The following is a 280,137-nucleotide window of genomic DNA, read 5'->3' on the forward strand; positions in this document are numbered from 1 at the left end:
TTCCTCCTCTATATATATGTCTGACTTTGCAATAAAAAAATAAAACTTGTAAAAAAAAAGGGAGGTTAGACACATGTGCACACATACAAAGCTCAGCCAAAGTCTGAGGGACACTGCAGCCATAGGCTGAATCTGTGTGGGCCACACTTACCCACTGAGGAGCCGGGAGGCCCAGGGCCATGGCCTGAGCTGTTCAGCCTTTGCCCAGCAGGGACTCCCCCAGGATGCTTTCCCCCTCAATCCTAGCCCAGCACTGCCACTGAGTGCCGAGTCGCAACATCTGGCATGGCAGCATGCCACAAGCGGGCTGTGCAACCTCAGAGGGCCCTGGCTGCTTGCCCATCTCCCTGGCAGATAAGGCCTCAGACAGATGGCAAACAGTGCTTGGCCCAGGAGCCGACACAGGTCTGATTCAGCCACGGTTTGCACCCCTGCCAGTGTCACACAGGCCGTCCTCCAAATCTGCTTTTTTTTTTTTTTTTTGATGACTCTTCTCTGCCTGGGACTCTTGGGCAACCGACAGACACCTGGTAGCGTGAGAATCTTACCTGGTTTTGCAGAGAAGCTTTTTCCAGGCTGTTCAGCGACTCCTGCCCCATTCCCCTGGGCAGCTCAGCGTGTTGCCCCATCTGCCATGGTTTCGGTCTCAGGGCGGGGCCACTGTATTTGGTGGGGCACTGTGTTCCTAGGGTTGGCCTTGGCATCTGGGTGGCGGCTTGCACGCTTGGGGAAAACAGGTGGGTTGCCTGCCCCTGGGATTTCAAAAATACCATTTGCCTTCTGAAAGGCTTACGAAAGTTGCAGGGACGGACGTATTTGTCCTTGTGAAATTAGCATGGGTGTTTACAGGAAGGGCAGCGTTACTCTGAATAGAAGCAAGAGTATGGTGGACAAACTTGTTCCACAAAAACGTGTCCTCTAAAAAACAAAACACAACAACACAAGAGGCAAAAACAAACAAACCCAAAAAACATGTCCTTTACCCTGGATCATCATGCTGCTACTACTTATGGCTCAACAGGCTGGACTTCCACGCTGTGCTGCCAGTATCCCATATGGGTACTAGTTTGTGTCTCAGCTGCTCCACTTCCCATCTACTCCTGTTTATGGCCTAAGAAGGCAGTGGAGGATGGCCCAAAGTCTTGAGACCCTGCACCCATGTGGGAGACCTGGAGGAAGTTCCTGGCTCGGGGCCCAGCGGCGTGGCCTAGCGGCTTAAGTCCGCGCCTTGAATGCGCCGGGATCCCATCTGGGCACCGGTTCTAATCCCGGCAGCTCCACTTCCCATCCAGCTGCCTGCTTGCAGCCTGGGAAAGCAGTCAAGGATGGTCCAAAGCCTTGGGACCCTGCACCCGAGTGGGATACCCGGAAGAGGTTACTGGATCCTGGCTTTGGATCGGCATAGCATCGGCCGTTGCGGTCACTTGGGGAGTGAATCATTGGACGGAAGATCTTCCTCTCTGTCTCTCCTCCTCTGTGTATATCTGACTTTCCAGTAAATAAGTAAATCTTAAAAAAAAAAAAAGTTCCTGGCTCTTAGCTTCAGGGTGGCTGAGCCCTGGCCATTGTGGCCCTTTGGGGAGTGGTCCAGCGGATGGAAGACCTTTCTCCTTCTCTCTAAATCTGCCTTTCCAATAAAAGCAAATCTTTGAAAAAAAAAAAAAAAAGGCTCATTTTCCGTGGCGTCCAGGAATTCAGAGCAGGTCTGTCACCATGTGCTGCTGCCTTGGTCGTGTGGCCCTGCCTCTGCATACCCACCCTGGGTGCTTGAAATTCTCCAGGCTGGAATCAGTTGGAAACTTCAGTTTTGCCACCTGTGCAGTGGGCGCTCTGCTGCCCCCCTCCCTGGGCTTGTTGGGACAAAGAGGTGAGATCACATATGGAAAGCATTAACAGCTGCCCAGTACAGAGCAGGGCCTGCGAGGTGCTGAGCTCAGCATTTCGGCCCCACCCCCTTCCATTACTCAGGTGTAATTCACAGGTCAGCCAGGACTGCAGCAGCAACATTAGAGAGCATACACAAGAAAGGGGAGAGGGGCTGAGAAGTTTCTGATGTCCCAAATGGCGTACACTGGCTTGCTGGCAGCCTGCCCAAGTGCTTGGTGTGCTGGGCCACAGCCCTGGGGGGAGAGGGGTGCCTCGGCGGTGTTATCATTGCTCCCGTTCTGCAGATGGAGAAACTGAATCTCAGACGAAGTTGGTGACTTTCCAGAGGTCATGGAGCTGGTGGGCAGGCTCAGCTTGCAGCCCACAGCTCGCGAGCCCAAGCCCTCACGCAGAGGGTGCTGCATTCTGGTAGGTCACAGCTGCTTAGGGAGTTGCTTCAGCCTTCCTCTCTGGAGGCTGGGCCCCGTGTCATTCCCCCCCCACCCCCCCGCCAAGCCTTGGCTGTGACAGTAGGCTTTTCCGCACCCCTCAGTTTTGCAGCCACAGCACTGCCAGGTGCTTGTTGTTTTTAGGCTTGCCAACACATTCATAGTCCAGGCTTTTCCCCACTTTATCATTAGAGATGGGTTTGCTTATTTGAAAGACCACACTGGTTTATTCTCCACATGGCGGCGATGGCCAAAGCCAGGACCCAGAAACTGCATCCAAGTGTCTCACGAGGGTGCAGGGGCCCAGGCACCTGGGCCATCTTCTGCTGCTCTCCGAGGCCATTAGCAGAGATCTGGATGGGAAGCTGGAATCGAATCAGTGCCCAGATGAGATGTCGGTGTCGCAGGTGGTGGTTAGTGATTTCTGCAACATGCACATCTCAGTGGCTGATGTATGTTAAGCATTACCGTGGCTGAGGTCCCACCAGTGGTCAGCAAGTTGTTTCCCACATCTATTAGGATGGTTGTACAGAATGTCCTCATTCTGTGATGGTTGTGATCTCCCTGGAGGGCCAATCCAAGGACCCATGTGGCATTTGCACCCACCTCCCATGCCAACAGGGCAGTCAGCTCTTCCAGGAATCCTGGGGATTGTTACTGAGCTCCGGTTTGAAAAAGTGGACAGTTGGGCTGCAGGTGCCATGGAGTCTCAGAGGCTGTTCTGCAGCAAACAGAGCAGTGACCCAGGTAGGGTGTCACGCAGGGACCAGATGGCTCTCAGGGTCCCTTTCAGCACTGAGGTTCAAGGGGTCAGGGACCCCTGAGTGGAGGCGGCGGCGGCGACGTTGGCCTTCAGAGCAGGGCAGGACAACACGCAGCAGTGACACCGCCTCCCTCCAAGGCTGTGCAACAGGCTTTTTTTTTGTTCTGCAGGTACTGGGTGAGACTGGTATAGTCTCCTAAAGTGTACTTAACGCTCAACCAATGAATGGAGAAAAAATAAAACCCCTCACCAGCATGAGGGTCGACCAGAGCCCCATCCCTACCATGCTTCTCCTGGGCACCTCAGCTGTGTGTAAGTCATGAGCTGCCCTGGTCTTCGGAATCACACCAGTGTCAAGGCTGCCTGGCAGGTGCTCCCTCCAAGGGCCCTGGGGAAGGAAGGATGACAGGGAGGCATTTCCCAACAGCCTCAGTCTCCTATCAAGAGTTTCTGCAGGGGATTTGCATTGTGACATAGCAGGTAGGGCTGCTGCCTGGGGCATCAGCATCCCATATGAGTACCAGTTCAAGTCTCAGCTACTCCACTTCCCATCCAGCTCCTTGCTAATGCACCTGGGAAAGTAACACAAGTGACTCGATTGCTTTGGCTTCTGCCTTAATGTGGGAGACTCAAATGGAGTTCCAGGCTCCTGGCTTTGTGCCTGGCACATCGCCAGCAGCTGCAGCCTTTTGGGCAATGAATCAGTGGGTGGATAGAAGGTTTCTCTTTCTGTAACTTTGCTTTTCAAATAAGTAAAATAAATCTTTTTCTTAAAATTACCTTTATTTTTAATTTATTTTTTTGAGTGTCTATACCACCTCTCTTGGTGCCTGTTGGGGACTGAGGTTCTGTGGCTGCCTTTGACTGGAGCACTTGCCTGTGCCCCTGGCAGTTCCATTTTGCAAGCCTGGGCAAGTGGCCTTGCACTCTGAGCCGCCCTTGTCTCTTCATTTGTGAATGGGATCTAATTACAGGGCTACTGGGGCGTCTCCATGAAAACACAATAGCCTCTGCTGCTGGCTGGGGTCGTGCCAAGCCCTGTGTACCTGCATCGAATCCCACAGTCTTCATAGCAACTCTCAGGGGGATCATGCACTTCCTCTCCCATTGCAGAAAGCAGAAGCCATGAAGGGTAAAGTGACCGGTCCAGTGTCAGTGCGGCCTCCGCTCTGGGCGCTCAGGTCTGCAAGCCCATGCTTGTGTTCTAGCAAACAATGCAGAATCGTGACTGCAGAGTGCTCTTGAGTTCCGAGCTCTGCCACCTGCTGGCGTGTGGAATCCACCAGCCCTGTCCCCAGGCTCACGGAGCGTGTCGCAGAGATGATCATGGTGTCAGGTGACACCGTGCAGTGTGCTGTGTGGTGACTCATGAGCCGCACATGCAGTGGAAGGATGCTGCCGGCGGGCTGCCGTAGGGGCAGGGAGGTGGAAGTGACTGGGGTCAAGAGGAGAGACCCACTTCTGCCGTGACTGTGACACCTCACTTGGCGAGTAGACATAACCCAGCCCACTGAGCTTGGGAACTAAAAGTAAAATTGGGGGGGGGGGGCAGTGCAGTAGCCTAGTGGCTAAAGTCCTCACGTTGGATGTGCCAGGATCTCATATGGGCACTGGTTCATATCCTGGCTGCTTCACTTCCCATCCAGTTCCCTGCTTGTGACCTGGGATAGCAGTAGAGGATGGCCCAAAGCCTTGGGGCCCTGCATCTGAGAGTGGGAGACCCAGAAGAAGCTCCTGGCTTTGGATCAGCTCAGCTCCGGGCGTTACAGCCATTTGAGGAGTAAACCAATGAATAAAAAAGCTTTGTCTCTCTTTCTTCCTGTAAATCTGCCTTTCCACTAAAAAAAAGTAAACCTTTAAAAAGTAAAATAAGATTGGCAGTGCAGAAGTCATCCTGTCCCTTTACTTACTTAAAAAGCAAAGTTACAGCCACACTGTGGAGCGTCTGCGTTTGTGTCCCAGCTCTGCTCCTGGGGCTCCATAGCTGAGGGCTCAAGGAGTTGGCTCGTCGCATGCATGAGATCTGAAATGACTTCCCAGCTCTCCTACAGGTGTGGCAGTGATGGAGGGCTCTCCGTCTCCTTCTCTACCTGTTGAAAAAATGAAAACAAAAATAAGGTCAGGTGAAATAAGGGTGAGATCGCTGGGCTTGAAGGGGTGGGGGGAGTTGAGGGCACATAGAGGCTCCTTTATGCTGGTCCTGTAAGTGTCCCTCGTTTGACGGGGGGTGTCGTTGAGCGAGGACACCGCTTCTGTGAGCCCGGCATCCCTGCCGAGGCCACAGGCCGACCCCGTGGAGAGCTGCTGCTCAGAAAGTGATAATAGCTCCTGGGAATAAGCCGGTGCCACAGCACATGTTTTCCTCATCAATGCGTAGCTACATTCTTGTCAGGATGCCAGATGTACACAGGGCCAGCAATACCTTAATTGCATGATGACCCTGGGGTCCAACACCAGAGGAGTCCTGCCACCCACCTCCCAGGCCAGCTGAGTTTTCCCGTGCAGTGGCAGATTTGCTGGTGATCTTGGGGTCAAGGGAAGGAAATGGGGGGGTTTTGTTGTCCACCAGGCCCTAGCCCTGGCCTGGGCTGTCCCTTGGACGTAGAGTCTGCAGTTCTGGGATCCCGTCACAAGAGGGCAGCATAGGGAAGAAGGCAGGTTTTCCCTGCCAGGACAGGTCCCTGACTCTCCAGGTTTGCCTTCTGGCAGGGGTGTGGGAGGGATGAGAAACAGGGGAGCAGATGGGGCAGAAACCTGTAACCCTGTGCAGGGAGAGACACGTGTGATTTTCCACATCCATTCTTATCGGCTACCTGACTCACTCCTCACTGCTGAGTGCAAGTGCATGGTGCATATACATGAATTGGTATGTGTGTGTGGAGAGTGGTGGAAAGTGTGATTTTGAAGGTGACCTACAGTGGGGGGGGGGTGTGCCTGCGTGACTCGGCAGAAGCGCCGTATGTGACAGTTGGGGGTGGCAGAGAAGGCAGCCACCATGGGGTCAGGTGTCGCCAGAGAGACTGGGAGGAAACTATAAAGCTGGGCAATGTCCTCAGCTTATCAACCAGCCCTGCTCCTGGGTCAACAGGGGCAGAGTGCAAAGTTCATGCAGATAGTGCCTGGTGAAGGCAGCGGAGGGCGGAGGGGCTAAGCCCTTCTTGGGCACAGACGGCAGGAAGGGTTAAGGTTCTCCACCTGTAGAAACAGCCCTAAAAGAGAGCTATCCATATAACAAAGGCACTTTTAAAAGATGTATGGCAAATGGCATTCAGAAACATGTTTATTTCCATGCAAAAAAAAAAAAGTTTTGAAATCCACACTTAGCTTTTTCACCCTAGCTGTTTTGCCAGGAACTTGCCGCAGAGCTCATGCCTATAAAACACTTTGGAAAGGACCAAGAGTATAAACCGTGCTCTCCACACTCGCCCCATGAGGTGAGGAGGGGGCGCTGTGAGCAAGAAGACTGAGAAGACAAGACTACGGCTGCCCCTCTGGGGAGGAGCGGGCTCCCCTTCTCCACCTGCCCCGGCTGTTTCTTAAGCGTGGAGAAAGCGCTGGAAGCCTGTCCCCAGCGTGGGGGTGTCTCCAGGATCCCCACTAGCCTGGAAGGAGGGGGCTGTCAGGCAGGTGACCTTGGGGAGATTCCACTGCAGCTGCTGCCCCCCACGACCCCACGCCTGGCTGCACACACTGGCTCGGGTTTTGCCCTGGCTGTTGATTGTTACTGAGGACTGGGTGGGGAGCTTCTGGTGTCATTTTGCAGAGACCGCTGGCCTTCCGTAGGGCACTGACTCGAGCCAACTGGTCACCATGGAATTTCTTTTTTTAGTGTATAAACAGCCAGGTTGTGGGCAGCTGTTGCCCTGTCCGGGGCCGGAAAGCAGCTTGGGGATGTGGAGCCGCCCGGCTTATGTTTCTTGGGCAAACACATGCTGTGTCTTCTCAAGTCACTCATTAGGGAACCTGGAAAATGTGGCTTGGACACCAGATGGCTAGGGATGGCTTCGTTACTCAGGTGCCTTCACCTGGGAAGCCCTTTCTGAAAGTCAGAGGCACACGGGGAAGAGGAAGGATCGTCAGAGCTGCTCTAGGGTACTCGCTGTTTCAGAGCCACCCCCGGAGGTAGGGAGCCCCAAGTGCCAAGGCAGAGAGGAAAGAAGCTCTGTTTTGGAGCCGAAGGATAAAAAAAGCCCAGCCACACATCATGGAGATTTTCCTGTTTTGAGCCTGGGAAGAGGAGGCTGGGACTGGAAACCTGCAAAAGTGGCAGGGATGGTGTCAGCTGGGGTCAGGTCCCTGGCTCTAATGGGATCCCCGAGGAGCCCAGGGCGTCCAAAAGAAAGGCTCATTCAGCTCCAGATTGTGCAGGTTCAAGTCCAACCCTGGGTGTCCCCAAAGGGTGAGGGTGAGGCAGAGGCGGAACCTGTGCACCTCGCGACCCATCCTTGCCAACGCACCTTTCGGAGGGCACGCCCCCACTGGCCGCAGCAACGCTCAGCAGACCCACCCTCTAGACATAATCATGAGATTAAATGACCATTATTAACTCTTGACTTCGGGGTTCAAAGGTTGGCATGAGTTCAAGGGTCAAATCATATACCAATTACCACAGGGGCAGAGGTGGGAGTGTAGAAGCAGGTTTTGGGGTCAGGTTTGGAACAGGATGCCCAGAGCAGACAGGTACAGCAACATTCATTAAGCATCAGCAGTGTGCCAGGGTCCCCGACAGAGCTGGTGAGCCACGCAGACTCCCTCCTCTGAGAACACCGCAGCAACATCAAGGGTCTCAACTACGGTTACCAATTAAAAAAATATATATATTTTTTTTATTGAAAAGTCAGATACACAGAGAGGAAGATCTTCTGTCCCATGATTCACTCCCCAAGCAGCCACAAAGGCTGAGCTGATCCAGAGCCAGGAGCCAGGAGCTTCTTCTGGGTCTCCCACATGGGTGCAGGGTCCCAAGCTTTTGGGCCGTCCTTGACTGCTATCCCAGGTCACAAGCAGGTGGCGAATGTCGGACAAGGAATGGGGAGCTAGTGTTTCTGGATGGGAAGCAGGGCCTCCGGGACTAGAACCGGAGCCCACATACGATCCTCCCACGTGCAAGGAGAGGATCTCAGCCACTAGGTTACAGTGCCGGGGCCCGATGATTACCATTTTATTCCGTGCTCCCAGCGTGCCTGGCGTAGCCCTGGGATGCGTCTATTTACTTGTTTAAGCCCCCAGACACTCACACAGAGGAATAGAAGGTAATTATCCCCATGTCAGGATGAGAAAGCAAAGGCGCTTCTGGGTGGAGGCAGAATACCAGCCCAGGGCCTGTGCTGTGACCCACAGAATACGCCCCTCACACCCTGTAAGACCGTCAATGAGAAAGTGGGAAAAGGTCCAACTGGCCGGGAGACCCGAGCGGGCCAGAGTGGAGGAGGTGGCGAATGTCGGACAAGGAGTGGGGAGCTAGTGTTTCTGGAAGTAATGGGGGAATTGGAGGGTGCTACATTGACTTTGTAGGGGACAGGTGGTCAGAGGGACAGGGGCTGCCTGGGGCCAGGGGAGAGCCGTGAAGATAGAAGGGGAAAATCAGTAGACAGGACTTGCAACAGTCCTTGGGCTGGCCAGCAGGTTCCCTGCGCACACTTTGTTGTCACTCAGGAGGGTCTTGGTGAACTCAGGAGGGTGTGGGGCCAGATAATGTGTTGCACAGAACCCAGGCTCAGTGCTTCCCTCTAACCCTCCCAGTGCCTCCAGCTAAGCCCTGAACTCAGTGGTTAGTGATCACAGGGCCCTCTCTCTTGGCCCTCACCCCTTCCCCCGCCATTTGTTCCTGAGAAGCTTGGCGACCAGCTCCGTGGGTGGCCAGCCTGCTGGTCCCGCTCAGCCAGCCAGAGCCTGGAGCTGCGTGGTGGCCTGGTTGCTCTGGTCCTCTTGCCCATCACAGCCATCCATGTTCCTCACTCCGCTCCCACAGGCACCAGCCAGAGTGCTCTGTATTTTGGACGCAGCTGCCAGCGCAGCCTCTGGGAGACCCCTTCCAACACCTGCCATCAGCCCCACCTCTTGGCTGAGCTGCCCTCTTGCCCTACCCCTGCCTGGGGGACTCTACCCCCAGAGTCCCCGAGGAACCTGACCCTCAGGCTCTGTGTGACACCCATGTTTGGTGTCCCTGCTCTCCCACAGCCATCTCAGGTCCTAGCTGATGCTCGTCCACCCCTCGGGGTGACGCAGGGCCAAGGGTTCAGGTGCTCCACTGGGCTGGGAGCAGTGTCAAGATTGAGTTTCCAGGCTGACCTCGGGGAACTTCCTCTGTCTGCTTGGCATAGCCCCGAGGGTTGGGAATCCCCGCCTGCGAGTTTTTCCAATATGCTGCCAGCTGCCACTTCTAGCTCAGTGGTTTGATGCTGTGTGTGTATGTGTGTGTGTGTTTCTTTCTGTTCCAGCTCTTCCTTTTGCTTTCAGTGTGGCAGGTCAGGCAGAATGGTGGTGGAGATCTGCTGAATTAGGCACTGTGACCAAGGCCAGCTGTGCCAAGGGAGGGCTGGGATGCAGGAGGAAATGAGAGTGGAGCAGAGGAAATGAGAGCACAGGGTAGCCTCTTGTGTTCCTGGCAGTCCTTGGTGTCCCTCCGGGGCAAGAGGCTACGATGCCAGGAGGTGCCCGGCGACCATCACATCTGTTCCTCGGGAGGGTTATGCCTTGACCCAGTGACATGGATACACTTGCCAGGCACACGCAGAAGCCAAGGGGAAAAGGCACACAGGGCCCATGGCTGTGTGAGAGAGCCCCTAGGAGGAGGGGTGGAGCATGGAGCACAAGCCTTCCTGGGCAGCTGGAGGACAGCAAGGGGGTGACAGTGCCCCCAAGTCATTTGGGCTCTAAGAAGATGACCTCTCGCTGCCTCCCAACCCCTTCCAACCAGGGCTTGCCTGCAAGGCCGCCTCTCTCGCAGATACCTTTGATCCAGCAGGTAACAATGTTGTGTGTCCAGGCAAGCAGAGCTGCTCCTGGCCTGAGCCAGGCTATGGTCTCCTTGCTGTTCCCCGACCTCCCTGCCCCTGCCCTGGTTGTGCCAGGGCAGCCATGTCTGCCCATCTTCTGGCCATGGAAGAGGACACAGGCTGGGAGGGCTGGTCGGGAAAGAGGAGCCTTTGCTGCCCAGAGAGGGCATGTCGGATTGCACAGCTTTGGTCAGTTCCACACCTTCCTTTTCCTGTCAGAAATACTGTGGGCTGGGAGGTGGGCTGGGAGTACAGTGCACACACACACACACACACACACACACACACACACACACACACACACACTACCCTCTCCCCGTGGATGTTTGGAGAGCCAGCTCCACCCCCAGCCAGGCTGCTGGTTAGCATTCCACATGCCAGCGAGGTGTGTGGTGTGGCTGGAGAGCAGAGAGCCCTGTGCTGTGCCTCCGGGTTGAGGTGGTGAACCTGCCCCATGTCTGGCTTCCACAGTCTGCCACACACTTCTACGCTTGGCAAAGTCCTTTCCCAAGAGGCATCTTGTCCCAAGTGAGGTTTTTTTTTTTTAAGATTTATTTATTTATTATTATTATTGGAAAGTCAGATATATAGAGAGGAGGAGAGACAGAGAGGAAGATCGTCTGTCCACTGATTCCCCAAGTGACCACAATGGCCAGAGCTGAGCTGATCTGAAACCAGGAGTCACTTCTGGGTCTCCCACATGGGTGCAGGGTCCCAAAGCTTTGGGCCATCCTTGATTGCTTTCTAAGACCACAAACAGGGAGCTGGACGGGAAGTGGGGCTGCTAGACTCAGAACTGGTGCCCATATGGGATCCCAGTGCATTCAAGGTGAGGATTTTAGCCACTAGGCCACTGTGCCAGGCCCCCAGGTGAGGTCTTTGAGTCCTCACCAAACAGTCCACTGGACAGGCAGCTGTATCTGAGTTTGAATCCGGGCTGTCCGACTCTCTCCCCAAGGGCTCTCGGAGCGTGATTGGCAGATCAGGAGCAGCAGTCGGGAAGTTTTTTGTAAGCCATGAGCCCTCCCGGGGCCTGCTGACCAGCAACAACAGGCTCACAAGTTCAGAAGCCACCATCCGTGTGCATCCTTTTGCAATGGTGGGCTTCACTCTGGACTCCAGAGTAAAATCACTCAAAGCTGTCCCGGACATCCGATGCTGGCCGCCACCCAGAGCTTCCAGGGAGGAGCCTGGGCAGCAGCATCTTCCAGTACTCCCCTGTGACTCCAAGGTGCCAAGGGCAGCGAGCCCTGGAAGGAAGGCTGCCCCTTGGAGCAGCAGCTGTCCTAAAGGGGCGGGGCAGGGCTTCCTGGGGAGGTGGGAAGGACCTGGAGTCCAGGAAGGAGAGCCTGGAGGAAGGTGACAGGATGCGGGAGCAGCTCCTCCTTCTTGCCATGCCTCCCCAAGAGCCTGGGACTCTGCAGATGTGGTGGGGCCCGAGACTGCAGCTGTTTGTCTTGGCACTTGCCCAAGCTGGCAGTTCTGTGTGGAGCTGCAGTCCTTTTGTTTGTGTGGTTTAACTGTTGGCCCGGTTTTTCCAGCACCGATTAGATAGCCTGGGAGTGGCACATCCCACTCTCATCACTGGGATTCCCAAAAAAAGGGGGCAAAGGGGGGCGTTTTCCACTGAGTCTGAGGGGGGCGGAGTCTAGCAGTGGCCCAGCCCAGTTCTTTGAACAGAAGGATTGCAGAGCGGGGTTGCATGTTAGGGACTGAACCTTGGGAAGCCGAGGAAGACCGTGGGAGCGCGCTCAGGGCTTCCCCAGGGCAGGAGGGACAGAGAGGAAGGCTGGGACTGCAGGAGCTCCCTCAGAGCTGGCACCCAGACCCAGGTGCGAATGTAGCACGGCTGGGAGCAGAATGTGAGACTGCTCAGCAATGACAGATCTGCACACAGGGGTCCGGGTAGCTGGTCCCCTCTTGGACACTGGGTCATGGATAGAGGCAACACTGCCAGGAGAGAGGTGGGGGCAGCACCATCCTGGCATGAAGACTCACCTTCTGCTGTCTCAGAGTTCTTTCTAGAACCTTAACTTTGCCGATTCCACCAACAGCCTTCAATAAGCACCATTTAAGGCTGCAGCCTGGGGTCGCGTCCGTCAGTGGTCTAGGTGTAGCGATGATGAGCCCGACTTGGCTCCAAGCAAGTGGGATGTATTAGCTCATTCATTAGAACCTTGATGATACACGTGGTGGGACTGAAGCATAGAGACATCTGATAACGTGCCTAAGGTGGCAGTTAACTAAGATTCATTCGCAGCGGGCCAGCATAATGGTTCAATTGGCTAATCCTCCCCCTTCAAGTGTCAGGATCCGATACAGGTACTGGTTCATGTCCTACCTGCTTCCTTTCCTATCCAGTTCCCTGCTTGAGGCCTGGAAAAGCAGGGGAGGATGGCCCAAAGCCTTGGGGCCCTGCACACATGTAGCAGACCTGGAAGAAGCTCTTGGCTCCTGACTTTGGAAAGGCACAACTCTGGCTGTTGGGTCCATTTGGGGAATGAAACAGTGATTGGAAGATCTTTTTCTCTGCCTTTTCAATAAAAATAAATAAGTTTTTTTTTAAAAAAGATTTTTTTTTTCAGAATGACAGAGGGAGACCCTCCATCCACCGATTTTGCTCCCCCAACTGCCACAGCTGGGCCAAGGAGCTCCATCCAGGCCTCTCTTGTGGGTATGAAGGACTGAGTTACTTCAGCTGCCATCCACTGCCTTCCCATGAACGGTAACAGGTGGCAGCATCAGACGCAAAGTAGCTGGGGGTTGAACTGGCATTTTGGCATGGGATGCAGGCAGCCCAAGAAGCAGCCTGGCCCACAGCACCACAATGCCTGTCCCGCACGGCTATGATCTGCTCCTCAGCAGAGCTGGAACCTGAGCCTGGGCAGGGTGGCTCCACCACACACCAGCCTCCCTGAGTCATCCCCACACCCCAGGTCCTGGAGAGACAAGCCTATAAATAGCTGATTACAGCATGGGGTGGAACCTGCCCAGCTCCGAGCTGTGACTGCTTAAACTCATTCATGCCATGAACCTTTAGACTTGGAAGCAAACCAGACTTTCGTGTGCTCTTGGAAAGCCTCTGACAGGTGCTATCGCCAGTCCTTCCTGTGCCAAGGCAGGAGGTTGCCCTCCACTTCGTCACAGGGGCCCACACTTCCCCAGCTTCGAATGGCAGCTGGGATCAGAGGGTTCCTGAGAGAAGCTTGGCAAAGCTGTGGTGCTGGTGACTGCTCCAGGATCCCAGGAGGATGACCCGGGATCATCCAGGTAGGGGTGGTGATGGGGGTGCACAGGAAGTGAGGCCAGCCCCTCAGCAAGCACTCCACATAAATGGCTATGGCAGAAGAACACGGTTGCAGGGGGAGGGGGCGGCCTACAGATCCTTCTCCGTCAACTGGCAGGCCTTGTTATGGAGTGCTTGGCACACACTCATGGGCTCGCACTGCTTGACTGGGTGGGTAGCCCACTTTACAGGTAGAGGAAGGGAAAGGTGAGGCTGGAGAGCATTACACACTGGGGTGACTCCTCCTCAGCCTGAGCCTTCTTAGGAGGTCATTGCGCCTTGAGAGGCTAGCAGTGAGCATGATCCAGGCCTCCCACTGGGTCCCACCATGGAGAGACAGAACACCTGCCCTCACAGGCCGCCACATCCCACACCCCTCGCATGCCGCCTGTCTGCCCTGCTTGCAGAAAAACAAAGTCCCTTTGGCTGTCTCTGGACGGATTCTCACTGCAATTAGAGCAACCAGGGAGGATGACCCAGGCTCACTCCTCCCCCTGCCCCACCCTGACTAAGCAGTTGGGGACCCCATGATTGTCGACTGTTGGGATTTCCCAGCTCCTTACTGTGCTGTAGCCAGCCACGTTCCCAGGGACCAAGGCTGGGTCTTCCTCCCCACCCTGCCTGGGGCCTGGGCTCAGGCAGAGATTTTCTGCCTGGGCTTCTCTGATTCCTGATGGGAAATGCAGTCATCCCCTCCCTACCTGCTTCTACCCCCAAGATGGGCCTTTGGGCAGCATCATGGGACCAGGGCTTTCTGGAGCCTCCCTTCTAAGAAAGGCACCAACCCCAGCTGTGCTCCGCACCCAAGCCCTGGGCTCCTGGAGGCTGAGGCCAGACTGGGGCTCTAAGCTAATCTCTGCCCTCCTGCCTTCTCCCACCCCCTGGTCAGCCTTACCAGGGTCCCAGCTGGCTTCCAGCCTTCTCTTCCACCAGCCAGATGTAAACTTGGGGAGTGGGCTTTGAGTGAGTCTGTCTCCCTTTTCTGCTTGGTTTCACTTGGGTCACCCCAAGAGGGCAAGTCAGAAGTGTGCTGCAGCCAGCTCAAACCAACTCCCAGGAGCCCACCTGTTCTACAAGTAGCCTGTTAGATACCACAGCCACATCCGCAGCATGGAAAGTGATGTAACTGTGCTTCCCACCTCCCCTCCTAAGGAGCCTCAGGAGGAGCCTCCCTTATTGGCCATGCCCACCAGGACAGCGCAGGGCACCTTGACCCATTCAAGGAAACAAGGGTGTTTCCTTCAAGTCTAGTCTTCCATGAACTTCCAGAAGCCACCGTGTATGCCTCACATGGGTAAGAATATTTTTGGCCCCCATAGAGAATCCATGCTGCCCCTGTTCAGAGAGTATGGTGCAGACTCAGAGATGGTTACGTGACCCTACTGTGGCTGACACATCCATGTGTCTCCTTGGAGAGCTGTGTGTCCAGCCTGTGCCAGCACACCCCTGGCAGTAGGTCTCGTAGCAAAGTAACAGGCGCTTTGAGAGATGTTTGAGAGAAGTCCTTACTTGGAGAAACACGGAAGGTTTGGAGAATTCCGGATTCTTGCTTTCACCTATTCGTAAATAAGCCAATACTTACAGAGTGTTCTGAATGCTAGGAATTTGGGGTAGCTGAGCACTGCACCGTGATGTTAAGTACCTTCTTGTTGTGACTTATGGTCCAAATATTTCAAAAACATTGACCTGCTGGTGGTAGCTTTCAATCTCTCTCACTTTTTTTTTTTTAAGATAAATGTGGTGGTTTTTTTTGAGATTTAAAAAAATTTATTGGAAAGTCAGATATACAGAGAGGAGAAGAGACAGAGAGATCTTCTGTTGATTCACTCCCCAAGCAGCCACAACTGCCAGAGCTAAGCTGATCTGAAGCTAGGAGCCTGAAGCTTCTTTTGGGTATCCCACATGGGTGCAGGGTACCAAGGCTTTGGGCCATCCTCGACTGCTTTCCTAGGTCACAAGCAGGGAGCTAGGTGGGAAGTGGGGCTGCCGGGATTAGAACTGGTGCCCATATGGGATCCCAGCAGGTTCAAGGCGAGGACTGTAACTGTTGGACTACTGCATTGCCCACCCCCCCCCTTAAAAAGACTTCTATATTTGAAAGATGAGGTAGGGAAGGAAGGGAGATCTTCCATCTATTGATTCACTTCCCAAAGAACCACAAAGGCTAGGGCTGGGCCAGGCTGAAGCTAGGAAGAGCCCAGAACTTCAACCAGGTCTCCCACATGGGTGCAGGGGCCCTAGGACCGGGGCCATCATCCCCTGCTTTCCCAGGGGCTTTAGCAGGGAGCTGGCTCAGAAATAGAACCTCCAGCACTTGAATCTGGGCCCTCTTATGATGCATGCTGGCTGTCCCAATGGCAGTTTAATTCACTGCACCACAACACTGGCCTTTTGATTTCTCTTGAGTGAGTTCCTGGTTAAAAAGTTGATCAGATATGGGGAGGCCTGGGGCATGCTGGTGTGGGGGGGGCAAGGACCTAGACTTTCAGGACAAGGCTCTGGGTGGGTCAGGGTCCCTTGGTCTTGACAAACAGTTGGTGGAATCCTGGCCCTGGTTCTTTCTGGTGTTCTGGGTAAATGATTTCCCGGGCCTGCATGTCCCTGCCTGGGGAGAGAACTTGGGAAGCTGCTCCCAGGGGCTGTGGGGGTTTTCCAAGGCTGCAGAAGCTGAAGGTGATGTTTCTGCTTTGTAGGGATAACTCCTTCTCTCACCTCTGGGAGGGGAAGGGACATCCGCTGGAAGCCCCAGGTGAACCAGAGAGGAAGTGTGGGGGACGAAACCCCCAGGTGAGACTCTCCTGGGATGGGGGAGCTCATGCAGTCAAAATCAAGTTCTGGAAAATTCCCTGAAGGGAAGTCGAGAAGAGAAGCCCCCTTTTTGTCCAGGGAACAGGAGGGCTGGGCTGGCTGCCACTCCTCGGCTGGCTGGGTGCCTTGGGCACAACGTCCACAAGCTCTGAGTCACTGTTAGGAGCCACTCTGGGCTGGGGAGTGCAGGGCTGGGACAGCTTCCCCTGCCCCACCCCAGCCCCCTCCCACTCCCACTCCCACTCCCGGCCTCGAGGTGTGCATGGGGTGGGGAGCCTCCCTGCCAGCTGCTTCTCCACTCCCTTCCTCACTTGTCCAGGCTCAGTCTCTTGACGTCATCCATCCCGGGCCTGGAGAACCTATTCCCAAACAGGGAGGACTCTCTGGAATTCCTGAAGGATTTATAGCCCAGCAACTGGGGCAGGTGTAAGTCGATGACCCCAACCCCTCAGCATGGCTCTGAGCTCGCCTTCAGTTCCCGCCTGACCTCTATGCTGTGGGTCACAGCAGCAGAGGGCATGGTCCAGCCTGCAGGGTCAGGAACCCCGGCTCCTCCTCTAACTGCCTGGGTGGCCTCAGGCAGCCTCCTTACTTTTCTGGCTTGGGCTTTGGTTTTCTCATCTGTACAATAGGAGAGAACCTGAGGTGGGATGAGGGGGAAAACGGGAGATCTAAAATTCTCTGCAGAAACAGCACTGGTACCCTGCCTCACCACTGCAGTGGGCACCTCCAGACCATTCGGGTTTTGGAATTTGGCTGGTATGGGGAAGGAGAGATGGGTCTTCTCTCTGCAGCTTGCATAGAGGGAGTGGGCTTGGGAAGCACAGGGGGTGGGGGCAGGGTGGGCAGCTGCACCCATGCCAGAGTGGGGAGCAGGTGGACAGACAGGGCAGTTTCTTGGAAGCATTCACCATGCCTTCCCTTCACCTCCGCTGCCTCAACTCTGATCTTGGAGATGGGCCATGGCCAGCACCCATCAGACCCCCAAAAAGTTCCAGATCGTGCCTGTTTAATCAAACCAATCTTTCAAGGAACAGGAGGCCAAGAGGTAAACAGACAGCACCCCCTCAGCTCTGCGTCCCACGCTCCCGTTGGCCCAGTCGGTATTGCACCTGCAGAATTGAGTCTTCCCATGCTGGGGAAGCTTGAGACTTGTCCCGAGGTTGGCTCTGGCTTCTTCCTCCCTTCCCCCAGAGCCCATCAGTCACCTTGCTGTGTCAGTGTCCACCCACCGAGCGCACCCTGGGTTCTCTGCTCTGCACAGTGTGGGATAAGGAGATCTAGCGCCCTGGAGGAGCTGGGAATGGTGAGCAGGAGTAGGGGCTCTGCTTACACATCCCTGCCTCCAACCCTGACTCTGACTTTCTCCCAAGCACTGCACCTATATCCCAGATATCTTTTTGCTTCTCAGCACCCAAAAGAGTACTTGTCACCTAAGGAACCTTCATTCAGTCCATTGCAGACCAACAGGGAAATCAGTACATGTCTGCGACTTTGGGCTAGTGACAGGTGGGGGAAGTAACACAGGCCGGAGACTGGTGATGCCCTGTGCTGCTGCAGGCCCATGGTGCACAGCCTGGCCACTCGGCTCTCAGTCATGAACGCCTTCCCTTCCAGACCCAGCAAATTTCCACTGCTGGAAATTCATTTCACACTGGACACTCACACTTGATAAATCATTCCAGTCTTTGTTGTCTTGTGAGTGATGGATGGCAGACCACGTGGATGTCAGCAGTGGGGGCCTAGTTCAGAAAGTTCCAGTACACTTAGAGGGAGCACAAAGCTGTGTGGTGAAAAAGGAATCGGGATGCTCTCACGGGAGAGCAGACGGCAGGGCTGCTCAGACGACCTGCTGAGTGAGGGAGGAAGGAAAGCAGTGTGTGTCTGGCATCTCTTGGGATGCTCTGTCCCGTATCAGTGTGTTTTGAGTCCCAGCTCTGTCCACAGTTGCATCTTTCTGCTACTGCATAGGAGGTGATGGCTGCAAGCATGTGTGTCACTCATGTGAGAGACCTGGATTCAGTCCCCAGGCCCTGGCTTTGGCCCATCTCAGGCTGGCTGTCACAGGCCTGGGGTGGGGGTGAGCCAGCTGGTGGGCGATTTCTCCATTTCTCTCTCTCCTTTCTGTCTCTGCCTTTCTCTCTCTCTCTCTTTTTTTTTTTTTTTTGAAGAAAAAGTGGCCTGGCACTGTGGCCTAGCTGCTAAAGTCCTCACATTGAACGTACTGGGATCCCATATGGACTCTGGTTCTAATCCTGGCAGCTCCACTTCCTTTCCAGCTCCCTACCTGTGGCCTGGGAAAGCAGTCAAAGACAGCCCAAAGTCTTGGGACCCTGCACCTGTGTGGGAGACATGGAAGAGCTCCTGGCTTGGGATTGGCACAACACCGGACGTTGTGGTCACTTGGAGTGAATCATCAGACAGAAGATCTTTCTCTCTGTCTCTCCTTCTCTCTGTGTATCTGCCTTTCCAATAAAATAAATAAATAAATGAATCTTTAAAAAAGAAAAAGAAAAAGAAAAAGAAGTAAGTTGAGGGGCAGTCATTTGACCCAGCAATTGGAGCATGCACCTTCCAGGGTGCCTGGATCCTACTCCTGAGCAAAGCTCCAGATTTTAGCTTCTGGCTTGTGCTTGCCCTGGGGGCAGGTCACAGTTCAAGGGTTTGGGCCCCTGCCACCCATCAGATAGAACCTACTTCTCAGCTTCAGGCCTGTTCCAACCCTGGTATTGCAGACATTTGGGGAGTGGGTACTCTGTCTCTGTTTTGCTTTCGCTTTCTCTCTCTCTACCTCTCAGATACACACAGTTTTTTAGAAGATCACAGTGGGGGCTGGCCCAGCAGCTTAGTGGGCTAATTCTCCGCCTGCAGTACCAGCATCCTATCATTCCATATGCGTGCCGGTTCCAGTCTCGGCTGCTCTGCTTTCGATCCAGTTACCTGCTTATGGCTTGAAAAAGCAGCAAAGAATGTCCCAAAGCCTCGGGCACCTGCATTCATGTGGGAGATCTGGAAGAATCTCCTGGCTTCAGATTAGTTCAATTCTAGTCATTACAGCCATTTGAGGACTGAACGAGTAGTAAAAATAAATACATGTATTTAAAAAAAAAGTATCGTGGTGATCTAGTGTTACTTTTAGGAAGGAAGGAGGGAGGAAATCTAGTAGGAGAGAATTCTTGAAAGCAACAATTGTGTTAGGGTAGTAAGATTGTGGGTCATTGTATTGCTTTGTTTAGTTTCCCAAACTTTTCATTTTGTGGCTTGGTTGTTATTTCAGCAGGAACAACATGCTCACTGCTGCAGAGACGGTGCCACCCGACAGAGTCCCACTGCTTTGTGCGAAGCGCCAGAGTCCCTAATTACACTTGGGATACATTCCAAGCTGAAAGGCCCAAGGGATTGCCTGCATGGGGGAGACAATGACTGGTAACTTGCAGGAGGGGAGAGACCCAAACATCAAAGCACCCTTGAACCCTCAAGTCGTCACAGGCAGCGAAGAGTAGTGGTTCCCCAAATGCCACGCTTGGCGCTGTGCTGGGATGGCACATGGGCAGCAAGACCCCGTCTGTCTGCCCATGGAGCCCCGGCCTGGCCCCAGAGACAAGTTTGTTTCCTATAGATGCAAGCTGAGGCCCCTTTGATCAACATCTGCAGTGGTCCAAGTCAGACCTAACCAAGGGCTGAACGTGCCCTGTCCGACCTACAGTGAGCACATGACCCCCTGGAAGCTTCCTGGTGGAAGGCCACCACTCATGAGCACACAGCCAAGTGACTAGGAAAGGTTTTAGTCATCCGAGCTCACAGACCTGGATTCCAGGTCTGTGTCTGCTATGAACCATCTGTGAGATTCTAGAAAAGTCATTTCACCTTCCATCTATCAAATGTGAGCAGCGTTGGGGTCAGTGCCATAGCATAGTAGACTAAGCTTCTGCCTTGTGGCACTGGTTTCCCATATGGGCACCGGTTCAAGTCCCAGTTGCTCCATTTCCAATCTAGTTCCCTGCTTAAGACCTGGGAAAGCAGAGGAGGATGGTGCTGGTCCTTGGGCCCCTGCACCTATGTGGGAAACCCAGAAGGAATTCCTGGCTCCTCACTTTGGACTGGTCAGCCCAAAGAGATGCAACCACCTGGGAGGTGAAGCAGCAGATGAAAGATATCTCTCCTCTCTGTGTCACTCTTTTTTGCTTTTTAAAAGGGATTTTTTTTTTTTTTTAACTAGAAAGGCATATTTGCAGAGAGAATGCGAGACACAGAGAGAGGTCTCAGCCATTTGGTTCTATTTATCTGAAACACCCAAAACAGGTGAAGCAGCTGGCAGTCCTGGGGGAGGTGGGGCTGCAGAGAGCAGCTGTCTTAGGAGCACGTGGCTCCTTCGGAGGTGATGGAAACATTCCAAACCGGAGGGCGGTTTTGGTTGCACAATCCCCTGGAGGGATGCGATGCCCCCACACGGCCAAGTAGTCAGTTTCCTGCCCTGAGCTTGCGGCAAGTTTTGAACGCTGCAACAAAGGCAGAATCGATGATCCCAATCTAAGCTTTTTTTTTTTTTTTCCCCCATGGCTGTATCTCAGGGTGAGATCCTGCATTACACATACAGAACTTGAATTATTCCTTTATTCCAAGGCAGGAGAAGGGTGACTAGGAAAAGAGAGGGGGAAAAAAAAAAAAAAGGTGAGCCAGGACAAGCCCCAGAGACTGGTCAGGTTCAGCTAGGGGAGTGGGATGACCAAAGGGGAAGCCCAGAGGGCAAGGCCCAGGTGGCCACTGACCCAGGGATTTCAAAACCTCCTGCGTGGGCTCACCCTTTAATTTGGTGGCTGTGTGATCCCTTGGGGAAGATTAAATCCCGGGCTTCCTGCCCCCACACTCTTTCCCAGCCAGCCTGGGAGCCACTGCTTCCTGCTGCCCGCCCTAGGGGCAGGACAGCCTGGAGGGGAGGGGGTGACGCTGGCCAGGCTCCTGAGCCAGGCGTCTCTTGCAGGCAGATTTTTGATGTCTGCAGTGCTCCAGTGAGATAGTTTGATGACCTTGAAGTGACTCAACCATCCACTGCCACATGTGCATGCTCAGCTGTACAGAGGAGATGGATTTGCCTCTATCCCCTGTGACGGAGTCAAGCTGTCTCCTGAGCCCCACCCAGGGGTGTGTGAGCTGGTGGGGTGGGGTGGGATATGGGCCGATCCTCCTTCCGGAGGCTGCCCCTCACAGATAAACTCACAGTTACATCATGCATAGGTCCTTGGTGTCCCCCGCCCCACACCACATCCGCATGCCACCCTGGAGAAGGGGCTGCTTCCTTTCCCCTCCTCGCTACTACTAAGGCCTGAGGGGCAGACACACCCTGTCTGCAGCAGTAGTTTACACAGTCCATCCCAGGGTCGACAATGTGGCATAGGAGGGAGAGTGTCCCATCTGAAAGGGCATGTCCCAGGTCAGGATTCCACCTACTCACTTCTGGTCCCGCTCCCGCTGATGCACCTGGGCAACATGGGAGGCATGTCAGATGAAGTGCTTGGCTTTGGCCTGGCTCAGCCCTGGTTGTTGTGAGCATTGGAGGGGGAGGGCAAACCAATAGATAAGAGATTCTCTCCTTTCTGCTTTTCTGCCTTTCAAAGAAGTAAACAAATTTTTTTTTTTTAATAGTGGTTACTAACACTCAAGGAGAACTTACCATGTGTGAGGCATTGTGGTGCACCCACAGGTGGGCGTGTCTCCATCCATGCAGCTCCTTGCACTGTCAGTTTCTGGGATCCCAAGGCCCAGAGACTATCGGCCACTGGCTCAGGGTGGCCCCTGAACAGGGGACCCCTAAACATTCTCATTGTTCCTGAAATGCTTGTCCTCTGCAGGGAATGGCAGCGGCCTGCGGCCTGTGTTAGCCTTATCTCTAACAGTGGAGACACCAGGCTTAGAGGACAAGGCACTCAGCAGTAGTAGCCAGACTGGGAAAGGACAGGGGTTCAGAGCTGCCATCCTGGGTGTTCACTGGCTGCCACCCTAGAAACCTGAGGGCAAGGGGTACTCAGAGGACTGAGCCCTGCCCCTGTGTCTCATGACCCCATTGAGTTCTCAAGGCAGGGGGAGGGGTGGATGACGATGAGTGTAAACCTCCACTCACTGATTTCTAATGTGCACATCTTTTGTGCGCAACTGAGCCATGTGCAGTCCAATTCTTTCTCAGGAATTGAAAACAGAGGTGTGGCTGGCAGTCCCCAGCCGGTGGTGGATGGAGGGATGGCTGTGTGAACCCATGCTTGTGGGTTTCATCTGAGCAAGGTGTGAAACCCCAAGGCAGGGAACTCTTCAGGGTGTCAGTAATCGGGGCAACAAGTCTTTTGAGTTCCAGTCACAGGATCTCGGTGCATGCACATTTCACAGCCTGGCAGAACTCTGCTGCCAGGGGAGGGAGGGGAAGACGATGGCAGGCATACAGTGAGGAGACGCGATGGGCCAGGGCCTGTGCCCAGCCTTTGAACTGGATTCTGCCCTCTGAGTCTCACCCTTGCCCTTGCACTTCAAGGCATCTTCAAAAAATTCATGGAAAGTAAGTATGGTAAAAAAAATTTTTTTGCATAGATTTTACATCTTTGTTTGCAACGAAAATGTATATTTTACTTCCATTTTTCATTATTTATTTATGGGGCCAGTGTTGTATTCTACAGGTGTGGTGCCACCTGAGATGCTGGCATCCCATATGGACACTAGTTCAAGTTCCAGCTGCTCCTCTTCCCATCCAGCTTCCTGCTAATGGGCCTGGGAATACAGCAGAAGATGACTCAGTGTTTGGGGCACTGTGCCCATGTGTGAGACCCAAAAGAAGCTCCTGGCTCCTGCCTTCTGCCTGGCCCAGCACTGACCATTGTGGCCTCTCTCTTTGTAACTCCATCTTTTAAATAAATAAAACACAAATTTTTGATTATTTTATTTATTTGTAAGGCAAAGTTACAAAGAGAGAATGAGAGAGAGAGAGAGATCTTCCACCCAGTGATTCACTCCCTAGATGGCCTCAACAGTCAGGGTTAGGCCAGAAGAAGCCAGAAGCTTCATCTGGGTTTAAGGGTTCAAGGTTCATGTGGGTAGAAGGGTCCAAGGACTTGGGCCAGCTTCCACTGCTTTCTCAGGCACATATCTAGGGAGTTGGATGAGAAGCAAGCAGCGGGGACTAGAACTGGCACCCAAATGGGATGTTAGTATTTCAAGTGATGGCTTAACCGGCTGTGCCACAATGGTGGCCTCTCCAGGAACTTTCTGAAGAACTGTCCAAGATGAAGAATCTTGCCTCAGCTTTCATCTTGCCAATGAGCTGATCTTGAATTTGAACTGAGTCTGCAGAATCCAAAGGCTGTATCTAAGTCATTTCAGTGGTGAAAGCCTTGCAGAAGTTCCATCTGGACCAACCCCAGGGGTTTCCAGTGTCACTCTGGCTGTTGGGCTTATCACACCTGCCCGTCCCCCGTCATGTTAGCCGTGGTTCCATGTCATTCTCCTCTGCTCCAACCCTCCCTGGGTGGACAGCTCCCAATGACGAGCCACGTTCAGTCTAATGCCACTCTCAGCTTTCATTTTCTGGCCCCAAAGGGGAGGTGTCCTGGAGCTGTCAAACACGGCATATTCTACCTGCACCGTTTGCTGGAGGGACTCCTTACTCTGGAACCTGTCTCCTGGCCTCAGCAGAGCCTTCATGATGGACACCTAACCGAACTCAGTTCAAGGACAATGAGTTCAGATACTTGGGCCTTGTGGGATCTTGCTTGGCAAAGAGGAGTTACATTAATGTGATGCCTTTTCAAGAATCTTGGGGGCTCAGTGTGATGCCTCAGTTGATTAATCCTCCTCGTTACAAGTGCTGGAATCCCATATGGGCGCTGGTTCTAATCCCGGCAGCTCCACTTCCCATCCAGCTCCCTGCCTGTGGCCTGAGAAAGCAGTAGAAGATGGCCCAAAGCCTTGGGACCCTGCACCCACGTGGGAGACGGGAAGAAGCTCCTGATTCCTGGCTTCAAATCAGCTCAGCTCTGGCCATTGTGGCTACTTGGAGAGTGAATAAACAGATGGAAGATCTTTCTGTCTCTTCTCTCTGCAAATCTTCCTTCTCAATAAAAATAAATTAATTAAAAAAAAATTTTGGAAGCGGATATGAATCTGTCTATCTCTCTCTCCTTCCAAAAGGTTGTGAAAAATGTAATGTTATTTTGGTATTTCCCCCCCAAACTAAAATACATACAAGGAGTCTTCCAAAAATTCATGAAAAAATGCTCTGTTGAAAGAAAGCCATGTACGGATTTTAAATTTGCTTTTGAAGTCAGCCACAAGACCATGCTGTGCTGCAGTTCCTGCCCCAGCAGTCCTGTGGCTTCTCTGTGTGCTCCTGTCAAACCTCCCGAGGAACACTCAATGGCTCCCTTTTTCTCCATGAAACCAAAGCATCTTTGTCTAGACCAGGAGGAAACCGGAAATCATTTCTAAAGTTTGAACTTCTTCACAACTGGCCAAGGACACCTTGGCATTAAGAGATCCCAAAGGGCTCCAACCCGCAAACCCCATGCAAGAGATGCTAGGCAGTGAGAAAAGCAGTCACCTGTGGCTCCGGGGAACTAGTGCTGCAAACGGTGCCACTCAGAGGCTCCTATAGCCATGCCTGGGGCAGGGCTTGTAGGGACAGCTTGTTTAGGCTACCCTTGGCATCAACAGGGTGTCTCAAAAGCTGAGGATTGGGGCCCGGCGTGGTAGCCTAATGGCTACAGTCCTCGCCTTGCATGCACTGGGATCCCATATGGGTGCCGGTTATAATCCTGGCTGCCCCGCTTCCCATCCAGCTCCCTGCCGGTGGTCTGGGAAAATAGTCAAGGATGGCCCAAAGCTTTGGGAACTTGCACCTGTGTGAGAGACCTGGAAGAGACTCCTGGCTCCTGGCTTCAGAACAGCACAGCACTGGCCGTTGCAGCCGCTTTGGGAGTGAATCAGGTGACAGAAGATCTTCCTCTCTGTCTCTCCTCCTCTCTATATATCTGACTTTACAATAAAGTTAAATTAAAAAAAAAAAAAAAGCTGGGGCTTGGACTCCACCAAAGGCTCATGTGCATCCTCAAGGGTTCACTCACTCCCTGACTCACATATTCATGTGTCTGCAGATGGATGGGTGCAAGCTGTGAATGGACCTTGCTGTCAGCCAAACACCTACACATGCCCTAGCTATTGTGGCCATTTGGGGAATGAATCAGCGTATAGATGATCTTGCTCTCTTCTTTCCTCCCTCTCTCTGCCATTTTGCCTTTCAAATAAAATAAACATGATTTTTTTAAAAAGGAAATTTTTAGTGCTCTGCTCAGATCTTCTTAAATCTCTTTTCGGTTCTGTTCCTTTTTCTGGTTTCTATGTTGGCTTCTAAGAAACATACCCTAATGGCTGGAGTCCTTGCATTGCATGCCATGGGATGCAGTTACCTGCCTGTGGCCTGGGAAAGCAGTTGAGAATGGTTCAGAGCCTTGGGACCCTGCACCTGCATTGGAGACCCGGAGGAAGCTCCTGGCTTCAAATGGACTCAGCTCCAGCTGATGCAGCTGCTTGGAGAATGAAGCAGGGGATGCAAGTTTTTTCTCTCTGTTTCTCCTTCTCTCCATAAATCCAATTTTCCAATAAAGATAAATAAATCTTAAAAGAAAAGAAATATACAATTGTGACTTTCTGGTTGTCAGCTACAGGAAGGCTCTTAGAGCTGCTTCCCCCAGCTTTAGAAAGCTGAGGAGGGCCCAGCACAATGGTTCAGTTGGCTAATCCTCTGCCTGCAAGTGTTGGGATCCCATATGGGCAGCATTTTGTGTCCTGGCTACTCTACTTCCCATCTAGCCCCCTGCTTGAGGTCTAAGAAAGCAGTCGAGGACGGCCCAAAGCCTTGGGACCCTGCACCTGTGTGGGAGACCCTGAAGAAGCTCCTGGCTTCATATCAGCTCAGCTCCAGCCGTTGCAGCCATTTAGGAAGTGAACCAACAAATGGAGACTTTTCTCTCCATCTCTCCTTTCTGTAGATCTGCCTTTCCAATAAAAATAAATAAATTAGTCAGTGATTGGCAACATGGACATTCAGAGCCAACTTCCTTATCTTGAATGGAGATAAACTGTGAGGTATAACTTACACGTGGACGGGCTGAGCCTAGGACCTGGCATGAACTGATACCCTTACTTGCACACTTCTCTTTTCCTGTCCTTCCCTGGATTCTTCCAGGAACACTTCCTGGAAGCCGGCCATGTGATATGCTTCTGCCCACGGAATGTGATAAGGAACCATGGGGATGTCACATGTGGCTCGTGACTCATCAGCCATCCCATACTACTGCCCCACTCTTTCTTTGGGTCTTGGAATAAGACATGTGACACCCGGGACAACAGCTGACAAACAATGTGTAACCTGCGTGAGAAAACATCCTTCTCTTTGTAAGACATGGAAGTGTCAGGTTGTTATGGAGGCCTGACCCAACAGATAGAACATGGCTGGTGCAGCACGGTCAGTTAGGGGTATGTTGTTAGAATCCGGCAGCCTGGGATTAGAGCCAAACTCTCCTACTGCCTAGCTGTGTTGTACCCAGATTTTGAGATCCCCAGAAATCATCAGGAGTCTGGAGTCGATGCAAACACATAAGGGCTGTTTATTCAAGTCAGCCTAGGCACCCGGCCGCCACACCAGCCCAGCAGGACTAGAGGAGCATCAGCAGCAAAAATAGGCGGCAGAAGCAGCAATAAAAAGGGCTGAGTTGGATAGCACAGGGTTTTTATACATTTCAGCCAATTCCACACAATTCCACAGTCGTGATTGGTCAGTTTAACTGTAACTTTTAAAAAGAGCAAGTTGGAAGAATTCTATTGGTAGGTTTTAAGTAAGCAACTTTCAAATAGTATAAACTGGTGGACTGTAGGGCAGTGAACAAGTCTTATTTAGCACCAGAGGCCTCCTTCCTGAGGAGTGCTCTGCCTATGTGACTGCCAGGTGTCACGTAGGCTGTCAGCCCTCAGCCAAGCAAGCAAGGCAGAAATCACAAAAGCAGAAAACACTTAGGTTCCTCAGCTGTATGACCTCAGCCAAGTGACGTAGCCCCAGCCTCAGTTTCTCCGATTATAAAACGGGGATGTTAACGAGATCCATCTCACACTATTACTGTAGGGATCAAACAACTTGACATATATTAAGTACTTCAAGCAGCATCTGGCATATGACAAATGTTTAATAAGCATTCACTCAACTGAACTATAATTATGAACTGCCCTAACTCTATACCGAGTTTTCCATGCTTTCTTCTGCAACCACTCAACTTGGCGGTTTCTTTCTGTGTCTGTTGGGGGGTGGGGCCTCTGAGAGGTGACCAGGTCATGAGGAAAGAGCCCTCACAAATGAGTGCGCTATTTTTTTCTTTTAAGGTTTATTACTTTATTGCTGCTTTTATGAACTTGCTTTATTTTTGGTGATGTTTACATAATTGAGAAGGATGTATCCCTATGTGAACCGCTGATTAGGATGAAAAGGGTTGAGCTATGGGAGAAAGTAGATGAAACAATTGCTTTATTTTTTATTTCAAAGGCAATGTTACAACAGAGACTGTAACATCTCTCTCTCCCTCTGTGTGTTGAAATACACAGATTTCTTCCATCTACTGGTTCGTTCCTGCAACAGGAAGCCAGGAGCGTCTTCAGGGTCTCGAAGGAGGGTGTCAGGGCCCAAGCATTTGAACCATCCTGCATTGCTTTCCCAGGCCACAAGTAGGAAGCTGGGTCCCAAGTGGAGCAGCCAGGACTCAAACTGCTGTCCACAGGGAGTCTCCCATGGGGGCAGGGGCCCAAGCACTTGAATCACCTTCTGGTTGCTTTCCCAAGAAGCTAGATTGGAAGTGAATCAGCCACGACTCAAAACAGAGTGTTATGAGATGCTGGCACCCAGAGTGGAAGCTTAACATACTATGGCACAGCACCAACTCCAGGGATTAGCTTTCTAAAAGGGCCACCTGAGAGCGCTCTTACTTCCTCTCCTGCCCCAGGAGGATCCTGAAGATGGCAGCCAGGAAGGGGGCCCTGTAGGAACCCAGTCCCTGTTGGCAATTCCAGACATCTAGTCACAGGGATGCAGAGACACACATCTCCATTGTTTATAAGCACACAGCCCTTGGTAACAAGTAAAAACAAATGAAGGCTCTCCCCAGCACCCACCCAGAGCCCTCAGTTTTACTTGGGGGTCTAGGCAGTTTGGGAAGAAATCATTTTACTGTGACATTACCTGGCCTTGGTTGTAAAAAGCCACACTCAGCAAATTTAGTTCAAAGATCTTAAAAAAAAAAAGAAAAAAAAGAAAGAAAACAAAACTGATGTGCATTTTATACTTAGGGTCTATTCAGTTTGTATTAGTTGTATTTCTTTTTCTTTTTAAAGATTTATTTTTTATTGGAAAGTCAGATGTACAAAGAGGAGGAGAGAGAGAGGAAGATCTTCCATCTTCTGGCTCACTACTCAAGCACCTGCAGTGAGGCTGATCCAAAGCCAGGAGCCCGGAGCCTCTTCCGGGTCTCCCACGCGGGTGCAGGGTCCCAAGGCTTTGGGCCGTCCTCGACTGCTTTTCAGGTCACAAGCAGGGAGCTAGATGGGAAGTGGAGTTGCCGGGATTAGAACCGGCGCCCATATGGGATCCCTGGTATGGAAGGTGAGGACTTTAGTCACTAGGCTACTGTGCTTGCCCTCTCTCTTTTTTTTAAAAAAATGTTTTGTTTATTTATTGTTGCAAAGTCAAATATACAGAAAGGAGGAGAGAAAGATCTTCTGTCGGCTGATTCACTCCCTAAGTGGCCGCAATGGCCAGAGCTGATTCGACCCAAAGCCAGGAGCTTCTTCCAGGTCTCCCACCCTGGTTCAGGGTCCCAAAGCCTTGGGCCGTCCTCAACTGCTTTCCCAGGCCACAAGCAGAGAGCTGGATGGAAAGTGGGGCTGCCAAAATTAGAACCCATGTCCATATGGGATCCTTGGCATGCAAGGCGAGGACTTCAGCCGCTAGGCCACGGCGCCGGGTCAGGTTCAGAGATCTTAATTGGCTTGATTTACAACTCTAGAAGCAGGCATACTTCATCCTATTAATAGAATAAGCATTGAGATGTTCAGTTTGAGTTTTCTGAAAGGGAAAGCAGAAACAGAACTAAATGTGGCTTTGGTGTTTCCAAGTGGCTTTTCTTGTAAAGGTTAAAGCAGGGAACTCCCTTGTGTGGCCATCTACCCCTGGCTTGCTTGGGAAGTCTCTCTCTTCTGGTTTCTTGGAAGATCAGCTCAACAACTTAATTTCACTGGATGACTTGGGACTTTTACCCGAGGGACTCCATTTTGATTTGGCCAATGGGACCTAAGTGTAGCAGCTCAGCTAAAACCCTATGGTTTCCTAAACATCTCATTTTCCACATAAAATGAATCAATTCTCCCCCTGTCCTCCACTGCCCAGAGTGTGCTGGTAATTCAGGTCCCAGAGGGAAAATGAGAAACCGACTTCCACTGGGTAACTATTTCCCCTGGGGCTGGTGTTGTGGCATAGAGAGTAAAGCCTTCATCTGTGGTGCCAGCATCTCAAAGGATCTGGTTGAGATCTGGCTGCTCTACTTCCAATCCAGCTCCCTGCTAATGAGCCTGGGAAAGCAGCAGAAGAATGGCCCGAATATTTGGGCCCCTGCACCCACGTGGGAGTTGGAATGAAGTGCCTGGCTTCAGTTTGTCCCAGCCCTCACCGATGTGGCCTTTCGGGAGTGAATCAGAGGATCAAAGTTCCCTATTTCTCCTCTCTCAATAAGTCTGTCTTTCACATAAATAAACGAATATTTTATTTTAAAGATTTATTTTTATTATTTTTTTTTATTGGAAAGGCGGATATACAGAGAGAAGAGACAGAGAGGAAGATCTTCCGTCCGATGATTCACTCCCCAAGTGAGCGCAATGGTCGATGCTATGCCGGTCCGAAGCCAGGGGCCTCTTCCGGGTTTCCCACGCGGGTGCAGGGTCCCAAAGCCTTGGGCCGTCCTCAACTGCTTTCCCAGGCCACAGACAGGGAGCTGGAAGGGAAGCGGGGCTGCCGGGATAGAACCGGCGCCCATATGGGATCCTGGGCGTGCAAGGCGAGGACTTAACCACTTGCGCCACCGCGCCGGGGACCGAATATTTTATTTTAAAAAATATTCCCCTCATGCCAGGCATGATCAGGCATGAACTTGGAAAGTTCCCCCCGCTACTTAGCAATGACCTCATGAACCAGTATTAGTCAGCTCGAGTAGTATATCACGCAGCCCTTTTAAGCCAAATTCTTATGTGCAAATGGCCCCCATCGGTGGGACTCTCAGGTCCCCCACTCCTGTCTCATGTCATAAAACCTGAAGCTTTCCAAAACGTATTAGGCTAAATGCACGGAATCACCCATATCCGACCCTGTAGATCTTACAACAACTTTGTGACAAATACAAAATATGGAGGACTGGAAGGACTGAAAGGACAGGAAGAGGAGGAAGTCTGCTGCCCCTCTCCCCCAAGCAGATCTGAAGTATGATCGCTTGGGGTTTTAAAAAAAAAACCTTTGCTGCACGAAGGCACTGGATATCATTTGCGACCATCATCTACCGCACGGTTCAGCTGCGCGCCCTGAGTCGTATTTCCACGGCAACAGAATTTCTATCACGGGCAAGACATTCAGAAAGGCCTTGGGGTAAAGAGATTCTGATGTGCCCCTTCTGACAGGTTTTTTGGGGACACACTCTCTAGAGAGCTCGTCTTTTCGCGGTGGGATTCTCCCGTGGGTGACAGGGACGGGGTGGGTGGCCATCACCCCGCTGCAGGGGTATGCGGTGGGGACGGTTAGGAGAGACCCTGAGCAGGCAAGGGCTGGCTCCAACAGCGGCCATCCCGGCCAGGCCAGCGGGAGACGAGGCCCGCACAGCGCCCCCCCGCGCGCGCCTCCACAGCGCACACCTCGGCCCTGCTCCCCGGCGGCCTCCCGCCACCTCAGGCTGCGCCCCGCACACGCGTGTGCGCTGTGCACGCGCGGCCGCCACCTCAGGCAGCCCTCGGCGACGCGCCCCTCTTCTCCGCCTGAAAAAGCCCTCGCGCCCCCTCACACGGAGCATGCGCAGAGCACTCCCATCCACCCCCATCACTGACAAGAATACTTAGGCACTCCACGAGTTTCCCCTTCACCAACGCCCTATCCAGTTCCACACCACACCACACATAAGGTCCGTGTCTCCACCCCCGCTGCATAGCAAGCACATTCATCACATCCAACCCGCATGTATGCCCTTACCCATACCACAAAAAACCCACTCAGCCTGCAAGCCCTATACATATACACACATCTTCACATACGTGGCAGTCCTAAGGCCAATGCAAACCAGCTGTGCCACTAAGTCCACAGTGTACCCAGTGTGTGCAAGCATGAGTAATCACACATAGACCCACACCTAGCACACAAGACTTGCATTTAAACCGCCCAGTTCAGCAGCTCAGCAGCACCTGAACTGCACCACCCCCAGGGATACCTGAAGTAGCCAGCTGTCCATCCTGTGTGCCTGGAGGGGCTGGCTTTTACCACAACACATCCTGGGGCGCAGGACACCCTTCAATCCTGGGCAGTCCCACTGGGTGATTCATCTCACACATCATTCGATGAATCCTGCCCAGCCCCTGAGTACAAGTTAGTGATGAGACTCAAGCGGCAGGGCAGGCCAGTTGACCGTGTGGTTAAGACATGGTTTGGGGCATCCACATCCCAATCTGAGTGTCTGAATGCCAGTTCCAGGTCCTCTTTCTGTTCCAGCTTCCTGCTAATGCACATCGTGGGTGGCAGCAGGGGATGGCCCAAGAGGCTGAGTCCCTGCCCTGGCTCTGTGCCTGTCAAATCAATAAAAACCAACCAACAAAAACTTCCAACCTGCTCGGTGAGGAGAGAGTTGGGGATCACATTGACTCAACACCCAGGGAACCCAGTCGCCCTCCCTGAACACCGAGCTCCCCACCCCCACCTTTCTTGTCTAGGGGAAATGCCTGAAACAACAACAACAACAACAACAACAACAACGACGAGCTGTCACCTGTTACGGAAAGAGGCAGAAAGAGCCAACCATGCCTGACTTCCGGGTTTCACCCTTGGCAGAGCCCTTTCACTGAACTTAGCTCACCTGATCGCTACACAAACCTGTGAGGCAGGTGGCGTAGGAGCTGTTGGGACAATAATGACAGAGCAGCCTGGGTGAGGCAGACAGAGCAGGTCTGTGAAAGCCTCTCTTTTCCCCAGCTCCGGCTTCCCAGCTGTCTGCAATCTTTTTTTTTTTTTTTTTGTCTGCGGAGTCTTTTCTCCCCACTGGGTACCCACCCCACTCCCGCACCCCACCTTTCCCCACCCCTTGCCCAGCTCCCCTATCCTGACTGAGACTTTGTGGCGGAACCCAAGAAGCCACCTGTCTCGGGCCAAGCCACCACCCTTCAAAAAAGCCTTTCATTCCGTCCTAATGGGGCAAGATGCCCAGGGCGCCACACCCTCGGGCTGCATCAGGCGCCTGCCTCCCTTCTGGAGTGTGAGGGACATCAAAAGAACTCCCTGAACCAAAATAGCTCTTGCAGGCCCTGCCTGGCAGTCTACACTCACAGCAGGAGAGCTTCCTTTTGGGCTAGGGCATCGTGCCTCACACGCACCAGTGAACTTGGTTGGGACTCCCTGACAGACAATGACAGACTACTTCCAGCACCAACACTGGTATTTTCTCCCGTCACGCCACGCATTGCAACAGAATCTTGCCTAATGCCAGCTGCTGATGGGACTGGATTGTTTCCAGCAAGATCTGTGGGAAAGGGGCATGAGATGAAGAAGCTTGGGCTGTGGGTGGAAGAGGGTGTGACCAGTGTGCAGACCGACTTGGAGGGGGATATCCCAGGGTAGAAGAGGGGTGGGGGTGTTGAGATGGGTGGGGCACACAATTTGCTGCATCTGAAAAGGAAGCTAGAGGGGATGGGATGAACTTTCTGGAGATGCCAGGAAATAGAAAAGGGTCAAGTGTGTGGGCTTGGGCAGGGAGGGGTCCATGCCTTAGGAGGGCACTGTTTTGTGGAGGCTCCTCTGGTGCGCAGGCAATCACAGAGTCTGTTCTGTAGAAGTTGCGGAAGAACACATAATGACTTAGTAACATGCTTGTGACCTGTTGCTCAGTGAGGAAAGCGGGGCTCAAAAACAACGCAAAGACAACGGGCACGTAGCCACAGATTTCCTGCCACGAACTTGAATGAGGAAAATATCTAGCCTGTGCACCCCCACCCCAAAATTCAGAAACAGTGACGTGAGCAAAGGATATGTCAGTTGTTGATCGCTTATTAAATTCTCCATTGTTGGCTTCAGATCAGCAGACACCAGGCTCACTGCTCTCCAGTGGCCCAAACCCCAGTATGCTGCAGGGCATACAGTTCAGTGCAGAAGGTTCTGGGAGGATAGACAGGCTTCCTGGGTTCCATGAGTCTTCAGAGGCTGTGTGACCTGCACAAGTGGCCTGACCTCCCTGTGTCTTGGTTGCCACATCTATGAGTTGGGGGTGATAATGGGAGTGGTCCGGAGAGGTGGAGCTGATGTGTGTGAACACTGTGGAGAGCAGCTGGTAGAGGCAATCACAGCCCAAGCGTCAGCTGGTACTGCCATTAGTGGTTAAGCACTCAGCCTCTGGAGCCAGCCTGTCTGGGTTCAAATCCTCTGTGTCTTCTGTCTGGCTTGGGAAACAATTTCATCGCCATCACTACCTCAGTTTCCTGATCTGTAAAATGGGGATGAAAGTAATTGTGCCTCACTCATGAAATGAGTAATGGTGAAAATGAACTGGGTAACTACGGACACAGCCCAGCACATAGAAAGTGCTCAGTAAATACAAGCTTCTTTGACATTAATTGTTACTATTATTTTTGGGCGAGGCAGGGCATGGAGGCTGTGAGGCGTGAAGCAGGCACCCTGTGTAGAGCCAGGAAGGCTGGTCCTGGATGCATGAGACAGTTGAGTCCCTTCTCCTGTCCCATTCCACAGTTTATTATCCTGATCCTTTCTGTTTTAGCACTTCTTGAAAGCTTGTTTGGTGGTTCTAGCAGGGGAGTGCAGCTACTTGTATACCCTTGGCCGAAGACCGGTCCTCCTCTAGCGGGGATGGTCGTCCTCTTCGACCGAGCGCGCAGTGAGGGAGGGGCGCACATGGAGCGGTGAGGGAGGAAGGGGACACCCCCTAGCCAGCCAGATCAGCCGAATCAACCTTGGTGATCAATGGGGTGACAGATGTCGCAGCCAGATCGCCCTCACATCCTGTTTTAGCACTCCTAAAGGCCAGTGTATGGTGCAGCAGGCTAAGCTACTTGAGGCCAGCATCTCAGATCAGAGTGCAGATTTGAGGCCTGGCTGCTCTACTTCCAATCTACTCCCCTGTCCATGTGCCCCAAAAAGCATCTTAAGATGGAGATCAGGCCAGAGTTCCAGGCTCCTGGCTGCAGCCTGACCCAGACCTGGCTATTGCAAGGAATTAGCCAGTAAGCAGATCTCTGTCACGTTTCTTTCTTTTCTTCTCTTTCTTTTCTTTCTTTCTTTCTTTCTTTCTTTCTTTCTTTCTTTCTTTCTTTCTTTCTTTCTTTCTTTCTTTCTTTCTTTCTTCCTTTCTTTCCTTCTTTCCTTCTTTCTTTCTTTCAGATTTATTTACTTTTATTGGAAAGTCAGATACACAGAGAGGAGGAGAGACAGAGAGGAAGATCTTCCATCTGATGGTTCACTCCCCAGGCGGCTGCAACAGTTGGAGCTGAGCCAATCATGAGCCAGGAGCCAGGCGCTCTTCCCGGTCTCTCACGTGGGTGCGGGGTCCCAAGGATTTGGGCTGTTCTCAACTGCTTTCCCAGGCCACAAGCAGAGAGCTGGATGGGAAGCTGGGCCATTGGATTAGAACCAGCAACCATATGGGATCCTGGCGCGTGCAAGGCAAGGACTTTAACCACTTACGTTATCGCGCCCAGCCTAACTTTTCAAATTTTTTAGAAAATCAAGGTGTGATTGCCAGGTGCCATTTCCTTCCCCTACCTCCCACAGCCACACGCGCAGGTGGTTTTATGGCAAAGTGAACGAACACAGCTTCCAGGATTGCTGTTGGCATGAGAGTTGCCCTGACCATGTTTTATGTCTAACCCTGTCCCCACCAGGCCAGGAGCCTTCTTTGATTTGGGGAATCTGAATTCAGATTCTCAGGATCCCAGGTGCTGGAATCCAGCCCCTGTCCCTAGCCTGGCCATCTGAGACCTTTGGGAGCTGTTATTTTTGCCCATGTGAGTCTGTTTACCTTTGTCCCTGAATGCAGCCTCTTGGGTCTCCTCCAGCAGCCACGTTTCTACCTACCACCCTGGGAGCTGGGACTAGTTTTGATTGTTTTTTTCCTTTTTATCTCCTGCAAGGCTAGCATCCCATATGGGTGCCAGTTCAAGCCCCAGCTACTTCACTTCCAACCCAGCTCCCTGCTAATGGCCTGGGAAAAGCAACAGAAGATAACCTAAGTATCTAAGCCCCTCCACCTATGTGAGCTACCTGAAAGTATTTCCTGGCTTCTGGCTTTGGCCTGGCCTAGCCCTGGCCATTGCAGCCGATAGTGGGTGAAACAGTGGATGGAATTATCTTTCTCACTGTGTCTCCTCTCTCTGTAACCCTGCCTTTCAAATAAGTAAATAAATCCTTTAAAATGTTTTAAATGTATTTGAAAGACAGAGATGGGGAGAGAGAGAGATATCTTCCAATTGCTGATTCATTCCCCCGGATGCCCACAATGGTTGCAGCTGGACCAAGCTCAAGATGGAAGTCTAGAAGTACAACTGAGTCTGAGTGGCAGAGACCCAGGTATCTGAGCCATCACCACTGCTCCCCTGGGCCTGTGAGTGCTGGGAGCTGAAGTCAGGAGCCAGAGATGGGAGTGGACAGCAGCCAGTCCTGAGTTGGTACACTGGCATCTTGACCGCCAGGCTAAGCACTTACTCCTTGAGCTGGTGTTATCCTGAATGAATGAATATGCCTGAGGCTTGTTTTGTTCCTGAGGAAAATCAGCAGGGGAATGGTTTAGGATTGGGATGGAGCCAAACCTGGAGTGATTGGCAGCTCCAGAAACCAATCATGAAGCTAGTTAGGAAACCCTGCTGGGCCTACCTCCTTGAACAGCAGCTGACAACAAGTGAACAGCCTCAATCCTGGGCACATGTTTTTACATCTAGGCTTTATGCTGCTTGGCTGGTCTGCTTTATTCAAGACTGGTTTTTTTTTTTTTTTTTCATTTAAAAAGGAGAAAAATCAAACAAGCATGGTGGTACAGCAGGTTAAGCCACCCCTAGGGGCAGATGGGGTTTGAATTTCACCTCCACTTTGGATCATTTCTTGCTGATATTCCTGGGAGCCAGCAGATGATGGCTCAAGTTCTTGTCACCCACATGGGAGACCCAGATGGAAGTCCTAGCTCTTGGCCACCACCTGGTTGAGCCCTAGTTATTGCAGGTGTTCAGATAACCAGTCAGCAGATGGGAGATCTTCTCTCTGTCTTTCCACCTCTCAAGTAAAAATAAAAAATAATCATAAAATAACTAAATAAGACTGAGAAAAGGGAGCCTGGCCCCCTCCCTGTTAGGTGTGAATTTCCAGGGTGTCCCTGGCTTTCGGGACTGGACCTGGGTAGCTTTGCTAGGCTGAGGTCAGAACCTGTCCTCTCCCACCCTCGACCCTCCTCCATCCCAGAGTGTTTCCCGGGCTCCAGCTTTGTCTCCTCCTCACAAGACAGGGACACCTACAGCCCATCCCAGAAGAGCCAGAGTCGAGGTCCGAGTTGGAGGGTCAAGCAGCTGTATGACTAACTATGTGTCAGCTTGGCCAGGCTGTGAGAGTTGATGGTTTGGTCCAAGCTGCTCGATATGGTGCAGCAGAGATATTTGTGAGTTGTGATTGTCATTTAAATCAGCACAAGACCGAGTCAAGTTGACGATCCTCTGCTATATGACCGAACCTCATGCAGTGTGCTGACAGCGGTAGTAGAAAGACTGTGGTCCCGAGGAGGAAGTCTTTTGCCCTCACGCTGTCCTCTGGCCTCAGGACTGCCATGTGTGCCCTGCTGTGATTCTTGGGCCGCTGGCTTGGCTGCCAGTTATAGACCTACCAGTCCCACCAACCAACTCTGGTTTGTTTTTATTATTATTAATTAATAATGCAAAAGGCAGAGTTATGTAGAGAAAGGGAGTGAGAATGAGAGAAGAAGAAAGAGATATCTGTTGATCTGTTGGTTCATTCTCCAAATGGCCCTGGAGCCTGAGGCTCAGCCAGACCAAAGTCAGGAGCCTGGGACTCCAGGTCTCCCCTGGGGGGAGGGGTGCGAGGCCCTAAGCACTGGAGCCATCATTCTGCTTTTCCAGATAGATTAGCAGGGAGCTGTATCTAAAGTGGAACAACCAGGACTTGAACCAGCACTCATTTGGAATGTTGGTATTGCAGACAGTGGCTTAATCTACTACAGTACAATGCCAGCCCAAACTAACTTAAACATCTTAAAGCATTTTCCTTCTCCCTTTCTTCCTTCTTTATTTCCTTTCTCTCTTTCTTTTTCTCTCTCCCTCCTTCTTTCCTACTGATCTAGCTAGCAATTGTTTCTCTGGAGACCCTGGCGAACAAGCAGGTGTGACTTTAAGCTCTTATATTGCTTAGAAGCATCATTTGGATGGGAATGACTTCCATGATGAAGTGGAAGGACAGAGCCAAGGGTCCCGGTGACCTCAGCTGGCTTCTGGCTCTCCCTCCAGGCCTGAGTGGGCTTGGGTGTAAACTTTCCACAACAAAAAGCATGAAGAATGAAAACCAGGCCCGGTGTAGTAGCCTAGTAGCTAAAGTCCTCACCTTGAACGCACCAGGATCCCATATGGGTGCCGATTCTAATCCTGGCGGCCCCGCTTCCCATCCAGCTCTCTGCTTGTGACCTGGGAAAGCAGTCGAGGATGGCCCAAAGTGTTGGAACCCTGCACCCATGTGGGAGAATCAGAAGAAGCTCCTGGCTCCTGGTTTTGGCTCAGCTCCAGCCATTGCAACCATTTGGGAAGTGAACCATCAGACAAAAAATCTTCCTCTATGTCTCTCCTCCGCTCTGCATATCTGCCTTTCCAATAAAAATAAATAGATCTTACAAAAAAAAAAAAAATAAAAACCAATTCCTTTCCTGTCCCCATGCAGTGTTTCATGGAAAACCAGAAGCAAATTCACCCTATATATCCACCCACCAGAGGGAGTACGATGCAGTGGCGAAATGGAAGAGGAAGACTCTGAGTTACTGTTGTAGGACGGCCCAAGATAAATGGAACAGAAAAAAAAGAGAGAGAGAAAAGAAAAACAAGGTGCCAACAGTGTTTCCATGTGGATGGATGAAAGAAAATAGTATTTACTTACAGCTCTGCAGTCTCTCACCCATCAATTCAAAACCCTCAAATCTCCAAAAACCACAAATGTTTTTTTGGCTCGTGGCAAATTCACTTGGTACCAAAACCAGAGCTGAGGATGTGAAGCCATTTGCCCTCTTTCTTTAGCCCTGTTTCAGTGTGAATTTTTGCTGCATGCTAGAACAATGGAACCAATTGTCCTGGGGTGCCTAGGCTGAAGGTGCTAAACTCAGTTCAGTCTGAGGCAGGCTGATACCACTGGTTACTCTAAGCAGAGGCTCCTGGGGGTGCTGGGAACTGGGTGCCAGCAGCACGTTATTGCCTGTCTGAAATCAGGAAAGTTGTGCATTTTGCAACTCAGAGATCCCCAGGAGTCGCCGCTGAAGGACTACCCACCCCCGGCCGCGCCCCCCACGCGTGGAGACAGACCTAGGCTGGCCCCAGCCTCTGGGAAGGAAACAGGGCAGCTGGAAGGCATGGGGGGCGGTTCACCACATTTCCTTCTGCATCTTTTCTCTGTGAACCATGTGAATATATTACCTACAAAGAAAAAACAAATACAGGAAATTATGGAAAAAGGAAATGGCACTTTTGACTACACTGCAGGCAGTTTTAAGGATCTTAGCAAACACAAACGACTGTATTGTTGCTGATGCTGCGGATCGCAGCTGGCCAGTTTCCAGCCATCGCCAGCTGGCCCCTGCTGGGGGACGCCAGGGTCCTGGCTTTCTGAGCAGAAAGGGTTAAAAGCTGTCAGGAGCAGCAGGTGGAACAAAGATCTCAGACTTCAGGGACAGGTTCCACACCTTGGGAGATTTCTCTCTCCCCCTCCCCCACTTGTTATTTGTTATTGTTATTATTATTTTGAAAAGTCAAGAATTATCCCACAGAACAAGTAGGGACAGGCCGGGCCAGCTGCAAACATCCACCGGCCTCTGCCCCTGGTCTCCCGGTGATATAATTAGCTGGTTTTTTCCAGCGGTGAGTGGGTGGCTCACTCCTCCACTCCCGGCAAAGCCAAAGCCACACGATGATGCAACCGAAGGCAAGCCCGGGCAAGGCTGACCACGGGTGCTGCTGAGATGTAGGGCGGTGGGGAGAGCGTCCTCGCCCAGCGCCCAGCGGGCAAAACCGGCCTCCTGCTCGCTGGGCCTTGAGCTTGCCCACTCCACCAGGCCCACATCCTGGCCCCCTCTCCCTCTCTTACTCAAGGACAGAATCTATCCCTGCTCCTTCCTTCTCCCAGAGGGGGAAGGGAAACCTGCGGACTTCTGGTGGTGAGATGGGGGCACCCCACACTTTGGGGATAGGGGCAAGGAGTACTCAGTCACCTGGGGTGATTGTTCAGAATACCTGTGCTTGTCCGCTGACTTCCCCTTCCCCGTTTTAATCCAGTAGGGTCAGATAAGGCCAAAACTTGATGATGTATGTTTACAGAGTGTGTTATTACCTCCAATGATATTAACCATTCTAAAATGGAAACATTGTGAGGGGTAAACCTGCTTAACAGCCAAAGACACACACAGCACAAGTCTAGGGTATGCCACCCATGCAGCCTGCAATGCTGCTGCTGGGGTCCTGGAGGCAGGCAACCCCCAAGACCTGCTCCTCTTCCCAGAGGTGGCTGCAGTAGCTGCTTTCTGGGCCTTTTGTTGGGTTCAAGTACCCAGAGCCCCAGAGTGTTTTTGCAGGAGGGAGTTTAGCTCCCTCCAGGCCAGCCAGGAGCAGGGACTCACACACTCCATCCCACCCCGCCCACCAGGTCTGTGGAGTCCCTAGGCTACCACAAGGTAAGTGATAACCCAGGTCTCCCCAGCAACCCACTATAGCAAGCTCCTAGAAGAGTCCTGCACCCCCCCACACACCTACCCACAAACTGTTGGGGTCTCAGTACCTGCAGTTCTGTAATCAAGCAGCTTTTTGTCTCTGGAATCCCGGTCCGAGGCCCCCAGGGGATTTTCAGGTGGATTTGCTGACTCAGGGCTTTCCTGCACTGGGGACCACGGACTTCTCATCAGACTTTGATGTTGACTAGCTGCAGGGGGTTGGGGGATGGAAGGCGGGAGCCAGGAAAGTGCTGTGTGTAGCCAGTGGAGGAAGCAGTCCTACTGGGAAGCTGAGACACGTTACACTGTCTCTTTGTGTCCTGCTTTCTTCCTCTGGGAGCCAAGAAGGGCTTGCTTGTTTGTTTCTTTGTTTTCCAGGAGCCTGGCAAGGCTTGGAACTGGGAAGTACCCGTTTGATAGATAAAAACACTGAAGTCCAAGCTCACTTCACAGGGCAGAGGTAGAACTGTCCTCATGGCCATGTCTTGCAGGAAGATGAAGGAGAGGGAGGGGTCCCCTCTGCTTGAAGCAGTGGCAACAGTTAGCAGATCACCCCAAATCTGGGCCCCATTCAGAGACTCTGCCTACCTGTGCATCTAAAATGAAGCTGCAGGGGACAGGGGCAGGACAGAAAGAGTATCATTTTGGAGTCCTGCCTTCTTTGTGGTGTTCCTCCCCTTGCCAGCTAGAAGCAGAGATGTCCAGGTCTGACAGAGCCATAGGTCTGACAGAGCCATCATCCTAGTGGAGTCAACTCAGAGGCACAGCAGGGCGAGCCGCCACCTGCAATGTGGACATCCGATGCCAGAATGCCAGTTCAAGTCCCAGCTGCTCCATTTCCTTGTTGATGCACCTGGGGAAGCAGTGGAAGATGCCCATGTACTTGGGCCCCTGCATCCACAAGCCATCTAGATGCTCACGCCATCCAGCTGGCGTTCCAGGCTCCTTGCTTTGTTGTAGCCATTTGGGAAATGAACCAGTAGATGAAGGATCTTTTTTTCTCTCTCTTTTTTTTCCTCTTCCTCCTCTGTTTTGCTGTCTCTCCCTGTAACCCTGCCTTTCAAATAAATAAATCTTTAAGAAAAACATGCTGAGGGCCCGGCGTGGTGGCGCAAGTGGTTAAAGGTCCTCACCTTGCACGCCCGGGATCCCATATGGGCGCCGGTTCTAATCCCGGCAGCCCTGCTTCCCTTCCAGCTCCCTGCCTGTGGCCTGGGAAAGCAGTCGAGGATCGCCCAAAGCTTTGGGACCCTGCACCCATGTGGGAGACCCAGAAGAGGCTCCTGGCTTCGGATTGGCATAGTATCGGCCCGTTGCGCTCACTTGGGGAGTGAATCATCGGATGGAAGATCTTCCTCTCTGTCTCTCCTCTCTGTATATCCTCCTTTCCAATGAAAAAATAATAAAAATAAATCTTTAAAAAAAAAAAACAAAAAAACATGCTGAATTGCTTAGTGGCAGTCCGTTACCTGCTGAGCTGAATACCCTGAGTGACTCTTCCTGGTTTGCTAGGTGACTGAGGGATATCCTGGCACGGGGCTGCTTCTGAAACATAACAGTGTATATTTGTCATAGTGGTCAGTGTCATCCCAACACCCATGAGCTGCGGGGGCACACAGGAGGAGACACAGCCATTGCTGTTCTTAGCAGGTGCAGGGCTATTAGAAGCCACGGGGGATGGGGAGAATAGCATCTCTGTGGTTCTGAGCTTGGTCCCAAGAGGGGCCGCCAGCAAATGGGGCTTGGGGACTGCAGCTGTTGCATTCCACAGTGGGGCTGCTGGCCCTAGGATCACAGATGATACTCAGGGCCACTAGAGAGAAGCAAAGCCAGGGACAAGCAGCTGATGGGAGGGGAGAGCTCTGACCCCTGCTTTGTATGACCTTAGCCAAAGCCAGCACCTCCAGGGGCCACTGTTTCCAGTCTATGCATGAGTCCAGAATATCTATCCTGAAAGGGGATGCGTGGGGGGACTGCTGAGCAGCAAGGCATGGATCTGGAGTCACTGAAACTCCACTTTGCTGTGCCATCAGAGACTCCAGATGGAGCCAGTGCTGTGGTACAGCGGCTTAAGTTACTGCCTGCGCACCAGTTTGAATCCTGGCTGCTCTGCTTTGGATTCAGCTCCCTGTTAACATACCTGGGAAAGCAGCAGAAAATGGCCCAAGTACTTTGGACTCTACACCTTTCAGGGAGACTCAGATGAAGTTCCAGACTCTGACTTTGCTCTCGCCGTTGTAGTCATCTGGAGAGAGGGGGCTAGCAGATGGAAGACATCTCTCTCAATCTCTCTTGAGATTAGAAAGAGCAAATCACAAGTCCATATGGCAATCCAACCAATCATAATCCAACCAATCATAATCCAAAAGGGAACAAGTGGTTATTGCCCTCAAGTCCATCCGTTAAGCTGAAGACCTAGGTCCCAGCTTCCCCAACAATGTAAGTTATCCTAAGAGATATGAAACAAATAATCTGGACACACTTACAAAGCTGCAGACATTCACCTTTCCCTGGCTTCTCTACCCACATTCCACTACTGCTAGACCTCACCTCACCTGGAACTCTAAAAAAATACACACATTAGAAAGACAAAGCATCTTAGCATTAACATCTTCAGAGTCCTGCCCAAGCCATGCTCAGAGGATACCTATCTTCACAGTCTGTCCACCAGGAAACCAGAGAGCAAGCAGGTGCTGGGGAGGCCAAGAGTCAGAGTGCCAGAGCAATGGAGGCACATGATCAAGAGGAAAAATAAATCAATCTTAAAAAAAAAACCCTCCAAATGCAAAACTCTTAGCACTTTGATGTCTGCTGGTGCTTTTCTTGAGAGGGGCTTAAAAATAATTCATTAGGGAAGAAAAAATTCGATGTACATTTTGTGTCTTTTGTGATGATCCAAGCAAAGCTAGAGGGCTTGTGGGAAAAGTGACTCAGAGGCATTGAGAGCGGGTTCACAAGTCTGCATCGAGTCCATGGGCAGTTCCCTGGTCCTCCAGCATCACGGTACCTGAAATTTCACCAACAGGGCTTCAATCCTTTTGATTCCTTTTTGTCCCACCACCAAAAAATGCATACAATGGTCATCTTCCAACACTCACCCTGAGAGGGACGTTGAGGTCCACACACCTGGGGGATGCTTCATGACAAAGCGTGCTAAGACAACATTAAATCGCATCAAGTGTTTGCTCCCAACTCTGTAATTTAGGCCGTGCTCATGAGCATGTCTTATCTCTACTCCGGATGGCTTTAACTAAGAGATTCAGCTGGGGTTGGAGGACCAGCCAACACGATGGTAGCCACATAGCTATTCAGGTAACTTTATTGTTGGCTAGGACACCAGCTGTTAGCTGAGAGGAGGAGTGGTCTTCACGATCCGCCATTATCCGTCATGTGACCCCTCTAGGGGACTTGGTTACACGTGGAGATCTGAGAGTAACTGGGCTTCCTACCTGGTGGTTCATCCACAAGCCAGACATAGCAAAGCGGAGGCAAATTTGAGACAGGACAAACCTGATTAGCCTCCCACAGCCCACACCCCATACCGTGCATTCCATGCACGGGGCTCAGGCAAGGATGTTTGGCAGCACCAAGGAACCTGCACACTTCAGGGAGCTCACACAGGCACCCCCATGCAGTCACTCAGTGCCACAGGCTGCCATCACACCACCTGGGACCTGACTTTGCCACCACGGTTGTGGAGGACAGAAGCCCTGGAGACACTTGCACACAGGGCCTCAGCCCTAAAGATACAAAAGCCTCTTGTGTCCCCATGACATTGGCAAGAGCTGGTCACATGACCCTTCTGGTCTGCAGCAGCCCCGCTAAGCGCCCCAGACAGCAGCTGCAAGATGGGTAAGTGGAACTGTCTTAGCCACAGGTGATGAAACTATTTATAAACTCAGGCCAGCTGTGGTTCATACAGATTAAGCTGCCACCTGCCAGGCCAGCACCCCCATCTGAGCTGCTGCACTTGCCACCCAGCTCCTTGTTTACGGCCTAGGATGGAAGCAGAGAATGGCCTACTATAACATGGGTCCCAGCACCCATGGGCAGATCCAGAGAGAACTCCTGGCTCCTGGTTTTGGCCTGGTCCAGCCTTGGCCGTCGTGGTCATTTGAGTAGTAAATCGGAAGACCTCTTTGTCTCTGTAACTCTGCTCTTCAAATATGTAAAATGAATCTTTAAAAAAGGGAAAAGTAAACATAAAATTTGATAGTGCTTATTTTTACAGGGAAAAGTGGCCTTAATTGAAAATATTTCTAGTTTTGGATTTGAATGATTGTTACGTTTTTTAAATGAATGAATAAATCAAAGAGAAGGCTCCAAAGCAGTGACACTGAGGCCAACCCTCAGAGTGCAACCAAAAGTGGTCCTTCCATAAACATGTATGGAGCTCCTGGGTACAAAGATGAATAAAGTACGGGCCTACTTGCTCTGCGTCCCAGGCTCCAAGAGGCCCACAGATGTGCAACCCAGCAGGCTCAAGGTGCTGGGAACCTGAAGGGTCAAGTGGGTTGGGTTGTGAAGGCTCAGTAGGAGTTCAGGCAGATAGGAGGATGTGAGTGTATGCTGGGGCAGGGGGAATATGCAGTCCCTTATTCCAGGAGAGGGAGCCCCCTCTGCAAGGGCCTGGAGAGCTCAGCCTTTGGATGGCCCCTCTCATTCCTGATTCTGGGTTGGAGTCCAGAGCTATTTGAATATTGATGATGTCACATGTGGGCTGTATAAAATTACCAACTTGAAAATGAGCCTGCTACAGGTCTACTGAGTTTATTTTACTACTTTTTAAAGATTGATTTATTTATATTTGAAAGGCATATTTACAGGGAGAAGGAGAGATGAGAGAGAGAGATCTTTTATCCCCAAATGGCCACAATGGAAGCTAATCTGAAGCCAAGAACCAGGTACTTCCTCTGGGTCTCCCACATAGGTGCAGGGGCCTAAAGATTTGGGCCATCTTCTGCTGCCTTCCCAGGTGCACTAGCAGGGAGCTGGATAAGAAATGGAGCAGCCAGGACTTGAACTGGTGCCCATATGGGATGCCAGTGCTGCAGGTGGAGACTTAGCCTGCTATGCCACAATGCCGGCCCAAGAGCTACTGAATTTCACATTCTGGCTGTGGTTACCTTGGCAGGGCCAGACTATATTCTGTCACGGACAGGCCTTTTACAGCCCATGGGCCAGATATTCCTGACGCTTGCCCCAAATGAATCAATGGACTGGTCACTCAATGTCATACCACTCAGAACTGCGGTGTGATCCATGTGTGGCAAGGCTAAGTACTTTGAGTAGAGGATCTTTGTTCATGAAAAACAGAGCCTCACACAGATTGTTGTAGGGTGATCGGCGCGAAAACACGGCAGCAACCTCATCTCTTGTCTCATGCGAAAGAGGAATTTTCACGCGGACACACTCTAGTTTGCAAAGTATGATTTATTTAGGAAAGAGGAAAAAAGAGCTCCTGGTGGGCATAGTACTTTTTTATACACCATTCTAAGGATGGTACTTCAAAGGGGTAAAGAAGAAAAGGAAAAGACCCAGCTATCCCACTCCTAGGAAAATACACAAAAGAAATTAAAACTACATGAGAAAGGGATCTGTAATCCTATATTTACAGCAACACAACCTACAATAGCAAAGACATGGAAGCAACCCATCCAAAGATGAATGACTAAAGAAAATGTGGTATGTGTATTCCATGGACTATTATTCAGCCATTAAAAAGAATGAAATTATACAATTTGCAACTAGATGGTTCCAACTAGAGACCATTATGCTCAGTGAAATAAGTCAATCCCCAAAACACAAATACCACATGTTCTCTCTAATATAAGGAATCCATCATGCAAATTGGAACGTATAGTGATGGAGTCATGGAGACCACCATATCCTGATATGAAGACACAATGCAGCGTGCATCTCTACTTCCATATCAAAGATGGACTCCCAATGAAACTGTTGGACACATCTAGACAATGGGATGCTGGACTGTCTGACATTGTCTGTACCAGCAATATCAGGGCACGCTTAAACAGCAGACTGATGGAATTGTAACTCCTTATGAAGAGCTGTGACATTATGGGAAAAATCAATTGGGGGTGGAAATTGTGGGGAATGGAATCCCAGAGTATACAGAATTGTACGATAAATTTCAAAAATTAAAAAAAATGTGGAAAAAAGAAAAGAAAAAAAAAATAGAATGAACATATTTGTGTTGGACAGCAATGTTTACCCAAAACCAAAGGTACAACAGCCTCCAGAAGTTGAAGACTAAAAAAGAACATTACTTTGACAGTGACCAAAGTGACAGGTCTGGACCATTCTTCTTGTTTTAAGAAATGGAGGGCCCGGCATGATAGCTTAGCGGCTAAAGTTATCACCATGAACGCACCAGGATCCCATATTGGCACCAGTTCTAATCCTGGCTGCTCCACTTCTCATCTAGCTCCCTGTTTGTAGCCTGGGAAAGCAGTGAAGGACAGACCAAAGCCTTGGGACCCTGCACCCACATGGGAGCTCTGGAAGAAGCTCCTGGCTCCTGGCTTCGGATCAGCACAGCACCGGCCATTGTGGTGCTCTTCCCAGAAGGAGAATGTGCTTGGGGGGCATGGGAGTGTATGGGATAGGAGGAAACTCCGTTTTTACATTTAAAAAGATAGTTTTACCAGGAGCATAATTAATATCTTAAAAGTTACCTCACCGGGGACTGCTTGCCGCCCACCTACCTCTTAAGTACTACAGGATGAGTTTCTAATGGTGAAATTCCAGGTTTAGGCATCAGGCTTGGGAAGCTGAATGTTTTTGTGATACAGAATCCATCCCACAGCGGCTTAGGATGCTGGCTGGGGAAAGCCCCTCGCAGCCCCGGGCTCCTTCTCCTTCCTCTGTGGATTACGACTATTTCTAAAAAAAAAAAAAAAAAAAGCCAGCAGGCAGCTTCTGCCTCCCGCCTGTGATTTCTCTGTCCCGCCCCCTCTGCGGGGTCTCACTTCTCCCGGTGGAGGTGAATTCCTCTGAAGGCTGCGGCCCCTGTCTGGGACTGCCCGGGGGCCTTTTCTAAGAAGTGGAGACATTGTTCCTACACTTCCTCTCACTTCCAAGGCAGCTCCTGCAGCCACTGGCTGGCCAGCCAGCCTCCTTCACATCCTCCCGCTGCAGGCTTCCCACTCTCCTCTCAGTCTCCCACCCCCACCCCAACACACACCCTCCCTACTTGGGGTGGGGGTGGGACTTGGGGGTGGGGTGCCCAAGCGCTCTCTGTGTTCCAGAGCTTCCTCAGGGCATGCCCAGGCAGCGGTCCTGACTGGTTCTCTGGCCTCCGGAACGTGTCCCAACATGTGTAGCCTGAGAGCTGCTCCATTCCCACTCAGTCCTTCTCCCCTGCTGGCCTGCTTTGGGATGGGGAGAAGGGGGCGAAGAGACAGGAGACACCCCCCTGCTGCACCCACAAGACCCCAGGAAGATCCTGGCTTGAGTTTCTCTGAATCCAATCTTGATTTGTAGCTCTCTGAGACCTGGGGGGTGTGTGTGCGCGCGCTTGTATGTACATGTGTGCACAGGTGTGCCTGTGTATGCTGGGAATCCGATCTTGTGAGTGTATTTCCATTAACACACTCCCTTTTCTTCAGGACACAAATCTCGCCCCCTGGAGCACATGCTTGGCTATCCATTCAAGTGCAAGGTCACACATCTATAAACCTATATATATATATGGATTTAATATTTTATATGTATGTGAAATATTAAACAATATCAGACACATCATGGGTGCCTTTAAAAACATTTGTGAAATGTTATGGCTGTGGTGAGACAGAAGCTACCATTTTTTTTGACTGCCCAACAACAAAAGAATTATTTCATTGTAAAGCTCTAGTTCCACAAAACCTTAAATAATTCACTACAAGCCTTCATTTTTAAAAAGTTCTTTTTGTTTTACTAAAGTAAACAAACAGACAATGTCAAGTCTATCTGAAATGCCTGCCAGGCTAGGCGGCAGGGGTGTGCCTGTCCTCCTGGCTGGACACTTGACGGCCTTGCCCGGGGACACAGCGGGGCAAGGGGGCATGGAGAGGTAGGTGCTGAGCTCCGGTGCCCACCCTCGCCTGGCTCCAGGGCCAGGCAGGTGACTGTGGGTGATGCTGCCATCCTTGCTGCCCCTCTGGGGCTCTGGCAGCCCCAGCAGAGGGGTGGGAGGGCTGTCCTCCCTGAGGTCAGCTGCTCAGGGGAAGCCGGCCGGGCATGCCTGGGCAGAGACTTGCAGACACAGCCCAGCCTGCGCTGTCAGCAGCTGTAGCTGCTCCCAGCCTGGATGGGCCTTGCACTGGGGATTTCTGCTGCTTTGCTGTCTGCAGACAGCAGGACTGCAGATGGCCCAGGTGAAGCCAGGAGGCCAAGGTGCTGAATGAGGAGGTCTGGGGGGCTGAGGGGGAGGGGGCAGTGTGGTGGGAACAGACAGGGGTTGGTTTTTTTTTTTTCCAGTCAGCACACTCCAGGAATCGTCCCTTTGCAAAGGCTCTCGGTAAACAGCATGGGAATGGTGGGTGTTTGATCTTTCCCTCTTTCTGTACCACGGAAACAGGTAGTAAGCTGTGGGCTGAGCTCCTGGCTGGGGCCCACCCAGCATTCCAACAAGCCACTGGCCTACTCCAGCCTCAGTTTCCCCAGTAGTGTTCGTGTATGATGTTGGAACTGTCTGGGAGTTACCACACCCAAATCCACAGCAATCCCCATGCTTTGTTCAGTTTTGGGAAAGGGGAGGTGGGTGTAGGGGACAAGCAAACTGCTTTAGGGTCTGCTTTCTCGCTTTCCCATGGAGACCAAGGGTCCCCAATTCTCCCCAAGTCGTGTGATAAGCAGCAAATTTGCATACTTCATTAAAAATGTATATATGTTTACTTGAAAAACCAAAAGAGATTTCCCATTCACAGGTTCATTCCCCCAATGTGCCTGCCACAGCTGGAGTGGGCCAGACAGAAGCCAGAGCCAGGAATCCCCTCTGGGTCTTCCTTGTGGGTGGTGGGCACTGAAGTATTTCATCTGTTGCTGCCCAGGCTGTGCCTTAGCCAGGAGCTGGAATGGGAAGCAGAGCTGGGACCCGGACTGAGTTCTGTGCGCCTCAGTTTACTCATTTGTGAAACTACTGGGGCTGAACCCCCTTCTGGCTTCAGCCACTTCGCTGGGGCGTCGTGAAGGAAAGCCTAGGGACAGTGGAACATTTCTGAAAACTGTAGAGAGCCACATGATTTTTATTATATATGGATTTTTTAATATAAAAAAATAATGTCATGCTTCCTGATGTTTGCTTCAGCCGGGTCAATCCTTGTTTATAGAGTCGGCCAGTGGCGGGCTCCGGAGAGAGCCCTTGCTCTGTCCAAGCTGCCCCTCCAGCGTAGTGCCAACTCCCCACCCCCTCCCCTAACGTACAACACGCCGCTTGCGGCTTTAGGTCTCGAGGAAATGGCTCCGGCAGACAACCCAGGCGACGGCTGCGGGGAGGAGGGCGCGCCCTCCCGCAGCACGCGAGGCTCCGGGCCGGCCGCCCTGCTGGAGCTCGGCCAGGCTCCGGCAGCCAGAAGGAACCCGGGCGCGGGCGCAGCCGGCCACGGCGGCGGCTGCGGTGGCGAGGTGGGCCGAGCACCGGGGCCCGCCCTCAGGAGGCGGGGCGGGCAGTGGTTATATCAGGGCCTTTCCGAACGACGCCCGCCGAGGTGTACGCAGCTGCCCAGCCAGTCCTTGGAGAGCCAGAGGCGGGTGCCGAGTCACGAAGACACCGACAGCCCGAGGAGGTGAGCGAGAGGCGGAGAGCGGCTCCGAGCGCAGCCGGGCGTATCGGTGCGTGGCTGGGACCGGGGCGTGCGCTGCGTTCGCAAGGTGTTTCCGTAGCAGGTGAACGGCGCGCGTGGGTCTGTTTGTGCGCGCTCGGAACTTGGGTACCAGGGGATCCCCTGCTGTGCACAGCTGCCTTGGGAGCTCAGCTGAGGCGAAGGGAGGCGTGGACGGCACAGCCCCGGGGAGCTCGGTCCTTGGAGCCGGTGCCCCCTGCGACCGCTGGCGACGTGGAGATGAAACCCGGGTCCCCAAAGGGGCCCAGAAGGGGCGGGGGACGTTGAGTGGTACAGGTTCTTTTGGGATCGGCGCCTGGGAGGGGCTCGGATCCAACCCGGGGTTCCTGAGTTTCCAGGTCCCTTCAATGCCGCAGTGTCCGCCTCCCCGGTGGAGCGCTGAGGTCAGCGCGGGCTGTGTCCCTGGCCCTCGGGAACTTGCCAGGACACGTCCCCTAAGGACGATGGAGGAGGTGACTCACTGTGACAAGGAGACCCGCGGGACGGACCCCGCCCGGGCTGGGCGAGGTGACACACGACTTTTCCCTGCTTCCCCAATACCCCCTCCCCCTGCAATCTCGGTGCCCCCCTCGGCACAGTGACCTATTTGGCCAGTACAACGTGTTCCCAGGAAAGCCGGGACACTAGGAGGTCCAGGACCGGGTGTCCGGTCCCCCTCACGGCGCGCCCTGGGGGACCTGGAGCCACGGCAGGGAGCCAGGCCGGCAGTCGCAGGGGGCCCACTCAAGCCTTTCCCCTCGACCCGGAAGACCCCCAGCCCAGTTCGCCCTGGGGTCGGGCTCTGGAGCCCCGGGAGAGAGCGGAGCCCTGCACTGCCCAGCAGTAGGACGCTCCCGACGCACCCCTAATTTCTCCAACCTCCGTTACTCTCCAGACTCGCTTGGGCGCCTAAGAAGGTTCGCATCCTGACGGGATGGGGGGCTTGGGGGAGGGCTTGGCTGCCCTGGGGCTCTGCCCAACGCCTTAGCGCCCGGAGGCTCCCTGACCTCGGCTGAGCGCTGCCGTGTGGGCAGGGGACCGTCGCCCCTACGCTTTACCCACTGCATCCCGGGGGTCTCCCGCGCCCCCTCGGGGGTGCACCGGAATCCTGGGGGCTGGACGAGGCCCTTCGGGGGACGCCCAGACTGCTTTTCCCCAACTTCCCGCCTTCCACGTCGCGTTACGGGGAGTAGTTTCGAGCGGTTTTGTTTTCTTTGCCGCCGTCTATTTTTATTTTCCAGGGATCTGACTCATCCCGCGCTCTGGGCGTGGAGATCAGGTGGAGGGGCCGGGTCTCGGCGCGCTGGTGCCTCCGTGGGGGCTACACGCGTCTCTGTGGTGTCTCTCCCTGCATGTCCACATGCGTGCCTGGAGCGTCTCTCGGCGCGTCGATCACAGTCTTGTCCCTGTGCGTGTCCCAGACGGTGCGCCCGGGGCGAGCGCGCGCTTTCCGTGGCCGCGGTGGCGCGGGCGGGACTTTCGGGCTGTGCCGGCTCAGCGTGACGTGTTCGCGGAGCGGGCTCCTCCTGCTCTCCCCGCCCCGAGTGACGCGCGGCCGGAGTGGAAGCGCAATGCCGGCGGGCGGGAGCGCAGTGGGCAGGAAACTGACTCATCACGGCCGCTCCCGGCGAGCTGGCCCTGCCCACGCGCCGCCCGCCCGCGCGTGGTGTCCTGGAGACTGGCGCCTCCTGCCGGCCTGGGCGCGAAGGGCCAGCCCGCCCCGGGCACCCCAGACAAAAAGCAACCCTGTGCTTGATGATACTTAGCTAATTCGTGCTACTTTCCGGCATACTAAGATGTTAAGGCGAGGAAGTTCCTCTCCCTGACTTGTTTGTACAAGGAGGGTTTGAGATGGAATTGGGTTTTTTGTCTTTGGTTTGTTTTTGAGTTAGCAGTACTGATCACAGGCAGGAGGGTTGAGAGAAGGCAGTGTGATTCCACCTCCCCAACCGTGGGGTACCAACCCACCAGTGCGTACCCCAAGAGAGTCCAGTTGGGAAATGGTGCCAGTCATTAAGTCCACTTCAGTTTGGACTAAGTTGCTTAGGGTGGGGTAAGGAATCGATGTGTATCCCCAAAACATGCCCTTTCCCTGCACCCAGAGAGGAGTTTGGTGGGCCTGGGAATGAGAGAGGACTTGGGGCGCAGGGTCAGTGTCGAGCCAGGACTGTCCACGTGAGCCTGAGAAGTGATTCTTTGGGAGCTGGCACAGGTTTCCTTTGCAGGGTCGTTACTGTTTATTAACTGCTTGGAACAGCCCTGGAGAGAGTGGACACAGATTCTTAGGGGGAGAGGGAGGTGGGTGGCCTTCTGCTTTAACAGCTATGTGATTTGGGGACAAGTCTCAGCTCTCTTTGAATGAGGTCACCAAGTGCTTCTTCTCTCCAGCCAGCTGAGTACTGAAGTCATGAGCTCCCCTTGCCAGGTGCTGCAGGTGTTAGGGTGTCCCTTGGCATTGCTGGTAACCCAGTTCCCTGCCCAGGCAGCGTCAGGCTAGGGCGGAGCAGGTGGGTGGTTGGGTGTGTTTCTTAGCCGACTCACCCTCGCTTTCCTGGGGAGGGAGGAGAGGAGCCAGGTGGACCCGCCACCCTTTCTTCTCACTCTTTCCTTACTCACTGATGAGTTCCTTGGAGCAGGCCTTTCCTGGGAAAGCTCTAGACTTGGAATCACCTGGTGTGCCTGGCAGGCTGTGCTGGCTCAGCCTGGGAGAGCTCATCAGCCTAGCCTCGCCCGGCTCAGCCTCTCCCTCCCCCTGGGCCACCCGGCTGCTGACACCCTTGAGAAAAGCCCCCCAGCTGGCGGCACCTGTCAGCTGCTGTCTGGAGGGGGAGTGAAGGGGAGGCGGCCGAGCCAGAGCAGCAGGCATGGAGGAGTCATGGCAACACTGTCTTAGCTTCCCTGGCAGGGTCCCAAGGCTTTGGCCCATCCTCTTCTGCCTTCCCAGGCCACAAGCAGGGAACTAGAAGGGAAGTGAAACAGCCGGGTCTTGAACTAGCACTCATATGGAATGCTGATGTCACAAGCAGAGGCTTAACCAACTATACCATGTCTATGGACCCCATTTAAAGGCGTGGAAACTGAGTCCCAGAGCCATGCAATGGCTTTGGAAAATCTAGGTGGGAAGTTGCGGAACTAGAATGGTAACTGCAGGCCTAGGTGCTTTCTGACTTCGGGGGTCTGGGTTGAGGGGTTCGGGAACCTGGAGGAGCTGTGACCCAAACCTCCATGTGGGAGTGGATTGTCAGGGCTGGCCATGGCTGCAGTTAGGAAACCGTTGGACTCTGGCAATTCACACCCATTTGGGACATTCACACGCCTAAGCGATACTTTGGGGGGAAAAACAAATTGATTTTAGCTGATAACATGTGGAGGCAAACAGGACCCTGAGCCCTGCTGGGGCAGTGAAGTTGTCCTTGTGGACATAACCTGCCCTCCACTGCCCATGCCCCCGGAGACATGGGTGTGCCAGGCTGGCTGAGCTCTGCCTGCACAAACGAGGTCCGTGGGTGGCAGCTGTGGCAGCTGAGTCACGCAGCGGAGCCCCAGCCCACACCCCATGAGAGACATGAGTGCCTCCTCACCAGGGTCTCTCTCTCCCATTGTCCCAATCCCAGGCACCATGTCGCAGCTGTCATTGTCTGACGAGATGCCACAGTCCCCCCGCCGGAGCAAGGCCTGCCGCCGCCTCTTCGGCCCTGTGGACAGCGAGCAGCTGCGCCGTGACTGTGATGCGCTGATGGCCAGCTGCCTGCAGGAAGCCCGGGAGCGCTGGAACTTCGACTTTGTCACCGAGACGCCACTGGAGGGCAACTTTGCCTGGGAGCGTGTGCGGGGCCTGGGCCTGCCCAAGCTTTACCTTTCCCCAGGGCCCCGGAATGGCCATGATGACCTGGGAGGTGGTAAGCTGCCTGGCCCCTCAGCGGTCCTGCTGCCGGGCTCAGCTCAGGAGGATCACGTGGCCCTGTCGCTGTCCTGCACCCTCGTGCCTCACTCCCCTGAGCGGCCGGAGGATTCCCCAGGTGCACCTGGCAGCTCTCAGGGACGAAAGCGGCGGCAGACCAGCATGACAGGTGAGGACGAGGCGGGGGACAGTCCCAGGCCTGCCCTGTAGACTCTGGCTCCAGGCCTGAAGAAGGGAGGCCACCTTTTGGAGGGAGGTCATAGCTAGTATCCATTGAGAGTACACTTCCTGTGATGGCGGTGTGTCTTGTTCCTTGCCTTACTCAATGCCTGGGATCCAGAAAGGGGTCTGGCACAGAGGAGATTCAAATGTTGATGAAGACATCTGGTCACTTGGCACACAGGGCCCTGCACCAAAGCCTGTATGTATGGAGACCATTTCATGTCACCGTTACTGTGCCCTGCCCTAGTGAAGTCTCATTTTCTATTTATAACTTATCCCTTTGAGAGACAGAGAGGCATCTTCCTCTTAATAGCCTGGGTCGAGGTTGAAGGCAGGAGCTGGGAATTCAATCCAGGTCTCCCCTGTGGGACCCACTTTCTTGGGTTATCACCTGCAGAGCCTGCATAAGCAAGGATCCTGGGGCCACGAATCAGAGGCAGGAATGCAGCCAAGCATTCTGGTACAGCATTCAGGCTTCTTTACCCGTCGGCTGAAGGCTGCCAAGCACGGGGCACAGGGCTTGTGGGACGGAGGGGCCCAGTCTGTGTTGCAGCTGAGTCCATTGAAGTGGCCGTGTTTGGTGGCTCTTGCTCCGGGCAGCATGGCCCAGCCCAGCCCTGTGGGGGAGGGGATCACACCTGTGCTGCTATGGTTCCTCTCTCTACCTGGCAGGGAGGTCCCCTCAGCCCTGCCACACACTGTGTGGTTCCAGGTGCCATCTCCCCAGCCTGGCTGACTTTCCTGCTCTCTCTCTCCCTCCCTGCAGATTTCTACCACTCCAAACGCCGGCTCGTCTTCTCCCGGAGGAAGCCCTGATGGGTCTGCTGGAGACTGCCGCTCCTGGAAGCCCAGGGGCCCCTTGAAGGCTCCCTTGCTCCTCTCTGCCTCCCTTGGCCCTTCCCTATGTGTGTCTTAATTATTATTTGTGTTTTAATTTAAACTCTCCCTCATGTACATACCTGGGTTGCCCTGACTCCCCTCTCCCAGCCTCTGGCATTAGACTTATTTAAGAAGAAATTAGGCAGTAGAGTAATAGGTGCCCCCAGAGTGTTGGGTGTTTTTATTATATGAACTGTTATTTAACGCCTTCTGTCCTACGCCTTTGTCTATAGGTGACCTGGGGCTGGCTCCTTCCCAGGCCAGCACCCGTCCCCAGCCCCGGCCCTTCCCTGAATTCTCAGCGTGAATTCCTTGAGAAGGAAACTCCCAGCACTTTGGAGGGGGACCATCCCCGAGAACTACAGGGTCTCCTCGCCTCCTCTAAGGTTGCACAGGGGACTCTGAGCTGGGCACAGCCTAAACAGACCTGGGGACTCAGTGTCCTGCTGGCCCTAAAGCCCTCTCTGTTTTTGGAAAGAAAGGGTCCTGTAGCAGCCCCTTCTCTGGCCACTGGGGAGCCTGCTCCTCACCCCACCCCCAGCAGCTACCCCTCATTTCCATTAGGGCTCTAATGTCCCTCCTGCTGCTCTCTCTCCTCCCTGCCCTCCCCTGTCCCCCCAGTGCTCTCCTAGCTCCAGGTAGCTTGGTGGCCAGGAAGGGCAAGCAGTCAGGCAACCCAGGCCTGCCTCTGTGGTGGCCTGGGGGTGGGGTCCTGCCTCGTGGGATGGCCTCCCGCAGTGGGGATCTCCGTGAGTCGGTGCTTGTGGAAAGTGGGTTTTTTAGGAGGAAGACCCCTGTCCCTGGAAGTCTGTCTGCCCCATCCCCTCCCCATCTCATTGCACTTTGAGTAGCAGCTGAACAAGGAGCAGGGCAGAGGCTGTGGAGGACACACTGGGTGGGGCTGGGAGTGGTGGCTTTGTGTCGCTGGAGGTGCTGAAGCAGTTAGTGGTTCTGATCCCAAGCCCCTTCCAGCTCCTGTGATGTCCTGGCCTGGAATATTTGTGTCCCTCCCCACATGTCCTAGTGCCCTTGTCTCTCCACCTAGACCACACACCTCTCAGGGGGCAGGGACTACGCCCCCTTCTTTCCTGTGTCCTTCACAGCCCCTACCCCAATGCTGAGTATACAGCAGGTGCTCAATAAATATTCCTTAATAACTTGTGCATTATTGTTGTGGTCATTATACTTTGTCATTTATGAAAATAAATAGATGAGGCTGGGGGATGTTTTGATTAAAAATAATTTTACAGATTAAACATTTACATTTTTTAGAAGAAATTTTATTTATTATTTGTTTGAAAGAGTAATCAAGGCAGAAATCTTCAATCTGCTGTTTCACACCTAGATAGCCACATGGCCAGCACAGGACCAGGCCCAACCCAGGAGCTCCATCCACGTCTCCCACATGGTGCAGGGACCTACACATTTGCACCATCTTCCTCTGCTTTCCTAGGTGCATTAGCAGGGAGCTGGATGGGAAGTGGAGCAGCTGGTACCCACATGGGATGTCAGCATTGCAAGTCTTAATCAGCTATGCCACTGTGCCGGGCCAAGCATTTACATTTTAAAACTTCAGAAAGCTTGGGACCAGCGCGATAGTTCAGTTGGGTAAATTCTCTGCCTTGCAGTGCCAGCATCCCATATGGGTGCTGTTCATGTCCCAGCTGTTCCACTTCCCATCCAGCTCCCTCTTTATGATCTGGGAAAGTAGTGGAGGATGGCTCAAGTCCTTTGGACCCTGTACCCATGTGGAAGACCCAGAGAAGGCTCCTGGCTTCAGATCAGCTCAGCTCAGCTCTGGATGTTGTGGCCATTTAGGAAGTGAACCAGCTGATGGAAGATCTTTCTGTAAATCTAAATATTTTTAAAAATTCAGAAAGCTAAGCAAACAGAAATATAGCATGGCAAACAACAAAACCAAGCGGTCATCATTGCACTACTGCCAGTACTTGGGTTTGCTCTGTAGTTTGGTGAAATGTATACCATGCCTTAGGCTCATTACTGTCTGGGAAGTACAAATTAAAGCCACGTACTTGTAAGAGACCAAAGTGACTCATGGAGGATGGACAATGCCAAGTGCTGGCAAGGTTGGGAGAACCTAGAGCTTATTACTTGTTGGCAGGGGCATAAAATGTTTCAACTGCTTTGTAAAACCAGCGATGTCCTTAAAAAGTTTGATTCCACTCATTTGAAAGGCAGTTACAGAGAGACACACGCACAGACCTTCTCTATGCTGGTTCACTCCCCAGTAGGCCCCAGTGGCTAGGACTGGGCCAGGCCTAACCAGCAACCTAGAACTTCAACCTGGTCTCCCACATGAGTGCAGGGGCCCAAGTTCTTGGGCCATCTTCTACTGGTTTCCCAAGTTGGATTAGAAGTGGAGAAGCTGACATGTGGCTGCTTCTCTTGGCACGAAAAATAATTCAGGCATGAGACAGAGTGCCACATTCAGCGAGGCTGAATGGGACAGGGCATCTGCCTGGACAGATGGGCAGCTATCCACACACGGTTCTAGAGATGGTGCCCAGGCATTCCCAGGCGGGGGCAGCAAGGTGACACGGTATAACAGGAAGCACCTGAGGGTGCTGCCTGGATTCAGACTGGGGCTAGTAAGTCCTTTCTGCCATTTCTCCTTCCCCATCTGCATGCATCTGCTTCTGGCCGAGAGTTTTGCTGGGGTGCGGGGTTGGGAAGCTGGGGAGATTGCTCCCCAGGGTTTAGTGCCCAGTGTTACCCAGCAGAGAGGATGCTCCTGAGGAGCTGGCCCCGCCCCCACCCTGCCACCTGCAGAGGTCTCTGGGTGCTGGCAGGACTCCTTAACGTGACACTTGGGTTGCTCCCTTCCTTGCTGTGGGTGCTGCATTTTCCTTAGGCCTCCTCACCTACATGGGCTAACTTCTAGCTTCCTATTGACAAATCTGGGGTTAACTCTGCTGGCATCCTCCAAGATCGCCCTGTGGACATCTGTTGGGCTCCTTGCCACCTGACACCCTGCCCAGTACTGGCCAGTTCCAGGTGTGGCTCCTCACAGTGAGGTGCTGGAGCAGACAGTCATGGCAGGAAAGTGTTCTCCACTGTGGAACTACAACATCGTAGGCTGCAGTGAGCCCAGATGTGGGCCTGGCATTGGCCGGCAGTCACGCCCCACAGGAAGTGGTTGAGAAGTCAGGAGGTCCAGGCTAAGTCCAGGTCACATTGCCTGCTCAACAGAGCAGAAAGGGGAAGTGCCTGGCCCCAGCCGCTACGGTGACGGGGCCTGTGATGGGGTCTGTGACAGGGTTGCTTCTGGGGCCTGACCTTGCTCAGTCCTGGATGTGGCTCAACTACTTCAACTTCCACCCAAGGTACTATACAAATGTGGTCTCAGATATGCCCTCTGGGCCTGGACTCCCGTGGGTGGCCTGCCCCGCTGAGCTCCCTCCCAGGGTATCTGAAGCAAGGAGGGCCCCTGTGGCCTTGTTTGAGCCCAGTTCCGGTCACTGCATCTCAGAATGCAGAATAGCTTGCTTCAGGCTTTACCCAAGGCCGAGTGAATTCAAGCAGGACAATTGTTCCCAAGGTCCAGCTGTCCCATGACCTCTGTTTAGTTTTGGTTTCTGGGCTCCAAAGCGCAGCAGTGCTGTGTTTGACAATTGGCTCAGCTGTTGCCTGAAGTGCCTGGCTCATGCTGCTTTTAACCCTGGCACGTGCTCTGTGCTGCCTGCCTACTAGGTCTTTGCCCCTCCCCTGAGCTGTCACAGCCCACGGGGCTCAGGGCTCCTTCAGAGAGGGCTGTGAGCACCCCTGACTTTCCCCATGCCGCCTCACCGTGACTGGAAGCTGAGGAGCACATGAGCTGATGCTTGAGTGAGGCTCTGGGGACTTCACTCTGTCCCTAGAAAAGAGGGAAAGTTACTGCCAGACAGAAGTTCCCGGATTGGAGCTCCTGGATTGGTTGGCCAGAGCAGCAGGAAACCATGTATATTTCAGGATGTATCCAGACCCCAGTCCCTCCTCCTCATCCGCTTCCTGGCCACCCTCTCGGTCTGAGCCACCGCCCCTCATATGGACACTCTGTCCCTCCTCGGCCTTTGCCTGCTGTAGTTTACTCCCCAGAGCAGAAGTAGCTAGCGTGGTCTTTTTCCAACCTTAGCTGGGTCAGGGTTCCTTCTGGTGGCTTATAACCGAAGCCCAGGTCCTCACCCGGCTGTCTAGTGCAGCCTGTTACTTCTGACCTCATCGCTTGCACCCTCCACTCCTCCAAGTGTCCAGTCACGCTGCTGCTCAAGTGCACACAGCACGTTCCTGCCACAGGGCATTCACTGCATCTTTTCCCTGAACAACTCTCCTTCTCAGCCTTCTTTCTCACACACTCAACGCCAACGCTGCTTCCTCAGACAGGCTGTCCTTCACCTTTCTGTCTACTTTTGCCCTGTATTCTGTTCCAAGGATTCATGCAGCTGTTGCCACACCATTGGATGACTGTGGCTCTACAGTATATTCTGGTGTCAGGTTATTCCCCAAAGGTTAACTTGGCCGTAGGCCCCCTCTGATGTTGAAGGTCACTGTTCAAGAGTGGAGCCCACAGTAAGGACGGTGTGCGGCTCCCCAGGCAGTCCACAAGCCTTGTCTGGGGTGCCCCAACTGCCGTCCCACCCCCACAACCAGAGACTTGACTCAAGTCTAGCTTTGCTCCAGATCCTTAGCAGCCTCCTTCCCAGCTCCAGCATTACCTAGTTTAAGATCCTCAGGCTGGGGGCAAGTGCAGGGGTGGGTGCCAGGAAAGTCTGATGGGGAGAGCCTGTGGTCATGGCACAGGAAGTCCCTCAGATGGAAACAAGAGATTGTCTCACAGGGGAACGGAAAGAGCTATGAAGCAAGAGACAAGGTTGTTAACAGTCCCAGGAACCCAGGACGGTTCTACAGGGCAGCTGCGCCTGTCACCAGGTGCCACCAACCCAGGACCTTCCAGAGGTGAGATCTGGGATGGGGTGAGTGTGGGGAAAGTGGGCAATCCCTGTCTGGCTTCTATGCCCAGGGCATAAGGGTCCGAGCACTGGTGCTCGGGCATTTGGGGTCACCTGCATGGTCTCTTGCAGGGCAGGGAGGGCGCCTGAGTGGGAGACTTGAATGGCCTGGGGCAGGGCGCCCCACTCAGAACTGCGTTTACCCATCAGTGAGGTGGGAGGAGCAAGGTTGAGGCCCGGAGGTAGTCTCTCAGGCCCACCGCTCCGACATGTCACAGCTGAGGCAGTGTTCCCTGCCTTCAGAGGGAGGCGATGGTAGAGATGGGGGTTCCTAGGGATCTCGGCAGACTCTGCAAGGGCCTGTCCACTTCCCCGTGGGCTCCTTTTGCCATGCCTGGCCCCAAACCTCATGCATGTACACACCTCATGCGTGCACCACTGCAACAGAGGGGGCCAGGGGCAGCACTGGCCGAGGCACCAGCTGCCTTTTTGTCCCAGGGTCACGCAAAAACACTGGTGTCCTGCATAGCTCAAAGGGCACTGCCCAAGCCCAAATGTCAGCTGAAGTGGGCAATGGGAGCTATGTTGGTCCCCACCATCCGGGGGATCCCTGAAAGCAATGCCAAGGGGACCCCACAGTTCACAACATTGTTATAGGGAGGGAGCTGACTTCCTTTCCTTGTGGGGCCCTGGCAGGCTCAACAACACAGAACCCTACTCCAACACAGAAGACTCTGCCCCTGGTGGTTTGGTTCTGGAAGCTTCTGCACTGGATTTCTTTTCTCATTGCTTCATGCATGCTGTCCCTCTCGTGGGAATAGTGCGACCCTGCAAAGGGCAAGGACATGAGGGACTGGGTCTCAAGAGAAAAGACCCCCACACAGGTCTGCTGTGCTCTGAACTTGCTAGAGTTAGATCTTGTTGGTATTGGAGTTGGACCAACTTGGCTTGTTGGTGGACTCAGGCAGAATTCACCCTTGCCAGTGCCCTCCCCAGCCACGCACTCTCTGCCAGGCCTGGCTGCAAGTGCCTCACACTGCTGATACCACCAGCACATCTGACAGCTGCAGCCAGCTGCTCTAGGCATCTTCGGTAGAGCCGGGAACAGAATCACTCCCTATTTGTGTGAGGCTTATACCAGGGGACGTCAAGAAGTTTATGAAAAATATGCCTTAGGAAAAATTGGGCATGGATTTCAACCTTTTTATGCCAAAAGAAACATCTTAAATAAATATTTATTTATTTGAAAGGCAGAGTTACAGAAAGAGAGAAAGGCAGAGTAAGAGAGAGATCATCCACCCACTGGTTCGCTCCCCAGATGGGCTGAACTAAGCTGAAGCCAGATCTGGATCTCCCGTATGGGTGCAGGAGATCAATCACTAGGACCATCTTTGGCTACTTTCCCAGGCACATTAGCAGGGAGCTGGATCGGAAGTGGAGCAGCTAGGAGTTGAACCAATGTGGGATGCCTGGGTCACAGGTGGTGGTTTAGCCTGCCATGCCACACTGTCAACATCAATATTTAAAAAAAAATTATTTATTTGAAAGTTAGATGGAGGGAGAGAGAGAGAGGGAGATTATTTATTTGATAGTTCACTTTTCAGGTGCCCACAGCATCCAGAGCTGGGCCAGGTAAAGTCAGAAGTCAAGAAATGTATCTGGGTTTGCACCCCTCTCTTGGGGCCTGCTGGTCCACATCTCCAAGGTCAGGAGAGTGGGACTGACCCTCTTGCGGCAGGTGCCTGTCAGCCATGGAAGGGTCCCACAGTCATGGAGGGAACAGCTTCCTTCCTTGGTGGTGGGGGCAAGGTGAATGAGGTTGAATGATGGTTCCCCGGGTAGGGACCAAAGTGGCCCAAGGAAGGTGAAGCCTTGTCCCCATCCCATGGCACAATGAGGGACAGTGTGAAGGTGTTGGGAGAGCCGGTGGGGGACTTCAGCAGCCAACTCACTCTTTCTTCCAGCTTTTTAGTAAGAGCGTTTTGCAATCCCCAGAGTAGCCAATAGCACAGGGCGTGCTGCTGAGCGGCTGGCTACCATTGTATCTCCTTGCTTTCTTCCTCCACATGCGCACACACACACACACACACACACGCACACACAGTACAATTACATGCACGCACGTATATGCTCACATGCAAACACGTGTGCACACCTACATACCATCACATGCACACACTTGCGCTTTCTGTCTACTGCAGGCATAAGTGTATCCTGAGCTGCTCCGCCACGCGTCTCTCAGACACAAAGGTTCTGCTCTGTGGTCTCAATACCCCGATTCCAGGTTGTTCACCCTCACTAATGTGTCACCCAGTGGTGCCTGGAGAAGGCCTTCTCTCTCCGTCATCCCATGTGAGCACTTCGATCAGGCATGTGCTCCTACAATAACAAACTCCCCCACTGTGGGAGACCCAGTTGGAGCCCCAGGCAGCTTGGCTGTTATGGGCATTTGGGGAAGGAACTAGCAGATCTCTCTCCTCTCTGTCTCTCTGCCTTTCAAGTAAGTAAAAAACAAGCAGATAAAAATCAAAAAAGCAAACCAACTGCCATGACAATGGCATTAAACCAGTCACGAGGGCTGTCTTCCAGTGAGGGGCCAGCTGCAGCTCACCAAGGGCTGTGAGGGTGCTAGGATGGGGAAGATGACGCTGGAGCACCCCTTGGGGGCTGGTTGCTGGCTGTGCGTGGGACAAGGAGCAGAGAAAGATGTGCGGGGTTGGGGTGGTTTGCAGCTGGGATGCAAGAGGCTGCGGTGGAGGATCCCTTACCCGAAGGTGAGTGTCAGTTGCTGCGATACAGTCAGGAGCTGGTGGGGCCATAAAGGAGGAATGACCCAGGACACTGCTCTGGCCTGGCAAATAACAGGTGCAGGGTTACAGAGGAGCCACCTTCAGAGTACTGTGTGCAAAGAGTGTCCCAGGCAGGGCAAAGACGCCCTGTAGGATGTCTCAGATGAGGTGGTGGGCTGGGCTGGGCTGGGGGAGGAGCTTGCAGGACATTGCGGCCAGGCATCTACACCCATGGCGGGTCCCAGTGGGTGACAGAGAGCCACCGGGGGGGGGGTTTGGGCTCTGTTTGGTGACACAGTGCCCCCACCCTGCTCCTCTGTCCCCAGGTTCAGGGCACCATGGAGAGCGGACAGAGAACATCCCGAAAGAGCCGCAAGCTGGGCTCCAGTCGCCGGCAGCAGATGCGAGAGCCAGCCGATGGTCAGGATGCTCCCATGGCCCAGGAGCCTGTGTCCTGGTCCTCTCAGGCTCAGGAAGAGCTGCAGGCTTTTCTCCAGGACTGTGGGGCCAAGGACAGGAGGTTTGTCACCCGCCAAGACCTGGAGGTGAGCACCCCCGGATTCCCATTCTGCCACCTCCTGATGCTCCTTGTCCAGGAAGGTAGAGCTTCCTGTCTGCCTTATTTCCATCCCTTTCTCCCGGGTAGAACTTACTCTCAGGAAAGGCTGGAGATGTGTTTATACTAGCATGTAAATGACTGATGTGACTTTCACGTGTAACAAAGGAATGAACTTTAAGGCAAGCAAATGACTCCCAGATGATGTAGTTTTGGGTCCTTTGAGCAGAGAAGTTTATGTTGGAGAGCAGTAAGAGCCCTGGAAAGTGAACTATGTCGTTGACTGTAAACTTCAAATATAAGATCTTGGTGACGACTTAATCCTGCAGTGAACACCCTGGTTAACCCTCACATCCCAGGACAGACTAGCACGGCTTGGTACCCAGCTCTGGCTCCAGCTTCCTGCTGGTGCAGGCTGTGGGAGGCAGCAGGGAAAGTTTCAGGAGCTGGGTTCCTGCCACTTGTGTGGGAGACGTGGAGGGATCTCCCAGCTCTAGGTTCCAGCCCCAGCCAAGGCCTGGCCACGGCAGGAATCCAGGGTATGAATCGGCGGATGAGCACTCTCTTTCTCTAGTTGTCCCTCTGCTGGTCAAATACATTTTGAAAAATTATAACAGGGTTGGCACTGTAGCGTAGCATGCTAAACCTCCACCCACATGGCCGCTAGTTCGTGTCCTGGCTACCACTTGTGATCCAGCTCCCTGCTTGTAGGCTGGGAAAGCAGCAGAGGATGGCCCAGGTTTCTTTGTAACTCTGCATTTCAAAGGAATAAGTAAATCTTTATGAAAATTTTTAAAAAGTAAAATAAAAGAAATCCAGGATCAGGCGTGGTGATGTGTCCCAGCGAGGAGCCTTGGGCTGCGGTCGAGATTGGCCGTGCTGTTGTCTAACTTGTCCTCACTCGTGACTCATGAGGGAGCCTTCCGCTGCTCTGGCTTGGTCAGGAGTGCATTTGCGAGGCTGCTGTATTTCCAGGCAAGCGGAACATGTTGGGCTAAGACGTCTGGGTTCAGTTTTCAAAATGGCTGCGGGCCAGCAGGCCGTAAATCTTTGGGGGTTATCTGCTCTGCCAGACAAATATTCTTTTCATGGCTCCTAGACAAAAATGTGCAAGTTAACAAGTAACTTCAGTACGTCTGGGACTTTTAATTAAAGGTAAACTTGACCCGAACAAAGTCCATCTCCCACTGTCTACACAAGGCCAGGCGAGCCTCCTGACTGTATTCCTACGCTGGCTACTTCTCTGCCTTTTTCCAAATTTCAGAGTGTTTTTCTGTGATGAGAAATCATCTTCGGAGTTCTTTCCTTGACCTATAAAAGGTAGATCTTCCTAGTTTTTGGCTTGATGGTCTCCACAGTTACAGTCAGAGTAGAAACCAAATGTGTGGGCCTCAGCAAGTTGAGACTTGCAATATTGAACTGTTCCAGCTCTGTCCAGAAGTTTTCATATGCAATCTTAAGTTGGAGGTTGTTTTTTTTTTTTTTTTTTTTAATGTTGATTTATCTGAAGGGCAGGGTGATGGAGAGAGGAGGAGACAGAACTTCTACCCACTGGCCCACACCCCACATGGCCACAGCAGTCTGCACTGCTCCAGACCAAAGCCGGGAGGCAAGAACTCTATCCAGGCCTCCTCTGTGGATGGCAGGAGCCCAAGTACTTGAGGCGCTGTTTGCTACTTTTCAAGCACCTTAGCAAAGAGTTGGATCAGAAGCCATGTAGCTGAAACTCTAACTGGCACTCTGAATGTTAAATGCAAGTATGGGGCCTGGCATGGTGGCTTAGTGGCTAAGTCCTGGTCTTGAATGCACCGGGATCCTATATGGACACAAGTTCTAATCCTGGCAGCTCCACTTCATATCCAGCCCCCTGCTTGTGGCCTGGGAAAGCAGCCGAGGACGGCTCAAAGCCTTGGGACCCTGCACCCACGTGAAAGACCCAGAAGAGGCTCCTGGCTCTGGATCGGCTCAGCATCGGCCGTTGCGGTCACTTGGGGAGTGAATCATTGGACATAAGATCTTCCTTTCTGTCTCTCCTCTTCTCTCTATATATCTGATTTTGCAATGAAAAATAAACAATTCTTTTTAAAAAAATGCAATATGGCAAGCAGTGGATTAACTCTTGGTGCCACAATGCAGGCCCCAGATTGGCTTTTTTTCAAACCATTGAAATAATAATTTTATTTTTTCAGTGAATCACCAACTGTCCCAGGGCTCAAAGAACTGAAGAGTTACCTGGAACATGGGCCACTCAGTGCTAACACTGGGGAAGTCCTGGGCAGACTGGGATGAGTTGCATTTATTCCAAGGTTAGAAAACCAAGCCCACGCCAGGGTCAGCAGCCAGCAGCCAGCGGATGTCACCTGTAACCTCTCACTTCCCTAGGGACTGGATTTCCCTAAGGTTCCCCTTCTGCCAGGAAGTGACCTTCCTGTAGTGCTTTTATTGAAGTTGGTCACACAAATGTTTCTCCTGGGGTAGGACACCAGGTGACATGTATCCTTCCTGTTGACAAGAGTATAATTTGTTACACGGGCCTTGTGAAGCGCCTGTGTTCGGGCCCAGGAGTGCCAAGAAGTCTGTCCCCAAGCTGGGGCTGACCGTCCTCTGCCACAATAAGGCAAGCGTGGTTGGTGGGACCAGGGGACGGCTCTGAGTTAGTCTTTCTCCATGGAAGACACGAGCTGTGATCCACACTTGTGACAGAGCGTCCATGGAACTGCCAGGCAGCAGCAGAAACCTGTTTATTGTGGCAGTTAACGCTCCTCAGAACGGGGAGCTGGTAACGTTCTCTTCTTGGGCCCCCATGTGAAATGATCATCTAGGGGTTCAGCCAGGGGCTCCCCACTGCAGACAAGATCGTGTGGCCAATGGTCAAGGTGTGAGAAATCTCCAGTGCTTTCTCGTGCAGTATGTGAATGAAGCAGCCGGGATGCCAAGGGGGGTCCATATGGGACGCTGATACTACAGGCTTTAGCTTTACTTGCTAAATCACAGCACCAGCCCCCCCCCCATCCCTTCCCCACCCAAAAGTTTATAATAGCAACATTTTGCCCAAGCAAACGTTAGCCTGGGAAAAGCTGAGTAAACCTCCTGGCTTGCCCCACCCTCTCCCATAACTGCATTGAGGGATTTAATACGGACAAAGGTGTTTTTATTTGTCTTTTTTTTTTCTTCTATAATTGATCAGATATCATGCAGTGGCAAAATAATAATAATAAAAAAAAAGTTGTCAGAGAAGATCTAAGCTCTAGATTAAGACAGGACCGTGGGAGCCCAGGCAACAGTGCTTGGTTATCTGTATAATCAAAACGACAATAAATGTGGTGTTTTGAAATAAACATAGGAGGTAATAGGGTTGCAAGACTATCTATAGCTCTTTCATAAGGAGCTGTCTTTGCTTTTTTTTAAAATTAGGGTGTGATAAGATCAAAACAAAGCTGAGAAAATTATTGTTACCTGTGCAGCTCACCCAGGAGCTAAACAGAAACTTTCCTGTAACCCTTGCAAAGAGTGCTAGGACCTACACACCATTTTAATGGAGATAAAGCCAGGTGCGCTTCTTCTTCTTTTTTAAAGATTTATTTGCTTTATTATAAAGTCATATATATGTATGTATATATATGTATGTGTGTGTATATGTATATATATATATATAGAGAGAGAGAGAGAGAGAGAGGAGAAAAGACAGAGAGGAAGATCTTCCGTCCACTGATTCACTTTAATGAACTTTAACGAACTCTTTGAAGACCCCTTTTATGCATGAATTTCAATTTTTTTTCCATTGAAGCAAAGTTATATTTTAATTCTACTTTCCAATAAGTTTATGTATTTGAGAGGTAGAGAGAGAGTGAGCTGCCATGTACTGGTTCACTCCCCAGATGGCTGTGATGTTTGGACCAAAGCTGGGCTAGGACTAAAAGCTGGAATCAAAGTCAAGAACTGAATCCAGGTCTCCGAAGTGATGGGTGGCAGGAAGCCAATGACTTGAGTTGTTGTCAATGCCTGCTGAGGCTTACATTAGCAGGAAGCTGGAGTCAGAAGTGGGCATGAAATACAGTAGTCCCTATATGGATTGTGGCTTTTTAAAAAAAATTATTTTTGTTAGACATACAGATTTACAGAGGGAGACCCGCCAACAATTAGTTCACTCCCCAAATGGCTTCAATGGCCTGAGCTGGTCTGAAGCCAAGAACTTCTTGGTCTCCCATGGGTGTGGCAGGGGTGCAAGGACACGGGCCATTATCTAGTACTTTCTCAGGCACACAAGCAGAGAACTGGATAGGAAGTGGAGCAGCCAGGACTCAAACCAGAGCCCATATGGGATGTCAGCCCTGCGTGACAGCTTTAGTCACTTATACAGTGCCAGCTCCACTAACTCTTCATTTTGCATCTTACAGAGCTCCCCGAGTAGACCATAACATCAAGTCCTCCATCATTACTGCCTCTCGTGCGAAATAATCACTCAGTCATGAGCCATCAAGATTAGAGATGCAACACCAGCAAGCAGGGAAGATAGGGAAAGTAGAGGGATGGGGAACAGGCAAATTAAATTCCTATTCCATGTGGGATTCCCTCTGAGAGCCAAGGGCAGGGCTGCAAAGGGCCCCCCAGGTTCACTTGACCTACCAGCTACAGAGTGTACTGGTCCACAGACGTTGTAAGAATCATGAGAACTGGGCCCAGCACTGTGGCCTAGCAGCTAAAGTTCTCACCTTGAATGCACAAGGATGCCATAAAGCCTCCGGTTCTAATCCCAGTGGCCCCACTTCCCATCCAGCTCCCTGCTTGTGGCCTGGGAAAGCAGCCGAGGATGGCCCAAAACCTTGGGATCCTGCACCATTGCGGCCACTTGGGGAGTAAATCAGTGGACAGATTTTCCTCTCTGTCTCTCCTCCTCTCTGTATATCTGACTTTGCAATAAAAATAAAATAAATCTTAAAAAAAAAAAAAAAGAATCATGAGCGCTTCCAGAGAGGATAATCGTGACTTGGAAGCCACACAAAACAAGCTGGTTATGGAAGACTTTATGTTACTCATTTATTAATGGGGCATGTTATGAAAAATTCAAAGAATGTTTAAAGCCATGAAGCTTTAAAAAGGAATGTTAGAATGCTGACCTAGATTTGAAAAAGCAGGAGCGGGCATTTGGCACAAAGTGATTTGGATGCTTAGGCGTTCAGAGCCCCAGCTTCCACCTGCTAATGCACACCCTGAGAGGCAACAGATGATGGCTCAAGTGCCTGGACCCCCTGCCACCCACGTGCGAGACCCACATGGAATTCCAGGCTTCTTCCTGGCTTCAGCTAGGCCCAGCCCTGGCTGTTGCTGTCATCTGGGGAATGAACCAGCAAGCGGAAGGTCTTGCTCCAACAGTCTCTCAGCCTCTCTACCCAGCAGAGGAAGTGAAGATGAAGAAATTATTTTTTGAAACAATCTAAATGTTTAGAAGCTGGTTCGTGTCTAACAAGCCTCAGATCTTTGGAGTCACCTGTTGTGTTAGCATGCAATGATTGGCGGCCCCTGTAGAGACTGTCCACAGGGAACAGGTGCATTCTGTCCACTCAGGCGAGGAGATGAGCGTGTATGTGAGATCAAAAGGTGACTCCAGCCCCCGTGGCATGCTGGGAGACACAAGTTCCCCCTTTCCACTCATTTTTCAAGTGTCAGGTGGTTAGTAGACCCTGGGAGGATTAGCTGTTGTTCTTTACCAAGATCCTAAGAAGCTAGGATTCAGGACAGATGTGCTCGGATATTGTAGGGAGTAAGGATCAAGGCCTGGAGCCAGCTTAGGGCTCTGCGGAGCGAAGAGGAGCCCTGTGGTGTGCATTGGGGCAGTCACTGTGGGAAGAGGGGAGGCAGGCATGACTGCGGACAGCCATGTGGGCCCAGAGCTGCAGGAACAGCTGCCCACTCACTTCTTCCTTCCAGGCGGCCAAGTTCAGCTTCCTGGGCAGCAACGAGGAGCTGGAGATGATCTTTGACTGGGTGGACGTGGAACGGAAGGGACGCCTCTCCCTGGAAGAATTCAACACCGGACTCAGTATGTGCATCCGGAGGAGTGCCTCTGGGACATCCATCCCAGTGTGCCCAGCCTGGAGTGTGCCCAACTGATGGGCCAGGCAGCCAGGGAAGCTCTGTGGGCTCCCCGAGTACTCCCTCCTCCAGAAAGGCCTCCAGTCTTGTTCTCTGCTCCTCCTTCATCTTCTCTCCAAGAAAGGGCTTCCCTTGTGTGACAGCTGGCACTTTTCCCTTTCTTGGGGCCACAGGAGAAGGCTCACACGTGGACTTGGGGTGCGGAAACTACAGGCCCCCTGGCTGAGCCCCCATACCTGCCCTGACATCCTCTTTATGTCATCAGCTGCTCCACCTCATGGGGGAGATCCACTTACCTAGGGAGGGAAGGAGAGTGTCCCTGCAGGACCCACGAAGCCAGAGTCTGCCAAAGGTTGCAGACAGCAGAGGGGGAGGCCAGGAATCTGCATTTGTGATCTGGGGCCACCCCAGGTGGCAATGACTCCAGTGCCGGGGGTTGTCAGGAGCAAGGGTCAGGGCCTGGGATTGCAGAGGAGGGGGCATCTCTACAGCTGGATCCAGTGGTGCCTACCACCACCTGGGATCAAAGGTTCCCACCTTCCTAGGGTAGGGAGGGCCCATGTCTTCCAGTCTCTGCTAACCCCTGGGTTTCCCTCCATGCCACATGCCCCTCTGTCTTGCCAGCCTGGTTCCTTCCTCAAGGCCTTTGTTTATGCTGTTTCCTCTGCCTGGAAGGCCACAGGGTTTGCTCCTTGCTTTTCACTTTTCAGATCCATCCTACCTGAGGCATAGCCTCCCCAGGTTCTCAGTGGAGGCCTCTCTGTGCCTTTAATCCAACCAGGAAATTTGCTTTAAAAAAAAAAAAAAAAACAAAGGTATGCTGGGACTGGTACATTGATGTAACCAGCTAATCCTCTGCCTGCAGTGTCAGTATCCCATATGGGTGCCAGGTCAAGTCATGGCTGCTCCACATGCTGTCCTCCTCTGTCCCACAGAAAGCATCTTTGGCTCCAGCCTGAGCACCCACAGGCTCAGGAGAAGACGGCCACGGCCCACGAAGAGGGTGCCCACAGCCAACAGCTTCCTGGAGCTAGAAGAGGCCAACGCAGAAGAGAGGGAGGCCTTCCTGGCATTTGTGGAGCAGCTGGGGACCAGCCCCTTTCTTCCTGAGTGAGGCCCATGCACTGTTGGGACAGGGGAGGCCCCAGCCACTACTGAGGCAGGACTGTCCTGGGCCTGGGGCCCACTGGTCATGCTACAGGGCAGGGCCAAGTACAAACCCCAGCATGGCTATTGGGCAACTATGAGACCTACCCCCAGCCAATGTTCTTACCTCTGATCTCTGCTCCCCACTGTAGGAAAAACGCAAAAACCCTTGTGGGACTAGAGACCAGTGCAGAGGATGCCTATTCCACCTTGTCCTGCAAGCTGGAGCATCAGTCGCCCAAGCATGCTCATGTTCTTGGAACCATATGGTCCCTAGAGACGCCTTTCTGAGCTCAAAAAGAGGTCCCGGGGGGACTTCAGGCAAGGTGGCTCCTAGACAGGGCAGGTGCAGAGGTCAGAGGGCATTCTCTCCTATTTGTCTCTGCCATGGGCTTAGGGGCTTGCTACCACTCTCTTGCCTGCTGAGGGCTCCTCTACATCTCCAGACCCCCAGGGAAGCCACCCTCAGCTCACCCCACCCTCTTGGACAAGGGCTCTCAGAGGATGGACTGGCAGGGTGAGACTCAAGTTGTAGGCTGAGACAGGGGATGGGAGCCAGGCACCCCCCAGGCAGCCTGGTCTGGGCTCAGCCCCTGGCATCCACCTCTGGGACTTGGTTGAATCTATGTAAAAGCAGGGCTCTTGACTCTGTTTCCTGCCCTGCCCACTGCACTCGCCACCTGGACCATGACCCTGCTCATGCACCCCTTCCCAGGCAGGTGGAGATCTGGCAGCTGTGGAGGAGGCTCCGGCAGGAGGAGCCCCAGCTGGCGGGCAACCTGGAGGGCTTCCTGGCCAGGATGAACAGCCGCCTGCAGGAGGCCCAGGCCAACAAGGAGGCACTGGAGCAGACCCTGAGGAAGTGAGTGAGGGTGTTGGACCCCAGGAGGAGCAACATTAGGGCAGGGCTGAGCTGAAGGAAGAGAGGATTCCAGGGACTCATGGGCAGGACCCAAATGGTCCTTTAGTGAAAGTGGGTTGTGCAGGGCCATCGAGGCATCCAGCTCAGGGACACTGCTTATATGTGGTGGCCCTGGAGTGGGGTAGGACATAGTCCGTGAGGGTATGACAGCACCTGGGGTGTCACTATAGTGATGATCAGAGTGGTGGGATTGGGGTCACCCTTACCAAGGGTGCCAGGGGTCAGGGCAGTGGGATGAGCTCCAGCTCCAGGCTGCCTAGTCCCTGCCTCCCGCCCTGCCTAGGCGCGACTCTGACCACCACCAGGAGGTGCGGCGGCTCTACGAGGAGATGGAACAGCAGATCGCACAAGACAGACAGCAGCTGCAGGCCGAGGTGGGCTCCCCCCACCCCCCGTGCCAGCCTCACCCTGCCAGGCTCCCCACAGAGGTGGGGTAGGAGTTGAGCACCTCCTTGCCATGGTCCCCAGAGTCGGCCTTCCCTGTCTCTGGACCGCAGACTTCTGCCGAATGTAGGAGCGAGCAGTCCTCAGGCCGTCCTCACTGGGTTCTCCTGGCACCTGTTCCCCGGGGGCCTGGGTGGAGGTGGCAGGTGGGGAGAGCAGCAAAGTGTTCAGGGCAAGGCTGAGCCCGTCTGTTCCACAGAGCGACTCGCGTGGCCTGGCCCTCAGCTCCCAGGTGCAGGATGAGCTGATGGCCAAGGAGTGTGAGGCCCAGCGGCTGGCTGCCAGCCACAGGGAGGTGAGTGCCAGAGCAATGGGGGTCCCTGGAGGGGGCAGAGGACAGACTGGATCCCCTATGAGAACAACACCCACACCCCGCCCCCAGGGAACAGGTATCAGAGGCCCTCAAGACCGAATAGCGTGGCTGGGATCCCTGGGGCCACTCTTGCTCATCCAGTGGGAGTCATACGGGGCCCCTGACCTCTGTCCACCTGGCCAAAGGAAGAAAGAGCCTGGGAAACAGCATGGAGATCATGCAGGGCCTGGGGGACCTTGTGGGAGCCCTGCCTGTCACCTGCTCTGTGCTCTGGGATCTGGTCAGAACCCCAGGAAGAGCAGCTGGTGCAGGGCCTGGTTGAGCTTCTCCCACAGACCCCTTCTTCCTCCTCCCAGGTGGGAGGCAAAATGCCAGCTGGGCCTCCTAACCCTGGGCTTTCAGCCAGGTCTCCAGGAGCCTGGGGGTGTGGCGTGTGGAACCATGTCCCACAATGGCCTTGAGTGGCTTTTGTGGTCTCGGAGGGCAAGGGGCCCACTCCTGCTCCCCACCCTGCCCCTAGCTAGAAGCCCAGCTCCAGCATCTTAGCAGCTCACAGCAGGAAGCCCATGCGGAGAACCTGCAGCTTCGGGAGGCTGAGCGGGAACTGGCTGGGCGGCTGGAGGAGGTGCAGGGGCAGCTGCAGGTGACAAAGGGCCACCTTGCCACTGCCAGGGCCCGAGTGTCCTGGCAGACGGAGGAAGAACCCAGGCAAGTACAGTCACTTCAGGCTCAGGGTTGGGACGAGGAGTTTGCTGGAACCAGGGGAGAGGGGCACTCTGTTCTCAGAGGACATTCGGTGGCATGGGGTACAGAGACTGATTCCTCACACCTCACAGGAACCCTGCCAAGTTGGGGGACCAGGCCCACTTGTCAGATGGGGAAACTGAGAAAACAGAAAAGGGAAAGACCAGGATGCAAGGTCCCACATCGAGGAATCCCACATACATGCACGCATGTGCGCACACACCCTTAGTCGGCTTGTGTAGGTTCAGAGGTGTGGGTGGGGCCACCATGGTAGGGCTTGAGTGAGACAGGATTGGACAGCCAGGTGGGAGGGGGCGGTAAGTCAGGTGACAAGGGTGTCCCAGAGGAGGCTCTGTAGGGGCAGAGGAAGGCGGGGACCCGCAGCCATGGTGACACATTGCACCTGCTCTTCTTTTCTTTCATGTCGCTACTTCGTTTCCAGAGTCCTCAGCGCAAAGGAAAAGGCTCTCCTCACCCCAGAGGAGGCCCCCCTGCCTGAGATATTGGGGGATAATGATAATGACTGGGCTGAGCTGCTGAGCCGCTTCTGCAGCCCCTCCCACGGAGCCCTGCAGCTCACATGGAGCCCACCCCCAACCCCCAGAGCCACCTTGGACTCCCCGCCGCCCCGCGTGGTCAGGCAGATTTCCATCTCAGAGTCCTGCACCTTGCCCTTGGCTCAGAAGCCAGTTGCAGGTCCAGATGAGGATCACAGGAACACACCTGGGATGCCTGCTGGGGCTGAGGGCAAGGATGGGGTGGAGCTGGAGGGGCAGGACGTTGGCCCAGAGCTGCCTGCCAAGCTTCATATCCTGGAGCCCAGGTTCCAGCCAGAGTCCCCAGCCGAGGAGGCCCACCTTCCCAGCGGGGAGTCACGGAGCCCGGTGGTGTCAGCTTTCAAAGCTCGGGTGCCGTTGGAGGAGGAGCCCCCTCCCCAAGCAGGCTTGCCCTCTCCCCAGGCTCTAGTTGGGCCCAGCAAACAGATCCAGGCCTCAGACCCCCATGACCAGGCCCCTGGGCTTACATCTGCTGCAGCCAGGTTGCCCAAGCAAGGAGCGGCCCCTGCTCAGGACCTGCAGGCAATAGGCTTTGAGCCGAACCCAGCATCCCAGAATCTAGGAGAGGAAGTCAGGAAGGAAGGAGAAGACATAAAAAGAGGAGGGGTCCTCAGCTCTATGCAGTCCCTGGAGGCTTCCGGCCCGCCAGCTGGGCCCTGGGAGCAGCTCCCACATGGAGCTCTGCAGGCTTCTCTCCCAGTTCTGGCAGACACAGAATCCCCTGATCCTGGCAAGCTCCCTCCTGCAAGGGGCCCCCCTCCCTCGGCTCCACTAGGGGCCATGCACACCTTCTCCTACATGCCTGAGCTGGGAGCCCGACCCAGTCCCCCAGCAACAGCTGCTCATCAAGAACCATGGCCAGGTTCCTCTCCATCCAAGGAGCCCAGGGCAGAGAGCCATCCTGCAGAGCCAGGAATGGACTCTGAGAGCACTGGCCAGAACCCATCCCCGGGGACCCCCTGGCCAGGTGAGCCTCAGCTGCACCCGGACTGTGTCTTCCACATCATCTTCCTGGGAGATTCCAACGTGGGCAAGACCTCCTTCCTGCACCTGCTGCATCACAACAGCTTTGCTGTCAACCTCTCTGCCACCGTGGGTAAGGGCCCAGCTGGGGAGGATGACGGGAGGCGGAGGACAGCCGGGGGCCGGGGCCAATGCACCGGAGCAGGCCTGGAGCAAGCAAGCAAGTTGAGTGTTCGCCCTGGCCACAGGCCCTGCGGCGGATCATGTTTTATATGGGCTTCATCTGGCTCTTTCACTAATCGTTTCTAATTACAGGTAATTTGCTTTTTCTGCATTGATCTGATTAGCTTCTAATAGGCCACGTCAACAAAGCACCCTGCAATTTGGGGTGCCAGTGTTGGCTGGCAGGGAAAGCAAGCATGTCCCCACCCACACGAGTGCCAGATCAGGGCAGCTCGCCAGCAGCCCCAGGCTGGTCAGCCTGTTTCTGGCAGGAAGCCACCTGGGGCAAGCTGCATGCATGCCTTACCCAGAATGCCTTGGCAGAGTGTGGTGAATGAGGAACCCAGGTGCTCAAGTTCAAATCCCAGCTCTGCCGCTGATCAGGGGCATGAAGCCGGGCAAGTTGGTGGACTCCTCCGAATGCCCATGCTCTCACAGGCGGAGTGGAGACAGCAGCAGCGCCCACTTCCTGGAGTGATATTAGAATGTGCTGACTTCACATGTGTGGAGTTCTTAGAATCCTGTCTGGCACATAGTAAGTGCTAAGGAAGGAAAATGTGACCATGTGAAGCCCCGAGTTTTCCTGTGTACAAGTGTTGGGGCATGCAATCCACAGAGCTGCTGAGAAGCAAGACCTGGGGAGGGGCAAGGACAGTGTGACCGTTACCTTTGTGTTGGGCCAGGCACAGCTGCCAAGGGACCCATGCTGGGCCAGTGGTTCAGTGACAGGTCTCAGATCTCCTCTGCCTGTGCATCCTGGGCTGGAGAGCTGATTAGAAAGGCAGGCATGGCCCGGTGCAGAGCGAGGCCACACCACCATGCATTGCCCAGGCCACCTCATCCTCACCGTTACAGTGCAGCGGGCATCCTCCATGCATGTCTTAGTTCTCCAGAGAGTGGATCCCTTCCTATTTTTATGTAGTAAGAAGCTTCCAGAAAAATTCAAAAGAGGAACTCACAGGGTACACAATCATAAAAAGCCAGGGCTAGTGTGCCATGCCCTGCCAGCCAGCCGGGAGTGTCTGAATCCCAGATATACGCCCAAATCTGTCCCAATCCTGGCTTTGGTTGGCTGTGCCTCTGGTGGCTGTCATCTCTTCTGACATAACCATCACAGAGAGAGAATCTGGCTCCCTCAGCTGGCCTTTACCCACCTGATATCAGCTCCCTGCTTTCCAGCTCTGTGTCGTGGGGAGAGAGGACCTCAGCCAGCCTGTGTGTGAGCACAGGGCTGAGGAGACTAGAGCCAGTGCAGCCAAGGCTGGGGGTGTGGGTACTGTGGCTGTCTGCACTTTACAGGTAAAGTGAACAGAGCACTGAGCACCGAGTTAGCCTTGTCTTACCTGGGCCCCAAAGGGCTTGCTTAAATCCGCAGACTCCCAAGTGGCCCTGTTGGAGCCCGTCTGGGAGACAGGATACCTGAGACCTTTGGAAAACAGGGCAGGAGAGAGAACTAGGTGCCACGGACTTCTGTTTCACCACTCTGCTGGGCTCAGGTTCCAGGGGCAGCTGCCACTCCCAGCTTCCTGGGAGAAGGGTCTCTATTAGTCTGGGCCTGGTCTTGCTGGTGCTAGGAGCCTACCTGGGGCCTGCAGTGCATGCATGGTTTTTCTCCACTCAGCGAGGTGGGAGAAAGCAGCCCCTCTTTAACACTGTCGTTGCCCTGGGATCTCAGTGCGAAGTGGGGGCTGGCAGGATGTATCCACTCCTCAGAACATGTCACCATCCTCTTTTCTTTCTGGGGACGGAGAGGGTCTGGGACTATGGCTGCAGGAGGGGTGGGCTTCAGGGCTGGCGTCCAAGGATATGAGTACTGGCCTCAGCCACACCTACCAGAAGCCAGGCTCAACCTTAACGCCCCAGCATCAGCCTCACAGGTGAGGAAAGGGAGGAAGTGACCTGCCCTGGGTGACGCAACCAGGGCTGGGATGGCCCAGGCGACCATGGCTCCTTCTGCCTCTCCCACTCTGCCTTCCATGGAGAGCGGGTCCACCTGCGGTCTAGTTGGAGGGGAAGATGCAAGCAAAGGAAATTGCAGAAATGATATCATCCAACTTGCATCCTGATTGGCCTGGAGCTAAACATTGTGGAGCTGTCACAACCAGCTCCATATGTCTGGATGGCCTGGAGAGGCTTGGAGAACAGAGGGCACTCCGCTGCCCAAGGCTCAGCCAGGGCTGGGGCTGGGTGTCTCGGGGGATGAGTTGTGGCTGGAAGTCCCAGATGGGGAGCTAGGAGATCTTACCCCATGCTGTATGCATCCTAGGTGTGGATTTCCGGGTGAAAACCCTGCTGGTAGACAACAAATGCTTTGCGCTGCAGCTCTGGGACACGGCTGGCCAGGAGAGGTAATGGGTGTTTCTGTGTCACATGTGTCAGGGAACTAGGCTGAGCCTGAGCTGCAACCCCCTGCAGCAAGGGCAGAGGACAGCCAGGCACACAGGAGACGCTGGCCCTGTGTGGGAATGCCGAGGCAGGACAGTGGGCAGATCCAGAGCCCCCTGGATCTGGAGAACAGAGTGGCCATCGCCTTCCCTTCCCCTCATAGGCAGTAGTGCTCCAAACTCCTCCACTAGAAACCCAGGCTGTGCATGAGCTCAGGCAGGAATGGAGCCTTCTGAAGGGACCACCGCTCTCTACCATGGGACAAGCCCGAGGCTGGCAGCCATTGGCTGAGCCACATGGCAGTGCAAGCACAAGAATGATAGAGGGCACTGTGGAGCAGAGGGAGGTGTCCCCAGGGCAGACACCTTGCTAAAAAAAAAAAAAAAAAAAAAAGTCAGGGCCCTGGGCATTAGCACACATAGTTTATACTGCACACGATGGGCTGTGCAAAATGGGGAAAGGGTATGTGGGTATGTACGTGTGAGTATAAGTGTGTGAGTGAGAGTATAAGAGTGTGAATGGGTGTGTGCCAGAGAGTGTGTGTGTACGGATGAGTGTGTGGATATGAATGTGTGTGACAGAGAAGTCTTCAAAAAGTTCAGGGAGGGGCTGGCACTATGGTGAAGCCAGTTGAGCTGCTGCTTGCAATGCCAGCATTTCACTGGTGCTCTGGTCCAAGTCCCGGCTGCTCCACTTCCAGTCCAGCTCCCTGCTAATGCACCTGGGAAGGCAGTGGGAAATGGCCCAGGTGCTTGGCTTCCTGCCATCCATGTGGGTGACAGATGGAGTTCCTGTTTCCAGCTTTGGCCTGGCCCAGCCCTGGCTGTTGCAGCCATTTGGAGAGAGAACCAGCAGAAAACCTTCTGTCTCTGTTATAGACAAACCTTTAAAAAAAAAATTTATAGAAAATACGTGTAATTAAAAAAAATCATGGATTCCAAAGTGTCCTTTTTCCCCAAGAAAAATAGCCCTCTTCCCATTGTGTTTCCCATGAATGTTTTGAAGTGCCCTTGCATATTCATAAAATACCCGCTGAAGACACAGGTGGGCCTGATTGCCTCTGGGAGTGGATGAGGGGGCCGCAGGACTCGGGGTTGGGGCAGGGCTTTCCCTGGGTGCCTCTGTCTCTGTTTGCAATCTGACCCAGGGGACTGTGAGCAAAAGCTAGGTGGAGAGATGGAATCCACATGCTTGCCCCATCAGGAACATGACTGGAGGGGCACTGGGCACTCCTTGGCCGAGGCCTGGAGGCACCTGGGCCATCTGACACACGCTCTCTGGACAGGTACTTCAGCTTGTCGCGGCAGCTGCTGCGCAAGGCCGACGGCGCTGTACTCATGTATGACGTCACTTCGCACAGTAGCTTCACCCACATCCGCTACTGGCTGGACTGCCTGCAGGTGAGCACCTGCAGCCAGGATTAACCCCACTGTTCAGGGTCAAGGGCAGTCTGTGTCCTGCCCTTCTTTCCTTTTCTCCCAAGCTTCCAAATGCCCAGCAGATCTGACACCAGTAGTACAGGGATGCCACTACCACCTCCTTCAGTCTCCAGATCAAGCTACTTCCTTTGTCCTATGACCATTTATTTCTGTAATGCAGCAGCTCTGTTTATAATACTTTCTTCTTGACCCCTGAGGACCACACGTTGGCAACGCTACGCTAGGGGATAACTCCAAACTTAGTTGGTGGAGTTTGGCAGTGAGTCCTACCGAGCACAGCTGAGGGTAGGAAGTCAGACTTGCTGAGTTCTCTATAGGAGCTTCTAGTCTGATGGGTATAGTGACCCAGCAGGCTAAGCTGCCTTTGCTATGCCAATATCTTGTATCATATGGTTGGTTTGAGTCCTGACTGCTCTCCTTCTGATCCGCCTCCCTGCTAATATGCTTGGGAAGGCAATAGAGGATGGCTCAGGTGCTTTTGCCCCTTCCATCATGTGGGGAACTTGGATGGAGTCCTGAGTCACTGGTTTCCGCGTGGCTTGCTCCTGGGTGTCACAGGCATCTGGGAAGCGAGCCAGCAAATGGAAGATCTGCCCTCTCTCTGTCATTCTGACTTTCAAATACATAAATGTTTTTTTAAAAGAAGAAGAGGAAGCACAATGAGAGAGGATTGGCTTTGAGGTCTGCCAGGACCTAGGTGTGAATTCCAACGCCCCGCCTCCCCCAGCACTGTGATGTTGCATAGTGATGTCATGTCTCCAAACTTCAGTTTTCTGGCTTGTCTCATAGCAGAGTTGTGAGGACTGAGTGACAGAGAGGCTGGCACTCACGTGCTCAGAAGCTGTGGTCATTATCCCCCGTGGGAGTGCTGGGGACAGGGACTGGGCAGGCTGTGCAGCCAAGAGAGGGTTTAGCATAGGTAGAAGAGAGGTAGGAGTCTTCCTGGAAGGCATCCAGGGGAAGGTGTCCTTGAACTTGGCTTTGGAAGGGATGTTTACAGCCAAGAAGAGTGCAGGCTCACTGGAGTGAGGGGCATAGAGCAGGTGTGGCATGAGGGATGTGCTGTGGGTGGGGCCAGCCCTGGCTGGATGGGCCTAGGGTGGGTGTGGCTAAAGGAACCTGTTCTGTGTGCAGGATGCAGGGGCAGATGGGGTGGTCGTCCTTCTCCTGGGAAACAAGATAGACTGCGAGAAGGAGCGGCAGGTGCCCACTGAAGCTGGGCAGCACCTGGCCCAGGTGAGCATGGGAGTCCCTGGCAGGCAGTCCATACTAGGCAGACCCCTCTGGAAAGGGCCAGCAGACAGGGGTCACTCTGGCCTGCACAAGCAGGAAGGATCCACTTGTCCATTCTTGACCACAGCTTTTGGTCAGAGTGGAGGGCAGCTTGGCCACTTCTGCCTCCTGGCCATTTAGGGGAAGGGTGGGTAGAGGAGAGCATTGGATAGCGGCCTTAGACCCAGACCTGAGGCTAGGGTGAAGGGTGTGACATTAAATCTTACTGTTTGAAAGCAAATTCCCACACCAAGTCTCCACCTACACAAAGAGCTTCGCAGAGAACCCCCCATCCAAGCATTTGACCTCTGGTCTCTAATTAACATCCTCCCTTGTAATCTAGTCTCTCTTCAGACTTCCTGGGGAAGATCACATCAAAAGCGGGGCTGCCAGACAGTGGATCCTGTTTGTTTACAAATAAGACTGAGGCACATTCCAGAAAGTCTGCAGAGTAGTAAAAAAGGGGGCAGCAGGGGGTGGACAGGATCCCTCCCTTCTCGGCACTGTGTGCCGTGCTCTGTCCACATCTCTCATTTCTCATAACAGAGCCATCATCATGGGGCTCCCGGGTGGCGGGAAGTCTTCCCCGTCTAGAGTGGCTGCCACAATCCCCATGGGAGCCCAGAGTGCAGAGTCACACCCAGTGTGTAGTCACGCATGTTTACAAGAGCTCAGCCTGCCTGGCACTGTTTACCAAAGAGGGGATGAGCTGTAGTGCCTCACGTGACCGTTGGCTGAGACCTATGTTCTGGAAAAAAATGGAAGGCTGGGGGGCAGGGGGCCGGGCCCTGCTTGCAGAGCAGCTTCCAGCCCAGACAGAGGTGAGGTCAAATCACATGCAGTCGCTGGTGTGCGACTATTTGGAGTTACAAAAACAGTGCTTTCATTCGCTTAAACTTGCTCCTCTCCCTCAGTAAAAAGACTATATAGAACACAATGGAAAGCTGCCTAGAAGCTAACAAGAGTGGCTTCTGTCCTTATGAGGAGTCTTTGAAAAAAGTCCATGAGAATGTGTGTGATGAAACACACACACAGGCACACACACACACATGGATACCAAGTGTTTTTGCACCACAATAAGCTTAGCTCTTTTAGTTCCCCAAGGACTTTTTTTGGAAGCATCTTTATATATGTTTCCATACTTCATCGCCCAGCATTTCTCCCAGCGAGGAACACAGTACAGGAACTGTGGCAGCAGAAGGGCCACTTTGAGGTCGGCTGAGGGAAGTGTTGGGCAGGATTCTGATGGCCAGGACTTTGTCAGCAGGGGCGGCCACTGCTGGCCTTTAATGGATTTCCCTGGGGACTCTGGCTGTCATCGTGGTGCCACGGGTAAAGCCACCACTTGAAACATCCACATTGGTGTCAAACACCAATTTGGGTCCTGGATGCTCTGCTTCCAATCTAGTTTCTGCTAATAGACCTGGGAGAACAGCAGTGGATGGCTCAAGTGCTTGGGTCACTGGTACCCATGTGGGAGACTTACATGGAGTTCCTAACTTCTGGCTTCAGCCTGATCAAGCCCTGGTTATGTGGCCATTTGGGGAATGAACCAGTAGATGGAAAATCTCTCTTTTTTTTAGCCTTTATTTTTTAATTTTGTTTTGTTTATTTTTTATCTTTATTTTTGTTGTTTCTTTTTTTTTTTTTACAGATGTAAGATCTTTTTCCATTTCTTCCTCTCTTTCCATCTCCCATTTTCTCCCTCTTTCTCTCTTCTTCTGTCACCTGCCTTTTAAAAAAGGATTTATTTGAAAGCGAGAGTAACAGAGAAAGAATCTTCTACTTGCCGATATATTCCCCAAATGGCCACAATGAGTGGGACTGGGCCAGGCTGTGGCCAGGAGCCTAGAGCTCCATCGGGGACTCCCCTGGGGGCAGCAGAGGTCCCAGCACTTGGCCATCTTTTGCTGCCTTTGCAGCTGCGCTAGCAGGAAGCTGGATAGAAAGTGGAGCAGGCAGGACTTGAACTGGTGCTTATATGGGATGTTGGCACTATAGGTTACAGCTTCATCCGCTGTACTACAAGGGCCGGCCCTGTCATCTGCCTTCTAAGTTAAAAAAAAAAGATATTTTAAGCCCCTCTCCAAAATCCTGGGTCTCCCTAAAGTGCCTGCACCCTCCCTGTCTGGCCTGCAGGAGCTGGGAGTCTCCTTTGAGGAGTGCAGTGCTGCACTAGGGCACAACATTCTGGAACCCATGGTGAGCCTGGTACGGTAAGTGTTGCCACCCTGCCGCACCCGGAAGCCCTCAGCCCGAGAACCATGAGGGGAGAGAGTGAGAGCACTACCCTGGGGGCCTGCACCTGCATCACCACCATTCTCATGGCTCTGTGGCTCCCTAGCGGCCCTGCCCTCTCTAAGCCTCAGTTTTTTCATCTGTAAAGTGGACTGCAAGAAGTAGCATCTCCTTGCTGTTCTACACCTGCTAGTGACTTCCATGAATTTCAAATCCAATCCAAGTCCCTTGCAGGGGCCTGCCCTGTGCTCCGTAAGCACTTCCCCCACCAAATACACAGGTATCACCACGCTCCAGCCATCAAAAAGGTCCTCCCTGACACCCTCACTCCTGCTCTTCCAGGTCCCATCCCCTGTGTCCATCCCAGCCTTCCAGTTAAACTGTAGTCCTGGACATGTTGCTTTCTTGTTGTCCAGGAGGGCAGAGCCCTGTGTGGCCTAGCCATCCCCCTACCCTGGGGTCTGACACAGGCCAGGTGCTCATGAATGAATGCAATGAGTGCAGAGGAGGAGGGGCTACAGTGGATGAGCTCCCTCGGGGGTTGGGAGAGAGGCCTGATGCCCAGTTGTGACCAGCAGGTCCCTGAAGATGCAGGAGGACCGCCTGAAGCAAACAATGGTGGACATGATCTCTAGGAAGCCACCCAAGAGAGCCGGCTGCTGCTCCTGACTCCGGCCACTCCATCCGGGCTTCCCATCCGTCAGCTCCTGTCCACCAGCTGGAACATTCGGGGATACTACCCTGGAATCAGGACTTGGTCCCCAGGGTGGACCTGCATTGCTCCTGCCCTCCCCACAACGACTTGGTGTAATAAATGGGATCGGGGGGTGGGAGAATTGGAGTGGAGGAGCCATGCAACTTCTTAAGGAAAGGAGAATTCCGGAACCACAGTATGAAGAAGGCTCTGACTATGCAGTTTCCAGGGCAGGTGCATTCTGGGACACACTTGTATTTTCAGCTTATCTGCAGCGCCAACATGTTGCTTGCACAGTAGAGAAACACTGTGGAGCAGGAGGCAGGCCCCCAGATCAGGGCACTGGCTGGCCCCAGGCCACTTGCCCAGGTTGGTACTTCTCAGTTGTGTGGGTCCTGGGCCATTCCCTGGTGGACAGACACAGAGCAGAGAGCCGGAAAGAGCAAGCGGGACCTGGAAGGTCTGTCCAATGTTGGAGGTCTCCCGGTTCCTGTCTCCATCCCACTCTCCATTCTTAAAGGACTGTTCAGTCACAGTGAGCGCTGGGTCACTAAGGCCTTGCACGCAGAGGCCAGGTGGGGCAGAAGCTCACCTCTCAGAGGACACGCCCCACCCACTGCCCATGCCTGGAGTGGCCCCTTCTCTCTCCTGCCATTCAGTCCTGTTTTGTACTGCATGACCTCCAGCAGCATCTTGATTTTCTTACCCCAGAGTTCTCTCCTCCCCAGGACCGTCTCCCCTCTCACCCATGTCCCACCCTGGTCAGCTCTGAGCAGTTTCCAGGCCATAGTGCCTGGAGAGAGAGTCCAGGCAGGGCCCTCTGGCCTGTCCGCCAGCTGTTGCGTCCCAGGGTCCGGCTCAGCATCAACCCTCAGGAAGTGGCTGAGTCACCAGCAAGCTTCTCCCAGCTGTACCTCGAGGGCATCAGCACGGGCTCCAGGGCACATTGGGGGGATTCCTGTGGGACAACTCTCACAGGAGGCAGTGTGACGTGTGGGACGCGTCTAGCTTCTCCCCTCCATGCCAGGTCCCTAAGCTCATCTGTCCCCTAGAATCAGTCGGAATCCTTCAGCAAATGCTCAGTGCTAGGCTAGCCAACTTGCACCCGTGGGGGCAGTTCCCAGGCTGCAGGACTCTGGGACCCCCTGGACGGGGCACTCTGCCTTCTCAAAGCTCTTTCGCACCTACTTTCTCATTTGAACCTCAAATGCAACCTGCCCGTTTCACAGGGTTTGCATTAAAAATTTAAAATATGTAAATGAGTACTTTACAAATGTGTTGGAGAATGAAATTTACAGATAAGTTTATGGTAGCACAATTTATTTTTTAAAATTCATGCATATGCAGGGTCTTTGAAACATTTGGGGGAAAAATGTAAATTATGAAAAAGCTATTTTAAAACTTTTTTTTTCACCCAAACACTTATCTTTTAATTCCATTTTCATGAACTTTTTGGAGTATTGTTATTAAAATATATTTTTACAAACATATGATAAAGATCAATAGATTCATCAAGTAATTCCTGGCAGAAATTTTAGAAATAAAGAACTTACTGGAAACGACATGAAAATAGATTGAATTCCATTTAGTGACAGTTATTGTTGACCTGGTGACATCTGGCTTGTCACCCTGATCCCTTAGGGCTGAGATTTTTTTTTTTTTCTTTTTTTGAAAGACAGATTTATAGAGAAGAGAAACAGAAAGATCTGTCCACTGGTTCATTCCCCAGTGGCCGCAACATATAGAGCTGAGTCGATCTGATGCCAGGAGCCAGGAGTTTCTTCTGGGTCTCTGACACAGGTGCAGAGTCCCAACGTTTGGGCCATTTTCGACTGCTTTCCCAGGCCTCAAGCAGGGAGCGGGTTGGGAAGTGAAGCCACCAGGACACGAACCAGCACCCCTATGGGCTCCCGGTGTGGACCCATTGCTGAGGTTCTATAACTTCCAAGGAGCACTATCAGGACCCGAGTCCATGCAGGTGCTGAGTGAGGCAGGCTCAGCTGTGGCCTGTGTTCTGCACGTATAAGGCTCAGCAGGAGCAGGGGAGGTGGCTGTGGCGATCCCTACATTGTGAGTTTGAAACAGGATGCAGTGCAAGGCCATGTTCTCTGGGTGTTCGCACCCAGAGAATATGGGTTCATCCAGTTGGCACCTGAGCCACGGTTCCAGCTCGTCTTTGCCAGGTTATACAACCTCATCCTGCTGGTGTGGGGCTGCCAGCCAAAGGTTTTCATGCTGCTGCCCATGCTGGGCTGGGGCTTGAGGGAGCACTGCTCATTCCTCGCTGCCTCACGGTGAACACAACGGCGTCTGGTCTGCTGCTCCTGACTTGGTGCTGTTGCATCTGTCGTGGCATAACTGGTGGGTAGGCCCTGCCATGTGCACCACCAGCCAGATCGCCAACATAGCCACCGTGTTCTGCTCCTTGGTAACTGTGGCTGCTAGGCGCTACATGCTATGTGCTGGCTAGCCTGGGTGCACACCTGCTGTTGTGGGTCCTGGGCCTGGCTCTTGCAGCAGGTGGTATTGGACAGGAGGAGCCCCAGGGTCTGGACCTGCATCCCTGACCACACCTTCATCCTGCTGGGAAACCTGCACCCTCCTGCCTTGCACCGTGGGGCTAGGCTGCCCATTCAGCCTTGTGGGCTGGCTTCCGTGGACTCAGCCCTGGGGATTCTGAAGTGGGGACAGTGTTCGCGAGCACCCAGAGAATATGGGTTCATCCAGTTGGCACTGATGTTTGTGTGCTGCTGAGGAGGTCCTGCTCTGTGCTGGGCTGTGTGGTGAGCATGGGTCACCTGCCTGCCACACTGGTGGCTTTCACTGCCCCAGCCCCTGTACTCTCCTAGCCTACTCCAATCGTGCTGTCTTGCTGTCCGCCCTCCTCTGCTTCCACCCCTCACCCCTTCCTGTCAGCACTCAGGAACCTCTTCTGCAAACTCAAACATCCCTGGGGGAGGGAAGGTACCCTCCCACACACAGCACCCAGCGGGGGGTGGGGGAAAGTGTGGAGGCCTTCTGGACTTGGCAGAGGGTCTGAGAGGATAGGCCAAGGGTATGGTTGAGATTTAAGGGGGTGTGAGAGGCCCTTAGGGATACTCCAGCCCCCACCCTCCATGTCATCAGCAAGGAAACTGAAACTCAGCAAGCAGTCCAGCTACAGAGCTCCTCTTTATTCTTAATGTGCTTCCTTTTTTTAACCTGAGATAGCGAGCTCCCACCTGCTGGTTCACTCCTTAAATACCTGTAAAGGCGGGAGCTGGGCCAGGCTGGGCCCGGCTGGGGCATGGAGCCTGGCACTCCATTTGCCTTTAAGCAGCTCCCTCAATCTTCCCCTTCCTCCTTAGGCTACACTATTTGTGTGGACCTTGAGCGAGGCCCTCCCCCTCTCTGTGCCCCATGTTTCCTAGTGTGGAAATGGGGTGATGAGAGTATCTTGTTCACAGTTCTGTAAAGGATTCACTGGATACAGATTTAACGCTCAGCAGCTGCTGTTGCTGTTCATTCAGGGCCATGGTAGGGGAGTGGACAAGAATGGATTTGAGGGGCTTCCAAAGGGTGCAGGGGGGACCTGGGTGCTCAGAGCCTAGGATCCTTCATCCTGGGGAGCCTGGGGACTGGGTGGGGGTCAGGTGGTGGCAGGTGCAGCCTGAGGGGGAGGAGTGCATGCAGCCCCTGTGGAACCTTATGCCCATGTCTCCCTTCCCTTCCTTCCCTGCTCTCCTCACCCCTCCTGGCCTCCGTGCCACCCACTGTGAGGAAAATGGGCTGCTGCCCATGGAGCCAGGACCCCACCCAGTTCCCATTCAGCGTATATCCAGACAAATGCAGGTCACAGGACATCTAATTAGAGGGGCGGCCATGGGCCAGCTATAATTTGCTGGAAAAATCATCAGCAGTCCACAAGTCCCAAACTCTGGCATCATCCGTGCCAGGTTCCCCCGTGAGGGGCAGGTTGGGAAGGGCTGTGGAAGGGCTCGTCTGGGGGCAAATGTGCAGCGAAGAGCGACATGTTCACTTGCCTGTGACCCTGGTCCCTGATGGCCCATCCCAGGGAAGCGGGGCTAAGGGGAAGCTCTGTGGAATCCCAGAGTTGTTGTTTGCCCGTTTGTTTATGAGCCTTCTTAGTTATTTGTGTGTTCACATATGTGTGTGAGAGAGCTCCCCGCATGTACAGGCCTGTGTCCCATTCACTGCTGCATCCCTGGTGCCCTGCATGGAGCTGAGAGCATGGCTCAGCCAATCCCTGCAAAGCGAAAGAAATCAGGGGCGGGGGCATCCCACGAACAGCAACACCTCTACTATGGCTCACGAGACAGAAAGGCAAAGGACTCTCTACTAAAAGAACCAAATTTACTGGAGTTTAAGGCAAGTTCCACACAGAAACTGTCTCAGAGACAGGCACGGGACCAGACAAGGCAGACACACCACCATCATGCACGACAGCGAGGGAAGTGGCCGGGCAGCAGACGGGGTGCGGCCTGGTCTCCACCCAGGCCTGGGGAGACGGGCGGGCCGGGAGCCCCATGCGGCAGGAAGGAGTGGCATGCATGGCTGCTCCCCTCACCCCCACCCTGTGGGTCAAGGCCGGGCGGCTGGGTGGGGCTCAGGGGGAGAGCCCCTCCCTCACCTTTCCCATAGCAGGACCTATGCTCAGGGTTGAATCGACAGAGCCCAAGGCGGAAGGACTGGGGTGGGGTGGGCACGGGCAGTGATGGGATGGGGTGACCCCAGAGCCAAGACAGCCCAGAGTAAGGGTCACATGAAGGGGCAGTGAAATGGGGGCTCTGGACAAGAAGGAACAGACCCTTGGGTTATCAGAGGTGAAGGACACTCATCAAGACATCTGGTCAACCCTCTCACTATACAGATGTGGAAATTGGCTAGGCTGGGTTTCCCACAGCAGGCAGGAAGTGGAGGCAGGGCTGGGACCCAGAGCAAGGAGTGAGAGCAGCACGGGCTGCCCTGGGCAGGATCAAGGCTGTCCACGCCTCCAGGAAGGCCCCTGCCCCACACACTGGGGGCCCTGAGCAGGCTGTGGAGAGTGTCAGGGAGGTGTGGAAGCAGGAGTCCACGCCAGGAGAGGCCTATCTGCTGGGTATCATAGAGGGTTCGTGCCCAGCACAGGCCCACAGTGCGTGGCAGCTACCTCCTTGACACATCCCACTTCACGGATCCCTGCAGGGTCATGTGTTTAGACGTTCCTGCCAACCCATTAGCCCTGGGGTAGGGACAGATGGCACAGGAGGGAGAACAGGGGTTGGAGGAGGAGGTTGAGCCCCGATCCAGAATGGCACTGGTGCTGTCCAGGGCTGGCCTGCCAAAGAGACCTTCTCAGTCCCTGGCTGAGAGTCCCAGGAAGAAAAGAACTGAACCCCAGCACTCCAGGATCCAGCCTGTCACCTGTCCCCGCATTGAGCTGGATGTGAGACAAAGAGCCTGTCCCAGACACACACAAGTCCACGCAACAAATGAGGTGACTGAAGAGGGTCTTGAGTGGGCTCCCCCGGGGCCCCAGTCACCTGCCTGCATCGCCAGGCTCAGATGTTTGTGTGCATCGGAGAGGTGGGGGGTGTGCGGGCTGGGGACTGCGGGGCAGAGTGCTCCGGGGCAGCGGGTGGGGGACGAGGGCGGATGCCCTGAGCCTTCATGTAGGACACCAGCTGGTCAGGGATCTCTGCTAGCACATCGCGGGCCAGGCGGGCCATGCTCAGCACGTGGTTGCCTGTGCGGTCCACGTAGTCTCGGAAGGGCACGAACTGGCAGGCAGAAGGCAGGGTCAGGCAACTCCTTCCACTGGAGACCAACTCCACCCCCACACCCACCCCTACCCCACATCCCCTGCCAGATCCAGGCCTCTGCTTCTGGCCTGTCATGCCAACCTTCTCACACACACACACACACACACACACACACACAGTGCTCCACCCCTTGGAAACCTCCCTGAGGGACTATGCCATAGTCACTCTTCATTCACACGACCAATATACAGGCCCATCAAACAATTCATGGGAAAAAACAATGGAATTCAAGGATAAACTGATGTGGATGCGAAACATTTGAAATGCGTGCATACATTCTTGCTTAAATGGGCATTTTCATGAACTGTTTTGTACCAAACTTAACCATCTTTTCATTCTATAACCCATGAATGGCCTCAAGTGTGTGCAGAGCAGCGACTCCATGCATGCAGCCGGTGCTCAGCACAGGCTGACTCCATCGCTGCCCTGTCTGTTTCTCGGGTCCTTTGTCTCTGTCCTCTTTGGGGCTAATCTGACCGACACCAGGAGCCAGGCTCTGCTGGCTTCCTCCTAGGGGGGCTGCCTCCTACCTGCAGAGGGTCCTGGGCTCAGGCCTGCCTCCAGCTCTTGGCATGGGCCAGTCCCATCACCCAGATCATCCCTGTCCCACTCCCGGGCCCCTGTCTTTGGGTTCCACACCCAGGATGCTCATCTCCAGTGTCTACACCAATGGGGCATGGGTGATGTCAGGGTTTCCTTCTTCAATGAGCCCCAGGGCCTGGGCTGTGCTGCCCCTGAGGACAGCACCAGACTCCGGAATCTGCAACTAGTACCGAGAGGTAGAGGCAATGATTTCATGAGCCCAACCAGGTGCCTGCCCACTTGATGCAGCTATTTCATGGGATGAGGTAGGGCTGGGGGCAGGGGTGCTTCTGGGAACAGAGAATAAGTAGTCCAGGGAAGTCTGGGGATTCTGAGACCTGCTCTGGGAATTGTGGCAGGGTACAATCCAGTCCCTGTGGAGGTGATATGTATGATTGGCGGCAGCCACTGGAGATGAGGCCAGCATGGCCATTGGGGCTCTCACGGGTTCCTGTGGGGCAAGCAGGTCTTGGGCCTCACCTGCACGATGTCCCGTTCAGCCAGCTTCCCTCGGGAGGAGATCCGCACGTCATCACCATCCAGCTCCACCATGGCTGCATGGGGGACACACAGCATGGGGGGTAGGGAGGGGGCATTAATGGCAGATATCTTGGCCTAGTAGCATGGTGGCCTTGTCCTGCAATCCCAGGCCAGAGCAGGGGAGAGACCTCACAGGCCTAGGCTCCTGGGTTATGGCTAAGCAAACTGGGGCCTGGGAGCCTCCAACTTGTGGCTCAGTACTCTGCCCTCCCCAGCTCCCAGGGCTGGGGGCAAAGGGTGTGACCCGGGGCCTCCTCCCCATAGTCCCAGGAGGTGGGCACAGTGCACACCCTGACAAGCCCCTCCCTGTGCAAACATGCATGCCTCCACATCCTGCCAGACAGGTGCACACCCCAGGCAGCAGCTGTCACTCTTTGGGAAGGGTTGTTCCCAGGGTCTGAAGCCTGTGAGAGAGCAGCACCCTATGCAGGGGGACAAACTCACCGTCGAACTCTGCCTGGCCCACGCCGATGATGATGATGGACATGGGGAGTTTGGCAGCCTGGGACCCCGCAAGGGTGGAAACAAGAAAGACAGGGATTGGGAGGAGAGGGACAGACACGGGAGCATACAGGAGGGCGCCCAAAGACCAAGGGAACCAGGGTGGGCCCCAAAAGGGAAGGGGCAGGAGAGAGAGGGCAGAGTGCATGTGGGTCACAGGTGTGCCCCTGTGCACCAATCCACCTTCTCTGCCCTTGGGGTCCCTCTGGTCTGTGGTCCAGAGCACCGGTTCTCTTCATGGGGAGACTATCACTCAGGTGGTAGGGGAGGGCAGCTACACTCCTGTGTCCTCCAGGAACCTGTGTCTGGCTGGAGTCGGAAGTGGCAGTCCCAGAGATGGGGGAAGGGAATGAGCACAGAGCTCCTCAAGCCCAAAACCCCACTGCCTGTCCATCCCAGACTCATGTGAGAAACAAAGGGGAGGTGGGGAATTTGAGGACATGTGGCAAGGGGCGGGTGGGGGATGCAGGGTCACCCCAAAGGGCAGAATCCACCTTTGAGAAGGCCCCATGCCATCTTGGCAACTCACGTTGACAATGGCCTCCTTGGTCTGTGCCATGTCTGAGATGACCCCGTCGGTGATGATGAGCAGCACAGAGTATTGGGAGCCATCCTGTACGGCCGCTGCATTCCTGGGGTGGGCAGCATGGGCTTGGATCAGCCTCGGGGGACCTTCTGGGCCTGTGCATGCCCAGCCCCAGCCCTCTACCCTCAAGGATCCTGCCCGTGGCAGGGGCACCTGGCTACATGGGTGACGACGGGTGCGAAGTTGGTGGGGCCATAGAGCTGCACGGTGCGCAGGCTGCGGTGGTAGGCCTCCAGGATGCCATCGATGCCGCAGCATGAGGGATTCTCCTGGTTGCCATTCTGTGAGCACAGGGCATGGAGAGGCTGAGGCTGCACAGTGGAGTTGGGCTTAGGCCTCTCAACACTTCTCGCTGCACATCTGCTCTTGCCCTGCACCTGCACCTGTACCTCACGGACCCCAGAACCCAGCAGGGAGTCTCCTGCAAGCCCATGGCCCACCTTCCAGTCTTTGCTGGCTCTGAGCAACCTTGGGCCTTGGAGGGGCCTGTGGCTACTCTGTTTCTCTGCAGCCTGTGCTTGGCATGGCACCTGCATTCCCAAGTGTGGGAGGATGCTGCCAACTTGTTGAGACCTTCACAAGAGGGAGAGACGGAGAGGACATATCTGAGGTTTCACCTCCATGCCCAGAGCCTAGGACCCCATGTGACATCAGCTGGGGGCTTCTGAGGCCGGTACAACCACCCACAATCCCGAATTCTTTCCAGTCTCAGACCTGGAGGAAGGCTTTGTGAGTCCTGGTGTAAGCCCCTCCCCATGGCTTACACCCAGGTCGGCTTCCCACTCCAGAGCTCCATCTGAAGTCCATGAGGCCAGAAGTGGGAATGCCCAAGCCCACTCTGGTGCTTGCCCCCATGCCCCTTCCCTAGCCCAGTTCTAGTCAGCTCTTTCTCTTACCAGTGGGAACTCATGGGACACCCTGCCATCCGGGGGCAGCTTGGCCCCGAAGCCCAAGGCGGGGAACATCTTGTCGCTGTCGTAGTGTTGGATGATCTCACCGACGGCGGTCAGTGCCAGGGCGTAGGCATTCAGCTGATAGGGGCTCATGTAGTGCAGGGATGTGGACTGTGAGGGGTTCCCTGTGGCACAAGACAGAGCCTCTTCGGGCAGCTGCCGTCCCCAGGCCACCCCAGGCTCAGAGCCCAGACGGGTGTGTTCACGGTCTTCTACTTCCGTTTCTTCCCTTACCCTTTACCCTGCCCCACATCAATCCATTAGCAAACCCTGGCTGCTGAGAGCTCCCTGGCCTTGGCCTTTGCAGACACCACCATCCTCCTGCCGGATGGGCTGCCCTCAGCACCGTGGTTGGCACCAGGGTCTCTCCCTAAGGAGTACACAGCTCAGCCCTGGCTTAGTTCTCCCTCCAGCCGGGGGTCACAGAGGTGGGATCTAACACCCCTCTCCCAGGGCTCTCTGTGAGCTGAGGCCTGCCCCCAGAGAGCTGGGGCACCCTCCAGGACTGGGCTGCACCTCCAGTAGAGTCAGCGTGTTGGTGTGAGCAGTCACCCTGGGCTGACCTTGCAATCCTAAGGGAGTGGCTCTTCAGTAAGCAGGAAGTCAAAAGCCCAGCCTGACCATGAGATCCCGGACAAGCCATCTCCCACTCCCTGCCCAGTCCCCCCAGCTCACCGTTGGAAGCAGTGAAGTCAATGGCCACGGTGAAGTTGATCTGGGTCCTAGAATAGGGAGAATAGCCAAGGGAGTCACTTTGGAGAGAAGCCAGGCAGTGGCAGTGCCGGGTAGGGCAGGAGGGGCCTGGCTGCCACTCTGGCCTCACCAGCACCCAGGTGAGTGGCCTTGGGAACATCACACATCTGCCACTCTTGGGGAAGTAGGTCATGACACCAGCCAGGCTCTCTTCCAAGGAACTGCTGGGAACGTCAGGAGTAGGGCAGCGTGTGAGTGTTCCAAAGACACTGTGTCTGGTGTGATCACAGACTTGCTCCAAAGCTGGCCCTAGACCTGAGGGTGGCTCAAATTTGGAGTTAGATTCCAGATTAAAATTGGCCAAAAGGGCTTGGCATGATAGCCTAGTGACTAAAGTCCTCGCCTTGCATACATCAGGATCCCATACAGGTACCTGTTTGCATCCTGGCAGCTCCACTTTTCATCCAGCTCCCTGCTTGTAGCCTGGGAAAGCAGTGGAGGACGGCACAAAGCCTTGGGACCCTGTATCCACGTGGGAGACCCTGCAAGGGAGAAGCTCCTGGCTCCTGGCTTTGGATCAGCTTAGCTTCAGCTGTTGCAGCTACTTGGGGAGTGAACCAGAGGATAGAAGATCTTTCTCTCTGTATCTCCTTCTCTCTATAAATCTGCCTTTCCAATAAAAATAAATAAATAAATAAATGAAAACTGGGTCAAAACAGGGACTGGCACTGTGGCATGGCTTCTGCCTGCAATGCCAGCATCCCACACAGGTGCCAGTCAGTGTCCTGAGTACTCTCTGGTCCAGCTCCCTGCTGATGGCGCATGGGGAAAAACCAGAAGGGAGCAGGGCATGTTCTCAGGCTCCTGCACCCACATGGGCGACTTGAAAGAGGTTCCTGGGTTCAGCCTGGTCCAGCCACTTGGAAAGTGAACCAGTAGATGGGAGATCTCTTTCTTTATGTTTCTTTTTCTCAGAATTGGCCTTTCAAATAACTACATGTTTAATTTAAAAAATAAAATAAGCAGCTGTCCAGGTGCTACAAATTCTTTAAAGGAAGCTAAAATGCCACCCATTAAATTGTCTCGCCAAAACAGTGGACCGGAATCTGGCTGAGTCTCCAGGCTCTCTGCCAAGTGTTTACAGGAAATCCAGGGGACAGTGACATCGTGGGGGGTTCAGACGACACAACCCGTCTGGAGGAAACTTTCCAGGAACACTGCCCAGGGATCCTCCCCGGGGGACTAGCTGGGTATCCCAGGCTGCTGCACACACACTTAGCCTGAGTGTCTCCATGGGGTGCAGGAGTCCGTCCTAGCACACACCCTTCCTGTGCTTGGAGAAGCCCGCAGATGAAGAGAGAACTCCGAGGGTCCTGGGCCATGGCCCTTCCTATCCCCACCCCAGGCCCTTGGCTCTCTCAAAGGGTCATCTCCCCTCCAACCCTGTGTCTCATGATGTATCTCAGTGGCTCCCATACTGCAGGGCCCGGGGTAGAGGGCGGCAAGGGAGTTTATTAGAGGAAACTTGTTATAATGAGGGGGCAGGTAGCAGGCAGGCATTTGGCCTGGTAGTTACGGCGCAGGTTGGGGCACCTGCGTCCTGTATCCGAGTCAGTGCGATTAAAACTGCCCCGGGGGGGGGGGGTGCAGTGAGTGATGGGTCAGTGACTGGGAGAACTGAACTTGGCTTCCGGCTCCTGGCTTTGTCCTGGATTAGTCCCTGCTATTGTGGGCATTTGGGGCATGAACAAGCAGACAGGAACACTGTCTGCCTTTCCCTCTGCTACATATATACATTTTAAATTTTTATGTGTGTGTGTGTAAATTCCAGAGTTCCACTCCCAGGAGGCCAGCTGAGTTGCTCTGGGCAGCAGATCTTGGAATCTGCTTCTTGAACAAGCAAGCCCTGCCTTCCTCCCGGGGCTCCAGGACTATTTCAGTGATTCCGAGTGGGAGTTGTGGACAAACTAAGAGGCAGACCTCGCCTCACCCACATCCCCACCAGAGCACACAGCTCCTTCTGCACCTGACCACGGCTGAGCCGGGAAGGTCAGGGACAGGGTTAGCAGGAGAGGTGGGTGGCAGGGTCCTCCAGTAGAGCCAGCCCTTCCTTCAGCCTCTCCCCTCTTCTGCCAGTTAGGACACAGCATTAGGGGGATGGGAGGGGGTGGTCTCCAGGCTCTAAGTGGGACAGAGCCATAGGACAGCAGCAAGAGCTGCTGTCCCCGAGTGCCTGAGTAACTGGGGGTCATCCCTCCCACCCAAACCTGCTTGAGGCTGGGAGAGCCTGATACAGCTGCTGACCTGGGAAGGTGAGAACCTTGCTCAGGGTGGGGTCCATCCTTGGGAGGCTGCAGGAATGCTGAGGGTCCCTACAGTAAACACAAGAGTGGGACTACGCTGGGCTCACCCCTCACCATTCCCTTCCTACTCTGGTCTCTGAAGACACCAGGAAAAAGTTTGAGAAGGCAGCCCAGCTCTCTTCCCTAAGGGCAGAATGCAGGCTGCAGGATGGGCCAATGCTCATGCCCTCTTCCTGGGCCCACGTGGGCAGAGAGAAGCCCTAGACATGCCTGGACATGCACGCAGGCTCTTTGGAGCTTGGGTAGTAGGGGTGGGCCGGGCCCCGGCTTGCACAACACCACCCTTTACATCAGCCAGGCCGCTCTAGCCTTGCGGCGCTGACTGTCCCCCAGCACTTAGCTCCATCTGAGAGCTTGGTCACTATGATGCAGCAGCCCGGCCACCACCCAGGCATGTGGCCCCGGGCAGGCCATGTAGAACGGCCAGTACCGCCCTGCTCTGCCTCTCTCTGCAAGCTGGGAGTGCTATGCAGGTGAAACTCGTGGAAGGGGTGGGGACTTTGTGGACAGAGCAGGGAACAGTGGGGCGGGGCAAGGAGGGGCGAGTCAGGGTGGAGGGAGGGAGGGCGTGTGCTTCCCCCGAGAGCGAGGGAGCTGGCATCCGTGAGACGGTACACGTTCAGGGCGGCAGAGAGCAGAGTCATGGGAAAACGAGTGTGGCCGCCCACGGCCCGACTCATCCCTCTTCTTGGCAGAACCAGGCAGCCAAGCACCGGCCTGGCTGGGCTGAACCTTGGCAGTGGCCCCTGCCTGTCTCCTTTCCAGACAGGTGCAGCAGCTCACCTGCCTGCACCTGTGGGCTCTCAGCCACCCACACCCTGGCCTGGCACCTGTGCTGGCAGTAAGCATGCCAAGTAGGCCCTCATCCCCTCATCTTGGGGCCTGGTTCATTCCAGGAGCTGTTGGTGGCTCCTGGCTTCTCTGCTGTGCCTATGTTGGCCTGGGATTATGTTTCCAGCCCACCCACCCCACCCTCAATCCCACTGCCCCTTCCGGAACCCAGGAAACGCAAAGCAGGTTAATTCCTCTCCCCACCTTACCACCACCAACACACAGAGGTCAGAGACCTGGGAATACACACACACACAGGTCAGAGGTCCTGAGAACTCACCTACCATGACCTCTGTATACACAGGAGGACAAGGACATCAGGGAGGTCAGCTTGCCCCAAGCAACCCAGCAATTCACGCAGAGAGGCCTCCATCATGGGCCTGGCTCCTGGGCCACGGCTCTTCCCACCCTCACTGCCTCCTCGGCTCTCTTAGTTACAGGGTTCCCATCCTGTATTCCCTGCTCCTCTGTGTCTGCCTGGGGACCTGCCATGTCCCAGAGGCCTCCTGGGCCCTGCAGCTCGCTCAGGCCCTCGGGATCCAGGCGGTGCAGGGCTTGGGGCCAGCTGCCAGCTGTCGCAGCTCACAGCCCAGCACCACAGCTTCGGCCAGGGCCTCAAAGGGGAGGTAGAAGTGGGGAGGGCACTGGTCACATGGGTGTGGGGGGCCCCTTCCTCTCCACACTCGGCATTCTTCTCACCCTCCTTTGATGTAGTCCAGGAAGGTACACTCCGACTCCACAGCAAAAGAAAGCAGGGTGACCTTGAAAACAAAAGGGGGCCTGGTCAGTGGAGGGAAGGGTGAGGGGGAGTGCAGGATGTGGAGTGAGTGTTGACACTTACCCAGGAGTCGGTATGAGCCAGCTGGGCTCGCAGGGCCCGGGAGAGCATGTACTATCACCCCCATTTTACAGCCAAGCCAACTGAGGCTTAAAGAGGTGACACAGTGGGGAATTTAACCTAGATGCCAATCTGCAGCCCAAAGAGGGTGATCTCTGTCTCTGGGCTCTGGGGTGCGGTGTGGAAGTGTATGTGTGGGGGTCTTCCGCCAATGGCAACAAGTCCCATGCTGCCACGAGCCATGCACGCTTAGCCCTGGGAGGCGTCTGTAGCCAGCACACACCCACTGTTGCATCACCCCAGAGTCTCTCAGCCTCCACCATCCCACCCCCAGCCCATCCCTGAGTGGTGCGGCCTCTCCCCTCACCGCCACCCCACATAACTGAACCCCTTAGGAACTCTGCTTAAAGTGGAAATCTCTGCTTTTCTACCTCCTCCAGCAGGAGTAGGGAACCAGTTATCCCAGCAGAACTACTACAGAGGTTCAAGCCCCCTCCTGGGGGCAGAATCAGCTTACCAGGGAAGATGCAGGGAGGACTAAGTCCAAGAGCCTGACAGGTGTGTGACTAGCTGGTCTGGGAGAGCCCCCCCGACCGTGTTCCCCACCCTTACCCTGTTAGGCACCTGGCTGATCACAGCTTCCTTCCAGGGGTGACTTCAGCCCTGACTCATGATTCTTACGTCCTCATCCGGGGAGCTTCGTCAGAGATCGTAGTATTTGCTCCCTGCTGCCTCCCACAAAGGCCTCGCTGAGTTGGGGACCTGACTTGTACCAGTCATTTTCCCAATGCCTTGACCAGTGGCTGGCCCAGAGAAGCCCAGAGTCAATATCAGATGAGCTCAGGTGAGAATGTTCTAATGACAGGCCCCTGCAGACCCTGGGGCAAGGTGCCATCCCAGCGTGGTCATGGTTAGGCAGGACCAGATCTGGAGTCCAAGGTGGCGTCTGCCCCGCCCTGACCGTGCCCTTAGCTGTGTGACCATGCTTGAGTCACCTTGTGCTGGCAGCCTGGGTTTCCTCTTTCAGACAAGGGATGAGAAATCTGCCTCTCAAGGAAACCACCTGTGAACAGCACCACGCTGGGCAATTCCCAGGGCAGGGGCCCCAGGAACACCACCCCTTTTCCTCTTCCTCACTGCCGGAAGTCCCCCCGGGCGTTTCTCCATGCAACTCTGTATTCTGTGTCCAGGGCTTGCCGTGTGCAGTCTGCACAGACACTCAGCCTGCTCTCTGCACAGTTGCGCATGCACGCATGTGCAAACACACACACACACACAGCCAGGGAGCTGAAGAATTCACCCCACCCCACCCCCACTACAGAGAGAAGTGTCTACTCACTGTGCCAGAATTCACGTATTTCTTCTTCTTCATTTTCTTTTTTGGATTCACCACCTGATGAAGAAACCAGGTTGCTGTTTCCAGACCATCTGGGCTGTCCCTCAGGGCTTCCCCGATGCCCACACGAGGCCTTAGCCATGGTGGAGCCGGGGGTGGGGGGAGGGGCGGGTGGGCAGGGCAGAGGGAAGTCTGGGGAGAAACCAGTGTTCAGGAACTTGGACCAGGAATATTTCTTTAGCTTTCCTTCCTGCTGTGTTCTGAACCGGCCCTGCTTGCAAGATCAAGAAAGGCTGGTGGTGCCAAGTGGCTCCCTTGGCACCCGCCTGCTGTGTGCCCAGGCTTTTCCCTGTTCTGTTGCTCTCCCTACTCATCCTTTGAGACATGCCACCGCCCGCCCCCCGGTTCCTGTCAGTGACCGCTGTCACCCTGGCTGGCCAGTTACAAACTCCTTAGTTGTCATCTCACTGGGACATTCCTCAGCTCACGCAGAGCCATCTTCAGGGAAGAAAGCACCGGGCTGGCCTAGAGCAGGTGCTCACACAGGCTGAATGGGCCAGCTCTGCGGCGGTGGTGCCCGCTAGGGTCGGTTTTGCCCTCTTAGCAGAGGGGACATTCAGTCATGTCCCAGTTGTTTTGATTGTCACAGCTAGGCGGAAGCGAGTAGAGGACAGGCACCAAGCATGGTCCAGGCCCAAGGGTGGGCAGCACCAAGGTTTTGTATCCCTGAGCCAAAGGAGGTCCTGGGCCCTGGGAGCTCCCTGAGGGGTCTAGCTTGGTTCTCTAAGCATGAGGAACCTGGGTATAACCTAGATCCAAGGTGCTGTCAAGCCAAGCCAGGAGGTTTTCACATCTGACCAACTCTTCCCTTTCCCGCAGCCCCGCTCTTGGCAGAGTGGCTGCAGCAGAATCTGGATCATCGGTGTTGAATGACTACTGAACCTACTTCTGGGAATAAGAAAACTACGTACTGAGATGCCAAATGTCTCCCCTTCGTCCCCCAAGTCAGGCCACACAGCCACCTGAGGGTGACTTGGGGTCACTCCAGGGGCGGGCCTCAGGGTGCAGTGGGCTGAACTGTCTCAGACACTGCTACCCCATTTTGGAGCACCGGTTCAGATCCCTGCTCATGCACGAGGGGAGGCAGATGATGATATCCTGAGTTCTTGGGCTCCTATCATCCAGGTGGGAGATGCAGATGGAGTCCTGACCCCTGGTTTTGGCTGGGACTAGCCCAGGCCGTGGTGGCCATTTGAGGAGTGAACCAACACATGGAAGATCTCACTGTCTCTCCCTGCCCCTCTACTTTTCAAATAAAAGAAAGAAGGCAGGCAGATAGGAAAGAAGTAGGATTTCAGTCCCCAGGCCAATTGTGCCACCTCCGTAACAAACACATTTCCCACCATCATCAGTTCTGAGATGAACAAGAAATATCCCCAGGGCAGTGACAAAGGCCACCAAGAAGGCAGAGTGAGAAGTGTCCGGCAGGAGAGATGGTCCCAGAGGAGCACTGGCAAAGGCTCCCGGCGCAGATGGCACTGAGGGCAGACTGAGGGCCAGGCAGCCTCAGGCACGGAGGAGGTGTCACGGAGAAGCCCAGCCCTGGGTTCCAGCTGGACTGCAGAACCACAGGAGGGAAGCATACGAGGGGCTGGCTGGTCGACAGCCTGGAATGTCATGTGGAATGTCGGAAGCTGGTAGGGGCCAGCTTCCGGCAGGTTCTAGGATGCTAGCAACCGGTGCAGGTATGTGCAAGGGGAAGAGGAAGGAGGTTGGGGAACGTGTGTGCAGTTCTGCCACCCAACAACTCCATGTGCCTCTGCCTCCGCATCTGCCGAATGTACCGCCCATAGAAAGGTGTGGGAGGAAATGAGGGAAAGCAACTACAGAGCTGAGAAGGCGGTAAGTGCTACAGGAGTGTCAGGTGCAATTTAAAAACATTACTGCTACTGTAATTTAAAAACATCACTGCTACCACTAGTCCGGTGAGGTGTTCTGTTGGGGTGAGGGCCGGGGCAGGGACAGGTGCTGAGCAATGGCCAGACAGCACTGGGAAAGCGACTGGGGAAGAGTGTGTGCTGCAGGAAGAGTCAGAGGGACCCGCTAGACACAGAAGGAAAGAGGAGCTGACGGGGAGGTGGGGGTGGGAAGGGGTACAGGTGCAAAAAGCCAGGTGGCAGACACAGAGCTTAGGGGGTGGCCCAGGAGTAGCTTATTGCACCCCCTTCTGCCCTGCAGAAGGCGCCAAGGCGCCAGACATGACCCCAGCAGAAGTCCCTGTGCCTGGGTCCCCCGACCCATCCCGCCTGGTGCATCTGACGAAGGACCTCAGGGCTCTGGGCCTGGCCACATGCACAGTACTTGGAACCCTCTGTGCTATCCTAACATCAGCCTGGACCCCACCCTCTAAACTGACCATTTCAATGTCTGAGCGCCAGTTTTGCTCTCAGTTGTCTGTGTGAAGCCGGCACCTAGGAGATGCCCAGTGTGGTGTCAAGTGTCCTGTGCTCCTCTCCCTGACACCCCGCCTCTTCAGTACCGCACGGGGGCCCAGCGCCCTCTAGAGGCCATCCTAGAAACCCCAGCACCCTGCTAAGCCACCTCCTTTGCTGGTAGGGAAGTCCCCAGGCCCCCCAGCACAGATCCCTCCAGGGCCTGCCACCTGATTCAGCAGTGATGGAATCATCATCCAGCCCCTCGGGGACCTCAGGTCTTTAAGGGGGCCGCCTAGCATCGTCACAATCTACCACAGCCACAGGGGCCCGAAGGAGTGCTGGGTGAGTGTGTGCTAGGTATGCAGGTCGAGCTGGCTTCTTGGAGGGAGGACATCAAAGCAAGGCTGCAAGGACAATGGATCCTGACTGGGACAAGCGGACAGACTGCAAAGAACAGAATCCAGCTAATGTTTCCTGCCTTAGCCCATCCCCTCCCCACACCGGCCCCAGGGCTCTGTGCAAGTGCCTTTGGAAACCCAACTATATCATAGTTGACCCCTCCACTCCCTAGAATCCTCCCCCTACCCCAACACACACACAAAAGCAGCCAGAAAGGTGAGGATTTAACTTCCCTGCACTGGTGGAGGCGGAGGCACAGGGAGTTCCTCTCTACATAGATGTGGGAAAACAAAGCAATACTGGGCCAGCAATTCTCCCGTGCCCACCTTCACAAGAGCCCCCAGTCAGTGTCACTCGGATGGCGCGGTGGTGCCCTGGCCAGCTGGGGAGGCAGCAGGGAGGGCTGGCACTTGTCCTGCCCTCGGGAGTCAGGCTACAGCACAAGGCTCGTCCAGGGCCAGGCAGCAAAGGGAACTCAGCTGGTGGTGAATCTGGAGTTGGCTTCTAGCTTGCAGACAGGGCGTGTGGTAGGGTGGTGGGGAGTGGTCAGCGAAGGACAACAAATGCCAGCAGTGGCCGCTGGGCTGGGTGGGGCCCCATTCACTGCTGGCACTCTCAGTGTTGGTGCAGGGACTTAGCCAAGGTCAAGGTAGGAGCTGAAGTAGCTCCAGGGACCGTGAGCATTGGCTGTGAACTGTGATGCCCACAGCTCAGCACAAGGGCTGGGGAGGGCATGTGGAGTGGAGAAGACACACACTAGCAGGTGGAAATGGTCCCTGAGAAGTCATTGCTGTTCTTCCAGATGCAATGGCCTTGTCCATGGCTCTCCAGCCCCTGGCCAGGCAAGTGGAAACATCCCGGCCCCTGATCTTGAACTCCTTCCTGGAAAATGTGATAGTCAGCTCCTGAAACTTCTGATTGAAAGGAGGGGGCTGTCTCAAACTCAGGACTTCAAGACTTACACCTGCCTACCCTCACCCTGTTGGAAGTCCTCGCATGTGTGCATGTGTGTGTGTGGTGCACACGTGTGCACACACATGCGTGTGTATCATGTCTATAACCCAGTGATTGGGAGCCAGGCCAGACCGGGTAGTTTGCCTCTTTTGAAGTGAACTTAAACTGATCAAACTTAACCATATGACTCACAACCAGTTTCTCACACCGCTAGTGACAAGATGCAATAATAGTATCTGCCTCTCGGGAGGACATCCTAAGCCCCCACCCCCTTCCAGCATGAACTGTAGCCCTCCAGGTCCAGGAGCTGCTCAGTGCAGGAGAGCAAGCCCTGGACTTCCCAGCGCCTGCCTCACCTCATAGATGTTGAACTGGCTCTGTCCACGGGCCAGTTCCCGGTAGCTCGTGGTGAACTCCCCAATGAAGTCATGGCTGCAAGGCAAGAAGGTAGCTGAGACCCCCGAGGCCTAGGCTCCCCCACACCCTTGCACCTGGCTCCCAGGTCTGTCTGGGCACTTCATTCCAGCCGCCCCTGCCAGCACAGAGGTGGGTCCCTGGGAAGAAGGCGCAGGTCCAGCCTGGGAGGAACAGAACTCACCTCTATTTGGATTCTTGTTCAAAGAAATTTGCAGTTAGAGGTACAGAGAGGAGGACAACAAGAATCATTTGAAAAGAAAATGAATAGTGGATGCTATTCAGGAATGATGGTTCAGTGCCAGGTGTGACCATGGCATTTGTGGTTGTGTGGAAAAATGCTCTTATTTTTCAGACATTTCCAATGGGATATTTAGAAGTAAAAATGCCACAATGTACTTTCACTGACATTAGCAACACAGAGAGAAAGCAAATATGGCAAAATGTGATAACTGCAAAACTGGAAGAATCAGATAATGAGCTAAAAGGTGGCCCTGAAATTTCTTTTCTGTATATTTGACATTTTCCCAGTATGTTTTCAAAAGACAATTAAAGGGCCGCCACCTGTGGCACAAGCATCTCACATGGTTGCCGGTTCAAGTACCAGCTGTCTCACTTCTGATCCAGCGCCCTGCTAATGTGCGTTGGAAAAGCAGCAGAAGCTGGCCCAGGGCTTGGGTCCCTGCACCCCCATAGAGACACGGATGAGGTTCCTGGTGAGTCCAGCCGCTTGGGAACTGAACCAGCAGATGGGAAATCTGTCTCTTCCCCTGCCCACCACCCCTCTCTGTAACTGACTTTCAAAGAGAGAGGAATAAGAAGAAGGAAAGAGACAATTAGAGCTGTGTCCTGTCAGGCAGCTAGCTGGGGTGTCTCGCAGACCTGGGAGTAGGTCTGGGTTAAGTGCAGCAAGCCCTGGCCACAGCAGGACTCCTACTGACAGTGTAATTGGCCCCTTCACCTCCACGGTCCCTGTTAGAGGGCAGTGGTCCTCGCTGGCCTTGGTGTCCAGCTGGGGCATCCTGGAGGTGGGCATCCTCATTGGCCCTGCATGTACCCACACTCTTTTGAATATGTGTTTGTAGCTCTTGGCCTGTTGACTACAACAGCCTTGCTAGGGTCCAGTGGCAGCTGCTGGCTATCCCCTGTTGACCTGGAAGAAAATACTGCAGGTGAAGGAGACCAAGGCAGAAGCCAACTCTGCTAGCTATAAGGCCATTCAAGAGGAGAGGGAGGAGCTGGGGGAGGTAGAGTAGGCCCTGGCGCCCCCTGCAGCAGGCCTTGGGGTAAGGCAAGCTCCTGGGAGAGCACACAGGTGAGCCAGGGCCAGCTCAGGAAGGACTCCTCAGCAGTGCCACAGCATGGGTGACCACTCAGGACAACAGGTCTGGATGGGCTCCAGTGAACAGTAAGGATCCAAAAGGCTCGGATTGAGTCTCCAGGAGGCCTGCTCCACCGGCCCAATCGTATGGACGGACTCTGTCCCCATCCCAAGCCACCCTCCCAGGGACGGCCCTGGACCAGCCAGGCACAGCCTCCAGAGGCCCTGCCTCAGCCCCTGGCCCCGCCCTCATCTCTGATAGAAGCCCCCCTCAGCCCGTAGTCTCAACCTCGCATGCTGATGGACAGCAGGAAGCCCCAAGGGTTCATCCCCTGTGTTCCCCCAGACCCCAGACTAAGCTCCTCCCCAGGGGAGGCCGAACACCTCGCCGCTCCTGCCCACACGTGGCATCATCTCACCTCTCCCCGCTTACCTGCCATCTCGGTCCCAGTCGTACACCTCCACCTTGATGGTCCTGCAAGACAAAAAGCCCTGGGTGGGACCAAACCAGGGCTGCATCTCCTGCTCTGGGTACCTGGGGAAGCCAGGACATCCTTCCTATTCCAGCTGGCAGTGCAAGAAACAAACCCTGGGAGCCTTTTAGCAGAGGTTTGACAGGAAGGAGGCAACCCCCACAAGCTGGGCAGGTGCTTCCAGGAGTGTGGGGAGGGGGAGGCGCTCAGACGTCCGTTCAGTCCCACACCCCCTGCCTGTTTCCCTGCTCACCATCTCTTGGCCACCCCAGTGGGGTGAAAATGCTTCGTGACCACTGGGGTGCCGTCAGGACTGTGGGCATGTGGCCCTCCCTGGGTCTCGGGGCTAAGCAGCGAGAGTGCTTGGTGGGACCACAGATGGGAGGGGCTGGCCCTGAACAGCAGGGTTGGGACCGGGGACAGGAGGGCCTAGTGGAGACATCTGACTGTGCCTGTCCATGCCTGCGACTGGCTCCTGAGTGAGGGTGTAATTAGCTTCGCTTTTTAGCCTGGCTGCTTTAATTAGTTTGTTTTGACTTCTATGCATGGGGCTGGGCTCCCAGAACCCACTTTATTTTTAGCCCCGTTCCCATGGCAACAGGCTAACGGACCAGGCTGCATGGAGGGCGCCAAGGCTGCTGGTTAACCCTCAGCGCTGGCTGCTCCAGTCTTGGGGGATGTCCAGGGATGAGAGCTACCAGGGCTTCAGGACAGGGTTGAAATGTGGCGAGCGGGGAGAGGCTGAGGGAGCCGGTACCCCAGCCTTCAGATCTACCTGGGACCCTGTCTCATATGAACAACGCAGGGTCTGGCCCTGGCCACAGCCCATCTCCATGTCTGCCAGGAGGTGGCCTGGGGGCCCCACGACTGCCAGCAGGAGGCGCTATCTCATTTCCGATGAGCCTCCCCCTAGAGAGGCCGGCAAGGGACAGCTGCAAATCACATCTCTGGGGAGTGAAGGTGTGGCTGGCAGGTGTACAGAGGAAACCACGACTCCTGAGAAGTCAGAGGCACAGGAGCCCGTGACTTTCAGGGATCCTTACTCCTCAAGGAAACAAAAGCTATGTCTCTCTAGGGCAAGTGTGCAGATGGACGGTCCTGGCTCGGACACTGGCTGCACAGGGACCAGCTGCCACCCTGAGCCATGCACCCTCGTGTTAAAGTTGGGATAACAAAGGCTGGCACAGCGGCCACCGAGACAGAGGAACAAGATCCCCCTTACACCTGGAGGCGTGGCGCATTCTCATCACGATGTCCCTGGGCCACTCTCAGGTTTTGAAATGAAATGCGCTTAAACCAGAGGGCACAGGTGCCTTGCCTGGAAACCTGGGCTCAGCAATTTCCTGTTCCCGCACAGATCATCCTACCTGTGACCTCACTGGCACCTCTAAGCCTGGCTACCTGGTAGGGTTGCTGCTTAAGGATCCCCCTCCCCCAGCCCTGGGGATTTGTTCAGAGTCACAAAGCTTGGGAATGTTTGAGGCAGAAGAAGCCCACAGCCCTGCCCTCCCAGGCCAGGCCTCCTGCCACTGTTCCCCACCCCCCAAACCAGGGTTGACATCTCCTAGCCTCCACGCGGGGGTGGGGACCTTAAGAGATCTTAGTGGCAGCCACCACTCCTTCATCACTGACACTGGCTTCTCGGGTGACAACATGGTGACAGCTCAGAGTCTGCAGAAGGACCCCGGCTTGGGGATAGCCCTGTGATACCCACGTCGTCGCTGCCCTCCATGTGTGGAGGGCCACCGTGACAGGGCAAGAGCAATCCTGAACGTCTGATTGCACTGATTTTGACTGATTCCCGTGTGCAGGCAGAGTCCGGCCTTCCCTGGATGAGACCCCACCTGCTGCACTGAAGGGAGCCCTGGCCATGCTGATGACCCCCGTCCTCATCCCAGAGGTCCAACTGGGTGGGAGAATCAATGAGGCAGTGGGCATAGGGGGTCAGACTGACACGGTGGCTGTGACCCCCTAGTTCTGAACAGGATGTAGTGTTGGGGAAAAGGGGCAGTGGTGCCCCAAAGCTAGCGGGCCCCAGCTGGGGGCCAGGCACAGCTGACAGCTCCATTTATAACCCCTCTGCTGCCCCAGCTCCTACCAGGCACCACCTGCGACCTGTAGGCCTTGGCTCTCAATCTTTGTATCCAATCCCCACGGAGCCTGATGGCAGGTTGTCATTTCTGAGGACAGTACCCAAGGGCTCTGGTATGGGAGACAAGGGAATGAGCTCCTGCAGCCCACAAAAGGAAGATCTTGTTTGGCATGAAAAGACCCAAGACACAGAGCCTCAACCTGGGAGGGGTACCAGTTGGGGTGTAAGCTCAGCCTTCCTGGGTACAGGCAGCAAGGCCCTTAACACCTGGAAGCTTCTCAGAGTGCTGGGGGCATGCCACACCCAGGCAGCAGCCGTGCAGGCAAAAGCTGTGGCTCTCAGCCTGTCACTCTCTTTAAATCTACTCACCAAGTTAGCAGCTCAGCCGGACAAATTCTGAAGTCACAGAATGTTCCAGAGGAGCAGGGGGCACATGCCAGGTGGGCAGGCGGGGAACGTGTTCTCATCCTGCTTTACCTCACAGCAGGGCTGGACTGGCTCAGACCCCGGTGCTTCTTCTCTGACTATAATTCTGTTTAGCTACACTTCCCCTTGCCCCCACTGTCATATGGAGTGGAGCCCCAGTAAAGGCAGGGTGACCCCAAATCAGAGAGGGCTGGCCTGGAAGTGACTTCTGCAGAAGGGAAATGTACCTTCTTCCTACGGCAAGTGACATCAACTGACCCTCCATTTCCCTCTAGAGCCATTCACAAGGTACAGTAATGCACTGGGATTGGACCCAGCTCGGAACATGTCCTAAATACTAGTAATTTACATAATGCTAATGGGATCCCTCCCTCACAAAGCTGCTGACCAATCACAGGTTGGGAGCCGGCCCTGCTGCTTCAATTCTCCTTCTCCTGGGTCCCCTCCTTCCTCTTGAACAAAATCCTTGTTCTGCCTGCTCCTGATCGGTGGCATCCTCCATGAGGCCCTGGGCAGCTGGCCTCTGCCATCCCCTCCCCTGCAGACCCCGATCCTACCCCTTCCCCTTCGGCTGGCCCACATCCACCCCATGCTCCCTTCGTCCTCTCCCTCCTTTCCTTTCAACAGCAGCAGCTCCTTTTTGAATAGAAATACAGTTTTTGAAATTTAAGAATAACGATGCTGGGGCCAGCATGGTGGTGGTACAGCAAGGTAAGCTGCTGCTTGTGATGCCAACATCTTCTCTTGGTGCACTGATTCGAATCCTAGCTGCTCCACTTGTGTTCTAGCTCCCTCCTATTATGCCTAAGAGGACAGCAGAAAATGTCCCGCTGCCACTCACATGGGAGACCAGGATGGAGTTCCTGGCTCCCTGGCCTAGCCCAGAGATGTACAATCTTTCTATATGTATCTTGCCCCACCTCTGTATAACAACTCTGCCTTTCAAATAGGTACATCTTTGGGTGAGGGGCGGGGGGGTGGGTGGGTAAAGATGGTGTTTTGTAGATGGATGGCCTGTAAGCTATGAAGGAAAACCCTGGAATGCAGAGCCATGTCCATGGGACCTGGTCAGGGTCACATTACTCTGCATTTCTCCTGCCCCATGGGCCTCACGACTCTTGCAGCCTCATCCATGAGCAAACATCAAGCTCCTCTGAGTCTTCCTGACTGCTCTTCCCTCTCCCTTTGGCCATGCAGTGTGCCGAAGTCCTAGCCCTACTGCCACTGTTGCCACCAGCAAGCCCGAGGTAGGGTGGGGACTCTGTTTCCTTCCTGGCAAGGTGTGGCACCTTTTAGCGCTGCCTCCCAAAGAGGAGCTACCTGCTTGCGGGGTGGTGGGGGGAGCCCAGGGCCTGCCATGGAAGTTCCACTAGGGATCTTGCAATCATGGCAGCCTGTGTGTTTCCACACTGGCCTGTGAGCCGCCCGCGGCAAGACTTGGCATCCCCCATGCAATGTGTGGCTGGCTGCCTGGCTTGGACGCTGTGACTCCTGGGAGAAGCCGAGCGTGCTTTGTGAGGCTGCCAGAGGCTCTGAGAGAGAGAAGAGAAGGATGGTGGCCTTGTTTTCCTGTGCTAGGGCCAGGCCTGCCTGCCCTGGGGGCCTCGGAGTGCTGGCACCTCCTGAGAGACTGCTGGGCACGTGGCTCACACCAGGGCTAGGGCAGCTGGCGTGACATGCCTAGTCCCTATGATTAACCGGGCTGTCAGTCACGTCACAGACTATCTGTGTCTGGGTCTGCAGAAAGGCCCAAGCTGCCACCAGCCTGGAGGGACCTGAGGCTGGCACTGGGGAGGGGAGACGGGTGGAGCCTGCCTGGTCTGCCTTCTCACACAGCATAGTGTGCACCTGCTCAGTGACCCAGCAGGCACACCAAAGCTCTGAACCTTGCTGCCCCCTCTCCTTCCCTGGCAAAATTGGGTTCTGGGGTCCTGGGAGCCCTTCCTTGGATGGAAGGAGTAGAGGAGGGGTCACCTGGTCACCCAACAGCATCAGGGTAGCTGTGCCAGGGCCTCCCATTCCTTCCACCTCACAAAATTTTAAGCATCACACGCTTCCATCCACCACCCAAACTCCTCACTTCCTCTCCATCCCAACTATTCTTCCAGAGCCCCTGCCTGCAGGTGCCCCATCTCCCTCAGCTCCCAGCCTTTCCTGCAGAAGCTCCAAGATCCACAGGACATGTGACAGGGGTCCAGTGTGGTGCCAGTGTGTGTCCCCAGCCTTCACATGCACAGTTACTGAGCTATGCAAATCTGCACACACACCTGGATACCTGAGCTTTCAGGAGACAGGATCCAGGGCTGGGCCTGCACAGGTGTATGCTGACCACCTGTGCGACAGACTGTGGCTGCTCTGACCCAGCCAAGAGGCAGGGAAAGGAGTCCCCACGAATGTCTCGGATCAGTACCTGATCTGGAGGGAAAGGGGCACCCCTCCACCCCACTGCCCACAGTTTCCGGATGGTGCTGCCCTGGAATTCCCCCCCCCCAACCCCCAGCTTCCCCAGCCGAACAGCAGCAGTCACCAGGAAAGCAGAATGGGTTCCCATGGCCCGGCCCGCACCACGGGGCTCTCACGCAGCGCCACCCTCCCCTGGCTCTCCCTGCAGTGTGAAGATTCAGCTTTCTTTGCATGACTTCTGGATGAATGTCCCCTGGGGGCGCGTGGGCTTGTGTGGTGGGGTGCAGGGTGGAGACTGTGCTCTGCTCTTGCTGACTTCCCAGCTTCCCTGCGCAATGCACACAGCAGGGGCCTGCAGACACAGGCTCGTGCACAGAGCGCTGAGCTGCGTGGCTTGTGCATGCCTCCTCATGCAGCACATGTTACAGAAGATTTAGCGCAACCCCACCAGGTGGACAGTGGGAATGTCCATTTTGCAGATTAGCAAACTGAGGGTCAGATAGGCCAGAGCTTACCCAGGCTCATGGGCCTCTCTCGTCATAGGGTCAGCCTTGGAAATGGGATCTACCCGCAAACGACAGTCATGATAACAGCTAACACATGGCAGTAACAGCAGTGTAGGAATCAGAAAGCACAGCCCCTCAACCCTCCTGGCTGGGAATGGGGCCAGCAGGGACGAGGCCCAGGACCCTGACTCTCAGAATTCCCCGGGCTGGGTCAGGAGCTGCAGCTGTCCCACCCCTCTCCAAGCCTCCTCTGCTGGCCCATGAAAGACAAGGTGCTGAGCCCAGGCCTGGGCACAGGGACAATGGTTGGCATCCCTGGAATGCCAGATACCTCCTGTACCGCAAGCTTTGGGATTTTCCCATGCACAGGAGGGGGTGCCAGTCGGGACAGGGTGGGGTGCGTGACTGTGGTCAGTCCACAGCCCCAGGAGGGCCCTGCACACTTGCCAGCAGGACTGGATCCTGCCTGCAGGGAGGACGGGCGAGCTCTCACCGATCGTAGTCTCCGTTGCAGAGGGCTCTCACAGGAATGGAGAAGGTCTGCCAGACTGGGTTGAGGGTGTTCTTCATGACCTCAGTCTTGTGGCAAATGGTGAACCTGGCAGAGACAAGGAAAGGCTGGCAGGTACGAACCCAAGGCAGGCAGCCCCCCAGAGCAGCAGAGCAGCCAGCTGGTGACCCCCAGGCGTGAGCTGTGGACTGAATCCTGGAGGCCTCACTGCAGGAGGCAGCTGAGACCTGGGAGGGCAGACATGTTTCAGGAAAGGGTCAAGAGCTCTGGGTCCACTGGCCATGTCTTTGTGCTGGTCTTTCCTGTCTGGGCCTCTGTTCCCTGCCCCGTCAGCCCCTCTCCCAGTATCCAGCTGACAAGCATGGGTGATGCTGGACATGCATGAATCCCTGAGATCGCAGGGGAAGCTGGGTGTCCAGGTGGTGGCTGCCCGCTGTCAGTCCAACGAGTGTGTCTCCCCTTTTTCCATCTTCACACTCACGTTTGTCATCTTGGAGTCAAATGCCACCCCCATAAAGTCCTCCCTGACCTACCATGTCCCCACACTCTGGTGACTGCCACACCGCTGTGTCCTTCCACTTCCTTTCTTTTTTCATTTATCACCAGCTAGCATTTCGACAACGGCCAGCTTTCCCCAGTTTATTCTGTTTGTGACCTGTCTCTGGAACAAGGATTTGTCTCTTTTGGTCACAGGTGTCCCCGCAGGGCCACCACGATGCTTGCCACTTAGCTGTTTTCCAATCTTCTTGAAAGGTGAGCCAATAAATAAATGAATTTCCATTGGCATTGTAATCCAAGAGGATTAAATCACTAAGACCCACCCTTTCCAGCCTGGATCCACGACCCTCCTTTTGCAAACTAAAAAGTACCAAACGCTTGTCGCTGCTGGGCTGCCATCCAGTGTGCCTGCCCACTCCCACCCTTGCCGCCTGGATGGACAGCTGACGGCAGAGCTGGGCTGGGGGCAGGGATTTCTCCCTGCCATGTGCCAGCATCCACCCCAGCTACACCCCAACTTGCAAAGGCCACAGGGTGAGTGCCTGGGCTCTGCCTGTGCCCACACAGCCTGTGCCGCTGCCTCACTGGCAGACTTCAAGTCAAAATGTCACTCCTGTCACTGTGGCTCAGCGTTCCTCTTCTCTGCTCCTTCTCACCCACCCGCTGGGGTGTGGAAAGACATGTGGGAGACCTCCCCACACACACCACCAGAACTGTGATCCAGGACAGCAATGGGCACGGGGGCAGCAGCTGCCAGGGCTTGGGACAGGCTGGCAGGGCAGGGAGGGAGATTAGGGGCCTGGGTGGTAACAGCAGGGAGGAGAGGGTCATGCAGAAGTCAGTAGCCATCATTCTAGAAAGTTCTACTGGATTAGAGATTTGTTAAACATCACTCCACTCCTACCTGACAGCACTGGGTGAGGCTTAGAGAGAGCTCATCTCTCCACAACATGTCCTGTCTCCAGCTGCTGCGCTCTGGGCATGCTTGCTTTCCCTGATGCCCTTTGCGTGGCCCCACATGGCTGCAAGTCTCCAGGTCTCCTCCTCCTCCTCCCAGCTGGGGGTCTCCCTAAATCTTCCAGTCTCTCTCCTCAAAACATCAGGGATCCCTGTTCTACCTGTCCAGTCTCTGTCTCTCCACAGGTGCCTGCCTCTTGGCTGCCTCTGGCCAACAGCAAGCTTGCCCCTGAGAATGCCAGCCTATGCTTCAAGGAAATCTGCCACTGGACAGGTACTTGGCATTGTGGCTAAAAGGTTGTCTGGGACAGGTGTCTGCTGCCTCAGAGACCCTCCCAGCTCTGCTCTCGGCTCCATTGCCCTGCATGCACAGCCTGGGGTCCTCAGGTGATGGCTCAAGTGCTTGGGTCCCTGCTCCTGACGTGGGAGAGTAGGACAGAGCTCCAGGCTCCTGGCTTTGACCTGGCCCAGCCCTAGCTGTTGTAGGCATTTTGGTGTGGATCTGCAGATGGAAGCTCTCTCTCTCTCTCTCTCTTTCTCTCTCTGTTCCTTTGAAACAAAAGAAGAAGAGAGGAAGGAGTGATGAATAGATGAAGAAGGGAAGGGAAAGAAGGAGAGAGAGCAATACAGATCTGCCCCCTAAATAAACTCACGCCTCCCCCCACCAGCTCCTTTGCTCTTTCAGTACGCTGGATTGCCATGGCTTTGCCACCAGGGAGGGGTCTACACGTTGGTGTAGGAGCCAGATCTGTCCAGTGGAGTCTCTGTGCTATCCTCTTGGCCTTGCCCATGCCTCCCTTACCCACTTCCCACATCAACCCCACATTTCCACAGCATAGCTCAGTGCTTGCTTGGCTCGCGGCACCTCCCACCCGTTAGCACATCAGTCAGCAGCCTCTCCCTCTTCCCACCCCCTCCATCCCACACCTCACCATCACAGGTAGGAACAGTGATGCGCATGCCCCCATAGCTACACACCCCCTCCTGCTGTCCAGTCCCTCGGGTCCCCCTGGCCTGAGACTGGCGGAGCCCACAGTAACCCTCCCCTCACACCCTGGCAAGCCCTGGCCTGGGACACTGCAACTCAGGCCCTCTCCTCTTCCACCGCAAAAGTCAAGTCCAAGGCAACCGAGATTATTTAAAGAAACCCCAGCGAGACAAAGAATCCCTTTGTTATGCAAATGAGCACACCTAATTTCCCTTGTTTTGTGCGTTCAGATTTAAAAATCAGTTTTCCCTGGAACTGAATATCCTTTCTCCCTGCCACCCTCTATCCCCTAACACATGCACACATGCACACCCCAGAATTTCCAAATCCATGTAAAGGCTTCCTGCCTCTGATGCACCTGCTGGGGCAGTCATCTCTCCAGCTGCCAATCATTCCATCACAGCCCCACCCAAGTGCCCACCATGCCCCCTCCTTCCCAGCCTGCTCCCCAGGCCCTTGTCCAGAACCTGCTCTTCAGTTAAAGCTCCCTGGCCCCATCACCTCTCACTCCTGCAGCTTCTCAGGCAGGCTGCAACAGCTGCCCCAGAACCCTGCTGTGGAACGAGATGGTGGAGAAGCATCTTATAGACGAAACCACAGGCCCAGAGAGGCTGTAGGACTGTCCAGGGTCAGACAGCAGATGGTGCGGGAGGGGCCTAGGCCCCAAGCCCTCAGCCCAGAACATGTCTTTCTGTGTGTAGTAGGGACCCATGTGTGTCAGTGTGTGGTGGATGCATCCACACTGTGGGTGGCTCCCCGAATAGAGAGCAAGAAGTGAGGATGGAGCCTGCGGCAGAGTGTGGGCTGGGGGGGGGGGGGCTTCAGCTCAGCGGCTCTGCGGGGACTGACTGACGAGCTGGGGAGAGGGGAGAGGGCTTGCAGATAAGAACGAGGATGTCTGCAGCAACAGACTGATGGACTGACGCAGTTGCTGCTAGGGGGTCTTTCGCCCCACCCCAGCCCTGTTTTAGCCCCGATACCAGCTCTGTTTTCACCAGTTTGGAGGCTGCCCCACCCCCAACCAACTGGCCCCTTCTTATAATTGTGGCGCTGCCCTAGAGCCTGTACTTCCAACCCCGAGTCCCTCAGCTCTTATGAGCAGAAGGAGGTGAGCCCAAGCCACCCACTACTACCCACCCTGATCGCAGAGAAGAGCATGCAGAAGGTGGGCGCTGGCAGCCACTCACGTGCCATCCTCATTGCTTCTGTAGAAGACCAGGAAGGGATCAGATTTCCCAAAGAAATCTTTCTTGTCCAGCTTATTGGCACAGAACTGCATTGTGGCTACATCCTGGAGGAAAGGATGAAGAACAAAGCTGGGTGAGGCAGGTGCAGGCAGGACCAGCCCAGGCCCCAGGCAACCAGGCGGCTCCCAGAAACCAGCCCTGGCCAGAAAGGGCAGCATCTCCACTCCCCCAACAGCACCCAAGGGCCAGCTCCTGGGCTTGCTCACTGGGGAATCACTTTGAGAGAACTCCTTTGCTGTATCCTCAAACTCCAGCATTAAAGCCCAAAGGGCTGTGGCCAAGGCCCAGCCTGCAGTCAGAAGCCTAGAGCTTAGAGCTGTAAGAAGCTGTAAGCAGAGCTCGGCGTGGCTCATCTGCCTTGGCTGACTGGTCCCACAACCCAGGAGTGCAGAGCTGCCCAGGTCCTGGAGAACCCTGAGGGGCCTGCCCTTTTGGGGCCCCAAGACATGGCCAGCATGTTACAGGGCACTGGGCTGAGCCAACCCCGGGGCCTCTTCCCCATTCTGTTCCCCAACTTCAAAGTCTACACGCAGACTCAGGTTCAAGGTTCAAGGTTGTGCCCTGCCCATCCTGGGGCCTGCCTGGAAGTCATCTGGACAGGGGTGTGAGGTTAGTGACCCTGGGCCCTGACAGACAGCTGCAAGTTCCCACGAGTTAAGAGACTGAGTCATGGTGGTAGGGGTGCAACAGGTAGGAACACGGCCACTGGGACCCTGCCTCTCATTAGCTGTGTGTCCTAGAGCAAGTCACCCTCTCCATGCTCAGCTTCCTCAACTGCAAAACAGCGGTAATGCCAGCCCCTGACTCAGAATGTGTGAGAGTAAAACGAGTTCACAAGAGTACAGAGAACAGTGCAGGGCACAGCCAAGCGCTGCATCCCCGTGAGCCATTCCTGCTATTATTAATATTACTATTCTTATTACTTGGGCACTTCTATTATGGCCTCTGTCCCTGCCCCACACCTACCTCTGCCACCTGCCAGGTTTTCCCTCAAGGACACCTGACAGTAGCACACATGGCATCCCCCCCTTCACTCATCAACAAATATTTATAAGATCCTGTCTAGGCAGGATAGTTCCTGAGCTCAGTGCTCTCATCCCTTGTCATATTGAACCCTCAGAACAACCCTGTGTGTGTGTGTCGGGGGTGGGGTGGGGTGGGGTGGGTAGCACAGTAGCTTAGTGTCTAAAGTTCTTGCCTTGCACACACTAGGATCCCATATGGCTGCCGGTTCATGTCCCGGCTGCTCCACTTCCCATCCAGCTCCCTGCTTGTGGCGTGGGAAAGCAGTCAAGGAACGGCCCAAAGACTTGGGACCCCTACACCCACGTGAGACCCAAAAGAGGCTTCTGGCTTCAGATCAGCTCAACTCCGGCCATTGCAGACACTTGGGGAGTGAATCAGCAAATGGAAGATCTTCCTCTCTGTATATCTGACTTTGCAATAAAAATAAATAAATCTTTAAAAAAAAAAGTGTGGCTGGTGTGGTAGTTCAACAGGCTAACCTTTCACCTGTGACACTGGCATGTCTCCTTCCCTCTGTAAGTCTGCCTTTCCAATAAAAAGTAAATAAGTCTTAAAACAAAAGCAACCCGGGCCCGGCGCGATGGCACAGTGGTTAAGGTCCTTGCCTTGTACGCCCGGGATCCCATATGGGCGCCGGTTCTAATCCCAGTGGCCCCGCTTCCCATCCAGCTCCCTGCCTGTGGCCTGGGAAAGCAGTCGAGGACGGCCCAAAGCTTTGGGACCCTGCACCCGTGTGGGAGACCCAGAAGAGGCTCCTGGCTTCAGATCATCATAGCACATTGACCATTGCGCTCACTTGGGGAGTGAATCATCGGACGGAAGATCTTCCTCTCTGTCTCTCCTCTCTGTATATCTGTCTTTCCAATAACAAGAAAATAAATCTTTTAAAAAAAAAAAGCAACCCTATCTATAAAGAGGAAGATGGGGGTTCAGAGAAGTTGGGGAGCCTGCCCAAGATCTGAAACTGAAACATTTCAGAGTGGTGCCTCTTCTTCCACGCTGCTTGCCTCCCTCATGCATGGTTGATTACATTTCGCCAGGCCCACATCCCTGACTTAAGAAGCTGCTTGAGGCTCTGAGTGTGTGTGAGACCGACCTGGGATGCAGGCGCCTGTTTGTAGGGAGCTGTGAGGACGGCCGGGCAGGAGATGGAGTGGCTGGCCCAGGTGACACGTGGGCAAGCAAAAGCTCTGAATGCATCTTTCATCATTGAGAAGGAAGCTGGGTGGGGAGCTTGCGAGGCCCGAGGAATTCTCCCAGGGAATTCTAGGACTTCAGGCCTGGAATAAGAGAATGGCTGGGGAGGTGCAATGGTGCAGCAGGATATGCTGCCACTTGGGATGCCCATGACCCAAGTCAGAGTGCTGGTTCCAATTCAACTTCCTATTTATGCATCGTGGGAGGCAGCAGGAGATGGACCCCTGCCAACTACATGGGAGACTCAGATGAGCTCCAGGCTCCCAGCTTCAGCCTGGCCCAGCTCTGGCTGGCATGGGCATTTGGGGAGTGAACCAGAGGATGGAAGATCTTTTGATCTCTGGAAACAGGAAAATAAACATTTCTAAAAGAGGGTAGACATGGCTGACTTATTGAACACTTAAGTCAGGCCCTATGTATGGTAAGACTGTATACTACAAACTCTCCCCATTTTACAAATGAGAAAACTGAGGCTTTTAGCCACTTGCCCCAAGGTAGTCAAAGCAGTCAAAGGAAGTCAAGTTTTTCCCTGTTTTTCCATCCAGAAAAATATCAACGGCATTAGGCACAGGCATGTAGTCTGCACAGCAAAGCTACACTCCCATCTCTTACTGGATGGAGGGAACACCTCGAATGCTTCCCTTGGGAGTCTTATCTCACAGCCCAGAAAGAGGAGAAGGGCCAGGGCCCGATGGGCTCCACCACAGGACTGACCATGCACACTGGGGGCCCAGTGTAAAGGAGTGAGGAGGCCTCTTATCCAAAAAGAACTGGAGCGTTTCAAGGTGGGGGCAGGTGCACAGTGACCTAAGACAGGTCCCTGGGGGAGCTGCTGGGGTCATGTGTCCTTAGAGCCACTCAGGGCTCCTGCCTGCAGAGGCACAGAACTGCACAGGAGAACCCCTCCCACCTGAGGAAGCCATGGTTCGAAGTCCTGTCCCAGCCCCACACAGCCCAGAGCACTCTGGGCCTCTGCTTCCTTGTGTGCAGGGCAGGTGGATCAGCCCGTGGGTGATCCTGGAACATCCAGCAGCTGGAGAATGCCCAGAACAGAGGAGGGCTGAGGGGGAGGGGACAGTCCGCAAGCCCAGGATCTCTGCTACCTTCCCAGGTTGTTATCACAGTGATTGCTCACAGCTGTGTGACAGATACAGGTAAGATGCACCTGCTGTGCTCAACCTGAACTGATAGCAGCACAGATATACATGCCCATAGGAAGCCACCAAAGCACACCACACTATCAAGGAACAAAAGCTTTAAGCTTTCTTTCTTTCTTTTTTTGTTTTTAACCTCCTAGGAGAACACCTCAGAGTCTTGTAAGCTCAGGAAGGAAGGGCCCGGTGCAGAAGCCTAGTGGCTAAAGTTCTCACCTTGAATGAGCCAGGATCCCATATGGGTGTCGATTCTAATCCCAGTAGCCCTGCTTCCCATCCAGCTCCCTGCTTGTGGCCTGGGAAAGCAGTTGAGGACAGCCCCAAAGCCTTGGAACCCTGCACCCATATGAGAAACCCAGTGGAAGTTCCTGGCTCCTGGCTTCTGGCTTCGGATCAGCGTAGCACCAGTCGTTGCATTCGCTTGGGGAGTGAATCATCCGATGGAAGACCTTCCTCTCTGTCTCTCCTCCTCTCTGTATATCGGCCTTTCCAATAAAAATAAAATAAATCTTTAAAAAAAAAACAAGCTCGGGAAGGAGGTGGAAATATTAGAGAAAAACAAACGCAAGGACTTGACACACTGTAGCTTCCAGGGTCATTGAGTGCTCCATGGAGAGCCCACTGCTCCCTCCTGGCACCTGACTGACAGCCATGGGCCACCTGGCTGGAGACCCAGCTGGGCAGCCTGGGGCAAGGGCTTCCCTCTCTCTAAGGCTCCATACGCTGGATACAGTGTCACCCAGGAGCTTGCTGAGAAGATGAGAAGGAAAAGCAAATGTTGCGCTCTGCTCCAGCAGCCTGACCTGAGCAGTGGATGCACAGGAGCTCCTCCTGCAGAGGCCCACCCGCTTCTGGGTAGAACCTCGTAAAACCACCAATAATCAACTGCTGTTTACCTGCAAAAAGGGCACCTCACATGCGCCAGGCACTTTTTGCTATCTATTCACACATGGAGTTTTCACCACGACCCCACGAGGTTGTGTCCTGTTATTAGTTCCAGTTTAAAGATAAGAAAACTGAGGCACCGAGAAGGCCATGCCCTTGCTTGAAGTCGCACGGCGAGGGAGAGAAGCTGGGATTCGGACACGCAGTCTGGCTCTAAAGATTAATAACTGAGTCTGTAACTGATGCCACATAATCAAGATAAGTTTAATTATGCTGTGCCACCTCTGATGGAGAAGTTAGAGAAGTGTGAAATCCATTTCAGACAGGCTTCCGTGCAAAGTGAAAAGAGACAGAGACAGTCTGGCTCTGAAACGGAACTGCTGGAAAAATCCAGAGGTCAGGGGACTTGTTTCAACGCTTAGCCTGACCTGCCCTCCCCAACACAATCTGGAGTCAGGAGCATTTGCCAGGAGCCACTGCAGAATCCTGGATTGGGGGAGAGCTCTCTGGACCTTTCCCAGCACTAGCTTCCTCCCCATGGGCAGAACAGGAAAGCTACCTGCAGCCTACACTTCAGGAGGTGGCCCTGAGTTATATCAATAGCCACAGGAACCAGGCTTTCATTTCACCCACCCACCCCCTTCAAATATGAGAAACACCACAATCCCTCACCCACAGGCTGGGGACAATGGCCCTGACACTGCGGTGTGGGTCAACAGGGTGGGCCTCCACCAGGGACTGGGCTCACCCTAGCAGAGATGCTCTTCCCAACCACCAAGAAGAGAAAACAGCTCCTACAAGAGATGTAATTTCCTGCAATTTCTGCCTTCCATCCTATCTTTTTAAAAAAACATATTAAGTTCTTTTAAACAGCAGGATTGCCTCAATTTGCATCTCTCTGCATGTTAATCAGGCTGCTTGGCATCCAGCAGCAAACAGCCTCTTTCCACGGTGGGCAGGATCCCCTGACCTGCTGTCCCACCTTAGCCCTGAGGGTTATAGGGGTCAGAGGTGAAGCCCAGAGGCCAGCTGTGCAGCAGCTGTGCAGAAGGCTGGCAACAAAGAAGCAGTGTCCAGGAGGCTAGAACAGAAGATGGCTCTGGCATAGGTTTTGCTGGCAGCCCCCAGGGTCTAAGCTGAAAGTAAGAACACAATTTCAAAGCCCCAGTCATCAAAATGAATATCACTTTACAACCTGAAATTAGTAGGTAGGTGTTCTGGCATCGAAGTTTGGACGCCCCCACCTCATTCAAGGTGCCTGGGATACAGCCTCACTTTCACTTTTTAAAAATTAAATTTTATTGATTCATTCATTCTAAAGATTTATTTTATTTTTATTACAAAGTCAGATATACAGAGAGGAGGAGAGGCAGAGAAGCTCTTCCGTCTGCTAGCTCACTTCCCAAGTGGCCACAACGGCTACAGCTGTTCCCCGCTGCTTCTTCCAGGTCTCTCACACAGGTGCAGAGTTCCAAGGCTTTGGGCCGTCCTCCACTGCTTTCCCAGGCCACAAGCAGGGAGCTAGATGGGAAGCAGGGCCGCCAGGATTAGAGCCAGCACCCATATGGGATCCTGGCACTCTCAAGGCTTAAGCCACTAGGCCACCATGCTGGGCCCATAAAGTTTATTTTTTTAATAATGATTACATGGTTGATCAGGGTGGGAAGGATTGAGGTTTAGGGAAAATTGGGTGAACTCATTGCTTCCAAATTTGCTATTTCTTCTTGTTGTTCCTGAGGGAAGGGAAGAGACAAAGGGGGAACCACTCATGACTTTCCACACGTCCCAGTACCCAGGAATGAGGAACTGCCACCTCACATCAACCCAGAATTTCAATGTGTACATATCCCAAGGGTTCCGTCCAAGTGGTTTCACCTTCACTTGGGATGCAGACTCCTGCTTAAGCACCTAAGAGGCAGCAGAGGTTGGCCCAAATACCTGGGCTCCTCCCATTCACGTGGGAGACCCAACGGAAGTTTCTGGCTCTTGGGTGTAGCCTGGCTCAGCCCTTAGCCACTGCACACATGTAAAGGAGTGAACCAGCACATGAAAGCTATTTCTCTCTCTCCCTCACTCTCCATCATTTTGCCTTTCAAACAATTAAAAAAAAAAGCCTCAAATTTGAAATCAAAGCCTCAGGATGAACTGAGTATTAAATTATAAGTGGTGGTCATTTTTAGGAAGGCAGCTCCAAGGAATGAAGTCCCTGGCTCAGTGTCACATCAACGGCATTGGTCTTTGACCTAGAGCCCCAGCTCTCAGCTGTCCTTTAAATGTACACAGAACAGGATATACCTTGGAGGACTTGCCCTGTCCTCTTTTTAAATGTGCTGGATTTTCCAAATCTTCAAGGAGTGCATCTTGTTTTTAGACACAAGGAAGAACATTGTAAAGAAGAGTGGCCCTCAGTAGCACAGCAGGGTGACCTGGAACAGGGAGGTGTCTGAGCCAGGAGGGGAGGGGAGCCAGCGCTGGGCTTGCTGGGCCTCCAGGCTAGCCATCACTGCAGTGCAGACGGTGGCCCAGCACCTGCTGCCCCTATGACTGCTCCGTCCCATGCTTTGACTACAATTCTTTTTGTTGTCACAAAGACCCATTTCCCAAAAAACCCAATCAGCCCATCTAGTAGTCTGCTCATTAAAAGGCTGAAAACCCCAGACAGCCATTTCTCCTCCCACTCCCAGAGCCTGTGTGTGTGTGTGTGTGTGTGTGTGTGTGTGCGTGTGTGTGATACCAACCTAAATCCATAAACTAGGGACCAGGGGATTAAGCTGCTGTGTGTAGTGCCAGCAGTCCATATGGAGGCACTGGTTCAGGATCCAGTGGCTCCACCCCAAACCAGCTCCCTGCTAACATGCCTGGGAGAACAGCAGAAGGTAGTACAAGAAGCCAGGAGCCCGCATCCCCACATAGGTGTCAGGGGCTCAAGTTCTTGTGCTACCTGGCTGCTGCAGTCACTGGGGAGTGAACCAGCAAATGGAAGATCTCTCTCTTTTTCTGTCAGTGCCTTTAAAATAAATAGATGATGCCGTCACCTAAAAATGGAAGAAGTGGAATATAAGGATGTTTGCTACAATTCAGTTTCTATTGTTTCCTATAAGAGACTAGGGTCACTAAGTTATGGCTCATCCATACAGTATTCTTATGTGAGGCGGTGCCATGGCATAGTAGGCTAGGCTTCCACTTGTGGTGCCACCATCCCATATGGGTATCCGTTCAACTCCCAGCTGCTTCACTTTCTTACCCAGCTCCCTGCTTATGGCATAGGAAGGCAGTGAAGGATGATTTAAGTCCTTGGGACTCTGAAGCCATGCAGGAGACCTGGAAAGAGCTCCCAGCTCCTGGTTTCAGTCTAGGCTCAGTTCTTGTGACCACTTGGAGAGTGACCAGTGGATGGAAGATCTCTGTCTGGACTCACTGATCTGAAATGTATGGAGGAAGCTCACAGGAGCAGGCTAGGGATTGGTGCAGTAGCCAGGTGGCTAAATCCTTGCCTTACATGACCCGGCATCTCATATGGGTGCTGGTTCTAATCCCGGCAGCTCCATTTCCCATCCAGCTCCCTGCTTGTGGCCTGGAAAAACAGTTGAGGACGACCCCAAACCTGGGACCCTGCACCTGGATGAGAAACCTAGAAGAAGCTCCTGACTCCTGGCTTTGGATCAGCTTAGCTCTGGCCATTGCTGTCACTTGCGGAGTGAACCAGCAGATGAAAGATCTTTCTTTCTGTCTCTCTTCATCTCTGTAAATCTGCCTTTTCAATAAAAATAATAAATCAAACATTTTAAATAAATAAAAACAAAAGGAACAGGCTAGTGACCCTTAGGGGACAGGGAGACCCCTAGGGGAACCAGCACCATGAAGCTTCATGACTTGACTGGTTGGGGAACAAAGCAAGCCCCCTACCACCACCGTCCCCAGTCAGGCTAGCAAGGTAGGTGCAGAGGGACCCAAGGACTGAGAGGGAAGAAAACTGCCCACTCTTGGCATGGACCTGACCCCCATCTCTCTGCAGACTCAGTCACCACTGCTCAGAGCTTCCGACCTGTGTCAAGCCAGTGAGCCTGTAAGACCATTAAGGTCATGACTGTGCAAGCACAACTCGTGGTAGTGCGGCGGGGGAGGGGGAGGCTGAGGCAGAGGGGTGTGATGCTGAGCTAGATGGAAGTTCAGGGTGGGGGGCCTAGGGAGACCACTTGGGTCTCTGTAGCTGGAAGTTCTCACTCCTACCCCCCAGCTGCCAGCCAGCCCTGCGGCAGATTCAGAAAAGACTGCCAACAGAAGTCTAGGTGAACAGCAGGCTGTGTTGCCAAGGTTCCCTTGCTTTGCCAGTAGCAGGAGTGTCACTATTGAGCGTAATTAAATCAGTGATGCTTCAGACCATCCTGCAGGAGTCTCTGACTGACAACGTCAAGCACCACTGTGGAGCACTGGGGTCTTGGCAAGGCTGGGGTGCTCACTCCAGCCCTCTGCTGGCCCCTGCCCCAGTCCCTGGTGGACTCGCCACCTCTAAGACTTCACCCTCTTCCTCTAATCCACCCACTGAATGCTAAGCTGGAAAGACAGAAGCAGAGCGGGTGAGGATGCAATTATTTTAATTCAGCCAGATGCTGGGATTTAGTTCCTTTTCTTTGCAAGTATTCTGGGGAAAGGCAGAACTCAGCCGAAGATGCGCCAAAAGAAAAGGAGCTGACGAGCTGACAGGAGGGAAGGAACGGCAGATCTCAAGGACCCAGCGTCACCCCCGGGGGGAGCGGGAGTATGCGAAGGAAGAGAGGGAGGGCCTCCCTGCAGGCACTGAACCAAGACTGCTCACCAGCCCTGGCAGGCGCACCCAAGGCAGCCAACTGTATGAGGAACTTCCAAAGCAGGTTCACTCATTTTTATTTATCTATTTAATGATCAACCTGGCAGGCAGTCACCAGCTGGGGCAGCGGATCTGAATGGAGGCTTCAAGGAGGGTGAACCAGCAGATGAGAGAGGTGAACCTGCACCTCATGCCTCGCTGTGTCTCAGACACATACAAATTTTAAGAAGCAGTAGATACAATTTAAAAAAAAAGACATTAGCTATAGATCCAGGCTGTCTGACCATACTATACCAGGGACTACATCATACTGCATTATATATTATAATACCACAGATAAATGAACCAAGACATACAAACCACACAAAACAGTGTATAATAGCTGCTTAAGCAATGCTAGCTAACACCCACTACAGTCTGTAGTTCTCAAGGTACAGACCAGGAAGCCTTGGCAGTGGGGAGGTTGTTCCTTGAAGCCAAAAGCATTTTCCTAATAGTAGGGATCTTCAAAAAGTTCATGTAGGGGCCCTGCAACGTGAACTTCAAAAAGTTCACACAGGGAATTAAACCATCATTTGGGAGGCCCAAGCCCCATTCAAGAGTTTTTGCTTCTAGCACCAGCTATTCTATTTCTAGCTCCCTACTCATGTGCCTGGAAGGCAGCAGACAAGGGCCCAAGTATTTGGGACCTGGTTACCCATGGGGGGACCCAAGGGTTTGGTGCAGCCCAGCCCTGGCAGGTGTGGTCATCTGGAAAGCACACCAGCAGATGGAAGATGCATGTGTGTGTGTGTTTTGCTCTGCCTTTCACAGAAATGAAAAGAAGCTTCGTTAAAAGTTAGTGTAAAAAAGGGTACCGATGCAGGGCCGGCGCCATGGCCTAGTGGCTAAAGTCCTCACCTTGAACGTGCCGGGATCCCATATGGGCGCCGGTTCTAATCCCAGCAGCTCCACTTCCCATCCAGCTTCCTGCTTGTGGCCTGAGAAAGCAGTCAAGGATGGCCCAAAGCCTTGGAACCCTGCACCCAAGTGGGAGACCTGGAGGAAGTTCCTGGCTCCTGGCTTTGGATCGGCACAGCACCGGCCATTGCTCTCACTTGGGGAGTGAATCATTGGACGGAAGATCTTCCTCTCTTTCTCTCCTCCTCTCTGTATATCTGCCTTTCTAATAAAAATAAAATAACTTTTTAAAAAAAGGGTACTAATGTAAAAGCTATATGTAGGCTTCAAATTCTTTGCACCAAAATAAGCTCCTCTTTCAATTACATTTTTCCATGGACTGTCAAGCCAGAGTGTGGCAGAGGTCACTGCCAAGCGTGCCATCAGGGGTGGCAGACACGGTCCATGCCATTGTCGGGTCACCAGCCCATTGTCTGCCATTGTCAGAACACCAGACGCCAGGGAGACCTACAGGAAGGTAGAGCGAGGCTCCTCCTCCCACTACATGGCTTCTACTGCAGAAAGCAGTTATTTTTCCAAGAAATGTATTGTAAGCCCATAATGCCCATAATAGCTTCAACTACTGTCACTTTCAAATGAACTAACATACACATTTCTGTAATTTTGCCTTATGTCCTAGTACAGAAAATAGTGATAACTCCACTTACTGTTTGTAAGGTCCCTGCTTGTCCGTTCTACCCTCCCTGCCTCGATCCCTGCTTCATTCTCTCCCCACCAGTAGCTCCCAATGAACCTAAGAGGTGTTCAAGTCCAGGTCTCAGAATCCAGTTGGCCTGAGTTCAAACCACAGCAGCGCTGCCTACTGCCCTGGAACAGGGCAGCCTCTCCGTTGCCATCCATGCACCGGGAACATCATTTCAGGACGAGTGTCAGGAATGGTGATAACTCAGGTACAATGCCCATCCCCCAACAGACAACCACCATGGCCCTCATGACACCTCATGTTATGACCACACGGGCGGCCCTGAGTCCCTCCTGGGTAGCTCAGCAAAGCAAAGGCCACCTGGGGTTACAGACGCTGGCCTCCCAATGTGTGAACACACACACCCATGCATGCATGGGTACACACATACATACACACAAACATGCACACACATGGCTGGGTGTACCCACACTCAGCTCCCTTCCTGCCTCTGCCACAGCCCAGAGAGAAAAGTGAAAAATGACAGCTAAATGTCAAGTGCTCAGGCTCCCTCCCATACTGAGAAGACTCCCCGAATGCCAAGGCAGTCTTGGCTGGAGGCCGTGTGATGGAGCGTGGATACTGCTGACCGTGGGTGCTGGGCCCGTGTTTCCCACCCCCTCACCCCACCCAGGCCTCAGTCTGTTCAGCTGTGAGAGAGAGGAGGTGGCACTGGGAGACTGGCTGGCCCAGGTTTGCTGCAGGCACACACAAGGGCCTGGACCAGGGCTGCCGGCCCAGGGTCCTCTGCCACTCACCCGACAGTTGCTGAGCTCCTCTGCAGACAGGACGATGGTGCCACATTTCTTTCCCGGGACACCACTGGGAGAGAAGACGACAGAATGCAAAGCCAGGCGAGACAGAGACACCCCTGGCTGCTCCCCAAACCACCTTCCCCGCCCTGCCCCCACATCAGCGGACCTGCCTGGAAGCCCCTACAAAGACAGAGGCCTCTGCGACCCTGGAGGGGAGGAGGTGTTGCTTGCTGGGGCCCTGCCCTGTGAGGGGCCTCTAGGGAGGGCAGCATCTACTACCGAGGACCTTGAATCACAGCGCGTCCAGACTCACCCGGAGGCTTCCGGACCCGGGGTTCTCAAACTTTCCATCCAAAGACCACTTCTGTGGGCAAAAGACCTCGTGGGCTGGCTACCCGACCTTGCACCCGGTTAAGCCCGAGCCCAGGGGTGGCCCCGCTCAGGGCCTCTCTGGTTAGCCATGGCAGGGAGAGCAGCATGAGGGGCAGACAGAAGGTGGCCTGCTCCAGGGGGGTCCTGGGACACCTGCCCATGCTTTCGTCCATGACTAGCACTTCTCAAACTCCTTGGCTGGGGTATCCCGAGGGATGAGAGATCCCAGCCAGCCACACTGCTCCTCAATGATGGAGACAATTGGGATGAGGCCTGCGAGGTTGCTCCACCACACCAAAAAAAAAAAAACTCCTTCCGGAGGGCAGGTATCCAGACAGAGGCCCTACCCAGGGCACCTGAACCACCTCTTCTCCAGTCAGACCAGGTACCTTCCCCCAGAGCCTCAGCCAATCCCATGCTAACGTCTGGGACCAGGCCAGAGGGAACCCCAGAGCAGCAGGAGCAATGCCAGGGCATTAAGCAGCTGTGTGTCCTTGGGCTCCTTACTGTACTTCTCTGAGCCTCCATCCCCCTGTCCAGGGAGCCCTCCCAGGCCCTAACCTGCTCCTCAAGCTGCTGAGCCAGGATCTGTTTGACCAAGGAGACAGGCTCCTCAATGCCAGCTTCCTCCGCCGACTTCGCCATCTGTTCCTCTCCTGCCTCAGAGTCCTTCTTCTATTTCCGATCTCTCTTTGCCTCCTCCCCAGCCCCAGCCTGCTCTCCCACCACCCTGAACCTGGCCTCCCCGCTGTTGCCTCCACTTTGTTCTCCTATGCCTGCTTAGCCACTCTCATTGTCATTTTGCATAGATGCCCTCACCTTGGGCTGCTCCCAGCCCTGGAGGTTAATCCAGCCAGCAGCCAGGACTCCAACCCGGGGGGTTAGGGGATGGGGAATCAGAGAAGGCCAGAGGAGTGCTGCTTACCCAGCCAGCGCCCTTCTGCAGAGGCCCCTCCAGGCTGGTCCCACAAACAAAGCCTGCTCCCTGCCATGCCCTCAGCTGGCGTGGGGAGACTCTATGTCACCCCTCTCATACTCCCATTTGCAGGAGGCCAATCAAAGCAGAGGGGTAGGGTGGGGCGGACTGATGAGCCCGTAGGAGAGGCAGGTGCAACAGGATCCACTCAGCTGAGCTGGGCACTGACGTCCAGTGACAAAAGCAGGAATTGAGGGGAAGGGAGTAAGAACCAAACAGCAGGGCGATAATGAGGGGTGGAGAGGACCCGGACCAGAGAGAGATGACAGGAACGGAGGACAAAGGCCCTGCTGATGCCTAGAAAAGTCCTTCCCTCCAGCGCCACATGCCATGGGGGTTCAAGCATCAGGCTGGATACAGGGAGGGGCAGCCTGCATAGTGAGGGGCTCCATCCAGGGTCCAGAGCATTCAGGTTCCTGCAGAGAGACTCAGGACCCTCCTTGACCCCAGGCCCAGACTCTGCAGAGCCGGCTCAGTGTCCGAGGGCTCCAGGTTCAGCACTGTTTGACGACTTACCCGTTGGACACAGCTGGCATGGGTTTGCCTGTCCTGGAATTCAAGCTGAATGCTCCTATCCTATAGGGAGAGCAAGAGAGAGCATGCTGTGAGCCATCTGCCCCGTCCAGAGAGAACACCGGGCACCTGCTTCTGCCATTCAGGATCCTGAAGTAGGACCAAAAGCCCTGGGTTAGCCACTCCCTCCCAAAGGGGTCTTCAGAGTGGGGTCCATGGACCAGCTCCCCCTGGGAATGTAGGAGCATTGGGGACTCCCAGGTCCCACCCTGGCAAGCAAGGCCTCTGGCTGCAGCAGCTGTACTCACAGCCCCAGCTGACAGCCCTCCTTGGCTGCAGCTCCCATGTCACTGAGAATTACCGAGTCTACTGTGGGCTGGTTCAAGTCCCCCAACACTGCTTGGCCGAGGTCCTCATTCCAACTTGAGAGTAGAACTGTACCCAGAGATGGGGCGCACTACACACAGGACCCTACAGGTGGACCCTAACCCAATCTGAGCAGTGTCCCCCTAAGAGATCAGAATACACACACACACACACACACACACACACACACACACACACGGGGGAACCATGTGAGGACACAGGGAGGGGACATAGACAAGAGCCTGAGAGACAGACTATAAACACACATGTGCACACATGCACACACACATATACAGGTATGTATATATATATGCCCATAACGCACGTACATGCAGACACAGAAATACAATATACACATGTACCTCACACACACAGAGACACACACTTTGATTACAAGGAACGGACGACATCCAGCAAGCATGTAGCAGCAGCAGGCATGGGGCCATGCCTAGTCCAGCCTGACCCCCTTTCTTGCTGCTCTGCCCTGGTCTAGTCAGTGTGTCTGGTGGGGGTGTTGCTTGCCTGGGGCCAGCTCCTGGGGCTTCCTGAGTATAAGAGTAATCACCCCCACCACCCAACCAGCCCTGGCAGGGCCCTGGAGCAGCGCTGGGTGCAGACGCTGGGCCACCTGCTTCCTGGCTGGCTGGCCCCAGGTAAATCACTTGCCCTCTTAGGACTTCACTATCATGTGTAGTAGAAACAACTTGACTGCAACTCAGGCCTCCCTGGGAGATAGGGTTCTAAGCACACAGGGCCTTGGGTCAGCAGTTTTAGATGGGCAGGGGCGAGGCATGGGCTGTCCTTCCTCCCCCTGCACAGATGCCCACAGGGGCCAGACCAGCTGACTTCTCTGTTCCCAGCCTGAGTCAGCTCTCAGCAGGGTGAGCAAGAGCTTGCCCACCACTGTGGAAGCTGCCGCACTTACATGAGGGGCTTCTCCAGGCGGCTTCCGGGAGACCCCACAATCTCTCCGAGGGTGCAGAAGGCTTGGCCCAGGAAATCCTGATATAGGGCACAAGAAGACCAGGGTCACCTTTCCTCCCGGCTCATGGTCATCCAAGCCCCCAGCCCCAGTCTCAGGCAGCCTGAGGACATCAGGATGAAGCACCGTCTCCGTGAGGCCCAACACCCACCCAGGACATGGCACTGCAACAACCGCCCTTGCATCGGCAAGCAGTGCCTGGTAGGACTCACGTGTTTGGACAAATCCGGGCTCTTGGAGTCGACATCATACCTATAGGGGACCCAGAGCAGCAGTGAGGGTAGCTGGGGGCACTCTGGCCAGCCCTGCCCAGCTCTCTACATACCCCCCCACCCTCAACAGGCTCCAACTCCCTGGAGGCTTCTAGCACAACAGCCCAAGGGCACAACACCAGCCTCTGTGCCAGACACGTTCTGTCTTGAGCCATTACACAAGTAGTGCCACATGGTGTAGCCAGCCAGCCAAGTGGACCCCAGGTGGACCCTAGGTGGGGAGGTGTTGTACCCCTCACTGTATATGTGTTACACATTGCTCAAAATGGACAGATAGAATTTGTGGGTTCACAGCAGGCTGTGCCTCACCTCACTCTCCACTCCCCGTTTCTCATCTTCCTGAGCAAAGTTGGCCTGCCTACCAGGGCTGGGAGCCTTGCCTCTGACCGGCCTGTCCTGCTTCCTCCGGGCCTGCCCAGGCTGCTCCAGAGCCTGGTCGCCCAGGAAGGAGGGAGGTGCACAGGCAGGCCGAGGCTGCAACTGGGCCCTTCAGGCCTTCCCTCCTAGCCCGGCTGGAGTGCCTTCCCCCTGCAAAGGGTTCCCAGGCCACCTTTCTGCCACAGCCCTGTCTCTGCTCCTCCTGCCACTCCTTTCCAAGTCATTTCCTCTCATTTCCTCTCTGGCCCAAGCCTCCTTCTTTCCTATGCAGCCCACTTTCTCTGGAACTCAGACCACTCCCACCAACCCACAGCCACTACACACATCACAGCTTCCCTGCCTGTTTGCCCAGCCAAGATCCTACTCTGACCTGACCTTGACCATCAGGGGAGAGGCCTCCTTGGCCAGGTTACTTATGCATAAGGAGGCACCAGCAGGCACCTCAGGGACCCCATGCTCCGATGGGAGGCCAGAGGTGACCTGTGAGGACCTCTCAGTTACCAGGGAGAAAAGGGATCCTGGTTGGACAGCCTAGACTCATCCCAGTGGACACTGCCCACAAGACGACCCCCCACCGACTCTGCAGACAGAGGTGGGTGCCCACTATCCCTTCTCCTGGTCAGGTCAGGGGAGGAACTGGCTAGGCCAACCCAGGTTTCTCTTTCTTCACTGCCTCTGCCCCACCGCCAGTCCGGCCATCTCTCACTTACAGGTCAAAGCGGAGGTTCTGCTTCTCCTCGAAGAAGTAGTCCACGATGAACTTGCGCACAAAGTCGGGGTTGAGTGTGTTGTCGATGACTTCCGTGCGGCCGAACTGTAGGGATGTATGGAAAGTGGGGGCCCAGCCAGGTGGCAGGGGCGAATGCCCAGGCTCAGAGGCCTCTGCATCCTGTTTGGCTGGGGCAGCTATGGAAGCCCAGCTCCAACACACATGTGTGCTTTATTCTCCCACCTGAGCAGGTGGCTTTGGTGCCCTTATTTCCTACCCCATTGCCTTTGTGAAACTGTGCCCTGCACCTGTCCTCCCCTTCCCTGCCTATTGTGGAGGCTGCCTTCTCCAGGAGGCCTTCCTGATTTTTCCAACTAGAGACTGTTGCTTCTCTGAGCCTCCACTGAACTTGTGCCCATACTAAGACGAGCACTTTTCTCAGACTTGCTTGATACTCCAACTGTCAACACGAGGGTAGAGACAGGCCTTATGGGAGGAGCCCCTAACCTGGAGTTCATGCTCCTGTGTAATACCTTACTTACCACAGCAGGTAGGACCTGGACACTGCTAATGAACAACCCTGAGTTGTCGCCTGCCAGCTTAGATCATCAACAGCCATGACTTCCATCTCAAGGCCTCTTTCTGCTCCACCCTACTTGTTTGTTTTAAGGCTGGCTGCCAGGTCACTGGCTTGCTTCCAGGGAAGGAGAGCAAGAAATTGAGGGAGACTCAGGCCAGCAGCCATCGAGGACTATGGCTGTCAGTCGCCTACCCACAAGAACCTGGATCCCGCCAACAGCATTGAGCCAGGAACCGAATCTCGGCCTCTGAAACTTGTGGTGGCTGTGACTTCACCCAGACCCTTCCCTGCCCTGCAGCCACAGGGCAGCTCTCGAGCCAGGGTATCCCCACAAGTCGCCCCCAGGTTCCGGCCCCTGCAGTGTAAGCCATGTCTTCCCAGGTAATTTGTCACTCAGAAGTAGGTAACAATGCAGAGAAGAAACTTCTTTGGCTTCCCCAGCAGCAGATGCTCTGGAATTTGGGGGCACAACAGGGTCTTGATAGTTGAATGCCATTAAGCTCCCCTAGATGACTTCAGGTAAGTCATCAAAGAATTATCAGAAGGACACTCCACAGGCCTCAGCCCCTCACACACACACACACACACACACACACACACACACACGCATGCACACACACACAGCTGTGATGACTGCTTGTACCCATGGCTAATATTGATCTGAGTCTCTTTCTGCCTTCCCAGATCCCAAGCTGTTCAAACAGCAGGCTCCAGACCTGCTTCATTTTCCAAGCCCAGGACCTGACACATCTAATACTGGGTCCAAGGTTCACAGCTGGGGATGACAGCAGCTCACAGCACACCCCATGCTCTGGGAGCAGCTTTCAACACGTGGGCTCGTTACTTCTGAGCAGTGCTTTTGTGGTAGGTTTCCCCACGTTATAGATGAGCAAATGGTGGCACAGAAAGCCAAGCAACTTTTTCAGGGTTGCAGTTAACAGCTGCCGACTTCTGGCGTGTGCCCATGGAGCCATGTGGCACCGCACATTAGGGCAAGTCTGCCAACCACTTCTGTTCACTGCCGCCAGTGGCTGCCACAAGGCAGGTCCTCAGGAAGTGCTGAATGGGCTGGCTGCATGAGGACATGGGAGAATGGGACTGTGCCAGCTTCCTCCCAGACTCACGGAGCCACATTCCCCAACAGAACATTATCCTCCGTACTTCTCAGAGTTAGCAGCCATTCAATGCAATCATCGAGTTAGCAGGCTTGAAGCACTTATGGAAGGGTGAGCTACAAAATGAAAACGGGGAAAGAGGTTGGTGCTGTGCACAGTAGGCTGTCACTGGCAAGGCCGGCATCTCAGATCGAGCTGTCCTAGTCTCTGAAGCTGCACCTCCAACCCAGCTTCTTGGTAGCGCCTGGGAACACAACCGAAGATGGCCTTCGAACTCATGCCACCCACTGGGAGATCCAGATGAACCTCCTGGCTCCTGGCTTCAGCCCTGCTGCTTGTAACCATTGGGGGAGAGAACCAGAAAGGATGATCTCTCCCTCTCTCTCTGTAATTATGTTTTTCAAATAAATATATAAATACGTGTACCCTTTAAAAACATTGTGGAAAATTGAATTAAAAAGTAAATTTATCTTGATGTATAAAATAATTAGGTCCTTTTGCATGGACTTTCTGAGGTTCCTCATGCCTGCCCCTGTGCTTCTACGGCTCCTCTGGGTGATTCTAACGCACACATGGAATGGAGGACCACAGATGAATGATAACACAGCAAAATCCAGGAGGAAAGCTTCTAGCTATGCAGCCTCTACTGACTGCTCAGTGGATGAAGCGGGCCCTTAAATCAGCCTCAAGCCTCACCGAGAAATCTTGTAAATCCTGATTCAGTCTACAAGCAAGGAGACAGAAGGGATCAGAGAGGTTAGGTAAGTCGCTGAAGGTCACACAGCCAGGTAGAGCTAGGATCTAATCCTAGCATAGCTATCTGCCTGTAAAGAGTCATCAGGTACTATGAAAATTAAATAAAGATATGGTTTCCTGCTTTGGGCAAAGCACCAGGCAGATTGTCGAGTCGCGTGCCACAGGCAGGTAATTCAATAACAATCTTAAGGTATCTTCCTTCAGACAAAAGAGCTCCAGCATTCTGCTGAGCTGCAAGACCATCTATCGGCAGACGAAAGGAAAATGTCTCCTTACGGCGTTCCTGCAGAACATTCCAGGTAAAGGTGTGAGAGAATCCTCTCTTCACGTAGGATCCCCACCCGTCGCTAATGCACTGCCTTCCCCTATAAATCCCTCCAACCCCGACCCCTCTCCCACAGGACTCCAGACACGGCCCAGCCTGCAAGAGCGTGCACTCCTTCCAACAGTCCCTCGCCATAACCAACTCCCAGGAAAACACCCATTAGGGAAGATGACAGCGCGGCTTTTAAAACGGCACTTGAAGCTTGCAGAGAGGGGAACTCCCTGGAGAGCAGTGGCTGCTGGAGGAGGAAATGGAGTTCCCCTGGAAACAGGGCAGCGAGGGGGGCTTCAGGGGCCCCCTGATGATCTTCCAGGGCAGGAGGAGAGGGCTGGGCTAGGAGGGGCTGGGCACAGGGACTTGGCAGGACTGGAGGTAATTAACCCAGGCAAACCACAAACAACTGTGCACTTCTCGCCTTCAGCCCTGACTGCAAATGTTTTATGGCCTTCATTACTAGGACTAATAACAAAGAGAGGAAAACACTAAAAATGGAATTTTTTTCAAATCCAAGGAGCCACCAGGTCCCTGTCAGATTCAATGGACATCCCTATTAATGATGACAGGGACACAACTGAACTGATGTTTTTTTTTTTTTTTTAAAAAAGCCACTTTGTGTGTGCTTTGTTCTACACAGAATTAGAGTTTTCCAGCTGTGAGGGACTTGGCAAGATGAGGATCAGCAGGCAGCGGTGGCGATGAGGGACCATACAAAGCTGAATCCTGCTTGGGAGGGAGGCAAGGGGGCATCAACCCCTCACCACCCATCACCTAGAGTTCAGAGCCCAGGCAGCTCCCTGGGGGTCCACGCTGCAGACTCTGAGGCTGTGGGGAGGAGGGGATGGGGTGCTGTTTTCACGAGGCTCGGGGTCTGGGGCCCAGACCAGCACAGGGCATTGCAGTTAACAAACGTCCAGAGACCTGCGTACCAGATCTGCGGGGCAGGAGTGGTGGTGGTGGGGGAACCCCCTGTGAGTCGTTAGAGAAAGTGGGCACTGTGAAATGGAAATTAGCCAGGAGGAGGTTGAGTGATGAGAGAGGGGCTGGGGGGCTCCATGATCCCAGAGGCTGGGGTGGTGAGGATGGGGTGGGGAGAAACAAAAAGAGAAGGAAGCGCCCTCTGCAAGGCTGCTTCTCGCTCCTGGCAGCAGAGCCCACAGAGGATGCTCCCAAGTGTTCCCGAGACCTCTGTGGCTAAGCCCCCCGCATATCAATTAAGCAGCATTCATTACGCAGCATCCGCTCCAATGAGCCCCTCAGAAGCAAGGCGGGCTAGAGACTCCTCCAGGGATGGAATCCAGCAGTTCCCAGGGGCTCTGCTGCACAGACAAAGGCAGGGCTGAGGCAGGTGGGTTGGGACTGGGGGACCTGGGCTCAGGCGAGGCCAGGAAGAGCAGGTGCTTCCTGACCCTGGGGTGGGTAAGGGCGGGGGGGTGGCTGGTGTTGGAGGTAGGGACCCTGATGATACCTCCTGTTTCCCATGTACATTCTCACACACAAAGTCCAACGCTGCTCAGAAAAGTCCCTGCTCCCTACCCAGCCTGTTCTGCTCAGGTTGGCTGTGTAATGCTTCCCACCCCAGGAGAGTGAGCAGATTCCCACTCCTGCAGCCCTCAAGGGGGCGCAGTGCATTGCTGTGGGCTCCCCTAGAAGCCCCAGGCCAGCCTCTTCCACTTAGGTGGCCGGGGAAGGGTCATGAACATGCAGATGGCCTGGATAGGTCTGCATGTTCTGGGGAAAGGGGCTATGGTTTCCATGAGTTCGTTGAGAAGCACATCTCCAGAAAGCTAGGAACCACTGGTTCGGACTTTAAAGGCATCCACAGGGTTTCCCTTGGAAACCATCCAAATCAGGTGACTACCAGAGCCGGAGTGTGGGGCTACACCCCCAGGCTTCACACGTGGTGCCCTCCCTGTTGGGGGACGCTGCTGCTCTGTGCCCCAGTTCCTCCTCTACTCCATGGGAATAGCAATCAAACCACACCTCACAAGGTTGCTGGAGGGTTCAAGGACTGAATTCACACAAAATGCAGCCTGTCCCCTCTCACTCCAATATATCCAGGGGCCCTGGGCCAGGACTCCCCACAGATATCAAAGTCTGCAGGTGCTCAGCAAACATGGGTGGGCACCCGGCCTGGTGGTCAGGATCAAACTTGAGATGCCAGCACCCTGTGTGGGAGCACCCATCTTTGAGCTGCTGGTCTGCTCCCAAACCCTGCTTCCTGCCAATGTGGAGGAACAGGTAATAGCTCCAGTACTTGAGCCCTTCACACCCAGGATGGAGATCCTGACTCTGACTTCGACCTGGCTTGGTCTTGGCTGTGGCAGGCGTTTGGGGGAATGAACCAGCAGATGGAAGCTCTCTGCCTTGCCAACACATTAAATAAGCGAATGAACATATTTTAAGGGGCATGGTGTTTACATGGTGTAGCCCTCCCCTCTACCTACAGCCTTTGGAGTACTTTAAATCATCTCTAGATGACTTATACCATCTAATACAATGCAAAACCCATGCCAATAGTTTTTTTTTTCTATACTGTATTGTTTAGGGAGTAATGAGAAGGAAAAAATGTGCATGTTCAGTGCATATGCAATTTTTTTTCCCGCTGTTTTCCAGCCCTACTTGGTGGAATGGGTGTGGTGGTGATTACTTAGAAGACAGCCTGGGACTCAGAGGGTAAATTAATCTGTCCACACTCGGGGTGCCCACCTTCCCTGCTCACCTTCCACCCCAGGGGTGCTCTCTGTCCCCCACCTGCAGAGTCCCTGGGCCTGCATCCACAAGGGTGGGGCTCAGGGGGCAGCGTGGCATAACCTCTCTGCTTTTACAAACCAGCTACTGCATGGAGACCCAGTCCTGTCCTCCCTGCATGTCCCTAACACTCTGGGCTGCAGTCAGACACATGGGCCTTGAGACGATGAGGCTGCTGGGTGAGGGTCGGGTGGGCTGGTCGCTCGGTTCTGCTGGCACGGGCAGAGGCCGACTAAAAGGCACCAGGGATGGCAGCCTGAGGGAGGGGCTCTCCCCATGGCTTCTAGGTTTCTAGAATAAGGTCCCCTTCTTCCCCCTTGCAGCCCATCTGCTAGAGGCAGGAACAGACAGCTTAGGGGACATCTCCCATCACCTGTGCAAATTCCCATAGCTAAGGGGGCACTGGCAACAGAGCCAGGGTGGAGAAGTGAGGTGGCCAGGCCATGAGACCAGAACTCTTTTAGCCTGGGTTCTGATGCTTGTGACTCAAGGGACAACGTGGATCAACCCTCAGAGGGGGCAACTCCATGTCGCCAACATGGAACGAAGAAAGCAGGTGGGAAGCTACAGAGCTGGTCTCACTAGAAAATGACCACACTCAGCAGTGCCACATCACTTAACACTCACAGCGACCTTCTAAGACATCATTATCCCATCTTAGAGATGAGCAAAGCAGCTCAGAGACATGGAGACACTTGCCCAAGAACACACAGCTAGCGGGGTGAACAGGCTTCAAACCTAGGCAGGGCGGCTCCAAATGAAAAAGCAATCAACGTTCGGCTCTGCGTTATAACAGTGTGACAGAGATCAGGCTATAGCCACCCCGTCTTCACTCCTGAGGGTCTCCAGCCTTCACCCCACCCCTCTCCCCCACATCCCAAAGCTTTGTACACCATTGTCAGTCCTGCCTGCATCTTCCACCTCCTTCTTCTTCCTGTTTCTCATTATGCCTCCACCATATTCCCTCTACCCAGTCCTGGATCCTCCTGATTAGTCCTCTCAATGGACCAATGAGAAAACAGGCGCACATTGCCTGCGAGGGAGGCCAGTGGTGACGGGTTTCGGATTCCACCTCCTAGCTCAGGTTTCTTTCTTCCATTAGATCCTTCCACAGTGTGGCATGACTTTTCATCTTCAAATCACTTCCACACTCTCACGATCCGACGTCACCCCCTACCCCGGGCCCCAGGAGATGATATTACCATCATCCCAGAAGGGCCCTCCCCGAGGCAGCCTGTGGTACATGCTGCAGGCCCCTGTCTGGGTGCTGAGTGGTGGCTCTCCAGGAGCCTGCACACTCTAACAGCCCTGGAGGTGGGCAGCTCTTGCTGTCTAAGATAATGACTGCCAAGATGCCCCCAGATGCAAAGCACCCCCACCCACCCTGCGTGGTGCAGCTGGGCAGGGGGAGGCCAGACCTAACCCATGCTTCCTCGACTGGCCAGGGCTCCCCTCTGGTTCTCCTGTGTCTCTTGACGGCTGCTTAACTGTGACCCCTCATGACTGAAGTTTATGGGCATCAAGATTCCAGGTCAAAAAGTCCTAACTCAGCTGGAACTAGGCCTAGGGTTGGCTGGGGTCCTAGGGCACCACTGGCTGGGGGGAGGAAAAGGGCCTGGGAGAAAGGTCTGGCTCCACAAGGCACCTGCCAGCATCATAGATCTGCAAGGTTCTCTCAGGTCCTCTCGCTGGAGGAGTTCTCTGGCTGTGAGAATGGGATGGATTACTAGGCAAATAGGGAAGGTCCCTGTTAAAATGGGAAAAGGCAGCAAGACCCACTCAAAACATCCCTTAGAATAAATAAATAAGGATTCCCCCTCCCGGGGTAGCCTTTAACGGCACTTAGCTGCATCTCAGGTTGTTTACCAGAGATAATCCAGCAATAGTCCCTCACCCCAGTCTTAAGTGAGGATGCTGACCGGACCATGGTTTCTATCCCTGTCTCCCTGATTGGGTGTTAAACCCCTATCTTAGCAGACTATTCACAATACACTCACACACCCCTTTTTGCTTTGCCACTGGGACCCACAAATCAACCCAAGAGTTCGACACCCCTATTGGTGCCACTTGGTGTGACCAGCCGACCTGCACAGGGCAACTCCTCCCTGGAATCTGTCTCCTGACTGCTGTGGGAGGAGGCCCCTGCTCTCATCCTCCCTTCTGCTTTGCTTCCTCTCCTTGTTCACTTGCAAATTCTTCAATGGGGGACAAGAAGCAAGCCGAGAGAGGGGACTGAAGTCCCACAAGGGGAGTCCTGCCAGGTGTACCTGCTAGAAGGCCTCTTGAAGACCCAGCTTTGAGGGTCTCTGGACCCTCTGGCCTAGATAGAGCAGGCTCCCTCTAGCCCCAGACGCCAGCAGTGGCCTATAAAATTGTACCAAGCTCATAATGAAAGACTTCCTGCCAGAAAGCTTAGTGCCTAATTATCCATTGTTCCAGGTAATCTGTTAAATGGTCCTGGCTCCTGGGGGAATGGACCTTTTACCAAGGAGCCTGGCTGCCAAGCTGTTAGTGAAGCCCTCTGTGCCCCCACCTTGTCTGCTGATCCTGTCCTCAAACCAGGGGTCCAGCCTCAGGGGATGGGAGGGCCTGAGCAAGCCCCCTCCCCACTAAAAACTACCATGCCCCATGAGGGAGGCAGGGTCCTGAGGACCCGTACCCCAGCTCATCCCAAAACAGCTACAGCTTCCAACAAACGACTTGAAGATGTGTGAAATGACTCTCCCACCAGATAAAGCATGGGCTTACTGGCTTCTCCTAAAAAAGAGCCACAATGAGATTTTTCCATGAACTAGCTCACTGAACCCTCATCGCAGGCCCTGGGCCTAAGCACTTGCTCAACAGCTAAAGGTCCATTCTGGATGACTTCAGAGCCCATGCTCTCAGCCACAGCTGTGAAGTCACCTGATCACTGATCCCAAGAGCAGATGCTGTTCAGCCACCAAGTGGCTGGCATAGGACCTCGGAGTCCACTAGAGAGCAAACTTCCTTCTCTGCACAACACCTCAGCTCACATCTGATGTGCATCTCTTGCAGCTGAAGTGGGTAGGACACACACACCCCAAGCCGGCCTCTGGGGTACCGCCAACAAATCCACTTTGATTATCAGAGAGCAGTGGTTAAGGCCCTGAATCCCAGGGCTAGTGCGTTAGCTCAACTGGCTAATCCTCCACTTCCAAGGGCTGGCATCCCATATGGTCTCCAGTTCCTGTGCTAGCTCCACTTCCAATCCAGCTCCCTGCCTGTAGTTTGGGAAAGCAGTCAAGTACGGCCCAAAGTCTTGGGACCCACGTGGGAGACTCGGAAGAAGCTTCTGGCTCCTGGTTTTGGATAGGCCCAGTTCCAGTCGTTGCAGCTACCAATGGATAGAAGATCTTTCTCTCTGTCTCTCCTTCTCTGTGCAAATCTGCCTTTCCAATAAAAAATAAATAATAAATCTATTTAAAAATAAAATAAAAGACACTGTGTCCCATGTGGAAGGGTGCCTGGGCTTGAGTCTCAGCTCCATTTCTGATTCTAATTTCCTGCTAATGTGAGGTGAGAGACGATGCCTTCAGGAGTTGGGTTCCTGCCACCCTTGTAGGAGACCCAGATGGAAGTTCCAGGCTCCTGGCGTCAGTCTGGACTGCCCTGCTATCCGGGAGCATTTGGGAGGAGAAGACCCTCTCTGGAACACTCTCTGTCCTTCAAATAAATATAAATAATTTGTAAAATTTAATTGTTAGCTGTGAGTAGGGGCTCATGGACTCAGGTGGTCCCATTGATGGCAATGGCCCATGGCAATTCCTATTTCCAGGAGTTTTCACAAGTATCCCTTTAATCCATCTTCAGAGGTCTCTTAGCCCTAGGTTACAATGGAGTTAAGCTGGGAGTTAGAGAAGATAAATACCATGCCCAGGGAACAGAGTTGGTAAACATCATCAGTGGGGTCCCACAGTTTAGTCCAGGGGTCATCTGACAAAGCTTCTAACTATTGTTCATGATGTCCTTAGGGAGCAGTTAGGGAAATCATGAGTGCCAACTGGATTGCGACTACATTACCATGGCTGAACAGGTTGCTCTACAGGCCCGACTAGCAGAAACTCACAGCACTCCACTCCACTAACTCCTCATCGCCCACCCAGACAACCATCTTTGAGGCTGGCATCTCATACGGGCTAAATCCTAGCTGCTCCACATGGCCCTGGAGAAGCAGTGGAAGAAGCCCTAAATGATGAGCTGCCGACACCCATGTAGGAGACCCAGCAGAAATTCGGCTCCAGCTTCGGATCGGCCTGACCCAGTGCAAAGGGAATGAACAAATGCTAGTAACACCTCCTTCACAGTGTTGCTGTGAGCACTCGGTGAGTTCAGACACAGGAAGTGCTTACCACACTGCCTGCCACATGCCTGCTATGTGAATGTTGGGATTATAGCTATTTTATCATCACCTCCTTGAAAGGAAGCAAGCTCCTCTAATTGTGGACAATGTCCAGTCCTCTGGCCTCCCACATTCCTCTTCTGGCACACAGTAGGTACCTGCTGGTATCAGAGTGTGTGTGTCCTCCAGCTGTCCAGGGGGAAGGTATTGGGGAGAGGGTCCTTGGGGAATTAATGAGGCCGTGAGGTGCAGCCCTCATGAACAGGACAGTGCCCTTACACAGAGGCCCCAAGCGGCCTGTGCAAGAGACTGGATGGTCCCTCATCGGACAGCAATGCTGCTGGCATCTGGATCCTGAGCTTCCCAAATTCCAGAACTTAGGAAAAACCAATGACTGCTGTTTGGCAGCCATGTACCCCAGGTCACTCCAGGAACAGCATTCCAAAAGTTTAGAGAGGGTCTGCTGTTCCCAGCTAATGGTAAAATGTTAAATAGGCTGAGATTGCATAGAAAACAGGTTCCGTGAGCATGGCCTTGTGGGTAGGGGAGTGTGGGCACTGGTCGCCCTCTAGGGTGTGTCCCTGTGTCCAGCCCCGTGTGTTTCCGAGGCTCTGCCGGCCTGGTCAGCTAGCAGCCCTGGTAGGTCCTGATGCAAATAGCACTCGATTTTCTTGACTAAAATTATATCTGAGTCAATTTTCATAAAACGCAGTGACAGATTTAGGTGCTGGGAAGATGAAGCTTTCTCAGAAGGCATGGACGTGACCCGAACGGTTAAAATCAGCCACAACCAGGCAGCCAGGGGCCACAGCAGCAGCTTTGATCCTCACGGGGACTGTGGGCCTGGCTCCTCGGAGGCCTGAGCTCCGCCTGCAGGCGCTGCCGTGCCTGCGTTCAGCTCCCCCTGGTCACAGGACGATTAGCTCTCAGCCAGGACTCTGATAACTGAGAAAGGCAGCCGCTCCCCTGAGGACAGTGAGCTGGCAGGTGGGGTGGCGAGCGCTGGCTGCTGTTCCTTGGCAAGGTTAGGCTGCACTCCCAGGGGCAGGTCCAAAGAACTGGATCTGGGTTCTTCTCTACATGTCTCCGTTCCTGATACTTTTTCCGATGCAGGTCACAAAGGAGAAGGCCAGGCCCTCCGCCCACTCCCAATCTGTGTAAATGCATCTTCCCTGCTCCAGAAATAGCGCCAAGCTCTGCTCCCATCACCCCCTCACAGCACAGGCCCTGATGGCCTCGTGCAAGGGAGCTCAGCCTCAGGGACCCAGCAGGATATTCACCAAGAACTCGGGCTGCCCTCAGTTCCTACCCACGAGCTCCCTTCTGCGGCCCCTCCTTGACTCCCCCTGCATGCAGGAGCCACCCTCACTCCACACTGTTTTGTGCCAGGGGACTATAGTAAGGTTCCACTAACAGGAGCCCCAGCCAGAAATCGGGAACATGGGGTGGTGGCGGGAGAGGGAGGCTCCCCAGAGTTGACTGGCCCTGTCTGGAACAGTCATGGCTCCCGACTCTTGCTAGCCCATGACTCACCTGTCTTTGCCCTGGCTGTTGTGGCTACTGGGGGAAAGAGTCTCTCTGTGTCTCTCCTTATCTCTGAGTCATTCTGCCTTTCAATTATTTTGTTTTTCAAATGTGACACTTTTGCTGGGCATTCTCTCCCCTGGACACTCGTTTTATTCTATCTGTACTCCTCTGTTCCTGTTAGGGTCAGTACAAACACACACACACACACACACACACACACACACACACACACCCGCAGGCTGGGACTGCCTAGTCCCAACTGACGCTTCTACTGAAGTGCTTTTCTTTCCATCCACGCCCTTCTTACCCCCAGACCCTAGTACAATGGCCAGCACTGCATAGATGCCTACTGTTGTCAATGTTGACCGAGGCCGGTGGTGCACAGGGCCCAGTATTTCACAAGTCTCAGCAAGGATGATGCCTTAGGATCTCCACTTCCTTGTCTCACCCCACCACAGGCCAACAAGGTGGGCATTCTCCCCGAGTCCTAGGTGTGGGAATAGGCATGGAGAGGTTAAGTAGCTAGCCCCAGGTCCCATCTCTGGGGCTGGACTGGGGCTAGGAGTGAGCCATGGGTGTAGGCAGCAGCACCCTAGCCACTCCTTCCCTTCTACTCAGCCCTGTGAGAATATGGGGTCACCCAGGTGCAACGGAGACCCTGATAAATCTCAATTACAGAATGCAGTTAATGGCTCGCAAGCTGGCAAGCAGGGTCTTTGTAGGCTTTCCATAACAAATCACGAGGAGTCATTAGCACAGGCCCAGGTGCCAGGCAGCCTGGCCCAAAGGCCTCAGAAGAAGTCATCAGTCCACTTAAGCAGACTACCCTGTCCCCTCGCAGGCTGGCTTGCAACTCAGAGTCCAGAAGAAGGTGGGAAAGCCAGTTTCACCTCAGTGCCCCCATGCAAAGTATCTTCCACATTTTCTGAATCAAATTCAGCTCCTTCAGGCACTGCTCAGGTGGTAGCAGGTGCTGGGGTCGGGGAGGACTGGCCTTTGAACAGAGGAGGAGGAGGAGTAAGGACCAGCCTGGGAACAAAGCCTGAGGTCACAGCACTTGTGTCGTGCTCCTGTGGGTCTCACCTTTTTGCCCTTTCCATGCACACTGGGCACCTGGCATGCGTCCTACCACTGTGCCCCTTGCATCAGCCACTGGGACCTCCCTCTCCAGAGCCTACAAGCCTTCATCCCAGACATCTGTGGGGAAGGACATAAGTGCAGCTGCCAAGGCCCAGCAGTAGGCCCAGCCTCAATCATTCTTGTCTACTTTACCCCATTCTTGGGCCTTTGAACACTTGGAAGAAGAGGAGGGGTAAGCTCAGTTTCCAGACACCACCAGAAGGTAGCCTGGGCTCGGAGATCCCGTGAGCTCATCCCAGGATCCAACATCCCAACCCATAACCCCTTGGCCGTATGCACCTGCAGACAGTCTCCCATCTCCCCCAGGGCCTCAGCAAGTGGGAAGTGAGGCCAAGGTGGGGCCAAGATCACAAGCGCCACCTCCCTGTCAGCCTTTCCCGGGCCTCTCATCCCCTTAGCCATCATGTATTAAGCACCCACTGCATGCTAGACACACTCTAGATGCTCAACATCGTACAGTGAATAAAGGAGATAACACATGATCTCCACAAACAATGTCGGAGCCGGGCATGACAGATGGCATCACGTGGTAAGCCAAACATGGGAACCAAGGAAGGAAGGCAGAGTAGGTGTGGAGAGGTCCCAGTGTCAGATGGGTGGCCTGGGAAAGCTGCTGCAGAGTGACCTGAGGAATGCGGGGGGCGGGGGGGGGGTCGCAGGGACAGGAGGGAGAAGAACATCTGGATAGCAGGGACAGCAAGTTCAAAGGACCTGTGTGGAGGATTGTGTCGAAGGCATGATGGGGCATAAGCATGGGGCTAATTAGTCCAGGAGGGAAGACAGGACTGGGTCCAGGCCAGGCAGGCTGGCACCGGGACTGTGGTCTAGCAAGAGAGTGCCAATCAGGACCTCTAAGGAGAGGGACAGAATATGACTTGGGTTTAATAGGGTCTCTCTGGCTGCAGGGTAGGGGGCTGACTATGAGCCCCAAGTCTGCCCTCTCCTCACAGACCCCATCATAATGGGTTCTGGCGTGAAGGGGAGACCCTCCCCTACATAAGCGGCTTTCCTGGAGGTTGGGTGGAGGAGCTGGCACCAGGGTGGAGAGATGGGCCTTTGCTGTAGGCGGGAGGGAGCCACTGCAGGTGGCTGAGCAGGGGCTTCACCCAAAATCACCACTCTGGGAAGCCTGCACAATGATAGACGCAGTGCAGCATACTGTGCTCATGTCTTAAGCCTCCAGACAAGGCAGTTGTCTGTCGAGTGATTGACAGGTCTGGATGTCCTTGATCTTCCCATCAGGCTGGGGGCCCCTGCCGGTGGGGACCATGCGTTTTCCTCCAGTAGCTCTCCTCCCACCCCCTTGCATGTCTCAGCAGCCTGCTGTGGGTCACGCAGGGATATCTCCAGCATCAGGGAGGGACAGACAGGCAGCTAGGGATGGCTGACATACCTCTGGGCCAGAGAAGGGCTGTACCTACCTCCCGCCACTGCTTGTTCTCCATCCCTTGTGTATACATGACGCACACTGGAGGGAGAAGAAAAGCATGGGTTAATGTCCCAGGCCAGCAGAAAGGTGGAGACCTCAAAGACTGAGGGCCTGGATGGGGCAGGTGGCTCAGGCCACTCCAGCCCAGGCCACACTTGTGAAGTTTGCTGGGGAGAGTCTGCTCAAGGGGCTGGGGTTTTAGTGAGGAGGTCTAAGAGTCCAGCCCCCAACTGGTCCTGGAGGCACCGCTTTGGAGAAGGGGCCTGGAACACAGGTGTGTCTGGAAGGGGCACCTGGGCAGGGGCAAGGGGTGTGTCAGGGTCATTCGGTACCACGCCACAGCAAGGCTCTGAGTGTCTGCCTGAAGGCAGGGAAACAGAGGGGGGACTTGGAGTGGCATGGGGCCTGGTGGGAGCACACCAGAGCCACACCCTGCTTCTTTAGGGCCCAAAGCAGCCTCTTGAGTTCTATGATGATCATCAGCCCCACTTTACAGGTGGGGAAACTGAGGCACAGAGAAGGCCTAAGACCCATCTATCTATACTCATTGCACACGCAGGTGCTACTTCTTGGGGCTATAGCCCTGGACTCCCATGTCAGTGCACCCACTAGTCCCTGGCCAACACACGGAGTATGCTGAGGCCTGGCCCAGACACCCCACCCCCTCCCTATAGGCTCTGTTGAGTTGAGGTTTCACAAGTGTGGGGGCTGGGAAGGTGCACTCCCCTTCCCACCCTTGGGCTCTGTCTGCAGACTCCATAGGGAAAATCTCAACCATGTGGAAGAGCGGCCAGCACAGTGAGCTCTGGGCCTGGGCCAAGGTGCTGGCCGCTGTGACTGTGGTCGGGGCAGGACTTACGTGGGTCAGACTTGGAGAACATGTCTTTGTCCAGAAGGTTCCTGAAAGAGGGGGAGAGCAGAGTCAGAGGCTGTGACCAGCAGGCAGACAGATAGAAGGCAGCTCCTTTTGTTGACTTTGTCATTGCAGATGCTAGACATGCTCTGGAAGCCTGAGGCCTCAACTCCCCGAGGTCAGTGGCCTCCCTATGTGGCATATTCCAAGGATGGGTAAGCCAGTGTCCCGTATTACATCAGCTGCTTGCTTTTGGGGCCAAATCCTAATGTGTTTAATGTGCTAGCCCCTTCTTTTTTTTACCATTGTCTCTCTCAACAACAACAAAAAGACATCCCCCAAATTTAAATCAAGCAATAAGAACGTTGCTACCCTGTCCAGCATTCACCACTCCAAGCCATTACCTTCAATCCCCAGCCCCTGTGGATTAACGAGCTACACCTCCCTCGGGACACGGACTGGTTGAAACAGAGTCCTTCTATGGTCAAGGGTCAGGGCTAACACTAGACCCTGACAGTCAAACAGGAAGAGCCCTCAGGATCATCTGGTCCACCCTCTCTTGATGCTGCCATACTCCAATCTCCACCAGCAGTGGTAGAAGCAGAAAAGTCTAGAAGGAAGTCTTGTCCTGAGTCACCACCCCTGAGGCCATGAGCAAGCACAATCTGACCTCCCAGTGCACCTGCCATCTCTACCCCCACCTCGAGGTGGGAGCCCAAGGCTGCCTTCCTCACAGGTGACCGCAGCAGCAGGTGCTAACATGGGTGTCCACAGACTCCGGGATGGCCCAGGTCCTGTTCCTCAGTGTGTTCTCAATGATGCAGCCTAAGAGAGGGGTCCCCAGACAGCTAGTGGGGAACTGGAAGAACTCTCCCCTGCATCCCCACTCAGGGGCCTCTCCCCAAAGACAGTCTCCCCACCAACAGCTTATCCCACCAACAGCTTATCTCACCGCACACGGCCCTTCTTGCTGGTTCCCAGGGCCCTCCTGCCAGCTGTCACTCAGAAGCCATCAGACAAGGCCTTGATGAAATGCCAGGGGCACCACGCGATATACCACAGGCACCTGTAACCAGTCCCACCGAGTGAGGCCAGCTTCTCTCTAGACTGGCTGTCTTGCAGCATATTGGATCCAGAGACAGGGGTGTCTGCCTTGATTTCAGCACCCACGAATTACCCTCACCTCAAAGAAGAATCCACCGTGGAGGGTCCTGAGGCATGGGATCACAGTGGGAAGAGCTGAATGTGACAAACAAAAGCAGGAATTGCCTTTGCAATCTAAAAGGAAATTCTATGATTGCACGAGATCCTCGATGGTCAAGCCGGAGAGGCCCTCAGAGGGGCCCTCTCCCCTGACAGATCAGGAAAGCTGGGCACAGGGACCAGCAGGGAGATCTGGCCTCCACAGCTGCACCTCAAACTCAGGAAAGTCATGTCTAACTAGTAAGAAATAGTGACTCCCTGAGTTTCAGTCTAGGATGTGTGTTGTGTGGATGAGAGACAGTTGTGCATTATCTTCAAAGAAAAGCAAATGTGGCTTTTTTTGGTCCTGCCTGCTTCTCAGCCAGGTAAGTCACAGAATCAAGCTGTCTGCAGTTCTCAGTGTCCTGGGGCCTGGATCACCCTAACAATATATACTCAACACCACCGAAATTATTCCTGCCATACTTCCAGAACATTCTTGGCTCTCCTCCTCAATTTCCTGGATACTGACCAACAACCGAGTCTTTCCCTGAGCTCTTCTGCCTGGAGTGGGTCACCCTTTGCCCCACCACAGGACCCAGCTTACCTCAGGATGCAAAAGTGTGTGTGTATGTGTGTGCATCTGACTCACAGGCTGTGAGATGCTCCTGGCACAGCCCCACTTGGCACCTGACCCAGAAGAGTGACCCGGTGAGTGCAGCCCTTGCCGCTCTCCCTGGCAGGTGCCCATTCCTGTTCAGGTCATGCTTCGTCCTGGCTGCAGGGAGGAAGGTTAAGGGCATGGTCAGCCATGCTGGGCTCATATCCCAGCTCCGGACAGGCACCTTGCTTCCCTTGTGTCTCAGTTTCCTCATCCATAAAGCAGGGGCTAAAAGCAGTCCGGGGGCGCCATTAGATTGTGAAGCCTTAGGACAGGCTGCCAGCCGGGTCTGGCACCGTCAGCCTGCTGCTGGGTAGGGCCATCTCTGCTCCAGGGGATGCTCGGGCCAACATGGGCAGAAGGGCAGCATGAACCACCTGCACCTCCATGGCCTCAGCTTCCTCCTGCCAAGTCACAGACAATCTGCACCTGTGTGCATCCCTTGCCCATTCCCAGGCCCAGAGCAGCAGGGTGTGGCCTGTAACACACAGCTTCCTGCAGCCTGGGAGGCACCAGCTCTGTTGCCCTGTGCAGGCCTGACCACAAGGCCACGGGCGAGCCCAGACCCTAAGTGCTTTTCTTCTGCTTGCTGTCTCTGTCGAGCTCAAACAGAGTTTTTTTTTTTTTTTTCCAACAGGCAAAATGTACTTTTTCCCCCCCAAAGACCATAAAACCCTTCCGCTGTCCGCAGAGCAGCCTGCAGCCTGGCTGCTTTTGTTCCTGAAATCAAGGCCAGGCAAGCCGAGCTGAGGGAGGGCCCCACTCAGAGGCATCCAGACAGCGGTGGGCAGCCCTTGGGCTGTGAGGTCAGAGCCAGCAGGCGCCAGCAAAGGGAGAAGGCACCAGAACGAGAGATGAGCCCTGGGCAGGTGCAGAGGAAGGGCCTGAGAATAACATCTCCAACTAGGGGCTCCAGACGGAAGGTGGAGATACAGCCTGGTCCTCAGGGAGCCACACGCAGTCTGAGGGGGGAGACACAGCCCCATACTCAGGGAGCCCCAGTCTGAGGGGGAGACACAGCCAGAGCCTCAGTCTGAGGGGGAGACACAGCCCCATTTTCAGGGAGCTCCAGTATGAGGGGGAGACACAGCCCCACCCTCAGTGAGCCCGTCTGAGGGGGAGACACAGCCCTGTCCTCAGGGAGCCCCGGTCTGAGGGGGAGACAGCCCTAACTGCAGGGAGCGCCTGAACAACCACACTTGCCTCTGAGTAGACCCGCTCGTGGAGTGATCCTGTCGCACATCCCAGCTGTCTCTCAGCAGAGCCTCTAAGTGCCCCTGACTGCACCCAGCCATGATTTTCGGGGGTCCTCACGAGGAGCATGTCATGAGGCGCCTGGGGCTGTAAAGCAAGCCTGCCTGTCCGCACAGACACAGGGAGTTTCCCTTGAGAGTCCCAAGGAGACTCCTGAGACGGCCAAGGCTCTGAGAGATGGGTCTGTCTTCTCCCCAGCATTTCTCAGGTTTGTGGGGGGCTGGTGATGGGGGCACGCTGAGAACATGGACTTGGCATTTCCTTGCCGGCTCTAACACCTGTCCCGTCCCCTAGCCAGCACCACAGCCTCAGGCCAATCACAACCAGCTCCCCAAGGCTCTGGCACCCACAACTGGAAAGCTGGGGTAGCCCTAGTCCCCACCTCCCAAGGGTGCTCTGAGATCTCTCATTGCAAAACAGCAAGGATGATGTTTGCCACAGAGAAACTGTGCCGGGTATACAGAAGGTGCTCAATAAGGGGCTCATCCCCTACCCCCTGCTCTGAAATGCCCAGCTGGAGCAGGATGCCAGCGGCTCTAGAACCCTTCCTGCAGGAGTGCAGACCCTGGGCAGAAGAGGCAAGCTCAAGAAGCAACAGGACTTCTGAGAGCCCCAGATAGACCCCCTGGCCGCCGGCACCATCCCTGCCCTCTACAGCAACTCCAAACAACTTGCAAACGGTAGGAGCATGAAGATACTGTGCAGGTATACAGTGCTGTGTTGAGTACTTAACTGGTGGCCTTGTGGACCCTGCATGTCAGTGCCAAGCAGTTGAAGCTGTGTGTTTGTGTGTGTGTGTGCATGTATACACTATGTCATCAAGCTCATTGGGACGTGCCTCTCAAGAGATCTCCTGTCCTGCTCCATGCTCTCAAATGGAAGTCATGGGAGGAGAGACGGAAGAAACAGAAGGGACCCCGGCGCCCAGCCCCTGGCACTCCCCCACACGCTCTCTCAGATGCCTGTGCCATCTCCCAGGCTGGCAATATCCCCAGTGTCTGCACAGTAGTTCTCTCGGGGCTGAAAGAGCTCTTCTTGCCAGGGCTATTTGCATTTTTATTATCATTAATTGTGATCCCTGTCCCTCCCACACTGGGAAAGCAGCCTGAGTTCTGGCGTCAGCTGTAGCCAGCCTGGAGTCTCCCCAGGGTCCTCGGGCCATCCTGTGACTCTGAACAAGCCCGGCTCCTCCAGCTCCTCTCACCTGTGCACAGAGTCACACACCTGCCAGAGTGGCAGGGAAGCCAGGATCTTAACCAGGAAGTGTACTTGGTACCTCTCCTTTCCATATGCCTGCCCCACCCCCTCACCAAGGCCCAAAGGCTCCAACTGCAAACATATGGGAAACCCACCATGGCCTTCCCCTGCTGCCAACATCAGGGACTCCACACTGTGACTCCCTTCACACCAACCTGCAAAGTGTTTAAAGGTTAACTAGATTCCTGGTTAGCACCACCCAGCCCAGATGCTGGGTGAACACCACATGAAACTCCTGGGGCTCAAGCTGTGGTTGCAGTGGGTTAAGCTGCCACCTCTGATGACAGAATCCTTTATCAGAGCATGAGTTTAAATCTTGGCTGCCCCGCTCTCAATATAGCTCCTGGCTAATACACCTGGGACAGACACCCCCAAGGACTTGGGTCCCTGACACTCCAAGAGGAAGACACGGATGGAGTTCCAGGCTCCTGGTTTCAACATAGACCAGACCTGGCTGATGCAGCCGTCTGGGGAGTGAACCAGTGGATGGAAGATCTCTCTCTTTTCTGTAACTCTGCCTTCCAGATAAATAAACTTTGTTTTCATCAAAGTTTCTGTTTCTATTCCACCCCCGCCTTGCCCAGCTCTGTGAGAGCAGAGTGTATCCTGCTCACCACTACAGCCTAGCGATAGGACCGGGTCTGGCACAGGGAGAAGTTTCGATAGCTGAGGACAACCAGCAGAGATGACTGAGGGAGTGGCTTGAGGCAGCAGCAGCACTGGGTCCTACGGCCCCAGCTAAGCACATTGTTGCTCACAGAGAGCACCCCCAGACTCCATTCTCTGTGCCTCCATGGCCATCTTAGAGGACATGATGAGAATGTTCTGCTGTCTCACAGATGGAGACTCCAGCAACTTGGCCCATGTGATACTTGAAGACACAACACCACCTCATGGGACCTGCAGGCACCATGCGAGGCCATTAGAAATGCCAGCAGGAGGCAGAGGCACCTTGGTGTGTCTTACAAGTGTACCAGGCAAATGGGACAGGCAGGCAGGCCATCATTCTGCACCTGCAGAATCAAATCCCCAATCACCTGACATCGGATGTGTACCAGCTGCTTGGACATGGGAGAGCAGTCCTCACAGCTGTCGCACTCCAGGCCCGTGCTAGCCCCAGGGAGCTTGGGCAGCCTCAGGGCCACTAAGAAGCCTCTGTAGATGCCCACTCCACTCTCTTCCTAGGAACAGAGTCCACATGATGTACAGCTCCTGAGCACAGGGAGGGTAGACCCTCTACTCCTACTCTACACAAGACCCAGCTTCGGTCACCGAAACAGAAAGGCAACCCTGTGGACTACAGTTCCCCAGGATTCCCACTACCTGGGGACCGTATCTGGTCAATCCCCTCCCCTTGCATGTGGACACAGCTTGGGAACAGAACAGGCTAGCCACATGCATGATCAGGTCACGACACACAGTCAAGGATGCCAGCCCCGACAGCTGATGTATCCAAGACTCTGGAACAGCAGGTCATGGAGAAACTCCCAGGGACCTGGAATAAGCCACAACCTGGTGCCAGTGTCACCTGGCCGGGACTCCTAGGTGCACAGACTACAGAAGCCCTGAGATGTCTCTCTGGCCCAACAACCGGTGAGAAAACAGGACTTGAATCTTATAGCTGCAAGGAGCTGCCCACATCCAGGGTGCCTGATGGGATCCCCAACCCTGGATCGAGGTCCAGCCCTGTGGACACCTTGCTTTGAGCCTAACACGGCCCTGAGCTCAAGCAAGCCAGGCCAGAAACATACAAATAAACCTGTGAGGTTGCAAACCCTACACTTGTGACAATTTTGTTCCCCAGCAGTTCAAAACTAACACAGGCAACAATCTTAGTTCCAACCCTAGGTGAGTAGGTCAGAGACGGCTGGGCACAAGTCAGCTCCTGGGGTGACTTCACCCCTAGTCATCCCTAGGCGTGAAGTGTCCAGCGAGGCGCAAGCACTCAGCACCTGCAGCTTGCTCTCATGCCACTGCCTCCACTGAACAGTGCCTTGCTGTTTTCAAGGGTTCACAGGCCCTCCCAGCCTTCTGGCTCTGACAGCTGCCACACCGCCCCCGGCCCCGCCCTCTGGCCGAAGTCGAGACTCCAAGCAGATTCACATGTTTGGGGGGTGTGGGGAAAGGGCGCAAATGCCAGTCTAGACAGTCCAAATATAGAATCTGCAGGTCAGAGTCCACCACTACCCACCAGCCCCGTGCCACCAACCACGGGTGGGGACTGCTGTTGGACAGAGTCCAGCAGCGCTGGAGGACTAGGCAGGCTCCAGGCTCGTGCATATGCCCACTTTCTGGATTCCTCTGGGGATCCTACCCCATGCTACAAGGCTTGCCTGCTCCACCTGGCCCCTGCCTGAGTGTGAAGGTCTCCTGTTGCCCACACAATGTGAATCGTTCCTCCTAACCCACACGCAGCACACGCACAACAACCAGCACACAGGTGGGCCTGAGTGGACTGCAGATAGCAAAGAGGCACACAGGTCTAGAACAGACATGGGAGGAAGGAAGGTCCTTGAAGTCCCAGCCAATGCTGGCACTGACTTCCCTGGCCAGCTGCCTCACCCATCGCCACACCACCTCCAGGAACCTGCAGACTGATGGCTTCTCCAGGACCCCCTGCTCCAGAGACCAATGTCTATCTAACTGCAGGCGTCCAACAGCAGCCTCACTCCCTCGTGTGGGTTACTCTGTCTAATCCTCTGTATTATCCTCTGTCTAATAAGTGGTTAGCGCAGCATAGTTCTTTAAAAACGAAGACACGGGGCCCGGTGGCATGGCCTAGCGGCTAAAGTCCTCGCCCAGAGCACGCTGGGATCCCATATAGGCACCGGTTCTAATCCCGGCAGCTCCACTTCCCATCCAGCCCCCTGCTTGTGACCTGGGAAAGCAGTCAAGGATGGTCCAATGCTTTGGGATACTGCACCCGTGTGGGAGACCTGGAGGAAGTTCCTGGTTCCTGGCTCCGCTCGGCACAGTACCGGTTGTTGCACTCACTTGGGAAGTGAATTATCACACGGAAGATCTTCCTCTCTATCTCTCCTCCTCTCTGTATATCTGACTTTATAATAAAAATAAATATATCTTAAAAACAAAACAAAGACACAAGGCCCAGCGCGATAGCATAGCGGTTTAAGTCCTTGGCTTGAAATGCGCCAGGATCTCAAATGGGTACCAGTTCTAATCCCAGCAGCCCTGCTTCCCATCCAGCTCCCTGCTCGTGGCCTGGGAAAGCAGTTGAGGGCAGCCCAAGGCCTTGGGACCCTGCACCTGCGTCGGAGACCCGGAAGAAGCTCCTGACTCTTGGCTTCGGATTGGCTCGGCTCCAGCCATTGCAGCCACTTGGAGAATGAACCAATCGGCGGAAGATCTTCCTCTCTGTTTCTCCTCTTTCCAACAAAAATAAATAAATCTTAAAAAAAAAAAAAAAAAAAAGGAAGACACAGGGCAGCTCATCTAAACTCACAGAAACAGAGCTGGGATTTGAACCCAGGCACAGTGAGATTAACCACTACCCAGCAAGTACAGGTTTCTCGGAAATCAGCAGACATGGCTGGTTTGGGGTCGACTACCTAGGAACCAAGACACACAACCAAAGCAGGGGTCTGCATGAATTCATCCACTGATACACTTGGCTGGAGCCCCGTGGCAGCCTTGAACTCTGGCCAGGCTGTGTCCTGGGACAGGCACGGCAGGCAGCCAGGAGCTCCCTGACCACAGGGCAGATAGCTCCTGGATGACTACAGGTTGGAAGGCAGGAAGTGGGGACCTGCCAACCAGGATTCCAGGGTGTCAGTGGTGGCAATTCAGGATCTTCCCAAAACACCGCCTGCCCTTAGCCCCAGCTGCCTACCCTGGAGCCCCCGGAGTTCTCCCACACATGCCAGACCTTCCAGGGCCTGCTCCAGAGTGCCCTGCCAGCAGCAGGTTTCACCTAAGCTTTCAGCATCCACAACCTCTGCTCTGGGGCACAGCTGGGGCTGATCATGGGGTGATCTCGCAGGGCATGGAGTGAAGAACACGCTGAAGAAAGCTACTCTGTGCCTGTGCTCCGCCTCCTTGCAGCCAGATCCTGCCATGCCCTCTCCCTGCTTCAGCCTAGAACCCGGACAGCTGAGGCTAAGAGATGGCCTCTGACCTGTAGGGCTCACCCTGCTGCTTTGGGGGAGGCGATCTAAGAAGTCCGGTGTCAGGATGTGAGTGGCCTCATGGCCAGGGCCAAGTACTCAGGGCCCGGGGGACACCCAAGACAGGGATCAGAGGAGGGCGTCTCGTGGGTGTCTGTAGGCATGGAGCACGAGGCTGGGCCACGGAGGATGGGGGATGTGAAGGGGCAGGGGCAGGGCAATGAAGTCTGAGTGGGGAACAGGTTGTGCAGAGGCTGGCAGGTGGGAAGGTTCCTGAGAGTGAAGAAAGACAACAGGCGGCATGACTGACAGCAGAGAGGTGCAGGGGTGCGGGTGTGTGTGCGTGTGTGTGTGTGTGTGTGAAGGAACAGGGAGGGAGGGCTGTGACAGCTGCTGGCAGCTGGGGAGGCAGGCGAGTGGGAGCTGGGGGCCATCAGGAGTCTTCCGGCAGGGTACCTGCAAGATGCCAATGGGGTTGGGAGGTGGCCTGGACATTCAGGAATTCCCTGGAGGCCCTGGCTCCCAGCAGCCCTGTGGCACCTCCCCAGCCGTCACTCCTGCGGGCCCCAAGTCTCCAATCTCACCCCACCCTCCCTTTCACACACCTCTCTGGCTCTCCATATACCTCCCTGATGCCACAATGTTGTAGCTGGGCCATAGGGCAGAGGAAGGGTCTGGACCTAAGAGGGTCCTGGCAGGAGATGGGGAGAGTGATAAAGGGGAAGGACATAGCCAGGCCTCCAGAAAGCTGTTGGTACTTTAGGGAAATGACATATGGGGCAGGAGCAGTTCAGCCAGCCACAGGGAACCACTGCCCAGGGCAGCATTTCCCACCCAGCCGGAGGAGCCTGGTGCCTATGTCAACACAGCCCTTGGAGACTATACCCAAGTCCTGGGTCCAGGACTGGGCATGCAAGTGGTGCCCCACCAAAGCACCCCTCCTTCTGCCCAGTAGAACCTAGCTTTCCACACAATCTCTGTTCTAATCCTTGGCTGAAGATCTTGGACCCAAGTCGTCATTGTTCGAAACAGCGCCACTGTAAGTTGCAGTGGGTTATCCACACCTGGGCAGGAATGGCTCCATCTGACTCCTTTCCCAAAGTGGATTCTGCTGCCGCAGGAGAGAGAGGGCAGGGCTAGGCTACTGGGGTCTAGGGTGTGGGGGTGGGGGAAGGGGGGACTGCGGAAGCCGCGAGGAGGCTGGGGAGACAAGAGCTGGGTGCAGTATGTGAGGGATGGAGCAAAGCGCTCACTTCCAGATGCAGGGACTGGTTGATCAGACACAGCCCGAGGGGAACCCCGCCGCCGTGGCCTCCAGCCTTCTCTTCCCCCCCCCCCCCCCGCCCCACTCAGGTACCCCTCGTGCCCTCGCAGCAACAGCAGCAGCAGCCTGGAGCACAAACTTTCCGGGACAGGAACCCCCCCCCTTGGCTCCCCCTTCTGCCGTCGCCACCCTCGGCAGCTGGCCAGGGGCTCTCGGGGATCCGGGCTGGGGAGATCCCCGGGGGTGGGGGTGAAAGGGCGAGGACATTTAGGGACGGGGGCAGGGGATGCGCGGAGACAGAGCGATGAAGGGGCAGGAGCCGCGGGGCTCCAGCTGTCCGGGGCGGGGCAGGGGACCCGGGCGGGCTTCTCACCTGCAGGACACGGTGATCTCCACCTTGGTGGCCGGGATGCTGCCCGCCAAGGAGTCGAACTCACTCAGCGACGCCATGTCCTCGGGCGGCTCCATCGCCTGCCGCGCCCCCCACCCAAAATGAGTCAATCAATTGCTGCGCGACTTACGCCTTCTGCCGAGCCACCAGAGCCCCGGCTCACCCCCAACTCGGGAGCCGCTCCGGGAGGCAATGGGCGGAGAGAGGAGTGCCAAGAGGGGGCGTGGGAAGCGAGGGGGGCGGAGGGAGCGGGGCCCACGGGTGGGGAAGGGGCGCTGGGGGCGCCGCGAGGAGCCTGGGGAAGCAAGGGCTGGGGCTCCGCGCGGAGTGACGGAGAGCGACGCGGGAGACCCGGAGAGGGGCGTGGGTGGCCGGGGCGCGGGCAGCGCGGAGCCGAGTGCGCCCGGGCTGCGCCGCTTGCGCTGGGTCTCGGCGCAGGCGGCGGCGGGGCTGGGGCGAGACTACGAGCGCCACCTCCTTGGCTCGGGCTCCGGCTCCGGCTCCGGGGCGCCCGGGCTGCGGGAAAATCAAATCTGCCCGAAGCCGCCTCCCGCCTCCCCGGCGGGCTGCGTGCGGGGCCCGGGAGCGCCGGAGGGGCCGCCCGCAGGGGTCGGGGCGGGGCCGCGGGCGGGGTCTGCGCGCGGTGCCAGTGCGAGCCTACAGGGCCCGTGAGTGTCTGTGTGCGTGGCGGGCGTGGGGACCTGGGGGCGATAGCTCGGCTGCATCTCCCCCTTCCCTCCTCTCCGCTCCCCTCCAAGGTCTCCATCCCTGGCGGAGGGACAGGTGTAGGTGCGAGAAACCCGGCGTGGGTGCGGGGAGATGGGTGGAAATAGGGTGTGTATGCGCCGAGCGCTTTCCACCCGGGGCGGGTCTCAAGCCAGCCTCCTTGGGAGTGGGAGACCCCAGGGCCAGGAGGACCAGCCTGCTTTCTCGTGAGGGCCTCTTGGCCCGGGGAGGGTTGGTCGCTTCCCCTAGCCCGCCTCTGCCTCCTGTGGTGTACCACTCAGTTGAGCCAGTCCCCCTGAGAAGGTGTCTCAGACCCAGTCTCCACCAGACCAGGTGGGTGGGCGGCGGGAACTCCCCAGGGCCGGCCAGCTTTATGGAATGAGCGCTTGTTGAGTGCAGGGATGCAAGGGGTGTGAGGGGAGACGAAGGTTCACCTCTCCAACCCCTGTGGTCCCAAGCCACTTGGGTGGTTGGGGGAGGCCTTGTCTCTAGTGGGAGCCTTCCCTTGTGTGCCCCGCTCCTGTGAAGCCCAGGCCCAGGGAATCCCAAGCTGGGCACATAAGAGTGGCCCCTCTGAACCTTGCTTTTAGCAGCAGGACCAGAAGGGGCACCCCAGATGCTGTGTCCTGGGACAGCAAGATACAGCCAGAGCCAGAGGTAAGTGGGAGAACAGATTCCTTATCTGGGGACAAGCCTTTCTGGTTTACTTACAGGCCAGGATCAGCTGGATTTCATTCTGCTACCTGCAACACACAACGGGGACAGTAGGGGGGAGCCTGGGTTTGAAGGACCTGGTGTGGGTCTGGACCCCAATCTTCCCCTCTCGGAATAACCTGGGCTTCCTTTGCTGGGGACACAAAATCAGGCTTGGAGTGTTTGTGTCCCCTCTCCTCTACCCACCTCACCTAGACAATGCTAGAAATCCCATTTAGGAATAGGCTGTGCATTCATTGTGTGAATGTTAGCTGAGTACTTGCTGTGTGCCCAGCAGGTGCTGGGGCAACTTGGGAAATCTTGTGGACAGCAAAAACTGTCATTGTTTTATTTTCAAAGAGCTGGGCCAGACACCATGCTTATGACCATTAAATTGTCAATTAACATGGTATATATAGTTCAGTGGTTTATACTCTGTTCACAGGGACCATATATGAGTTTAAGGGTTTGTTTTTTTTTTTTAAAGATTTATTTTTATTATTTTTTCATTGGAAAGGCGGATATACAGAGAGGAGAGACAGAGAGGAAGATCTTCCGTCCGATGATTCACTCCCCAAGTGAGCACAATGGCCGAAGCCAGGAGCCTCTTCCGGGTCTCCCACGCGGGTGCAGGTTCCCAAAGCTCTTGGGCCGTCCTCGACTGCTTTCCCAGGCCACAGGCAGGGAGCTGGAAGGGAAGCGGGGCCGCCGGGATCAGAACCGGCGCCCATATGGGATCCCGGGCGTGCAAGGCGAGGACCTTTAACCACTTGCGCCACCGCGCCGGGCCCAGGGTTTTTTTTTTTTTTTAGGATTTATTTATTTTTATTGCAAAGTCAGATATACAGGGAGGAGGAGAGACAGAGGAAAATCTTCCATTCACTGCCCAAGTGACTGCAACAGCCCACCAGTGCTGTGCCGAGCCAAAGCCGAGAGCCAGGAACCTCCTCCAGGTCTCCCATGCAGGATCCCAAGGCTTTGGGCCGTCCTCGACTGCTTTCCCAGGCCACAAGCAGGGAGCTGGATGGGAATCAGGGCTGCCAGGATTGGAACCAGTAGCCATATGGAATCCTGGCACGTTCAAGGTGAGGACTTTAGCCACTAGGCCACCATGCCAGACCCAAGTTTAAGTTTTTAAAAATGATAATGGACAGGGTAATGTGACCCACGCGTAAGGAAGCCAGTTCCTAGAGAGGCTACACGTCTTGTCCATGCGCACCCAGCTGGGAATTGGCAGAGTGGAGACCTGAACCCTGGGCTGATCCCGCCTTAGCTGCCCAACTGCCTCTTAGGCTGAGGCCAGGTGTAAACCTGTCATGTGACAGCATTTGGAGCAGCTTTCAGGAGGTTAGTCTTAAGATTCATTTATTTGTTTGCAAGGCAGTGTTGCAGAGAGAAAAGGAGAAAGACAGATATTCCATCTGCTGGTTCACTCCCCAAATGTCACAATAGCTGGAGCTGGGCTAAGGCTGGGGCCAGGTCAAAGCCAGGGGCCAGATACTCCATCTGAGTCTCCCACATGGGTGGCAGGAGCCCAAGTACTAAGAGTCATCATCCGCTACCTTCCCAGGCGCATTAGCAGGATGCTGGAGCAGCAGGACTTGAACAAGAGGCCATGAGAAATACCAGTGTCACAGGCACCAGCTTAACTTGCTATTCCACAATGCCACACCCAACCCCACCTCTTCCTAGAAAGATGTAGGAACCTTCTATGCTACCTGCATTCTCTCTTAGTCTTACGTTTTCCATGGCTGGCTCTTTGGTAAAACAAACTCTTTGGGAACCTGCTTTGTGCCAGCTGGCTGTACAGATGGGGAGAGCAAGGACCTGGGAGCACAGGAGAGCGGCCCTCAGCTCTGCCCACCTGGGTAGGGACAAGGGAGGGTCAGGAGGCATTGCTCAAAGGGCTGAGGGTGATGGCTCTGTGTGGCTCCTCTGAGACAGATGCCAAGACAAAGACGTGACTGTGAGCAGTGCATCAGGGGCACTCAAGATGCGCTGTGTGAGGAATTGGGAGAGGGTGGAAAGACAGCCAGACTGCTGTGCAGAGCTATAGGCTGTAGGCTGTTCACCCCAGGCAGGTCTGGGAGATCTGAGAACACATCTCAGACCCAGCCCTGCAGCAGAGCAGGGCAAGAAGCTGTGAAACAACACCCCAGTGCTGGCTCAGAGGCTGGAGGCTGTCCCTGCAGGGCAGTCATTTGCACATGGGGCTTGGGGGGATCTAAAGTGGTAAAGGCAAGGGTGGGCTGGGGCAAGGATATGGTGGCCCCAGGTGATGACCTGGTACCTGGGCTCCTGGGGTTGAGCAGGCATTCCTGGTGGGGACAGCATGATCAAGGGCCAGAGAGCCAGGATGGGCACCTTGTGTGACCAGAGCACACAGGGTAAGATCTGAGGCTAGGACAGGAGGTAAGATCACGGCCTCACTTAGACACATAGCTTTTCAGAAGGAGGGATGTTTCAGTCACATCAGCCAGTGGTCCCAGAACATAAAACTGGAGGAGGAGGCCTAGGGCCTGAGGCTTCCATTTCTTCTGCTCAAATACATAGCTGATGGTTCCAACGCAGTCCCCATGGATGCTGCCACCGTTGGATGCCACTAAGGGAACATGATGGTGCCAGGTCACTGTGGTCACCTGTGATGTCCACAGTGGGACCAGCAGGTGCAACAGACATGCTGTCTGGTCCTGCAGCCAGATGAGAGCCAGCGGTAGCCCTGCTCCACCCCCCACCACATGATGGCTGCTTGGCCTTCCGATTTAGAACTTCAAGCACGTAAGGGGTCATGCCCAGAAAATCTGGAATACTTGGCATCAGCGTTCTGCCTTTCGCTATCTAAGGCTGCAAACACACTCTCATCTGACCTAATCCTGGTGCTAATGACGGCAGAGCCATTTCCAGAGGCAGCTCTCAGCATCGATAAAGATAAGGAAAAGCACCGCTGGGCTTAGGAGACAGCTGCCGACCCTGCCACGCCCCCTGTTCAGCCCTGTCTGAGGCTGTGGATGGAAGATGAGGGATGTGAGAGAGTGGGAGGGAGGACATCTGTGGGAGAGGGTGATGGGGGCCATGTACATTGAGCCTCAGAACAAACTAGAAGAAGCCATCCTTTACTCTGGGTGGATACATGCAGGAGCCGGACTGGGCACGGGGGTTGCTGGGCAGTGTATGAGCTGCCTGGAGCCCCCTCTTAGCAGCCATCACACATAGCAGGTTCCAGAGACAGGAAGGAAGGACAGAGGGTGCGGCAGGAACTTGACACCGCCAGAGTGATAACCAGGCAGTGTCTGATCCCAACCATTAATAGAAATGCTAGAAGGGGCTCAGTTGGAGACCATTTGGGTGAAGCCCTGTCTCATACTGAAAAGTTTAAAGAGGGGGATGGATGATAGGCTGGTGGCTGCCTGGGCCTGCCTGTTACTAACAGCAAAGTCAGCACCCAGGAGTAGCAGAGACCTGCCTGCCTCCCAAGTTGTGTGAGAAGCCATGCTCTGACGGGGAGAGGAAGAGCTGGAAGCCAGCCCTAGGCCTCTGCATGCCCCTGACCCATGTTCCTCCTACGATGCTGCCAGCTCCCTGCCCAAGGCGCTGCCATCCCCACTTAGCCCCAGCAGGCTCAGCCCACAGTTCAGTGCCAGGAGCCTCCCTGGGATCCATCCCTCTCACCTTGCCCTGGGTTCTGTCTGCAGCCCAGCAAGCACTGGGTCCCCCTGTTGCTTCTCACGCCCTCCTCTTCCTGGCAACCCTCCTGCTTTTCCAGGTGAAGGAAGCTTCTCTGTCCTTCCGGTCTAGAGAGCCTGGGTCACCCACAGGAGATGGTCAGGTTGTGTCCCTCCTCTGCCCCCCACTTGCCTTTTGACGTCCATGACTTCCTCCATCCCCACAGCCCCCCACCTGTCTCAGAGCCTTCGTGCCACGGACACCCCACCTTGGAGAGCTTTTCCTGGCCACACACTGACCAGGGCATCCTGCGCCTCTCATCCTCCTTGTGGCATTCTCCCTTGTCTGTCTCCCCAGCCAGGACACAAGCTCTGTGCAAGCAAAGATGAGTGGTGTTCGTTCTTGCACGCCCAGGGCAGCCTAGAGTGGCACACAATGGGTGCCTAGAGAGAGATGTCAGCCCCTTCTGGAGGACCCCAGGCAAGTCCTGGGTCTTCTGTCCCTCCAGCACACAGCTCTGTATCTTTTTTTTTTTTTTAAGATTTATTTATTTTTATTGGAAAGGCAGATGGAGAGATAGAAAGATCTTCCATCCATTGGTTCATTCCCCAAGAGGCTGCAATGGTCAGAGCTGAGCTGATCCAAAGCCAGGAGCCAGGAGCATCTTCCAGGTGTCCCAATTGGGTGCAGGGTCCCAATGCTTTAGGGAATTGTCTACTGCTTTCCCAGGTCACAAGCAGATGAGAAATAGAGTAGCCAGGACATGAACCAGTGCCCACATGGGATCCTGGATGCATGCAAGGCAAGGATTTAGCCACTAGGCTGAGCAGCAGCTCTTAACACCTGTTGTTACATCAGGCACTGGACTGTGTGTGACAATACTCTCAGGTTAGGGTGCCCTGGGCCTTTTGGCTGCTACTGTAGACAAGTGCGTGAATGTGACTAGGGAGTGGTTCCTAGGTTTTTATGTCACTCAGTCTGCTGTGCAAGCACCAGGGCCATGAGGATTTAATGCATCACGTGCTTTATCCTGGCTCTTATCCTGTTTGACACACCTGTCCTGCCATGTGCTGGGTGCTGGAGATATGGTGGGAGGACACAGGTGCTCCAGTGTGAGCCCCAAGCCCTGGCCAGACACCACACAGCCTCCTCCCATAGCCTGCTCCCTTCACCTCTCTTGGGGAGCCTCAGCCTCTGCCAGTGTGGCCATTGCCCTGCCTCCAAGCCCACAGTGCCCTGTCCAGCACCCCCAGTTCCACGCTCAGGCCCTTGATCCTCCACTTTGCACTATGTGCGAGTGTATACATGGCCACCTGGTCCGCCCTCACAGGATCAGTGAGTCAGGACCTTAAAAGACCATCCAACTCTCTTGGAGTTGACAGGCCTGGAGCCTAAGGCCTGGACAGGGAAAAGCCTTCTGCCCTGGCCCTGACCCAGGCCCAGGCTACCTGCTGAGAGTGGACAGGGGCTGGGGTCAGAATCAGAATCCCAGGCTCCTTGCTCTGGGATTCCTGTTGAATGAGGCAGACTGGTGCTGTTTGCAGGCCTGTTATAATGGTGGACCCAGCTGACCTGCCCTCTTGCCACTGCTGCCAGCAGCTTCTAGCCCCACCAGGGCTTTGTGGACCCTGGCTTTTCCTCCTGCCAGTTCCTCTCTGCTTGGCCCAAACCGCACCCATCTCTCAGGGACCACCTCTTCCAAGAAGCTGCCTGGCTTTCTCCCCTTCCATTGAACACCAAGGTGCGTCCCTCTCCTTGACCCTTAACAGCAGGTGTACTCTGTGCTTTCCTTGGTCCCGCCATGGCCTGGGACCAAGCCTCCTCCTCTCTTTGTGCTGGACTTTAATTTCATGTAGAGGCGTCACCCCTGAGCCAGGTTGTCACAAGCCCTCCCAAACTCTCTCTTCACCCCACGAAGTGCATGTCCTGTAGCTGGAGCATCTTGGAAAAGTGCGAATGAAATCCCACATCTCCAGAGGCGTAAAAGCCATCACGGGCCTCCCAGGTCCCGGCCTGCCATCAGCACGTGGTGACTTCCTGCTTGGCTGGTTCAGGCCCTGGCCAGGAGATCCCTCTCCACGTCAGCTCTTTCCCTGAAAGTCCCTCCGCTTTCTCCTTGCCCGTGGTCTTGAGGGGCTGCCTGAGCTGAGGCTCTGCCTCCCCTCCTTGGCTACACCTGCCTCAGGGCAGCCCGAGAAGCTGCTGAAGACAACACACAGCTTTTAAAGCTCTATATTCACTTGCATACCAAGCCGCCAGTGCTTGCCTGGCTGCCAAAGGTGACTGAGAGACACGCGCATGCTGTCATGGGGCCGGCTTCGTGCGGAAGCCCCACGGGTGCCTGCTCTCAGGGCAGCCTGCTGAGCTTTGGCCCTGCCGTGGGAGAGGGGGAGCTCGCCACCCCACTTCACCTCTGCTTGAGAAGTCGCCCTGACGACGGCAGGATGTGATCCTTGGTTCGCAGACAATTCTAGCAGGAGACTGGGCGAGGGGCAGATGTCAGGCTAGGGAGTGGGGCTAACCTTGGCAACTAGCGGCCTGGCCTGGGTGCAGGGTAGGCTGGGAGTTGGGGCAGAGGGCAGGATCTCACCATTGTCCTTCATTGGCTGTCTGCTTCTCTGGTGCCCTCAGCTTGGCAGTGGGGACACACACACACACACACACGCACGCACACGCCCCACCCCACCCTCTTCTCCACAGCTGCACCAGTTTCCAGTTTCACGAGGATGTGCTCGGAGTTCTTTGCAAGAAAATACCGTCATCAAATCAGTTTAGACCAGAAAGGATTGGAACGACACTCTGAGTTTCTCATTCTTTCTATTCTATTTCCACATTTACCTTAAACATCCAAGTACTTGGGCTGTCACTTGCTGCCTCCTGGGGGTGTGCATGAACAGGAAGCTGGCATGGGGAAGAGGGCTTGGAATGGGACCCGGGCACTGACTTAGGATGCAGGCGATATATCAGGCTTTTTAGCCATGAGGCCCAGTGTTTGCCCCAAAGCCTCTCCTCCTACAAAAGCGTGAGTGAACGCTCGCAGCAGGCTGTGTGACCAGCCCTGGCTTGAAAAAACCTGTTTCCAGACCCGGCGCAGTAACCTAAAGGCTAAAGCCCTCGCCTTGTACACGACAGGATCCCATATAGGTACTAGTTCTGATCTCGATGTCTCCGCTTCCCATCGAGCTCCCTGCCTGTGGCCTGGGAAGGCAGTTGAGGACGACCCAAAGCCTTGGGACCCTGCACCCGCGTGGGAGACCCGAAGGAGGCTCCTGGCTTCGGATCAGCTCAGCTCCGGCCATTGCAGCCACTTGGGGAGTGAATTAACAGACAAAAGATCTTCCTCTCTGTCTCTCCTTCTCTCTGTACATCTGACTTTGCAATTTAAAAACATCTTTTTAAAAAATAAAAAAAAAATTAAAACACCACGTGGTGTTTTAAGCTGGAGAGAGAAGGAAGTAAAGAACAGTAAGGAGACTGCCCATAAGTGAGTGCAGAGTGTGTGCTGCAGGGTGGGAGTGGAGAGACCCCAGGCTCAAGGCGCAGCCAGACGCCAGCATCTCCAACAGCGGTGTGGCGAGGCTGTGCCCAGGGAGCCAGGAATCAATGGAATGATGTATGTAAAGCACCAGGCACTGGGCAGACTTCAACACACAAGTCCTTCCCTCTCTGCCAGGTTCATTTGCAATCTCCCAGATATATACACACACATGCATGGCAACTCGTAACGGAATCTTGGCTGGAACCCCCCACCCTCTGCCAGAGGAAAGATTTCTATGAGACTGGCGAAGTGGGGAGGCTAACACAGGGGTGATCCAATAAGCACACCGATCAGTCATTGGTGCCCCTTCCTCCCACTGTCCCCACAGGTGCAGCTGGGAAGGGGACCCTCCAGGATGGCCATCAGACTAGACACACAGACCTGCAAGGCAGGCAGCCCATGTTCCCATCCCTTCCCTGTCGTCACACTGCTCTTTCTCTGCATCTCATCTTCCTCCTCTGTATGTCAAAGGCAACGGGACTGGGGACAGACCGTAAGGCCCCTAGTTCAGGTCCTAGTCCTGCCTCTTCTCTCAGCCTTTATCTTTCATTCATTCATTCACTCCATACATGACACTTGCCTTTCTCAGTTTGCTCAGCTAGAAATGGGTTCAGACCTCAGAGCTGGTTCTGGGGCTTAGGAGAGAATATACAAGCAGTGCCCATGGACCACAGGAGACAAAGGGGCAACACTGACTTTCTAGTCACTTCTAAATTACCTTCTGTGGACTCTCACTGGGTCCATTAAAAAAAAAGTCTGTTGGAGGCCCAGTGTGATGTTCAATAGCTAAATCCTCAAATTGATTGTACTGGGATCCCATAATGAGTGCCAGTTCGTGTCTTGGCTGCTCAACTTCCCATCCAGCTCCCTGTTTATGGCCAGGGAAAGCGGTAGAGGGTGGCCCAAAGTGTTGGGAATCTGTACCTGCATGAGAGATCTGGAAGAAGCTCCTGGCTTTGGATTGTCTTAATTCCAGCCATTGTGGCCACTTGGGGAGTGACCCAACAGATGAAAGATCTTTCTCTCTGTCCTTCTCCCTGTAAATCTGCCTTTCCAATAAAGAGGAAAAGAAAAAAAGCTGCTGGGACTGAGCCTAAAACAGGGCCTTTAAAGTTACTGCTGAAAGAATGAATTCAACTATAAAGCAGAATATTATATTAAGTAGCAATGGCCAAATGGCTTTAAAAACAAAACAGAATTTACTTATTTGAAAGTCAAGGTTACAAAAAGAGTGGGAAAGACAGATCTTCCATCTATTGATTTACTGCCCAGATGGGTGCCATGGCCAGAAACCAGGAGCTCCATCCAGGTTTCCTGTATGGGTGGCAGAGGCCCAAACACTTGGGCCGCCTTCTGCTGTTTTTCTCAAATACATTTACAGAGAGCTAAGCTGGAAGGGGAGTAGCCAGGATTTGAACCAGTGCCCACATAGAATGTGTGTTGAGGACAGTGGCTTTACCTACTATGCCACTTGCTGAGCCTTGATGCTGGCCTACTAGAGAACCAGGCTCTGGTACGAAAGTATATTCAACCCTACCACGTGTGGTGGGCCTCTCTTCTACTCAGACTAGCTGACAGAAAGGACAGCCAGTCAGCCTATGTCAACAGTGTTCTCACAGGCTTCCCGTGCCAGGCCAACATCTCCTGCAGGCTGAGCAGTTTTCCACATCTGAGGGGAGGCAGGTTTGCTCAGTAAAATCATCAAAGGCCTTGGCAGGCTTCTGCCTTCTGAAGTTGCAAGGCCAAGTTGCATTCATAGCGGCCTCTGGTGGCAGCTTTTCAAATAGCATGCTAATTGGAAACAGCAAGGGAACTTGACCTCATCTTCTCAGAATGACCTATATTCACAGATTAGAGCTAAAAGATGCTTAGTTCAAATCTGCACTTGATGGATGAGTAAATCTCCAGAGGTAAAGCGACTTGCCCACGGTCACACAAAGCCCTCACACTGCTCAGTCCTCAGTCTGGTCACCTGTGGTTTCACTTGAATTAGTTGGGGATCTTGAATGACTCGTTTGGAAGAACCAACTGGGATCTTACTCCTAATCGAACCAAGTCAGTCTCAGAAAGAGACGATGGTGAGGTACTTTCTTCCCCTGCGGGTTGCCGCCCTTTCATCTGTGAGATCCCCTGTTCTGGAATTTGCAGAGATGCACCCGTAGGTAGCAGGGCTGAGGCCACCATGGGCCTGGGAGGCAAAACGCTCCACTTCCACAGACCAGCTTGCCTGTGCCTCCTCCTCCACACCCTGCAAAGAGGCAGTGCCAAGAGGGACCACAGGGATGGCTTAGATTGGCTCTGGCTGGAGGTAGGAATCATTTGCCTCATGTGGGGGAAAGCTATTTTGATGTATTCTTGAGACATGATCCAAAAATAAACCAAGCCGAGGACTTCCAGAGGGCCTGGTGGAAAGGCTGTGCTGCCATGCACAGACGCCTGGGTTTGGAGACCCGGGATACGGTTTATTTCTGTGAATGCATCTCGACCTTGTTCTGATAGAGAATATATGTGCATGAGCATGTCTCTCCCATGCATTCTGCAATACCCTCAAAGCTCTGCACGAGGTGTTTGAGGATGCTCTGAGTAAGGCAAGGTCTTTGCTCTGAGAGGTCAACCCTGCACGAGGAAGAGCCAGACTGCCAGTGAGTGGGAACAGAGGCAGGAGAGGCGCGTGGTGCGGCCCAGGAGCCCCTGGCATTAACAAGGGCCTGCCTTTTTTGGGGGTGTTTCTGAAGTGCCGGTTCCTGTTCTGAACACCTGTGCTGGCTCAAGTCTTCTTCCATAGCCCTGAGGGCTGTGATCTCCATCTTGCAGTTGAAGGAAGTGAAGCCCAGAGAAACCAAGTTCATGCTGCTGCTAAGTGGTGACGCTGGCACCCCGAGGGAGGGCCCAGGAGGCCCAGGAGCCGTTTCCCTGCATGTTTTGTGAGCTCTACGGAGCACACCTGTCTCACCCACTGTGATGCCAGAGGGGTTCCAGTGTTGTACCCCATATTTGATGTTCACACTGTACTTCAAGTGGGGATAGAAGGGCAAGATTTCTTATCTTTTTTTTTTTTTTTTTTAAGATTTCAATCGAAAAGCTTAGTGATGAAGATAGGAAAGGAGAAAAAAAAAAAAGGAGGGAGATCTTCAATCTATTGGTCTATTGCCCAATGCCCACCACAGCCAGGACTGGGCCAAGCTGAAGGCATGAGCCAAGAATTCCATCTGGGTGTCCCACATGGATGGCAGAAGCCCAAGCACTTGAGCCCATCATCACCTGCCTTCCCAGGCATACGAGGCATAGATTAGAAGCTACTGTGACTTGGGCACCCCTCTGCACTACAGTATCTACCTCATAGAGATGCTTTGGGGGGCAAGAGAGGGTACTGTTTATTTTTTTCTTTCTCCAAGATTTATATATTTTGTTTGAGACTTGAAGAGAGAGAGAGATCTCCCAGCTACTGCACTTCCCCAATGGCCACAATGGCCAGAGCTGGGCTGGTCTGAAGCTTACAGATAGGAGCTCCTTCCGGGTCTCCCACATGGGTGAAGGGACCCCAGGATTTGGGCCATCCTTTGCAGCTTTCTCAGGCCATTAGTAGGGCATTAGATTGTAGAACTGGCATCCATAAAGGATGTTGGCACCACAGGTAGAGGATTAACTAAGCCACCACTCCAGTCCCAAGTTTTTCTTTACTTTTTTTTTTAAGATTTATTTATTTTTATAAGAAAACTAGATTTACAGAGAGAAGAAAAGACAGAGTCAAAGAACTTCCATCTGCTGGCTCACTCCCCAAATGGCCATAACGGCCAGACATGAGCTGATCCAAAGCCAAATGCCTCTGCTGGGTCTCTCATGTGGCTGCAGGGTCCCAAGGACTTCAGCATCCTCCACGGATTTCCCAGGCTACAAGCAGAGGGTAGGACGGGAAGTTTAGCGGACGGGACACAAATCAGCACCCATATGGATGTGGGAGCTTTCAGGTACAGGATTGGCCTGTTAAATAACTACACCAGCCCTAGGACACTGCTTCTTAAAAGTCAATGTTGGCAACTGAAGCCAGGAGTCTTTCAAGTTTACTCCGTGCTTTGAATCTCTTCAAGGACCCTGGGATGAGGAGGCAGAGAGCACTGTCCCAGGAGGCAAGCAAGCCAAGGTGGTGGTCATGACTGATCTGTGTTCTCAGACCTCCCTGCTCAGGGTGGTGCCGGGCCTAGGAATACCCAAGCCTTGGGGTCTGGTAGGACTCCGCTGCTGCTTTCTGAGGCTCCTCAGCAACTCCTGAGTGTGGGCAAAGGTGAGATGCCCTGAGCCAGGGCTCCTGGGGGGCCACACGCCTCACACTCTGGTGCCCGACTTCTCTCACCCACCCCGGGGATGTTTGTCAGCTTTTCACTGGCTTGTTTACTTCCAACCTCATGCCCTTGCTCTAAGCCTGCACGTCCCGGCCCTAGGCCAGCCCCTGGCAGGGCTACACCTCTCTCCATGACCTTGCAAGTTACCACTCCTCCTCACCTTCTCTTAAGCTGCCTGTACATCTATTTGTGAGAGGACAGAATTCCACTCCTCTAAAGTTTTCTTTCCTAAGACAGAGAAGAGGGAGAAAACGTGAGCCCACAAGCTACTCCCACTGGTTCACTCTGCAAATAACCTCAGTGGCTGGAACCGGGTTAGAGTTGGAAGCAAGGAGTTGAGAATTCAATCCAGGTAGGTGGCAGAAACCCAATAACATGTGCCATCAGCACCAGGGACTGCAGACAGGAAGCGGAAGGGAAGAGCCGGAGCAGGTAGGGAGCTCAGGGATTTGGTGTGAGTGCAAGCAGCCAGGCACATCCCACTGTGCAGTCTTACCCTGACGGTGTGGGTGCTCCAGTGGCAAGAAATGAAGCCAGATTCCTTATAAACAAGCTCAGCTTACGCAAATAGGAATTTCAACATCTCCAGCCAGCCAAGTCAGGGTCACCTGCTCTATGGAGCCAGCAACTCCCTGTGTGTGCCTGCCCTGGCAGGTGTCCAGTGTGCATTTCCAGGAGCAAGGAAGGCGCTGTGCCTGAGCCGCTTGCTCCCCAAGTGCACACAGAACCTTCACTTCAAATCAGCCATGGTGTTTCGGCCACATTGTGCGCTGGATGAACCCGGGGGTGTTAGTTCCAGGAGGCTGCTGCATGTTTCCTGCTCTGACGGGAAGCCAATCGTAACCCCCCCTTGTAGGTTACAAGAAACGGCGACTTCCACTGCCCTGGACTACAGCGTGTCACTTTGCACACCAAAACCATTGCTGGGTAGTTACAGGGTTGCCTGCCGTCGGCCCATGGCTTTCCCTTGGTTGTTGAAAAGAGACAGAAAGGTGTAGAAGGGGGTTTTTAAACATGGGGAAGGCTTGGGGAACAGATACTTGCTTGGCCGCTCCATTAAGGAAAACACCATTTTCAAAATTTATAGTCTTGAGGACCAAAAAATCTATATAGCTCCTCTTCAAGGAGCTCCCATCTAAAGGAGGCAAAGAGAACAACTTGTATAAGGGGCTCCTAAAAATATGAAAACGCTACATGTGTTTCTCAAAAATGTTTCCGTTCCCAAGAAAATCCTTAATTTGTAGTGTATTTTCCACAAACACCTTAACAGATCCAACCCTCAGACAGCTTCCGGTGCTGTGGTAACGCACAGGTGGTTCTGCAAGCCAGAGGGGCTGTTCCGGGCTCACCCACAGGTGTCTTCTCCCTCAGCAGCAACTTGATTGCTTTTCTGGGGTTCTGCTTTTCTAAGTCAGAAGTGCTTTTGACTGGCGGAAGCCCACCAGCCAGCCAAAACCCCACGACAGACAGCCTGGCAGAATGGGAGCTCTGCATTACTGCCTGGGGTAGCTGGGAATCAAAGAACTGATATATATAGCCCCATGCAATGTATTTTCTGAAGATTGATTTATTCCTTTTTGGAAAGGGCAGAGAAGTAAGAGAATGTGAGCGAGCTCTTCCATTCCCTGGTTCACCCCCTTCCGTGGCCGCAACAGTCAGGGTTGTGGCTGAAACCAGAAGCTCCATGCACGTTTCCCACATGGCTCCCCGCACCTGGGCTGCCTTCCACTGCCTTCCCGTGTGCATTAGCAGGGAGCCAGATGGAAAGCGGAGCAGCTGGTAAGTCCACAACGCTGGCCCCTTCGTACAATTCAAATCAGACTGCAGCAGTGATTTCAACCATCAGTGGCATTTATTTCTGGAAGTTGCTATGTATTACATAGGTAATAACTTCCTTGCCCCCATTCCTCCCCTCAAAAATCCAAGAAGTTAAAAAAAAAACACACACACACACAATGTATAAAAAATCTTGTCTAATTTTTCAAAACAAGTTTCATGTTAACAAAGACTTCATCTTCTGTACCAGACAACTGCTTTTTAAGGAAAATTTTTTTGTGCTCACTGCAGATTCTACTCCTTCTGGGAACACAAATGGTCAATGCTTCTGCTGCCTTTTAATAAATTCACGTCTTGATTATTGCGCATTATCATTCCTCCCTTGACACCTTCTCCAGAAACTTGATTGCTGGATCCATTTTTCACTTGGCAAAAATTCAACGTGCCTCTGTGTGGGATGGCTGAGTGTCAGGCACAGCAGCGTTGATTTCTGGTTTTGAGGGAAAAAAAACAGAGAGGCATCCCTCCCCTACAGATGCAGGAAGCAGGCAGGGGGGCGTGCACAGAGGGAAAAAAGCCTCAGACACGACTTGGTTTAGAACTGCGTGGCTGTCAGCTACCGAATGACTGCAGTGTGGGACAGAATGTGAATCTTTTGGGAAGAGAAGCTTGGTCAGGCACTCAGAAGGGAGTCGGCTTTATTCTGCTCCAAGTGGGTCGCAGCAGACACAGGAGCAGTGCAGTTACTCCCGATGGGCGGGCGGACACTCCTGCAAAGGCCCCGTCAACCCAGGTGCAGGTGAGAAGAGCCCCTTCCTGTGAGAATGCATGCCCATCCCCAACTCATCGGGGGTCCCAGGCCTCCCTAACTCCATGGTACTGGAGGCCAAACCAAGGTGTAGTGTATAGTTAGTTGACCTGTGTCACACAGCTGGGGCCCTCCCCGAAGACCTGGTGTGCTCACCAAGAGCAGTGGGTCTACCCCGAAGGGTATGCCTTAATGATCTTCACATCGTCCACAGGGCGGTCCTGGGAGTTGGTCTCCACCATTCCCACTCGATTCACCATTCCGATACCCTGGCACACTCGGCCAAAAATGGTGTGCTTGCCATCCAGCCACTGGGTGGGAGCGAGCGTCACAAAGAACTGGCTGCCGTTGGTGTCCGGCCCGGCATTGGCCATTGCGAGAATGCCAGCCCCTGGTGGGAAAGAGGAGGAGAGGAGTGACTCCCAGAGCCCCAGCGCAGAGCTGCTCCAGCACTCTAACCTCTGTCAGCAACGGCACAGTCCCTGACCGCCTCCCCTCAGGGCAGCCTCTCTGCTCACCACAGAGCACAGGGCCGCACTGCCTCGACGGCCTCAACTCCTTGGCTTACTCCATCAGCATCCCTCCTAACTGCCAGACCATGTTCTCCGTACCCTTCAAAAGCCCAGCATGGTCTCCTGTTTGGGGAAGCTTTGGCTCCCCGACAATGTGCCAGAACACTCAGCCCAGCACTTGAACTGCTCTCACAGATGGCTGTGAGAGGGGCCGTCTATTCTCATCTGCCAGGGATCTTGCTGGCGCCACGGCCGGGCAGATACCTGGCAGCATTCCACGGTGTCAGGAAATCACCCTGACTCACAGCCAAGAGAACAAGCCTTGCAAACCTGATCCCCTCCCCGCCCTATACACTCACCAGTGAATTTCAAGTCAGGATGAAGTTCATCTTCAAACTGCTTGCCATAGATGGATGCACCACCTCGACCTGTCCAATGAGAAGACGGAGGCTGAAGCAGCAAGGCCCACACCCTGCCTCCCCTCAAGGACAGTGGCTCAGGGGCAATGACTTCAACAGCGTAGGAAAGAAAAGGCAGTGAGCACGCCTGGCCCCCAGCTGGGTCGACTTCATACACAATCAAGCACTAACAGTACATTCAAATCACCGGTTTCATTCAGGTGAGACATTTCCTTTCAAAATAACAATGAGTGGTTTTCCCTGCTTATTTAAACTAATATATATTCACTGTCAAAAGTGTAGAAAACATAGATTATCAAAGGAACAGTAAACGGGCAGGCTCTAGAACGGCGGGTTAAACTGCTTGGGGTGTGTGCATCCGAGCCAGGAACGCCAGTTTATGTCCCAGCCTCTTTGCTTCTTGTTCAGCTCCCTGCTAATGCATCCCAGGAGGCAATGGACGGCGGTTCAAAAGCTTGGCCCCTGCCACCCACACGGAAGACCTGCATGAAGTTCTGCACTGCACCTGGCTTCAGTCTGGCCCAGCTCTGGCTTCTGAAGGCTTTGGGGAGCAAATCAGCAGGATGAAAGATCTTTCTCTACTTTTCAGGTGAAAATAAATATTAAAAACAAAGAACATTACAGTTCCCTGTAATCCAACCATTCATAATCTGATCTGGTGGATGATTCCCCAGCTGGCACTGGACAGGGCTGTGCCAGGCAGAGCCAGGGGCTTCTTCTGAGTCTCCCATGTGTGTGGCACAGGCCCAAGCACTGGAACCATTATTCATTTATATGACAGACTGAACACAGAGTCTTCATTTATTTGATCGACTGACCATAGAGAATGTTCCCACCCACTAAGTTCACTTTCTTTTTTTTTTTTAAAGATTTATTATTATTATTATTATTTTAATTGGAAAGGCGGATATACACAGAGGAGAGACAGAGAGGAAGATCTTCCGTCCGATGATTCACTCCCCAAGTGAGCGCAACGGGCCGATACTATGCCAATCCGAAGCCAGGAGCCTCTTCCGGGTCTCCCACGCGGGTGCAGGGTCCCAAAGCTTTGGGCCGTCCTCGACTGCCTTCCCGGGCCACGGGCAGGGAGCTGGAAGGGAAGCGGGGCTGCCGGGATTAGAACCGGCGCCCATATGGGATCCCGGGCGTGCAAGGCGAGGACCTTTAACCACTTGCGCCACCGCGCCGGGCCCTAAGTTCACTTTCTAAATGTCCACAATGGCTGGGGTTGAGCTGAGGCTCGGGGCCAGGAGCTCAATCCAGGTCGTCCACATGGATGGCAGGGACACAGTTACTCGTCAGACCCGAGCAGAGGCCATCATCACTACTTTCCGGAGTAAGAACTAGCAGGCAGTTGGAGTCCAGGAGGCAGACGAGGGTACAGAACCAGGTAATCCAATACAGGCCGTGAATGCCATCAGGCCAAATGCCTACCTGGGTTAAGCCTTGGCTCCTGAATCTTGCCAACTGAAGCCTCCAGGCAGCCAGTATGAAGGGACCACTGAAGGCACAACAGTGGAAACCTACCTGCCACCCTCAGACCAGACAACAGAAAGCAAGAAACACGGACGGCAAAGCTCGCCCACTTCAGGAGAAACGGAAACTACGCTTAAGCGACCCGATGGCAAAGGGGACAGTGTCACAGAAGGCAGAGCACCGACTGGAGAGGCTTCAGCTCCAGAGTGGGCAGGGAGTGGAGGAACCTGCGGCTGGGCACAAGTCATGACAGTGTTACCAGCAGGTGCTGCTTACATGCTGCTCCCCCACTCAGAGGAAAAAACAAGGCCATCCCGGAGTTGGGGTTCTGGAGCAGGTCTGCTGCTGCAGAGGGGCACGCACAGAGGGCTAGTCAGCTCACGCATCTTCCTTGCCACAGGGGTGAAAACTTCCAATGGCTCTTGCTTAAAATAAACTTACTGGAGTTAGGGTTAGGGGTTAGGGTATTTTAATCAACCGCACAGTCAATCATATGCCTTGATTTCATTGATTTGATCAGCCAAGACATAACAGGATGGAGCAAACTGAAGGCTGGCCTCCACAGATCAGCCTTGAGCAGAGGCGCCCAAAGTTGCACGTTACAGCCACGTCCAGGCAGTGTCCTGCCTCTGGACACGGCTAAGGTATTTCCATAGCAACCATCCCGTGCACTACCTTTCAGGCTGCTCCGCCACAGCGCACCTGTCAAAGCACAGCACCTCACCCCACCCATTCCTATTCCAGAAGAAACACTGCTTTCATATAAACAGGAGCAGGGATGAATCCCAGCACACCAGGGGAGCCTCCCACCTGACCCAGGCTATCTCTGCTCTGGAAAATTACTTAACTGTACACATCACGTAAAAATCCACTCCCCCAATCGCAGGCTGGTATGCTTCCACAGGGGTTATATAACCTGCACACTCCCTCTGACGCGCCCCTTCCTTGGCTCTGCCCTTTGGCAGGCACAGCAATCCAGGTTCCCACTGGAGTTCCTGGCAGCGCTGGGGCTGAAGATAAGGAGGGGCGAAGGCTGCAAGACACACAGATTGCGTGGGGCCAGTTCAGGGGTGCCCGGTCAGTCTACAGGGTAACAAACTTTCCAGGCACGAGTCCCACAGAACTGAAAACCCTCCCTTCCCCTCATTCCCCACCCTACACTTCCCCAGACAAGGGGAGGACAAAGGGGGCAGGCAGGCCAAGAGCCACAAATGAAGCTGGGTTTTTTAAGAGGAAGGAGCAGGGAGATGCAGTGTTGACAGCCTGAAGTTAGTTTGGGTCTACTCAAGATGTGATCTTTCTTTATCCCAATTCAACTCAGTACAGTTTGCACCCACATGCCAGAAGGACAAGCAGTTGTCACACAGAACACTTCTCTAGGCATGCAGAACAGGGGCGAGGGGCCCGGCAGGGAGCCAGAGAGTTCCCCGGTGCACAGCCTGCTGTGCGTGTGTCAACAGAGTGAGAAAGCCAGCCGTGGGCCTGGTCCAGCACATGCACACGGGGACGGCCACAGTCCTCCTGCGCTCCCCACTCAGATGCTCTTCTCCAGTCTCTTTCAAGCATTTAGCCCAGGGTACATTTCAGACGACAGAAGACACCAAGAATCATCTGACAATTAGGATGTCCCTAGCAGCAGACACCACCCTGCTGCACCCCTCCTCACCCTCACCCTCTCAAGAGTTACCGACTGCCTCCAAGAATCACAGTGGGCCAGTGGGTCAGCACCAGCATCCCCTAAGGGTGCAAGTTAAGGAGCCTGGGAAAGCAGCAAGAGATGGCTCAAGTCCTTTAGCCCTTGCCACCTGAGTAAGAGCTGGAAGAACTCCCTGGCTTCAGCCTGGCCCAGCACTGGCTGTTGCAGCCATTCGGGGAGTGAGCTAGCAAATGGAAGGTAACTCTGACTTCAAATAAATAAATAAATGTTTAAAAAAAAAAATCATAGCTTCCCTTCTGAGAACCATTATCATGACCAAAACTTGGTCATTTCTACACATTTTCTTTTTTAAGGGTACATATTGCTACACACATATGTACCCCTATAAAATGTATTGGTGGCCTGCATACTCCTAACTTTATACAAATGGAATTGTCTCACACATTCCCTGGAAAACATGTCCCCACTGTCCTGTGTAGCCTCCATGGTCCCACCCTACTGCAAGACCCACAACGCTGTGTCCGATCCTTGTCCTTGTGTGGTCCTCATGGTGCCCGTCCCACTCCTTGTGCACAGCACTGTGGCTGGCCCCGACCCTGCCCGCACTGCTGAGTGTTGGTGCTATGATCAACTGCCACCACAGGCATTCTTCAACTGGCTCCCAGTCACAAGAGTGACAGTCCCCAGTCGTCACACCTCCTGGGGGACAGGCAGGCCTTCCAGCCCCACTGGAGAGCTGTCAGTGTCCTGCTGGCACAGGAGCCCCTGAGGTCACCCCACCCAGCTCACCCCTCTCCTCGGGTGGTGGTTTAACCTGTGTTTCCCTTCCCCCATGGCCTGCCTCAACCTCAAGCACAAGGAGGGCAGGTCCTGAGCAGCCCCTCTGCAGCCACAGGACCTCTCTTACAGACAGTTTGCTGAGCTGAGCTTCTGAGAAAGCTGGACTAGCATTCCTGATGAAGAGACAAATGCACTCCCGTGTCTTTCATTACAGCTCGTTCCTCATTTGCTTCTTTGAAAGCAGGGTGATGTCAAGAGCAGCAGCAGCCTTTGTGCAACCGTGAGATGAGTTTGAGACCAAAGACCAACGTGCTAAGAATGGTGAAGCAGACAGAGCAAGTCCGGGGTCACTGCTTACCCTGCCAGGCACCTGATTCAAAGACAACTCACCTCTGTACAGTTACGCGAGAAAACAAGACAGCATCGTGGTCGAGTTTTCTGTTACTGTAGTCACAGCACTGCTAACCGACAGGACTGCTATGCTACTAACAGGATAGGCCCGGGGACCTGCCTTCTGGAGTCGCAGCAGGCCCACGCAGGCACCTACCACAGGTTCCCCCTCAGAGGCACTCCACAGGTCTCCTCAGGGAGCCTGCTCTCTTGCCTTTGGGGTCAGGAACCCGTGTTCCTGTTCTGACTCCTCCACTGATGAGCGTTTCCAGCTTAAGTAGGACCCCTAACCTCTCTGTGGCCAAATGGAACAGTACAGCACGCTGAATGTTCCTTTTGTGAAATACGGGGGACCATGGAGGCTCAGACTTTGGGACATTTGCACAGTCAACCTAGAAATCTGAAATGCTCTGACATCTGAAGCCAACTGGTGGACCACTTCAGATTTGGGGTCAGATGAGGGATGTCTAGAATTCTACGAGAGCTATAGGCGACGGCATGTGGCAGCCAGGTCACAGCTATCCTTAGGGAGGGAATCCGGTCGTTTTCCAAGAGAAACAGCCATAGGCCCTGATGGCAGTGCCACTTGGGAGGCAGGCAGCCTGAGTACAGACCAGTTCTGCTGTCCTCAAACCTCCTCCACGCCCTCACTGCTCTCCTCGCACATTGTGGATGGCCTTTCTTGTCCTACTGGGAACAAGAGTATTCAGGAGAGAACGCTCAGCTACACCCTCACCAGCAAATCCACTCCCCTCCTTTCTTCCACTGTTAATCCATTCTTCACATGAGCCATTCCACTAACAGAGACCTCATCCTGGTGGCCTGAAAGAACCTCGTAACAATTTTTCCTGCTTTTGTATCATGTCTGCCCTCCTAATGGACCAGTTCCTATCAGCAGGTGAAGATATTAATTTCTTCCTATCTTAAGAAACAAATGAACAGGGCCTGCCGCCATGGCCTAGTGGCTAAAGTCCTCACCTTGAATGTGCCAGGATCCCATATGGGTGCCGGTTCTAATCCCAGCAGCTCCACTTCCCATCCAACTCCCTGCTTGTGGCCTGGGAAAGCAGTCAAAGACAGCCCAAAGCCTTGGGACCCTGCACCCGCATGGGAGACCTGGAGGAAGTTCCTGGCTTCAGATCGGCACAGCACTGGCCGTTGCACTCACTTGGATGGAAGATGGAAGATCCTGCTCTCTGTTTCTCCTCCTCTCTGTATATCTGACTTTGTAATAAAAAAAAAAAAAAAAGAAAAAGAAATCTTAACAAAAAAAAAAAGAGAAAGATTTACAGAGGAGTCAGAGACAAAGATCTTCATCTGCTGGTTCACCCCCCAAGTGGCCACAAAGGCCAGAGCTGAGCCGATTTGAAGCCAGGAGCCAGGAGTTTCTTCCACTGTTTTCCCAGGCCACAGGTAGGGAAATGGATGGGAAGCGGGGCTGCTGGGATTAGAACCAGCGACCATATGAGATCCTGGAGTATGCAAGATGAGGACTTTAGCCATTAGGCTACCATGTTGGACCCAAAAATCTTTGGCTTTTCAAGAGTAATTTTAACTAATTTATTTTCATTTGTTCGAAAGAAAGACAGACACCATTTCTGGTTTATGCTGGTTTGCTCTCCAAATGGCACAACAGCTGGGCCAGGACAAGCCAAAGATGGGAACTCAATCTAGGTCTCCCGCATGGGTGGCAGGGACCCAAGTACTTGAGCCATCACCTGCCATGTCCCAGGGCGCATATGAGGAGGCAGCTGGAGTCAGAAGTAGAACAGGGACTTGAACCTAGACACTGACATGGGATGTGGGCATCCCAAGCTGCATTTTAAGCACTGCACCAATCTTCTCTGGGACCCTCTTCTTGGAACTGCTGATCAGGACATCTAGGTACTCCCAGAGGCCGCTGTACCACCTGTTGGCCTCCCTTTGCCTCACCACCAGCAGCATCCAATGGCTGGCATCACCCTCTTCTTGACATGGGCTTCCAGGACTCCAGTCTCTCGGTGCCCATCACACCCTATGACCTCAGTCCAGTCAGTCCAACATCCCCCTCCCCATCTTGGTGTCCCTTCCCAAAGAACCAAGGCTAACTCAGTGACATGCTCAGGCCACTCACAATTAGCGTTCCAGGTTCTAGCATCAGCTACAACAGCAGCCTCCCATTGGACTCCACCTTCCAGCCTCGCCCCCCACTTTCCCACCGGAGTCCAACCCTGGCTGCTAGGAATCTGGTGGCAGCACTCTATTCCACCATGGAACTCCCCATGGACATTTCGTCACAGGTAGAGCCAGAGCCCCAGGACTCAGTGGCCAGTGCCCTGCCCCTCGCCGTATCTTCTCTAGCTCCACTAGCCCCTGTGTTTCTTGTCAGGCAAACTCTGGTTTAAGGCCTCTGACTGCAGTTCCTTTTGCAACGCCCTTGCTCCCAACAGAGCGCCCGGGTCACTACTTCCATTTTATGACAAGCCCTGCTCAAAGGCCACCTTATCAATGAGGCCTTTCCTCATCACACAGCACAAAACAGCATCTCCCTCGCCCACAGGCCAGGGGTGACTGTGACCCCTGGGGACACTGGACAGTATCTGGAGACATTTTTGGTTGTCACAGCTGAGGGGCATCTGGTGGGTGGAGGCCAAGCATGCAGCTGAGCACTGTACAACAAACAGAACAGTTCCCCAGCCCAGAATACGGGACACTGCTCTTCCAGAGTGCTTGTCAGTCGATTAGGGGCTTGCTGCTTTGTCTCCCGACTCTCCTACTAGGATGTGACTCCCAAGAGGGCTTCCTTTGTCACTTCTGCACTCAGCTCCTGGAAAAAAGCCTGCCCTGCGGAAAGAGTCCAAAACTGTGTATTACCAGAATCCAATATCAAAATAAAAAATGAACGAGCACACTGTCTTGAGCTCTCAGAATTCTGTGTGGAGCCATGAAGCTCCACAGTGTTTCACAAACACCAGCATACGCCTGCCCCTGCAGGGTCACAGCTGCGCCCCTCCTGCCCACGGTACTGGGGCCCTGAGGCTGGGGGGAGGCCTAAGCCCGCTGGCTTCCTAAGCCTACATTTTACTCCCTCACAACAACCCTCAGCTGGACTCTGCTTCCTCACAAGTTTCTCTTATCCCACACTCAAGAATCCCAAACGGCCCCAGAATCATGCCAGGTAAATCTGAATTCTTCTGTCACGGGGTCCAAGCTTTCTCCCACTCCGTTCCAAATGGGCTTCCTTTCTGACCACGACTCATGTAGCCCCCTCATTCACACTCCACCCTCCCATCCTGGGCACAGAGATGGGGGCTGGGTTGTGTCCGAGCCAGATACTGAACACGTAACACCTGGGCTGGAGGCTCCCCACACTTCATGCCTGTGTCACTCCTGCCTCTGTACTCCTCACCTACTCTTCTGAAATTCAATCCCTTCCCTCTGCTTGACCATGTTAGAACTGGCACAGCAGCTTAGCTAGCTAATCCTCTACCTGCGATTCTGGCATCCCATATGGGTGCCATACTAGTCCTGGCTGTTCCATTCTAATCCCGCTCCCTGTTTGTGTCCTGGGAAAGCAGCAGAGACTGGCCCAAACCTCCACATGCCGTACCATCAACACTTGCATATTTACGATGTGATCTACATTACTACTTTCTAGTTACTTCTTCCAATGAGTAACTTGCTTCCTGGCGGAGCTGGGAGCTCCACAAGGGGAGAAAACAAGGACTTGGCTTCCAATGCTTAATCCCTGCTCCCAGGCCCTGGAACAGCACACGACACCTAACAGGCTCGACAAATATCACCAACTGAATAAAATTAACAGAGCTTGCTGTTCAATACAGTAAATCTCAGATGTTCCAGATGCTTCCAAGGAGACAGATGAAATCAGAGTGAGGGTGTCACACAGGGATACACAGCACCTCCAGGTCAAATGCAGAGCCAGAAACCCTCAGGGAAGAATTTAACAGGTCAGTCTGATGGGAAGGAGAGGATGAAATGAAAGAAATGGATAAAAGACACTCAGAGAGCTAAGGTAAGGGCCAACAGGAAACTGGGGCCCAGTGTGATGGCTCAGTGGTTAAATCCTCCCCTTGCAATGGCTGGCAGCCTATGTGGGTGCCAGCTTGTGTCCTAGCTGCTCTACTTCCTGTCCAGCTCCCTGCCTGTGGTTTGGGAAAGCAGTCAAGAACAGCCCAAAGCCTTGGGACCCTGCACTCACTTGGGAGACCTGGAAGAAGCTCCTGGTTCCTGGCTTTGGACTGGCTCAGCTGTGGCTATTGTGGCCACTTGGGAGTGAACCAGCAGATGGAAGATTTTTCTCTCTGTAAATTTACCTTTGCAATAAAGATGAATAAATCTTTAAACAAACAAAACACAAAACCCAGGAAACTGGCAGGTAGAAAAATGGCTCAAGATTAAAGGAAGCAAGAAATCAAAGGTATTTAAGCTAAGAAAGTGCCAGGCAAAGATCGACCAGAGACTGTGGGAGATGGTCCCTACAACTTGCTCTGCCGCCCAGGATGTCACACGCTGCTCCTTGAAATAATTAGCAAAAACTGTGCCACCACGTGCTGGTACCCTCGGGGGCCCTGGCTGCTGTCTGCCTCCACCAGAGACCCGAAGGCAGGCTGTGCAGGCCTGCGCTGCTGCACTTGAGGCCAGATGCAGTTCCTGGGAAACGTTTCGAGTGATTCAATTTCATTAAAATATCATGGAAATGTGACATTATGAAGGACTGCAAACCAACTACCGTGATTCAATTTCACCAAAATAATATGGAAATGTGACGTTATCAAGGACCACAAACCCAATGACACAATGACAGAGAAGTTAATGGCCTGGGCAATTCACTTCTGAGCCACTTCCAACTCTTGTACGCTAATCAAGGACTCAATTCACAGGTGGGACTTACTAATTTTTATGTCATAATTATCAGTGAGACAGAAAGATGACAGGAAAGCAGCACATCACAGTACTGGCAAAACACTTTCAGATAAAGCTGAATGACGCAGGATTAGACTCTGTCATCACTCCCCTCCACCCCCCATAACCGATGAAGTGAACACACACACACACACACACACACACACACACCCCAAAGCTTATGGTGGGCATTTGGTATAAACACCATTCAGGATGCTGGCACCCCATAGCAAAGTGCCTGAGTTTGAATCCTGGCTCCTCTGCTTCTGCTCCAGCTTCGTGCTAAGGTGCACCCTGGGAGACAGAAGCTGATGGCCCAAGTCCTTGGCTCCCTGCCACCAGGTGGGAGACCCAAGATGGAGTTCCTAGTTCCTGGCTTCAGCCTGTCCCAGTCTTCACTGTCACAGACACTTATGAAGGGAACCAGTGGATGGGATCTGCTTCTCTCTGCCATTCCATGAAATATAAAGTAAGTGAGTACATAAAAATTGAAAGGCCAGGCATTTATCAATATCAGTCAAGTAAGAAAAGGAAAGCATTCTAAAATTTCTGAAAGAAACAGTGGATCCTTCTACCTGCATCTGTGGGAGACAGTGGAGGCAGGAAACCAGTTCTGCTGAGGGGTTTCATGACACCTCCCACCCTAGACCCGCTCCTGTTTTGAGACGCCATCAAAGGGAGGTGGGGCAGTTGCCCAAGAGTCATGGCCCAGTCCTGCAGGGCCCAGGAAGGATGGAGGCAGCAGGACTGGGTTCTCTTCCACACTCCACAGCTAGAAGATGAAAGAACCTAGTGCTTCGAGCAGGACAACCGGTTCCATTAACGGGGAGAGGACGAACAGAATTTATTTAGTCCATGCCCAGGCTTGGGCAAGACAGAAAGCAATGGCTCAGAGCCTAACACAGACACACCACCCAGAAGGACAGAGAGGAAAAACACCTCAGGAACCGAGCTAGGGAGAAAACCGAACCCAAGAAGTGGCTGTCTCAAGTTATTTCAAGTGGGAGTAAAGAATCTAATAAAACAAAAGCTCCAAGACAAACTAATAAATCACAGAATAAGGTGAGAAGATTGCAAAGCTAAAGAAACAAATTGAGACCCAAATGACACCAATAAAGAGCTATTAAATAAATTAGAGCAGCAAAGAACAGTACAGACATGACTGAAAATTTAATAAGGCACGGAGTAAAGGTCTCAGATTATTGCACTGAATGCAGGGGAAAGGAAAGGAATCGCCTTACACAGTGAAAAGAAATGTAATAAATATGGAAGGCAAGATGAGGAAACAAAGAATAATTATAGCCCCTGAAACAGAAAATCCTGTAAGAACAACAAAAATCATTCAGAGACAGAATTTTAAAACTTGCTTGAACTGAAGGAAGAAGTAGATCTGGCCTCAGTATTTTCCAAAATCAAGTGTCAATGGAGCAAAATTGTCTCAAAATACCTGAGGGAACACAGCCCAGGAATGTTACTCCTACTTATGATCCTTCTCAAGAAGAAAGGCAACAGACAAAAACTCAAACAGAAATGGGTTCAAAACCACAACCCTCGCCAGTTGCCCCAGCGAGAACCACCAGAGCAAGCCATGCATTTGGCTTAGTGCTTAAGTGGCTATTTGCGCGGTCCACGTCTCATATTTGAATGTCTGTTTGATTCCCAGCTTCTCCACTTCCAATCCCACTTCCTGTTAATGCATGCCCCAGGAGGCAGCAGGCGATGGCTCAAGTACTTGGGTCCCTGGTACACACATGGGAGACCTGGACTAAGCTCCCAGTTCCCAGCTTTGGCCTGACTCAGCCCCAGCTGCTGTAAGCACTTGGGGAGTAAACCAGTACAGGGAGGATATCTCATTCTCCCTCTGCCTTTCAAATAAATAAGACAAAGGTGGGTGCAATAGCTCCACTGGCTAATTCTCCTCTTCCAAGCACTGACATACCATATGGGCACTGGTTTGTGTCCCAGCTGTTTCACTTCCCATCCAATTCCCTGCTTGTGGCCTAGGAAAGCAGTCAAGGAAGGCCCAAAGCCTTGGGACTCTGTGCCTGCATGGGAGACCTAGAAGATGCTCCTGGTTTTGGATTGGCTCAGCTCTGGCCATTATGGCCAGTGGATGGAAGATCTTGCTCTTTGTCTCCTCTGTATATCTGCCTTTCCAGTAAAAATGAAGGAAAAAAGAAATAAAACAAAAGCCCACCAGAAAAGCAATCCTGCCCTCCAGTTCCTATAACTCACACATTGTAGCTGAAGGAATCACTTATGTATGACAGGAAAAAGTAAAACAACCAACAATTTAGGAAGCAAAGGAAGAATGGGCAGAAATCTCAGTAGAGCCATCCCCTGGAGGCCGGGGCCAGGGGAGCCCCATCCTGACCCACACTCCAGATGCTCAAGTTCCCAACACAAAATGGCATCATTTGCATATACCCTATTCACATCCCAGTCTGTCCTTCATATCCTCTCTGCTTAGACTGCAATGTAAATGCTATGTAAGTGCTGCTAGCCTGTACTGTTTGGAGAACAACATGAGAAAAAAAAGCCTGCATATGTTCAATATAAACATGTCTTGGGGTATTTTTGACCCCCAGTTTTAAAAAAACTGTTTCTAACACCAAGGAGCCCCACACCCTAGTGTGCCTCCCACCTGGGTGGTGGGGGTCTTACCATGTGACCCTCCCCTGCTGCCTCCCGGGGTGTGCAATAGCAGGAAGCTGTACTGCAAGTGTAGGAACTGGGGCACAAACTGGCACTGATATGGGATGTGGGCATGGTCCCTCAGGGCAGCGTAACATGCAATACCACAATACCACAGCTGATCTGTGGTTTATTGAGTTCACAAATGCAGAATCATTAATGGGGGAAATCAGCTTCACTCTCTTTCACGGCAGGAAGTCAATGTTTCTGTTGAAAGGCAGCACAAAGGAGTAAGAGGAAGAAATATAGAGATCTTCCACTTCGGTGGTTTATTTCACAAATGGCAACAATACCCAAGTCTAAGCCAGTCCAAAGTCAGGAGTCAGAAATCCACCTGGCTCTCCCATGTTGGTAGCAGGGGCCCAAGTCCTAGGGCCATCTTCTGCGGGGAACTGGGTCAGAAGCAGAGAAGCCAGGACTTAAACCAATATTCTGACATGGGATACAGGTGTCTCAATTAGCAACTTCACACACTGTGCTGATCACATTACCCTATACAGTGTTTCGCGATATCTACAAAAATTGAAAACACTGAACGCTTTGATCATCAAGATTAAGTAATGAAACAACTAAGAATGATAACACTAAGACTATTCTGCCATGAAAAAAAAAAAAAAAAAACAACAAAGAATTTGTTTAAAGACAAACAGTACAAATGACGCCGGCCAGGTGTGATGGCTCAACTGACTAATCCTCCCATTGTACATGCCAGTGTTCCACAGGAGCGCCAGTTCATGTCCAGGCTGTTCCACTTCCCATCCAGCTCCCTGCTTGTGGCCTGGGAGCCACTGCACTGGGCCCTAAAATAATCTTAAAAAAAAAAAAAAGGACAAAGAGTAGGAATGAACAGAACATCCAGGGCCCTTAAAGTGAGTGAAACACCAGGGTCACTAATAATCCCCACCTCAATGCCAGCAACTCCCAAATTTATATCACATGCCATACCCTTCTTTTAACTCATTATTCATACAGAATTACGAACTTATTCAAACCCTTATCTTTCCCATCCAAACTTGCTCTTCTCTCAAATCTTCATCACTTCACTGCAACTCGGGTGTCGTTTTCAAATGTCTCCTTCTCTCACACAGCCCACCACATCCTCTTAGGAATCCCAAGTTTCTGTCTCTACACAGTAGAATTTCTCACCACCTTCTCTGCTATCAGGCTAGCCCAGGCATTTCTGGATGGGTAACAACCTCACCTAACTGGACCCCATTCTTGCTCTTATATCTGCTCTCTAAACCGCAGTCAGGCAAGAATAAGGCATATCGGGCCCAGCGCAATAGCATAGTGGCTAAAGTCCTCGCTCAGAACATGCCGGGATCCCATATGTGCGCCAATTCTAATCCCGGCCGCCCCACTTCCCATCCAGCTCCCTGCTTGTGGCCTGGGAAAGCAGTCAAGGACAGCCCAAGGCCTTGGGACCCTGCACCTACATGGGAGACCTGGAGGAGGCTCCTGGTTCCTGGCTTTGGATTGGCTCAACTTCAGTCGTTGTGGTTACTTGGGGAGTGAACCATTGGACAGAAAACCTTCCTCTCTGTTTCTCCTCCTCTCTGTATATCTGCCTTTCCAATAAAAATAAATAAATCTTAAAAAAAAAAAAAAAAAGAACAAGGCGGATCATGGTACTGATTAGCCCAAAACTCTCCAACGGCTCCTTTTTCACTCAGAATAAACCCCACAGCTTTTCCTGCAAGGTCGGTCGACATGACCTCTTACCCAGGCTCCTGCCTCAGGCCTTGTATCTGCACTTGGCACCACAGAGAAATTTCTGGTATCGTGCATTGATCTTCTTTTGTCTCCTTGTTCACAGTTATACATTCCTAGAGCTTAGAAAAGTATCCAGTCACGGCTGGTTTCAGGCCAATTTCACATGTGTGTTTGGGGAAAGCAGGAACTGTCACCAGTATCAACCAGCTCAGTCCCTAGCAGGTGAGACCGAGGGCTCTAGCTGCCTGACAATGCAGTTACGATGGAGCGAGATCCCAGTTTACCTGTCCCTGTCGGGTCGCCTCCCTGGATCATGAAATCTTTGATGATTCTGTGGAATTTGGTCCCATTGTAGTAGCCTCGACGCGCCAGCTCGGCGAAGTTCTTGCAGGTCTTCGGGGCATGCTTCCAGTACAGCTCCAGCACGATGATGCCCATGCTGCGGAGGACGGGAGAGCACAGCCGTGGTCAAGAACAAGGTCACGGCAGAAAGGATAGGACAAGAGGACTCCAGGACTCACCATGTGCAATGCAACCTCTGACTCACATGCTCAGCCAATACGAAACACCACAAGCACGAGGCAAACGACGTACACAGAGATTACTTCCCCTGAGTAAAACACTCAGGGTCTTTCCATAGTTATTTAAGTAAAATAGCAGTGGATAATTCAAATACCTTAGATATGAAACTAAATCACGCATCACCTGAAACTAAGATTTTAAAACCCTACATTAGAGGCTAGCATTGTGGCACATGGGGTTAAGCCACCATCTGTGACACCAGCACCCCAATGCTAGCTGTTCCACTTCCGATCCAGCTCATCTCCCTGCTAATACATTTGGGAACACAGCTGCCACCCACATCAAAGACCCAGTTGAAGCACCTGACTTTGGCCTAACCCAGCCCTAATTGTTACGATCATTCAGGAAGTAAACCAGTAGATGGAAGACCACTTTGTGTGTGTGTCATTCTCTCTGAAAGTCTACCTTTCATTTTTTCTTTTAAGATTTATTTATTTATTGCAAAGTCAGATATACAGAGAGGAAGATCTTCCGTCTGATGATTCACTCCCCAAGTGACTGCAATGGCCAATGCTATGCCGATCCAAAGCCAGGAGCTTCTTCCAGATCTACCATGTGGGTGCAGGGTTCCAAGGCTCTGGGCCATCCTTGACTGCTTTCCCAGGCCACAAGCAGGGAGCTGGATGGGAAGTGGAGCTGCCAGGATTAGAACCAGTGCCCATATGGGATCCAGGCGCATTCAAGGTGAGGACTTTAGCCACTAGGCCACGCCACCGGGCCCTGAAACTACCTTTCAATAGCTAAAGCTTTTAAAAATTTTTAAAAGAGACTTAAATTTGAGAGAAAAAAATTACACTTCATTTGAAGATTTTAAAGTATTAACAATATAAGGGGGGGCCAAAACATCTGCCCCTAGTCTTCTGTATCTTTGATCCCCATAGCTATAGCATCTATCCAAATTTTCAACTGAAAGAATGTATGATTTTTGTGTTTTGGGGGGAGGGTGCCACAAAGGCAACACAGGATTACTCTGAACCTCTGCACTTACGTAGTACGAGTGATCTTCTCACCTGTCCAGCTAAGGATACAGAAAGAGCAGGACATGAGAACAGACTCCATGACCCGCTAGACTTTAACCCACAGAACATGATCACTGAGTCAAATCTGGGTAGCCTAGACACTCAGTACCTAGCACAGTACCTTGCACAGTATAAGCACTCAACAAACGTGGATTGTGTTAGAAGGAAAGATGGAAAGAAAGATCTTCATTCACTGGTTCACTCTCCAAATAGCTGCAGCTACACGTGGTACTGGGTGGGAATTATATATAAAAAAAAATTGGTCCATAAGATCCTACATGAGATCTTATCTCATGAGATAAGACATGAGAGGCCGGCCAGCACTGCAGCATGGAGGGTACAGCTGCCACCTGTAACACGGGCATGGGTTCCAGTCCACTCAGTTCCCTGTAATGTACCTGCAAAGGCAGGGAAGGATGGCCCAGCTGGACGGAGAGCCCGTGACTGGCACAAGCGGCTGAGGAGGCAACTGCATGGCAGGCAAGAGGCAGGTGAGATAAAGTTTGCACGCCAGACGGACAAGTTTTCACTTTCTACTCTTAGAGCAGGAAGAAGTGATGGAAAGTTTCTGAGCAAGGTCCCTGGCTCTACTTTACCAAAATCACTCTGGGCTTTTCCCAAAGAGCCGAGGGGCCAGGTGCCATGCAAGCCTCCCCGTATCCGTTAGCTGTGGGACTCTGTGTGCCCAGGCCCTTGGGCTGCTGAATCTGCTCCAAGGGGCGGGGAGGAGATGTAACAACACCGTCAAAACTAGGAAGTGATGCTGCCGGCGCGTTGGAGCTTAACTAACTCATCGCTTCCCTCTTGGACAGTGGGAAAAGGTGCTTCCTCTATGTCCACGGCAGTTTTACGGCTGACCTGCCTGTCTCCTCCATCACTAAGTCAGCTTTGGAAGGCGGGGATCTGTATTGTACCCAGCTCTGCCCGGCGGGCTCCCACGCTTGCTCGCTGCATGAAAGGCAGCACAGGGAGGCGGACGCCCGGCGGTCGCCGAGGCCTCCGCGAAGGTGGACGAGGTCTGGTGGACCCTGAGCTCCCCCGGGCCCTGCAAGCCGGCGCACCCCCCACCACCACGTGGAGGCCGCCCTCCCGAAGAGCGCGCCGGGAACCGGGCTCCGCGGACAGCCCCCGCGCCAGCCCAGCCCCAGGAGACCAGCCGCCCGCCCTTCTCACCTGGTCTCCAAGTAAACGTTGGGCGGCTGCCAGGAGTCCGGGGGAATAGCCGCCATGCTGAAGCTGACGGAATCCTTCTCCAGCGATGGCTACTTCCGGCGTCGATTCTAGGGGGACCCGCCACTATGGTGCACACTTCCGGTCTTCCGATATCGGGATTTGATGGGGAGCTGGGGGCGGGCGGGGAAACAAGGACAAGGAGGAGGAGGAAAGACCCTCCCGAGCACTGAAGAAGGTTCGCGAGGCCAGACCAGGCCGGGTGCGAGGGCGGCAAAAAGTGTCAGCTCTTTTAAAAGTTGGACTCCAAAGGGGCGAGACCGCGCCAAACTCCGGACGATCTGATTGGTTCGCTTAGGCGTGGAAGGCGGGAACATCCAAAAGCTCTGAACTCGATTGGAGTGACGCCCTGACATTCAATTCAAAGTTCCACCATTTAGGGGCAGGCTGAGCAGGCTGAAAGGGGAGCAAGAATGAAAGGACTCCAACCGCCAAAGTTTCTGAGGCGCTGTCTGATTTGCACAGCTCCTGCGCTTTCTTGTTTCATCCTCGCCACAACATCCTGCAAGGGGATGCTGTTATTCCCTTTTTCAGGTGTGGAAACTGAGACGCCACAGTTCAACAACATGTATTAGCCCAGTAACTCCAGACCAAACCAGGGCGCCTGGGGGAGAAATAGAGAAGGGCTGCAGAGGAAAACGAGAAAAAAAGAACAGGGGAAGACAAGATACCGCCAGTACAAAGGCTGGAGCAAAGTAAGAGCAAGGATTAAAATAACTGGCTGGACTGGCGAAGTTGTTAGGAGGGCTTGCACAGGAAGCCAGGGAAGAGAAGCAAATGACAGGAGCTGTGTGAGAAGGCAGAGGAGGAATACATGCGTAAAACAGGATAAACTGCTGCTGCAACGCACGCTGAGAAATGCTGGCCAGGCAGCAAGCTAAGCATTGTTGTGTCTTTTGCTTAATATTCAAAACTCCACAAGGTGCATATTTTTGTATCTTTTATTTCCAGGAAACTGAGTTTTACCTAGCTTAGAGAACCACAGCTGGTGAACTGTGCTCTTCACACTTCAACTTTAGTGTCCTTATTGTCAGGTAGAAATATGGGTGAACCGAGCTGGACATATAAAATGCTGAATTCCTTGAGGGAGGAAATTCTGCTGTGGCCATCCAGGGCAATGGCTAAACCCACAGTGCCACTCAACTGTTAGCTCCAACGAGTGCTATGCTGATGCAGGGTGTAAGTGGTTTTTATCTTCCTTCCACCCTGTAACCTTTGAGCTGGAACAGAAGTCAGTTTTGTAGTTCCATGAGTTGCCTTTCTCTAGACCATGTGGGTACCTTACTATGTTTCTTAGAGTCTTTGGGCACAGTGATGGATGGATGTCGTGGGTGTGTGTGGGGGGGGGGGGGGAGTTGTGAATTATAACACAGTGTTTTTTTTAAGAACTATTTTTTGTGCCCAGTGTGGAAGCCTAGCATGCACCAGGATCCCATATGGGTGACTATTCTAATCCCGACAGCTCCACTTCCCATCCAGCTTACTGCTTGTGGTCTGGGAAAGCAGTTGAGGATGGCCCAAGGCCTTGGGACTCAGAGGAGGCTCCTGGCTCCTGGCTTCGGATTGACTCAGTTCCAGCCATTACAGCCACTTGGGGAGTGAACCATTGGGTGGAAGATCTTCCTTTCTGTCTCTCCTCTCTCTGTATATCTGTCTTTCCAATAAAAATAAATAAATATAAAGCCCACATGTAAGGTGAGGACTTTAGCTGCTAGGCCACTGCACTGGGTCCAAATCTTAATAAACACATAACATTGAGGACTTTTACAGGACTGTTTTCTAGGCTAGAAGATCAAGAATTGTTCCCTTTCCCTCTGTGCTGCACGAGTGACTTGTTGCCAAGATCTGTTTATTAATTTTTCCTAACATCTCCAAATTTAATTGCTTTCTTCCTGCTCCCATGACTGTTTCAGATTGTTGTTTGAAAAAAAAGACTTACGTATTTATTTATTTGAAAGGCAGAGTGACTGAGAGGGAGAGAGATCTTCCATCCCGGATCACTCCCTAAATGCCACAACAGCCCAGCTGGGTCAGGCCAAATGCAGGAGCCAGGACTTCCACGTTTATTTTCCACGTGAGTGACAAGGATTCAAGCACTTGGGGGCTGTAGTCTCTCTGCAATTTGAATTAGTAGGTAAATACATACTTTATTTAAAATGTTTAAGAATGACAGAATTAAGAGAATTTATTTTGATGCAAGAGTATTTTGAAATTCATGAATACTATTTAAATAAGATATACTTTTCATGAACTTTACACAGAACCCTCTTATGCATGGATTTAAAAACTTTTTCACAAAATGAACTTATCTTCCAATTCCATTTTTATAAATAAAAAGGTATTTATTTATTTATTTGAAAGGCAGAGTAAAAGAATGGGAGAAGAGAGAAATCTTCCATTCATTGATTCTCTCCTCAGATGGGTACAACATCCAGGGCAGGGCCAAGCTGAAATCAGGAGCCTGTCGCTTTACCTGGGTCTCAACAGCCTGGCAGCCAGGAGCCTGGAACTCCATCTGGGACTCCTACATGGGTGGCAAGGACCCCAGCCTAGGGTCATTTTCTGCTGCTCTCCCATTAGCAGGAAGCTGCATCATAAGCCCAGGAGCTGACACATTGGCTCAGCTGGCTGATCTTCCACATCCAAGCATCAGCATCCTATATGGGTGCCAGTTCATGCCCACTTCCCATTCAGCTCCCTGCTTGTGGCCTGGGAAATTAGTGGGGGACGCCCAAGTCCTTGAAACCCTGTTTCCATGTGTGAGACCTGGAAGAAGAAGCTCCTGGCTCCTGGCTTCAGTTTAGTTCAGCTCTGGCTGTTGTGACCATTTGGGAAGTAAATTGGCCAATAAAAGATCTTTGTTCCTCTTTGCCACAACAAGCTAATCTCTGCACTGTGGTGCCCCTATGATTTCTAATTTGTGTCCTGACTGCTCCATATCCCATCCAGCTCTCTCTTATTGCCTGGGAAAGCAGTGGAGGATGACCTAAGTCCTTGGGCCCCTGCACTCGTATGGGAGAACTGGAAAAAGCTCCTGACTCAGTTTTGCATCAGCTCAGCTTTGGCCATTGTGGTCATCTGGGGAGTGCACCAGTGGATGGAAAATCTGATCTCCCTGTAAAATCTGCCTTTAAAAAAAAGACTTATTCACTTTTATTGCAAAGTCAGATAGATATACAGAGAGGAGAGATAGGAAGAACTTCCACCAGATGATTCACTCTCCAAGTGACCGCAACTGCTGGTGCTGAGCCAATCCAAACCCAGGAGCCAGGAACTTCCTCCAGGTCTCTCACACGGGTGCAGGGTCCCAAGGCTTTGGGTTGTCTTCCACTGATTTCCCAGGCCACAAGCAAGGAGCTGGATGGGAAGCAGGGCTGCCGGGATTAGAACTGGCACCCATATGGGGATCCCGGCACATGTAAGGTGAGAACTTTAGCTGCTAGGCCACGGCGCTGGGCCCAAACTCTGCCTTTTAAAATGGTCCCTGCCACCCACATGGGAGATCAGATGGAGTTCTAAGCTCCTGGCGGCCAGGCCATTGAGGCCATCTGGGCAGTGAACCAGAATATCTTTCTCTGTAACTTTGAAACCGTTAATTTGTTTAAATAAAGAGTCTGACTTCAGCTTCTGGCATCTTTTACCTGCCCCCGTTTGTATAAGGGTAAAGGTTGTAGGATTATATCGGTCATAAGCTTGTGCATTAGTGGCTTCACAAATGTGAAGTCCTCAAATTAGCAAGTGAACAGGTAGGAAGTTGAATGATCCGCTTCTCTTCCAGCCCAGGAGTGCCCAGAGGGCAGAGACCGCTATACATTCACATATCCCTGTCATTCTCATCCGCGAATGCGTAATACACTTCCCGGCACGTAGTAGGGGCCTCAGTAAGCGATTTTGAATAAATCTGCTAAACTGAGGTAGACGTGGGTAAGGACAGAGCAAGGCGAGCCACAGCTCCAGAAGGACGCCAGGGGGAGCCAGAGCCGGCGCTCCCGGGCAGGCGGCGGCGGAAGCTGGGGCCCGGCGGGCGGAGCGACCCTGGGCCGCGTCCGGGCCGCGGTCCCGGAAGCAGGAAGCGGTCGGCCCGTCCTCCTCGCCCGGCGGCCGCTGTCCCCCCGGCGGGAGGAGCCCGAGGGGGCGCGGGCTCGCATGTGAGTCACCGGGGCCGGAGAGCGGGAGGGGGGCGCGGGCAAGGCCGGCCGCTGTGCAGGGCTGCCGCCGCGAGCCTTGACCCTGGAGCGTGTCGGGGTTGAGTGACAGCGTCCCCTGACTGACAGGCTCCGCCGGGGGACGAGGTCCCTGCCACGTCTAAGCGTGGTGCTGGCCAAGTCCAGCTCCCACCGTCCGGATTGCACTGTGCCACAGGAGCGTCTTCGGCCTCCTCTGCAACGTCTTAATACTCGTTCAAGGGGACACTTGTTCGTTTTGTTTTCAATGTGATTCTGTGAGGCGATCAGCTTGGCATGGGACTTGCGCGTTGACAGGAGTAAATGAGGCGTTTGTAGTCACCTTTTACTACAAGGAAATGCCCCCACCCCCATCTTGTGTCCTCTGTCCTTTTGACATTATTAACCCTGGAGGTCACCCTTTTGCTGCATTGTCCTGGTGTTCGAAAATGTCTTTCCAAAGATGCTAGGACCCTGCCTCACCTTTGGATAGGTCGTACTCCCAGATACATAATATTCCGGCTTCTCTGCTCATTTGATAGTTCTTTTAGAATTTTCTGCAGAGGGCTCTGCTTTAATAAATTCATTTCTTTTCATCCAAGGTGTTGAAGTTTCCCTGCTAAGGAAAGACATGGTCTTTTAGGAGTTGATTGATTCAGCTTCGCTGTATTGAAGTGACAGGAGGTTTGCATGGCCCAATTGTTAGTCCTGGCAGCCCTTTTCTGTTCTTGGACTACGTTCTTTCAGGGCCAGGTTTGCATCCTGGTCCCTACACATGGAAGACATGTTCAAGTGCTGGATTCCTCACTGGCTCACCTGAACTCCCATCAGGCTGATGGCATTCAAATATTTTACGTAAAATATAAAAGCCTGTATGTTGGCTTCAGTGAGATCACTTGAGTGCCTGTGTGTAAGTTTGTCCACCTTAATCAGATTTTATACTGAGATGGCTTTCATGTCTGATTAGTTTCTTGTGTTGTTACTTTCTCCATGTATCTTTGCTTGCGAGAAACTTTAGTGTAGAAGATAAGGAGGTAGATCATACTAGGTGGTAGAGTTGTATGTTGTTAAAAGGAAGAATTCAAGGTCAAAGCCTTAGAATTTCAATGGGTTTTATTATTATTTTTTTTTTTACAATCTTTACATAGTTAGTTAGGGTAAAAAGGTTCAATGGCTATAGGAGAATAGGTAAGACTATTATTTCCATATTGTTTCCTTCATGTTTAAAGGGGGTATTAAGGGAGAAGGCCCACCCAATTTCCCACACTCCCCAGGTCCCGGTTGTAGGGTATGCTCTGAGGTTCTTGCTCAAGTGGTTTTAATAGTTCACCCGTTATGAATCGCTGCCAATCTTGCCACTCCAAACACTATGGGGTCATTGAAGAATCCACTGATTGACATAGTCCATCATAGAGTCTCCGTTTGCCCCGTATTTCGCTGTCAACATATAGGTGAGATGGTTGATTGACCTGTTCTATCTTCTCTCTCTTCTTGGTTAGGGTTCTGAGTCCAACATTTCGATTGGGGAGATCTCCAAAGAAACTTTGTCTGAGGTGTTCCCAGACCAGATTCTTGTATGTACTAGCAAGTACAGGCCCCAGCACAGTCCATCGCCATGATCAAGTGGTGGTTGCAATGGCTGGGTTGGTTCTGTTTTCAGCCCTGACTTCCACTGGTACCATTGGGTGTTGCAGTGCAGCCTGGTTCTGCCCAGCACATAAACCAGTGGGAGCTGCAGCTTAGTTGGAGCGACCCGCAATAATCCCCACCAGGCCCGCCCCCTACCCTGGTTTGCCAGTATGTGTAGCAGTAATCCAGTCTGTCCCACATCCCATTCCACCCCAGCCCCTGTCCTAGTTTTCATGCCCTCCCGTGGAAGTGGTAACCCAAGAGAGAGGAGTCCACTATTTCCCTCCCAGGCCTCTCCCACTCCCGGATTATACACTCTCCAGGTAGTTCTGTGGTTTGACTTGACAGAACTAGCCCCTAGTGCCAGCTTCTGCCAGCTGATGCTGTGGCTAAGCCCAAACAACCCTCACATACTCTAATTTATGCTTGCACCAGTAGGAATAATCAGCCCAGCCTGGCTTTTCCCTGATCTAGTCCACATGAGGTGCACAGGTGTTGTAGCCCTGCTTAGTCTGGTTTGCCCCCATCCCAGTTCATGCTCTCCAGTGGGAGTAGCTGTCTGGCAAGGGGACCCTCCTTTATTCCCCCTGCCAGCTCTGCCCCTTCCCTTTCTTGTTCTCACGCGTGCTGGTTGGGCGCTGCGGTCACATCCAGTACAGGCAGCCTCACCTTGGCATTCCGTATTGTGCATTAGCTTTTGTTGCGACCAAACCCGACTTGACCCACACTGTTCTTGGATTTGCCAGTGGATGGTATGAACAGATTCAGCCTGGTCTTCCCCTGACCCCTGCCAGATGTATGCCAGTGGGTAACTTTCCATGGCCTGTTCTGGGCTGTTTCCTGTCATGTTTCTTGCGCTTACCTGCCGGGTCTGTGTCCTGCCAGAGGAGTTGCCCAGGTTCCTCCATCAGAACCTCTCCCAATGCCAGATTTTGCACATACAAGTGGGTCCATGAGCCAGTGCTACCCAGTTCACCTCCTGTCCTAGCAGGAACAGTGGCTTTTCCTGACTGGCTTCAACTCAATCTGGTCCTTGCTGTTGGGTGTTTCAGCCCAGCTATGGCTTGTCTGTACCCACATATGGCTGACACATGGCTCAGTAGGGGTTGAGACCTTACCTAGTCCATCCCACATCTACCCTGGTCCTCCAGGACACCAGAGGGTGTTGGAGTCTGGCCCGGCTCTGTCCATACTTGTGCCAAGGGAGACTACTACCATTTCCTGATCAGAGCAAAGCCCCCATTCCAGCCCACACGCCCCTTGGTGGGAACCTCAGCCCAGCTAGGGTTGTCCCCTTGGCCCCCCAACCAGGCCTGTTCCCAGCCGTAGATCACACGCATGCCAGTGGTTGCTCTGACTCAGCTTGGCACAGCCCCTCACCTGTCCCGGCCTTTGCCTTAGACAGTGTGGCTTAGCGTTCCTGGCTCATGCTGACCAGTAGGTACAAGAGCCTAGCTTGGCATGACCTTTGCTCCATCCTGGTCTCTAGTTTCACCTGTGGACTAAGGTTTGCTCAGTCCTGCCCAGTCCACCCTCTTCCATTACCAATTAACACATTAGCCAGCTGTTGAAGCTACTTTGCCCAGCTTGTCCGACCCCCAGGTCTGGACCACATGTTCACCAGTGGGAACTATGACTCGCCAAGGGAGTTTCCCAAGTTCCTCCACTTAATCCACTCCCAGACCCAGTTCTCATACATGCCATTGGGTTTAGGCCAGGTTCTGGCAGAGTCTGGCCTTCCATTTGGCCTTGTATGAGCTGGTAGACGTTGTAGCCCATTACACCCCACACCCTATTCAGGATGCACATTCGGGTGCTGCTGCCTTGACCAGTCCAGACTGTTGCAGGTTCCTTTACCTATGATTGATGGCAGGCTCCTTGGTCATACCTAGCATAGTCCATCACCACCCAAACTGTTGAGCTAACCAGTGAGGCTAGAATTTCCATGGAGTTTGGCCCACACATCCCTCACAGAATCTACCCCCGGATATGGTTCTCAAGTGCTAGTTAATGTAATGGCCCTGCTTAATGTGACCCTTCTCCTGATCCATCATCATGTCAGGTAACAGGATATGATTCTGCTGGACAAGCCCCGAGCCATAGCTTTTGCATGGACTGGTATTTGGTGGTCAGCATTGTTCAAGTGATTACAAGTTCTTCAAAGGAGAGTTACTGTCATTGGGAATCTTTAGGATTGATTCACGTCCTAGAAGCACAATGGGTTCAACCTGGAGCTACGTAAGCAGCGATTCAAAGAACCTAAACCCCGAAGGTACAGGCCAAGCGGCCAGCAGGCAGAGCCTGGCGCCAGATGGCATACTGGCCGCCCGGGGACAGCTCACCACATGCACATGGTGGCTGGCGTCTGAGATCCAGGCATGAGACACCCTGTCCTGAGACAAACACCTTACTAGTTATTTTTTAAGATTTATTTTTTATTTTTATCTGAAAGGCAGTTAGAAGATACAGAGGGACAAAGATCTTCAATCTGCTGGTTCACTCCCCAAATACCTGCAATGGATGGAGCTAGATCAATCTGAAACCAGGCGTAAGGTGATTCCTGCAGGTCTTCCACATGATACAGGGGCCCAAGCCATCCTCTGCTGCTTTCCCGGGCCACGAACAGAGATCTGAATTGCAAGTGGAACAGCTAGACATTAATCATTTGGGATGCCGGCACAGATGGAGGCTTAGTATGCTATGCCACAACTCTTGCTCATCTGCACACGTCCCAATCTTCAAGTGCAGGAATGAGATCCAGAGTCAGGTCACACCCTTCCCCCTACTTAACTCCTTTGTGTAACGCTAGCTATGTAGTACAGTGTCCATCTCCTGTTGTTATGAATGCATTCTATGCTATCCTGTGAGTCCCTTTAATTTAAAAGACTTTTTTTTTTTTTTTTTTTTTTTACTAAAGAGGGAAAATACATTTCTTATGCCGTAGTAAAAAATAAACATCAAGGGGCATGAACCTCCGGGGTTATGCCATCAGTGTTCAGGACACTTATCGGTACAGGGGTTGATCCTCTTACTGCACAGTTTACATTTAGTCTGACCCTTGGTCTATTTGCTCCTTTTTTTAAAAAGGTTTACTAATTTTTATTGGAAGGGCAGATTTACAGAGAGAAGAGAGAGTGGAAGATCTTCCATTTGCTGTCTCACTCTCCAAATGGCTGCAGTGGCAGGAGCTGAGCTGATCAAGAGCCAGGAGCCTCCTCTGGGTCTCCTGCAAGAGTACAGGGTCTCATGGCTTTGGGCCATACTCTTCTGCTTTCCTAGGCCACAGGCAGGATCTGGAAGGGAACTGGAGCGTTCAGGACATGAATGGGATCCTGATGCTTGAAGGGGTAGGATTAGGCCATTGAGCCGTCGCACCGGACCCATCTATTTACTATTTTAAACAGACATTTGTATTGGTCAGATCTGTTCCAGTTATTCTATCAGCTGGACCACTTCCTTGTTTCTTAGGCTGAGACTAGGAAGGGGATGTGAGGACCACACCATTAGGGCAGTTGCATTCTCCTAGACAGAACTTCTCCTTCAGAAATGAAAAGCTGTCAGGTCTCCCTGGCTCAGGCCTCTCCAGAAAGCAGTTTTTGCAATTAGGCACTTGTAGCATTTTGATTGAGACAGTTATTCATTGGCATTGGCTATCCCCTCCCCTGCAGGATGTCTAGTCTTTGCCCTCCAGATGCCAGTTTTGAAAAAAATCGGACACCAAAAGCATCTTGCAGACATTGTCAGGTATCATCCAGGGAGAGAAGTAGCCCGGACTTGAGAACTACTCTTGAGAAAAACCAGTGGCTCCCATTCTGAGGGTTGAGAATAGGGTTGATAACCTCTGTGCCTGCACCTCTTGCCTTGTCCTCTTTCAGTTTTCCATGGTCAGCTGCAGTCTGAAAACATTACATAGACACTTGAAGCAGCACGGAATCCCTCAGTCTTAAGCTGAATCCCTGCCAAGCAGGTGCACCATCCCTTTGCCCACAGTATCCGCACTGTATCCACCCCCTGTCCTTTAGTCACTTAGTAGCTGTCTCAGTCATCAGCTGAACTGTCCTGCCACTGCAGGACGTTAGGTAGGTAACCCTTATGTGCTAGCCTGACACTGTCACAATGTCTGCGTCATTCACCTTACTTCATCTCATCACATGGACATTGCATCAGCTCACATCACCGCAGGAGGAAGGGTGAGTACAGTGCACAAGATACTTTGGAAAGAGAAACCAGATTTCCATAACTTCTATTATTCTGTTGTGTTACAATGTATTATTAGCTATTAATCTCTTAATGTGCCTAATTTATAAGTTAACCTTTTATCATAGGCTTATATATGTAAAAATACATAATATGTGTGTGGGGGGGTGGTACTTGCCGTGGTTTCAGGCATCCACTGGGGTCTTGAATTCCAGGTGAGTGAGGGGTGGGAGGACCACAGGAGGCCCAGGGTGGTGCATGATACTTGATTTCTATCCATGTAGTGATCCTGCCTGTGCCCTTGCGGGTGTAAGCCACTCCTCTGAACGCCCCTCTGTGGTAAAGCTCATTTCTGCCAGAGTTGGACGCTCTTTCTGGAGGTAAATGGATCCCCTTCAGTGACTGACCGACTGTCACTCAGCCTCTCACGCTGGTTGCTTAGTTGTGCTTCTGTGTTTGTTTTTCTGTTTGTTTTTTAAAGGGGGCCACTTTTTAAATATATTAGTTTAACATAGTCACCCAGATCGTCTCTCTGTGGCCATCAAAATGTCTTCCAGTTTAAACAGGAAATACTAGCTCTGAAATCACTGTCCAAAACATGAAGTTGCAAAAAATCCTGTAAGAAGCCGTCGCCAGGCTCTTTTCTCAGGGATTGCTATGCTGAGTCATTTCCAGTCCCTGGGCACTCAATCGTGATGGGGTGGGGGGGGTGTGCTCTGTTCTTGGAACTGGCGGCTTGGAATGGAGAACAGTGCTTGGCCAGGAAGGCAGCATGAATGAGGAGAAAGCAGCAACCCTCAAGTCAGATACGCTTGGGTTCCTGTCTCGACAAGTGACAGAAGCTTTCGGAGAGTCTGTGAAATGGAATGAATGAATCACACAAGTGGGATCTCGGTGGCTGTTTGTTGACATGACGTTTCTGGTATACTGAGCACAGAGGAACAGAAAGTGGTAGTAAAGGAATGCGGTTGGCTGTTAGTCTTCAGTTCCTCATGAATTGGGTTTTCCCCTTCCTGACGGCTTCACAGACTTTGTGAATCTCAGAGCAGAAGGAGGCTTTAAAGACCTTGTGTCCAATCATCTTATTTTTGGAAGAGGAGATAGACTTAGCCAGAATGATTTCACTTAGGAACAAATGCTTAGCCTCGCAGGTAAGACTGGTTAAGACACCCATACCCCCATATCAGAGTATCCAGGTTCAATCCCTGCCTTTGGTTCCTGACTCAAGCTTCCTGCTAATGCAGACCCTGGGGAGGGGCGGGGGGAGCAGTAATGGCTCAGAATTGGGTCCCTGCCACCCACACAAGAGACCTGGGTTGGATGCCAACTCTTGGCATTGGGCTTCAGCTTTTCCCCCCAACTCTAGATATATACATATTTGTAAAGTGAAGAATCTGTCTTTTACAGAAATAAATAAAACCAAAATATTTGACTGGAGATTGTCAAGACTTAGCCTAAGACTCAGGCCTCTCCTCTGCTGGTGCAGTGTCGCTTCCATTTTCCCAGCTGTGTCATTTCAAATCCAACCCAATGGGGAACTAAAAAGTCACTTCCGGCATGGGCAGCAAGGAGTGCTTTGCTTCTTCCCTGCGGTGCCATAGCCATAGCCATTCATCGTTGCGTTGCTCGGACTCACCTTGTGCCCTGCTGTTCTTTAAGAGTATCGGTGGGATTTTTTGTGATCATAAAATTAATACAGAAGTCTAGGAAATATGGAAAAGGAAATAATCATGTCTAATCTCACCTCTCTGAGCTGATCTACTGCTGACCTATTAATGGAGATGCTGCATGTTAATTTTTTTTAAGTATGGCTCTTTATGCCTTGCAGCCTTTCTTCCTGGTTGCTAGTAAAGAATGAGTGGAGTGAGTAGGATACAGACGAAGCTCAGGAGATGGATGGGGTTATTCCTCCATCTGGAAATGAAGGCATTTGGCCTGCGCAGCCTGAAATGATCGTCCTGCTCTATATATACTAACCAGGGTGGTAAGTTAAGCACAGGCTTCCAGAAAGTCAGTATTGGAAGGAATCTTCTACAGATGGACTCTGAAAGAATCGTGTTCTGTTATGAAGTTCATCCCCCTTCACACGCACACACACACACACACACACACACAGTTTATCAGTCTTTGTTAACAAGTATATGCAGATACCCTCTACATATATAGAAGACATATATACATATACATACATATACATATATATATCATAGTAACAGTACGTATGGTATTTCCTGCTCTCATACCTTAGAGTCCAGTGGTTAGGCCCTGGGAGGGATGGAAATAGAAAATGTAATATAATAAATGCCACAAGAGAGCACATTTTCATTCTATAAATACATATTTTAAAAACTTCTTTTTTAAAAAAAGATTTGTTTTTTTTTTTTTTTTTTGGAAAGTCAGATTTTACAGAGAGGAGAGACAGAAAGATCTTCCATCCACTGGTTTACTCCCTAACTGGCCACAACAGCCAAAGCTGAGTCAATCCAATGCCAGGAGTGAGGAGGCTCTTCTGAGTCTAACACGCAGGTGCAGGGTCCCAAGGCTTTGGGCCGTCCCCAACTGCTTTCCCAGGCCACAAGCAGGGAGCTGGATGGGAGGTGGAACTGGCACCCATATGGGATTCCAATGGTTACAAGATAAGGGCTTTAGCCACTAGGCTACCGTGCCTGGCCCTAAAAGGTATAATTTGCATGCCAAGAAGTTGGCCGATTTAAAATGTACAATCTGGCCCGGCACGGTGGCGCAGTGGTTAAAGGTCCTCGCCTTGCACGCCCGGGATCCATATGGGCGCCGGTTCTAATCCCGGCAGCCCCGCTTCCCTTCCGGCTCCCTGCCCGTGGCCCGGGAAAGCAGTCGAGGACGGCCCAAAGCTTTGGGACCCTGCACCCGTGTGGGAGACCTGGAAGAGGCTCCTGGCTTCAGATCGGCATAGCATCGGCCCGTTGCGCTCACTTGGGGAGTGAATCATTGGACGGAAGATCTTCCTCTCTGTCTCTCCTCTCTGTATATCCGCCTTTCCCATTAAAAAAAATAATAATAAAAATAAATCTTTAAAAAAAATGTACAATTTGTGATTAGTGTTGTGGCATTGTAAGTTAAGCTGCTCTCAGAGTTCCTGCTTCAGGCCCCACCTCTGCATCTGACTCAGCTCTCTGCTGATGCAACTGGGAAGGCAGCAGGTAATGGCTCAGATGCTGGTGTCCCTGCCACCCATGTGGGAGACCCACATGGAGTTCTGGGCTCTTGGCTTCAACCCTAGCCAAGCTGGCATTTGGAGGTGAACCAGCAAATAGAAGATGCTCTCCCTCCTTCTGTCACTCTGCCTTGAAATAAATACATAAATCTTTACAAAATAATGCTTACCCTAGGAGGCAGACGATCCTTGGCACCTGGCTCCCTCCCAGCTGCTGAAACGTGTTTAGAACCTTGTTCCTAACCTTGATCCGGCTCAGCCCTAGTTGTTACAGGCATTTGTGGAGAGAACCAGTAGATGGAAAAATAAACCCCTGTCTCTCTGCCTTTCAAATAAGTAAAAAAAAAAGGTGCTTTTTAGAATGCGCAGTTTAGTGGGTTTTGACCCACTTTCCTGTTACAGTCACTAGGCAACCACTGATTAATCCTCCTACTCTGTAGATTTGCCCATTCTTGGGTTTTTTTGGTACAAATGTAATCATAACCTAGAGTCTTTGGTAGTGACCTTCTTTCAGTTAGCATAGTGTTATCAAGGTTCATCCATGCTATTCCCTGTGTCATTACTTCATCCTTTGCATTTTCCAGAATATTCCATCACAGAATACAGATGCACCACATTTTCATTTACTCACTCATCAGTGTGTGGACTTTAGAACTGCTTCCATCTTGGGCTGTTATGAATAATGTAGCTATTAACATTTGAGTATAAGGTTTTGTGTGGATGTCATTCCCAGTTCTCTGGGTGCGTTCCTGGGAGTAGAACTACTGTGTTCTAAGGTAACACCAACTTTTTGACAGCGGCTGCCCATTTCATGTTCCCATCACTGGTGAACTAAGCATTTTTGTTTTACTGAAGAAGAAGAGAAACACTGATGCACACTGGGTTGTGGCGTTTCAGATTCTCTTGTAGTGACTTGATGGTGTCCTCTATCCTACAGGTGGCAGCATCCTCTTACTGAAAGGGTATGTTTGTACCATGTCAGTGCTTTGTGAGGTTAGAAGCACTTTGGGAATGAAGTATATGAGATAAGAGGACCTTCTGCCTTAAAAAAAGAAAAACAGAAGAAGAAAGCAGAAATTGTAAGCACCATTGTTTCTTTATGAAGAAAAATAGTGTTCTGTATGAAGAAATCATTATTACTTTTTTTTTTTGAGATTATGTCTCTTATTGGAAAAGCAGATTTATAGAGACGAAGAGAGACAAAGATCTCCCATCCACTAGTTCACTTCCCAAATGTCCACAAAGACTGGAGCTGAGCCAGTCCAAGGCCAAGAGCCAGGAGCCAGGATATTGTTCCAGGTCTCCCACGTACTTGCAGAGTCCCAAGGCTTTGGACCATTCTCTACCACTTTCCCAGGCCATAAGCAGGGAGCTGGATGGGAAGTGGAACAGCCGGGACATGAACTGGTGCTCATTTGGGATCCTGACACTTGCAAGGGGAGGATCATCCAATAGAGTCATTGCACCACACCCTACTTTTTTTTTTTTTAAATTCAAGAGGCAGAGATACAGATAACAAAACTACCATCCACTGATTTACTCCCCTGTTGCCTCCAGCTGCTAGCGTCTGGCCAGGTTGCAGCTGAGAGCCAGGAAGTTGATGCAGGGTTCCAGTCTAAGTGTCTGACTCCTCTCAGCATCTCCATTAGCAGGGAGCTGGGATCAGGAACAGAGCTGGGAATCAAACCCAAATGCTTGTTGGATATCAAACAAGAGAATCCTTACCAGCATCCCACAGCAAGTAGGCCGAATGGCTATCCCAGCACAAGCAAGAGTTCTCATTTTCCAAATGATAATTTGCCACTTCTTTAAAAATTTTTTTTTTTAATTTTTACTTGAAAGTCAGTTACAAAGAGAGAGGGAGGGAGAGGCAGAGAGAAGTAGATATCTTTCCTCCACTGACTCACTTTCCAAATGGCTGAAATGGCCGGACTAAGCCAATCCTATCAAGAACCAGGAGTTTCTTCTGGGTCTCCCACATGGGTGCAGGGTCTCAAGCACTTGGGCTATCTTCTGCTGCTTTCCCATGCACATTAGCAGGGAGCAGGATCAGAAGTGGAGCAACCAGGCTGGAACTTATGCCGATATGGGATGCCTGGACCACAGGCAAAAGTCATCTTTGCCTGCCACACCAACCTGCTGGCCCTGCCACTTTAGTTCTTTTATTTTATGAAATACTATGAAGTAACTATGAGAACCCAAATCAAATTCTAAAATTATAGGTCTTAGATCTTTGTTTTAAAATATCTTAAACCTTTAAATATATAAAACAATACTATCCTTCATAGTTTTCAAGTTGCATTTGTGGGGAAAGCATGGGGACAGCAAACTGTTAAGATCTGAGAAACTCCTGTGCTATAATTTTTATGTTGTCTGAAATCTCTCTTTTGCCAGGAATGAAGCTTAGCAGCATATTCCTCATAGTGAACCTTACTCTGAGTGACCACTCCTCTTATGTTGCTAAAAGATCCGCCTGATATAATTGGAGAGAAGTTATTTGTCAACAGCACTGTTCACATCTCCCTTCTTCTTCGTCAGTGACCAGTGGCAGATATTTTGGTTGATTTCAGGAGTGTTTCTGGATGCCATCAGACATCCATTAGGGATTTGCCCCAGACCAGTCCTCCTCAGAGGTGTGCGGTCAGTGCTGCTCTGTCCCCTGTGGCTAGCCCACCACCGAGTACCACACAAAAGCAACTTGACAGTGTCTCCATGTGTTTGTTGTATTTCACTATATTGTTCTGCAGTAGGATTGGGAAAAACATAAAAGCCATGGGTCCTTCCCCACAGGTGGCCAAGAAACACTGTTCTGAAAAAAACAAACTTTGAGAAGGGAGTACTGCAAAGAATCCATCTTTCTTTTTACCTGTATTTTCTTTCTCTCAGGGATTTTGTATTCGAAGACATGGATCTTGCTGCCAATGAGCTCAGCATTTATGACAAACTCTCAGAGACTGTTGACTTGGTGAGACAGACAGGCCATCAGTGTGGCATGTCTGAGAAGGCAATAGAAAAATTTATCAGACAGCTGCTGGAAAAGAATGAACCTCAGAGGGGGCCGCCCCAGTATCCTCTCCTTATAGCTGTGTATAAGGTAAAAATGTGCTGCACCCCACTGAGGCTGAGCAGACACTTCACCATTCTTCCTCCATGTTAACTGTTGACCGATCCCACCATTTGCACCTTGGTTTGTCCATAGGCAGATTGACATTGTTATCTTGTGTTATTGGTAAACTTGACTATGCTATTAACTGTCATAGGTAAAACCTATGTACATTGGGTTACGTTGTCTTTGTATATATGTGTATATATATATATATATATGTGTGTATTTTTTTTAAGTGTTGGATAGAGCCTCTGACTGCATGAAAGAAACTTGGTGGGCTTTGTGGTCCTCATAGTTCTCAGTGATTTCCAAAGTGAATGTAAATTGCTGCCTGATGAGAAGAGTCCTTTACTGCATATCCGAAATAGCACAAGTGGCCTTTTTTTTTTCTTGGTGTGAGGGTGTTTTGTTTTGCTGGTAATGTTATTAATCCCTTTCCTGTCTTTCCTTGTAGGTCCTTGTAACCCTGGGATTAATCTTGCTCACTGCCTACTTTGTGATTCAGCCTTTTAGCGCCTTAGCACCTGAGCCAGTGCTTTCTGGACCTCACGCCTGGCGCTCACTCATCCATCACATTCGGCTGATGTCCTTACCCATTACCAAGAAGTACATGCCAGAGAATAAGGGTGTGCCTCTGCCTGGGGGTGATGAAGACAGACCCATTCCAGGTAAGAACACAGAGCATTTGCCATTTATGGGATAGTGTTCTCAACACAAGATGCCACAGGCAAGGAGCCATCCCCTTCAAACTGCAGTGTTTAATCCAGTCCTGAGAATCAGTCCTGAGAATGGGTCTTAGGGTCCCCATTTTGCAGTTGGAGAAGCTAAGGCTCAGAACATTGAGGAAGTTTGCCAGAGAAGCACATCTGGTAGAGCCAGCATCACGTGGTGGGAAGGCTTTCACTGTAGCTTGTCCTATCCTGGTCTCTCTCATCCTCCTCTACGATGCATGTTTAGTGAACAGCTACTGATTTACTGAAAGCATCCGAGTCCAGCTTGCTCTCACTATGTTCTGTAACAGTCCTTCGCCTAATAGTCTAGGCTTTTGTCCAGGTATATTCCACTCTTTCTGTTTAGTCTTTCTCTCTGTCATGGTTCACTTAATTCTGTGCTGGAAAGCATTACCAATTGTACTGAGTAAGTTGAATTTAACTAACACTTAAATTCAGTTAACAGCGTGTCATTGGCAGCACAGGAATTCTAGCCTGACAAATCATTGGAAGGGTTTCCTGTTGAGCCTTGTGTAGCATGTGGTAATGCTTGAAATTTACTCTCTGAGAAAGAATGGAGAGAGATTATATGGGAATTTTATTTTTTGGCAGTAGTAACCTTATCTTTCTGTTCAGAGGAATTCGTACATTGGTATCAAAGATTGATTATAGAAGTTCTTATGTAACCATGTTCTGAATCCTTTAAAATTCAAAATCACTTTTAGGAAATAAGCCCTCAGGGGGGAAAATACACATTTGGGGTGGGAGAGGTATTTGGCAAAGTGGCTAAGACGCCACTTGGAATGCCTGCATTCCATGTCAGCATGCTTAACTTCAAGTCTTGGGTCTGCTTCCAATTCCAGCTTTCTGCTAATGTGAATCCTGGGAGGCAGCAGGGAATGGCCCAAGTGCTTGGGTTTTTGCCACTTGTGTGGGAGACCTGGATTGAGTTGTGTCCTCCTGACTGTGGTCTGGCCCAGCCCCAGGAAACTAGAATGGGGGACGTGGGGCTGGACTGGAACCAAGGCACTCTGGGATGGATGCAGGCATCCTAAGTGGTAGCTTAGCCACTCTGCCAAACACCTGCCCCTATTTAGTTTCTAAATTACAGATAGAACTTCCTCGTATGTTTCGAGAAAGTTGATGAAGTGTCATCCACAGAACTAAAAAAGCGCCTTTTCCCAGTCCTCTCTGGCAAGCCCAGAACGTGTGTTGGAAAGAGCCAGAAACACATGTTAGGCCAGTTCAGATGTGCTATTCTACTTTGCTGTCTTTCTCTCACAACCTCCCGGAGACAACTCTGGCACTTTGGTACATGGGGGGAAGTGAATGGGACCTGGTGGCATTTACTTCCATTGTCCCGTCTGATAAAGTAAATCTCCATGGATTACTGAGTTAAGAGATGAGGAGGAGTCAGCAGACAATGATTGTCCTGTCTCCAAGTTGCAGTTTGGAAAATTGTGGAAACGCTGGTGTGCCGTCAGCAAGCCAGACGATTAGGTCTGCTCCAGAGTTCGTGTGTCTTGCAGCTGAAATCACATGGGTCCTTGGAGAAGACACTGGAACGGTGTGACTTCGGCTCATAAGTGTTGATTCTGTGACAGTGCTGTTCTTACTTACAAATGTGAATGCTGACTCACCATATTTCCTTGCGTGTGATGATTCCGGGAAGCTGTAGGCAATCTTCATAGCATTGTGCATGGCATTTGGAAGGAATGCATAATGATGTGAGGCAAATAGAAACACATGGAGGGAAATTAGGTACAAAAAGCAGAAACCTCTGGACTTATAACAGGGCAGAAAAAGTGAAAAAAACCTAAGATTAAACAAAAAAAATTTTTTAAATTTTTATTGGATAGGTTGATTTACAGAGAGAAGGAGAGACAAAGATTTTCCATCCTCTGGTTCGCTTTCCAAATGGTTGCCATGGCCAGAGCTGAGCCGATCCAAAGCCAGGAGCCAGGAGCTTCTTCCAGGTCTTCCACACGGGGGCAGGGTTTCAAGGCTTTGGGCCTTGTCTTCCCAGGCCACAAGCAGGGAGCTGGAAGGGAAGTGAAATAGCTGGGACACAAATCAGCACCCATATAGGATGCTGGAGGTTAAAGGTTGAGGATTAGTCCATTGAGTCATGGCACCAGCCACATAAAAAGTAAAATGATAGCATTCCTTTAAAAATTACTTATTTTTATTGGACAACAGAGTTACAGAGAGAAGGAGAGACAGAAAGAAAGATCCGTCTGCCGGCTTCCTCCCCAAGTGGCTGTGACACCCAGAGGTAAGCTGATCCGAAGCCGGGATCTGTCATGCAGATGCAGGGTCCAAAGACTTTTGATCATAAGCAGGAGCTGGATGGGAAGTGGAGCAGCCAGGACATGAAGCGGCACCCAGATAGGATTCCAGGGCTTGCAAGGTGGTGATGTAGCTATTGAGCCATCACGCCGATAACGCCGGGCCCAAAGTATAACATTCTTAATGTCTTTGATACCAAAAACTTGTTGCCTTCATGTTAGGCTAGATGAGCAGTGCCTGTAAGATAAACACTGGGGGAAGGGGGGAGGCAGCATAATAGCCTAGCAGCTGAAGTCCTCTCTTTGCACATGGGAGGATCCCTTATGGGTGCCAGTCTAATATTGGCAGGCTCTGCCTCCCATCCAGCTCCCCACTTGTGGCCTGGAAAAGGAATCAAGCACAGCCCAAAGCCTTGGGACCCTGAACCTGTGTGGAAGACCCAGAAGTGTCTCCTGGTTCTTGGCTTTGGATCAGCTCAGCTCTGGCCATTGCAGTCACTTGGGAAGTGAATCAATAGATGGAAGATCTTTCGCTCTGTCTCTCCTCCTCTCTGTATATCTGACTTTCCAATAAATAAATAAATAAACTGGGGGGGGGGAGGTAAACACGGGGAGAATGGCACAGCAGTTCTCCAGCACAAGCCCCCACAGGCCTTTGTCTTCCTGGTGCCAGCTTGGGAGCCCCCTCATCATCTTCAGGGTCTGTGGTGGTGTCTTGGGAATGGTAGCAAGCCCATAGGACCTGGAGCATGTGTGAGGGGCCTGAGAGGCACTGCTGCCTGTGCTGGGAGATTTCCTGACCACACTTGAAGAGCAAGAAGGCAAATAGCAGTGAGTTCCTTTTTTGGTTGTTGTTATTGCAGCCTTAGGGAATCCTGCCCCTCAACTTTTTGGATGAAGATAATAGTGGTTTTATACGCTTACTGTGCAGCAGGAAAGTAAATAAAAGTAAATAATCTGACACTTATTTATAATTTGGGTATTTTCCCTCTTAGCTGCCTAGTCCCTGAAGAAACAAGGTTCTTTCTAACTGGTATAATTGATACTCTAGTTCTAAGGGTAAATGTTCTTTAGGCTGTTGGTTCTATAATTTCCCTGAGGTTACCTTCCACGAAGCATTTAGCCAAGCTCATATTCCTAGTCTGTATCCTCATGACTTAAGCCTTTCTCTTATTAACTCATAGTTTGCCCATCACATTGGCATTTTCAATTCTTTTGCTTCCCTCTCAATCTCATATTTTTGTATCTACCTTGCCCCTGCCATCCAATTCATCTGGCTTTCATCATTTCTACCAACCTACTGCATGTCAAAGCTGAAAAGGAACTTGAGAGTTAATGTGGTATAGGCTTCCAGTGTATAGAAGAGGACATCAGGGCCAGGGGTGGTATCCAGCTGAGAGTGGCTGTCTAGCCCTTGACCTCCAATCTCTGATTTCTGGTGTTTTCTCCACTGCCCACACTCATCCCTGCCTTCTCTGCCCCCTGCCAGGTCAGGTTCCAGCACATTCAACCTGGTTCTTTTGATTCCTTCCCTGAGTGTATTGAGGCAGCTGGCAGTTTCTCAGGCTCATTGAGAAGGGTGGACCTCTATCCCATGGCGCAGTGAGAGCTTTGTACAGGTGGGAGCTTTCACTGAGAGGCCAAGTGGACCCAGCAATGGTCCCAGGGAGCCTGCGACCAGCACATGATTCGCTGACTTAGAACAAAGGACCTACCCAGATTTTAAAAAATCTAGGCCTGTATTCAAAAATGAAATGTTTGGGCCCTGGGAAATGCCCTCCTCATCGGTTTGCAAAAACAGCCCCGTCAGCACTTCTTCTAGACCAGATGCCAGGCCATCCACTCTACATTCATTTCTCAGTCTGCACAACAGACACTTTGTAGTTTGTACTTTTCTTTCCTTTTCCAAGTTGAAGAAACTGATATGCCAAGAGTATTAACTAACTTGCCCAAAGTCTCCTATGTAGAGACAGGTTTTATGCAAGTGAGAACCCATGGAAACAGAAGGAGTCTGTGGTTTGGAAGTCTCTCAAGTGCATTGCCCAAGCTGTTGGCGAAATGGTTTCTTGAGGCCCTTCCCTCTTTAACAGTGTGTGCAAATGGTTCTTGGTGTACATTGCCACCCATGAAGAGGACCTGGCAGAGGCACCTTCATCCCCAAGGCTTTGCCTCTGCCTTGTGTTGGGGTGCAAGAAGAGACACCTCCTAAAAGGATTTCCTGGAGAGGGTTCCACGGCAGGGCACCCCAGGGCAGATCATGGGAGCTTTGTCCTATATTGGCACAGCCTTTTCTTGAGTAGATTTCAAAATTAAAAACCTATTAAAAAATAAGGAGTTCTGTGCATCTCATCTCCCTTTTGAGGTTGCTGGGAATACATGCTACTTGTTTGATTTTCTTCCTTCGGGACTTAATCCTGTTGTTGAAAGTTGTGACCCCCTGTTGTTGTAGAGAGCCTACTATGTGACAGGCCACATTCAGAATCCAGCAACAAGCAAACCAAAGAGGCTTCCTGCTCTGGGAGTGCCACCATTGGCCTTGTGCCATTTGTTCTTCTTCCCCTTCCTTTTTACCCAGAGGGAGGTTTTTGTCCTCAGAAGAAATTTTTTTTTCCTGCTTTCTTTCAGGTTACTATCTGTATGGGAGGACCCTCCAACTGAGAATTCTCTCCCACTTGGAATGTCTGCCACATAGCTTCCTGAGGCTCAAACATTGGCCTCACCCACTTTCCTGCAGAGCCTAGCTGGTGCTGGTGGGGCGGGGGTGGGGGCTCTAGCTGCTGCACCTTCAAGGCCATGTTTTATCTGAGACTGACTTTGACATCTCAAGCAGTGCAATGATTCCCCATCATGGTGAGAATTCAAGGCTACAGGCCACAGGTTATGTTGAACTCTTAGACACAGAATTTCTCTTCTCTGTCATACTGTTTTTATTTGTATTATTTCAACTTAAAATAACTGGTGTAGGAGGACATGTGGAGTAAAGCAACCTTGGAAATTGAAAGACCAGAATCTGCTGTGTAACTTCCACTGGCGCTCTTTCTCTGGAGCAGCAGCAAGGTAGCTAGAAACAGAGCTGAGAGGAGGTGAGGTTTGGGACATGACCTGGGTCCCCTGGGCTAAGGTGGCTGTCTGCCTCGGGCTATTTTCCAGGCTTTCTCACTCACTTTGTGGCATGGGGGTACAGCCTGCTGTTCAGAGAACGCATCAGACAAAAGCTCTGTAAGCTGGAGTCTGGCCACGTCTCTTTCCTTCTGCAAGAATAGGGAAGGAGCCAGCGACATGCCCCCAACATGACTCACTGCCTTCCCGTCCTTTGGTCCCTTCCCACCCAAGCAAATACATTCTTTGTCCATGGTGAGCTCCAGGCTACAGATAAATCAAAGGTAGCCCTTCTTCTAGAATTTTGGTGTCCCGTAACTCAGATGGATGGCATAGGCTATCCCACTTGGCGGATCCTTTTTCCTCCTCTTCTCCTTCCTTGCTGGCCAGCAGCCTGGTCATCATGCCTCTACTTCCATCAGGGGTTTTTCTAGAGCCTACCTTCTGCTTGAATAATTTTTTAAAAGATTATTTATTATCATCTATCATCTGATTCACTCCCCAAATGACTGCCAACAGCCTTAGGTGGGCCAGGCCTAAACCAGAGCTAGGCACTCAATCTGTCTCACTTGAGTGGCACCATCACTTTCCACTGTGCTACATGCATTTGGATAGGAAGCTGGAACAGGGCACAAAGAGTCACTCACAGATGCTTTGATAAGCGGTGCAGGTGCCCCAAGTGGCATCTTAACCTGCAATGCTCCTCTCTGGTAGTTACATGGTGAAAATGAAATGTGGTCACATGTGAAATTGATCAGGATCAGGCCTGGCCCTCCATGCATTCATTTCCTCTCACAGCTGAAAATGGAAACTGAAATGCTGTCTACTTGCCATCTGCTAGGATTGTTTCTGACACACTATATGTGTGCTACCCAGAGCTTTTGTACTTTGGCAAGAATTCACCAACTTTGACCCCCAATATAAAATAGTTGATAATATTCCAGAAAGGAAAAAAAAAAAAGAAAGAAAGAAACCTATGCTACTCCGACGGGTAGCCTAGAAGGGTTTTTGGACTGTTCCTGGGGAGCCCTATGGGTGCAGCAGTCAACTTCTGGGTAGTCATCTCCCTGAGGTGAAGGTTGGCTGAGAAGGGTGGGGGCAGCTACCAGCAAGGACACCCAGTTAAAGCATCTGCGAGAGAGAGAGAGGATGCTGGGGAGATGAGCCACTGTCCTTCCCCCAGTGAGCTTCTCCCATACCCCACTACTACAACGGTAAAGAAAACACGAGTAGTGTTTACCACTGGCCGCAGAAAGTGATTTGTGGCTAAGCATCGTTTTCCAAATGTGTTGATTTGTTTAAAGAAGGGAATTCATTGCAGGCATGTTTGATTGCTCGTTGGCTGTTCTCTGTCCTCCTGACTGGTTTCCATTGGGGTTTAATCAGAATCATCTTGTGAAACATTTGGATTCAAGTTCGAGTTTAGAACAAACACATCTGACAGAACACAGATGAGGCCCAGAATGAAACAGAAAGTAAACAGGAAGTAATGCCGTAACAAACGGGAAGGGAAGAACCCGAGAAACTTGGAAAGGCACAGGGAGCTGCATTCACTGGCTCTTTTTTTCCCTGACCTGCTGTGCTCCTTCCCCAGGGGTGGAAGCAGTGGTTAGTAACTCCTTCCCCTTTTAAGCTGTGGGCAGAAGAGCCGCTGTCTTATAGGCAGGTGCATGTGTGTTTGTTCCAGGAATGGCCCCCAAACTCCTGTCTGCCCTCTCTGTGCTCTTCTCAGCCATCCTTCCCAGAGTCACCCTGGCCCCGTCCTTGTTCTTAAGAACTGAGGTCCAGGCACACTGTGTGTGCAATAGGATGCACCTCAGTGACTGGGGGATGCTCTTTCCATCTGTCCCTCCACCCCGCCAACTCCCCTACCCCCCCACCCGCCTGCATGCTGAAGATGTGTCCCAGGGTCAGAAGCCTTGAGAAAAGTGTCAGGTTTGCCAACCACCCATGAAAAGAAAACATCAGCCGGTTGTAAAAGAGATGCACAGAGGCTTTGATTTGGGATCTGCCCTCCGGCCTTTACCCTGCGCAGCACAGCAGTCAGAAAGAGGAAGGAGAGAGGAGGACTGGGGAGCTGCAAGGGAACAAAGGCAGGCAGAGGGGACATGAAGGAGGTTTTATACTCCTTCCAACATGGAAACTGGCACAGGCTCTGTTCAAGTCCTAGTTAGGTAAGGAATGTCAGCCTAGGCTCGTCATTGGCAGGCTGGAGCCTTGCTTGTCCAATGATGTGTCTGATCTTACAGCCCTTTCCAGTTCCTGGCTGAGGCTGGGTGCTAGATGGGATGGGGGTTGACATGTCGGGTCTGAAGTAAACCCAGCATCCCTCCTGCACCTGCAGCAGCCATCAAAAAGCATGGCTGAGTATTTTCTTCCGACTGGTACACTTGTGTACTGTTGGTGATTAAGGAAGGTTACAAGGTACTTTCTGCAATATATGGAGAGTTACACAGAAAGAAACACTTCTCTGTCCCACATCTGTCCCCTTGGCCTGGCGCTTCCCAGCTGAGGCCCCTGGTCACAAAGGCCCCTTTTCAGAAAGCTCCGATGCTGGCGGGAGTTGGCTTTGACAGGTGTTGGGATGCCTCTTGCTGTCTATTTTCCCTGCCGCATGGGGCCACTGGATTTAATTAGTTGTGTTCTTCCTGTGTCGGCTTCCCCACAGCCCATCCTCCCTCAGACGTTGACCCCTGGTGGACCAACAGCTGTGAGCAAAATGAGTCAGACCCTATCCCCGCCAACTGCACCGGCTGCACCCAGAAGTTACCTCTCCAGGTCGTGCTCCTGGGGGATGCCCCACAGAAATTTGAGAGGCTGCATCCTCTGGTGATCAAGGTAAGGTGAAACTTGCTTCTCTCACTGAGCAAACCCTGAAGTTCTACTGAATAACACCCTGTTGTCTTGTTTCGCTTTGTTTTCTGCCTACCCCAGACGGCACAACCCCTGTCACCTGAAGAGATCCAGCACATCTCATGCCAATACCCGGAGGCCATGGAAGGCTTCGCAGAAGGGTTTTTTACCAAGTGGTGGCGCTGCTTCCCAGAGCGCTGGTTCCCATTCCCATATCCCTGGTGAGTGCATATGTGAGAGGGTGGGGACCAGATATCAGAACAGTGACAGTGGCACTGAGACCTCCCTTCTCCCCAAAGACATGCCTGGGCCTGTTGTTGTGGAGTGCAAGAGTGCTCACACTGGACCCAGGTGTAGGATGTTAGGACGAGTGTTTACTTCCCAAGCTTGCTGACAGCAGCTCCCGCTGCACTCCAGGAGCCACTGTGCCCGGTGGCAAAAGTCAAGGGTTTTTAAGCTCTCATCCTCCAATCAGATTGAGAACTATGCAGTACAAAGTTTCAGGCAGGAAAGAAGTTACCAAAGCCCAAAGTTTTCCTGTAGTTACCCTAATCTAGTATATCAGCAGGAAGGAGGGGCCTGGTTTGTGGAGCCTCTGGAGTAATTTCTGTGCTGTCAGTTGTTGTGAATGGTGTGCAGGGCAGGAGGGGCGGGGTGCATTTTTTGCCCCTTCCATGAACTTGAATGGTGTGAGAGGAGGTAGAAAGGGTGGGTGTGGAAACTGTTTCCATGTCCTATCCACTGTCAAGCAGGTACGAGCCATCAATGGCTGCACCCCATAACACTATAAGCATATGGTGACGTATCCTCAAGTCAGTGAGACGTGCTCCCTGATAAATCTGCCAGAGGGGGAAAGGGAAGGATGGAAAAGGTGTGTCAGAAGTGGGGGTGCCCTCGAGTGGAAACGCTGGCCCAGTGGCGGGCCACTTAGGCTTGTGTGTTGGCATTTGCATTTGCGCACCAGGCATCCATGCTGAGCACCGAGGGCTGAAGATGGCACAGAGAATGCCGGGACTGTGTATCTGACTTGTCTGTGCTGGCGGCACACTCATGATAGCCTGGGAAGTAGGAGTTCCCATTGTCGTTTTTAACATCAGAAATGAGGGAACCAGAGAGGTGAAGTAAGGTGCCTGGGGACAGCCAGCCAGGCTTAGGACGGAGCTCAGTGTTTCTGTTCTTCCTGAGCTCTACAGAAGACATCCTTCAGTCCTGGGCTTATGGCTCCCCTAACAAAGGCCCTGACATGATGGCTCATTGGCTGATCCTCCACCTGCAAGCACCGGGATCCCATATGGGCTCCGGTTCATGTCCTGGCTGCCCCAGTCCCATCCAGGTCCCTGCTTGTGTCCCAGGAAAGTAGTAAAAAATGGCCCAGAACCTTGGGACCCTACACCCATGTGGGCAACCCAGAGGAAGCTCCCGGCTTTGGATAACATTGGCTCAATCCAGCTATTGCAGCCATTTGGGATGTGAATCAGCAGATGGAGAATCTCTGTCTTTCCTTCTCTCTGTAAACCTGCCTTTCCAATAAAAATAAATCTTAAAAAAAAGTTGCCCTTGGGCCCGGCGCGGTGGCGCAAGTGGTTAAAGGTCCTCGCCTTGCACACCCGGGATCCCATATGGGCGCCGGTTCTAATCCCGGCAGCCCCACTTCCCTTCCAGCTCCCTGCCTGTGGCCTGTGAAAGCAATTGAGGATGGCCCAAAGCTTTGGGACCCTGCACCCGCGTGGGAGACCTGGAAGAGGCTCCTGGCTTCGGATCGGCATAGTATCGGCCCGTTGCGCTCACTTGGGGAGTGAATCATCGGACGGAAGATCTTCCTCTCTGTCTCTCCTCTCTGTATATCCGCCTTTCCAATAAAAAAATAATAAAAATAAATCTTTTAAAAAAAAAAGTTGCCCTTATAAGAATGGGGAAACCACGCTCCTCCATTTTAGAGCTCTTGCAGAAATCTAAGATGGCTCTCAAGCTTTTGCTGGCAGCATTTTGTGATGCCCCCATCTTTCTGTTCATCCCCAAGACTGAAAGCCCACTTGCACAGCAATCACGCTCCTCCCCTCCCCTGCAGGACATCGTCTTCTCCTAAAGAAGGTCATGGCTTATTGTCTGCTCCTCCTCCCTCCTCTCCTCCCCCCGCCTGGTCTGCTGTTACTCAGGTCTCTCTTCCAAGATACGATGAATAGATTGTTTCTTTCCTTCCTCTATATGTTGGTTTAGCTGGACTTTATAAACACCCGCCCACCCAGGCACATGGTGGCTGTAGGGTTTGTGGGAGTGGGCCGTACAGTTCACTGCCTTGTCTGGGACTGTTTTTCTGAACCCAGACCTTTAGACATCCTGCTGCTGTTTCCCCCCATCTTAACCCCCGCCCACAGCTTCCCCATCCTGTTGGTCTCAGAGAGGGGCTGGCTTGTCCAGTTGATTAACTTTTCTTTGCTTCAAACTTTTTTAACAGGAGAAGTCCGCTGAACACATCACAAGTTTTGCATGAGCTTTTTCCTGTTTTCAAACACCTGCCATTTCCAAAAGATGCCTCCTTAAAAAAATGTTTTCTTCTTCACCCTGAACCTGTTACGGGGAGTAAGGTAAGGGATTTTGAGAGGATCTGGATCTAGAATGTTTCTCATAAGGCCACAATTAAGGATGAATTAAGGAGACAATCACATAACTTAAGGTTTCCCCTCCTGTGGCCAGCTAGGAGACGTGGGAAGAAGCAAGAAGCGTGTTTCTGGCAGGTCTCTCAGAGATTTTGCAGATCTGGGGGCAGGCTGCTATTCTGCATTAAAGGAAGTTGAATCCTAGCATTGCAAGTGACTTGAATTCATCCACCTTAGACTAGAGAGTAGATCTACCATAAACAAGCAGTGTGTAGATGAACAGCTCACCTTCCTCATTTTGTAGATCAGGAAACCAAGGCCACAGAGGGGTTTAGCCCAAGGTCAAATAGGGAGCTAATGAGGTTTGCCTCATCTCTCAGCCCCAGGTTGACTTTGCCCAGTGATAATAATAAAAAGCTTCAGTGGAGAACTGGCCAAAACTGGCTGCCAGTGCAGGGTTTGAGAGGCACGGCTTGGAGCAGGCACCCCTCTGCCCCTCGCCTTTCCCAACCCCACCTCTATTTGGGGCCACAGCCACAGGCCCAGAACCCTCATGTACCTCTGGGCCCAGTGGGCTGGAGAGTTGATGTCCATTTACCTTGCTCTGACCGGCTCCCTCGTGGAGCTTCTTTCCTAAGGAAAATTCTTGAAACTAGATGGATTTGAAGGAATTAAAAAAGATGAATCTCCTTTTGAAAAAAAAAAAAGAAAGAAAATTTCCCATACTGTGGCTCCCCTAACCAGCTCAAGGTTGTAGTGTCAACCTCTGATACTATTATTTGGCTCCCAATTTGCTGAATTGCGTGGCTGGAATTTAAAAACCATAAAAACAGTCATTTCGTCCAGGAGGAATGACTCCTGTCTGCCAGCAGCGGGGTGGAGGTGCTGGACTCTCGCCTCCGATTTTGAAGACATTTCTCCTATTCTCCATGGCTAGAACCCAGCCCCCTCGTGTGATTTCATCTTCACAATTATGATTTAATTCTGGGCGAGGGCCTTTATCTCAGTTTGCTTGCTGGAAGACACAAGTTCATTTCACCAGCCTGCTCAACCAGAGGAGCCCAGCCAAAGGAGTCGATGCAGAGTTACACAGGCGCTTATCAAGTCATCTCCCTGTGTGCTCCAGGATGTTTTGGGAAGGGGAGTAGCCCAAATGAGGAACAATCCTGAGAGTCTGGTGTCTTAAAGCATTTGTCTCCCCACCCTGGCCCAAGCTCGCCTCTCTCCGGGCCCTGTTACCCCACCCTGTTATCCACATCTCTGGGCCCCGAGCCCTAGTAGAGTCACTTGGCTGTGGTCTCAGTCTTGGAATCGCACAAAGCAGGGATCCATTGAGTTGTTCAGCGGCATACTGAGGGGAAGAAGAGGTGAGCGTTGCCAGGGCCCACATCCCCCTCTCCACAGCGCTGCCTAAGCCTGGCCCACACCCTCCTGTTGTCTTTCCATCTTAGATGTGCAAGTTCATGATCGTGCCCTCACTCAAGCCCTGTGGAAGAAGCACACCTGCACTTTTTTGTGGGGTTCCTGGAAATTCTGTTAAGACTGAAGTTATCCAGGGCTTCTGCTGGCGTTAGTTACCAGTCAATTATAAGCAGCTTAAGACACACAAACACACCCCACTCCTGTTATCAGAGTAGCCATGAAATGTGTCACTCTGGAATCAGAATCACAGCCTAGGTGTGGACAGGGAAGATGGGGCCAAACCCAAGGCCCTGAATGACAGTCAGGACGTGGCCCAGGAAATCAGACTTCTGGCTGGTCCCCATTGTATCTGGCTCTCCCTGGAGGAAAGGAGCAAGGAGGGGAAGCTAGGGTACTGGGAGCTTGGAGAAAAGGCTCAAGGAAGGAAGAAAAATCCAAGCCAGACCCCCCTCCCCGTTGACTGCTGCTCCCTGCTCTTCGCCGTCTCAGACCCAGAGTCTGCGGCTCCTTGCCTGGTACCCAGGGGATTGCACAGAATCTGTTGCTGGCTGTAGTGTGTGCTCAAAAGTGCACAAGTTGGGGTTATTCTTGTCCTCCTGCCACTATGGCAGAGGATTAGGGTCTCTTTTCACTTTTGCTCCTGCCACTATGGCAGGGGGTAAGGGTCCCTCCTATTTCAAAGCTCCCTCCCGTCACTAAGACGGGAGTCTCCTTTCTCAACTTTTTCTAATAAATCTTACTTTAAAACTGAAAAAAAAAAAAGTGCACAAGTTACCCTAGCTGGCTGTGCTTAGTATTCAAAATCAGAGGCCAGTCTTACTGTCGCTCATTTTTCCTTTCTTTATTTTTCTCATTAAGACATGGTCCTTTTGTAATCTTTAGTGTTCCTCTTTTAAAGCGTCTTGATTATATATCCATATGAATAAATGAGAAAGATCTATCTGCTGGGTTTTTTTTCCTTAATATTTCTTATTTTTATTGGAAAAGCAGATCAGATTTACAGAGAGAAGAAGAGACAGAGGAAGATTTTCATCTGCTCATTTACTCCCTAAATGGCCACAGCAGCCAGAGTGAAGCCAGTTTGAAGCCAGGAACCAGGAGCTTCTTCCAGGTCACCCGCATGGGTGCAGGATCCCAAGGCTTTGGGGCTTTCCCAGACCATGCAGTTACCCTGGATGGCAAGTGGAATAGCTGGAACATTAACTGGCATTCATGTGAGATTCCTGTGCTTGCAAGGCAAGGATTTAACCATTGAGCCATTGCACCAGGCCCTTATCTGCCATTTTTACTCCTCAGATGCCCACAACAACCAGCGCTGGATCATGCCCAAGCCAGGAGTCTGGAACTCAACCTCAGTCTCTCGTGTGAGCGGCAGGAATCCAAGTACTTGCGCATGTTAGCAGGAAGCTGGAGACAGAAGTGGAACCAGGCCTTGAACCCAGCTTGTTTTTAATCAGCCACATTACATATCTGTTCAAATCGGTCTTGCCAAACAGTGTGAACTTAAGCTTGCTGCTGTGTAGTTCTTATTAGGGCCCTGGTGGAAAGAAATACTACTGTATAAAACATTGTCCGAAGGGTAGTAAGCCAACCATCTGTTCATCCAAAACAATCCAGAACAAACAAGACCCTTAAAGATTCTTTACTTAGACCACCACGTGTTTGTTGGCCTTTTTCCAGAAACATTTTTAATTGCACTGAAGGGGAAGGGGTGGGTGTTGTGGAACAGTAGGTTAAGCCACCGCCTGGGATGCCCATATCCTCTATGGCAGTGCCTAGGATTAAGTCCTGCCTCTGCCTCCAGTTGTGATCCAGCTTCCTACCAATGTGCCTGAGAGGCAGCAGATGATGCCTCATGTACGAGTTCCTGCCATCCATGTGGGAGACCCAGGTGGAATTCCTAGTTTGTAGCTTCGGGCTGTCCTACCCCTGCCTGGCTGTTGCAGGCATTTGGGGAGTGAACCTGCTGATAGAAAATCTCTTTCTCTATCACTCTGCCTTTTGAATAAACAGAATTTACAATATATATATATATTTTAAATTACATTTAGGTCTTTTACCTTTGGCCCACTCTGAAGCTGCAGCTAAAAGTAGTCACAAATTAGAAAGCTCCTGTGGGCTGCCCACTGAATTGCCAATGTCTCGTTAGGAGAACCAGTGGAAGAGCTGTCGCTATAGCCTCAGTATTAGGGCATGCCAGGATTAGGAAAAACTAGTGTCTTTTCATTTTCTGGCATAATTGTGAATGTTGTCATTACTCCTACTTTTCCTCTTTACTTAGGCTGCTGGGAAACTGAGCGCCATGTGTGCACAAACTTTGGTAGGCTCATTTTCCAGGAGTTTGTTTTGTTCTCTTTTCATTCCTTTGTCTCCCTGCTTTCTCCTCTAGATGCACAGGATGCATGACCTGTTCACCGTGGGCAGTGGGGAGGCCATGTTGCAGCTCATCCCTCCCTTCCATTGCCGAAGACACTGTCAGTCCGTGGCCATGCCAATAGAGGCGGGGGATATCGGTATGTAAGGCCCCAGGAGGGCAGAATCAGCAATGGGGTCGTGTCCATTTTCACATTTATTTATTTATTTATTTGAAAGGCAGAATTACAGAGAAAGGGAGACATCTTCTGACCAGTGGATCTGCTGCTCAAATGCTGCAGTGGCTGGCTGGGCCAAGCCAAAGCTAGGAGCCAAGAACTCCCTTCAGGTCTCCCACATGGATTGCAGAGTCCACAGACTGGGAGCATCTTCTTCTGCTTTCCCAGGCTCATTAGTAGAAAGCTGAATCAGAAGTGGAATAGCTAGGACTCAAATCCCACCTGGTGCTCTGGTGGGATGCTGGCTTCACAAGTGGCAGCCTAACCCACTTCACCACAACAGTGGGCTTGAATTATTTTAGTTTTCAGAAAGTATTCTAAGAAAAATATGCCTTCTCGAAGATTCTATTGAGTAAAGTCCAAAATAATGTTCTTTTTTTAATGGTGTCATTGTTTATACTCAAAGATGGAACAGCTAGTGAGAAAATATAGCAGAGAAAAATGTCTCATACCTAAGAGCATTTAGAACACATAAATCTATTGGTCAGACAGACTTACTCAGAAGGAATTCTGCAAAATGTTTAACCAATCCCTCATTTTACAGATGAGGCTGAGACCCAGAAAGAAGTAACCACCACCCCTGCCCCACCGTCAGGCAGTGTGTATGCCAAGTCTGTAAAGTGCTTGAACATGGCCAATCCAGGGGAGGAATGTTCAAGATTAGAGGAGACCCTTTATGTGCCCATTTCACAAATGAAAGCAAGCAAAGCAGGATGTTGGAGCAGTGGTCCCCCAGGAAGCGTTACCTTGGATATGTGACCCGGGGCCAGGTCGGGGCTTCACATTGACAACTCATCCTTGACTCTGGCCCTGTGTTGTTCCAAATGTCACTTGTCCTGTTCCTTACTGTTCCAGAGAACTAGTTCTGCCACACCCACTGTCCGCAGCAGGGTTGTCCTGGCAGAAGCAGATACTCCTAAGTCAACAAGTGTCACACCAGCCTCCTGGTTCCTTGGTTTTTCTTCCATGTGACACCTGGGCAGGGCCTGGAGACTAGGGAGAACCCAGATGGGTTTTCCGATGGATTGCTTTAAGTTTCATCCTTTCAGAAGACCCCTAGATCCCCTGAAACTTGTGACCACAAATGGGTGTATGGAGCAGACTGCAAACTATGCCAAGCTGTTATCCAAGTTACATAACTTTGATTTCAGTTTAGAAACGGAAATAAAAATAATGCACAGATTAAGTGTTCCCTCGTAATGGAGTGCAGCTGGGCTGGCCCTTGGGAAACTCTTCCCCCCCCCAAATTGGATTCTTGTGTTAGAAATTAGTCTAAACCTGTTTTCCTGCAGTGGAATGACCTTTACATGAGGGATGACTATTGCAACACTCTGTGTGATATGTCTGGGTTTGGAGTGTGGGGTAGTGCTTCAACAAGTTACTGTCCCAAGTTCTCACGCGCCTAACAGTTCAGACAAGTGTGGAGATACCATTAGCCAATTTCCAGGTTTCCAGTTCCCACTGAGCCAGGATACCAAACGCAGAATTAAGAACAGAAGGCAAATGTAGGACCCAGCACCGATAGCCTAGTGGCTAAATCCTTGCCTTATATGCACCGGGATCCCATTTGGGCACCGGTTCCTGGCTGTTCCACTTGCCATCCAGCTCCCTACTTGTGGCCTTGGAAAGCAATAGAGGATGGCCTAAAGCCTTGGGACCCTGTACCCATGTGGGAGACCTGGAAGGAGCTCCTGGCTCCTGGCTTCAGATCAGCTCAGCTCCAGTGGTTGTGGCTACTTGGGGAGTGAACCAGCAGACAGAAGATCTTTCTGTGTCTCTTTCTCTCTGCAAATCTGATGTTCCAATAAAAATGGATAAATCTTAAAAAAAAAAAAAAAACAAATATATCTGACAGTGGACAGGGAAACTGTGGAGATCAAACGCTGGTGCAGCTGGTCTAAAGTAGCCCCAAGTCCAGGGCACGGTCTCTGCTGGGCTGTGACTAATCAACACGCCGGCCAGAGGGAAAGCAGCCCCGTGGCTGGCAGTGTCTGTGAGAGGCCAGCTGCATGACGGTGGGAGAGAGAGAGGGGTGACAGAGAGGAGAGCAAGACCAGGAGAAGAATGGGGGAAGGGTGAGGTTGGGAGAACAACAGGCGCCTGGAGCTGCAGTAGGAAGGGAAGTGATGGCTGTGCGGCTGCCCCAGTTAGATAAGGACATAGAAAATTAGACTCCAGCAAGGGAGAAGAGTCTTCAGTGGTTGTACCAAGTGGGCAGCCCTGGTACGTTATTCATTTGTCAGAGAGAGACACAGAGACAGAGCTATGTGCTAGTTGACTCCCCATGTGCCCCAGGGTAGGCCAGGCCAAACCTGGGAGTCAGGATTTCAGAGATCCCCAACTCCTGGAGCCTCCTCTGCTGTCTCCCAGGGTGTACATTAGAATGAAACTAGAGTTAGGAGCTGAGCCAAGCACCAAACCCAGGCTCTCTGCTGTAGGAAGCAGGCATCCAGGCTGTCAGGACCTTGGGTAACAGGGAGCAGGCATCCAGGCTGCCAGGACCTTGGGTAGCAGGAAGCAGGCATCCAGGCTGCCAGGGCCTTGGGTAGCAGGGAGCAACCATCCGGGCTGCCAGGGCCTTGGGTAGCAGGGAGCAGGCATCCGGGCTGCCAGGGCCTTGGCTAGCAGGGAGCAAGCATCCGGGCTGCCAGGGCCTTGGCTAACAGGGAGCAGGCATCCGGGCTGCCAGGGTCTTGGCTTGTAGGGCTTGAGGCAGTTGCCTTCAGGAGATGCCTGGCTGGTTGCCGCTTAGTATGCCCCAAGCTCCAGAACATCTCACAGGAACCCAGAGCCTCTGAAACTTACTTAGCATGGAACCCATTTTCTCTGTAATTTCAAACAGGACAATGGCATTTCCAGAACCAAACTTGGGAAATGCTGGTCCAGAATCTGGTCGTTCTGGAGTGAAACCATATTTCCCAGAACCTCAGGGGAGTTGGCTGCAGGATCTTGTCCCCCTGTCTTGTTGCTGAAAAGGCTGACGCTTACCTCACTCAGAGCATTCCACTAGTTGCCCTGGTGAGAGGAGGCAGTGAGGTATCCCCATTTAGAGCAGCTGTTGTTGGGTGTCCTGCGTCAGAGGAAACTGACAGCCATGGGGTAACACAAGCTAGAACCCTTTCAGAACAAGAACTGCCTTTAACTTTGGCTACAGGGTATACCTGTGAGCCCCACCTGGCTCACCCCTGGCAGCCCCACCTGGCTCTCACCTGCTGGCATGTCCAGACCCTGACGCCTCTCATACTGTCCCCTGCCCCTGTTGTTATTTCCCCTCCAGGCTATGCCAGCGCCTCTCACTGGAAGGTCTACATTGTAGCCAGAGGAGCGCAGCCTTTGGTCGTCTGCGATGGAACCACTCTGCCAGAACCATAGGAGACAGAATTCTATACGGAATGGCTTTGAGAGCTGACAACCAGATTGCAAGAGGAGAAATAAAACCGCAAATGCTGACACCACTTTCCAGGAGTTGGTTGCTTAGTTACCTGCCCCTCGCATGTGCGCATGAGCCAGCTGTGTGCCAGGACTGAGGCCAGGACTTTGTCAGCCCCATCTGTGACAGTCAGAACTCTTCCAAGCTTTTGGACATGAGAGCCTTGAGGCTGGCCCTCAGGCAGGAAATAGGGCTGCTGTCTACCTCCATGTGCATGGGCACCATCCACCCCCCCCCCCCCGGCCACATTACCAGTTCCCCAGCAACAGGAAGGACAGCTTGCAACAGTCAAGGACCATCCTTGACGAGTGGGCCTGTTACACCCACCTTCCTGGCCACATCACCTGCACTGCTGGTGCAGAAGGAAAAGGCCATGGCTGACTCAACAGGTCACAGCAGTTTCTCAGGAATGGGATCCAGAACCAGTGAGGGGAGAAAAGGTATTAGGAAATCATCCCACATTACACTCAGGAGCTATACTTCCCTGCTCAGTGTCCATGGCTGTGCATGAGGGGTGTCCATGATGGGTGCCAGCCTAAGGCATGATCCTGATTTGAAGGGGTGTTCCCTGAGAGTCTGTGTCCACTTAGTCTGGAGGTTCTTCCATTCCCCTCCCTCTCCTCTCCCTCCCCCTTCCCTGTTAGCCTCTTGTCCCCTCCCTTGGCTGGGCCAGAGCCCTTTCCTGCTGAGACAGCTCAGTTCCTGCCAACTGTGCTGCCTTGACTGAGTGTCTTCCCGAGAAGGAGTTAGAGTAAGCTGACCCGTGGAGGGGACACCTCCCTGGTTTGATCTTCGGGGTCTGACTTGATGCAGAGAAAATGGGTTGCAGATGTGTCAAAGCTGACGTCTTCATGGAGCGGCTGGGGGAGGAACCACAGGCCCAATGTGTTTGTCAGACAGGCTAGCAACTGACTCCGCCATCCCATCCTCTTAACACCATGCCCCCCATCCCCCTTCCACCTTTGTCCTGGAAACCAGGGCAGGTGATTTTATTTTTGTAATGGTATATAAAGCTTTGTTGTGATTGGCTGATGCTCTGTGCTCATTGTTTCCTGCGCTCTGGTAGTGGAACAAGTGTCAGTTAGCAATGAGGGCACTGACTCCTCGCTTCCCTCCTCCCCTGTTGTCCCTTTGTTGACGCTGCTAGAGACTCAAGCATGGGTCAGGCCGTCCCAGGACAGGGAACAAAACACACTGTGGTTCTGAAGTGTAGAAATCAATGCCACAGCTGGAGTTGGTGTGCAAGGTGACCGATGCAGGGAGCTGAGTGGGCAGGGAGTGGGCACGAGCCGGCCTGGGATCCCTTTCATCCTTGGAGTAGCCCTGTCCCTTTCCTCCTGGGTCTTTTCTCTGCACTCCTCCTGAGCAACAACAATGGGGACCACCATACACTTGCCTGGGCTGCTTGTGGGTTTGCAAAGTACAGGCAGAGTTCACACGGAGCCTCCTCCATGCACTTCAATAAAGCCAGGATGAACCATTCCTGAGGGAATTTTCTCTTAAAGAATCAGCCCTTTGTATGAGTTAATACAGAGAAAAACAAAAAACTTGTACACATAAAATCACTGCTGCTAAGAACAGTCATGATTGAAGAGACTTCAGGTTAGCGGGACCATCTGGAGGCCAGCCCTGGGCAGGGCCCCTGCTGCTGCTGGTGCCTGAGATGGTTCTGCGGAGTTCTACACCAAACCCTTCAACCTGGCTCCAGATGGATGTTCCTCGGAGGAAAGCAAGCGCTGTGGTGATGGGGATCTCTGGCTGTTTGAATCACTGTGCCACTTCCCTGTATCTGAAGGGTCCCCAAAACACTCCCTTCAGCTCAGGACTCTGAAAAGGAACACATATTCATAGGTGCACCTGGCAGGTGGTTTCCATCTCAGCCAGGAGTGAGTCTAGCGGAAGCTAAGGAGAGACTGCAAATGTTACACATTACACCCAATAGTCGGCTCCCTGGAGGCAGTGTTAGGTGGGGATGGGTGTTGGGAGAAATCCTCTACAGGGGGGTTGTCTGCTCTTCATTACTGTCACATGCAGGGACGTCGGTCACTCGATAAGGTCGTCCTGATGAGCTGACTCCACTTCTGACCGGTTCTGTGGGAGGGATGGGCTGCCCACCAGCCCTTCTCATTTTGTGGAGGGTCCAGCAGGATGTTCTCCCCAGCCGGCTCTTGACCTCTAATGGAAGCTGCAGAAACCCATCTACATAAAGGAAGGAGCATCATCAAAGTGAGGAAATGGGCTTTTAGGGACCATTATAGGGCCACCTTGCCAATTCCTGTATCAAATAAGATCAAAACCTCTATAAAAGAGCAGCCCACAAGGATTGTGTTGAATGTTTACCAGGAAGTCCTGTGACTGTGACCTCAGCACACTGGTTAGGGTCTCCGCCCTAACCAATGACAGGTCTCCCCAGAAGTCAGCTTTCCGGGGAGGCCTTGGCGCCCCATGATATTGATATCTGCATGTGCTGAGTTCTCCCATAGTCCTATGCTGAATAAACACCACACCTCTAGTGGTTTATGAGGGAGAGCTTAGGCTCACCCCACCCTTATTACAGGAAGGGAGGGAATAAAATAATAGTGGTTAACAGAAATCTACTTGATAAAATATGAAACAGCCCATGAAATGGATATGGCTCCCTTTCTGAATGGAAGAATGCCATTTGTCCTGGTCCGTTGTAGCTTACCAACTGCCGGCACATAGATAATGTGTGACATGGACAGCCGCCGTTCATTTCACAAGGAGAGGAACTAGGACTAGGAACCATGAACTGCGGACGGGTGGCCGGCTGGCTGCCCAGCACACAGTTGTCTTGCCCTGTCACAGTGCAATGGCCACAAGCAGAGCTGGGGCTTCATTGAAGGATGTGAAACAGGGCTGAGGGTTGGAAAGCCATGGGCTCCGTGGGGTTTTGTTTTTGAAATGTTTCTGGACAGAAATGGGAAAACAAAAATCTAAGCAGATGACGTTTATAAAACTGCTTTCATTTTCTCCTCCCTGTTTGAAAGCCTTGTAAGAGGGAGTGAGGCTGGAATTCTGACTGTGCAGCCATTTGCCTGTCACAGTTTTTCCAGATGTGTGACTGGAAAAGAGATCCAACCCAGCTCCGATAGTGACTCCCCTTGGAGTTTGCATCACTTGTTTTTCAGTGCTCGCTTTCCTTCCAAAATCCTGCACAGACCTTTGTGTAGGAAGAACTGCTTTTCAAACAGAACCCCAAGCTCTTAACTGCAGGTGATGACTGCACTCATTTCTTTTAAATATATTTTTAAAGATTTACTTTATTTTTATTGGAAAGTTAGCTATACAGAGAGGAGAGACAGAGAGGAAGATCTTTCATCTGATGATTTACTCCCCAAGTGACTGCAACGGCCAGAGGCACACCAATCTGAAGCCAGGAGCCAGGAGCCTCTACGGGGTCTCCCATATGGTGCAGGGTTCCAAGGCTTTGAGCTGTCCTCAACTGCTTTCCCAGGCCACAAGCAGGGAGCTGGATGGGAAGCAGGGCTGCTGGGATTAGAATCAGTGCCCATATGGGATCCTGGCATGTACAAGGTGAGGACTTTAGCCTCTAGGCTACTGTGCTGGGCCCCATTTTTTAAAAATATTTTTAAAGTTCTTTTTTTTTTTTTTTTAATTGGCTAAGATGATATACAGAGGAAAGGAGAGACAAAGATCTTCCATCTGCTGGTTCATTTCCCAGTGGCTGCAACAGCTGGAGCCGAGCCAAACCAAAGCCAGGAGCCCAGAGCTTCTTCAGGTCTCCCACATGAGTGCAGGGTCCTAAGGCATTGGGTCATCTGTTACTGCTTTCCCAGGCCACAAGCAGGAAGCTGGATGGGAAGTGGAGCAACTGGGACATGAGGTGGCACCCGTATTGGGATCCCAGCATTGTGCAAGGCAAGGATTTAGCTGCTGAGCCATCATGCTGGGCCCTGGCTGTAGTCATGCTGATGCAGCCTGGACTGAGTGTGCTCATTACCCAGCCCCTCCAGAGTGAGCAGGCACGTTCGAGAGCTAATGCTTGCTTCTCAGCTCCAGGTTGTAGAAGAAAGCAAGGAGGCCATTTGTCGGGTTGTATGATTGTCTTTTGAGAATCACTCATTACACAGTGAAGGGATTGAGGCTTTGGGGTTCCCAGCAATGGAGGAAACACTGCCCAGCTATGCTGTCAGAGCTGGGGAGACTGCTGCAGGCAGGGAGGGTCAACGATGGGCTTTACCACCGTGATGGAAGCAGTAGTCTTCCATGTTCGGGTCTGCAGATGTGTGCAGAGGGCCATGAGGCTGGGAAGGTGGAAGAACTTAGACAACTGTGGAGCCAACAGGAAGTGGGAGGCTGTGGGAACGTGTCAGGTCAACAGCATGCAGGGAATCCTTGCCTGCCTCAGCTTTCCCCACCTTCAACCCTCAGCCCAGCCCCCTTCTATACCAAGCACATCAGGTTACACAGGTGGTCACCCCCTGGAGCTGCACAGCCGAGACCTTGCGCTCTGGATGTGCTGTGTGATGAAGTGCTGGCTCCAGCCAGGAACTCCACGGCCAGCTCATCTGTGGGCCAGCTCCCTCAGTTGTCTGGGTTCCCTGCCCTGCATAATTGAAGCATTAGAGCTAAATCCATCTGTCATTTTTCTCTCTCCAGAGACAGTGAAATGTCCAGACTTTTTCAGACTGGTAGAGAGAGGAGGAATGTTATGTAACTACAGCGGAGACCTGCAACTGTTGGGACGTGGTAGAGCTGAGGACCTTCTGCCCCAGCTCGCTGCAGCTCTCTCAGTCTGAGGACTGTGACTTCTTGCACCCAGGCTGGGAAGGGAACCCCATGGAGCTGTAGTGTGAGGCAGAGATGAGGAGCTGGGACATCTGTTGTGCCTCCCCTGTGCAGGTGCAGCCTGTCAGAGCACACAGGATCCCCTCCAAGAGTGAACTTACCTGGGAGCATCAGTGCAGGGAGCTGACAGCCTCAGGACATTTCTGGGAGAGACAGCTTGTCCTCCACCCTGCTTCCCATGGTTTGGCCTCCAGAAAAGCACTGGTTGTGATCTTCCTGCTCATTCTCTCCCTCCTGTGGGAAAGTCAGCGGTAGACACCCAGGGGCAGCAGGGAAAGACTGGAGAGAAACAGTCAAGCCAGGGGTTCAGGGCACAGCCGCCCCAACCTGCCAGCCGCAGGGATGGAAGCCAGACAAATGAAGTTCAAGTTCAGGGAGCTGGAGAGTGCAGTGATTGTGTGTGTGTGCGTGCAGGCCCCCCATCCCTGCTGTGGCATTCCTCAGAAGGGTCTGAGCTGCTCCTGTGGGTTCAAGTGCAGAATGGGTATATATTATATTATTATTTTTGTATATCATTATATATAAATTTGTATATGTTAATTTATATTTATCATTTATATGTCACTTTATATATCATTTTTATCATTTGTCAGTTCATTCCCCCAGTGGCTACAACAGCCGGGGCTGGGCCAGGCTGAAGCCAGAAGCCCAAAATTCCATCATGGGCTCTTTGCCGCTTTCCCAAGCATGTTAGCAGGGAGCTGGATTGGAAGCGGGAGGACTCCTGTGAAACGACAGCCCCACAAGCTGGAAGCCCACTGCAGCACAAGGCCAGCCCCCAGTGCAACACGTTGGCAGGAGCAGCAGCTTCATTCCGTGTATGGGAAGTGAGTACACTCAAGCTTTGGGTCATGAACACTTCTTTTTGCGATGAAAAATGCAGGTGATGAGTGATAGGTATCCCTCTCAGTGTCATTCTTGTTTTCTGTTTTCTTGCCAACTTGGGAGACTTGTCAGCCCCATCCTTCTGCGGTGATCCCACCAGGCTCTCTGTGGGTCTCCTGAGGGCTTATCTGGTCTCAACCTAGTTGCCTTTTGAAGAATGGATGTGAGGGCTAGAACAAACAGAAGGATTCATTCTGCAAGAACAGGTGCTTTCAGAGTGAACTCCAAAGTGGGACACCATGTAAGGCCCAGGGTCCGGTGTCAGGTTCTGTACCTGGCTCTGCTCCTGACTCAAGCTGCCTTGACAGTGTGCCCCCAGAACACAGTGGTGATGACTCAAGCTTGGGTTCCTGCCACCACAGAGAAGATCTGGATTCTGTTCCTGGCTCCTTGTGTGGCCCTTTGGCAGGTGGGGATGGGGGACGTGTTGGGGTGGGGAACACTTGCAAACATATGGGGAGTAAACCAGCATATGGGGCTCCACTCTGACTCTGAAATAGATTAGTAAGCTCTGGACTGCTGAATTCATAACCCAAACAATCACTTAACAGGAAGGCCTTACAGTCAATAGGAGAATGACGATATATCCCTGCCATGGCATATTAACCATGAAAGTGAATGGCTTTGAGCCATGCCAACCGACCTGAAGGGAACTCTCTGTGAGCTGTTCAGTAAGAAGAGCCAGGCAGAAAGTGTCTGTAATGTGAGCCCCTTTCTGGTAAGGCAATACCGTGAGCCTTATTTATGCTAGTGACTGGAGAGCATGGAGGAAACTGCAGAAGGAGGCGTGGTGGCGTATGGCTGTGTATGTGATGTGTTTGCCTAGCCTGAAAAACGAGAATGGTGATGTGGGGAGGCAGGGAAGAGAGCTGTAAAAATGAAACAGGACCTCAAATAGAATGGTCCTGCTTGTGCACATAAAAATGAAATTGCAAAAACAAAAAATTATGAACATACAGAACATCTTGACTGAAATGCCCAGTGAGTATGAAGTGGCCTGGTAGCCACTGTGATGAGCCAGCAAGAGGGCCTGAAGCAACACCCTCCCTCCCCGTGCACCTGACTGTTCCCCTCCAAGAACCCAAGATCCCCACAGCCAGGACCCACTGCAAGGCCACCTGGGGTGAGTGGCCAACTGGCCAGGAGCAAAATAGCCCTCAGGGGCTCCTCTGACTTCTGCTCAAAATTCATGGCCAGAGTGGAGTCCCAACAGCAGAGTGGGACTTTGAGAATTTGTAGGAACCCACAGATCAGAAGCCACAAGTGATGAAAGGCTAGAGGGGGTACACTGACAGGTGCTTGATCAGAAGCAGAGAATCTGGTAACAGCCCCCGGGTCTTATGTGGTGGCCCATGTGGGAGTTCATTCTGAAAGCACCTGTTCTTACAGAACGAATGCTCTTGTTTGTTCTAGGCCTAACATCCATTCCTCAAAAGGCAATCCAGCCCCAGCCGTAGGCAACTGCCCAGGTTATCTTGTACCTGGCAAGCACTACACTGCTGGGAGAAAAGCAGACAATAGTTGATGGGCATGCTGGACCTGGTTATTGCCAAATTTGTGTTAACTAAACTAGTGTGCCAGCACAGTTACTCCTTTTTTTAAGAAAAGATAAGTGGGGAAGGTGGGGAACTCTGAACCAGACATGCCACCCCCACCTCCAAGTTGGGGGGCTGCAGATTGCCCAGGAACAGGGCTTATTGGAGTGGGAGCAGTTGAGGGCATGTTTGCCAGGGAAGGAATGATCTGAGGTCTTTCATGAAATGGACCACTATATTTATAGGTAGGCAAGGGAGCTGAGGCAGAGTAATTTCGAGAAGGGAAACCAGAGGGCAGATCTGAATCGGAGAAAGATACCTGCCCACGTGAGATAACTAGACTGGGCTAAATAGCATCACTCATCACCAACTGGCACTTGCAAAAGCTGGGACTGAGGGGCATGCCTGGCTGGGTTAGGCTACAGTACCTGCCTATAAGTGTCAGAGCAAGGTTGGAGGGGTGCTTCGTCAGGCTCAGTTGTAGTGCCCACCAGAACACATGAGAACTGGATCTGGGGGCAGATTCTATAGGGGGAATTGTGGGCTCACCTCTGTGGAACTACAGGACCCTGCAGCTTATGTGGAAAGTTGGGTGTGGTGACTGCCCAAACCAGATACCCACCTGACATGGGGGCTGGGGCTGGGAGAAGGCCAGGTAGGGCCAGCCTGCAGCACCTGCCAATGTATGCAAGGGCAGGGACTGAGGGCAGACCAGCAAGGCTGCTGCCCTCATTGGCACAGGTGGGATCTGGGGCTGGGAGCAGGCCTGGTATGGGAACTTCAAGAACTCCCCTACTAATCTGCTCCGGCCAGCAGAGCCAGTAACATGGACACGGAGAGGGTCTGGGGATGAAGCACTGGCAGGAGACAGTGATGGTGGATGTCTCTGGGAAGTCTCCCTTTATTGTTCCTTCACCTCCCCTTGTATACTCCTCCCCTCACATCCTCATTTAGCAGGATATCGGATACAGATAAGTCCAATTAGTCTAGGTGCTTTTAGCCACAAACCCAGTTGCTGTTCCTGCCCAATTCCTGTTCCTGCTCAGCCCAACAAGCACTAACCAACTCCTTAGCCCACAACACTAATCCACAGCTCCCTCTGGGAAGCATAGGAGCTGCAACTAGGGACAGGCCAGGCCAGGCAAGGCTGCAGTACTCTGTCAACATTTGTGTGGGCCGATCTGGGGAAAGGCCTGGCTGGGCTAGGTCATAGCACCTACTGGCACACATGAGAACCTGAACAGGTTATGAACCATGCCCAGGTGGGCCTAGCTGCAACACCTACCACCAAGAACTGAGACTGTAGTAGGCCTTGCCAGGCTGGGTCAAAGCACCTGCCAGCACACACACAAGACCTAGGGCCGGGAACAGACCTGGTATAGGCACTGTGGGGACTCTCCTGCTGGGCTGCAGCTCCCACTGGTAAATGCGAGAGCTGGGGCTATGGGCAGACCTGGCTGGGCAAGGCTGCAGCATCCATCGATGCATGTGTGGGCTGAGTCTAGGGGCAGGGCATCTGGGCTGAGCTTCAATATCTGGTGGTGCTCACAAGAACCAGAATGGGGTGAGACAGGCCAGGCTAGGCCATGGCACCCACTGGGTCACACGGGAGCTGGCTATGGGGTGGACCAGGCTGGTCTGTCCTACATCTACCCAGGCTCTCAGAGCACCAGATGGTGCTGGAGTCTAGCCCGGTTAGGTGTGCTCAGCCCTAGGGAGCGTGCCTGTGGTGTTGTATCTAAAAAGTCACCTTCATACCCAAGATCATTTCCTCTGCCACTTTCTAAAAGTTTGACAGTTCATTTATATCCATATTTTCACCCATTCTGAGTTAACTTCTGGGAAGGGTGTACGTTCTGTGAATTGGTTACTTTTTCATGCTGATTTCCAGTTCTAGTACCATTTATTGGCTCCTTTGGGGCCAGATGCAATGACTCAATTGACTAATCTACGTATGCCAGAATCTCATATCAGTGCCAGTTTGTATCCCAGTTTCCCCGCTTCCCACCTAGTTCCATGCTGACAGCCTGGGAAAGCAGTGGATGACAGCCCAAGTGTTTGGTTCCCTGCAATTACATGAGATACCAGGAAGAGCCCCCGGCTCCTGGCTTTGGATTGGCTCAGCTCTGGCCACTTCGGCTACTTGGACCAGTCCATGGGAGATCTTTCTGTCTGTCTCCTTCTTTCTGTAAATCTGACTTTCCAATCAAAATGAAGGAAAGGAGGGAGGGAGGGAGAGAGAGAAAGGAAGGAAGGAAGAGAGAAAGAAATAAACCATCTTTGTGCATTATGTGTCCTTTTTCTTTTTTGAACATCAGGTGACTGCGTTTGTGTGGTTCCTAACTGACTTTGTGTTCTGTTGCTCCACTTGTCCATCCTCTTGCCGATATCGCAGTTGTACCCACTGATGCTTTACCCGAAGTCTTCAAGCTGTCTAAGGTCAGTCCTCCACTTTGCTCTCCTTCAATACTGAACTCAGTATTTTTAGCCTTTTGCTTCCCTACTTAAATTTTGGAATCAGCTTGTCAACTTTCCCAAGATAATTTGCTGGGATTTTTTTTTTATTTGGACTATGTTGAATTCGTGGATGAAATTGCATACAGGATATTTTAATAAGAAATTATAATTCCTATTCCCATGATAATATTTTCTAAATTCAGTATGTCATTCTTTCCTTGGTTTGATTTTCATCTTATTGTTGCACATTCTTTTGGCATGACACATGTCTCTCATGCTTATGTAATAAGTCAAACTGACAAGTCCCCAGACACCATCCTGAGGACAGTTATTTCACCAATCATATATCTTCAGAATGACTTTATTATTTTTGTAAAAATGATACATTCTTATTCGTAAAGAACAAAAGATAGTTTGGACAATCTTATGAAAATCTCCACCCACAGAGACAAACATTAGGTGAACAGTATTCTAGGTATTTCTAGGATCTTAACATTAAGCAACTAGAGGTGTTATTTTTTCTCTGAACTGTTACTGCTGTGTTTATTTATTGGAAAACCAGAATCAGGTAGGGAAAAAGTACTCTCACATGCCTGCTACCTCGGGGGCTGGGACAGAGGTTGAAACCAGAAACCCAAAACTCCAGGTAGGTCTCCACGGGTGCAGCAGGAAACCCGTTCCTCGAGCCATCACTGCTGTCTCCTGGAGTCCGTACCGGCAGGCATCTGGAGTCAGGAGCTAGAAGTGGGCCCACACCCAGGCACTCCAACCTGGGAGGAGGGTGTCCAGGAGATGGGCTGAACACGTGCCCCAGGATTTATTTCTTTTCATTTGAAAGGCAGAGTTACACACAGAGAGAAGAAAGAACGATCTTCCATTCTCTGGTTTACTGCTTGAATGGCAATTATCACCAGACCTGAGCCAATCCAAAGCCAAGAGCTTCCTCTGGGTCACCCATGCAGGTGCAGGATTCCAATGCGTGGACGTTAGAGCATGTTTCTGAGTACTACTCGACACTCTTGGACTAACATATCCTTGCATCACACCTTATTTGGATCAGAATTTGGCAACATGTCTCCATTATCATCAGACACTTCTTTTTTTTATTGTTAATAACATTGTATTATGTGATACAGTTTTATAGGTACTGGGATTCCCCCCACTTCTGAGCCTGGTAGCCTAGCGGTTAAAGTCCTCACCTTGCACATGCCAGGATTCCATATGGGCACCAGTTCATGTTTTGGTGGCCCCACTTCCCATCCAGCTCCCTGCTTTGTGGCCTGGAAAAGCAGTGGCGGACGGCCCAAAGCCTTGGGACCCTGCACCCACGTGGGAGACCTGGAAGAGGCTCTGAACTTTTGGCTTCAGATCAGCTCAGCTCCAGCCATTGTGGCCACTTGGGGAGTGAACCATCAGACAGAAGATCTTCCTCTCTGTCTTTCCTTCTCTTTGTATATCTGACTTTCCAATAAATACATACATAAATAAATGGACAACTCCTTATGTTGCAAATCAACACAAGCCTAAGAACTCCAAACTCATTTGGGACCCTGTCCTTCTCAACCATTCAGGCACATTCCCACCCAGGGGTTCCCTGGCCTCGGGAGCCCCGCCACAAGCGTGGACTGCGGGAGATTCAGAAACAGGAGCCTCAGCACACACACAGCTGTGGCCTCTCTGCTGGCCTGAACCCCTGGGTTTCCTCCTCGGCCAGAGATCAGCCCTAGAATGCCTGAGACTGTGTATGTGTGACCATGTCCAGCCCACCCCAGCACACAGCAGCCAATTGATCCCCTCCCGGGACTGCTGTCCACCTTTGGGGACAAACCTCACTCATCCCCAGAACAATCCTCAAGATCACCTGTGACAGAGCTGGGCCAGCTCAAAAGATCCTGGGAACAGGAGGAAGCAAGCCAGCATTTGCCAGCAGACCTCATGGTCATGTCCAGTTTGTGGAGATGCTCTGGCTACGGCCTGCCCCTCGCAGTTGTCAGCCCAGGCCCATCCTGAGCCTTCTGCACAGGCTCTTGGGGCTAGCCCAGCTCTTCTGAGGTCCAGCTTCCTTCAAGCTATAGATGTCAGCATCATCACTTCCCCACACCTATGCAGCCCAGGGTTGAAGAAAACACTGGTTGTTGGGCCCGGCACAATAGCCTAATGGTTAAAGTCCTTGCCTTGTACGTGCTGGGATCCCATACGTGCAGGTTTAAATCCTGGCTGCTCTGCTTCCCTCCCAGCTCCCTGCTTGTGGCCTGGGAAAGCAGTCGAGGATGGCCCAAAGCCTTGGGCCCCTGCACCCACATGGGAGACCCAAAAGAGGCTCCTGGCTCCTGGCTTTGGATCAACTCAGCACCTGCTGGGTTTCCTGCTTGAGGAATGAACCAGTGGATATCCCCGTCAGAGTGCCTGGCTCTCTTGTCTCTTTCTCTCTGTAAATCTGACTTTCCAATAAATAAATAAATAAGTAAAAAATAAATAAATAAGGAACTAAAGTGACAAGTGCAGGCCCTTGGTGCCACATGCCGTCCATGGATGCTGTGCTGGATGGGGCTGACACAGACCCTAGGCACTAACACTGAGGACATGCAAAACCATGCACTGCAGGTGTGTATGGATGTGCAGCGTCCAGATACCATGGAAACCTCGCAGACGTCAAAGGACAAAGTCAGGCTGCATCTGGGAAGGCAAGTGCCCGAGCTCTGAGAGTGCTCGGGTATCTGTGGTTTCTGTCCTGGCCAGATGTGGCTATGCATACACTCATTAGATTGCTGCCTGCACTTTGACAGGCCTAAAGCACTTCATCAAACCAGCCTCTTCAAGCAAGATGGGCTGGTTCTGGGGCACTGGCATCAAGCATGACCTCGGGGCAGGCAGCAGACCAAACTGTCCAAGTTATTATTTGTTTTAAGATTTATCTGTTTGAAAGAGAAGCGCACAGAGAGAGAGAGTGAGAAAAATATCTGCTGCTTCACTCCCCCAAATGGCCACAATGACTGGGCTGAGCCAGGCCAGGAGCCAGGAGCCAGCTCCACCTAGATCTCCCACATGGGTGGCAGGAGCCCAGATACTTGAGACATCATTATCTGCTGGTTCCCAAGAACATTGGCAGGGACGTTGATCACAAACAACAGAGCCAGGACTCAACTGGGCATGCCAATATGGGATGCAGGCATCCCAAGTGGCAGCTTAACCCACCATGCCACAACATCCACCTCTGGCTTGAGGTTCTTGCCTGGGAATCTGCCCTGTCCCCGTCCAATATATCTTCCCCTGCATCTTGCCTGGTACCTGGGGCCTCTAGACAGCCATGATGGAGGGTCAGGTACCAGTGTGGTACAGCCTAGTTCCAGAGGCCACACATGTGTCCCCCTGGCTGGCCCGGCACAGCCCTGCCGTAGAGGCCACACTCCCCTTCCCTCGGGCACCCCACCCCCAGCTCCTGGACCAAGCCTAACTGGATGCACCTTGAATGGAGACCACTTACTACTTTGACCCATTGGAATCCCCAAGAAGCCTGGCATAGCAGCACTCCATGCAGACTCTCTGTCCACCAGACAGCAAGCTGGCAGGACCCAGGGGGCATGGGAGTTCTGGGCCAGCTTCCCAGGGCCTCTGAGGCCCATGGGCTCCCCAATGAAGACACTGGCCTTGGCTAGGTTGGCAGCTCAGTGAGGAGGGGAAGCCTGTCCCTGGCTGGGCTGGAAAGAACTGGGGTTGGCCATGACCGAGGCCGGTTGGGCAGCCAGGCCCTCCTCTTTAAACCAATCCCCTGGCCATGGAATGCGGGCACTTTAGGTGGGCACACGTGGGCATTTTAAGTGCCACAAGCCCCAGACAAAGGGAGCCAATCCTGTCCCGCCCCTTGAGTGTCACCTGGGGACCACATGCTGCTTATCAAGTCAGGGTCTGACATTTACTTGATGGCTTTGTGTCAATGTCTGATGTGACATCTCACAAAAGAAGGGGTGAGGACCATGTCCAGTAAGGACCACACAGATCTTGTGTTTCCTGGTGCTCTCCTGAATGCCCACAACACCAGGGCTGGGCCAGAGGAGCTGGCTCTCGAGTCAGGCACTCCGATATGGGATATGGATGCCCCAGGTGGCTACTCAACTCTTTCATTTTTTAAGTGAGTGAGGCCATTTGCATTTTCTTTCTTTTAATTAAAAACTGAACCAAATTAAATCTCTCTGGCTGCCGGTTAGGGGGCAGACTCCTCATTTCATGTTTGTCTGCCCAAATCTTCCCTGGGCTTTGGGAATCCCAAGAGGCAAGAAGCCTAGTCCTGCCTTGGGCAACTGTCCTCCTCCATTTGGGGAACATAGCCCAGAAGTACCAAATGTATTCACCCTGAAGGGAAGGTGGACTCTCCAGGGAATTCTGAGGTGCCCATACCACAGGTCATGGTCAGGCAAGTGAGGCAGGGGCCCCCACAGCTCACAGGAGCCCGGCACCCCTTCTGTGATGGTTCCCTTTCCTGAGCGCACCCTAGACCAAACTGTACCCCACAAATAGCACCAGTCAGTGGGAGGCTGGGGAGTGGGGATCTCTGAGGTTACTTCAGAAAAAGCAAGGGGTTTGTTTGGGTTCTGATGAGCAGGTGTCACCTGTGGTTTGAGATGGGGCTAATAGCTGGGAGAAGGGATGTGAGAAGTCAAAAGAGGCAGGAACACGACTTGGAACACAGGTAAGCAGGAGCGGGGGTGGAGCATAACAAAAGGGTATGCACAGCATGGATGGCAGCCAGAGACGCCTGGGTCTCTGTAGATGTGACCCTGGTCTCTCCCTAAGCCCTGGCATGCCGGGAGAGACAGTGTCCCCTCTGTTACCGCTCAACAAGGTTTGGCAACAGAAGCCTTAAGGAAGGCCAGCCTTGGCTGATGTGTGGGTTAGTTATACAAGGGGGCGGACTGGGCAGGGCTGAGCAAACCTTAGCTCACAAGCAAAAATAGAAATCAGGATTGAGCACAGGTCATGCTGAGCTAGGCTTTTACACCTACTGGTCTGCTTCAGCCAGAGATGCTAGGCCACAGCATCAAAGGCAAAGGCTGAGTCAGGTGAGGGGCTGTGCCAGGCTGGGTCAGAGCAAACACTGGCATATGCTCAATCTATGGCTGGGAACAGGCCCAGTTGGGGAGCCATGAAAGTACACCCTTGCTGGGTTGGGGTTCCCCCTGGTGAGTTTGGGGACTGGAATGGGGGCTGCTTTCTGGTCTGGATATGGCTGCAATCTTCCTTGGCACAAGTGTGGACTGGGGCTGAGTACACCTAACCGGGCTAGACTCCAGCACCATCTAGTGCTCTGGAGGACCAGGGTAGATGTAGGACAGATACACCAGGGTAGATGTAGGTCTCTGCCCCTACTGAGCCATGTGTGAGCTGTGACTGGGTTTGATCGAGCCTTGGCTGGGCTGAAATATCTAATAGTAAGAACCAGAATGGGTTGAAGGCCAGTCAGGAAAGGCCACTGTTCCTACTAGGACAGGAGGTAGACTAAGTAGGGCTGGCGCATGGACCCACCAGTATGTGTGAGATCTGGCATTGGGAAAGTTTCTGATAAAGGAGATTGGGCAACTCCTCTGGCAGGACACAGTCCCTGCAGGTGAGCACAAGAATGACGATAGGGAGAAACCCAGACCAGGCAAGGAAAAGATACCCATTGGCATGCATTTGGCACAGCTTGGGTGCAGACCAAGTTGAACCAGTTCACATCACCTGCTGGCGAATCCAAGAACCAGAACAGAGTGTGGGTTGGGCCAGGTATGGTCACAATACATACCAGTACACATTGCAACTGGGATTGGGTGCATGCTGGGCTGGGTTAGACTGTAACTAACCCTCACCAACTGGAATTGGGGATGGGCCGGCCCGTGTTGGGCCAAGCTACAGAACTCACTGGCAAATGCCGAGGCGAGAGGGGCTGTACCAAACTAGCCGCAGTGCCCAACCAGCGCACGTGAGAACCAGGGAGAGAGGGGGTAAAGCCAGCAGGGGGAATGTGGAGGACTCCCCCCTCCTTGCTGCAACACCTTGCCTACTGGAGAATGTGAATCGGGATGGAGACAGACCAGACCGGTTAGGGCTATAACACCTATTGGCCTCATGTGAGCTAGTTTGGAGAAAAGCCAGACTTGGTTGAGTGTTCTGACTGGTACAAGCATAAATTAGAGTAGGTGAGGATTGGTTGGGCTTTGCCACATCATCAGCTGGCAGAGACTGACACTGGGGGCTAAATCTGTCAAGTTAAACTCCAGAATCACCTGGAGAGTGCATAATCCAGGAGTAGACCCAGGAGGTAAAATAGTAGGTACCTCCCTCTTGGATTATTACTCCCTTCTGGAGAGCATGAAAACCAGGACAGGGACAGAGGTGGCTAGACGGAAAGGCAAGTGCCAGTATGTGTGTGGGCTAGGTAGTGGACCCAGTTGGGTTGAACTAGGTTTCAGTGCCCATTGACAAGTACCAGAGCTAAATGGAATGTGGGACAGACTGAACAAGTCTGCAGTACATAGTAGCAAGCACGGGAACCAGGGCAGGGGCAGGCCTCATGGGGCTCATTGTGAGTTGCTCCGACTAATCTGTAGCTCCCACTGGTTTATGTGAGGGCCGAGTGTGAAGTGGGCAGGATCAGACTGGACTGTAACACCTATTGTTTTGTGTGGAAGTCAGGGCTGGAAGCAGAACTGGCCCAGCAATTGCAACCACCAGCATGTGCATAAGCTGATTGGGGTGACGGACTGCGCCTAAGCCTGTACTGGCAAAATACACATTGGAATCAGGTCTGGGATCACCTCAGACAAAGTTTCTTTGGGGATCCCTCCAACTGAACTGCTGGACTCAGAACCCTAATCATGAAGAGAAGTGCAGGTTCCGTGGTCTGACCATGAAGAGCAAGTGTTAAAGCTGAGCCTCCTCAGAGGCACAGACGGAGCAGTGGACAGCATGCCCAGGTGCACACGGAGGAGATGGCAGTCCATTAGAACCTGCAGAGGACACCTGGTAGCACAACAGAGGACGGAGGACAGAATAAATCAATCAACTATCCCAGCCAAGTGCTGACAGTGAATACCTGAGCAAATGGAGATGCTAAGGTGGACTATGCCAGCCAGTGGATCCTGAAATGATTTAATCATGCTTGGAATGGTGAGATTTGCAGCAATTCATAACCATTGAATTATCAAAACTACTTGAGCAGGACCCTCAGAGCATGCCCCACATTGGGGACCTGGGATGGGTGGGAAGCTGGGTGGGGCTTCTCTCTTTATCTCCCCCTTTACCCCAGATACAGAAAAAAAGGAAGCAATAATGTGGAAACAATAGTGGGGTTTTTTTTTAAGATTTATTTATTTATTTTTATTACAAAGATGTACAGAGAGGAAGATCTTCCATCCAATGATTCACCCCTTAAGTGACTGGAATGGCCGATACTGCACTGATCTGAAGCCAGGAACCAGGAACCTCTTCCAGGTCTCCCATGCGGGTGCAGGGTCCCAAAGCTTTGGGCCTTTTTCAACTGCTTTCCCAGGCCACAAGCAGGGAGCTGGATGGGAAGTGGAACTGCTAGATTAGAACTGATGCCCATATGGGATCCCGGCACATTCAAGGCGAGGACTTTAGCTGCTAGGCCACACTGCTGGGCCCGGAAACAATAGTGTTACCCATGTTCTTGTAGCCCTTGACTCTTTGTGTCCAATCAACTATGTAAATATTGTCAAAAATAAAGAGAAAAAAAAAGGAAGCCCAGCCTGTTCCTGGCCAGGAATCTGAGCTGTGGGCCTCATAGCAAACCACGCAAGGGCAAGGAGAGGTGTCAGGGAGCCAGGGCAGAGAAGCAGGTGCAGGGCAACACCTGGATTCATGAGAGAGGAGAAATCTCTTCCAGGGGCACAGCAGGCGGGAACATGGGTGTGAGGACTCAGGGCTGGCATTTCCTTCGCTACCCAGCTCCTGGTGGAGCGCCGTCTCCTGCGAGCCCGTTGTTGTGGGACTGACTTCCAGCTGTACATCCTGGACATTGTCCTCCACGGCCATCTGAACCCTTGGCTGGCCTTTTAAACAATCTCTGAGCTGGCCCTCTGACTGACGCCCTGGGCTGGCATTACTGGCTTGGAACCAGAGTCCCCTCTCTTAGCCATTGTTTCTTGTTCAAGCCTCTGGCACCGAGAGAGCCAGGTGGCTGCGGGGCTTCAGATTCAATGCTGGTGACCTTTTGTTTCCAAGAGGACACAGAATATGAGCCCCAGGAATCTGATCTCACCCTGACGCCTGAATTCTTATCAGAGAGTAACCCGAGCTCCCACAGTAAAGATAGGAACTGAGAAACAACAGCTGAAATGTCAGCGTGTTTGTGCCCACAGATTCAAAGAGGGGTAGCCCGCCCCGAGCCTAGTGACCCATTGAGGGCGTTGCCAAGCAGAGGACGGCACAGCCACGCAGTGGAACATCCTGAAAACATTGGTGATGGTGGTAACTGGGCACACATGGAGTAGGTTGGAAACTGAACGATAACGTTATCCGGGAAGAGAGGGAGGCGCTGGCGCCAGGCGTGTACTGCTGTTTCTTTCAGGACAAAAAAAAAAAAAAAAAAGCAAAGTGAAGCCCCCAGGCTGTGCTTCCCAGACCACAGGCCAGCTTGTCATTGTAAAAATTTCCATCCCATCACAAACATCATAAACACATACTTTCATAAGACCATAAAAACGAAGCAATTAGACAACACCACCCATAAAAAGACTCATATCTAAGAGGTTTCAAGAACTCCTGGAGCTCCCCAGAGAAAAATTCCAATCAGGAACGGACAAAAGCCAGCAAGAGATGCTGCAGTCAAGAGGATGGACGAAGGACAAGCAAGCACAAAGGAAGATGCTCCATGCTTTGATCCGCTAGAAAAAAAAACAATGCACATCAACACCAGGGGGATGTCACAGCACACCTGTCGGGAAGCACTTGTCCGTCTCCTCAGGCTGCCTGGACTAGCAGCACAGCCCGCGCAGCAGGAAGCTGGGCAGTGTCAGCCTGGAAGCTGAAAGTCTCTCTGGCTCTCCAAAGGTCTGAGGGCAGAATCACCCAGTCCCTGCAGCCTCTGTGGTTCCTCACGGGTGCCCTTCTTCCCCTGTGTCGCTGGGTGTTCACATGGTCTTTGAATGAGGACACAAGAACCGAACCCCAGCTCGGAGATGATAAACCAATGTTACAGATGGAGTCATTCTTTTCCTCTCTGTCTTCACTTTTGGTGATGGAGTTATCCTGCCACATCCCATATCAAATCACCAGTTTGAGTGCCAGAGCTCCACTTCCAAACCAGTTCCCTGCTAATGCACCTGGGAAGGCAGAAGATGGTCGAGACCTTGTACGCCGACCACCCATACGAGAGGCCCAGAGTTCCTGGCTCTTGGTCTCGAGCCTAGTCCTGGTTCTTGTGTGAATATTACCACCTCGGTCTTACATCAGTTTTTGTTTTGTTTTGTTTTAAAACATTTATTTATTTTTATTGGAAAGCTAGACTTACAGAGAGAAGGAGAGACAGAAAGATCTTCCACCTGATGGCTTACAACCCAAATAGTTGCAACAGCTAGTGTTGAACTGACCTGAAGCCAGGAGCCTCTGGGTGCAGGGTCCCAAGGCCTTAGGACATACTCCACTACTTTCCCAGGTCATAAGTAGGGAATTGGATAGGAAGTAGAGCAGTCAGGGCATGAACCAGGCCCCATATGGGATCCCAGTGCTTGAAGGGGGAGGATTAGCCAATTGAGCCATTGCATCAGGCTCCAGGTTTTTGTTTGTCTGTTTTTATATAAGAAAGAAAAGAGTAGTTATCCAAAAGGAAAGTACATCTCCCCCCTAGTTGGATATGGATAAAATACAGTTGCTATAAACCACAGCCTTCCTCCATCTGCTGGCTTCTGTCTCCTCATTATCTCACCTTGCCCTAATTTTACATCCTTTCTCCTTTCCTCCCTCCCTCATCTACCCACCTCACCTCTCTTTGCTTAGAGGCAGGTCCCTGCTCTGGCCCCACTCCTGGCCCTGTGCCAGTCCCTCTCCTATAGTGTAAAGGTACTTACTTTACTGCTCTGAGCACCCATGTGGGAGATCCAGAAGAAGCTCTTGGCTCATGGCTTCATATTGGCTCAGCTTCAGCTGTTGCGGGCACTTGAGGGATAAACCAGCAGATGGGAAGATCTTTTTCTCTGTATCTCCCTCTCTTTGTAAGTTTGCCTTTCCAATAAAAATAAATAAATCCTAAAGGAGCATTTCCCCTGGGTCTCCCACATGGGTGCAGGCTGCCAAGGCTTGGGCCATCCTTTATTGCTTTGCCAAGCCACAAAGCAGGGGGCAGGATGGGAAATAGAGCAGCTGGGACATGAATCAGTGCCCATATAAGATCCCAGCACATGCAGGTGAGGATTTAGCCACTGAGTCATTGCTCTGGGCCCTGACAACAATTTTAAAATATATTTTTTATTTTAATAATCTTACATAGTTGATTAGGGCATAAAGGGTCAAGGGTTACAGGAAAGTGGGTAAGACCATTGTGTCGAATATCATTTTTTTTTCTGTATCTGGGGTAAAGGGAGAAACAAACAAAGAAACCCCACCCAGCCTCGTACCCATCCCAGGTCTGCAACATGGGGTATGCTCTAAGGGACCTGCTCATGCAGTTTTGATAGTTCAACTGTTCTGAATTGCTGCCAATCTCGCCGTTCCACACATGGTGAAATCTATTCAGAATCCACTGGCTGATAGTCTCTTCATGGTTGGGGTTCTGAGTCCAGCAGTTCAGTTGGAGGGATCCCCAAAGAATCTTTGTCTGAGGTGATCCCAGACCTGATTCCAATGTGTATTTTGCCAGTACAGGCTTAGGCACAGTCTGTCACCCCAATCAGCTTATGCACATGCTGGTGGTTGCAATTGCTGGGCCAGTTCTGTTTCCAGCCCTGACTTCCACACAAAACAATAGGTGTTACAGTCCAGTCTGATCCTGCCCACTTCACACTCGGCCCTCACATAAACCAGTGGGAGCTGCAGATTAGTCAAAGCAACTCACAATGATCCCCATGAGGCCTGCCCCTGCCCTGGTTCCTGTGCTTGCTACTATGTACTGCAGACTTGTTCAGTCTGTCCCACATTCCATTTAGCTCTGGTACTTGTCAATGGGCACTGAAACCTAGTTCAACCCAACTGGGTCCACTACCCAGCCCACACACATACTGGCACTTGCCTTTCCGTCTAGCCACCCCTGTCCCTGTCCTGGTTTTCATGCTCTCCAGAAGGGAGTGGTAACCCAAGAAGGAGGTGCCCACTATTTTCCTACTAAGCCACTCCCATTCCCGGATTATGCACTCTCCAGGTGGTTCTGGAGTTTAACTTGACAGATTTAGCCCCCCAGTGCCAGTCTCTGCCAGCTGATGATGTGGCAAAGCCCAACCAATCCTCACCTACTCTAATTTATGCTTGTACCAGTCAGAACACTCAGCCAAGTCTGGCTTTTCTCCAAACTAGCTCACATGAGGCCCATAGGTGTTGTGGCCCTGCCTGGTCTGGTCTGCCACCATCCCAACTGATGCTCTCCAGTGGATGTGGCTGTCCAACATGGAAACCCACATTCCCCCTGCTGGCTTTACCCCCTCCCTCTCTAGTTCTCACGTGCGCTGGTTGGGCGCTGTGGCCATATCTAGTATGGCTCACCTCACCTTGGCTTTCCGTAATGTGCACTGGTATGTGTTGCTACCAAGCCTGGCCCGACCCACACTCTGTTCTGGTTCTTGGATTCGCCAGCGGGTGATGTGAACTGGTTCAGCCTGATCTGGCCCTGACCTAAGCCAAATGTATGCTGGTGGGTATCTTTTCCTTGCCTGGTCTGGGTTTCTCCCTATCGTCATTCTTGTGCTCACCTGCAGGGACTGTGTCCTGCCAGAGGAGTTGCCCAATCTCCTTTATCAGAAACTTTCCCAATGCCAGATCTCACACATACTGGTAGGTCCATGCGCCAGTCCTACTTAGTCTACCTCCTGTCCTAGTAGGAACAGTGGCCTTTCCTGACTGGCCTTCAACCCATTCTGGTTCTTACTATTAGATATTTCAGCCCAGCCAAGGCTCGATCAAACCCAGTCACAGCTCACACATGGCTCAGTAGGGGCAGAGACCTAACCTAGTCCATCCTGCATCTATCCTGGTCCTCCAGAGCACTAGATGGTGCTGGAGTCTAGCCTGGTTAGGTGTACTCAGCCCCAGTCCACACTTGTGCCAAGGAAGATTGCAGCCATATCCAGACCAGAAAGCAGCCCCCATTCCAGTCCCCAAACTCACCAGGGGGAACCCCAACCCAGCAAGGGTGTACTTTCATGGCTCCCCAACTGGGCCTGTTCCCAGCCATAGATTGAGCATATGCCAGTGTTTGCTCTGACCCAGCCTGGCACAGCCCCTCACCTGACTCAGCCTTTGCCTTTGATGCTGTGGCCTAGCATCTCTGGCTGAAGCAGACCAGTAGGTGTAGAGCTTAGCTCAGCATGACCTGTGCTCAATCCTGATTTCTATTTTTGCTTGTGAGCTAAGGTTTGCTCAGCCCTGCCCAGTCCGCCCCGTTTCAGTTGCAGCTCAGCCTTCCCCACATCCTGTACATTCGGATGCTGCTGCCTTGACCTGCCCAGACTATTGTCAGTTCCTTTACCCGTAAGTGATGGCAGTTTCCATGGTCACACCTAGCTCAGCCCATCACCACCCCAACTTGTGAGCTAACCAGCGGGACTTGTATTTCCACAGAATCTACCCTCGGACCTGGTTCTCTCACGTGCCAGTTAGTGCCTAGACCCTGCCAAGAGTGACCCATCCCCTGTTCCTCCAATTAGTCAGGTACTGGTACCCAGCCCTGCCAGACAGACCCCCATTTAGCTTTTATGTGGACTGGTGTGTGGCAGTCAGTGATGCTCTACACTGACAGCCCATCTCAGGATTCCCATGCTGGTGAATCAGTCTGGCCCAAATAGATCTTATGGATTCTCCCCTCCAAACTACCAGGTCTCAGTCCCCATGCTTGCCAGGATGTTCTGTGACCCCGTCGCTGGGAATCACCTAGGATTCATCCCTCACCTACATTCACACTGGGCTTATCCTTGGATGTCCCTAGGCAACAACTACATACACTAAAGACCCCAGAACTTGCCGCTGGCTGGCCAGCAGGCAGAGCTTGGTGCCCAAAGCCTAAGATTTGGTCACCACTTGGCAACAGTCCCTGGCCTGAGTCCCCAGCATTGGGTCCAGCCTGGCTGGAGCACCCCCTGCCATGCTGTGGGAGATCCCTTACGCTCCAGCCCCACGACTGAACACCACCCTGGCTCTTCCTGCCACAAGATGATAGCCACAGGGCAGTCAGGACCTTAACCCAGTTCCCAAGCTTCCCTTCATGGCTTACTTACCCTGACGGAAGAAGTCTCTTGGGCCTGGAATCGCCTAGGACTTGGTCACCGCTTCCTGCCAATTTTTAAAATAAAGATTTATCTATTAATTTGAAAGAGTTGGAGAGAGAGAAGAAGAGACACAGAAAGGTCTTCCATTTGCTCATTCATTCCCCACATGGCTGCAGTGGCCAGGGCTGTGCCAACCCAAAGCCAGGAACTAGGAAATTCATCCAGGTCTCCTACATGGGTGCAGGGGCCCAAGGTTTTGGGCCGTCCTCGACTGCTTTCCCAGGCCACAAGCAGGGAGCTGGATTGGAAGTGGAGCAGCTGGGACACAAGCCAGCACCTCAACAAACATCATGTCACAGGTAGCAGCTTTACCTGCTATGTCACAATGCTGGCCCCATGTTTTTAAATCGGATGTTTATGGTTGCTGAATTATAGGAATCCTTTATCTATTGTGGACATGAATCTTTTATCAGGTAAATGATTTGCAAATATTTTTCCCATTCAGTGGATGATGACCTTTTCATGCTATTGAGACACAAAGTTTTTACTTTTAATGAAATCCAACTTAGTATTCCTTTTGTTGCTTTTGGTGTCCTATTCAAGAAGTTCTCACTACACCCAGTGACATGAGCTTCTCTCCTATGTCTTCCTGTGCAAGATTTGGCAGTTTCTGCTTTTATATTTAGGGACTGTGGTCCAATTTGAGTCCATGTTTGTGTGTGGTAGCAGTTGAGGGTCCAGTCTCACTGTTTTGCATGTGGAAGTTCAGTTTTCTAAGACTTGTAAAAAGACTGCCCTGTCCTGTACTGACGGGCCCTGGCCCTTTGATAATACATACATGTTGTCTATGGCCATACCACCTTGAATGCGCCCGATCTTGTCTGATAATACATACATGTGCTTTATTTACTGTGTTTTTTCTTCCTTTCCAGCACTCTGTCTGTCCTTATGCCAGTGCCATGCTGTTCTGATTATTGTAGCTTTGCAGACAAATTTTAACATTAAAAGAATTAAATTTCCTGGGGCTGGTACCATGGCTCAACAAGCCAATCTTCCACCTTCAACCACATGCTCCACTTCCCATCTAGCTCCCTTCTGTGGCCTGGGAAAGCAGCAGAAGATGGCTCCACTCCTTGGGACATTGCACCTACTTGTGAGAGACCAGGAAGAAGCTGCTGGCTCCTAGCTTTGAACCAGCTAAGCTCAGATATTGAGGCCATTTGAGGAGCAAACCAGCAGATAAAAGATCTTTCTATCTCTCCTCTCTGTAAATCTGACTTTTCTTTCTTTTCTTTTTTTTTTTTTTAATTTATTTTATTTTTATTTTGAAAGGCGGAATCATGGAGAGAAGAAAAGACAATGAGAAAGGTCTTCCATTGCTGTTTCATTCCCCAGTGGTCTCAACAACAACCACATCTTAGCCTATCTGAAGCCAGGAGCCTGGAAATTCTTCCAGATCTACCACTCAGGTTTAGGGGCCCGACCACTTAGGCCATCCTCTGTCACTTTCCCAGGCCATAAGGCAGGAGCTAGATGGAAAGTGGAGTGATCTTGGCACTGCAGACAGAGGCTTAGTGTACCACACCATGGCACTGTCCCCAAACCTATCTTTCGATTCAACTTTCCACAAGCTTGTTGGAGCCCCCTTGTTGATTGAGAACTAGGAGCACAAGAAAGGCCTGCGTCCCCACCAAGCAGAATCAATCCTCTTCATGCAGGAAAGAATATAATGAAGAAGGCAGAGGCGGGTTGGCAGAGCCAAGGACAGTCGGGTGAAGAAGGGAACTGCAATCCAGGCTCAGGCCCCTAGCATCCCAGGCAGCTGCTCCTCAGAGCACCTCCTCAAGAAATCCCAGGATGTGCATCCGTAAACATAACCTCACAATCAGCAAAGCTGTTAGCAACCTTCCATATTATGCCTTATGGATTAAGAGAGAAAATTATGTTAGATTCTGGAACTATTGGGTTTTTTTTTTTTTTAAGAAAAATGCACAACTGCTTCATAAATACTAGCAGTGTTAACACAGCAAATTGTGGTTCACTTACAAGGATAATTGAGTGACCTAAGACTTCACCACAATATCATATTGTTCAAGATTTTTCAAGAACGATGTATGTCTCAAGATCTGCAGGAGACATGGCCCCAGGAAAACCGAGCGGTGAGGCGAACACTGACACACTTCTATTAGTAGACTTGGGCTTCTGGTTGCAGCAGACTAATTTTTTTACTTTTATTTTTTTATTTTTTTTAAAAGATTTATTTTATTTTCATTACAAAGTCAGATATACAGAGAGGAGGAGAGACAGAGAGGAAGATCTTCCATCCGATGACTCACTCCCCAAGTGAGCGCAATGGCCAGTACTGCGCCGGTCCGAAGCCGGGATCCAGGAACCTCTTTCAAATTTCCCACATGGGTGCAGGGGCCCAAGGCTTTGGGCCATCCTCGACTGCTTTCCCAGGCCACAAGCAGGGAACTGGATGGGAAGTGGAGCTGCCGGGATTAAAACGGGTGCCTATATGGGATCTCAGTGCGATCAAGGCGAAGACTTTAGCTGCTAGGCCACGCCACCAGGCCCCAGACTAATTTTTTTAAATTTAATTTCGTTTTATGACACAGTTTCATAGGCTCTGGGATTTCCCCCAACCCCTCCCCATGTCCTCCTCCCAAGCTGGATTCCCCTACATTGTTGCAGTAGTACAGTTCAAATCCAGTCATGATTCCTTCATTGTAAGCATGTACCATGCATAGAGTCCAGCATCTTATTGTCCAGATAAATTCAACAGTTTTTTGGGGAGACCATCCCTGGTCTGAAAGTAGAGCTGGCAGAATATCATCCCATCCAATGAAAAACCACAACATAACATCAACAGCAATTTATAACATCATGAAATTAATTGACATGGTATTGAGTGACCAATATGTAAGAAAATGCAAGTTCTTAACCACATCCTGTGACTACTTCATTGACATTTCAATCTTAGTTTATACACAACCGGCTGCTATAAACCTTAGAATGGCTATAGGGTACTATTCAGCTGTCTCATGTCTATTTTCATTTTTATATTTAGCAGTTTATAGTATTGAAGCATGATTTTTACTGAACTTGGCGAATTTTAGGATAGTACAAATAGGCTTATAACTCTAACAAGGCATATGTTAATGACTGGAGCGCAGAACAGTTTTAGAAGGGGTATGCAGAGAAATCTTCAATACCTTAGTGAGGAGTAATTAATCTTTATGTCCTACCTAGTAAGGTATATGTGAGTTCAAGCTGACTGTTTCCTGTCTGGTTCTAAGCTTTCCTTATTGGTCTCTGTCTATCTGATCTAATTTTTTGGGGGGCGGGGCGGGGCACGGGGCTCCGGCGCCACCCTGATGGTCATTGCAAGAGAGGGTGGGGATCCAAAGTTGGAACTAAGTAAGGACCAGAGAAAGCTCCCCTCCCGAGTCCTAAAGAAAGTTTACTGTTCTGTTTCTGTGGACCACTAAGTGCTCCTGGCTGATATCTGATGACATGAGGAAGGATCTGGGCTTCTTTCATTCCGTGTGGGAGATCCGAAAGGGAGTGGATGACCTCTGAGTTCTCGACCTATGAGGGCATTCCAATTCCCCATGGTCTCCTTGGCAGTTGGGATATAGTCCTTGATGCCCATACTGATATTCCTTGGTGAGGATCCGGGAGTCTCCAGGGTTAGGAAAATCTGACTTTTCAATCAAAATAAATAGATCTTAAAAAAAAGAAAAAGAGCAAGACTTCCAACTTTGTTCCTTTATTTCAAAATTGCTTGCTATTGGTTCCCTGGTCTTTCTGAAAATTTTTTTTCAAAGTCAGATATACAGAGAGGAGGAGAGACAGAGAAGATCTTCCATCTAATGATTCACTCCCCAAATGACCGCAACGGCCAATGCTGCGCCAATCCAAAGCCAGTAGCCAGGAACTTCCTCCAGGTCTCCCACGCGAGTGCAGAGTCCCAAGGCTTTTTGGGCCGTCCTCGACTGCTTCCCAGGCCACAAGCAGGGAGCTGGGAGGGAAGCTGGGCGGCTGGGATTAGAACCAGAGCCCATATGGAATCCCGGTGTGTTCAAGTCGGGGACTTTAGCTGCTAGGCCACCACGCTGTGTCTTATTCCCTGGTATTTCTGTATGAATCTTCGGGTAAGTTTTCCTCTTTATGCAAATATGTTAGTATTGGGATGTACACAGTTCACATTGGATAATACTGATGATTTAACAGCATCGAGTCTTCTATCCATCAGCATGAGGCATCTTGCCCTTTCTTTGTGGCTTCTTTCATGTCTTGGCAACTTCTCGTAGAGTTCAGGGAGTAAATCCTTTGTCACCAGGAGGGTGTTCTGCTCAGCGGTTGAGACACCACTTGGGATGCCTGCATCTGTTCCAAGCCTCAGCTCCACTTTCAATTCCAGCCTTTCTGCCAGTGCACAGCCTGGGAGAGTGCAACTGATGGCTCAAGGACTCAGACTCTACCACCCATGTGGGTGAACCAGATCAACATCAGGTCCCTGCCTTTGCCCAGGCCCAATTTCAGCTGCTGTGCCTATGTGTGGAGTAAATAAGTGGATACAATATCTCTCTGTCTCTCTTGATGTCTGCCTTTCAAACAAAATGGAAAAAAAAAAAAAAGATGTAGAAATCTTTGGCATTTTGGTTAAAGTTTTCTTTGCAAATTCTTTTCTTTTGTATTGTTATTATAAGTAGTTTTCTCCATTTCCTTTTAGATTAGTCACTGTTGGCGTACAGAGACTAGTTTTTATGTTTTCCTGGCAGTGGGGAGGCTTTTCCTGGGCCCCCCTTTACCATGGATACAGGCTTCAAGCATGGCTCCGGGTTCTGACCCACAGAGGTGGAGGCTTGGGTCCCCGCACCTGCAGGATCATTGCAAGGCAAGCACCTGGCCATGGAGCTCACTTCCCCTCCAATACCTCCCGTCATGGCTCTCACCCTCTGCTATTCTCTTGTGACTTTAAAACCAGGCACATCATATTTTCTGCAGGCGGGGGCCCCCAGCATCCCACTTCCAATGAGCGCCTTGCTGTGCACCCACCGAGGCCACACAAAGGCAAGCTTTCTTGCTGAGTCCAATTCCAGGCTGCAGCTGGAGTGGGAAGCAGTAGGAGCAAACCCAAGGCCACGCACACGAGGGTGGACACTGTCCATGCTTGCTGAGGAACCTACTACATGCCAGAGACCCCACTGGTCACTTTATGTCCACTTTATCGCATTTGATCTTCCCTCCAGCCCTACAAAATAGGTCATTGCTGTCACAAATTCAATTGAGAAAGGTCCCAAAATCACACATAGTGCGGATTTGGAATTAGGCCCAACTTCCACCAAAGGCAACATATCTTCCTGTTTGCTTCTAGAAAGCCTCAAGTCTTGCCCAGTCTCGGGGTATGCAGGGGGCGAAGCACCTGGCATGTCCTCAGCACCCTGGGGAATATAAGGCAGCTGAAGCTCCACTGAGGGAAACTAGGGGACCGTGTGTGTTGCCCTTTGCGGATCTGTCACCCCCGCCCTGCTCCTGGAAGAGACTGGAAGCTCCCCCCAAGCTTTTGGCCCAAGCCCCCGTTACTGAGAGAGAAAGCAGGCTTTTGCCAAGGACTCCGACGGGAGTGGACTCCACTCTGGTCAGAACCCAAGGCACCCAGCCCTCCCTGAGACATTATTGTAAGTTGGGCTGGGCCTGCAGACACGGCTCCTGGCGCTCCACCCCAGCCAGGGTGGTGCTTGTGTGGGAAGCACTTGAAATCCGGCTGCCAGACCCCTGGACGGCAGAGGCGGAGAGGGCTGGCCACCATGCACAGTTCTTGCAGTCTCTTGGCGCTTCTGCTGTCGCCGCTATTGCTGCTGCTGCTGCTGGCTGCCATGGACCCCAGCCGAGCCCTGAGCGCCGATGAGAGACGGGTACTAGTGGAGCTGCACAACCTCTACCGTGCCCAGGTGTCCCCGTCCGCCTCGGACATGCTGCAGATGGTGAGTGCTGCCTGGGCCTGAAGGGCACTGAGGCTTTGGGCACTGGTCAGTGACAATGACCCCAGCCTGATGTCACTCACAGACCCACTATAGGATGAGGAAACCAAGGCTTATAGGGACCTGGTTGGGCTCACAACACGGCTGCTAGAGCCACATCTGGAAACCCCCTCCCCAGCATGGCCTGGAATGCAGGCACCCCGAGGGAAAGAAGACCCAGGTAGTATTTATCCTTTCTAAGGAGGCCGAGCAGGGGATCCTGGGGGTGGAAGGTGGCACCAGGGAGGTGGGGCAAGCTCAAGAAACCAGCACATCTACATTGGTTTCCCACAAGCCCTGCCACTGGTAGCAGGTCTCAAGAGCCCTCAGTTTCTGAAGCTGTAAGATGGGACCATCAATGGAACTATATACATACCAACACAGTCTGAATCTCACAGATACAATATCGAGTAAGATGACAGGGTCACAGGAAAACATGCATACAGGGTGTGTTTAGATCAAGTGGGAGATTGGGCAGAAATGTTCTCTATGTCTGGCTGATGTAGTGACATCCATGCACATGCATACGGGTGAGAGGGAGCCAGCTATCCCACAGCAGGGGCAGGCAGGAGCTCATGCCCTGTGCGACACACGCTAAAGTAGGACAGTTCCCCCTCCTGCCTCCCTCAAGATTGGACTCTTCATCCCCGTCCCAGGTGGTGTGAGGGGCAGATGGGCAACGTCCAGAGGCCCTGTAGCTGCTGCCGGAGAACAGCAGCATCTGAGAACACAGGTGTCTGAAACCTGAGCCGTGGCCTTCACAATGTCAGGCCTACCTTCAGGATTCTGGCTTGGCTCTTGCCCTTCAGAGTCCCAGTTTCTTGATGGAAAGCAAGGCCTGGGGGTTCTCGAGGCGTGGCCAAGGCTGCTTGAGGCCTGCAGGCAGCCACGTGGGAGCCTTGGATGCTCATTCTAGCTCTGGCTGAGGCTGCGGCTGGCTCCCCGCTGGGTCTCAGGTTCCTCACCTGCAGACCAGCCGCTGATGCCCTGCAAGTCTTGCCAGCTGGGGTTGGGGGCTGCAAAGGCTGGGTGGCGTATTCCTGGCAGAGGTACCCTTTAGCCTGAGGCAGCACTTTGGGAAGCAGTGGAGGAGGCTGGTGGGGAGGTGGTGGGGAGATACTGATGCCTCCTGGGAAATAACAGCAGGAGTTACTGGGGCTCTTGTGAGGTCGGAGGCCAGGGTAGATCAGAGAGAGACTTCAGCTCAGTCTTAGCCATGGAAGTCCAGAGGCAGAGCACCTGGGCTCAGATGTTGCCTTTGTCCCTTGCTGGCTGTGTGTCCTGGGCCAAGTTCCTTAACCTCTCTGGCCTTCGTGTGCACATCTGTAAACTAGATGTTTACAGGATTCGGAATGAACGTGCCCAAAGCCCTGAGAACAAGGACTGACACACAGTGCTAAGTGTTTGCAGAGCACAGAAGGGGAACTGCCACCAGGCAGAGGCAGGTAGGGGCAGCACGAATGCCTCCTCTCCTTAGCCTTGGGTTCAGGCCTCCTTGAACTTGATTCCCTTCCACCCCACCAGCACCCTCTGCTGCCTGCACCACATCCCCAAGTCAGTCTTCCGTTTCTCAGGGACTGCTAGGATGGGATCCTACTTTCACACTCAAGTACTTCCCTACCCGCTTCCTGGCCTCAGCCATCAGAAGGAAAGACTGAACACAAGCCTGATCCTGCTCAAAATCCTTCCGTGGCTCCCACTGCCTCCGCAAGGGCCTCCGCAAGGGCCTCCGCAAGGGCCTCCGCAAGGGCCTCCGCAAGGGCCTCACTTCCTGACCGAGAAGGCACCGTGCACTACAGCCCCTGCCTCCCTCCAGCCTCCTCTCCTGCTGGGAACCTGGGCAGCTCCCAGCAGGTGCACGCTTCCTCCTGGGACACTCCTGCTGTCTCCTTCTCCGCCCTCTCTGGCTTGGCTATTGACCCCTTGGGTGGCCCTCAGTCACTCATCTCCTGTCATTTACCATGACCTGTTCCAGTCAGCTTTCATGATAAGACATGAATTTGGGCTGTTTGACCCCCACTTCCGGCCTGGGGCTGGAGCAGCACCACAGTGGGAGGGATGGCTGGGCAGACAGATGGATGAACTGATGAGTGGGGTGACTGTGTGGACAATGTGGGTGGCTGTGGTGACGCTTGGAATTCCACAGTGGCCTCTGGATGACTGACCAAGAAACCTCAAGGTCCGAAGCAGTAAGCCCCTAATGCTGGGACTTGTGGCATTCTAAGTGGCAATGACAGCTGGGCTTGTCAGAGGAGCCTGCTTTAAGCAGGATGGTGGCTCAGTGATCAAGAGTTGGCAAATAGCTGCTAAGTATGCCAGACACTGTGAATATTCATGCCCCACCCTGCTGGAGCCCCCTGGACCATCCCAGACCTCTGTCCCGATGTCCAACACCTACTGCTTTCCCACCCCCGAAATGCCCACTATTGAGAGAACTTTGGGGACTGATGATCCAGCATCAAAATGCCCAGAAAGGGACAGGGACTTAGCCCAGGGCACAGCAGGGTGGGGAGATGTCAGCCTAGGGCTCCCCAGCCCACCCCACCTAAGTCTGCAACTCCCCAAATGCTCTGGTGGGTGCCTGGGTGGATGGGGCATGGCCACAGCACCTCTTCACCTCCCTTCTCCGGTGGCTTTACGGGCGCCTGGCTCCCATAGCTGGCTGGACCCTGAGAGGGTGGAGCGAGAGTTGCAGCCAGGCCATTCATTTCCAGCAGAGCCAAGGACAGAGCTTAATGAGCTCCAGGCCTTGCTCCTCTGTCCCTGGGTGGGATGCCTTTCCACCCACGCACAACCCATCCTCCCAGGAGTACCTCAGAGACTCCCTAACGCAAAGTGTTCCACCCATTGTCCCCTCAGCAGTCCCCAGTGGGCATCACGGTTCTTGGGTCCTCATAGGCTCAGAAAACAAGGGCCTTGGTAAGGGCCCCACACACAGCCACTAGGGAGGGGAGCCCCAGGGGAGAGGCACGGAGGAGGCTGTGCCATCCCCCAAGCCTGAAATCCCTAGCAGGGAAGGATGGAAGGATGTTAGGAGCAACGCTGACACAACCATCCCATCTTGTGCTCCCAGATCCCCACCCAAGGCCAGTCTATCCCAGATCACACAGCCTCACGGATGGAGCGGAGCGCTGCAACCTGGTGGAGCACACTTCCCTGCTAACCCCACCGCAAGGGGCGGGGCAGGGACCATTTCTGGGTCAGGGCAAGGGTCACCCTGCTACAAGACGGTGAGGGAAGGAGGTAGGGCCTGCAGAAGTCTCCCCAGAACCCCTCTCAGCCTTGTCCTCTGACCCCTCTCTCACCTCCTTCTCCTGACTGCCCTTGCAGAGATGGGACGAGGAGCTGGCCGCCTTCGCCAAGGCCTACGCCCAGAAGTGCGTGTGGGGCCACAACAAGGAACGTGGGCGGCGTGGCGAGAACCTCTTTGCCATCACTGACGAGGTCATGGATGTGCCGCTGGCCATGGAGGAATGGTACCAGGAGCATGCTTACTACAATCTCAGCGCTGCCACCTGTGCACAGGGTCAGGTGTGCGGCCATTACACGCAGGTGCGTCCCTTGGAGATGATGAGGAACTCAGGGAACCGCATGAGGTGGGCGGTGCTTTCCTTGGCCACTCCCCTCTCTCCTGGCCGCTTACAACCTGTGGGACTTCTGTCTTCCTGCAGTGGACCCTCCCCACCCCCCCTGCTGTATCCAGGCCTGGGATACAGTCGGCTTCTCAATCTGCCCAAAGCATTTTTCTTGCCCCTCGGCCTGGTCCTTTTGGTTTCTTGGTACTGGGGCTGTCCAAACCGGGTGTCACCAAACCAGCCTCCTTGGGTGCCCCTCCCACTGGACTCCAGACTTGCATATGTCGCCCCCTCCCAGCCCAATTTTGTTTGTCCCAGCAGCAAACATCGGTTCAGCTCAGTATGGTTCTTGGGTCACTTCTTATGGTATTCATTTCCTGCCAGGGACTGGTTAAGCACATAGATGATTTTGTTTGTCTAATTTTTATTTGCATTTTTCAAAATAACAAACTCACTAAATAAAAGCTTTCAGAAACATCCTAGTAGCAGCATTGCTTGCCTTTCTCAGTCGTTCTGTGTTCATGCCTGGAGGCTCACTGCATTTTGAAAGTCTGAATTTTAAAAAGAAGATAGCAAAGAAAAGAAAAAAAATGAACAAAAAACATTGGTGTGCTATTTCTTTTGAATGCACTCCAGATTGAGAAAGGAGTTGCAACCATCTAGTACTAGCAGCGTTTGTCCTAAGGCAGCTGGGAGCTAGCTCTGTGGGAGCTAGGAGGGTTATAGAGCACTGTCTTAGAAGGTTAGAGGGTTATAGGGCATTCTCTTAGAAAGCCACAGGACCACAGGCACTAGGAAGGCATTAGTCCCACCCATGGCTCTCAGCCAGTGCGCACGCTGCCTTCAGGCTCTCAGTCCACGCTCATGCGTGACTGTGTGTGTGTGGCTGTGAATGTTGTGACCGAGTGCCTTATTTCTTCCCGGTATACATTTTCTGTAGGAACAAAGGCATAATCGATCTAAAAAGAAAACAAAACCATCTTCCCATCCACACCCACCAGTTCCATTTTTCAGTCCCTGCTGAGAGTGCTATTTTTAGCCTTAATCTTTAGGGAAGGAAATCCCCACAGCATCCACCCAGGTCAGGAAACTGTGCCAACATAGCACTGTCCCCAGAGGGACCCACTCCCTTCTGGGCTGCAGGCACAGACACAGACTCAAACACTGTCTCTCTCTCTCTCTCTCGCTCTCTCTCTCTCTCTGGGGGACCCTGTCCAGAATGAGATGACTAGCAGGGGCTGCTGCCTCTCACCCTTGTGGCTGCACACAAAGTTGTTTGTTAGGGTTTTTCTTGAGTTTTGATAGAACTCAGGTTGGCAGCCGGGAGGCCCATCCTTGGAAACAGGGAAAGCAGAACCCTCCTGACTGTAATTTGGGGGCAGTTCTGGTTTTTGTTTGTTTTGTTGTTTTAAATTTATTGATTCTCGTTGAAAAGGCAGATCATATTTACAGAGAGACGAAGATCTTCTATCCACTGGTTCAGTCCTCAAATGGACAAAGCCAGAAGCCAAGGGCTTTTATTGGGTCTACCATGTGGGTGCAGGGGTCCAAGCCTTTGGACCATCCTCTGCTGCTTTTCCGGTTGCATGAGCAAGGAGCAGGACAGGGAGTGGAGCAAATGGGATCCAAACTGGCACCAGGCAGCTGTCTAACGCACCATGCCACAGCACTCCCCTTTCAAAATCTGTCTTCGTGTTCCCCTTGGGGCTTTTCTAGTTGCTAACGTTGACGGTGCTCCCATGTAAGGTTCTTTACTTTGAATACGCCACCTGGTAAAGATGAAGCTGAAGTGCTTAGCAGTTAGAAAAGCAGCTGGTAAAATGAAATGTGTGGTTGCAAGGGATGGGGTGGGGGTGACACTTGTTTTGGACGAGCCCTCCCCCGAACCTCAATACCTCTAGGGTACTCCTGGTCTTACCCTCAGAAGGCTGGTGTCCAGGGACTCGGCCACCCAGCACCGGGCTGAGCTCTGGGCCCTCTTCCAGGTAGTCTGGGCGAAGACAGAGAGGATCGGCTGTGGCACCCACTTCTGTGAGAAGCTCGAGGGCGTAAAGGAGACCAACATCCAGATCCTCGTGTGCAACTATGAGCCCCCGTAAGTGCTGGCATGGCTCTGGAAGTGCCCTGGGGTGGGCACCAATGGGGGTCTGCTCCCACTGGCTTGAGAGCCCCATGGGCACCAAAGCTTGCCCGGTAAATTTAGTGACCCACTAGGAGCACCTTCCCCCAGCGGGTGTGAAGGGGAGAGATCCCGGTTGGAAAGCCACTGGGGCCCCTCCTCTAGTATTCTCTCTGCCTCCTGCAGGGGCAACGTGAAGGGCAAGAGGCCCTACCAGGAGGGAACTCCGTGCTCCCAGTGTCCCTCCGGCTACCGCTGTGAGAACAAGCTCTGCGGTGAGTTGGTGGCTGTGCACTGGTGGGCTGTGTGGTGACAGTGACCCACATGGTCTGGGGCATCCTTGGGCTCCACGACTGTGCGTGGAAGCGGGAGGCGTCTGCGGTAATGCCACACCCGGGGCCGGTCGGCATTGTGCTGGTCCCATTCCAAGAGTCCAAATCTTGAGCCTCCGCACTGGAGTCACTGGTGCAGTCAAGGGAGGAGCTGGTGCATGGGCGGGACCAGACCTCGGTGAGCATGATCAGAGGTGCTACTGATTACAAACCCCTGGAAAAAGTGAGAGCGTGAATGCAGAGAAAGTAAGAGGGAGCTGTGTGGGTGCTGCAGTGGAATCTGTAAGGGCTGGAGTGAGAAGGGGGTCCTGGAAGTGCCTTGGGGCCAACACCAATAGGGGTCTGCTCCCATTGGCTTGAGTGTCCCACAGGACACGACAGGGCCCCCATACCAGTGATGGGTGACAAGTGAGTAGCACAACTGGTGTGCGTGCAATTGTGTGTGTCCCAGCAGGGCACTGGATCACCTCATCTTGGAACCCATGAGGTCTCCCCGGCACTCTAACGCCAGACCTTGTCTGTTTTATCAGAACCCATCAGAGGCCCAGAAGAGGCTCAGGATTTGCCCGACTTGCAGTCCACATCTAACCTGGCTACTGAAGCCTTGGGCACTGGGAAATCAGGTGCCCCTTCCCTAGCCAAGGAGAGTCCATCCTCTCCGGCCACAGGGGGCACAGGTTTGCTGGCCACCAAGGCTCTACCTGCTGCAGAAACTCGGGCCCCCTCTTCCCTAGTGACCACAGAGCCCTTCTCCATGGCAACTGAGGCCATGTCTTCCTCACTGAATGAGGGCCCTTCCACTTTGGCAACTCCCAGGCTGCCCCCCTTAGAGGAGGAGCCAGACACCCTCCAGCAAATGACCCAGACTCCTAGCCCCAAACCAATGGACACAGTGGCCAGCGAGACCAGCATACCCTCCTTGAGTCCACAAACAACTCTGTCCCCTAAGATACCCCTACCAGGAACAGGTGGGCCCTCTCTGAGCCCAGGAAAAACCCTGTCCTCCAAGATATCCACAACAGGGACAAGTGGGCCCTCCCTGAGCCTAGAGAGAACCCTGTCCCCCAAGACATTCCCAACAGGGACAAGTGGGCCCTCCCCGAGCCCAGAGAGAACCCTGTCCCCCAAGATATCCACAACAGGGACAAGTGAGCCTTCCCTGAGCCTAGAGAGAACCCTGTCCCCCAAGACATTCCCAATAGGGACAGGTGGGCCCTCCCCGAACCCAGAGAGAACCCTGTCCCCCCAGATATCCACAACAGGGACAGGTGGGCCCTCCCCGAACCCAGAGAGAACCCTGTCCCCCCAGATATCCACAACAGGGACAGGTGGGCCCTCCCTGAACCCAGAGAGAACTCTGTCCCCCAAGACATTCCCAACAGGAACAAGTGAGCCTCTACCCCAGGCCCAGTGGCCTCCTTCCAGTGAGATCTTGGCCTCAGATTTTCCAGTCCAAAATCAGCCAGGTGAGCTGCAGGCCATATTGGACCACATGGGGCACACTTCCTCCAAGTCCCTGTCCAGTATCCCCAATGCCTCTGCCATCGCTAATGCCACAGGTGGGCGTACCCTGGCCCTGCAGGCATCCTTGCCAGGTAAGGCCAGTAGCCTCTGCCCCTTCCCCCTTTCCTTGTATGTCATTGTCAGCATCCTGCACTCAGTGTTGTTGTGTTGTGGTCATCTTTGTCCAGTGGCATGGGCCCGTGTGGCATGCGCTCTTGGAGTGGAAGCTTCTGCCCTGGCTGCTGTGCCGCCCCTTGCATGGGAGGATGTCAAGTAGATGGGAGGGCAAGCCGAGCTGCTGCCTGCAGGCTGCAGCAACCATTCTCCCTTTTCTTCCCACAGGTGCATCTGAAAAACACAGCATGAAATGGAGGATGAATGGGGGCCACATGGGGGGCCCTCTGCAGGGCCTAGTGCTCCTGCCTCTGCTGGTGTTGGCTGCCATGTTTTGAAGGGGAACAGCACTCCATGGCAAGGCCCGGTGTTGGGAGACCTCATGCCCTCTCAAGATGGTCTTGCTCCAAGGCGGAGGCCACAGCTTCCTGGGCAGGTCCTGCTCTGTGGCTCAGCTGTCCCTAGTTGCCTCAGCTTCCGTTCAAATTCCAGGCCAGACCTCCCAGCCCTGGGAGCTCCGCGCCACAGCAGCACCTGTGCCTCTGGGGCTCCTCCTCGGCTGCTGTGCTGTGCAGTGGCCCCTGGGACGTTGCAGGCCTGCCTGCTCTCCTAGAGCCAGAGCATCCAGGACTTCCCCAGGGACCCCTGGCATCTCCCAGTTCCTGGTCTCTTCCTTGAGCCATCTGAGGCCAGGGCTGTTCCAGACATGGCTTCTGCCTCCCCTCATCCTGCCATGTCCCTCACCATGTCCCCAGCCCTTGGTGGAAGGTCCTCAGGAAGGGGAAGACCAAGCATGCTGGGGGCAGACCTAGCCAGCTGGGAGCTGGCTGGTGACTGTACAGCAGCCCGCCCCCACCCCCCACCTGCCATGGGGACTGGAGGGTGGCATTAGGGGAGCCCCATGTGCTTGGCCTTGGGCTGTCCCTGAGAACCTTTGTAGCTGCATTGGGTGGTGAGGGGCAGATGAAAAACAAGCCCCACGCAGGCGGGGTGCTGCTGAGTAGGGGAGCTGGGGACTCCTAAATAAAGCCTGCTTGAGAGTCCCTGTAGTCTAACTGCTGCATGAGCAGGGGCAGAGCGGTGCTGTTGGCATTGTCATTCTTCAAGCTGTGGCCATTCCTCCTGCTCTTTCACAGCCCACTCCCCCAGAACCCTCCAGGTGTTGCCTCCTTTTCCTCTTTACCCTCACATTGCCCCCACCCAAATGCCAGACAGCCTGCCAGTAGAAAAGAGCCCAGGCCAAGGGTGCTGGACTAACCCCTTCCAGCTTCAGGAGTCACCGGTGGGGCTGGCTTGGGTTTGGAGGCTCAGGGTCAAAGCGCCATGATCTGTGCACAAAGGTCACAAATAGACCATAGGGCGGGGCTTGGAGCTTCCAGAGAAACAGTCTTGGGATCCCAGACCCTGAGTAGCCTGGGCAAGCAAAGCAGGATGGGGACAAAGTGCTGCGGACTAGGCGAGTATGTGTGCGTGCAGGAATGGTGGGAGCTTGGTGGGCAGCAGGCAGCTATAGTGGGTGCCTGAGGGTGGCGAGGAGCCCTGCCAAGTTCAGGCAGGAAGGGCAGCAGGGCCAGAGAGCTGACCTTTAGCCAAGGAAGTCACTCCTTTTCCTTCTTTGCATGCTTGTTCCCCTCTGGATCCATTAAGTAACTCCCATGCAATCCACCCTTCTGTCTACCACTCGGTGGGTGTTGGTAGGTTCACTGACTTACCATCCTCAATTTCAGAACATTCTCATCACCCACGAAAGAAGCTGCACATCCCCTGCAATCACCTTCCCCAACCCAGCCAAAAGCAACCACTCAGCATTTTAGATGCATATGGGTTTATTCTTGCCATTTCATATAAAGTCTTCACCTGGTGTGAACTGTTTTGAGAGCTTCTTTCACTCAGCTTATTTTCAGGGTTTATCAACGTGGTAGCATGGGTCAGAACTTGAGTTTTTTTTTTTTTCTAGATATATTTATTAGAAAGGCAGAGTAACAGAAACAAACACAGCAGAAAAAAAGAGATCTCCCATCCACTGTTTCAAAGCCACAAAGCCTGGGCAGGGCCAGGCTGAAACCAGGAGCCAGGAGTTTCGTCTAAGCCTCCCAAAGATCTATGCGTTAAGTAGTATTCCATCCTATGAATTACATCTTTTTGATTCACTCATCAGTTGGTAGACATTTGCATTAATCTAGTTTTGACTATGAATACCACCATAAGCTTTTTTTTTTTTTTTAAAGATTTATTTTTATTATTATTTTTTTTATTGGAAAGGCGGATATACAGAGAGGAGAGACAGAGAGGAAGATCTTCGTCCGATGATTCCCCAAGTGAGCGCAACGGCCGATGCTATGCCGATCCAAAGCCAGGAGCCTCTTCCGGGTCTCCCACGCGGGTGCAGGTTCCCAAAGCTTTGGGCCGTCCTCGACCGCTTTCCCGGGCCACAGGCAGGGAGCTGGAAGGGAAGCGGGGCTGCCGGGATAGAACCGGCGCCCATATGGGATCCCAGGCGTGCAAGGCGAGGACCTTAACCACTTGCGCCACCGCGCCGGGCCCCACCATAAGCTTTCAAATACCAGTTTGTGTGTGAACTTAAGTCTTGGGAATGCCAGATGGGAGAAGCAGGATTTAAAGGGGGAATCCACAAAAGATTCCGGGACAGGAGGTCAGTGCTGAGGGAAATCACCCTGGGCTGGAGAGGGCAACAGGCCAAGAAGTGGACCCCTCCCTTGGAAGAACCTGGGGCTCCTCTCTGAGCAGTGGTGTTCCCAGGGACTTGGCCTGTCCCCTCCCCACTGTACCAGCTGAGAATGGCAAGCAATGTGGCTAGGAGATCTTGGTATCCTCACACACTGTACAGCTGCCCCACGTACACAAGGGTATCTGCACTTCTGGCAAACAGGCACCCACCCACAGCTACATGGCCCCCAACTTAGTTCACTGCCAAGGTCAACTGTGCAATAGGGAAGGGTCTACCTAGGAGGGCGTGTGGCCCTATAGACGCCTCTGTCACAGTCCCTAGAGTAAGCAAGGGTGGGGAGTCCCTTGGGAAACCCTGCTGGATCTCACAACTTCTCTGTGTCACATATGTGTGCAGAGCCAGCACTGGGCAGAGGTGAGAAGGGTCTGCCCTGCAGCAACTATATTGCAGGTCAGGAATACTGCCCAGGTGGCAAGGCTGGGCAAGACTGGACACTGTAGGGAGCTGGGAGGGTTTTCAGAGGGTTGTGCCACTGTCAACAGGTCTAAGCTTGAGTTGCTGCTCTAAGAACTGGTACCCCAGGAGCTGGCACCATGGCCCAGCTGGGTAGGCAGTTGCCTGCAATACTGGCATCCCATCTGAGTACTGGTTCCAATCCTGGCTGCTCCCTTCTGATTAGCTCCCTGATAATGTACTGGGAAAGCAGAGGAAGATAGTCCAAGTCCTTGGGCCTCTGCCCACCTATGTGGGAGACCTGCAGTTCTAGGCTCCTGGTTTGCCTATCGTGGCCATTGGGGGAGTAAACCAGTGGTTAGAAGGTTTCTGTCTCTCCCTTTTTTCAAATAAAAAAATAAATCTTAAGAAAGAAAAGGATCTGGCACCTCAGCCTCATGGTCCATTGTCTGTTCTCAACCTGGTCCACACCAAAACTGGCCCGTGTCTCCAGGCCAGGCAGGCCGCAGCCCTGTCACTTTTCAATCCCTCTCAGATCAGCATGAAGAGTGGAAAAAGACCCTGCAGATGGTTTTTGAAACTCATAAACATAAGAGACGCCCCCACAGAGCTCCAAATCACTGATACATTTATTCAAGGGAAACAGGGTCAATTTCTTACCAGGAACTTTTAAAATGGGGAGGACTAGAGACATTGATCTGCTTACTGCTGGCCGCTCACAACTTCACAGGTAAGCAGGTCCTTCATGAGGCACCACATGGGAGACGAGTGGCAGACGAGGGACACAGCCTGACAAATCACATGATTTTCCATTCCGAGCAGGTGTTGCCCGCCCGTCAGGAGGGTAGTGTTGAGAAGCATGAAGGCAGGACCCAGCGTCCGCCTCCGGGCACAGGCCTACACAGGACGGCGGCCTATGTACAAAGCAGGGATGTGACACTGCTCCCGGCTTAGCCACAGATGACATTGGGGCCCATGGTGAGGTGTCTGTGGAGTTGGGGAGTGAGGAGGTGGAACGTGACCCCGCCAGTCTTTCTTCCCCCACCCCAAGCTTCCATAAGCCATTTTCTGGTCTTTGCCAAGGCAGACCAAGCACTCTGACAAGGAAGGGGATTCTGCTCTAATTCCCACCCCCATTTCCCCTTCCTAGGCCCAACAAGGGCCCCAGCCCAATGGGCAAAACTCCCCTCCCCCACCAGACCCTACTTCTGGACAGACACGTGGCAAATGTGGAAAGTGAAGGCCTTCTCTGGGCAGGATCCGCCCAGGCGTCATTGGCTGGAGCTGTCTTGAGCCATCCCGAGATGCTCGGGCCTTGCTGCGGAGGCCAGGTGGATGGTGTTTTCTTGGTTGATTCAGGCTACTCCAGGGCAAAACATGATCCTGATGACACCCGGCGGAAAAGCAGGCTGGAGCCACGGAAGAGCTGACCCTGAGGAAGGTGTGAGGCGTCAGCTCGGGCCCCAGCAAGGAACCTCCCCAAAGGGACGCCTTGCCCCTCTGACTCAGAGCCCCATGTTTAGGCCCAGACAGTCCAAGTGCTGGAAGAAGTGTGTCCACAGCTCCTGGCTGCCTCCCTGCCAGGCCACTACTCAACTTCACTGCCAGGCAAGCAAAAGCCAGAGAAAGACAAGTCCTGCCTTGACCAGAAGCTGGGTTGAGTGGCCTAACACCTAACACCGCTCCCCCAGGCCGCGGATCTCCCATAGAGGGTCGGGTGGCCTCTCACTTCCCTGACTGGCCCAGGAAGATGTTGTTGGGCTTCACCACCAAGCACATGGGCCAGAGCCTCCTCATTCTCATCTGAATCTTTCAGGCCTGGTCTGATGTGCAGTTTGTCTGGATGCAGACTTGATTCTTTTTGAAGTAAGGGCCTTAAGCCATGTGTCGCTATTCTCTGCCCAATCTACTCATGGCAATAGATTCCCCAAATCCCCGTCCTCCCATGTGGAGCACACACATCAGTCTCTGATGGGTATGACAAACAGTGGGAAAGCCTCCCCGACAGCCTCTCACCTGTACACTCAGGTACTTCCAGCAGTGAATCCAGGACTTAAACACCGGGGAGTAAGGGGGGAGCCCGGCCTGCAGCCTGCGCAGGAAGGAGACTGTGTGTCAGACCCAAGAGCACAGGCAGAGGTCAGCTATGGAGCTGTCCTCTGTACAAACCCCCAACCCCACCCTGAGGACACAGGCTTTGCCCATGGGGCCTGGTGTGGAAGAAGCAGGACACCCAGCAAGTCGGGCCCCGCCACAGCCCAGGAGGAAAGGCCTGACTGGGTGCTCAGTGGAGGGGCACAAACCTACCCGCAGTTGTTCACTGCCATGAGATCGCCGACCAGCAGGAAGGGGTAAGTCAGCATGCTCACAGCAATCTGCAACCCAGAGACACTGGAGTGACCCCTGCTCTGGCCCCAGCCACTTCCCAGCCACCCCCAGGGGCACTGGTGGGGTGGAGCTTGGTGGCAGCAGATTCACTTACCCCCATCACAAACTTGGTGTAGCTCCGGATGGCCAGGGCCTGGCTGAACTGAGGGCACAAAGGAGGGGTGGGTTGCCACAGGCCCCAACATGGATTCCCCTCACCCCCCACACCCTTAAAATACATACTGCCTCCCTTGCAGGGCCAACCAGCTGTCGCCATGGCTACTGCTGGAGCCGAGATGTCTCAGCTACCCCAGCTTGCTCATTCTGAGCATGCATGGTGGTAGCAGCTCATCCACCCACCCACCTGGCTCATGAGACAGGGTGGAGCTACAGACAGGGACCACTGCAGGCAGGCTGGGTATCTACCCAACCCTCTAGTTCACTCAAGCAGACCAGTTAGGACTTGGCACGCCAAGTTAGAGGATCATTCAGAATCCACACAGGGACTGGTTGAGGTCATTCTGGTACTGCGGTCCCTAGGCCCCTTGCCTGACTTTCTTGTCTTCCTGGGCAATCTTCTCTGTCAGATGTCTGCCTGCCAGGAGCTCAGCGTCTCCTATCCCTGCCCTCAAGACCACAGGTCAGCCATCTGACATCCAGTGGTTTCTTCAACAAGCGCATCACTGAAGGCCTGAGCCCTCCCATAAGAGCTGACCTGGAGAGACCTATGTATATGCCAGGCTTATGGGCCACCGGGGACAAATTGTGGTAAATCTGAGCTATACACGTCCTGACTGATCTCCAAATCTCCTGGGAGGCAGCCCCAGCCTGGCCCAGCCCGGCCCAGTCCAGGTCTTGCCCTGCCTGTGGGTTCCAGTGGCTGACTCTAAGGAGCCTGTTAATCCTGGCCCTCATTATTGCTCCTCCTGCTCTTAAGATTGTGGAAAGCCTAAAGGCAAGGCTAAAGGATGGTCACTCTCAGGGCTTCTCCCTGAGCTCCCATCACAGGTGTGTGACTCAAAGCAGCTTTACCCAGAGACATGCAGTCCACAAATGCCTGCCAGGTCTGTGGACCCATCTAGATGGACTATTGCCCCGTGAGGTCATTTCCCACACAACCCTGTCCTTCCTCCTCCAAGGCTAAGTAGACCCCAAGGTCACCCAGGCCCCTCCACCCCAACCCCTCACCCTCAGAGTCCAGGGCTCAGAGTCCCAGAGTCCTGAGCCTGCCCTGGACCCTGGGCATCATCAGTACACAAAAAGAACAAGAAGTCCTTGCTCCAACCAACCTGGGAGCCTGGATTCTGGTCGTTCCCCAGCCCCCCTGGGGTGTCACTCACGCTGTCATCCACCAGGTAGGCATTGATGAAGTGGGCCAGCAGGTTACAGCCCCACAAGAAAACCACATCGCCCAGGAGGTGAGGGATTAAGCCACTACAAAACAAGGTGAGCAAACATGAGCAGGCTCGGGGAGGGCAAGGGAATTGTTCCTGGAGGCTCCCACACCCAGGAAGCCAGCAGGGATCTTTCAAGCTCCGAAGGCCAGCATGTCCAGCGGCAGAACATCAGGAAGTGGGCCTGCAGGGCTGTGTGGCCAGTGGCAACCATGCTAAGCAGGCAGGCCCTTCTCCTGTAAGCAGTGCCAGGCCACACCTGACTCTGCAGGTTAGTTCACCTCCCACGAGCAAACCACAGATGCTGGGCATCAAGCCAGGAACGTCTGTGAGAGGCTTGACGCCTTCCCCTGCTCTTTACACAACAAGCTCTCAGTTCACATGTCTCAGTGCACCTGCTCTTCTCAGCCCCAGGAATCAGCAGGGCAGGTTCCCTGAGCACTCTCCAGGGCTCCTCAGGGACTGTGTAGAATGGGGCTTCTGGGAGGTCCTCCAGCACCACAGCCCTTGGAAGGGGGAGGCAGGACTCTCCTTTCTGCATTTGTAAAAATCTGACTACTCCCTGGAAAGTTCAAAAGCAATGCAGTATGTAAGGGGAGAGTCTTGAAGTTGTCACAACTGGCATCCACTGGGCCAGGTGCAGTAGCTTAGCAGCTGAAGTCCTCGCCTTGCATGTGCCAGGATTTCATATGGGCGTCAGTTCTAATCCCAGCACTTCCCATCCAGCTCCATAGGAAAGCAATAGAGGATGGCCCAAAGCCTTGGGAATCTGCACCCACGCAGGAAACCCAGAAGAAGCTCCTGGCTCCTGGCTTTGGATCGGCTCAGCTCCAGTCATTGCAGCCGCTTGGGGAGTTAATCAATGGATGGAAGATCTTCCTCTCTGTCTTGCCTTCTCTCTGTATATCTGACTTTCCAATAAAAAATAAAATCTTAAAAACAAACAAACAAAAACGCATCCGGAGGGTAGGGGCAAGGCTGCTGCTGAACAGCCCTGGGCAGTTTCTTAACCTCGACTGCTGACAGTGTTGTGTGCACAAGGAGCCATTCTCACACACTGCCACGTCCCTTTGTGTGTCTGTGCATGTGTAGACAAGGGAGCACATGCCTGCCCTCGGACCTGGCGCTTCACACCTTGAAGCAGTGAGTGGTGCCAGGTGCCATCTTTCCCCTTCTGCTCTGGGTGTGACTGGGAGTCCCACACAGCAAGGCCGTCTTACTTATCTCTTGGGTTCTTCCTCCCCCCAGCCGTCACTTTGTAAGGTAAAGACACAATAGTACACGCGCTACCGCCAAGACCTGACAAGGCAAAACACTGGCATGTGCGTTACACCCGGCTCCTGGGTTCTGTCTGTGGTTTTCTTTCTGAGAACGCACCTCAAGTAGCAGGTTCTGTTAGGGTGAACTAAAGTGGAGGTGGGAGAAGTGAGTGCCTGAGACTGCAGACATCGATCCTGGCCATGCAGCAGCCCCTGGGAACCAGCTCCTTCTGGCTTTTAAAGACAAGAATCATGGATTGCTCAGTGTTCAGTATGAACACCCAGTTTCTCAGAAATGTTTGGACAAAGAGCCCATTAGTTCAAGCCAGCTGTGAGGTCCCAGATGCGTGGCCACATCTTCCATCTGTGAGGCCAAGACTACCCAGTGCCAGGATCACAAAGACCAGCCCAGCATGGGAGCCGTGACCTGAGCAGCTTTGGTGCAGAGGCGCCCAGTATTTGGACACGCGTGGAGCTCTCCGGGACTGGCTGAGGTGCTCAGGCTGAAGCAGAAACCTGGGGTTAGTGTGAGGCCAGTAGTTGTGGCCTGTGATGTCAGGAATGCACGTGTTAGAAGAGCCATGCCTGCGGCCGTGATGGGGAGGGTAAACTCACGTACACAAAGAATCCCAGCAGCCCCTCCTCTTTGAAAATCTTCCCAATGGAGCTCAGGACACCGCTGTGAAGAGGATGGGAGAGAGAAACAGGGTCACCCAGTCACTTCCCAGAAGCCCACCCTGGCTGGGAGCACAGCCCAAGAGCTATCCTCAGGTCCCAGCAGGCCTGGCCATGGTGTGAAGAAGGACTCTGTGACCAGGAAGGGCCCCAGTGGGGAAGACAAAGCGCTCCTCTAGGTGAGGGTCACTCAGTTCATGGAGCCCTAGTTGTCCTCTCCTGCCATTTCGTGCGGGACTCGGAGTGAGGCACCAAGCACCCAGCTCAAGCCATGGCTCTTGGGGCAGGCCCTCCTTATTGGCTGGCCGAGAGAAGGAGAAATGGCTAGTGGAGATAATCACCTTCCAGGGGGCCAGAGCAGGAGCCCAGGGCCCTGCAGCCTAGTACCCTGCAGCCTACGGGAATTCAGAGGACAGGATGCCACAGCCTTTACCAGGTGTGAAAGGCAGAGTGCCTCTGTAACAGCCTGAGTTGAGGCCAGGGCAGGAACTGGCCTGGCCCGTAGGGGGGATGCTCACAGCTTGTGAAAGGGACGATCTGGCAGAAGGAGGTGGCCAGAGCCAAATCCCTGGTCTGGGCCTCCACTGGGGCTCTGAGCCAGGTTACTCTCTCCTGGCTCCAACTCCAACCTCGCAATCAGACCAGGCATGCTGCCTGGGTAAGTTTCCCATTTGGTAAACCCAAAATGAGGCACACGGCAGTGGAGATTTCTGGGGTGGGGTGTGGTGTAGAGGAAAGCTGGGCATGTCTTCCTGCCACAGGACTACAGGACGCGCCCCCTGTCCTGCACAGTGCCTCACACGGGTCACGGGCAGAACTGCTACAATAAGAGTCACATCAACATGGGCATACCTGGTACCCAACTCAGGGCCAGAGTGGCAGAGCTAGGGATTATACAGCCACAAGTGAAGGGCCAAGCCCCAGGCCCACAGGGCAGATGGCTTCCTAAGAGAGGATGAGAAGAGCTTCATCCAAGCCAGGATCTATACTGACTGGAGAGTTCATCAGGGTCCAGCGGGGACCCCACTCATCCTAAGCAGCAGGACCAGCCCTGGGGGCAGACTCCAATCCCACTCACCCCTCTGCAAGGCATCTAGGCTCATCTAGCGCAGCCCCTGATAAGAGATGGAGAAGAGAAAGTGTCCCAGCTCTCTGCTGTGGAAGCTACTAGCACATTCCTCTGCCGCCAGGCTGAGCCATTATACAGAGCCAGGCCAGAAAATGTGCAGGACTGCCACCTGCCAGTCCCGCCTGAAGGGGAACACAATTACCCACCTGTACTTGGCCTCTCGTCCCACAAACTGGACCATGCAGCGCATTGAGATAACTGAGGGCAAGAAAACACAGGGGTGACATGCAGGACACAGCCTATGACTCCACAGCCATAAAGAGCCTGGTGCGGTGTCATGAGCCCAGGTACCAGGGCCTGTGGGATTCCATCCCACACCGTGTCCTTCACCTGGGGAGGGGCCAGCTCCCTTTGGACCATCTCTCCTTGAAAGAGATCTAGTGAGGTCCTCCCCACCCCCATCCCTTCCTTGCCAGTCACCAGGGTCACCCACAGCCTCCGGGGGGCTCACCGTGCAGGGGGTGAGCCAGCATGCGGGACACACACTGCATCATCATCTCGTACAAAGTCTGAAAGTGAGCAGAGGGTGGGGACTCGGTCAGGCTTGTCTTGGGGCTGGATACTTGGGGGTGAGGGAGGAGGAGCTACAAGCTGAGGGAGAACATAGGGGACCCCCACCCTCAAGGGGGTCTACCAAAGATGGCTTTATCAGCTACGCATCCCAACCCACTCCTCCTAGGAGTGCTGCTGGGTCCGGGCCAGGCTTCCTCCACACCTCACCCCTTTCCCTCCTCCCAACACACAGGGACCCGACTCCCTCACTCTTCAGGGACCTGCCCGTCTCGATGACAAGGAATTGCCAGACACCCTCTCCTTCTCCAGCTGTAGTGCCCACCTCCTTCACCACTTTTCTCAGAGAAGTCTTCATGTCATCCTTGTTGGAAACCTGCTCCATCTCATCCGGAGGGAAAACCTGCCACACGAGCACAGAAGAGGGCCACAGTCTCACCCGGGCAGCACCTGAGATGGCCTTGTCACTTCTGTGTGTCTGGGCTTCTCAGGGAACGCCCGGCCTGTGGCCCGGAGAAACAGCAAGGATTTCTGTGGTACTGGGGCTTGGGAACAGCAGAGGACTATGGGACCCTGCCAAGTACAATGCTCGGTGTGTGATCACCAGGGTCTGGGGCCCCCCACCAGGCCAGGGAAGGAGAAGCAGCATCGGGGCACCTGGGAACTTAGGGCAGCAGGAGCCTGGATGACAGGTCCTGCCTTCCCTGGGACTCACCTTCTTCATGCTGCCCCGGGTCACAGTGGAGAGGGCGTTGGACATGAGCCGAGGGCTGAGGCCTCGGAACAGCCCTATCTTCCCATCCACTTGCACGATGTACTTGGCTGTAAGAGAGCAGAGGTGGCAACGTCACAAACAGCCAGGGCACCCACTCCTGGGTCACTTGCACACGTGGTCAGTCCCTTGAGTCACGCTGCCAACTAGAGATGTGGGAAGGGATTGTTGGAAATAGTCCCGTTCCCCAGATCTTCTGCTGCTTCTAGCCCATTTCACTTTGTACAACCTCCAAAACCAGGCCTGCCCTCGCCTTGCACGCGCCCATATGGGTGCAGCCCTGCTTGTCAACCAGCTCCCTGCTTGTGACCTGGGAAAACAGTAGAGGACGGCCCAAAGCCTAGGGAACCTGCACCTGTGTGGGAGACCCAGAAGAAGCTCCTGGCTCCTGGCTTTGGATAGGCTCAGCTCTGGTCATTGCGGCCACTCAGGGAGTGAATGTCAGACGGAAGGCCTTCCTCTCTGTATATCTGACTTTCCAATAAACAAATAAATCTAAAACAAACAAACAAACAAACCCTCTAAAACCAACCTCTAACTAGTGAGTTCACCCATTTTCTCTCTTTTTTTGGCTTTGAGAAGCCTACCTAGTAAACAGCTGTGGTTCCCCAAGCCCACTACCTGCAGGAGGCAGCCCAGAAGCCAAATTTGTTGCTCAGAAATTGTTTTTTTCTCATGGAAAAGAAAAATTCCACAGGCAGCGATAAAGCCTGAAACTTGAGGGGAAAAAGTCAAAGCAAGGGTTCCTGGACATACCATGGCCAGCGCAACCCCCTCCTGATCCTGCGTCATTCCTGGGCCGTCCTGGGCCCCTGCCAGGATTTATCAGCCAAAGAAAAAATGAGAGTGTGGAGGAATGACTAACAGACACACCAATGTGCTACTCCACCAGCAATACCTACAGGGTCAGAATGTTATCTTGGCCTGGTGCAATAGCCTAGTGGCTAAAGTCCTTGACTTGAATGTGCCAGGATCCCATATGGGTGCTGGTTCTAATCCTGGTGGCCCTGCTTCCCATCCAGCTCCCTGCTTGTGGTCTAGGACAGCAGTCGAGGATGGCCCAAAGCCTTGGGACCCTGCACCCACATGGGAGACCAAGATGAGACTCCTGGCTTCATATCAGATCAGCTCCAGCTGTTGTGGCTGCTTGAGGAGTGAATCAACGGATAGAAGATCTTCCTCTCTGTCTCTCCTCCTCTCTGTGTATCTCACTTTCCAATAAAAAAAAAATGAAATCTTAAAAAAAAAAAAAACATATGTTCCAAAAAAGCCACCTATTTTTATAAACCTGGGGACCCGTGCAGCTCACAGAATCTTCTTTCCACGTGCTCCTCTCCCTCCTGACTCCTGTCTCACCTCTCCAGCACCGCTCAGAGGCAAGAAGCACATGGGCCTTTTTCTCCCCACAACATGCCTGCCAGCCCAGCCACCTGCCGGCCCAGCTCCCATAGGGCTGACAGCGGCTGGACCTGTACATGCAGTTTCTGCAGTGGAGAACAGAGGGCAGGCAGGCAAGCCCACCTCATGTGGGAGCAGGAAGGTCTGCTTGGGGGAGGGGAGGTCCCAGGAAGCACAATGGAACTCTCAGACAAAGCCCGGAACATAACATGAGCAAAACACTCCCTGACGCCCGTCTGACACACCCACTAGCAAGCCAGGGTACAGGGCGGTGTGGTGGCTCAACTGGCTAATCCCCTGCCTGCAAGCGCAGGCATCCCACATGGGTGCTGGCTTGTGTCCTGACTGCTCTGTTTCTGATCCAGCTTCCTGTCTGTGGCCTGGGAAAGCCGTGGAGGACGGCCCAAAGCCTTGGGACCCTGCAGCTGTGTGGGAGACCTAGAGGAAGCTCCTGGCTCCAGATTGGCTCAGCTCCAGCTGTTGCGGCCATTTAGGGAGTGAACCAAAGGATAATGGATGGAAGAGATTTCTCTTCATAACTCTTCTCTGTAAATCTGCCTTTCCAATAAAAATAAATAAATCATTAAAAAAAAAGCCAGGGTAAGGACACCTATTTGTTCCCACTTCCCAGGTGAGTAATAAACAAGAGAGGAGAAAGAGATGCAGAAAGGCCTGCTAAGAGGAGCTCTCCCCATGAGTCACACAGCATGCCCCTTGGCCCCTCGCGTGCAGCTCCATCCCAACACAGCAGGAGCAGGTCCTGCCTGCACACTCTGAAGACAGGGCACTGGGTCAGCTCTGCTCGACCCTGAGGCTGCTCACAGCACAGTCTATATTGGCCCAAAACCCAGAGACCTCAAGGAAGGGTGCTGTAGTCCACCACTGCAGGTGCTTAAAACCCAGCATCATCTGCATGCTGGCTTTGCCATACTGCAACAAGGGCATCTTCCCTCTTCTGTGCTAACTCCTATATGCCGACAAGCTTTTAGTAAAAACAAAAATACATTTCCCCACAAAGCAGCAGGTTCTGCATGGCCCTAGACTGCGCTCAACAACACGCGGTGAGAGCAGCACCAGAAGAGAAACAGAACATCAACCGTGTGTATAGTGGAGAGGGGGACATGGAGGCCAAGCCCCGAGTGATGCAGTAAGAAAGAAAGACATTCAGAGAACATTCTGGTCCGTGCAGACAGCTCAGAAGGGTAGAGGTGACAGAATCACAGGGGCCTGGCCTGGAAGCACCGGCTGGCCATGAACACGGACAGAGAATGCACGTTCAAAGAGGGCAAGGTGAGGCCTGGGGGTGGAGCAGCATTGGTGCACTGGAGAAGGATCTGGCCAGGAGGCACCTGTGGCCATGAGCAGCAGAGGTGGAAGGCGGCCTTCTTGGGGCAGGCAGAGCCAGCAGGGCCAGGGCAGGAACACAGGCAGGGAGACTACACCATTGGAGAAGGGAGATGTCTACCCGGGCTCAGCCGGGAGTGAGAGGAGCCAGGGTTCAACATCAATGACTAGGGGGCACTGTGATGTGCAGGTGCTATGCCATGGGGACAGTGTGGAAGCTGGGCAGAAATGAGTCCGCGGACCCCACAGGGCTCAGAAGGCAGCTACCCTGCTTGAGAGGCACTTGGCAGGTGTGAGAGGCTCCAGGCTGCACTGTTGCCACCGCCGGAGGGAGGTGGGGAGAGTGCCCCGGGGCCAGCTGCACCCTCTCCCCACCTGAGGCCTCTCTGCATCGGCGCATCACTCACCATAGGTGAAGAAGCTCGGCAGATACAGGACCTTCCTCCCCAGCACGTTGGTCCCAAGGGTGGGGGGCATCGGCTCATGACCCACCTTGAGGATTAACAGAGACAAAAAGGCAGGCTCTGCTGTCATCCAGGAACACGGCTTCTCCTCGTCCGCGGGTCTCCGGCTCCTCTCCCACAGACCCTAACGCTGCCCACGCTCCCCTTCAGAACGTAGTAGAGCCTGTGCCAGTGTCTGCCACTCCAACCACACACCCAGTCTGGCCCTCCCATTCACAGGGGTGGCATTGCCACCTGCTCCCCAAACACTTTCTGCACTGGTGTGCCAAGCTGTCATCATGCCTCAGGCCAGGGCCAACATGATCCTCATTTTTACGACGTAACGCTCAGTGCAACAGAAGCACTCTTGAGAGAAGGGGCGGTCTCTGCTGCCAGACGGCGGGCAAGGGGTGCGGAAGCAGAGGCCTGTGTCTCTCCCTCCTGCCGAGGGGTTGGGGCACCAGGCCAGCTGGCCCACGGACCAGAGCAGTTCCTCTAGGATGTGGGAGCAGTGGGAACAGTAAGTCAGGAGGCTCTGTCTCAGAGGCTGGATTAGGCTGCTGGCAGCACTTTTCTGGTTCTTTCTTTTCACGTTAGCCATGCATGTCTCTTGGAAAGCTCAGGTTACCCCTGGCAGACTGATTCTGAGCTTTGTGACAGGTTACAAATTGTAGATTAAAGATGCCCTGGTTATGGGAACCATCTTAAAAAAAATATTTCAACGGGCAGGGGGGCAAGATGGGCAAGTCAGCTGACCCAAGCAAACAGCCCTCCCCTTCTTGGTTAGAGGCAGAGGGTCTGAGTTGAGCTTGCTTCTCTCAAATGTGAGCAGCATTCTCTTAATTCCCCCGAGCCCTGTGTAGCTCGTCACTATACTGCCCAGCCGAGTGGCATAAGCCTATCTCCCCTCACCCCGGGTCCCGAGGTCCCTAAATCAAGTCTATCTGCTGAACTTGTAAAGGTACACCCTGGCTCCGTGTTGTCCCCACTCCTCTCACTGCCAAGCTTGAATTACTGGTTCCCAAACCATGCTCAACTCCTTTGATCCCCAAATCTGTGAACCAAGTGCCCCAACCACACCCACACCCAGAGGCCCTCTGATTCTGGCAACCCAAATCCACTGTCTTCTAACCTCCAACTCTTCAAACCTAATACCCACAAACCCTGATCTAAGGCCCCGCATTCTCACTCACTCCATCTATGCACCCCACATCTGCCCCCTGACAACCACCTTTTGGAAAGAGGTTACCAATTCCACAGTATACCCATTAAGATCTCATTCTGAGTACCCACACACAGAGCCACCTGGAATTCAAATCAGATAGGCCATTCCATTGCCCCATCCCCACCCCTTCCCATCCTTTGGAGTTTCTTATTCACCAAATGTCAACTTTCCTTTCAAACCTGCCAACCAAATCCACCACTGTGCAACTTCCCCCTGGAAGACTCATCCACCCTTTGCACTGGGGTGCCTATGGCCCAGATATACCCACCTGCCTCCCAGAAGCCCCAGCCCCCACCCAATTTCACTCCCTCAGCTCCCAATTCTCATCTCAGTCACCTCTGGTTCCCCCAAATCTGCATTCTCTACTGCTCTAAACACGTTCCTAATCCTGCAAGAACACTCACCCCCAAATCACATCTGGGTGTCAGTCTGGGTGGTCACCTGGAATCTCAAGGTCACCCCACTCTGCAGACCCTAGAATTTGATACTGCCCCATTCTCCTGCTTTCTAGAGGGACTTAACCTCCCACACTCTCTCAAGTTCAATTTTGTCGGACAGTGAAATCCGACACCCACTTGCGTCAATTCAAATCCAACCTCAAATCTCAGGTGGGTCCCTGTCCCAACTGTTACTTGCACACCCCTTCTTCCCAACAGGACAATCCTGGCCTGAACCAAACCAGCAAACTAAGCCTCTCAGTCACGCCCACCTCCGCTGGCCAAAGAACGCTGCGTTCCAGCCCACGGGTGCCTTTTCTCCCACAACCAGCTTTCATCTGCATGGCACTGCCAGACACCACCAAAGACCTCCAATTGTCCAGGGAGCCCTCAATTCTAGAGACATCTCCAGTGGCTCTCAATCCCCGCCAGCCGCTATCCACCCTGCCCCATTCCAGGACTGCCTGCCAGCCCCTCCTCCCGGAGGCCAGCACTGGCCATTCCCACCCCACCCCACCCCTGCCTTCCATTTTCTTCTCTACATGCGTCATCCCCTTCCCCCTAAAGCCTCCACTTCCCTCCACCATTGCGCCTCCTGGAGCTGTTCCCCTCCAGCAGAACCCACCCACCTCCTCCCACCAAATCCCAAGTAAACCGATGGCTCTCCCGCTAACATTCTCGGTTTTGGCTCTTTCCTACAATCCACGAAAACCAATACTTCCGTCCTTTCCTCTGCACCCTGAATTTAATGTCCTTCCCTCCTTAACGCCATGCCTTTGTCCCCCCCCCCCCCCCCAAGCCGCATTTAAACTCGTCCCTGTTAATTCAGGACCTTGGCAGCCCTGCGTCCCTCATCATCTAAACATGGCCTCGGCCTCCAGCTCTCCTCCCCCACCCATCTGCCAAAAGTTCTCACCCTCCTCCCAGCCCCCCAGCTTCTTTCCTCGCCCCAAATGGGCTGCCCTGCCCGAGCCCACTGCACCGTTCCCAAACTCATCTCTCCGTTCCCATCTCCTTCCCCGAAGGCTCAAGGCGCCTGGCTCCTTCCAGGCTCCCCCAAATGCGACACTTCCACGCCATCATCCCCTCCGCTGTGCGCGCAGGTCCGTCCCCCTGCATTCCCAAATCCCCTATCCGGCTCCCTCCGCTTCCGCCCCCTTCCCTCGCCCCCAAAACCCAGCACGCGCCCCAAATCGTCGCCATTCACTCTTCCGCCAGAATTCGGGCCTGTCACCTGGATGAGCAGCTTCACGTAGAGCAGCGGGTGGCTGAGCGCCGTCACGCCCGCTCCCAGCGCCACGAAAAGGGCCTCGGTGGTCGGGGCGTTGTCCCCGGAGCCCAGGCCCCCGGACGCGCCGTCCATCCTGCGGGCAGAGGGCTGCGCCGCGGGCCGCGGGTGGCGCGGGTGTGCACGGTGCGCGGGCGGTGGGTCGCGAGCCCGCGCTTCGACCCCCGCCGCCGCTCCGCCGCGAGCTCCAGCGCCAGCTCCGGCTCCCGCCATCCCCGCGGCGCCGCCGCGAGCCCAGGGCGCCACTTCCGGGTCCGAAGCCCCCATGGCGCGGGGCGGCGAGGTCACTCCCCGTCACGTGGCGCGAGGCCACGCCCCCCAGGGGCGGAGTCGGAGCGCACCACTCGCGGTCGCGGGGGAGCGTGGAATTTGTGGCGGCGGTGTGCGCGCGCCGGGCTCAGGCCTCGTCGCGGGCTCGGAGCCTGGACACGTGCTGGGCTGTGAGCCAGGGGCCGGTGGTCGAGGCGCTAGAGGCGGCAGGCGTGGGAGCTGTGATGGCCGCCGCCGGCCGTCACGCCCCATCCCCCTGTCCCCGGAATGCCAAAGTGCGGCGGGGGCGGGGCTCGGCGGCTCCAGCAGCCCAGACGCCCCCAAAATGGTGGTAGGCGCTTTCAGGCCCCCTCCTTCGGTTCAGGAGCGATCTCCGCAGTCCCGGGCCCGCCCCTTTGCGGCCCAGGTCCGGGTCGCCGCGCCTGCGGGGGGCCTGTGCGTGCCCGACCTCTCGCTGCAGCCCGGGCCCTGGGTGGGTCGCCGCTTCTGCTCCCAAGTCCACAGCTGGCTTAGCTGGAGGATAGGCCAGTGTCTCCTTGGCTGGCTGTGCCAGGCTCCCGTCATCACTCGTAAAAGCAGGGACTTAAAAACTAGCCCTTTAGTCACAGCTTCTGAAGGGCTTCACACGTGTGGTACCACCCCGCAAAGAAAGATGAAGCAACGACGGTGTGCTCTTTGCACTGGTTCCTCGGACCCTAGAGGCAACTGAGAGGCCGCGATGGGAGACCTGTCCCTTGGCCTGCCTTGGCTTGCGCTCACCTATTGGTGAGAAAATTCTGGAAACAGTCGTCTGCGTTCTGCGCTACCCCCTTGCCACTGCGCACAACTCCTGCTAAAGCTTTGAGCCAGGTTACCTCCCATCTTCCCTCAGGGGCTCCCTGGCGCCTCTGACTTACCAATGTTGGATTCTGCTTCAGCTTTTACTGGAGTCTCAGAGCTCCGGGCATAACCGGAACACCAGAGGAGGAGATGGGGGCTGGAGATTGGCCTCCCCTCCCTGCGTTAAGTTTCTCACAAACAGCTTTTCCTTCCCTGGGTTTTTTCTTCCCCTGCCACCCTCACTTTTTTTTTTGGTCTTAATACACATTTCCTGTGAACTTTGTATGCACTGATTTTTTTTTTCTTTCAAAAAATTGCACCAAAAATGATGTATTTATTTCCTTGTGAACTTTTGAAAGTTTTCACTACTCCAACCCAGGACTGGCAAGGACACCAAGCAAAATAGGAAGAAAATCCTCAATAAAAACAGACTCTGCTGACACAGCCCAAGAGGAACACATTCCTCATTCCCAGAGGAATTGGGAAAAACAGGAAGAGCAGTGCCCTGCCATGGGATGTGAGAAAATAGAGAAAATGCAGAGGGTGGTGGGGAAGTTCACACCCGGACACTGAGCAGATGTGTGTGGGAAGGAAGCTGCGACAACAGCCGGAAGAGAGAAGTGTGCTTCCAGAGATCCTGGAATGCATGACTGGCAGAGCTACGACACTTAGCCCCCAGAAGGTTCTGCCATCCCCAGTACCAGCCACCTTGAAGGGCTCACCGTGATACCCTTGGACTGCCAATCTCCCTGTTAGACTGTAAGCTGTTTGCCAGGGACTGACCTCGACCTGGCATGGTGCCTGGAACGTGGTGGGAACCAAGACATAGTTACTAGAAAACAAGTGGTAAGCAAAATGACTTTTCAGAATGATGCCAAATGGGGCATGCGTCTGACCTAGGGGTTAGGTTGCCATTGGGAGGATAGGGGTGGCAGTGTGATGTCTCAGCAGACTGATCCTTATGCTTCTCCATAGGGGCACTGGTTCAAGTACCAGCTGTCCTGCTTTCGATCCAGCTGTCTGTTAAGGTACCTGGGAAAGCAATGGAGGATGGCCCAAGTAGGGAGTGGACAAGTAGGTGGAAGATCTCTCTCTTTATGTCCCCCCTTCTCTCTGTAAATATATATCTTCCAAATAACAAACAAGCAAATAAATCTTCAAGAAAAAAAAAATTTTACGAGGCCCGGCACGGTAGCCTAGCAGCTAAAGTCCTTGGCTTGAACATGCTGGGATCCCATATGGGCACTGGTTCTGGTCCCAGTAGCCTCGCTTCCCATCCAACTCCCTGCTTGTGGCCTGGTCAAGTAGTGGAGGACAGGCCAAAGCCTTGGTACTCTGCACTCGCATGGAAGACCTGGAGGAGGTTCCGGGCTCCTGGTTTCAGATTGGCTTGGTTCTGGCCGTTGTGGTCACTTGGGCAATGAATCAACAGATGAAAGATCTTTCTCTCTGTCTCTCCTTTTCTCTGTATATTTGCTTTACAATAAAAACAAATAAATCTTAAAAAAAATTTTTTCCATTGCAGTGAGTACATCCCTGGCTTTATTCTCACTTCCAGCTTCCTGCTAATGTGTATCCCTGGCTTTATTCTCACTTCCAGCTTCCTGCTAATGTGTACCCAGTGGGGGCAGCAGCCGATGGCTCAAGTACTTGGGTCCCTGCCACTGATGTGGGAGAGTCAGACTGGGTTCCTGGTCCCAGGTTTTGGCTGTTGTGGGCATGTGGGGAGTAAGCCAATGTTAAAAACTGAGTAGAATTGTTTTTGGTGACAGAATGAAGAAGGCCTATGCATCCAACAGTAGGATCCAACAGTAAGATCCAACAGCAGGAAATTAATAAGAAATGGTGCTTTGCATGTCTTAAGAATTGCCGGAAATGTGACTATGGACCAGCCCAGGCCCCTGGGGTCCTGTGACCAATGATGCTGGAGGGAGAAGGGAAGCAGTGTGTACCCAGATGGCAGCTAAGCTGACATCACACTACCCAGACTAGGAGGGCCAGGGGGTAATGTCAAGGTCAGCATACGAGTTCAAGTTCACCAGGTG

At 52.9% G+C, this 280,137-nt stretch overlaps 7 protein-coding genes across 22 annotated transcripts; 4 read left to right on the forward strand and 3 right to left on the reverse strand.

Moving 5' to 3' along the window:
* Nucleotides 1-50,129: 50,129 nt before the first annotated feature.
* CDKN1A (cyclin dependent kinase inhibitor 1A) lies at nt 50,130-56,422 on the forward strand. 4 transcript variants are annotated; one of them, XM_040983271.1, is made up of 3 exons: nt 50,130-50,276; nt 53,881-54,336; nt 55,156-56,422. In XM_040983271.1, exons 2-3 carry the CDS (start codon nt 53,886-53,888, stop codon nt 55,203-55,205), a joined length of 501 nt encoding a protein of 166 aa, XP_040839205.1. In that variant the 5' UTR covers nt 50,130-50,276; nt 53,881-53,885; the 3' UTR covers nt 55,206-56,422. The 4 variants fall into 4 exon arrangements, with proteins under 4 accessions (XP_040839205.1, XP_040839203.1, XP_040839204.1 ...); XM_040983269.1 differs by having other exon boundaries at nt 50,130-50,230; XM_040983270.1 differs by having other exon boundaries at nt 50,134-50,227.
* Nucleotides 56,423-60,136: 3,714 nt separating this feature from the next.
* Nucleotides 60,137-84,129, forward strand: RAB44 (RAB44, member RAS oncogene family). Of its 2 annotated transcripts, XM_040983273.1 has the most exons (14): nt 60,137-60,221; nt 63,330-63,548; nt 69,488-69,599; nt 70,588-70,762; nt 71,514-71,660; nt 72,004-72,094; nt 72,364-72,459; nt 72,998-73,185; nt 73,664-74,874; nt 77,230-77,311; nt 78,634-78,748; nt 79,922-80,023; nt 82,199-82,275; nt 82,876-84,129. In XM_040983273.1, exons 2-14 carry the CDS (start codon nt 63,342-63,344, stop codon nt 82,964-82,966), a joined length of 2,694 nt encoding a protein of 897 aa, XP_040839207.1. In that variant the 5' UTR covers nt 60,137-60,221; nt 63,330-63,341; the 3' UTR covers nt 82,967-84,129. The 2 variants fall into 2 exon arrangements, with proteins under 2 accessions (XP_040839207.1, XP_040839209.1); XM_040983275.1 differs by lacking the exon at nt 79,922-80,023.
* Nucleotides 84,130-88,531: 4,402 nt separating this feature from the next.
* On the reverse strand, nt 88,532-154,716 carry CPNE5 (copine 5). Of its 2 annotated transcripts, XM_040983276.1 has the most exons (22): nt 154,622-154,716; nt 144,513-144,553; nt 143,646-143,692; nt 129,675-129,778; nt 128,527-128,566; nt 128,258-128,334; nt 126,970-127,029; nt 125,419-125,469; nt 125,109-125,172; nt 113,580-113,683; nt 109,932-110,036; nt 103,972-104,013; nt 102,160-102,235; nt 98,019-98,072; nt 96,541-96,602; nt 92,630-92,676; nt 91,898-92,079; nt 91,155-91,282; nt 90,945-91,047; nt 90,359-90,416; nt 89,855-89,928; nt 88,532-88,750 (listed from the first exon to the last, which is right to left on the reverse strand). In XM_040983276.1, the coding sequence occupies exons 1-22, from the start codon at nt 154,714-154,716 to the stop codon at nt 88,532-88,534; spliced, it is 1,833 nt and encodes a 610-aa protein (XP_040839210.1). The 2 variants fall into 2 exon arrangements, with proteins under 2 accessions (XP_040839210.1, XP_040839211.1); XM_040983277.1 differs by lacking the exon at nt 125,419-125,469.
* A 14,713-nt stretch (nt 154,717-169,429) lies between these two features.
* On the reverse strand, nt 169,430-187,794 carry PPIL1 (peptidylprolyl isomerase like 1). Its single transcript, XM_040983278.1, has 4 exons — nt 187,501-187,794; nt 185,011-185,165; nt 171,055-171,123; nt 169,430-170,574 (listed from the first exon to the last, which is right to left on the reverse strand). Exons 1-4 carry the CDS (start codon nt 187,554-187,556, stop codon nt 170,354-170,356), a joined length of 501 nt encoding a protein of 166 aa, XP_040839212.1. The 5' UTR covers nt 187,557-187,794; the 3' UTR covers nt 169,430-170,353.
* Nucleotides 187,795-191,600: 3,806 nt separating this feature from the next.
* Nucleotides 191,601-234,691, forward strand: CUNH6orf89 (chromosome unknown C6orf89 homolog). 7 transcript variants are annotated; one of them, XM_040983281.1, is made up of 10 exons: nt 191,655-191,705; nt 197,517-197,539; nt 197,831-197,926; nt 203,626-203,833; nt 204,300-204,513; nt 212,611-212,780; nt 212,877-213,016; nt 215,251-215,380; nt 219,204-219,327; nt 234,114-234,691. In XM_040983281.1, exons 4-10 carry the CDS (start codon nt 203,645-203,647, stop codon nt 234,407-234,409), a joined length of 1,263 nt encoding a protein of 420 aa, XP_040839215.1. In that variant the 5' UTR covers nt 191,655-191,705; nt 197,517-197,539; nt 197,831-197,926; nt 203,626-203,644; the 3' UTR covers nt 234,410-234,691. The 7 variants fall into 7 exon arrangements, with proteins under 7 accessions (XP_040839219.1, XP_040839216.1, XP_040839214.1 ...); XM_040983282.1 differs by lacking the exon at nt 197,517-197,539 and having other exon boundaries at nt 191,622-191,705; XM_040983279.1 differs by lacking the exon at nt 191,655-191,705 and having other exon boundaries at nt 197,031-197,539.
* Nucleotides 234,692-251,396: 16,705 nt separating this feature from the next.
* Nucleotides 251,397-260,862, forward strand: PI16 (peptidase inhibitor 16). 4 transcript variants are annotated; one of them, XM_040983289.1, is made up of 7 exons: nt 251,397-251,941; nt 255,308-255,529; nt 257,538-257,647; nt 257,858-257,946; nt 258,534-259,002; nt 259,393-259,607; nt 259,849-260,862. In XM_040983289.1, exons 1-7 carry the CDS (start codon nt 251,765-251,767, stop codon nt 259,956-259,958), a joined length of 1,392 nt encoding a protein of 463 aa, XP_040839223.1. In that variant the 5' UTR covers nt 251,397-251,764; the 3' UTR covers nt 259,959-260,862. The 4 variants fall into 4 exon arrangements, with proteins under 4 accessions (XP_040839223.1, XP_040839220.1, XP_040839224.1 ...); XM_040983286.1 differs by having other exon boundaries at nt 258,534-259,598; XM_040983287.1 differs by having other exon boundaries at nt 251,859-251,945; nt 255,310-255,529; nt 258,534-259,598.
* Nucleotides 260,863-263,373: 2,511 nt separating this feature from the next.
* On the reverse strand, nt 263,374-277,650 carry MTCH1 (mitochondrial carrier 1). 2 transcript variants are annotated; one of them, XM_040983292.1, is made up of 12 exons: nt 276,950-277,650; nt 274,018-274,102; nt 270,812-270,918; nt 270,422-270,499; nt 270,038-270,095; nt 269,733-269,784; nt 268,402-268,461; nt 266,470-266,563; nt 265,245-265,292; nt 265,070-265,137; nt 264,779-264,854; nt 263,374-264,194 (listed from the first exon to the last, which is right to left on the reverse strand). In XM_040983292.1, the coding sequence occupies exons 1-12, from the start codon at nt 277,268-277,270 to the stop codon at nt 264,123-264,125; spliced, it is 1,119 nt and encodes a 372-aa protein (XP_040839226.1). In that variant the 5' UTR covers nt 277,271-277,650; the 3' UTR covers nt 263,374-264,122. The 2 variants fall into 2 exon arrangements, with proteins under 2 accessions (XP_040839226.1, XP_040839225.1); XM_040983291.1 differs by having other exon boundaries at nt 266,419-266,563; nt 276,950-277,376.
* Between the last annotated feature and the right edge of the window lie 2,487 nt (nt 277,651-280,137).

Source organism: Ochotona curzoniae, unplaced genomic scaffold (assembly GCF_017591425.1).
Source record: "Ochotona curzoniae isolate NIBS_2020 unplaced genomic scaffold, NIBS_Ocur_1.0 contig_3819, whole genome shotgun sequence".
Lineage (NCBI taxonomy): Eukaryota > Metazoa > Chordata > Mammalia > Lagomorpha > Ochotonidae > Ochotona > Ochotona curzoniae.

Excerpts from the sequence above, each read along its gene's own strand:
- CUNH6orf89 (XM_040983279.1), top strand. The coding sequence starts at position 197,466 with ATGTCTGCGTCATTCACCTTACTTCATCTCATCACATGGACATTGCAT. Across the intron at positions 213,017-215,250 it reads TTCCCATTCCCATATCCCTG|GAGAAGTCCGCTGAACACAT; the intron begins GTGAGTGCATAT and ends CTTTTTTAACAG. Across the intron at positions 215,381-219,203 it reads AACCTGTTACGGGGAGTAAG|ATGCACAGGATGCATGACCT; the intron begins GTAAGGGATTTT and ends TTTCTCCTCTAG.
- PI16 (XM_040983286.1), top strand. The coding sequence starts at position 251,765 with ATGCACAGTTCTTGCAGTCTCTTGGCGCTTCTGCTGTCGCCGCTATTG. Across the intron at positions 251,942-255,307 it reads CCTCGGACATGCTGCAGATG|AGATGGGACGAGGAGCTGGC; the intron begins GTGAGTGCTGCC and ends CTGCCCTTGCAG. Across the intron at positions 257,648-257,857 it reads GTGTGCAACTATGAGCCCCC|GGGCAACGTGAAGGGCAAGA; the intron begins GTAAGTGCTGGC and ends TGCCTCCTGCAG.
- PPIL1 (XM_040983278.1), bottom strand. The coding sequence starts at position 187,556 with ATGGCGGCTATTCCCCCGGACTCCTGGCAGCCGCCCAACGTTTACTTG. Across the intron at positions 185,166-187,500 it reads AACGTTTACTTGGAGACCAG|CATGGGCATCATCGTGCTGG; the intron begins GTGAGAAGGGCG and ends CGTCCTCCGCAG. Across the intron at positions 171,124-185,010 it reads AGGCGACCCGACAGGGACAG|GTCGAGGTGGTGCATCCATC; the intron begins GTAAACTGGGAT and ends CTCATTGGACAG.
- RAB44 (XM_040983273.1), top strand. The coding sequence starts at position 63,342 with ATGGAGAGCGGACAGAGAACATCCCGAAAGAGCCGCAAGCTGGGCTCC. Across the intron at positions 63,549-69,487 it reads TCACCCGCCAAGACCTGGAG|GCGGCCAAGTTCAGCTTCCT; the intron begins GTGAGCACCCCC and ends TCTTCCTTCCAG. Across the intron at positions 78,749-79,921 it reads ACTGGCTGGACTGCCTGCAG|GATGCAGGGGCAGATGGGGT; the intron begins GTGAGCACCTGC and ends TTCTGTGTGCAG.
- CPNE5 (XM_040983276.1), bottom strand. The coding sequence starts at position 154,716 with ATGGAGCCGCCCGAGGACATGGCGTCGCTGAGTGAGTTCGACTCCTTG. Across the intron at positions 110,037-113,579 it reads AGAAGCAATGAGGATGGCAC|GTTCACCATTTGCCACAAGA; the intron begins GTGAGTGGCTGC and ends TGTCTCTGCCAG. Across the intron at positions 102,236-103,971 it reads GACTGGGACCGAGATGGCAG|CCATGACTTCATTGGGGAGT; the intron begins GTAAGCGGGGAG and ends CTTGCCTTGCAG.
- CDKN1A (XM_040983271.1), top strand. The coding sequence starts at position 53,886 with ATGTCGCAGCTGTCATTGTCTGACGAGATGCCACAGTCCCCCCGCCGG. Across the intron at positions 54,337-55,155 it reads GCGGCAGACCAGCATGACAG|ATTTCTACCACTCCAAACGC; the intron begins GTGAGGACGAGG and ends CCCTCCCTGCAG.
- MTCH1 (XM_040983291.1), bottom strand. The coding sequence starts at position 277,270 with ATGGGGGCTTCGGACCCGGAAGTGGCGCCCTGGGCTCGCGGCGGCGCC. Across the intron at positions 270,500-270,811 it reads CCCGGGGCAGCATGAAGAAG|GTTTTCCCTCCGGATGAGAT; the intron begins GTGAGTCCCAGG and ends CTCGTGTGGCAG. Across the intron at positions 268,462-269,732 it reads GGACGAGAGGCCAAGTACAG|CGGTGTCCTGAGCTCCATTG; the intron begins GTGGGTAATTGT and ends TCCTCTTCACAG.